At 38.4% G+C, this 277,850-nt stretch overlaps 3 protein-coding genes, 1 long non-coding RNA gene and 1 pseudogene across 5 annotated transcripts; 1 reads left to right on the top strand and 4 right to left on the bottom strand.

Annotated features, from left to right (window-relative positions):
• Nucleotides 1-39,100: 39,100 nt before the first annotated feature.
• On the bottom strand, nucleotides 39,101-171,150 carry LOC129432028 (plexin-B2). Of its 2 annotated transcripts, none has more exons than XM_073868621.1 (37): nucleotides 170,814-171,150; nucleotides 107,238-107,315; nucleotides 71,499-72,625; nucleotides 71,187-71,375; nucleotides 69,466-69,597; nucleotides 67,009-67,109; nucleotides 66,488-66,620; nucleotides 63,868-64,024; nucleotides 63,519-63,630; nucleotides 62,570-62,681; nucleotides 62,385-62,486; nucleotides 62,194-62,289; nucleotides 61,835-61,922; nucleotides 59,106-59,266; nucleotides 56,919-57,067; nucleotides 56,414-56,531; nucleotides 56,067-56,203; nucleotides 55,801-55,983; nucleotides 55,599-55,710; nucleotides 55,192-55,401; nucleotides 54,758-54,958; nucleotides 54,542-54,678; nucleotides 54,159-54,259; nucleotides 53,073-53,302; nucleotides 52,639-52,820; nucleotides 50,112-50,178; nucleotides 49,887-50,033; nucleotides 47,689-47,845; nucleotides 46,078-46,178; nucleotides 45,877-45,961; nucleotides 45,384-45,535; nucleotides 43,625-43,785; nucleotides 41,274-41,421; nucleotides 41,132-41,196; nucleotides 40,973-41,048; nucleotides 40,818-40,891; nucleotides 39,101-40,741 (listed from the first exon to the last, which is right to left on the bottom strand). In XM_073868621.1, exons 3-37 carry the CDS (start codon nucleotides 72,621-72,623, stop codon nucleotides 40,636-40,638), a joined length of 5,607 nt encoding a protein of 1,868 aa, XP_073724722.1. In that variant the 5' UTR covers nucleotides 72,624-72,625; nucleotides 107,238-107,315; nucleotides 170,814-171,150; the 3' UTR covers nucleotides 39,101-40,635. The 2 variants fall into 2 exon arrangements, with proteins under 2 accessions (XP_073724722.1, XP_073724721.1); XM_073868620.1 differs by lacking the exon at nucleotides 170,814-171,150 and adding an exon at nucleotides 170,127-170,145.
• A 14,962-nt stretch (nucleotides 171,151-186,112) lies between these two features.
• LOC129432030 (plexin-B2) lies at nucleotides 186,113-212,330 on the bottom strand. Its single transcript, XM_073868638.1, has 22 exons — nucleotides 212,106-212,330; nucleotides 206,066-207,192; nucleotides 205,766-205,954; nucleotides 204,168-204,296; nucleotides 203,108-203,208; nucleotides 202,587-202,719; nucleotides 202,053-202,209; nucleotides 201,517-201,628; nucleotides 200,554-200,665; nucleotides 200,358-200,459; nucleotides 200,176-200,271; nucleotides 199,815-199,902; nucleotides 196,312-196,472; nucleotides 194,470-194,618; nucleotides 193,889-194,024; nucleotides 193,513-193,649; nucleotides 193,247-193,429; nucleotides 193,045-193,156; nucleotides 192,638-192,847; nucleotides 192,188-192,388; nucleotides 191,968-192,104; nucleotides 186,113-188,541 (listed from the first exon to the last, which is right to left on the bottom strand). Exons 2-22 carry the CDS (start codon nucleotides 207,188-207,190, stop codon nucleotides 188,529-188,531), a joined length of 3,783 nt encoding a protein of 1,260 aa, XP_073724739.1. The 5' UTR covers nucleotides 207,191-207,192; nucleotides 212,106-212,330; the 3' UTR covers nucleotides 186,113-188,528.
• A 4,755-nt stretch (nucleotides 212,331-217,085) lies between these two features.
• LOC129432031 (plexin-B2-like) lies at nucleotides 217,086-273,286 on the bottom strand (annotated as a pseudogene).
• LOC141364315 (plexin-B2-like) lies at nucleotides 222,623-243,294 on the bottom strand. The gene is made up of 16 exons (XM_073868629.1): nucleotides 243,089-243,294; nucleotides 237,153-238,279; nucleotides 236,853-237,041; nucleotides 233,682-233,810; nucleotides 232,645-232,745; nucleotides 232,124-232,256; nucleotides 231,602-231,758; nucleotides 231,070-231,178; nucleotides 230,107-230,218; nucleotides 229,911-230,012; nucleotides 229,720-229,815; nucleotides 229,365-229,452; nucleotides 226,035-226,195; nucleotides 223,636-223,784; nucleotides 223,075-223,210; nucleotides 222,623-222,831 (listed from the first exon to the last, which is right to left on the bottom strand). Exons 2-16 carry the CDS (start codon nucleotides 238,275-238,277, stop codon nucleotides 222,655-222,657), a joined length of 2,964 nt encoding a protein of 987 aa, XP_073724730.1. The 5' UTR covers nucleotides 238,278-238,279; nucleotides 243,089-243,294; the 3' UTR covers nucleotides 222,623-222,654.
• Nucleotides 273,287-273,371: 85 nt separating the features above from the next.
• Nucleotides 273,372-276,656, top strand: LOC129419016 (uncharacterized). Its single transcript, XR_012370040.1, has 4 exons — nucleotides 273,372-273,744; nucleotides 274,515-274,554; nucleotides 274,656-274,801; nucleotides 276,303-276,656. It is a non-coding gene; the product is annotated as an uncharacterized lncRNA (long non-coding RNA).
• Nucleotides 276,657-277,850: the final 1,194 nt, after the last annotated feature.

The raw sequence follows: 277,850 nt of genomic DNA, 5'->3' as shown, positions 1-277,850 counted from the left end.
ATCATTTTTACATGAATATTCAGTAAATATTTTTTCTGTCATCTAAAGTAGTCTAGCAAAACATCCGCTTATTTTTTTCTTAATATTTTTGTGTTAATTTGATTAAATTACAACATAACGCATGTTCAAACACAGCCGGACACATTGCGGTAATGAGAATTTCAGCAGAAAATGAGATCAAATTTCCAATTATAAATTCTTATGTTGAAATCACACATTGTGCAAGGTAGAAAACAGTATTGTGTTAATTCTGATGCTTTTTAATGTTACTATATTACACATTTTAAAGCTAAAATCATTAGTGCCGTGGTGTTTCAATGGTTTAGTGAGAATCACCCATGCATTGCGACAAAATGCAATGCATTTCCTGGCCTACATGCTATATTCTCCTGTAAGCGCGTGCACGTCCTACGCGTACAATGTTTATTATGCACGCACTCTTGTGATGCCGAAAATTGTGTCGTGCGCACTGTACACGGACCCTCACCTACGCGTAAAAATGGACCATACTTTGGACAGGCAAGGAAGTGAACTGCACATTTAGTGTGAAAGGAAATGAAAACATATCCACACTTTGGGTGGATGGGCTTAATGGTGGGTGGTTTTAATCAGCTTAGGTAAAAAATGCTAAATCACTTGGGCCTTTACGCAAAGTCTCAAACTAATCAGAATCCGAAAGAAAACACTATCGAGATTTCCCCCGCGAGCTCTGATTTATGCACAAAGCTTTGTCTAAAACACTGACACAGTGAGTACTCTGAATAAGCAGCGTGTTAAAAAACAAAGAGGTATGCGACTTACATTTTCTTTCCTGCGGGCAAAGAAAGAGCGAGTGTGTGTGTAAAGCGATCTGTGACAAAGGCCACCCAGAGAAAGCGGAACTGCAGCAGCCTGAAGGGTCGTTGATATACCTCTGTTTGTTCAGGGTTTAGCACTTTTCTTTAGGCCGGAAAGATCAATGCCAATGAAACCAAATTTAGGCAGGACTCGAGACAACGTGCCCCGACAGTGATGGCGAGCTGGCTTATACTCTTTTGTCTGGTTACACTTTTTGCATTGGAGACATTTGAGTGAATGAGGCTGATTGACAGATACCTAACCACACCCAAATCTGAAGGTTACCATTATGAGGGTCTGTAAACAATAGGCCCGTGAGAAAAGAAAAAAATAAGAAGCGGTGTCCATTAGAGGTCTTCTCGGGTACACAGAAATGTACCAGAAATGACCCAAATCACTTTTTACCCGAACCTGATAAATAGTTTTTTTTTTTTTAAAGAAAGACCTGACCTGAGTCCAACCCAGTGGGCATTTTTTTACCCGAATGTAAACGGCACCGACATGTGTACAGTCTGAAGTCCGCACGCGCCAGTCAGATTTAACCAATTTAACCCGCTGCTCCATTTATTTTACTGTGTGATCTAATGACAACACAAAAGTAACCGCTAAAATGTGCATTCAAAATTGATTGACAGGTCTGCGATGGAATTAACTTACCACCAGCCACACGATGTTGCAAGCGCTTTTAGCAAACAGAGGAGGGGTTGGAAAAGGACTCGATGCACACACGTGAAATAGTTTGGGTCTTCTCGGGTCCGTTTTGCAAAAACACATTCATTTTAAATTACCCAAAGCCGTTAAAATTATACCTGACCTGTGGCACACGTAAAATTTTTAGACCCAAATCCGCTCGGGTCGGACCTTGGGTTTTTGAATCTAAGTGGACCTGTGAAGACCTCTACTGTCCATTTGATAAGTACCCAAAATATACACATTTTATTTTTGACCCTACCTGTGAAAACCTAGCTAGAGTCATTTTTAGTGATTTTTACTGTTTTCTAACTAAAATCTACATACAATTTTGACTTTTGCTAAGACTACATTATTACAACATATTGGATTTTACATTAAATTTACATTGATGCATTTGGCAGACACTTTATCCAAATACACTTGCACTCAGAAATAAAAGTACAAGAAGGTACAAAAGTCCTTTTCAAAAAAGGATACTTTTTTACCTAAAGGTTGCATATTGGTACCTCAAAGGTACATATCTGTAAAAATTACACATATTAGGAACTTTTTTAAAAAAACTAAAGCGGGGTTAGTTGTAACACGGACTGTTTACATTGTTGCACAAGGTTGAGCGTTTTGTTTTTCTGTTATTTTTTCATGCTGCCAAAAGACGATCTCCCGCAAATTATTGGAAATGTATAATGTTTTTCCAGAGAGTTATTAATGAACGAGTGTTTTGGTGGCATGTGACTAAATTTTTTCATCATATGTTTTTTTTTTGTTTCTAAGTGGGTGTGTAAGATACCAAATCCAATGTTATGTCATATTAACTCATTCACCACCAGCCTTTTTGAGAAAAGTTGCCCACCTGCATTTTTGTGATTTTAACAAAATTTTCACAAAATTCCTTGCAGGAAAAATTATTATCTATAAATATATAAACATACAAATTATATCAAATTAAAGAACACACCCTCTGCTTTCAAACAATAAACAAACAAACAAACAAACAAAATGGGGAAAAAACTTTTCATTATATATTTACTTTTTCTACTTAATTTAACCACTGAAATATGGATATTTCTCTTCAAAAATACAACATTTTGAGCAAAAAGCTTAAAAAATTGCGTTTTTGTAAATAAATTTATGTTAGAGATCAGACTCAGAATGACTATCAAACATAAAGGCTGTAAAAAATAATTCATTAAATCTTTTTAACTTCCGTTTTTGATAAATTCGTTTTGGCCATTTGGTGGATAAAAGCGGTATTACACTTTCACTTTGAAATTCGTCCAGAAAAGCATATTTATTAGTTAAATATGAACTCATAAATGACGAGATAACTCGTCAATGGCAGTGAATGAGTTAATCAGTGTCTTGTTGACTAAAACATAGCATCGTTTTGATATGTTTGCAGCTCTTAGCAACTTTTTTGGTGGGCTTGAAAATATTTTAACCGAGCGGGGTAATTGTAACGCTGTGTTACAACTAACCCCTCAGTACTTACAATATGAAAACCGCTAACGTTAGCGTAATTCTTGCCATTGTTTTAAATAGGCTACACATGAATTATCTGGTGCCAGGAAAATAAATGTGCCTGTCTTATCAAAAATCGTGTGTCACATGTATTTTTGTTCATATATTGATTGAATAAGGTCACTTGAAAGATTGAAATGATAATGAAATAAATGGCTAAAATCATACTTTGATGCTCATTATCTCAGAATTTGAATTGTAGTATGCGGTTATTACAGACTCGGTCACATATAAAAAAATGTTTTGTCATAATTGTGCTGCTTTTTCTCACATATTTAGAAATTTGTATCCTTTAATAATTGAAGTATTGTTAAAAAAGGGCTGGATGAATAAATACAGTGTGGATACCTGTCTATTATAGACAGATATATAAACAATATCCACTTCAAGTATATAGACAAAATATTATTGAAATATTTGCCTGCATCTTAATTTTTAGCAAGTGTTACAACTAACCCCCTAACACCACCTATGGGGTAAGTTGTAACGTTTGCACTTCTGTCATGTTTGGTGTAATTGTCCATGAATGGTAAGTAATAGAAACAAACTTCAAATGTTCATTTCTAGCAGAGATGTGTGTGCTGCTTGTTTAAAAATATAATTAATCAAACTCAAATATTTTTTGAATGAGTGAGCCAAATCCAAAAAGCGTTACGTTGTGCTCCGCTCTCCCCTACTGTACCGTGACAAACCCACAACCTTTTGCTCTACCAATTTATCTACAGGACCACACAAAATCACTTTACAAATTTCTGCTTCCTCACTCTTCAAATATTAATGTACTTAATTTACTGTGATGAATTATTTGGCATACAGTATAATGAAATTACTTTTGACACAAGGGCAAGACACGGTGATCCATAATCACTTACAATATACTGTAAAAATCTCCCATCTTGTTTCCTTTCATTTGCTCACTTGTGTGTCTCACTCACAATAAGAAAAATCTCCATCTAACCGTGACGGTACAAAACACCAGGCAGTGAGACCACACGAGGGACCGGACCTCCCAGAAAGCCAAAGCATCAAGCCTCCGGGCCTCCGGACCTCCACAGAGAAAAAAAAACTACTGGACTCAGCATCCTGACCACCATAGCGACTCAAACCCAACCCACCTTTCTGAAAGCTGGCTTTTCGACTGTAATCTATTACTTATTATCATTCTTCTGACCCATTTAAATGTGACATTGATAGAGGGTATGCCAGGCTTTGTGTGGTTGGGAATAATGTTAGGAATGTTTGCATGTGACTGGTTAATTTCATTTGTGCATGCGCTTTCTGCCCAAAGCATTCATTCTTTGACTCTTTATTGTATTACGGCTAATCGTGACAATAACTAAACTAAGGGGCCATTCACTAAGCTGCATTCTTTGTGTGTCTGCATTGTTTTAAAGTTGTTTTTATGTCCTGTAAACATGCGCTGCTATGCTGAAAAACAGCTGGTTTGCCAGCTTGGTCAGGATGGCATGGTTTGGTTTTGGACAGCTGTCTGCTTGGTCTGGTATACTAGTTTACTAAACGCACTTCTGTGCACCATAAACTTTCCAGACAGATCTTACAGGAATTCGTAACTATTTTACGAATTGACTTATTTGTACGAAGTGAAGAACCCAGTCTCACGGAGTTGCCTATAAATAGTACAAAATGTAAAAATTGTGCAATACATACATATACATATGCATATGATACGCCAGTCCTTCCCATTCACTTAAATGGCACATCTTTTTTAGTCGTTTTATTTATTGGTTACTAAATTTTTTGCTATTTTTTACCATTGTCGCTTGAGTTTAGGGTTAGAACAACTTTTTGTTACATTAAAATGACATCCTAACCCAAACCCCAATTCTAACCCCAACTCCAAGCGACCATGGCTTAAAAATAGACAAAAACACGGAGAAACTTGTATATTAAATAGCCTCCTTAAGCAAATCTCAAATCTAATCCTAAACCCAAGCAAAAATGGTTTAAAAAACATAAAAAATTGAGAAATCAATAAATAAAATGACAAGAAAAGATGTGCCGTTTAAGTGAATGGGAAGGACTGGCGTATCATACGCACGCCAAATTGGAATTTGGTGTATGTATTGCACGATTTTCACACTTCGTGCTATTTATACGCATCAAACCGAATCGTACAAATCCGTACGATTATTGTAAAAAAAGCAACAATCAATACCCACCTCTATGCCCACCATCACAGGGAGAAAGCAAATCATAATTTACGAATGTGGTTGTACGAATTAATACAAATACGTAAACTATGTACGAACTGCCATAAAATTGTCGCATCCATACATATCTACTCTACTCAAACGAATGCATAAATTCAATTAAAATTAATTTATATAATTTAATAATTAATTTAATAATGTAGAATTGTTTCAAAGTAGCTTTACATGATATAAAACACAGAAAATATAAAATTGTTAAATATATTAAATATAATACATGGTGTTCAGTCCCTCCAGAAAAAAGCAATTTGCGATCGCATGATTAAATGCATAATCAGCCAAAGTCCGCATATTTATGCGGGGGCCGGATTTTTTCCAAATACGCCGCACTTTCACAGCATAAATTGCAGATTTCCGTCCACAAAATATGCAGGGCTTGCATGATTTCATAATCCACGCATTTTCGTAGTAAAAAGTCACATATATCTTAGCAGAAACTTGAAAAAATGTGCATTTACTTCACACAAGCGCAGCCATGTCCCCTGTTGCTATGGGAACGTTATGAAGTGACGTAATTACGCGACGTGAACATTAGGGCTGTGACGATTAATTGTGCAAATGCGTGTTTTCTCAATTAATGAATTACGGTGAAATGCCGCCACATCCAAAAGCCAGAGGGCGCTCTCGTGCAGAAACGCTATTTGTGCCACAGAAGAAGTATCATTACAAACGCTATTCCAGAAAATGTCTAGAGGCATATTTATATCGCTGTTCTTCAGATTGTTTCAGCTATTTTCATGATAATAGAGAATATTTTGAATGATTGTGTTTGACAAGTGTTGCTTTTTTAAATGCACATTGTAAACGACTCAGACTCGTAATGATTTTAGATTAATAAGGACTTCCAACTGATCAAAGAGCCATAGTACACGCACAAGCTGTGCATAAAACACGGAGCCTTCGGAGAATCGGAGCCTTGTGATTCAGAATCGATTTCAGACAGGTATTTTTAATGGGGAACGTGATGCATCGTCAAAGCCCTAGTGAACATCATTGAAAAGCTGCAAACCCCAACCGCAGTTTTGCAAGTTTTCTCTGTTTTTGCAAGTTCCCGCTTTTTTTGCAAGTTCCCACTGTTTTGCAAGTTCCCGCAATTTTATGGCATAAAATTGCATAAATATCCCACATATTCCATCACATTTTAAAGAAAACGTGCCGCAAGGATGAGTGTTATAGCAAATTTGCCCTTACAAATGCCAAACATTTCAACCCTATACGCATCTAACAGGTCTGAATCTCCGAACACCATGGTATGTTTGCTTGTGACAGACGTAAGCCTTCGCTGGTTATGAATGAGGCTCGATCTGACAAACTCCTTATCGCGTGTTCGTGCTGGAGTGAGAAAGCAAGAGAGACGGAGCTCTCGGCTGACTAATGCCTATGTATGATTTGTTTAATCCGTGGAATGCCAAACATTTTACCACTCGGGGGCCACACACAACCTCACTCACGCACAACTGACACAAAATTAACCCACAAACGCCTTTCTTTCCCAGATCTTGCATTCACAACTTAAGATGAGTTCAACTGAGAGCATTGTGTTAGCAGTGCAAAAGGCTATGGGTTCGATTCCAGGGATCACAACGCACATACTGATAAAATGCACTGTTAGTAAAAGCATATGCCAAATGCATTAAAAGGATACTGTACAGTCATACAGGGCTAAAACTGGGCTCCCACTTCCTAAATCCACTTCCTAAAACGTAACAAATGAAAGATAAAGGAAATCAGATGTCAAGCATGACGGGAAGCAACCAATGCTTTTAATTCCCACAGAGGTTATAGGGAAATCCTGCAGATGATGTAGAGGTATAGTGAAAGATATGTAGCCTTTAGAGACCGATCTCAGGCCAAGGTATACGCTATAACCCCACCCTAAGCATGCACACGGACAGATTTACGTCAGTAGGATCATTCACACGCTCATCTCAGCTCAGTGCGAGTCTGTACTCCACCACTCCAAGGTCAAATGTAACCGTCAAAGAGAACAAGAGGCCAGTGTTCCACCCCGACGACATCACCGACATGTGACGCAAAACCCAGCGGAGGTTTGAAGTGCGGTCAACTATAGGAGGTCAACGGTCTACTCTGTGAAACATTTTGAAGTCTTGTCCTGAGAGGAACTCCAAAAAAATAGTTCCAACTAATAGCTGAACTTGGACTTAAACTTGCATAACTTCAGTTCTCGTCTGCCTGGTACTAAAATATCTTTAAAAGATGCATTTATTTATTTCTTTTTAAATAGTACTTGCAAGTTTACTTTGCCTCTTTATAAGGAAATTAAAAAAATATATATTTCTCAAATGTATTACAAACCATAGACTGTAAAAAGATACGTATGATGTGGACTTCTTATGATGAGGCCCAATGATATTACGCAGCAGTCAAAAATAGCCCCCTTGGTTACTTTCAGTTGCAGGGGACTATTTTCGGGCGGTGCATAATATCATTGCACCAGCTGCAGCCATATTACGGCAGCAAAGTCCTTGATTATTACGCCAGAATGAGATTATAGTTCCTAGACATATCGGCCTAGAAAATCGCAAGTTTTAATTTTACGTCGGTCTTAGTACATGATGTAACTACAAAAGAGTCAAGTTTTAAATAGGAAAAATATCAAAACTCTTTAGTTATTTTTTAGCGTGATGCTAATGTAAGGTGACCAGACGTCCCCGTTTTCCGGGGACAGTCCTGTTTTTTGGTGTTGTGTCCCCGACTGAAGCTGTCCCCGGAAATGTCCCCGTTTTACAGCATGTCCAAAACAACCAGCAAATACACTGAAAAACCCGCTCAACATAGCGTTTGTAGTACCAGACCGGAGCAATCGTGTAATGATTATTTTCACCAGCAGAGGGGGCCGCGAGCTACTTATTACTTGCGCACGCCACTGATTTAGCGATGAAGAATTTACAACGAGACACATGAGAAAGCATCATTATCATCAATCAAGTTATCATAAGATATGAAAACAGTTAAAGTTATGGGGACTTAAGGTACTAACTACTCATGTTAAATGACAAAATGACCTAAGAATATAAGTCTAATTTTTAGACCCAAATATCAAATTTGTGCTTAAAACAAGCACAAAAAAAACCTACCACTACTTAAATATTTTTTGCAGTGAACCCACAACAATAAAAAAAGAAAACTTAAAAAAAAAAAAACATTTTGTCCCCATTTTTTAGTTCATGGATAACAAAAAACGAGATTTTAATGATTTTTCACCATTTAACTAGGAAATGTCCTCGGTTTTCATTTTAAAAATCTGGTCACCTTATGCTAATGGTCTAATCAGATTCAATGGATTATGCTAAGCTATGCTAAAAGTGCTAGCGCCAGACCTGGAGATCAGCTGAATGGATTCCAAAACTGTAAAAATCAAATGTTCAAATCAAATGTTTTTATTTTTTTCAAAAAAAAGTGGAGTGTCCCTTTAAGACACGTACCGCCTCAGAAGAAATAGTCATATCGCAAAGTTTATCTTAACCTCCATCCTCATCAGCTTACTTCTTCCACCCTGAAGCTATTTTGGGGATTTTCGCCTGGATTTGGCCTACCCAATTTCAAAAGCTTCCCATACCCACATGCAGAGGTTTACATACAAATGTTTGGTATCATTTTACAGGAAACCCTTTGAAATTACATAAAACACTGTTGAAAGTGCTAAACATGGTTGTATGTGATGTCAGTCCTCTAATAAACACAAAAATATATAGGCGCTTTTTGATGTTTTTTTTCTAAAGTTTTTATTTAAAAGTGTATAACTCTGGCCCTGAGTGCCTCAGCTCCCTGCAGACAGTTTTGTTTGATTCCAGCAATTGCCCGCTTACAGAGGAAAAAAGATTTTTTTCTCTATCATAATCTATGCAAAAGTTATTTTACTCCAACTGATGGGAGGAATAATACGCTTATGGAGTTAAATTTCTGCCAAAAAACATTTGAAGTGCTCCCATAACCACATACAGTGGAATAAATGCAATTGCTTTATATCATTTTAAAGAAAACCCTTTGAAGTTACATAAAAAGCTGCTGTTTGTGACAAATAGTGTTAGTTATGTTGTTTTTCATACGATGAAACACCAAATTTTCTATTTTTATGTTGTAAATACTGCCTTTGATAGTGTATAACTCTGGTTCTGTGTGCTCTAGCAGACTGCAGACAGTTCTGGTTGTTACCAGCAGCAGACAGTAAACACCCAAAAAAAGAATGATCTCTTTAGCATGTCGCATTCAAAAGTTATTTTCATTTTACTGAAGTGTCCGAAAATACATTTTTCATATAAATATTAATTTTTTGTTTTGGACATATAATAAATAACAAGGGATTATTCATGCACACAACCTAAGAAAATGCTGTGAATGGACTCATTTTTTAGAGTAGGACCTAAGAGAAAAGATGGTGTATCATTTGTGGCTATATGTGCTATCTGAGGCAGTCCACACTCAATTTTCCCATATGTTTACAAAAGACGATTTTTTACCTTATTATTCATTCAACTATTGTTGGATATGTGTTGATAATAGAACAAAAATAACGCTGTAGCCTTATTCCTGAGAATGAGAGCTTTCAGTTGATATAAGACTTGCCCATGTTTGTCATACTTGAAAAATAAGAAATATGTGAATATTAAATCATATAAAAAATTATGGGGGGGTGATAGTGTAAATTAAGTGTAAATAACTTTCTTACAGTAAAAGATTTCTCAAAGTGATTCATATCTGGAGAAAGTAGAGAGTCTAAGCTTTCAAACAGTATCTCATATGTGTTACTGGGGTCCATGATGGACCATTAAAGATTAAAAGAATATTTTATTTGAGTCAAAATACGAAATTTTGTACCCGGGACTGGGTCCTCAGGGTTTAAGAGGTTAATAGCCTTTCTTTGTGTATGCATGTTATATTTTTGTTGGACATGCATGTTACGAAGGTTTGCTGACACATATGTGCAGGTGCATGTGTTCAGTGTTGTAAGCGTAGAGTATTACATAATATCTGCTGATTCAGGATGTCCCGCAAGCCAGCTGCGCACATGTGGCTTCATATAAAAGACATCAATCATTGCAGACTGGGCGGTGTATAGACCAGGTGTACTGCCATAGGGCCAAGTAACCAAAGAGTAAAAACATGACAAACACGACCAGGGGTGATGAATGATGCAATAAATCTTTAGTTTTAATTTATCAATGAACTTTTGTAACAGTGCATACCGTTCCGTCATTTCCAGGCAATACTAAATACATCACCAGAAAGATGGAGAGAGAGTTTCGAACAAGATTTTACAAAAATGCATTGCTTTGGCTATTAAACCCAATGGACGTGAGAATGTGAGGAATCAGATTTAATTTTGTGATGACATACAAAGGATTTGTATTAATTATTTATGACAGCCATAACAAATGCATTCCAATACGTAACATTACAGTAGCATATATTCAGATGTCATTGTGAGACTATATAGCGTTTGAACCCTTTTCTTTTCTCTTTTACTTTATTTCTTGGAAATCGGTAATGAAAACCAAGAAAGTGGAACAGGAGCTTGGTAATAGAGATTATTACCTGACCGATCAGACCTGCTATCATCTTTAATGGATGCTGTTTCAGTCTCTGGTTACATAAGTGACCTCTTTCTGGCCTTTTCTGTGAGGACACAATTGTGTCAGCTGGCAGTGGATTTCGGGTGCCCAACGGTGCCTGTAAGAGTCAAAGTCAATTAATACTAAACGGTCTTAAAAGCGTACAAGTAGGGAGAACTTAATTGAGATGCCAATCAGTTAACAAAACGTTATGTAAGAAATTGTAAGCGGATATGTATTAAAACCCTGAGAAATGTTAAAACAAGCGGTTGGAGATGGAGGCTTGGATCTGGCTACCATTATATAGCTGGGATCTGGTAGGAACGCTGTTTTTGATAGCATCTTAAAGAAAAACACCACCGTTTTTCAATATTTTATGTTCTTACCTCATCTTATGAATTAATACATACCTATCTTTTTTCAGTGCGTGCACTTTTAATCTTTTTATAGCGCTTCTTGAACGTGTTAGCATTTAGCTTAGCCCCATTCATTCTTATGGCTCCAAACAAAAGTTTTATTTTGTGCCACCATACTTACTCGTGTAACTACTCATGTAACAGTCTTTAAATAGAGAAAACCATGGAAGTGTTTGGTGGCTTCTAAATTCATCCCTGTTTGGATCCTAAGGAATGAATGGGGCTAGGCTAAATGCTAACACATTCACAACGCGCTGTACAAAGATTAAGTGCACGCATTGAATAAAGATAGGGATGTATTAATGAATCTAAGTTGAGGTAAGAACATAATAAAATAACTGTGGTGTTTTCCTTTAAATTATTGGAGGAAAATGATAAGTGATGACATGAAGTTGACAAGTTGTTCTTTTCTGATTTTCACTTTCATTACTTTTCAATTTCCAACAGATAGCACCCAGGTCAAATTCACCCTTACTCACAATGCACAATGCGGTGATGCAAGAGTTACAGAAAGCATTTTGATGAATTATGAGATTTATAGATATTACGTGGCACAGAAATAATTTGTTACTTTGACAGCCATAATCTTACGCAAAGCCTCAAACGTTTCCATTCAATGAATCAAAGAAACAAAAAATGGTTCATATAATCCTCTAGACTTTCTGAATGTGTTGTAATTTGGTTAAACCCAAGATTGGGTGAGAACAGTATTGCATTAGCAGATCGCACTATAAGTCTATTAGAGGAAGAAGTGGCGAACCTGAGTTAATATGGAAGGGGCGCTTAAACGATAATGTTTCCAACCAAAAACGGGAAACTTTTTATGTCTTTTGGCTAACACAGGTTTAATTGTAACACGCCTACTTTACATACTTATACAGGGCCGAGCAATCTGTGCTTTTGGTCTTTTTCTCTACACTCTAAAAAAACAAACGGTGCTATATAGCACCAAAACTGTTGATTTGAATCGTAACCACAGAAGAACCGTTTTTGGTGCCACACAGCACCGGTGAAGCACCTGTGTAGAACCATATAGGGGCCATATAGCACCACTATAGCACCACATTTGGTTCTACATAGCACTATATGGTTCTACACAGGTGCTTCACCGGTGCTTCACCGGTGCTATATGGCACTAAAAACGGTTCTTCTATGATTACGAGCAAAGAACCACTTTTGGTGCTATATAGCACCGTTTGTTTTTAGAGTGTAGATCTCCTGTCAATTTGTGAAAAGTTTTGAACAAAGAGTGTTTTGGAGGCATGAAAGTAAATTGCTTCATCATATATTTTTTATTTTTGAATTGCGTGATTTACATGTTAAGTCAATGCAAAGACGCGAATAGGCATCCTGCGGCACGGTAAGCGCGGATGGGTCGGAACGCACAAATTAACTGTGGGTTTACACCAGATGCGAGTTCAACGATTTGAGCGAATAGATTACATACAAAGTCAATGCGCGATCAGACGCGTCCTCGCGTGGGGCGATATGGGCGCCATGTTTGCCGTGAAAACACGTGCTATTCGCCTCAAATGCGTCTTCGCCCAAGTTGAAAATATTCAACTCGAGCGAAAAATTCGCATGACACGAAGTTAAATCCTGCGCGTAATCTAGAGCGAGCAATGCGATGCGATTGCACGTTTCGCGTTTGGTGTAAACCAACAGTAAGTGTTGCCACGTGATCCGCACGAGTTGAACAATCTGAACTTTGGCAGATTTTCGCACCGCGTTAACCAATCAGAAGCTTGCTCTAGCAGTGACTTAATTACAGGAACCGAGCGGAGGCAGAAAAACAAAACAACAATGCAGGATAATCGCCATCGCTACACGAAACATCTTCGTACTTTTACAGGAATTAAAAGGATCTTGTTTGGAAGACAGTGAGTGAGGAGTAAGTTTACTCAATTTCAGCTATAAGCCCCCTCAGACGCGAATTTATGCGTGAATGTCTCGAATAAATAGAATGAAGCGAGTAACCTCAAAATGTTCAAGCGTCCAACTACGCACAAATAGCGCATTTTGCTGCCTCTTCCACCTCTGGTGTGAATGCACAGTAAGTCACTATAAATAAATTTTAGTAACTAATTACTTACTAACTAGTTACACCTAACACTGCCTTCTACCCATATGGGATTGCTTTGGTACGACGGTGTGTGTAGGTGAATTTTTTTTGTAAAAGCATTGGGAAAACTTTTACAATTTTAATATAGTCGTGACGTATGAATGTGTTGTATGGGCAAAAAAAATAATTCGCATGCATGTCCCAGTCCAATGGAGATCTGCATCCCAGGGTAATAAACAGCACCAGGGTCCAGAATACTTACTGTAGGCCTACTACAGCCTTGTGTTTGCTTTTATTGGTACTATATATATAGAAGAAGCACAAAAGAAACAAAAAAAAAAAAACATCAGAAAAGAAAAAAAGACAACCTCCATGCCTTTTTCCTTGCTGAATGAACTTGCTGATGGGAAATCCACTCATCGCTGTAGACCCACGCCTCGCACACACATGCACTAGGAGGTCAGATCTTCTGCTGTGATCTCTGCTGACCTTTGACACCTGTGACATGCCTTTTAACACATGCATGCCTGGTGTTGAAGACTCTCACACCACGCACACTTATTTACCCATTAAAAGCCTGCATCCATCTCCTGTCATCACTTAAAACTGGTGTTTACACTTAAACCAAGTTTACCAAATTGTAGCACATACCAAAGTAGTCCCTTGACATGACAAATGATGTGATCATAAAGTCATGACAACAGCTTTTTACATTAACTCATTGAGCAATTTAAAAAATCGTATAAGTTACACACCACTAGTCAATAGTTTATAAAAGTTGAATGGCTTGAACTTGAGTATGCAATCTCATATGTGACCCTGGACCACAAAGCCAGCAATAAGGTTAAATTAAAAAAAAATCTGGAATCTAGGGATGAAAAAAAATCTAAATATTGAAAAAATTACCTTTAAAGTTGTCTTTAGCAACCCCCTGACAAAAAAAAAGTTTTGATATATTTACGGTAGGAAATTTACAAAATATCTTCATCAACATGATCTTTACTTCATATCTTAATTATTTTTGGCATAAAAACAAGAATTTTGACACATACACTGTATTGTTGGCTATTGCTATATACACCTGTGTGATTTATGATTTGGTTTTGTGGTTCAGGACATATGACTGAATATGAAAAATGTTCAAGATTTTAAACAAAATCTTAAAAGATCAGTGCTAAAATTAAACATTCATTGGCATGGCAATGAACATCAGGTTCAGAATAAAGACATTATGAGTACAGCTAATAATGATGATGGTTAAGGTACCCATTAATTTAACAGGGGTTAAACTTATCCTGAATCTCTTTGGCCTGATCCTGATTTTATCCACAGAAGCCCATGGGAGCTTTACAGCAGCCTCATTAGGAACAGGAAACAGGCCGGAGGTGTGGGTTTGTTAGGACCCAGACGGCACAACAGCACCATCTGCTAGAGAATCAGATATATCTGACCTGTTCTTGTTTTCTATGGTTTATGGTCCATAGCTCATTATAGAGATACAAGGGAGCAGACAGGAGTTTTGGTCTCGCACCAACACTGGTCCTTATGGTCTTGGTGTTCTGGTTTCAACAACCAGTAATAAAATCTATAATACATGATATAAATAGATACTTTATAAAATACCAGGCTAAAGTCTCAATCAAATTTAAACATTGATTTTAATCTTTGATATGACCTTACTCAGTCGATATTAAAGATATCAAGGTTATATTTCCATAGAATGTTCTTTACAGTATGAGCAATGAACCCATACAGCAAAAAAAAAAAAAATTCTCTGACCAAAAATGTATTTTAAATAAATGCTAAATACATTTTGCAAAAAAGTAATTATCAATTGAATATATTTTTGAATTTGGAAATATATTTAGTTTTAACCTTCATATATCAACATATATTTAAAAATGTATGGCAAGCAAATAGATTTTTTATTTTACATCCCATATGGCAAAAATGTATTCTTTGCCAAAATATATTTTAAATATACTAAATAAGTTAATTTTATAAACACTGAAAAAATTATTCATTCAATTTACTCATTTTTTAAGGTAAGTGCTTTCAATCAATTTACTTAAGCTAAATTTAAACAAAAGTTTTTTGTTTTGTATTTCTATTTTTTTTTATGTAGATTAAATAAATTGATTGCGACCACTTACCCTAAAAAATTGATTAAATTGAATCAATATTTTTTTAGTTTTTATATTTTTGAAGTTAAACAATTATTTAATTTTAACCTATTTAAAACTCTTTACATGTTTGTAACATAAATAAAGTTTTTCCTCCATATATTATCTTGGATTAAAATATATGGAGGGCTTAATGTATTTTTAAACATTTATTTATTTTTAAAATATATTTCAAAATATACTATATATATATATATATATATATATATATATATATATATATATATATATATATATATATATATATATCAATGAAAAATATATTTTTGTAAACATATTCCAAAATATTTCAGCAAATATATTTTTTGACATTTTTTGTTTATTTTACTAATTTTAACTAATTTAAAAATATGTATTTTGCCGTGTTTATACATGATATTTTGCAAATTATTTGTTAAACATGTTATAACAATTTAAGAGGTTTTATAATCAAGTTTAATTCAACCTGCATCATGTACTTATCCACTACTAGTCTACCCATGCAGAGTGAATGATGCTCATTCAAACTAATAGATGCATTTAGTTTATTTGTAAACTATTTTCAATTCTTATATAAATCTTATTCTGCACTTATATTTTTTATGAAGCAGCTCATAAACTGATAATATGTCATTGCATTATCCTTTTAAAAGGTCCTATTATGTACCATTAGGAAAATAGAGATATGTATACATTTGGTACCAGTATATACTTTTAATATGCACTCTTTAGATACTTTTTGAAAGAGTACTGTGACAGCTAGGGTACATATTTTCTGTACTGTAGGTCACATTGTATAACATATTTAAAGGCGGCTTAATTCTATTTGTTTTTTGAACCTATAGTCCCTAAGAAGAAAACAAGACTGTGTGAATGCTGTGTGATTTGAGGTTAATCAATCAGGAATGAACCGTGTGTGTGTTGGGGTTTAGCACAAGTTGCTGTTTTCAGCTCAAAACATCTTAATGACCCATAATGAACAGTTTCCTGACAATATCAACAATGCAACATGAACTCAGTAACCTGTTTGCCCAACAACACCCGACCGCTCGGGTTTGTATAGGGTCGATAGAGTTGCAGACAGCTGAGAAATTAAATGTAAATAACAGGAAACTGACAATATACAGCAATCAGCGTTAGGATCACAAAATAATAGCTTGTGCATCCAAATCGACAGTAGTTTGAAGCAAATGTATCTGTTACTTGACTATAGCTACATTAGATTGATGATGTCCACATGGACATGTTGCGTGACATTCCCTCATCCTTGAGAATCAGAAACAAAATACACAAGGTAAAATAAAACACGCAGACATCACTAAATATGGCTTCACTCAGTGAAAATAAACATAGCCTACTTTTTTTTTTTTTTTTTTTTTTTGTTACACCGTATCCTTTAAAGAAAGGTCCTGATGTGTACCATTTAGGTACTGATGTACATTAATATGCAATCAGTTTGTTTTTAAACATATGCATGCATACTGAATGTCTACTATATTTCAAACTAAGAAAACAAGGCCATGCTTTTACAGAGGAGTCTTGCTCGGCTTCGCCTCTATCCCATGCAACATACTTTAATCAGACCTAAAATAACAAATATAACTCTGCTTGTCTATTTTAAGGATGGCATCGCTCTCAGTGTCTCTTGGGCCGTCGGTCCGCTTCTATGTGGGTTAGTGGGAAAAAAACGAACCACTTAAGGGCAACTCGAGAAACCGTGGATAGCCAATTAAAGCCTAAACTTGACATGTAGTGCTTCCTTCCGGTCGCTCACTACAACATGTCCTTCAGCAACCTAGGATGTGATTATTGAGAAGGCAACTGTCAATCATAAAGTATTGTTTTTGAGAGCAACAGGTTTGTTGAAGTTTCCTAGAAGGCCTGTAATGAGCTAATGAAAGTAAAAATTATAATTCATTTAATATGGCATTATAGCACCACCACATGGTGGAATTACGTAATTGCAACATAATGCATTTGGCTTTATATCTGTTATCAGTCAATTAAAGAAACTAACGTTTACGCAAATCATGTAAAGTGGAGTTGCTGTAATTCTCCTTATCTTGTTTTGGCAGTGATGAAGATTTCTGTCAGTCTATCTATGACATTTTACTCACGTCTCCTTTTGACAAAGTTAATGTATGTGACTGAGTACTCGACCCTGCCAGACCCAGAGACCCCGCAGAGCAAAAATAGACCACCTACTCCTCATAACTAACTAGTTCCAACCGGTTCAGTGTTAATAGACAGATCTCAGCAGAGAGTCAAAAGAGGGAAACCGAGTTCAAATCTTTATTTAAAGAAAGCTTTAGACACACTCACACATTTAGTGTTTCCTTGCTTTATATTTCTTAACTTTTAAATCTTGTCATCGGCGTATAATAAAATGACGGAGATTGACTCCGTGAGGGTGGGGGTGCAGAATTCGCAGTGTTGCCAGATCTCATTATTTAAAATCCTCTTTAAAAGTGGTACAGGAATCAATTAAAAATTTGGGGATATTTAAGTGATGATTAGATGTAAACTAGTGTTAGCGATTTATCTGATTTATTTCTGAAAGAGAAGGTTTAAACTTACTTTGTTCATGGCCTATTATTTTTGCTTGTTTTTCGTACTAATATCTGGCAACATTGAGTGAGCATTGAAGGACATTCGGGGCTTAGTCCAGATCATATTAAATACAGGGATCACTCAAAGAGTGTATACAGTGTATAATAAGAATATTAACGTGATCTGTAGCATATAAAAGTGTACTCACCTAATCGCGGCGGGTCGCAGGAGTAAAATGTGATAAGAACTTTAATCTTTCCTCTCAAGTAGATTTTTGCACGTGAGTTTTACTCCGACATGACCTGAATGAGCTGATGATGTCACAGAACCGCTAAAATTAGATTATTAAACTGCTGCGCCGAAGGAATAACGATAAAGCGATAAATAAACCTACAAAACTGTATACCGTATTACCATCTTATGTATGTACCATACAGAAAACATAATATAAACAGAACATCTAAAACTAAATATAAACGTATTGCTGCTGGAGACTTGCCATTGGCTGTTGTAATTGAATAAATAATGAGGTCAGTGTAAGAAAATATTACAGGGGCTATTTTGGGGATGTTTTTATAAATATTATTTTGTTTCATGGTATTATGTTTTATATTATTACGTTTAATGTTATAATGCGTTAAATTATCTGATTTAAATATTAAATATACTTTTTCAAGTTACCGTTGTAGAGATCAGTGGTTCCATTCCGGTAGTTAAATAGTGCTCTCGTTAGCTCCTCCCCTGCTTGTTGCATATTCAACAGAGTGGCAGAACCGGAGTAGCCCATAGGCTACCGACAGCAAAGAAACGTATTTTATAGGCCAGATTTTTTTAAGACCTAGCCCTATGTCTATTTCTAACAGACTGTATGCAGTAAAGCCAAAGCACAATGAAATAAGACAACTTGATTTAAAAGGTTTACATAGGCTATTGTCCGGTTCCATATTTGTCAGTCAACTTTTCAAAATACATTCGGGGCTAAACTCAAAACATTTGGGGCTGAAGCCCCTGGAAAATCGCCTGGCGACGCCCCTTTCAACGCTGGCAGGTTATTGCTGACAAGATACTACGGTAAGCCAAAAGCAGTATCGGTATGATTTTGACCTGAAAGTATACAATACCAGTAATACGTAAATAGATTTTTTTAATGTATTGAAATAAATGGTGTCTCAAAATTGCACAGTTTTAGATGTTTTTAACTTATTAAGGACACATTTTGTATAATGGTATATAAGCTACAAAATTAATCCACAAAAATAGTAAATTTACGAACTGTACTTTAAAAAGTGTAATTTAGTGCACTTTTCACCTGGGGTAGCCTTTCTTAACTCTTTACATCCCACCCTGCACCTCACTATACTCTAAAATTTGTCTGGGTTATTTTTGACCCATAATGGGTAACATGGGTCAAACATTTTTGTCCCATAATGGGTAACATGGGTCAAACATTTTTGTCCCATAATGGGTAACATGGGTCAAACATTGGGTCATTTTTAACCCATCAGTGTGTTCTGTCCAATATTTACCCATTATGGGTCAAAAATTACCTATTTTTAAACACTGGCTATACGGCCAAGACTGCACAATTTCCTGTTATGGACAGGAAAAGGGAAATAAAGAAATACAGAAAGAAAGAAATACATGAAAGAAGAAAGAACGAAAGAAATACGAAAAGAAAGAAATGCAGAAAGAAAGAAAACAGAAAGGAAACCGTATCATTTTGCAAACAAAGTGAATAATACTGCACTGTAGAGTGAAAATTGGATTAACTTAAAAAATTACTTCAATTATGCCAATTTTTTTCAATTTACATTTTTTTCACTTTAATTAAAAAATGTGTGTTCATTAAATTTTTTTTACGTTTTACCAATTTAATTTTTTTTTTTTTAAGTAGATCCAACTTTTATTTAAAGTGTATTAGTAGGCTATGTATCTCTTTTTTCATTTCTTGGTCAATTCTTGTGATATAAACCCGATAGAAAGTCACTGGCAATGTTAATGACGTGCAGCCCAGAAACGGCTTGTAATCAACATATTTCTGACAGCTGCATGATTCAATCCATTATAAAAGTGAAAGAATGGCACAGGTGATGAAGACCAAGGTTTACTTTCATTCGCTTAGATTGAACAAAACTAACAGTTATGTGTGTGGGAGAAATTGAAAGAGTGAGTGGGAACATTAAAAAGTGAAGAATACATTTAATTAAGAACTTTCTGTTTAATTTTCATTTAATTACAGAGTTTTTAAAACATGAAATGTGTGAATTCACAGCAATGAGTCTTTTGTCAAGTCTATGTTTTTAAAACAAAGTTACCACAAACTGTACAAAATTAATGACAAAAATAGCTTCACTCACACAGTCTAAAGCATATTCACATGTGTACAAGATTAAATAATTGTGAAACATTATGTGATATGTGATTTCAGAATTGGTTTCTTAACCCTCTGGGGTCTAAGGGGTTTTTAGGGCCCTGGAGAAGTTTTGACATGCACTGACATTTGTGCTTTTTTCAGTTGCTTAAAAACATAATAATGGCAAAAGTTTTATAACACTGTGTTCAGCACAAACTGGGCTACTATATTATATGATCAACATGTATGTACATGTTTGTATTGTTGAGAGAAAAATGTTTATGCGTGGTTTTTGAAAAAGCTAAATTTTTAAGTGACTGATATAAGTCAAAAAAACTCATACTAAACATGTTTTCCCAAGACTTTTCAAAACAGGATCCAGTAGTCTAGAGTTTTTTCTTTAAAATGATGTGAAAATCATTCTGCTTACTCATTTACATAAGACAATAATATTGATTTACAATTTCAAAGTCACTTTTTGGTTAGGAAGGCAATATGCAAGGAGGCTGGAAGCTCTTGAATAGTCTGTGATTGACAGCTGAAGAACAAAACACTTGCATAATGAGCTGCATAGGCTAATGAGCCTTTAGGCAGTAAGACGACGCCTTGTTACGTGTTTGTTTGTGAAAGCAACACAAAAGAAATGCCTTCCCATGCGTGATCCTGCGTTGAATAAACTTACCGTGTAGAGATATACGCGAACAAACAGGGTTTTAGATGTGTTTAGATCCGTCTTAATACAAAAGTGCGTCAAATATGAGGCATTGTGTGTTTGTGTGTGCGTTTGGCCGTCAACCGCGTCTGACGGAAGCACAAAGAAAACATAAGCGCCTGGAGATGACTTGTATTTACAGGCGAGAGAGCATACTTTATAATTTTACCACAAAGCGCGTCAAATATGAGGCATCTTGTGTTATTGTGTGCGTTTGGACCTCGATCCCGTCACACTGACGAAGCACACACTCGCGTCTTTTTGGAGATAACTTTATGCGCGAGTAAACAAGTAGATGTGATGTTTGCAATGGCACCTTTTATAAGAATACCACAAAGCGCGTCAAATATGAGGCATCGTGTTTGTGTGTGCGTTTGGACATTCGCGTCACTGACGAAGCACACGCACTCGCGTCTGTTTGGAGATAACTTTAGGCGCGAGTAAACAAGTAGATGTGATGTTTACAATCGCATATCTTATAATGATACCACAAAGCGCGTCAAATATGAGGTATTTGTGTGTGCCTTTGGACGTCGATCGCGTCTGATGAAGCACACACACTCGCGTCTGGAGATAACTTAAGTTACAGTCTGAGTAAACAAGTAGATGTCATGTCACCAACACTTGGATTAAAACTCAACACAGCACTGCCACTGACTGAATGGCTACAGAGACGTAGTCTCCATTGACTGGGGTTGACTAATGAATATGGATGATCTCTGCTGTTCTCTTCAATGGAGCGGGGCGTGGCTCATTATAGATAATGCAGGAACACGAGAAAGACGGTACATCTTCCTCTTCTTATACAGTTAACAACGAATTACAATATTTGATTTCGATTTCACTTACATCTTCCAAAAGCAGACATTCCAAGCTTTATGTAGATATGTATCTTTTGTTTATATGAGAAGTATTCCTTAAGTTACAGTTATTTTTCTGACGTGTTTCTGAAAGGACTTCACTGAGTGAGAGAGAACAAAACACGCATCATGTTTATTTTCTTAATTTTGCGAAAAGCACAACATTCTGTTTTTATTGGGAGTGGACAGAAAAAAACTAGACACTTTAACGTTTTAAATGATGTATAAATCATATCTGTATGACCAAAATCAGCAGAGTTATCTAACTCTCTTTGCGGAGTGATTGAAAAATAAAGAGTTTGCGGCGCCCGCGCCACCGTCGACCCCAGAGTGTTAATTCCTGAGTACTTTATAATAGAGTTATAAAAACTCATTTGTGATCAATATATTCTTAGGCATTATTAAATGCTTGAGAAACATAAGTGCTATTTTATGAGGACATTTCAATCTGCCTTCAAAAGTCATTTTAAATATCACGGTGTGCGCCTATAAATGATGTAATTTTAAGAGCGTTTTTAAGTTTGATCTAAAATGTGAAGCATGCCATTTATTTTCTCCTTCTAATGTTTGTCATTCATTGAAATTGAAGAAAGTCACATGGTTGAGACAAATGTTTCAGGCTATCTGAATGGAGAAAGTGAATTGAATGTAGAAAATAGAAAAGACAGGCTTTACTTTTAAGCCTCAAATTTATATAATTGAAGAAGAATCACTGGAACAAACGCACTTGACGTTCGCATTTGAACATTCACACCGGGGAGCCGCTGGTGATAATCAAACAGAAAGAAATTGGATTTGAGTTTTCCAGGAAACTGCTGCTTTACATGTGAAGTTCCTGCTAGTGAGAGCTATACCTGAGAAACACACTCATTTTTTTAGGATATCCTGTCTGTGATGTGTGAAAGAGATTTCACACACTTCAAAGGTGTGTGAGGAGAGGTGCAGGTGCATATGTGTTGAATACAGCTTTACAAAGAACTAAAAAATTTGCTGTAATTATGCAGCTGGTTGCCAGTAACTTACTGTAGAAGATAAAGACTGAAAATGTTTCATGTTCATTTAACTTTGAACAAACTGTTGCCAGTAAATAATATAAATGTAAAATCTACAGTAAGTTACCGGCAGCTAATTGCCAGTAATACTGTAATTTCTACAGAAATATTTACAGTGCATCTTGCGCTAATAATAGTGATAAATCGTTAAAAATTACAATGTTACAGACTAAACTTTTGCTTCCTATTTTTTCCAAGACCTATTTTACATGAAATGAGAACACAGTAAGGCCCCGTGTCCACCAAAGCGTTGAAAACGGTAAGAACATGTCACGTTACTGTATACTTTGGTTTATCAGTTGTTTTGAACGATGTGCCGGTTGGTTGTTGTGGCATTTGTCCCGCCCCTCCTCACTGTGATTGGACAGCTGAGAGAAAAGTGACATTGACGAGCTCAGTCCCAAGCTAAACATTTTTAACTTGCCGCATGTAAAAACTGGAATGCATTTCTTTCTTCCACTTGTGATCCGATTGACCAAAACGCATTTTAAGATCTAAACAGGGCTACTTAGGCTAAGGCGGCAATCCCAGAATGCATTGTGGGGAGCTTGTAAGGAAAAATATTAGTAAAAAGCAGGAACAAATCCAATATAATAGACAAACCAAAAGAAATATATTTAAACACACACACAGAGCACCAGAACTAAACATTTCACACTGCTTCACTTCCATTGGAAACAATTGAAGGCATACGCTGGCCACAGTAATAAAACACTCTGGTGGACATGGGGCCTAAGACATGACCTTCAGGATTGGATGGGTTCATAAAATGTTGTTTCCCAACCATTCTTGTTTCCCAAAGTCCCACTGGTAGAGCTGAAGTACCCGTTTTATCAATTCCAAACCTGAAATGCATTTTTTTTAAACACCACCATTTTTTTAATATTTTACTATGTTCTTACCTCAACTTGTACAGCACGTCGTGACTGTGTTAGCATTTAGGCTAGCCCCATTCATTCCTTACGATCCAAACAGGGATGAATTTAGAAGCCACCAAACACTTCCATGTTTTTCCTATTTAGAGACTCAGGCGTAGTAATATTGACGGAAGTTTGAGCGAGAGGGGGAGGAGTCAGGAGTGATGATGTTACTGCGTGCCAAAGTTGCAGTGCTGCAAACTAAGTGCTCTTCCACCATACAAGATAGTTCTCAGTTTTTCACGTTTTATTTTGTGCCACCTACTTCTTCGTTTAACTACTCATGTAACAGTCTTTAAATAGGGAAAACATGGAAGTGCCTGGCGGCCCCCAAACCCACCCCTGCCTGGATCCCAAAGAACGAATGGGGCTAGGCCAAATGCCAACACATTCAAGACGCGCTGTACAAAGATTAAGTGAACGCATTGATTAAAGATAGGTATGTATTCATTTGTCTAAATTGGGGTAAGAACATAGTAAAACATTGAAAAATGGTGGTGTTTTCCTTTAATCTCATATTGTTCTGGATTTAGCATTATCACAATTCAGATAAATGCACAATATGTATGCATGCCTACACTGTAAACAACTATTTGTTGGTTTAACTTAAGTTACCTGGTTGCCTTAAAATGTTGAGTTCATTAAACTAAAAAAAATCAGTTGACTCAAAAAAATAATGATATTTTAACTCAGTGGCTCAGTGGTTCATGTAGGTTGTCTACAAATCGGAAGGTTGGTGGTTCAATCCCCGGCTCCACCTGACCAAGTGTTGAGGTGCCCTTGAGCAAGACATCTAACCCCAGCTTCTCCTGACGAGCTGGATGGTGCCTTGCATGGCTGACACCGTCGTCGGTGTATGAGTGAATGGGTCAATGTGAGGCAACTTGTAGAAGTGCTTTGGATGGCCAGTCTGTTAAAAGTGCTATAAATGCAGTCCATTTAATATTTTCAAGTTGAATGAACTCAAAATTTTTAAGCCAGCAGGTAACTCACTTTTTTTAAGTTGTTAAAGGGGCCATGGCACAAGACTTTTTTAAGATGTCAAATAAATCTTTGGTGTCCCCAGAGCACATATGTGAAGTTTTAGCTCAACATACCATATACATAATATATTATAACATGTTAAAATTGCCACTTTGTAGGTGTGAACAAAAATGTGCCGTTTTGTGTGTGTTCTTTAAAATGCAAATGAGCTGATGAAATTCAAACACTGATCATAATGATGGTGGTTTGTTGCAATTCAAACTCAATTGTGCTTTTCTCTGCACTAAATGGCAGTGCTGTGATTGGATAGTGCAGATTAAGGGGCGGTATTATTATAATAAGAGCTCCTTATGACATCATAAGGAGAGCCAGATTTCAACGACATATTTTTTCATGTGCTTGTAGAGAATGGTTTACCAAAACTAAGTTACTGGGTTGATCTTTTTTACATTTTCTAGTATGTTAGAAGCACTGGGGACCCAATCATAGCACTTAAACATGGAAAAAGTCTGGCCATGGCCCCTTTAAACCAACTTTTTTTACAATGTAGACATATTCATTAATATTCATAGGTTTTATAAGTTTATAAACAAACAAAGCTGGGAATGTTGGGAATATCAATCAACTTAAAGCTCACGTAACACACGCTGTTTCTGCATTTCTGATATTAATCTGGAGTACCTATAGAGTAGTATGACATCCTTTATATCTCTGAAGAGTCTTTAGTTTAATCAGATTTATAAAAGAAAGATTAGCTTTACCGAATCTTTCCGATAACGTACGAAAAAATGAAGAAGGAGGAGTTATAACACGGGAGGAGCGAGTACGAGTCATGCAACACTATACAACACTTTTTTAACTTATAATTCACTACATGTTCGTGTCATTTATATAATATACACGCGCCTATTTCCAACATAAGACAGAAGTCTTACTTACCACGTGTAACTCGTCATGACCCGGTTCTGAAAATCCACCGCATCAAACACACACGCAAAACTCCGCTGCTAATCCGGATAATAAACTATATCCATTGTTTCCATAAGGCTGGATGTCTTCTCCTTACATCCAAAAACACAATTCTTGTTGTGCCATTGTTGACTTTTGAAATTAAACAAAGCTGAGTGGCGTGATAAGCTGTTAGCAAGCTCTAGCGTCTCCCGCTGAATAACGGCTGGGCGGGGTTTTCCGGGGGAAGTTTTCCGGCGGAAGCCCATATAAAGAAGTGATACGTATCGAAAACCCCTGAAACGTCAGTTAGAACTGTAATCGAAAAAAACTAGCCGAAACTTGTACGAACCCTGGCGAAGTGCATTCGGCACAGAAATACTCTGAAACACGCCCAACTGCATTTTTGACACTTTGCCTACGTTTAGCATGAGGAAACAACTCTATAACTGTGTTAATAAGTCAGAATGCTTAAAATACCATTAAACCCCCCCTTTAAAATAATACACTGTACAAAAAATGCCATTTCAACCTACTATTTTAACTTTTGCCTCAAAAAAGTTAACATAACTTACAAATTCAAGTTGAAATTGTTTTACGTATTTTTTTTAGGTTAAAGTAAAATATAAATATGTGTTGATTTGACAAAAATGTTGTGAATTTACAGTGCAGACATACATTCAAATTCATTGATGTATTTGGCAAATGCTTGTATCTGAAGCAACTTACGGTGCATTAAATAAATAGATTTGATCAATATGTGTGTTCCCTGGAAATCAAACCCATAACCATTGTGCTGCTAATGCAATGCTTTACCAACTGAGCTAAAAGAACCCAAAATGTTCAGATGACTTATTCATAATAAAACCAAAAATGTGCATTAAGCAGAAAACGGGGTGTATTTTGATTCCATGTTGACTTTACAAAGAAAAAATTGCCATTAGGTTACAATGTCAAGTGACATCTCATGATTCTGCCATTCATTCACCGTGATGTGAAAACTCTCTCTCTCTCTCAACATACTTATCTCTCTATCTTCTTCTCAAGATTGCATGCTCTTACCTGATGCAGAAAAGGGCACGCAGTGACCTACTTACACAGTCCTTGAAGATCTTTAATGTTAAACAGTCAGATAAATGAACAAAAAATTACATGATAGGACAAAAAATTGCCTTGAAACTTTCTTTTAAACAGCTTGACACCAATGAGACCATAATTATGGAGCGTTTCACATTTAGGACCACCGAACATGCCTCAGTCTCTGGGTATATTTCTTCGTGGCTCCATGATTGTCGTAACACTTGTGCATCGCTGTCCTGAGAAAGCAGCTGCTGGTAGCAATTTCCTGTAAAGTGTGCTCTGACTTCTGACCTCGCTATAGCAAATCTAATTTCAGTTCAGTCTCCGGAGAGTTCAATTAAATGATTGGCTCTCGAAGGACTCCGTCATGTCCCGATGAGCCAATCAGCAATTAAGATTTTGTCCTGTTGAGAATATTGCACAGCACTTTTCAGCCCTGATTCCCTTCGGACAACCCTACAAGAAACAAAGAGTGCCATCTTTATACACAAAAACACATATACATGTACACATTGGTACTTTATAATTTTAGGAACTTTTTAAAAAGGTACAGTCCCAGTGACAACTTTTGTACCTTTTTTTTGAAAGTATAGGGAGGTGTACATGATACAATGAGTTAATTTTCCTTGTCATTTATGTACTCGACAACAGAGTTTTGGGGCCTGAAAAGGAACATTTCTAAATCTGTTTCATGAAGGTCTCTTTTGTAAACCAGCATGATATTCGATCAATAATCTTTTTCTTGAGTTTACTTTAATGTTGGTATAATAAAACAAGCTTACCTTGATCTGCTTGTTCAGCTCTGAACATCATTATTCTGTTGATGGAATAATGGATTAAATGATGTAGTTATGCAACGCTTGCATCCACACACATACATGTGCATCTACACAAACCTGTGGCTTTATTAGCGCTCTCTTTGGCTCTCAGCAGTTTCCGCTTTCCCTACGGAGAGATGTTTCTCCAATTAACACATCCCAAAGCCTCAAACCACAACCCACCCATCCCTAAAACACACACAGTGTCCTAATTCACACCACACTCCCAAATATAATTCACTGCTTTCATTACAAAAAAAAGCTTGTGTCCTAATATGAGAGCAGAGAGAATTGAGGAAATTGGTTTCCTTGGGCGACTAATGAATTTCAACCCAAACAGGAGATGACTCCGGGCCGAATCTGCACCCGGAGCTGGCGGCATCAGCACGGATCTCATGCAGATTTGGCCCAGAGTTGTCGGCCATTTAAGAAAGTAAACAATGATTCAGGGTCACTGATATCGTCCCAACCCTAGTAACAATGCTTATAATCAAATTAATAGGTAGTTCCTCTTTCTTTATCTCACCTTTGTGTGTAGAAGGTATCTGGCCGGGCGTCACGAGGTCTGCGGGTATGCCAACATAAACTCCACCGTAGTTCCTCCTCTTCTCATCATCTACAGACGAATCCTCTTGCCTGTGAACCCAGAACCAAAAAATGATGAGCTGATATAAGATGTACACGCTTCCTTATACCTGATCCCTTATGTTTATTGAAAACGGTAACTTACTGTAAGTAATGTTTAGCAGTTTCTCATAAACAAATGATTTGCAGTTATTGATTTGATGAACACATTTTGAGCATTAGCACCTGCCAATTCAGATCATTTCTTTACATAAATCTCTTTATTGAAGCATGATATTCGATCACGGATTCGATTTGGAAAGATCTTTTCCAATAACTGGCGTGAATTCAGGAGCTTTTACTGTATTTACAGTGTTGTTCGCATCACATTATCATTGTTTATGGTGTGTTATTATGGTGAATGATTTTTATGGCAGTGAGATATATCTGATATCTGGAGCGAGACTCCAGACTCCTACCGAGTGGACGCTTGGACAATGTTTATGTGTGGGAGAGTTACCCCAGGAACTGTTTGGAAAATATCAGGCAGTGTTCAAACCCCCTCTTGTTTTTCATCTGGAGTGAAAATGATTGACAGACAGCTTCAAAAACTAAGGAACATTGTGTGAACTACTAGTATCTTCCTTGTGTGTCTATTATAGTATATCATTTACTCTGTAAAGCCGTGAAGCTTTCGTAAGTAATAATAACCACAGTTTCCACTATAAAGTATTTACTTAAACCTGTGTAGTAAAACTTTAAAGTCGGCATGAAACGGAAGTACTGATAGTCTTATTTACCCCATCATGACGTATATTCGAGTGAAACGGCTTTTAGAGTAAAGACAGGGCAGGACTTCATTTGGTCCATCGAGAACTAACTGGATCATTAAATGTTGCTATTTGCTAATCGCTGCAGTCTTATTCCAAGCCTGTCCTCACGCCATTCCTCGTCACTAGAAGTAAAGAGAGATTGTTTCAAGGAGTTGGGGAGATTTTAGTTTTTGATTAAAGATTATGAGTAAAGATGCACCGATATATAAGCCAATAATCGGTATCTGTCGATAAAAGCACTTTTTAACACTATAGGCCGATAGTTTCAAAATAGCCGATAGTCATGGCCGATATATCCTGTCAATTAAAAGAGAACAGGAAAATGCAATGCATTTGAGCTTTGTGTATAGAAAATTTAAAGAAACATGACTAATTTAATGTTTAATATTAATGGTCATTAAATGAAATAAAAAAATTCAGAAAATTTAATCTTCAGACTTTAGTTAATCCAAGTAATATAAACACAAAACTATCTGCATCGGTATCAGCAGATATCAGTGTGAATAATCAGCTATCAGTAGATACCAGTCTGAATAATTGTATCGGCAGATATAAATCTGAATAATCGGTATCGGCAGATATCAGTCTGGATAATCAGTTATCGGTATCAGCAAATATCAGTGTGAATAATCAGCTATAGGTAGTTATCAGTGTGGATAATCGCCTAACGGTATTGGCAGTTATCAATGTGGATAATCGGCTATCGGTATCAGCAGTTATCAGTCTCCATAATCAGCTAACGGCAGGTATCAGTCTGCATAATCGGCTATCGATACCTGCAGATATCCGTCTGAATAATCATCGTTTGGTATCTGCAGAGATCGGTCTAAATAATCTGCCATCGTATCGGCACATATCTGTGTGGTTAATGGTCTATCGCTATCGGCAGATATCGGCCAGTATAACCGTCTATCGTATCGTCAGATATCAGCCTGGACAATCGCATATCGTCATCGACAGAAATCGCTATGGACAATCGCATATCGGTATCAACAGATATCATTCTGGATAATCAGCTATCGATGTCGGCAGATATCAGTGTGAATAGTCAGGTATCAGCAGATATCAGTGCGAATAATCAGCTATCGATATCGGCAGATATCAGTGTGAATAATCATGTATCGGCAGATATCAGTGTGAATAATCAGCTATTGGTATCGGCAGATATCAGTGTGAATAATCAGCTATCGGTATTGGCAGATATCAGTGTGAATAATCAGCTATCGGTATCGGCAGATATCAGTGTGAATAATCAGCTATCGGTATCGGCAGATATCAGTGTGAATAATCAGCTATCGATATCGGCAGATATCAGTGTGAATAATCAGCTATCAGTATCGGCAGATATCAGTGTGAATAATCAGCTATCGGTATCGGCAGATATCAGTGTGAATAATCAGCTATTGGTATCGGCAGATATCAGTGTGAATAATCAGCTATCGATATCGGCAGATATTAGTGTGAATAATCAGGTATCGGCAGATATCAGTGTAAATAATAAGCTATCGATATCGGCAGATATCAGTGTGAATAATTAGCTATCGGCAGATATCAGTGTGAATAATCAGCTATCGGTATCGGCAGATATCAGTGTGAATAATCAGCTATCGGCAGATATCAGTCTGAATAGTTGTATCAGCAGATATCAGTGTGAATAATCAGCTATCGGTATCGGCAGATATCAGTGTGAATAATCAGGTATCGATATCGGCAGATATCAGTGAGAATAATCAGGTATCGCCAGATATCAGTGTGAATAATCAGGTATCCGTATCGGCAGATATCAGTGTGAATAATCAGCTATTGGTATCGGCAGATATCAGTGTGAATAATCAGCTATCGGTATTGGCAGATATCAGTGTGAATAATCAGCTATCGATATCGGCAGATATCAGTATGAATAATCAGCTATCGGTATCGGCAGATATCAGTCTGAATAGTTGTATCAGCAGATATCAGTGTGAATAATCAGCTATCGGTATCGGCAGATATCAGTGTGAATAATCAGCTATCGGTATCGGCAGATATCAGAGTGAATAATCAGTTATCGGTATCAACAGATATCAGTGTGAATAATCAGCTATCGGTATCGGCAGATATCAGTCTGAATAGTTGTATCGGCAGATATCAGTGTGAATAATCAGTTATCGGCAGATATCGGTGTGAATAATCAGGTATCCGTTATCGGCAGATATCAGTGTGAATAATCAGCTATCGGCAGATATCAGTGTGAATAATCAGTTATCGGCAGATATCGGTGTGAATAATCAGGTATCCGTATCGGCAGATATCAGTGTGAATAATCAGGTATCGGCAGATATCAGTGTGAATAATCAGCTATCGGTATCGGCAGATATCAGTGTGAATAATCAGTTATCGGCAGATATCGGTGTGAATAATCAGGTATCCGTATCGGCAGATATCAGTGTGAATAATCAGCTATCGGCAGATATCAGTGTGAATAATCAGCTATCGGTATCGGCAGATATCAGTGTGAATAATCAGCTATCGGTCTCTGCAGATATCAGTCTGAATAATCGGATATCGGTGGAAAAAGTTTCATATCACATCTCTTAAAAAAGGTACATGATTGTTTTTTTAAATAATAGAAACTAAGAAATGTGTAAAAAATATCACAATGTTTTATTAAAAAAGTAAGTTTTAATTATAAAATAATAATATAAAAACTGTAAATCCTACAGTGCTATAGTGTCAGATGCTTAATAAATCTTTGTTATTTCAGGATTTTTTGTGACAGCCGTGGGCACAAAGTTCTTCACCCAGTGAAAATATGCAGTTTAATAAAAGAAACAGCAACTGTACTATGTATTTTAGAAGAAATAGCTATTACCATGGTACAAAGGATGTTTGACTAATACTCACACATCTTTGGCCGAATCAGCTGGACCTGCTGAATAACCAAACAAATCAATTAAAAGCATATATGCTAGAATACACAATATACACTGTCAGAAAAAAATGGCCAGTACCATTTAAAAAGATCCTAATATGTACAATTAAAATACATATATGTATACAGTTGGTGCCATCATGTACCTTTGAGGTACCAATATGTACCACTGATGTACTAATATGACTTTTTATGTGCAAGTGATCACCCCGATGACAGCTTGGGAACATTTTTGACCATTACAGAGTACATTTTGCAGTTTTGACTGAGAACAAAACAATATATATAATTCATCTGCACCAATTACAGTATAATTCAATAGCACTTTAAGGTAAGATTTGCTGTTCACCGGTGTGGTAAAAGGTCTCTGCCTCTCACGTCTATCACATCATGTCAATCACACAATGAGTCATCAATCGGCATATGCATGCAAGTACAGCTATTAAACTTGCATCTATTAATAGTTCATAAATGACAGGCTAAGAAATCTACCATATCAGATCTAACATTCAGTAATTCACCATTCTGTTGATATGAATGAACTCCATTTCATACAGGCTTTACCAACCTACAATCTGTCTAGCTAACTATTAAAAATCAAAACAGATGAGAGATTCAGTACAGTGATAAATTCCTTCATACACAAGCCTAATTTGAAATGCAAATAACCTTTTTATTTCCCATTAAATGACAAATTAAATGACAGTTTTATAATATTTTTCTAAAATAATGAATTCGGTGTCTGATAGCAGCTCATATTGATTCATACTGAGCCCTGGCTCAGTTGTTTGTTTGTGTGCCCATTTATGTAAGATGAGTCATACTGAAGCCCTGCTCGGATCGCCTTTTAACTCTTGATACTTTTCAAAAACAGAAAATGAGACACAGTGTTCACAACTTTGTCCAGCTGGGAACTGACTGACACAACAGCATCACAATGTCTTAAGAACAAGAGCGGTCCACACAGTGCCCCAGTGGTGTTAACAAACACCATTCACAAATATAATTTAGCCCTGACGGACATCAGTTAAAGAACCGGCTACATGCTCCGCATCAAAAGACCTCTTAACAACTCGATCTGTCAATACTTGACCCAAGGGGCTTGGACAAAAGACTCCAATGGATCAATGGACGATGTGTGAGGATGTGACAGCACAAGACAACCGTATCCAGCCGGCAGTTAAGACAACTTGAAGACATGAGGGTTTGTTTACAAAGTGCACGCACAGAGACACACACACACATACATTAAGAAATCACACTGACCTGGAGAAGTAGTGGTAGCTGTTGAATTTCCACAGCCCATATTTGTAACTTTGGAAAGTGATTAAAGGATGGGAAAAGATGAGAATGAAGGGGGATAGATGGGGTTAATGAAGGAGAAATATAGGGGTGGAGAGAGTGAAGATGTTGGAGGTGCAGAGACGGATGGATGGCAGAGCGTGAATGTGTCTGAGCTGCCAGACTTCCCTGCACTTCCCTAGAGTCTCAGAGAGAGAGAGAGAATGAGAGAGAAAGAGAGTAAGGTGTTCCTCCATCCTGACTGGGTTGCCCAGGTAACAGAGATTGTGTGTGTGTGTGTGTGTGTGTGTGTGTGTGTGTGTGTGTGTGTGTGTGTGTGTGTGTGTGTGTTGAGAACAGAGCTGATAGCAGCTTTGTTTTAGAAAGGTGATGCTAATGAAATGCATAAAAATGCAAAGCGTGCAAGTTCACCATCCCTTAAGCCGCGTTAAACTTTTGAGTTTTAAAGTTAATCTGTAATACAGTGATTATCCACTAGATGGCACACTTACCCTAATACATTAATTTATTTATATATTTTTAGAAGAGTTATCTCGTCAATTAAGAGAAAACATTTGCATGAAATAAAAACTCATCAGGAACACGTTTATTTCATGCAAACGTTTTCTCTTAATTGATGAGATAACTATTCTAAAAATATATAAATTAATTAATCAATTAATATAAATTATTTTTTGCTTCAGTTTTGTATAAATTGGGTAAGTGTGCCATCTTGTAGATAATCGCTGTATTACAGATTAACTTAAACGTGTTCCTGATGAGTTTTTAAGTTAATCTGTAATACAGCGATTATCCACAAGATGGCACACTTACCCAATTTATACAAAACTGAAGCAAAAAATAATTTACATTAATTCATCAATTATTTAATTAATTTATATATTTTTAGAATAGTTATCTCGTCAATTAAGAGAAAACATTTGCATGAAATAAACGTGTTCCTGATGAGTTTTTAAGTTAATATGTAATACCATGATTATCCACTAGATGGCACACTTACCCAATTTATAAAAAACTGAGGTAAAAATTATTTATATTAATTGATAAATTCATTTATATATTTTTAGAAGAGTTATCTCATAAATTAAGAGAAAACATTTGCATGAAATAAACGTGTTCCTGATGGGTTTTTAAGTATATATGTAATACAGCGATTATCCACTAGATGGCACACTTACCCAATTTATAAAAAACTGAAGCAAAAAAGAATTTATATTAATAAATTATTTAATTAATTTATATATTTTTAGAATAGTTATCTCATAAATTAAGAGAAAACATTTGCATGAAATAAACATGTTCCTGATGGGTTTTTAAGTATATATGTATTACAGGGATTATCCACTAGATGGCACACTTACCCAATTTATAAAAAAACTGAAGCAAAAAAGAATTTATATTAATAAATTATTTAATTAATTTATATATTTTTAGAAAAGTTATCTCATAAATTAAGAGAAAACATTTGCATGAAATAAACGTGTTCCTGATGAGCTTTTAAGCTAATCTGTAATACAGTAATTATCCACTAGATGGCACACTTACCCAATTTATACAAAACTGAAGCAAAAAATAATTTATATTAATTGATTAATTCATATATTTTTAGAAGAGTTATCTCATCAATTAAGAGAAAACATTTGCAGGAAATCAACGTGTTCCTGATGAGTTTTTAAGTTAATATGTAATACAGCAATTATCCACTAGATGGCACACTTACCCAATTTATAAAAAACTGAAGCAAAAAAGAATTTATATTAATACATTTATTTATTTATATATTTTTAGAATAGTTATCTTGTCAATTAAGAGAAAACATTTGCATGAAATAAACGTGTTCCTGATGAGCTTTTAAGCTAATCTGTAATACAGTAATTATCCACTAGATGGCACACTTACCCAATTTATAAAAAACTGAAGCAAAAAATTATTTATATTAATTAATCAATTATTTAATTAATTTATATATTTTTAGAAGAGTTATCTTGTCAATTAAGAGAAAACATTTGCATGAAATAAGCATGTTCCTGATGAGTTTTGAAGTTAATTTGTAATACAGCGATTATCCACTAGATGGCACACTTACCCAATTTATAAAAAACTGAAGCAAAAAATTATTTATATTAATCAATTATTTAATTCATTTATATATTTTATATAGTTTAAGAATAGTTATCTCGTCAATTAAGAGAAAACATTTGCAGGAAATAAACGTGTTCCTGATGAGTTTTTAAGTTAATATGTAATACAGCGATTATCCACTAGATGGCACACTTACCCAATTTCTAAAAAAAACTGAAGAAAAAATTATTTATATTAATCAATTAATTAATTTATATATTTTTAGAAGAGTTATCTCGTCAATTAAGAGAAAACATTTGCATGAAATAAGCATGTTCCTGATGAGCTTTTAAGTTAATTTGTAATACAGCGATTATCCACTAGATGGCACACTTACCCAATTTATAAAAAACTGAGGCAAAAAATTATTTATATTAATTGATAAATTCATTTATATATTTTTAGAAGAGTTATCTCATCAATTAAGAGAAAACATTTGCATGAAATAAACGTGTTCCTGATGGGTTTTTAAGTATATATGTAATACAGCGATTATCCACTAGATGGCACACTTACCCAATTTATAAAAAACTGAAGCAAAAAAGAATTTACATTAATAAATTATTTAATTAATTTATATATTTTTAGAAGAGTTATCTTGTCAATTAAGAGAAAACATTTGCATGAAATAAACGTGTTCCTGATGGGTTTTTAAGTATATATGTAATACAGCGATTATCCACTAGATGGCACACTTACCCAATTTATAAAAAACTGAAGCAAAAAAGAATTTACATTAATAAATTATTTAATTAATTTATATATTTTTAGAATAGTTATCTCATAAATTAAGAGAAAACATTTGCATGAAATAAACGTGTTCCTGATGGGCTTTTAAGTATATATGTAATACAGCGATTATCCACTAGATGGCGGACTTACCCAATTTATAAAAAAAACTAAAGCAAAAAATAATTTACTCGTTTTAAAAACTGTGTATGTTTTGATTATTGTACCGAACCTGATCTCTAACAAAATTCCTTTACAAAAATGCACTTATATACATTTTCACAAACAAAAAACCCCACTAAGTGTTTGGGAATGAGTTAATCTTGGTTAATGTTAGTTAAAAGCTTTGTTAAACATTTAAAAAATGTCCAAATGTCAACAAAGCCAAATTTGATTTAGAAAAACGTCTTGAAATTACAATAAAGGTAATTTCATAATGCAAGGTTAACTAATGTAGTTAAGGGATAGGTCACCCCTAAAAATGAAAAAAAAAATCTGTCATCATTTACTCACCCTCGTGTTGTTGTTGTTGTAAAGTTGTATGAGTTTCTTTATTGTGCTGAACACACAAGAAGATAGTTTGATAAGCACCTTAGGCGGAGTTTGGGGGTGCACTGCCCCCCAGACCAGAGCCAAGTATGGTTTTGTCTGAGCTATTAATGAAACGGAAATAAACAGAATTCGTATTTTATGTGTCTAATCTTAATATTTGAATAGTTATGAATAAGGCAAAACTAGTTTTTATTAATTTAAACCATTACAAACCACAAAGCCACACTCCCTTATTAATCTCAAAGTACCGCAGTACCCTTGTTTGCCAGTATTTTAAAGTTTAACCAACGATTTAAATAATTTACTTTCTTTTGAGACAAATAAAAAATGCTACATGCATACAACATATGACAAACACAATTTAAACATTTTGAGTTAAACAAAAAACATTTCTTTTCAACCCTTTGTTTATCTTTAATGAAACAAAACCAAGAGATGACATAACTACGACTATAAGTAGGCACATATAAGAACATTAAGCAGAACCTGAATATAACCTAAACTAAATACTCTCAAAAGCAACGTTCAGAAAAAAAATGCATTTTAATAATCCTTCTCTTTATTTCACCGGTAATGAGTCATACGTCCTTTTTGCTACTGTACTTACCTGCACCATATGCCTCCACTTAAAGACTTCCTGTGAACATCTAATGGTGTAGAGAGAATCATCAGGCCAGCCTGCTACATGTATTTTATTTAGACCTTAAACTCAGAGCTATTCTGAATCACTGGAAAGCAGATTTTTTTCTCGTTGCCATCAGCAGTGCACTTCCTAATACCACAGGAACACAATTAAGATTTTTCTCTCTGGAACACTTGTCCTTTTTTAACCTCAGCTAAAATGCTTGTAGTGAATCTTTTGAACAGCAGAGGGCAGTATGTGGATAACAGTTTATTGTGCACCTGCAACAAATACACTGATCAAATATAAAGCGAAAGGGACATGAAAGAGTTCAACTTAATGTCAGGGTCATGATGGAGTGTCACAGTACCCTTGGTATGGCAGAGAGGGGGCGGGGTCAGGACAATGTATTTTTTTGTTGACCACACATAGTAATAAAAACAGTGACAGAACCTCATCTGGATCGAAACACAAAAACAGCTGCAACAAGTGAACAAACCATGTAACCTAATGTCCTATAGCTTGTTGTTGCGTCTGAAAGTGTATATCAAATTCAACCAATGGTGAGGCTAAACGACAAAGTTTGACTGTATATCGCTATCTGAAATATTGCCAAAGACGGCGTTACAGGGACGCAGAAAGTATGGCAAGGGAGACGCAGCGTCTTGTTCCCTTCTCAGGGAACAACAGTTACATACGTAACCAGAGACGTTTTCATGTATCAAACACAACTATGCAAAAAAGCATTTTGGTATGAATCAACATTCGCATACAGAAGATATAAGCATTTAAAGCGTTTAGCACGTGTGCTTAAAAAGTCTAGAATTTTTATGATATGATCCTACACTACACAGGGAATAATATGGATTTTTTCCCAGAAAACTTCTTGTATAAAATAGATTCAAGCACTTTCAATGACCTGTATCTATGTATGTATATTTTCAAAAACTTTCCAGGGCCTTGAATTTTTTCCCCAGATTTACAAACGTTCAAGGATTTTAAGGACCCGCGGGAACCCTAAAAACGTTTAAAGGGGACATATCATGAAAATCTGACTTTTCCATGTTTAAGTGCTATAATTGTGTCTCCAGTGCTTCTATCAACCTACAAAATGCTAAAAAGATCAACCCAGTCTTAGTTTTGGTAAACCATTCCCTTCAAGCATGTGAAAATTGAAAAAATGTGGCTCCCCTTGTGATGTCAGAAGGGGATAATACCGCCCCTTAATCTGCACTACCCAACCACGACACTGCGATTTAGTGCAGAAATCATCTCATTTGCATTTAAAAGGACACACCCAAAAATGTCACACCTACAAAGGTAAATTTTAACATGCTATAATAAATTATCTATATGGTATTTTGAGCTTAAACTTCACATATGTACTCTGGAGACACCAAAGATTTAATTGACATCTTAAAAAAAGTCTTAAGGTATGTCCCCTTTAACGGTACACAATAGATCCTTAAGGTACAGTAATGTACCCCAAAAGTTACAACATTGTATTGTGTTACAAAATGGTACCTTACCATACCAGCAACAAAAAATGTACAGTTTTGTACTTTTTTTCTAACTAACAGAGCTAAAACATTTTCCTTTGATTTAGTTGTTTCACAATCCCAGTAAAACTTCATAAATCACAATTAAGATGAGAAAAATACAGTAACTTACCGTAATAGTACAAAAACAAGGCGGAAACGTTGTTAAAGTCCCTATTGCAATTTTTAATGCAGACACAATCACCACACAGTTCATCATTATTACTCAGATTCTTTTAAGGCACTACGTGGTATAAAGAAAGGCAAGGAAGCTTTACAGTAAACCATTGATAGGGTCATAGCTCGACAACACAGGAGAACCGACAGGAGCGAGAGAGCGATATAAAACATGAACTTGGCAGTCGGGCTATATTTACACTTTAAAGGCATTTCCTGCTGTGTCCATTATCCTCAAAATGGGGCGGTGCCAGTCTCTGATTGGCTGCGATGTGACTTTGTCACGCTACGCAGTGCACGTCTGCTACCAAAGGCAACAGGAGTCATTCACGCACATTATGAAGTTCACAAACAAACAAAAAACACTAAGTGTTTGGCACATTTGAGTCAGAACATACAGGTAGGAAAACAGTACCATTCACAGATTAAAAAAAAAAGATAACAGGCTTATCAGCTGCCGTTTATCCATTTTAATTACACTTTAAGCCTTTAAATTGATGTAAAGCCGAGAATAAAAAATAGATGATTGTGGACAGCTAAGCCGAAGCTTTGGTAGCTTTACTCAAAACAAACGTATTCATTATACTTAAGAGCTTTAAAATAGTACCAGGATAAATTGATATTCATAATTAACTGATAATATTATCTTAATGTATGTGGCGTACAAGTCTCAGTATACACAACTGATGTTAAGGCAATACAGTAAATTACCGCATTCATGAACGTCTCTATTACGTGCCTAAAAAACGAATAAGAAACACAAACATCCTCCTGATCAGTTTTAAATTGATAAAAAATCATAATTGCATCGTCAAATAAGGAAAGCAATGCGCTGAAGAACAGATGAAACATAAAAATGCGTCAAGACACCAAAGCAAATGGAGATAAAAGTATCCGTAGTCTTTGTTCTGAGCGTCGTCGTGGATCAAATGTGCTTGCACTCGGTTTCCGAAAAGTGGTCAGTCGGGAATCCTGTCCTCTGTTGTGTTTCGCCAAATAAAGTGGTTAAATTAAAAAGTTACTTTCGCTAAAAATACGAATGATGTCACGCCTATGTGAGCTCATAATGTACCACGACAGGAAGTGACATCACTGCGCAGGAATGAGTGGCACTTAAAATACACAGGAAATCGAAATAGTCCACAGGAATCGATCTGACCCTATTTTTTTGTAAAAATATATTTACATATAATACTTTATCTCATCTACACAGGAAGAATATACTGGACATCTGATTATTCATTTTTCAGAGCGGAAAAAAAAATAAATGCTGGGTTTTCGTTTGTGCACGTGCTGATGCGAGGAGTACCGTAATGACTTTTCCATCTTCTCAAAGTTTGGGAATGATAACATCTCGGCTAAGAGTTTATATTGGTCCCTTTGAACGAAGAAACGTCAGGGTTTCATAGCTTTTATCTCTTTCAGTCTATGCAACAGAGCCTCCGTCAAGTCCTCCAGGATGGGTTCTCGGAAATTTTTGTTTAGTACCCCCACTTGATTCGGTGGCACAGGTGGTGAGACTAAAGATCGGTGACTTTGTTCTCCAACGCGGCGGCGATCTGTTGGAGTCTGAGCGTCAGCTGTTTGCTCTGGGCGGCAGGGTCGTCCTCCAGCGATGAGATTATCTGCAAAAAAAAAGATTTTGCAATCACCGTCCTTGACAACCAAGACTCAGGTGCACGTGTAAATTTGTACACTTATCCCATCATAGTATTTGCTGGCATATTGGTAAAGCTGGTGCAATGCGACCTGGGTATTCAACTTATCTGTGTGAGACTGGAAAAGATAACAAATCTTAGTCAAACCCAATGCAAACCTCTATAATAAGATACCAAGGAGTTGGTGTGTGGTACGTACACGTGAAACTTCTGCGAGGTGCGCGTTTATATCCTGGTCACTGACTGAAACCATCTGACGGATGCCTTTGTAATAACTTTGAGAGGAGAGACAATGTTAGTTGTTAATTTTGCCTGCGCTCACACATGGACACATTGACTAAATAAATGAGAGACGTACTCATCAACCATCTTCTTATAAGTGGAGATTTCTTTTGCATAAAGCAGCTTGTTGCTTGGGGATTCCTGTGGGAAGAAGAAAAAGAAAATGAGATGGCAAGAAAAGTTAAAACCGGGATTTATAAATGGTGCTCGATGCTCACCCGGGTCAGTTTGTGCTCCGACTTGGTGCAGGCGTCCATGAAGGTCTGAGCGATGACGGACAGCGAGGCGTCCACCACCTCCGTCACGTGGACGTCGAAGATGAAGTGAGGGTTCTTCAGGATGTTCACCCAGAACCGTAGAGGCAGACTGCGGACATACACATAGTCAATCGCATGGGAGTGAGATTTTAATAAACAATGCCCCACTGGCCCTAATAGGGTCGACAGTCAATACAGAGTTAATACCCAAAATATGAGACTTGTTTATGACTCATCAAGCGCTTTTTGAAAACAATATTATGACATCAGGCAATTTAATTTGCTGTTGATGACAGCAGATGGGAGACGGGGACGTGCTTGACGTGTGCTGATGCAGACCTCAGCTGTCAATCTCTGTGCGAGACACGCTGTGAATAATTTATCCGGACTTAACAAAGCCTGAATAATTTAATCTGCTAGTTTAGCAGGGTTCAGAGCATTTCCCCTTTGACTTTTCAAATCTCTGCAGCACCTAATGGTTTATATTCTGTCTCGGGGTGATCTGAAGTGTTACGTTGTGATAACTAAACCATTTTGGTTTGGTGAACAAGCTTTAAGGAACAGTGAGCACAAAAATCAAGTTATAACTTGCACTTATGTGGTTCTAAACCACTTTAACTTTTCTTTGTGGATATTTGAAAACAATTTAATTATAACTTGTGCAATTACAGTGTTATGTATGTGACATTTTCAGTCAAAAAATGTAAATATAACAAACCAAAAAACAAACTCCAAGGCACTCTCTTAAAAAAAGTAACAAAGCCTTTATTGATATGGCTTGGTCATAATAAACCTAATAAAAACTACGGACATGGTAAATCCGACGCGTTTTGGCAATCAAGCCTTCGTCAGGGAGTAAACTTGATTGCCGAAACGCGTTGTATTTACCATGTATTAGGTTTATTTTGACCAAGCCATATCATTCAAGGCTTTTTTACTTTTTTTAAGAGAGTGCCTTGGAGTTTTTTTTGGTTTGTTATACTACTATTTTTCTATCCAAAGAGCACCTCGACTTTAGTCATTTTTGAATCCCAAAGTGGGCATAGCTGGTCGTCGCCATTTCGGCGTGTCACACCTTAATAATCAAAAATGGGCAAAGAGCTGAGGTTCCCCCTGGTTGCCTGGCTCAGGAGTTTTAAAACTGTTAAATATATTTAAAAAAAATTAGCATGAAGAAACATTTATCCAAACTTAAAAAAAAAAAAGTTTTATATATATATATATATATATATATATATATATATATATATATATATATATATATATATATATATATATATATATAAACAAATAAATATATAAATAACTATATAAATATAAACACATAAATAAACAAATAACTATATATATATAAATAAATATATAAACAAATAAATATATAAATAACTATATAAATATAAACACATAAATAAACAAATAACTATATATATAAATAAATATATAAACAAATAAATAAACAAATAAATAAACAAACAAATAAATAAATAAATAAATAAATAAATAAATATATACACTCCCTTTATTATGTTACAAAAAAAATTCCTCCCCCTCACAGTTTTCATGAAGGGCAAAATTAGCAATATATATATATACCAAAAACACTTTACTTGTACCAGGCTTTAAAAAAAAATCTGCTGTAAAGTTGTTAGCGCACTTTAAAGGTGCAGTGTGTAAATTTTAGCGGCATCTAGTGGTGAGGTTGCGAATTGCTCACCCCTCGCTTTTGAAACGCATAGAGAAGCTACGGTAGCCACCACCGGAAAAACATGTCATTGTCGGAGACAACTTAGTAAAAAAAGTTTGTCCGCTAATGGCTTCTGTAGAAACATGGCGCCACAAAATGGCGACTTCCACGTAAGGGGACCCTCTGTGCATGTAGATAAAAACGTCTCATTCTAAGGTAATAAACGCATAAAGGTTCATTATGAAAGGTCTTTATACACCCCTGATAATATAATTTTGTATATTATTTTGAATTTCTGTCAAGAGATCCTTCTAAAAATTACACACTGCACCTTTAACATGGGTAGGGTCTATGGGATTGACTCCCTTTCTAGTGGCTAGTCGATAAATTGTAGTTTAAAGGGATAGTGCACCCCAAAATTAAAATTCTGTCATCATTTACTGACTCTCATGTTGTAACAAACCCTTTATAAATTTGTTTGTTCTGATGAACACAAAGGAAGATATATTTTTTAGCAAGTAGAAAAACAGAAGCACTGTTGACTTCCATAGTAGGAAAGACAAATACTATGGAAGTCAATGGTGCCCTAAAAGTTGCATAAATATAGGTTATAGTGTGAGACTGTTACCTGTTGGTCTTCCATATGTGGATGGTCTCTTCATCGACGTTGTCATGTTTTTGCGCTTGTTCGTCCAGGAAGTCAAAGAAATACTTCACTGCAGGTGGCACCACATTCCCAGAACTCAACACGCTGCGGAAGAAATCATCTACAAACTGCTGCAGTGTTCCCTGTAACAAACACAAACACAACAATTTTACATCACTTTAAAACTCAACTTATTACACATTTACACTTTTATTTAAAGTGACATGCATTGCATTCGAAGTATATTAGGGTTCCCACTCCAAGTCAAAATTCCTTGATTTTCACTGACTAAAAACTGAACTTCCATGACCTGTCACTCCATCCCAGACACAGGTCATGGAAGTTCAGTTTTTAGTCAGTGAAAATCAAGGAATTTTGACTTGGAGTGGGAACCCTAATATACTTCGAATGCAATGCATGTCACTAAATAAAAGTGTAAATGTGTAATAAGTTGAGCATGAATAACGTAGTGTACATCGTGTGTTTATACAATGTAGTACCAATAAACAGCTGCTTAAATTTAAGTCTTGGACCCGGAAATGGTATACATGCGGATTACATTTTGATAAATGGAAACTAAAATTTAAAGCAACAAACAAAAATCCCTGAAGAAAAATATATAAAATTCCCTGACTTTCAATGTCTTAAAAATACCTTCAAAATTCCAGAAATTCCATGACCTTTGGGAACCCTGTATATATTTTATGCATTTCCTTGGAGATCAACATCTTATAGCAGCTCACGTGTACAGTATGGTATCAATATTGTGTGGACTACAGTCCTAACCCCCATCTTAAAGGCGGGGTGCATGATTTTTGAAAAACACTGGAAAAGTGGGGCCAATCAGCAGTAAGGGACGTGTCTACTAACGGATATCGTTGCCACGTGTAAGGCGGGTCTATCAAAAGAAGGTCCAGAGTCTATTGGGGTGTTTGTTTAGATGATTTCAAATGTCAACATTGGCTTTCAGAGATCATGCACCCCGCCTTTAACTAATACACTCTTCAGGGTTCCCCACCTTAGTTAACTTCAAATTCAAGAACTTTCCAGGTCCAATACTCTCAAATTCAAGGAGTAAATGTGGGGACACATTTCAAGTGAGAGCAAGATTACATCGTGTTATCTTTTAAGATATTTCCCTTTCGAGGGAACTTGCGCTGCGTCACTGCAGTGACACTTTGGGGACGCCTCCAGGGGTAAGTGCGTCTGAATGTGTATATCAAATTCAACCAATGGTGAGGCTTAACGACAAAGACAGGGTGACGCGGGAGCCAGGAAGTATATCGCTATCTGAAATATTGCCAAAGACGGCGTTACAGGGACGCAGGAAGTATGGCCAGGGAGATGCAGCGTCTCGTTTCCTTCTCAGGGAACAACAGTTACATGCGTAACCTGAGACGTATTCATGTATCAAACACAACTATCCAAAAAGCATTTTGGTATCAACATTCGCAGACAGAAGATATAAGCATTTAAAGCAAACCGTTTAGCATGTGTGCTTAAAAAGTCTAGATTTTTTATGATATTATCCTACATTACACAGGGAATAATATGGATTTTTTTTCCAGAAAACTTCTTGCATAAAATAGATTCAAGCACTTTCAATGATCTGTATCTATGCATGTATATTTCCAAAAACTTCCCAGGGCCTTAAATTTTTCCTCCCAGATTCACAAACTTTCAAGGATCTCAAGGACCCGTGGGAACTTTAGTAAATCAAAGCAAACCGATTATGAATTACCTTCATAGAGAGGAGTCTGGTCAGGTAGATCTCAGTGATGGCTTTAGTGGTCGACTTGTCTTTCATACTTCCTCGTTTTGATTTGACTTCATCCAGTTCATCCGTGGGTCTCACCAGGTGAAATACTTTATCATCCTCCAGCAATGCATTTCCTGTTCAACAAAAAGTCAAGTGCATTTGAAGGTTTGCGGTTTAAAAAGAGTATATTTTATGAAATTTTTGCTTTATTCGCCTTTAATTCGTGCTTTTTATTGTTATTGAAAGTCAATGGGGCAGTTTCCCAAACCGGGTTTAGATGAATCCAGGACTAAACCTTAAATCAGGACATTTACAGTAAGTAGTGATTAAGGCATCTCAACATGCATTTTAATCTGGGACTAGTATAAATCCTGTCCAGGAAACCAACCCATTATGTTTGGACTATTAAGGATAGAAATCGAATTAGATAATTTGTTAACATTTTAAGCCTTCAATACAACTAAAAATCACTAACTTTCTTCATGGTTGTCTTGGTGCTGGTCGAAAGACTGCTGAGTGTGCAAAACTTTGGACAAGACCAGCGTGGCGCCATCTCTGACCTAATACAAACACAATACACAATTAACACAAATACATATAGATGAATAAAAGTCATACTGAAAGAATGCATACAACATAAGGGTGAATAAATGATGCCATATACACAAACACTCACGTTGTAGTGTGCCAGCGTGTTGATCCGTTTCCACTTTCCCTCCTTTTGTGATGTCAAATCCAGGTCTGACAGGATCTGGCCCGTGGAGCCGGGGCGCCACTCTGTGACGAGACAAGGAAATACACTTAATGCAAAAAAACGCAAACGTCGCACATATTATGCTTGACAAGCTAAGATATAATGTCTGTTTTTTCTTTAATCAGATTTATCTGTCTGATGGATGACGTGAGACATCGGCTTTAACAATTCAGCACATTTGCAAGAACAACTCATTAAGAGGCGCAGAAGAGCGCGCCGACACGACCGAGATCCGCCATTAATCAAATCGCTATCTGCTCAGAGCCGAGACGAGGCACGTCATCCTCCGGTTTTCTTAAATGCGGAACGCTGTTTATGAAATAGCTATTCATTCGTGCTGCTTTGAGTAAAGTTGGAGACTTTATTCTGTTGGAAACTTTACAGATGGTAATAAATCATTAAGCCCAGCTGATTTTGAGGAACAAATCCGTATGATGAATTTAAATGCAATATTATGCATTATAATGACCTAAGAGTGCTAAAAGATAAATTATACGGGTGATTCTCACGAAACCATCGAAACACCACGGCACTAATGATTTTAGCTTTAAAACGTGTAATATAGTAACATTAAAAAGCATCAGAATTAACACAATACTGTGTTCTACCTTGCACAATGTGTGATTTCAACATAAGAATTTATAATTGTAAATTTTATCTCATTTTCTGCTGAAATTCTCATTACCGCAATGTGTCCGGCTGTGTTTGAACATGCGTTATCTTGTAATTTAAATAAGTTAACTAAATTAGTCAAATGAACACAAAAATATTAAGAAAAAATAAATAAATGGATGTTTTGCTAGACTACTCTAGATGACAGAAAAATATTTACTGAACATTCATGTATAATAATAATGAAGAAAAATTAGGAAAATTATGTGTCAATGCCTGATGTTCTCATCCTCCGCAACACTTTTTGAGAACAGTTTAAGCACACATACAGAATTTTAATAAAGTTTGATTTTGAGTGACCAAGCACATGGACCAGTTACTTCAAGGTGGCTACCAGGTAAGATCATTTTTTTTACAGTTAATTTGAAATATTGTCTTGTCAGAATGCTTACACGACATTTTGATTATCATTATCACAACCGATACTTATTAAATGTTAATTTAATTAACAGAAGCATAATACTTTGATTTTAAATGCATGTGCAGAATCTCCAAATTATGTTCTTTCAGGTTTGTCATGTCATTTTGAAAATATGTCAGTGTTGATGTTTTCTGACTGTTGCGGTAATGAGATTTTTTAGGACTAATTTTTTTAATTATGTTACAAAAAGTGTTAAATGATAAGTAAAAGTTTTTAAATTAATGTTCCCATTTACTCCAGACTTTGTTTTTCAATGTCTGGTGGGAAAAAAAGTCAATTTAAGCAATTTTTACATTTTCATGCTTGACATTTTTAAAACCAAGTTTTCGTGAGAATCACCCATACAAGAAAAAAACATCTTTTTCTGTTGAAGTCTGCTGAGGTTTCTGAGTATAATTTCTTAAAATAAAAAGCAGTAAATTGTGGAGATGATGTCTAACCCAAGGCGACGCTCTCCACCGTGGGTCTCTGCGAGTATGGCAGGTTCCTGTACACTTGCTCAATGATCTTCTCTTTTACTTGGGAGATGGTGTCGCAGTTCAGGACTTTGACAGGGGTCACGTCGGGACCTTCACCGTGAACCAGGACCTGTAGGGTCTAAAAAGTTTAAACAGTTTTTAATTGGTACCATAGTATGTACAATGTACTGTATGTATTGTATGAATGTGTGTTCTCGTGTTTTTAATGCATTGCAATATATATAGTTATGTGCATTTTTAAACTCCCAACAGGGTTCCCACACTTTAGTTAACTTCAAATTCAAGGACTTTCCAGGTCCAATATCCTCAAATTCAAGGACTTAATGTGGGGACACATTTTAAGTGAGGGCAAGATTACATTGTGTTACCTTTTAAGATACATCGTTACAGTTCCCTTTTGAGGGAACTCGCGCTGCGTCCCTGCGGTGACACTTTGGGGACGCCTCCAGGGGTAAGTGTGTCTGAATGTGTATATCAAATTTAACAAATGGTGAGGCTTAACTAAAAAGACAGGGTGACACGGGAGCAAGGAAGTATATCGCTATCTGAAATATTGCCACAGACAGCGTTACAGGGACGCAGGAAGTATGGCAAGGGAGACGCAGCGTCTCGTTCCCTTCAACAACAGTTACATGCGTAACCCGAGATGTTTTCATGTGTCAAACACAACTATGCAAAAAAGCATTTTGGTACGAATCAACATTCACATACAGAAGATATAAGCATTTAAAGCGAACAGTTTAACACGTGTGCTTAAAAGTCTAGAATTTTTATGATATTATCCTACACTACACAGGGAATAATAGGGATTTTTTTCCAGAAAATTTAAAAATAAAATAGATTAAAGCACTTTCAATGACCTGTATCTATGCATGTATATTTTCAAAAACTTCCCAGGGCCTTGAATCCCCCCCCCCAGATTCACAAACTTTCAAGGATTTCAAGGACCCGTGGGAGTCTAGCATGTAGTCTAGCATAAAATATTTTGTTAAAATCATATAAATGTGTGTGTAACGTGTATGATATTATATATATATATATATATATATATATATATATATATATATATATATATATATATATATATATATATATATATATATATATATATATATATATATATATATATATATATATATATATATATATATATATATATATATATATATATATATATATATATATATAAATACACACATGCATGTATAATTTTAAGAAAAATAAAAAAATAAAAAAATATATAATAATATTTTTCTATAATTTATATTATATATAAATAAATACTTAAAATAAATGTATATAAATTATTATTATTACACATATATATGTTTATATTAAGTATTTATATTTATATATAATATAAATTATAGAAAGATATATATACGCATTCTTAAATATACATGCATGTGTGTATATTTATTTATATAAACATAATTATTATACACAATACACACACACGCACGCACGCACACATGATGTAAACAAAAACTTTTATTCTGCAAACAATTAGTTGCAATTAATCGTATTCAAGTTCCTCAAACAATGTAAATATAAAGGGTTTCTTAATCTGTTTTAGCTGCTTTTCATCTACATGCATGCTGAATTATTTATTTGCAAACTGCACTAATTATAAGTCAGTTATTATGTACTCTTATGCGTTATTATTATTATGTGAAAGTGATTTTTAAACAAGACAATTTGCTCAAAACAAATACCTTTGTTTGTTGTCTGAGATGGCATTAATTGTTCCCCGTCGGGTAGTTTCCTCCAGTAGATAATGGCTCTTTGGTCTCAACGGGACGTTACGTTGCGCATTGAGATTATCAGCCAATGAAATTGCGTTAGCACGACAGAGACTGACAAAGTCTCTACACGTTACTGAATCTCTTTCATCAAGCTCCATTCAAACTAAATTAACGCGAATGCTGTTGAAGGGCTCCCTTACCGACCATTTCTGCCAGAGTATTGCCGCAAGTTCATCTTTGTAGACTTTAGTAAACGCGTACACCTGTCAGCCTGCTAAAATGTTCCCTTGTATCCGTGTGAGGAGGATCTCAAGTGGATAATTGCTTGATGGGAAATTGTGCTGACGTATTAGAAATGCGGAACATGGGTTTCGCAATGCCAACGAATGTATCTGGCAACGCGAAGACACTTACCAAGACGCTGTATTCGACATCATCCCCCAGGAGTCCCGTGTCGTTCAGAGTGTACTTGGCTTTTTTCATCTTGGCGTCCACAGGCCCTTTTTCCACCTGGTGTTTAATGGCCTTAAAAAGCTTATAGAGCGGCTCACCAGCTGAGTCCTGAGGGAGCATACATTAGTCAGCCGTTGTGAAAACTATTTCTGCGGATTTAATCATAGCCAAGCAGTCAGCGCTTACCTTCAGGAACTGGTAGAGACATATGGACATCCAGTTACACAACATCCTCTCCACAACCGTCTCGGACCTAAACATGAGCGATGGAGAAATAAGCAACAACAGTGTTGGCGGTCCTCCAAAAATAGTTTCATCTATCCATCTATGCAGAGCTTTGCAAAACAAAATAATCCATCTATGTAAAATAAAAAACAAACCCACACCCTTTAATGGATGAGCTTTATGTATTTTTAAGTCATGTCTACATGATAAGGGTTTTTAAGCACTTAATAGTGTTGATGGTGAAAAAAACGGTGAGAAGATTTATGATTATTAATGCAATTGGATGACACTTTTAACCAAAGCGACTTACAGTACATTAAAGATATACATTATTAGTGTATGTGTTATCTTGAGTATTGTACCCACAATTTTTTTCGCTGCTAACGCATAGCACTGCTCTACCAATTGAGCTTCAGGAACACTTTTTATTAGGGATGCACTGATATATCGACCTATAATCAAAACTATCGGTATCTTTCTGTAGATGTAGCTCAAGAATACTCGCGGGATTTAACTTTGTGCCATGCAGATTTTTTGCTTGAGGTGAATGATGCGTTTTCATGGCAATCGCATCCCACAATTCGCATTCGCAAGTTTGCGTCTATTCATGACTTTTCATTGACTTTGTATGGAATTTACTCACGCAAATAGTTACATTCGATTTTTTTTTAAATGTATCGGTGCAGCCCAACTATGTTTTGACTATTTGGTCTAGCTGTGTTTCGGTCACTTTTTAAGCCGGTCTAAACGTGTTTCGGTCACTTTTTAAGCTGGTCTAGCTGTGTTTTGGTCACTTTTTAAGCTGGTCTAGCTGTGTTTCGGTCACTTTTTAAGCCGGTCTAGCTGTGTTTTGGTGACTTTTTAAGCTGGTCTAGCTGTGTTTTGGTCACTTTTTAAGCCCGTCTAGCTGTGTTTTGGTCACTTTTTAAGCTGGTCTAACTGTGTTTTGGACACTTTTTAAGCTGGTCTAACTGTGTTTTGGTCACTTTTAAGCTGGTCTAACTGTGTTTTGGACACTTTTTAAACTGGTCTAACTGTGTGTTTTGGTCACTTTTTAAACTGGTCTAACTGTGTTTTGGTCACTTTTTAAGCCCGTCTAGCTGTGTTTTGGTGACTTTTTAAGCTGGTCTAGCTGTGTTTTGTTCACTTTTTAAGCTGGTCTAGCTGTGTTTTGGTCACTTTTTAAGCCGGTCTAGCTGTGTTTTGTTCACTTTTTAAGCCGGTCTAGCTGCGTTTCGGTCACTTTTTAAGCCCGTCTAGCTGCGTTTTGGTCACTTTTTAAGCCGGTCTAGCTGTGTTTTGTTCACTTTTTAAGCCAGTCTAGCTGTGTTTTGGTCACTTTTTAAGATGGTCTAGCTGTGTTTCGGTCACTTTTTAAGCTGGTCTAGCTGTGTTTCGGTCACTTTTGAAGCCGGTCTAGCTGCGTTTCGGTCACTTTTTAAGCCGGTCTAGCTGCGTTTCGGTCACTTTTTAAGCCCGTCTAGCTGCGTTTCGGTCACTTTTTAAGCCGGTCTAGCTGTGTTTTGTTCACTTTTTAAGCCGGTCTAGCTGTGTTTTGTTCACTTTTTAAGCTGGTCTAGCTGCGTTTTGGTCACTTTCTATGCTGGTCTAGCTGCGTTTTGGTCACTTTTTAAGCCGGTCTAGCTGTGTTTTGGTCACTTTCTAAGCCCGTCTAGCTGTGTTTTGGTCACTTTCTAAGCTGGTCTAGCTGTGTTTTGGTCACTTTTTAAGCTGGTCTAGCTGCGTTTTTGTCACTTTCTAAGCTGGTCTAGCTGCGTTTTGGTCACTTTTTAAGCCGGTCTAGCTGTGTTTTGGTGACTTTTTAAGCCGGTCTAGCTGTGTTTTGGTCACTTTCTAAGCCCGTCTAGCTGTGTTTTGGTCACTTTTTAAGCTGGTCTAACTGTGTTTTGGACACTTTTTAAGCTGGTCTAACTGTGTTTTGGTCACTTTTAAGCTGGTCTAACTGTGTTTTGGACACTTTTTAAACTGGTCTAACTGTGTTTTGGTCACTTTTTAAGCCCGTCTAGCTGTGTTTTGGTGACTTTTTAAGCTGGTCTAGCTGTGTTTTGTTCACTTTTTAAGCTGGTCTAGCTGTGTTTTGTTCACTTTATAAGCTGGTCTAGCTGTGTTTTGGTCACTTTTTAAGATGGTCTAGCTGGACTTTGCTGGTCAGACCAGCTATTGCCACCTTAAACAAGCTAAAACCAGCTACCAGCTCATGCTGGTATTTGCTGGATTTTTCAGTAGGGTTTATATGTTTATATATTTATTGAAGAAAAATTTCCTGGAAGGCATTTTGTGAAACTTTTGTGAAAATGCTGGCGGGCAATTTTAAAAAAAAAAAGGCTGGCGGGGAATGATTTAATTCCCACATTTTTTCATGTTTTAATGACTTTGGGGATCCTGGATTCAAGAAGAGACTCATGCATAAATGTATCATCTGCCAAATGCATAAGATGTAAAATGTAATGCATGTTCTGGTTCTGACCTGCGTAACATGAGTTTAGGGTTCTTGCTGTGAACGTATTCCTCCATGAGCTCCAGGAGTAGGGTTCTCATGATGTCCGTGTAGTACTCCAGCTTGCCGTGCAGAGCCACGGTCAGGAGCGATGCAAAGTAAACCTTATTTCTGGCATTAAACTCTTGCTTTCCCTCCAGGGTACGAATGAACTACAGCACACAGACATGGGTACACAAGTCACCTCATAAATCAAATCCTGTTGTACGAAGGCTCGTCAGTCGAGCAGAACGCATTTCAAAACATTACTTTAAAGTCTTGTTTCTGCAGGGCAGACACTTGAGATTACGCTTACGACGAACAACAAACAAACAGACGGCCATACAATGATCCAGAAATTTCTCTCAGATGCTTGTTTACAACTAGTAAATACAAGCTGGTGTGGTACAATATAAGATTCTTACATTGATGAGGAACGTTTTGCTGTTGAGGAGATTGGAGAACTGGTTGAGGGCCTGGTCTACGATGACCCTGCGGGATTCTGGGATATCCAGCTTGCCGGTGATCATGACGTCATTGACTCCATCTTTGGAGGGCAGGAAGAAAACACGGTCCGTGTAGGTCTTGTAGTCCAAGAATGGCATCCGAGCTTCACTCAGGTCGCTAGTTTGGTCCTCCATCTCTATCATAAGATCTGAGAAACACAGAGAATCAGTCAACAAATTTCTGTCACTCTAAAAATTCAAAGTCCTCATGAACAGGAAATCCTTATATTGGAGCTTTTATGCTGAATTCAGACCCACCGCGGTTGAGGCGGCAAAAACGCGCTATTTGAGCGTAGTTGGACGCTTGAACATTTTGAGTTTACTCGCTTCATTCGCGCGTGTGAAATTCTAGTCATTCGAGACATTCACGCGGAAATTAACGTCATGGGAGGGGCTTCTGCGACTACGCTCGCTTCCTGTAATCACATCACTACTAAAACAAGCTCCCGATTGGTTAACGCGGCGTGGTTTTCCAGCAAAGTTCAGATTTATCAACCCGTGGCAGGCTCAATTCGCGCAAACTAGACGCGCAAAGGAGGCGGATACACGCCGCGCTAAACACCTCATTTGCGCCGCAAGACCACCAGACCCGGGGAAACGCTTCTTTACATTGACTTAACATTGAAATCACCCGCGCTTGACGCCTCTACTGCGGCTGGGGTGAACGCAGGATTATGCTACGTACACACCAAACGCAGGTCATTGCGTTACTTGCTCTAGATTACTCGTGTGATTTAACTTTGTGTCATGCTAATTTTTTATATTTTCAACTTGGGTGAAGACGCTTTTGAGGCGGATAGCGCATGTTTTCGCAGCAAACGCGCCGCCATATCGTGTCATTCGCATCGCCCCGTGCAAGGACGCGTCTTTGCATGTAATCTACTCGCACAAATCATTGAACTCGCGTCAGGTGTGAACCCACAGTTAGGGCAACCAAACTAATTTTTGTGTCACCCGTTTTTCAAATAGTTGATCTTTAAAGCAAACATTTCAAGGATTGATCACCTGTAAATTCTTTTTTACAGCGATCACGAACGCTCTCCTCCAGATTTGCCAGTTGATTTTTTATCTTCTCATACTCTCTTTCTGCCTGTTGACTTTTCCTCCTGCACACACATACAAATACAAGCACAAAAAAAATCAGTGGTCTATCCAAAACAAATGTTATGTTTACCAAAAGCAAAAGCTTGAAATGCTTGGGAAAAAACCCGGTGCTTGTAGTTTGCATAAAAAGCTATAAATATATCTGCTCGATATCTCTACAAAAGCAATACATGGATACCGCACAACGTATCCATGCATGTGCACTACCCACCAGTCCGTGCCATGCCCGACGGGTATCATGAAGGCATTCATTTTGCATTCGGAAAGCCAGAGAGTTTAATTACCTGTAGCAATATATTGACATGGCAATGAAGAGCACCATGGGAATGAGGACAGCTGGAATGATGATGTACAGAGGAACCTCGTATTTCCTCTCAAAGCGCACAGAGCCCACTTTCCACTCTCCGTGTCCAAACTTTATCTGCAAAAGACATGAAGCGTTAATATTTGTAAAATTGAAGTCTGTGCAAAATGTTGCAGATGATAAAAGGCTTTCTAACCAAGAGATCCATGGCCTCCGAGCTGGTGTCTCTGCGATGGCGACTGGAGGTGGATTTAGGAAGCCTGGAGGTGGATTTAGGAGGCCTGGAGGGGGCAACGAGGAACAGCTTATCATATTCCAAGGATGTTACATTGCAAAGCACGTCGCCCACGAACGCCTGGGCCTCTTGGACAGACATGGCTCTGTTGAAACCATTACCCTGAAAGAAAGCAGACAGAACGTTTTTTTGCATAAAGCAGTTACTCAAACCAAAAAGTACACAAAGACAACTTTGTAACATGTACTAAATAAAACCAGGCATGCATAAGATCAACTTAAAAACATACATTGTCACATATCACACATTTAAGTTTACCACAAATGACAAAAAAATTTATAGATTACACTACAATTGTGTATGTGACCAAAGTCCTTATAGTAGAAATATTTACCAGTAACATAGATGATGGAGCCTCCTGTGATGATTTTATCCCCCATGTCAGTGAAAGTGGGATCAGGGTGGTAAACGAAGTTCGTTAGGACCTCCTCCAGGTTGTCCAGCTTGATGCTTATTTTTAAGGGCTGGTCTTCGTAATCCTTTGGCACTTCTGGAGACAGGAACTCCAGAATCGTCTCATCCTTTCTGCTAAACTCCTGAACAAACTGTGGGATTTAAAAGCACATTTTAGGAGTCTAAGCACACAGCGATAAAAACAAAGATGATGAAGAAAAGTGAAACTGAAGAACACAATCAAAAGAAGAATAAGGAAGCGCTGACATTTCTCAACATTTGATGACAGAATAAAAGTGATTTATTGAGATATAAGGATAACTTTAAAGATAAGGTGCTCTTCTCCGACCGTAACATTGGTCGTCTCGCCGGTCGAATCGTCAGAAGAGGGCAGCACCAGCATGGTGGCTCTCTGCACTTGACCAAATCCTGATCCCTCCACCGTGATCTTACGGCCTCCACTGAGAACACACAAACCGACATAGACGTGTGACGCATACGGGTGTTGTATACGATCACCTATTCGTTCAATAGCTCGAAATGGGACTCACCAAAGAAAGCTAGACTGTGGACCATACTTTGTAATTTTGGGATTGGGCGAGTATTCAAATCCGTTTTTAACTTCTTTAACGGTCACCTTGCCGTACTTCACGCTGACGGTCAACTTTTCCAATGGAATCTTTTGGCCTTTATATGGGCCCGTCTTGCAGGTAATCTCCTGGCCGAATGTCACACTGCAACACAAAAATTGATCAGGAATACACAAATATCATCCGCTTCAGTTCTCTCAAAAATCTACTGAAAGCCGGTTCCTCACACTTCACAAGGCTCTCCTCCGACAAAGATGCTGATGTCATCTTTGCTAGCCGTGTCCAGATTTTCTCCTGTAATGGTGATGAGGGTTCCTCCAGCTTCAGGCCCGTTAGAAGGGGTCACCTCTTGGGGATCAGGATCCTGGAGGACACAACAAAAGTCTCTGTGAATGTTTACTCTCATCGTTGTTTGTACATTTATTGATAATGCAAAAAATGCATATTTGTCGAATGCATAAAATGAACAGGTACAATTATATTATGCACTAATAAAATAGATTTTATAAAAGAAAAACAATCCCTCGATTTGTAGAAAACACTGTAAATAGGCATACTCAGAGAAAGAGGTTACCCTGTAAGTGAACTTTACAGTAGACAGTCCCCGTCGTCCTCCATCAACCTCCACTTCCACTGGCCCGTCCAGGCTGTGAGGGAGTGATGGGGGGAAAGGCCCGATCTCACAGACAACACTGTGAGAAAAAACAAGTGAGGATAAACATAATTCCCAAATAGATATTCTGGTACAAGATGCATTTCAAATATACGCTACAGTGGTCTCCAACATGGTTCCCACGGGCACCAGGTTGCCCGTGAGTTGCCCACCAAAGCACATTCTATTAATAGCCTCAATTTTTATATTTATCCATTACATATTTTTATTTTAGCTTGGCTTTTTTATGTATGCTAACATTTTAAACAATGATAAAACATATCAACAAGTAAAGTAAAATAAGAGAGAGACCGATAAGACCCATGCACTGCATAATGCTTTTCATTAATATACTGTGATAATGCGACCCAACTGTTGGGTTTGTCCATATTTGTCCCAACTATGGGTTGAAACAAGAGTGCATTACCTAGTAGACACAGAGTATCTCTCAGGTTGATGGGTACATGGCACGTTTGCCACAGTAATACTTTTAATATCTTCCTGCTTGATGCCCAAGTTGGAGCCCTTTATTGTGACAGAGATCTGGCCATCCATTGGTCCGTACCGTGGGATAATCTTAAAAAAAAGCATAGAGAAAGTTTAGGGAGACACCCTGCAACATTTATACTTTTTGAAGCATCGGTGTTAAAGCTATTTTTATACGCATTTGGCAAACAGTGAGATTTCTTTAGGTTGAGCTGATATAGGTTGAATGACAATTTTACAATATTTCAAAAACGACAATGACAATATTGTGAGCCAACGCCGCTAGTGTGTGTGGATTCTGGAGTAGTGCTAATATTAGTTAGTTATAGGATGAATATGTATTATTCAAGTGTTTTTGTTATTTCTAAAATGGCCATTATAACAATGAATGATTATTACAATGATTCACTTGGAAACTAAAAATTAAAAATTGATTCTTTGAGACTCATCTAGTCTCTTCTAATCTCTCAATTTAATGACACATCTAAGCTTGTTTGTCTTTGAGAAACTGTGAAAATTTTAATCAGGGAGAAACAAGACGGGTAAAGAAAGTAAATCTACCTCTGTCCGGTGTCTTCCAATTTGTGTACTTATAAGAAGCTACAAATTAACAAACAGGTTTTGTTTTCTTCAAGTTATTTCAAAATTATTTGCAATTAATTTATATTTTATTTAATATTAGCTTACCATCTTAATTATATTATTAGAATAGATAATTGATTAATAAATAAGCAAAAATGTAATACTTTAGATGCAAAACCCTCTAAGTGCGTCTGACATGTTTTCTTGTAAATGAGCTTTTTTTCTCAGGCTCTTCTGTTTAGGCTCAATAATTTCACTTTAATGGCACTGACAATGTTATTAGTCAGTCATTGAAATGCCTTATTTTCACAAATGTCACTTAAAGGGATAGTTTTCTCATCCTCATATTGTTCGAAACCTGTATAAATTTCTTTTTTGTGGTGAACACAAATGGTTACTGGTGGTAAGCATTGACTTCCATAGTAGAAAAAACAAATATTGCAATAAATGATGATGAAGATATTTTGATAAATGATGGTAAGCACCCAGTTGACGGTACCTATTGAAATCCATCGTATTTGTTTTTCCTACTATGGAAGTCAATGGTTACCATCAGCTGTATGCTTACAATCATATATCAAAATATGAAGAGTTTCGTTGCAAAACGAGATAAATCCATTTTTTTACATTTTTCTCAAAACATGTTTATTATTATGTTATCATGTTATTATTTTGTTTTGTGGTGCTTCTTAGATGTATTTTTTAAGTTATGAAGGTTTAAATCAAAACAAACCAACTGCAGTTGCATTGAAACTAATTGGAATGCACAACCAAAAAACGAGACCTCTGAACAATTAAAAAACGGTGGTCATCTCGTTCTGCAACGAAACTCTTCATATCTTCTTTTGTGTTAATCAGAAAAAATAAATTCATGCAGATTTAAAACAACATGAGGATGAGAAAATGATGACAGAATTTTCATTTTTGGGTGAACTATCCCTTTAAGTTCCCATTGGAGTTTAACAAATTTGACTGTCTTTCGCTGCAAAACCCTCTAACTGCATTCAAGCAACAAATTGAAAGTTAACTCATCCGCTCAGTCACTTAACTAGTCAATCAGTTAACTGACATCACACATGATCAATGCCGTTGCTTTGGAAAAAAATAATTTGCAAGATGACAAATAACAGAATACTATCAGGCCCAGGCAGCGTGTTCATTAGTCTCAGATGGATTTAACAAAATACGAGCGCAAAGAAAGATCGTTTCAAATATCTAGTTTGCGACTACCATCACAGAGCACGCAGGCATCTATGCATCATTTAGCCATGAAAAATATGGGGGGATAAAACACACAGTTTTTTTTGGTAAAGATGAAGAGAGGGGAAAATTATGAACTGCATTTGAACCGAGAGTGGAGAATTATGCATGGCAACATTTGTCATGGGAGATGAGATATTCTTGAATGCGTTTCATCTTTGGCTTGAAGGTTGTATAAGTTTCATAATGATCCAACACTGATTTTTATGAATCGTACAAGATGTTTATGTTAGGATTTAAAAGAAGTGAATGTCAGGGAAGGAGTAAAGTTTGTGATAGTCCTCACATCTGTAATTGTCGGGGCAGGGCATTGACTAAGTTCTTGGTTGCACAGGTCTTTATAGATGCAGGATTTTGTGTTGTCACACCACACGCAGTTATAGTTCTTCTCTGCGTTCTTACACAGACTGCAGTCCTCACGACGAACTGAACAGTTGTACAGCACCACTGTGTACAAAAAGAGAAGAAAATCATTAGCATTTCAAAAACACACAACAAAGCTCAGAAATGATGATTCTGCGATTCATTTCAGTCCGTTTATTTGTTTATGCGTATAAAGAGGAAACATGATTTAATATATGCTGTACTAGTTGGTAGCAAGTAGCAAAATGTGGCGTACACACCAAACGCAAGCATTGCGTTCCTCACTCTAATGCTGCGTTTACACCAGTTGCGGTAGAGATGGCAAGCACGGGTGATTTACATGTTAAGTCAATGCAAAGACGTGATTAGGCATCCTGCGGCGCGTTCCACGCGTACTGAGCGTTGCCGCAGAAAACGCGCGAGTTGAGAAATCTGAACTTCAGCGAATTTCCGCACCGCGTTAACCCAATCAGGACCTTGCTGTACTAGTGACGTGATTACAGGAAGCGAGCATAGTCTCAGCAGAGTCGCAGAAGCCCCTCCCATGATGTGAATTTTAGTGTGAATGTCTCGAATGACTAGAATTTCATGCGCGAATGAAGCAAGTAAACTCAAATGTTCAAGCGTCCAACTACGTGCGAACAGCGCGTTTTTGCCGCCTCTACCGCGGCTGGTGTAAACGCAGCATAATATTACTCGTGGGATTTAACTTTGTGTCATGGGAGTTGAATATTTTCAGTACGTTTAAGTAAAAAAACGTGTTTTTACGGCAACCACGTCACCCAATTCGTGTTATTTGCATCACCCTGCGCGCCTTTGCCTTGACTTTGTATGTAATTTACTTGCGCAAATCGTTGAATTCGCGTTTGGTGTGTACGCCCCATTACACTGTAAAAAAGATTTGTTGGTTTAACTTAATAAAGTAAGTTACCTGGTTTCCTTAAAGGAATAGTCTACTCATTTTCAATATTAAAATATGTTATTACCTTAACTAAGAATTGTTGATACATCCCTCTATCATCTGTACTTCGACTCGCCTGAAAAGTCTGCTCCCCTTCTCCCTCACATAATGGGAGAGGGAGGGTGTTACTGAGCCGAGTCGAAGTACTCCCAAAAGTGCTATTACGCCATAAAATATAGTTCCTCTTTTAAATCCGCTTAGAAAAGCGCTACGTTTTATTTTGTACCACCAAACCTGCTCGTACAACTACTCGTCCCAAATAGGAAAAACGTTGATGTGTTTGGTCACTTCTAAATTTATCTCTAAATGGTACCATTGAATGAATGGGGCTAAGCTAAATATTATCAAAGCGTCGCAGCGCGCTCCAGCGCTTACGTGCACGCACACAGATGATAGAGGGATGTATCAACAATTCTTAGTTAAGGTAATAACATATTTTAATATTGAAAATGAGTAGACTATTCCTTTAACTTTTTGAGTTACTCAACTTAAACATTTTAGTTGTGTAAAATATGATGTGTCAACAAATTTTTTTAACAGTGTATGTGATGGGGCTGAGAGACGGGAGAGTCTGGAAAAGTATTTGGATGCAAAATTTACATTACATTTACTTCCATTCATTTAGCAGATGCTTTTAACCAAAGTGACTTACAAATGAAGAACAAAACAACTAATTGTCAGTCAAACAGTATGTGCAGAACACAGTCTGTACCATAGTTTAGTGTCTAAGCAAGTACAGCCAAAAATAAGTTATGAAACTATATAAATAAATAATAGATATAACAAAAATATGATTAATAAATCACTCAAAATTAATATTTGAATTAAATAAAGGATAATATATAGGAAGCAGGTTGTTATCGCAGAAATATGCCTCGACAGTGCGATCAAGACTCAACCTGAAGTGTAGGGTCGTTTCACACTGAAGGGGCTTATTTCGGGATAACAATCTGGCTCTAGCTTGTACATGCTTAGACACATTATCCCGCTTATTACACGGCTATTTACCTCATAAGTTAGGTAAAAAACATTAAATATTGATTTGAAATATTTCATTAGCTCATTTTTAACGAATTCAGACATTCTGCAAGGAAAACCTGATTACTTTTGGTTTTACAATAAGACAAGACGTTCAAATGTCACAAACACACTTTTTCGTTTAATCATTTGTAAATATAATGTCATATATGTTATTAAAAGACTTTTCAAAATGATTTGCAGTATCCGGGTTACTGCGTGTTATTTGTCTTGAGTGGTTGTTATCTCGGAAAAACATACCTTGGAATGTCGCAACTGGCCAATCAGAATCAAGTATTTTAGAGTGCCGTGTAATAAATTATATTAATTATGTGCGTGTGTTTACAGTAGACCAAGTCAGGATCTTAAATATTTTTGGGTTGTTTCCCTTGAAGCAAAACATGGTTTTAAATGCATATATATCCTAAAATTGACAACTTTTACCAGTAGCCTCTGTTATAAACCACACAAAAATAGCATCCATTATAAACATGGACTAAAAGCCACAAAAATCTCATTTTGATACCATGGGACCTTTAAATGCATTCTTTGTTTGTGTGCCAAATAAATATTTCTCAGATTTTGCAAATGCTTGGCAAGCTACGGTTTCAAAGCCATTTCACCAGTGCTGGATTTTGTGCACCTCTTATGTACAATAATGAACAGAAGTATACCTCTAAGGGTGCTGTCAATCATCCTCTCTGTTTCTTTATCCTTTACGTAAAACTTCACATTCACCTCTGGCTCTTTGTCGTAGTCAAACTGTCACAAAAACAGCAGAAAGTCTCATTATATGAGCACATCACGGCATCTGCAACAACTGTTTGCCTGTGCTCTAATTCTCCCCTGCCAACATGATGTCTTTTCGAAACCAGATCGCCGTTTGTTTACTACACCCACACACACCCTACACATGTGCACTTCAAAAGCCGTCAATGTCATATTGGCTGGAGCTCAAAGTGCCAAAAACAAATCAATGTTTGAATGAAGAAAGAGGCTTAAAACAAAGGGTAAATGATTGGAGAGTACTCACTGCATAACCTTCAAAACTGTACTTTGAACCGTCAGCCTCCACGATCACCTCGCCCACCTGTTTCATGAGCTCAGTGCCGATCTGTAAGGTTTTGCCCTGAGATCAAGAGAGAGTAATAAAGAATATTTACTCCAGGACATTTTGGAAATGCAACGTCTACACATGTGAGGTGCGAAATATAAGCACTTTACCGAATAAAAATCCAGGTTTTTGCCCTGAAATTTGATGGGGGTTTTATAGCCAACGGGAATGAGAAGAGGATCTGGGAGCTCAAACTGCGGACACATACCGACCTGCAAGAACCAAAAAACATCTAATAAAGTGTTCAGATGCAAAAACGATCAATGTCAATGTTGTATGTCAAGATCGCTCTTACCTCCAGATGTTTGATGATATGGGATCCCTCAGCAGCATCATTTTTATCACTACATGAGTGTTCCTGAATGTTCCATTGGCAGCCCCACTGACTGGTTACACAAGCTATGCAACTGCAGAACAAACAGTCAATCAATCAGAAGGAAAGATTAAAGGCTCATGGACTAGTTAGTTAATAAGTCAGTTATAAGGAACAGCACTGTAGTTCTTAATAAAACATCCATAGTGGAGTGCATATCAGAACGCATTTGTGTTTAAAAGAGCACCACCTGTTGGTTGGGAGGACCTGATACCAAAGATACTGGATAACAAGATTTGGCACTGCTATTACTACGAATAGGCGATAATGCAACACTTAATATGGCCAATTTACAGAATTGCGTGATGCACTTGCCAATCTTGCGCAGTACCTGAAACAACCTCAAAATAAGGTGTTTTAATCAGGTTTGATCTTAAAGCCCGGATTACAATTAGTTTTTTACGTGTACAAGGCATGGTCGAATGTGCAGCCATGCATAGTTTATTTGATTTGTACGTGTACACAGAAGTTCGACACATGTGCACGGTCACGAAATGCTATGCATCTCATTGGCTACATACTACATTCTCCTGTACATGCATGTGCAACCTACGCATACAAAGTATGCGGTTTCAAAAATACAGCGGTGCGGATACAGTGCGCAAGTACTATTTTAAAGAGGGAACTGTACGCGGACCACCACGTATTCATAAAAACGGGACTACGCTTATTAGCTTAAGCAGCAAAAACTGTTGTAAAATGTAATTGTTGGTCAGATATGTTTGTTTAATTGTGATTCAAGCAAAATCTTTCTTTCCCATTCAAGTTGATAGGACTTTATTGTTGCATGACTAAAATAACTGTCCAGAGGCATTGCAAATATTTCCGCCGAGTTGCGTGACTCCCCAGGCGGGACTTTGCTGATACTCACGGTGTATTCTTTGCACTCTTAACCACAGCTGCACAGTCGTAGAAGTTAAACGCACTGGAGGCCACTTCGATGTGGCTATTCACCTTAATTTTCACCGGCACTGCCACAAAATCTACACATGGGAAAGGAAATGCGTATAAAGGTGTTACAGCTGATCAGACTCCAAATTAAAAATCACAAATTTAACAAATTACAAAACACAAAGAAGCACTAAATTATTCATGCGAGACATCAGCTGTGAGACAACACCATCTGTTTGTTCAGGGACCCCAGAAACAGCGAGAGGGCAGTTTGACAGGATGTGATTATGAAAGCTAAAAGACAAACAGAGGAAGAGATTTGCTCTTACCTTGCATGTCAGGTGTGGGTGATATTGAATCAGAGGTCGGGAGAGCGCAGCTGACATTACTTCCCTCCATAGTAGCTTCGCTTATGAAATCACCAAACACACAATGCAGTGTATCTGGATCATAGATGCTTGGGAGGGAGGGAACGTATATCTTAACCTGTTTTAGAAAAAAGTAAAAAAAATTAGTTCCCACACTTTGATTTGGAGGTCTTCGTGAGTCCAAAGAAATGTACCTGACCCTAAATGATGCAAATCACTTTTTACCCAAACCCGAGGTGCATAAATATTTAAAAAAAAGACCCGACCCGAGACAAACCCGAGATAATTAGATCCGAGATGGCCTGAACTATCTCGCATGTAGGGCTGAGCGATATATATCGAGGGATTGTCATAAGCATCTCATCAGTAAAGCTGGTTCCTTGATTAGTAGTAAATCGCCATCAGCTGCTTTTAGATGGAGCGGCATTTACTACAAAGAGCCGTAGTTCGCTGACAATCGGGAAAAACAATCGGGTTTCTTTCTGACTGAGTGGGTGCGTGGCTGCAGAGTGCACAGATGTCGGTGCCGTTTATATTTGGGTCCAGTGGGGTTTAAAAAAATTGCTATGAATTTGTATAATTTTATTGGGTTTGTCTCGGTCTTTCTAAAAAAAGTAAGATTTATGCACGTCGGGTATGCATTTTACATTCAGGTAAAAAAATTGCCGAGCCGGCCTAGTCCGGACCCTGGTCCAATTTTCTGGGGTTTGTCTCGGGTCTGGTCTTTCTTAAAAAAAAAAAGACCTGTTAGTCTGCCTTTAAAATGTCCACCTTCACTCCATTTATTACCCTAAATTGTTTGAGGCTGTTAGCTGCATAAAGACACCTGTCCACCCCATACAATCAGTAAGAATCCAACTACTAACATGGCCAAGACTAAAAAGCTGTCCAAAGACACTAGAGACAAAATTGGACACCTCCACAAGGCTGGAAAGGGCCAGGGGGAAATTGCCAAGCAGCTTGGTGAAAAAAGGTCCACTGTTGGAGCAATCATTAGAAAACGGAAGAAGCTAAACATGACTGTCAATCTCCCTCGGACTGGGGGTCCATGCAAGATCTCACCTCGTGGGGTCTCAATGATCCTAAGAAAGGTGAGAAATCAGCCCAGAACTACACGGGAGGAGCTGATCAATGACCTGAAAAGAGCTAGGACCACCGTTTTCAAGGTTCCTGTTGGTAATACAATAAAACGTCATGGTTTGAAATCATGCATGGCACGGAAGGTTCCCCTGCTTATACCAGCACATGTCCAGGCCCATCTTAAGTGTGCAAAATGATCCAGGGGAGTCATGGGAGAAAGTCATGTGGTCAGATGAGACCAAAATAGAACTTTTTGGTCATAATTCAACTAAACGTGTTTGGAGGAAGAAAAATGATGAGTACCATCCCAAGAACACCATCCCTACTCTGAAGCATGGGGGTGGTAGCATCATGCTTTGGGGGTGTTTTTCTGCACATGGGACAGGGCGACTGCACTGTTTTAAGGAGAGGATGACCGGGGGCCATGTATTGCGTGATTTTGGGGAACAACCTCCTTCACTCAGTTAGAGCATTAAGGATGGGTCGAGGCTGGGTCTTCCAACATGACAATGACCCGAGCACACAGCAAGGATAACCAAGGAGTGGCTCTGTAAAAAGCATATCAAGGTTCTGGCGTGGCCTAACCAGTCTCCAGACCAAAACCCAAACCCAATAAATAATCTTTGGAGGGAACTCCGTGTTTCTCAGCGACAGGCCAGAAACCTGACTGATCTAGAGAAGGAGGAGTGGGCCAAAATCCCTCCTGCAGTGTGTGCAAACCTGGTGAAAAACTACAGGAAACGTATGACCTCTGTAATTGCAAACAAAGGCTACTGTACCAAATATTAACATTGACTTTCTCAGGTGTTCAAATACTTATTTGCAGCTGTATCATACAAATAAATAGTTAAAAAAATCATACATTGTGATTTCTGGATTTTTTAAAATTATGTCTCTCACAGTGGACATGCACCTACGATGACAATTTCATACCCCTCCATGATTTCTAAGTGGGAAAACTTGCAAAATAGCAGGGTGTTCAAATACTTATTTTCCTCACTGCTTATATATGCACATCGGTAATAAGTGATTAAAGCATGATGAAATTACTGTGACAGGTAAAACTTTTACAAATGAGTTTTAATTGATACCATTCTTGACCACTGTTGGACTTTAAAGATTTTAAAATCCCCTGGTATTTCCATGAATGCAGGCACAGTTAAAATCAATATTCCTTTAGAGTATGTTGCATTTATTTATTACATCTGATCCGGAAAGTTAATTAAAGCATCCTTAATAAACCACTTAAGTCGCTTTTAAGACACATAAGCTATGCATAAGCAGTACTCTATTCATGTGGTTTGATATTACAGTTTAAGATGCCTTGTTTAGAAACGTAATCATTTCAGCTTATGAATAAAGGATTAGATTCCAGTCTGGATCTGTTACAGCCAGCAAAATATCAATCCTGAGTTAAGGTAATCCTTAAGAGGTTAGAACTTGAAATAACTGCAGAAAGCATCACGTAGTGTACAGTATGTGTGTGTTTGTGTTCTGGTACCTCTGTGTCATCTGTTTTCTTGCGGCTGATGTTGGGGGGATCAAAGGCCTCAACGGTCACACACTTTTGCTTCGGACTCCACAGCCATGCGTTCCTTTCCGTTCCTCTGCTACAGTCTTTCTTCCTGGTGCATCTGTGGGAAATGATAAAGGAACAAATAAGCCTCACTGCATACATTCTCTTAAGCCTGCTTTAACTGGACTGCACACCGATATCTATGAAATAATGAATACTATTGTACCATGTAAAGTGCATGCATCAAACATACTGATCCGAGCACAAGGTCAACAGAATATATTTAGCTACAATACAGACCTAAATGCTGTATATTACACCATCAAACTTGAATTAATAATGGAGTTCCCATGTCAAATGAAAGTCACATGGTCGCTTGCCACTGCCAGTGGACACAAGCTATCAAATACCACCATGAGTGATTTTTGAAGCTCAGTTTGTTTGACTACCAGATGACGTGGCCAAATGGTGTTGAACTTTAGTCAAATGAGTTTCAACAGACTCACCGGCCCTCCAACACACACCAGCCGCAGTACGGATCACGCTGGGACACGCATGATTGACAGTCTTTCTTATGTTCACAAGCCTGCACCGGCACTTTCGTGATCTACAAAACAGAATATAACACATTTAGTTTAAGATTCAAAACAGTAGATGCCCCTGACTGAAGGTGCATACAGAATTGGAAAGACTGTTGACAACCAAAGGTCAATAAACTAGGGAAGTAAATTCAGAAATGTACAAAAAACTTATCAACAGTACACTCTTAAAAAAGCTAGATAATTTTCAACCCAGCGTTCCAACCTGTTGGGTTGTAAGTTAACCTATGCTGGGTGGTTTTAACTCATTATTGGGTCAAAACATTTTCTGGGTTACTTTAACCCAACAGCTGGGTTCACCCTTATTGACCCAACGTTGGGTTAAAAATAATCCTGTATTTTTAGGAGTGTGGGCTTAAAGAGATACACCAGCCAAATATTAAAATTACTCCATGATTTACTCATCCCCAAAGCAATACAAGATACACATGTCCATCATTTTCAGATGATGGACATAACCTTCTCTTCCAAGCTTTATAGTGGTAAAAAACAAGAATCAGGGAATATCTTTTAACTTTATAACCCATTGGACCGTGTGGATTACCTCTGTGAGGGATGAATGCACTTTTTGGAGGTTTAAAGGTCTTTGGTGGCTAATCTATGTGATTTTTAAGTAAAACATCCATATTTTAAATTTAATAAACTGTAATAACTAGCATCTGGTAACAACGCCATCTTGAATTCATGCGATTCACGAGAGAGTTTTAGTGTAGCGAGTGCTCGTTGCCATGGGTAAGTTGCGCAGTGAGTGACTCTCGTGAATCGCGTCCAAGATGGCGTTGTTAACGGAAGCTAGTTATTATAGGGCCAGATTTACTAAACGGGGCAAATTAGCACCAGAGCGCAATTTCAAAAAAGGGTTATTTACTAAAGGAGCAAATTAAATAACACAGAGACAATCGCGTTGCATGATACATCCCATAAATTTTGCGTGTGAAAGGGAAAATCCTAGAAATGCACATGCATTAAGGTTGGTCGCAAAAAATAACTAGACCACACTTTTCAGTCTTTAGTAAATCCCGACGGTCGTAATCTAACAACAAAATATTGGTTTGCGCTGGCGAAAGCTGGTAATAAATCTGTCCCATTGTTTATAAAGTTTAAAATATGGATATTTTTCTTACAATATCACATTGATTACCCGCAGAAGACCTTTATAACCCCTTGGAGCCATGTGGATTACTTCTGTGAGGAATAAATGCACTTTTTGGGCTTCAAATCAGAAGTTGTTCCCTGATCCCTGTTTTCTACCATTATAAAGCTTAGAAAAGCATGAACATTTACTAAAACAACTCTAAATGTGTTTGTCTGAAAGAAGATGGTCATATGTATTTTAGATTGCATGAGGGTGAGTAAATCACCCTGTAACTTTGATATTTGGCTGGGGTTTTGCTTTAAAGGATTAGTCCATTTTCTTAAAAGAAAAATCCAGATAATTTACTCACCACCATGTCATCCAAAATGTTGATGTCTTTCTTTGTTCAGTCAAGAAGATATTATGTTTTTTTGAGGAAAACATTGCAGGATTTTTCTAATTTTAATGGACTTTAATAGAACCCAACATTTAATACTTAACACTTTTTTCAACATAGTTTCAAAGGACTATAAACAATCCCAAACGAGGCATAAGGGTCTTATCTAGCAAAACGATTGTCATTTTTGACAAGAAAAATAAAAAATATGTACTTTTAAACCACAACTTTTCGCCTTGGTCCGGTCCAGTGCGACCTAACGTAAATGCGTAGTGACGTAGGGAGGTCACGTGTTAAATATATAAAACACACATTTGCGGACCATTGTAAACAATAAACTGACACAAAGACATTAATTAGTATCATTTGACATACAACAACGTCGGAACGGTCCTCTTTCTCAACACACTTGTAAACACTGGGGCGGAGTTTCGCGTTCGTCCTCTGTGACCTCTTGACGTGATGACGTATTGCGTCGGGTCACGCTAACACATCACGACCAGATCTAGACGAGAAGTTGTGCTTTAAACGTGTATATTTGTCATTTTTATTGTCAAAAATGACAATCTTTTTGCTAGATAAGACCCTTATGCCTCGTTTGGGATTGTTTATAGTCCTTTGAAACTCCATTGAAAAAAACTGTTAAGTGTTGAGTTAAGTATTAAATGTTGGGTTCTATTAAAGTCCATTAAAATGAGAAAAATCCTGCAGTGTTTTCCTCAAAAAACATAATTTCTTCTCGACTGAACAAAGAAAGACATCAACATTTTGGATGACATGGTGGTGAGTAAATTATCTGGATTTTTATTTTAAGAAAATGGACTCATCCTTTAACGACCGTTAGACCGGTGAAAAGACGTGTTGAGTATATGCTTATAAAACATGTACGAACCTTTTTGCCGGCGGTCATGTACAGATGATCAAAACTTGAATCAAAAAACAGGTTTTTGTTCACCCCACTATCTGCGTGTTCTCCCGAAATCCTGTTATAGAAGGGAGGGCTGGAGGGGTACTGCAGATGCACCTGCAGAATGAAAGAGTAGAGCATAGAGCCCTCATTTACAGTACATTCATTCAACTTGACAGATGCTTTTGTCCAAAGCGACTTATAAGTGAACATTATACTATTAGTACATCACTGCAGAAAATTCAAGGGTTAAGATGTTAAAAAGGCCTTGGGGTTTGAACTAGCAGCCCTGTGACCGGTTGCACCAGCTGAGCATAAACTCGGTTATAAGACATAAAATACGCTTTAAATATGTAGAATTTAAACCTTTTGCACCATCTAGATGTAAAATATAAAGCCTTCACTTCACTTGTGTGGGTCTAATGCACAGGCGATGCAAGGCGTAAAAAAGCGATCAGAGATCACACCAATAAATTATCATACATACTTAGATATTTACAAAGACAGAAAACTTATTAAAAGCATTTGTTTACTCTGATTTTAATTCAAACTCAGTATTCAATTAGTGTGCGTGCAGACGACCAGCGACTTTGTCACTGTGTTGCTAGTCTCATTCAATGGGGTCGTCAGGAGGCGCTCCTAATTCTGATAGTCCTTGTAACAACTATAAAAACACGAGTAACCGTCCTTTCAGTAAATGACGATAGATGGATGACGTGAACTCCACTGCTTCACTCTCATTGGTTGTCGCTCCCAAAAGTGAGGGAGAGGATGAACTGCTCTCATTTGTCATCTATTAGCTGGAGGCAGTAAATGTAATATTATAATTATAGTAGCACGTAGGGATGTGCATGTATGTCATTTTTTCATTTCCATTAATCAATTACCAGATTATTAATGAATTTCTTTTAACAGAAACCTCCAACAGGAATAGCTAGGTGATGAAGTGAAACTAAAGGGTTAATAAACACAAACTGAACCGATTTCTATATGACACACTCTAAGATATATTATCGCCGACGCGGCGCAAGTGCGCACAGGAAGCTTTTAAATCATGCATGGTACTGATGTCATAGCCCAGTCTGCGCAGCTTACATTGACATCAAACACGCACCCAATCTTTACTACCACAGGCGCTTGTAACGCTAACCAGATATCCAAATGCCGCAATTACCAAAAAAATTGAATGAAAAAATAAATAAACCCACATTGTTATCGTTTTCGTAATTGATAGTCTATGCCACGTTCAAGTGCTTGATCAATCAATTACTCGTGCCCATCCCTATTAGCATGCATGACGTCTCAACTATCACAGCGGTTAAACGCATAATGTGGCGACACGCATCATCTATGTTGAGAGTAGCTGCACCCTGTCCTAGTTTCAGATGGTGCAACAGGTGTTAATATTTTTCACAAAGCTGGACGTACCCAAGCCAGACGCCCAATGTCCAGCTGGTGCAACCTGCAATTGATGTTTAAATAATTAAGCCACACCAGAGCAAGGGAAAAACTCAAGGGCTGTGGTATCAACACCAGTAGATTGTAATATATTAAAAGCCTTTGTTACCTGCAAGTTATTTAATTGCATGATTGCCATATAAAAATGACATCCAATTTGGATTTTGCTTCTGACTGGGTGTCAAAACTAAAATAAGCTCATGTGTCTAAATGCATATTATTCATAATACTAAATTATTAGTTCTCACCTTTAATACATCTCCCCCACTGGTTCCCAAAAAGGCCACTGTGTGATCGTTCTCTACCGCCACAGCCACAGCCGTCAGCATCTCTTTTCTGGTGTAGATGGGTTTGACAGTCAAGGCGTATTCTGGTTTACTGGCTAGTGGTGAGGGAAGGAACTCTGCTCCGCATTTATAACTCTGCACCATGTCTTGCTGCATAGCCAAAACACAAACCATGCAACAGAGTTGGAACATTCATCTTTCGAAGCAGCAGATAACAAGTGAAGCCAGAATTATAGGACCGCATAAAAACAAGAGATGAAAAATCCAACTCACCGGTCTTTTGATATTACAGATGGCCTCTGGTTTAGAGACGTATGGTGAATAAACCGTCTTTGGTTTCCCATCCTCCCCAGCTTCTCCTATGTAGCAGGACTCGATCACTTCCTTGAGCCTTGCGTTGATGGCGCTGAGCGGGTACATGCACAATGCCGAACGGCTGCTGTCCTCATCAGCGCTTAACACCACAAACAAAACCTTATCGTTTGATTCTGAAAGATTAATATCCTTAGCCAAAACTGCTCCAGGGGTGGCCAGATATGCCGCTTGGACCTTGTTGTATGTGTTTTCCTGTCCACCATTATTGCTGGAGCAGTTGAGTTGAAGCTCTGTGTAGGAATAATACTGATGGTCATTCTCGCACAGGCGTGCCACAAACGTGATATTCCTGCTGTCGCTGGTGCCCGGGGTCCGTGAGAACAGGAAGTAGATGTAGCCATTATCCTTAAAAGCGTGGCGGAAGTCATGGACGTAACGCTGAGCGAAAGGGCTGGCCTGCACGGTGGACGCCTCAACCATGTTCTCGAAAACATCCATGTCGCCATGCTCCTGCAACAAGCGAGTGCTGACAAGCTTCGAGCTGTCTGAGCCACCATAGCCCTTCCCCACCAGAAACACGCTTAGATTAGTGTTAGTGTTAGTGTCTATGAAATAAGAAATAACCCCAACCACAGCGACAGTCTCTTCTGTGCTGGCCACATACGTCTTCTCTCCTTTGGTGTCACTGTAGTACACCGACTTCTCCACGCTGTTAAGGTCCACCAGGGAGCAGATGCCTCTAAACACGCTACCGCACACAACCAAGGTGCTATTTGGAGAGTTGACCAACAAGAGCTTGTTAATGTTGTCTGTTAACTTAGCATCTGTGCACTGCGCGGTTATTGGAGGAGTGCACTGCGGGTTGTCGTTCTTAGGGCCAGTCACGGCCTTGCTCTCGAGTTCCAAGTCAGAGTTCAGCTGGTAGATGGCATTTACGGCGCCCAGGTAAATTCGGCCAGTGTTACGGTCCTGAACGACGTTGTTGATGGTGTCATGAGAGGAGTACTGTTTCCAAGTATCATCGCAGCAAGTTGAGCCAATACACAGCAGCATGGTCAATGCTGCTAAGGCTCTCCACGCCATCTCTAAAAAAGACAGAACAAATTGTTTAAGCACTTGAATGCTTCGATATGTAGCACACCTTTCTCAAAACCCATTATGCTGAGGAAGAGTAATAATATGCATCAATATAAATGTTCAAATGCAAATTATAGTGCTGAAGTGTGCATGTTAAAATGCAAATGAAGAAATGTGTTATGATGACTCCATCATCATCACATGGCCTGCTTAGTCAGAGCTCAATTGCACAATCGGCACCAACATCAAGTCTGACATTATTTTTCATGTTCATCATCAGTGTATGTGTGTGTGTGGGGGGGGTAACTTGGTTCAGTTAATCATAACAAAACTTTCCAAGACTTCTCTTTCCTGTCACACATTTCTTAGGGCTGTGCCAGACGCTTGCCTATGCATTCTGAATCAGCATTCTGACTAACACTACACATACACGCAAAGCCACATTTAACACACACCCGCCACAGTAACCTCTAATCTCATTGAAAGCCAGTGAATTGACAGACACTAAGTGTAGAGAGAAAGCCAGCTCCGCCTCATATATCATGTCTCTGGAGTCCCGTCATTAAAGCCAATAAGGACGGTAATATCCGCTAAACTCCTTGCATGAATTCTTTATGAGCTCTGGGCGTGGGGCAGGGTGTCTTATAGACTAACTCCGTTTCAACCACAGAGAAAATTTTTAGGCAACAATATGCAATATACAACATTCCCGACTACATCTGAACCTCAACTTTTCAAATACATACAGCGCAAAAAATACGCTTCACTGATTTTGGACAGAAAGCTCATACAAGGAGTAGATGCGATTAAATCTTCCAACACAATATCTTTGCATACCGTGTCAGACGTGAACACAGGGTTGTTCAGGGGAAGAACAGGACAGGATGGTGTTGTTTTTGTTCAACCCACCTGCTGAAGTTGTACCGACCTTTTGTCACGTTGGCATCAGAAGTTCCTCTGATTGTTTTGATGAGCACTTGACTTCCGTCCCAGTGTTTAGGAACCGTTGAAGTGGTGAAGGCGAAGATAAAAGGAAGATGAATGAACGGAGAACAGGGGTGGAGATTGTGGCTCTTCGGAAATACTTTGCTTTTATCACCCTTGTCAATTTGTGCAGCCAACTGCAACGCTTTTGGAAAGAAAAGTTCAGGGGCCAAATAGAATTTTTACGTAACTTTCTCTCTACTTTAGCGAGGATAGTGTTGCATAAATGATAACAGTTGTCCAGTTTTCAAATGGACGTTACTCTACATGATTTTTGTGTGTTTGCGAATTCATAATTCATTCAACTTTCTTGACCAGTAAGGATTTGCTATAAATTATAAAAAATAAAGTTATTTTAACTTTATTTTTTTAATTACTAGCAATTCCTTACCAGTCAAAGTAGTCAAATTTAATTGCAATTTAAAGTTGATTGAACTTAAAAATTTAAGTGCAACAAGGAATTTTTACAGTCTACTAACTTATTATTCCATTTTTTATTTTGACACTACGTCGATATTTTTTAGTCTATGGGTCTGTAATGTCACCCATAGGTTTGTGAAGAGCTTTTTTGAAGGCAATAGTTGGCGGAGCCTGGAGTCCCCATCCTGGCAGCGCCTCACTGCGCATCACCAAAAATATGTAAATAGGCGTACTTGGGTGAATCTAACTGTGAGTTCACACCAGACGCGTTTGAGGCGTCAAATTCGCGTCTACCGCGCATAGTTGGACGCTTGAACATTTTGAGTGTACTCACTTCATTCTCGCGTTAAATTCGCGTCATGGGAGGGGCTTCTGCGAATCCACTCACTTCCTGTAATCACGTCACTACTATGTTTTTCTGCCAAAGTTCAATTTTTTTCAACTGTAATTAATTGCAATTTAATTAACTTTTATGTTGGCTTTATTAGAGAGATCAGAAGATTGCCCCTTGCTTGGACCCAAGGTTGGGCAACATTGACTTTTGGGTCAAGTTGTAAGATATACAATAAATGTTGGTAATTTTCTACAAAGTGGAATAAATGTTTAGAGACAAGACAAATTCTCGTGATTTTGACATCTCACATCTTTATTAAAACAACATATGATGCAAAGAAACAGGGGTTTCCTCCATATTTGAAAATATACAGCTGCACAACATGCAGGCTAGTTGGAAAGCTGAGGTCTGTACATTTCTGTCATAACTTCTGTGGCAAAGAAGGAGGGTCAGACCATACCGATAACGACGATATTGTCTCATCCCATATCCCGCTGGTAGAAAATACCGACATATTACCAAAACTTGATATACGACCCAGCACTTGGACCAGTAAGCAACCACCATGAAAACATACCACAAAGATGCTTTTGCCACTGCATTTAACCACATACATTTCCTTCATAAAGCATAAAAACTAACTTAATTTACTCTCATAAATCTCCTTCCATACACATTTCCACAAGCTTGCAACACATGGCCCCATTGAGGCCTAGTCACGTGAACACCACACATCCTTAAACACTAACAGTCTCAAGAATGCTGCAGGAAATGTGTGTGTGTGTGTGTGTGTGTGTATCTGTCTCACTATGTTCCTCTAAACTACAACAAAGGGCAAGACTCAGACAGTATTTCTTTTATTTCTCAGTTCTTTCTGATCTGGAGCCAAACCAAGCACATTTCCTCTAAATTACTTTAGGGCTATGTAAACCTGAGCTGCCCGTAAATGAACTCACAATGCGGCATGCTTCTGAAAAGGAGGGGGGCTGCTTTTGAAGCTCACTTTGTAGAAGTTTGTGAATGCAGTTCGCATGAACACAGGTGTTTTTATCTTTCTGCATTAAGAAACAACATGAATGGTAGCCCTGTACACAAACAGGCAAGGGCCAAACCTCTTACCTTGGGGCATTACACTGAAGACTGAGTCAGAATTTTTCTCAAGAGCTACATGAAAGAGTGAAACCACCGCACCTTCCCTCACCTTTACTCTTTCCATCTTATCTTCTCAAAAATTAACGTTGTTTGACGATTCGTACTAACTTGAACGTAGATTGTTGAGAGCATCTGAGAGACTCTCAGAAGTTTGCTTTTGCATTGTCTCTCCTTTAAACTCACTGATATCTATAAGAAATACAAAAAACATCTCATCTGTGATTTTTCATTTATATGTTGGTTTGAAAACAGTCAACTCAGTTTAATGGTTATAGTGAAGTGTGAAGTTGACTGTCTTCAGCTTTAAAACTCGCTGCTTGGTTATGCGAAATGGGACGACACGTTCTGCCCTCATGTCACGGCTGTCTCTGCTTTTGTTTTTCAATGACTGTCTCCTCCGAGAGCCCAGGATGATAGACAGGCGATACTGCCAGACTAATTAAAGCTGGGATCACAGGGACCGTGAACGGCCGGACACGCACAGGTGAAAGTGGTCGACTACTGAAAGAGCTCCATGAATGTGTAAAAGAGAGATTTAAACTATCCCACAATACTGGAAAACTGTGGAGCGAATCACTTAAAGTGAACATGCATTCTTGTAGCCTTTATTTGCATGAATTTGTGAAATCCTGCATGGCTTTAGGGCAGGATATACAAATTAAGGGGCCACCATGGGTCAGTGGAAAAAACAACTGGTAATGATACTTCATTTGGTTTTAAAATGTAAATAGCATCACATTTTTGTTACCTTGTTTACCAAAACAGCCACAAGTTCTGGTTTGCCATAAATAGACTGTTTATATGTTCATAAAAGTGTGTTTAAAGGGACACTCCACTTTTTTTGAAAATACGCTTATTTCCCATCTCCCCTAGAGTTAAGCATTTCATTTTTACAGTTTTGGAATCCATTCAGCTGATCTACGGATCTGGCGGTACCACTTTTAGCATAGCTTAGCATAATCCATTGAATCTGATTAGACCATTAGCATCGCACAAAAAATAACCAAAGAGTTTCAATATTTTTCCTATTTTAAAACTTGACTAGTAACACTGTGTACCAAGACCGACTGAAAATTAAAAGTTGCGATTTTCTAGGTAGATATGGCTAGGAACTATACTCTTATTCTGGCGTAATAATCAAGGACTTTGCGGTCGTAACATGGCTGCAGCAGGCGCACTGATATTATACAGTACCCGAAAATATTTCCCTTCTATTGAAAGTAACGAAGTTACCAAAAGTGAAGTGTCCCTTTAAATCAAACATATTTTTCGTAAATTTACACACCAATGCATTTGGACTGCAGGCTGGACTTCGCCAGCATCTTTTTCATTGAGGTATCCAATTTGTCATCATATGCTTCGAAAGCATATTTGATGGGCTCACTTTACAAACGAATTCTCAATAGTCTATAAGACCAATCACACCAGGTGTTCCATGATAAAATATATTCATGTCATAGTTAATTTGTTTAATAAATCTAGTCATGTCTCAAGTCTCATAACCCATTTACCCTTGTGATCGAGTGGCTCATAGTTTTGCACTCTCTTGCATCACCAAACCGTGGACGCCATTTGGAATGGGAGATAAGAATGTGCTGGCCTTTAACCCCTGCTGAATTTTGGATATGTACACATGCACGGATCACGGAGTAGACAGCAGAAGTCCATTCGGCTGTTTAATTGGAAAAGGCAGGAGAACCAGGACATAAATGCAGAGCAAACAATTAAACTGTTTACGACTGAGCAAAGCTGCACCGGGGCACTAACAGATTGAGGTTAATAGCGCAAATGCCCTTGTCTAACATGTGTGTAAAAGGGAGTTTGAGGGAAGTGTGTGTACTAACCAGCTGGATCCAATCAAGTGAGAGATGAGTGCAAGGGTTAGGGTAATTACTCTAGCTGCATGTGAACTAGTTCAGGGCGCTGTCGCATGGCCGACGGCTGCCTGGAGGACGATGATGATAAACAAACAGATGAAGACCATCTCTCACTCTCTGCTAATATACGTTTCAAAATCAAGTGAGCTGCCTCGCTGCCTGTTGGCGACATGGGCATTGTGCAATCGTATGCAACCTTATTAGTGACCAATTTGAAGTGTTTTATACAGACGGCATCATACAAATGTAAATATGTACGGAGTTGCAGAGTCGTTCAGAGTTGCACAAAAACAGCCGATGCCAAAAAAATCAGTCCATCCTGTTCGCATTATGTCACAGTGTAAACAAACTAAGACCACCTCGTATGGATAGTCTTGGGTTCAGCACCCCTGGTGCGCTCCCAGCTCCACATGACAATTCACTTTACCACTTTTTCATGCAAAGCATGCCCTGTTTTGAAACAAAACGACAATGTGTAACCCCACCTTGCTTTAGAATCGACATTTGTCTTCCGTCTTCCAATATTTTGGATTTTGTGGGATTGCCTTATTTGCAAAAATGTGACATGAGATGCTGCATAAGACTTATTTGACTTTTGTAGAGCCGATGGTGTAGGGTGCAGTGCTCCGAAATACGGTGCAGATGCACTTTCGGCGACACGAGTTTGAATCCCGGCTCAAGGTTCTTTGTCAATCCCGTACCCCTCTCCTTACTGTATCAAATAAAGGCAAAAAAATTAAGTAATTTGATTTCTGAATTACTGATATCAATATCTAGACAAATGGGTGATGGATGGCCAATAGCAAGACATGACATACAGTACAAGATAAATGAAAAGTTTGGTTCAAAAAAGCAATAATCAGCATTAAAAAAAATTACGCCAAAATCAGTATTGTATCTGGTCAATATTTAAAAGTAAATTCTTAATTTCACACAAAATCCGATATCCACCGTGTAATTCTGTCATCAGCTGATCGCTGTCAAAAAAGTCCAGTGACGACATCTCAAGGATGACAGTGTTCTTAATATGACAAAGTGTTTTGATTAATGCCATTAATGTTTAATTTTTAATCAGTGTATACCACTAGTCAACTAAATGAATATAACTTGGCAAATATGAATGCACATTTATATATTGATTCAATAGATTTATTGCATTTTGTGGAAAGAATAATATTTTTTATAATAAATCTTTGAAAATCAAATTATGGATTAGATTTTTTTAAATGTTATTATAACCTAAAGATGCTATGTAAAAGTTTGTAAAAGAAAAAAATTACTTTCATTTTGTAATTTTCTTGGTATAGAAAACACGTTTTTACCGAAATTAGTCAAAATGGATTTATTGCGTTTTGGAACCAAACTATTCATATGGAAACAGGTGTTCAACATCTTTTCAAAAAAACGTAGGTGGATTTTGCATGTGCCAATTATTCGGCTAAGCAGGTGTAGTTTTTGTCAGTACCAAAAATCTCAGAATGGCCAAATAGCATCTAACTACACACATTACTTTCGGAGTGGAACTATGATGCCATAAAGTGCATCTTAATAGAGCTTTGGAACAGAGCATTAGTGTATTTGTGTACAGTGAACCTTTGCGAAACTGCAGAATTCAACAACCCCTCATTAGAGTTCCTGAAACATCTTCATCACAATCTCTGCTTTCCATCACCGTGCCCCCCCCCCCCACTCTCTTGCATTCAATCACTGGTGCTGTCGATAATCACTCCATTTTACAGCTGTCAGCCACACACACAGAGAGAGAGAGAGAGAGAGAGAGAGAGAGCAAGAGAGAGAGAGAGAGAGCGAGAGCGAGAATGGTTGGAGGTGACAGCAGTGTGGTGAAACGCCTAGCTCAGACTTTCATAAGCCAGGTTCAAGCGCTGAATGCACAAACTTGGTTTAGTTTCATGAAGCTGTTCGAAAACAATTTTGATGCAATTTGTCAGCAACCCATCATCTGCTGCTACACGGGCAAGGATCAAAGCAGAGCGTGAAGTGTTCATCTTGCGCGTATATTGAGAGATTGTGACTCACTTGCGGAGATGTAGGGAGAAATCAAGTCTGTTTTATGATTATGTAATCGTATTACACGGCACGTTGGAATGCTCGATTCTGATTGGCCAGTCGCTCAAAACTAATAACACACTGTAACCCGGATGCCGCAAATAATTTTGACAGGTACAGTTTAATATTACACAACTTTGGAAGAGAGAGTCGGGCCGATTACCAAAACCCACTTGTAGTCAATCAGCAGTAAGGGGCGTGTCTACTTCCCAACAACGTTGCCTGGGTTGCGTATGTGTAGGGCAGGTCTATCAAAAGAAGGTCCAAATTTTATTGGGAGGGGCGTGTTTGTTTAGGTTATTTCAAATGTCAACACTGGCTTTCAGATATCATATACCTGTCTTTAAACTAAATAGTGTGTTTGTGGCATTGTCACTTATCTTAAAACCGAAAGTACATTTTTTTTCCTTGACGAAGGTCTGCATTCGCTAAAAATGAGCTAATAAAATATTTTAAATCAATATTTAAATGTTTCCTACCTTACTTATGAGGTAAAAGCAGTGCAATAAGCGGGATAATGTACAGGCAGTCGGTTGTTATTGTGAAATAAGCCCCTTTAAAAGTTGGGTCTTGATCACACTTTATTTCTGCGATAACAACTAGTCGCCTATACATTATCCCTTATGCTGCGTTCACACCAGCCACGGTAGAGGCGGCAAGCGCGAGTGATTTCATGAGTGCGGATGCGCGTCTGGAGGTCTCCCGGCGCGAGTGAGGCGTTTAGCGAGACGCAGTAGACGCGATTCCGCCTAGCCGCACGAATGGTGCGAATTGAGAGTTGCTGCGGAAAATGCGCGAGTTGAAAAATTTTAACTTTGGCGGAAAAAACGTGCCACATTAACCAATCAGGAGCTTACTCTAGTAGTGACGTGGTTACAGGAAGCGAGCGGAGTTGCAGAAGCCCTCCCATGACGCGAATTTCCGCATGAATGTCTCAATAACTTATAGTCGCGACTTTCACGTGCAAATGAAGTGAGTACACTCAAAATGTTCAGGCGTCCAACTATGCGCAGTAGACGCAAATTTGATGCCTCAAACTCTTCTGGTATGAACCAGCAAACATATAATTCCTTTGAATATCATATCGATGCTAGGGTGTTATGTTTTTTTATCCTGACATCATTTTTTTTCTAAATTAATGTTGATATCAAGAATTAAAAGAAAAATACAAATTATGCATAAAGAAAAAGGAGGTTCTTACAACCTCAACAAATGACTATGAAATCTCATGGTACAGAATCTTGCTCTTTTACATAAAACGTACCGTATCAAGAAAGACAGAATAGTCCTATAAATAGGCTATGCAAAACACAATTGCTTTTTTATTAGATTTTCGAGTGAATTAAAACTCGAAAACTAAATCTTTGTTCTGGGGCGATCTGACCTTTCCATACACTATAGATAGATGAGTATGCCCATTGCACTGTGGTGTGGGTAAAAGTCAACAACTTTACAAGATCTGACAGATCCAGCCGTCTTCAGAGAGATGTGGAATGAGATAGCGCAAGTGATTATAACCGCTAAAGAGGCAGAAAGGTTTTTTGGAAGCCAAGAATACAATAAAAATAACCAACTTTCTGAAATACGCATCACAGATAGTTCATTTTAATTTGAGTTCAGTCTTCTCATCCAAATTCCGTTCTCAAAGAAATCCCATATTACCTCATACATACATGAATAACTAAAACATTAACAAATGTCTGCAAATTCTCATCATTTGCATCCATGCACACACACACACACACATACAGGCAGCGATGTGGAGCCGTGTCATCTCAATCACTGGGTTGTGGAGAACAGCAGGCAGGTTGATTAAATTTGACTGCTCATTGTGCTGAATCTATAATTCTCTCCACTTCAGTGACTTTAACAAGCTAAGAATACAGAGAGGTTTCCCCTAAGCCATTACCTCAAATATGCGCGCACACACACACACTCACGTATGCATGGATTTGTCTTAACACCCCGGTTTGAAAAGTTAAAACTTTAGTGTATGTGAACATGGATGGATACAATGTCCACCATTACATTATAGGGTAGGGATATACCAAACCAACTAGGGCTGGGTATCGATTCAGATGTTCCAGATCGATTCAATGCTATCAAATAGATTCGATTTCGATTCTCGATTCAATTTTCGATTCTGGATCTCGGGTTGGTTTTTATACTCAATTCTCAATTCAACTCAATGAATATATATTTAATACAAATACTATATTAATAAAAAAGAACAATGAACATTGGTTTACAAGTGGGTAATTAATAAAAAGAAATTAAAAGCCACAACACTATCGTCGTCATCTTGCTAGCGAAATCTAAAATGCCTCCATACCTCTTACTTTTTATGTGAAGGTGGCATCAACGTCGATGAAGCACCCAAAAACGCCATTTAAAGGACTAAATGAAAGAATGACAGGCTCACCTATCGCTCCTTCGTAACATCGCGCAAGAAAAAGAGAGGGTGACATCTAGTGAAGAAGACTAGTAATTTGATTAATGTTAATCTTACGTTAAAGTTTGCAGAAAAAAATCGATTCTGCTCTTTGAGAATCGATTCTGAATCGACCACGTTTAAAAAAAACACGATTAATCGAAAAATCTATTTTTTTTGCCCAGCCCTAAAACCAACAACAAAAAAGTAGCGCAGACTGTGAGGTCGGGTCAAAATGGGATACCGGAAGCAGCGTTAGGTTACCGGTTCCAAATTCCGTTCACCACAAACGGATTCGTGATATATCCGTAATGTCTTATGATGAGCCATATCTTTTTAAAATCTTCACATGTTGAAATGAGTGAACAAGTAGAGTTGTCGTTTGTATGCATCGTCACTTCAGTTTTTCTTCTTGTGCACTGGTTGGCTTTGCCTAACAGCTAATGGAAATGGAGATTCGGTCACAAAAATAAAAAATGTAAAAGGCAACGGTGACTTATGGGGGTTTCACACTGTATGCGGCAGTCGCTATTGTCTAGTTAATTTTCAATAGGAGACGTGCTGAAATTGGCAAAACATGGGTGGTTACAGATAGGGTTGGGCGATGTCCCCTAAATTGGCAGTTGACGATGGTTAGGGTAAACCATCGCGATGGACGATGACATCGCCGGGGGAGGGGTTTATTTAAATTTTTCGTTATTATTTGTTATTTTACTTTATTTCACATAGGAAGAGTTGTGCACTTTTAAGCACTTTTTTAAAATATGTCTTTTTTCTTCTATTTTAAAGCTATAATTTCGTTATTTTACTAACCCAACTAATGACTCGTCCTAGCTTTCCAATAGGTTGCACGTGAACTGTGCATGTACCACCAGTACTCCGTCAGAGCGGGTCTTCAGCACAGGTGCTTCAGCCTCTCACCGGTTAAATCACTTGCCCACCGCGGCACTGTCTTCCATCGTTGTTTAGATTTTTTCTTGTAATTAAATCATTTAGTTTCGTTAGAGAGAGCAGAAACTAAAAACTGAATGTGTGAATTCAACAGAGCTACACTTGCGTTAAATCACGAGCAGCAGGTCAGATTTTATTTATTACTGTCAGAACCTATGTGCACTGGACACTGACCTAAGCACTTAATTAAACCAGCTGTTTCACTCGCATTGCAAGAGGATTCATACGCGATTTAACGCACAGTGTACGCAAGCGCTGCATTTAAACGGATGCCTCTAATTCAAAAGTGAAAGTAAAATGCGCAAGTCTGCATGCACATTTATAAGCCCATCTACGTGCTGATATTAGAAAATTCTGTCACTGCAAACATCCCTAATTATGGCCAAGAAAAATTGTCTTTAAAGGTATTCATTAAGCAGACAAAAGTTATTTGAAGTTCGCTGAATTCTGGGTTTAGGCTATTTCTTAAACTGCCGCTTCAGTGCCACAGCTTTAACAATGAGCACGATCTCCCAAAACACTACAATATGCTTCTAATAATTTAGTAATATGGGCTGTTTTCTTGTATAAAATTAAATATTTTAAATTAAATGTACAGTGTTAAACATGTAAAAAAATACAAGATTCTAACAATGTCAAGATCAAATGCCTGATGGGGTATTTTCACAGATTAACACACATCACGTCTCTGTCATAGACTACAGCATTTAAAATAGTTTATGCATTAGTTATATTCTCAATTTAAATTACAGTTTAATTCCTGCAAAGATTTTAGGTATAATCTTCAGAAGAGAGTGTGTGTGTTTGTCAACTCGCAGTGGGGCGGGGGCGTGGCATCACGATGGTGTCTCTACATCGTGATGTCGGTCAGCCATCACGATGGACGATGATATCGTCCATCGGCACAACCCTAGTTACAGAGTTACAAATGCCTTGCTCGTGCACCCAAAATCCTGCAACTTCTGCAGACATGGCTCTTCACAACAAGATAAATGTATTTGCACTGAATGCTGCAAAAAAAAAAAAACGCTTCCACTATACAAGAAAAGCTGTAGCCGAGAGAAACAAGGCTTTACTTTAGCAGACTGTGTGGAAACGCACAAAAATAATAATAAATAAGTCAGATGATGATGAAAACCTGCCCAACAGCATACAGCCAAAAAGCAATAAATACCCAAACACTACTGCACAACAATACTTTAATATTTAATTTAAAATCCACTGCCATAAAAACAGACATGGCCCTCCCTTTGCTGCTACAGTATCTTTCCCTTATCTGTGAGGACGTTTCACTAGATGCCGAAACACGGCTGTGGGAATTTGATCCCATTAAGATGAAGTGAGGTCTGTTACTAAATAGTGGGTTCACAATCGTCGCTCCAATTCATCCTAAGGGTCTTCAGTGATTGTCTCAGTGAACCATTTTACTTGTGACAGTGCGTCCATTGAAATTGTATACGAAGACTACTTGGTTGTTTGATTTTACACACTTGCAAGTAACAGTTGTAGATGAAACGGCCATGTCCACATATGCTCATGTTGTTGGAGTGTGTATACTGCATGGCATTTGTGTATTTTTGTCTGTCAGTTTCATGTAAAATTGAAGGCAAAAGAGCTGTTCACTGCAGAGTGCCCTTTAAGTAATGCTAGGGTAGAAAGTATCCACTTAACGCTAGCTGTGAGCGATGTGCTAGCATGTTAACAAAGGACAGAAAGATAGAGAAAAAGAGAGAGAGAGAGACTTTTGGAAAGGAATACAAATGGACAATCAAAGAAACAAGTACAGCTCGGCACAGAAACAACAAGCCCGTCTTTGTACGCGCGCCTATTCAAACTACATTCAAGCTTATTCTTTTAAAACAGGCCAGCTAACTTAGCCTGAACTTATCCGGCTATAACAGCAAAAACAAGCGTTCCGAGGGGAAAAGAGAAGCTAATGAATGCATGGATGGGTGCGTTAAACAAATGAAGCCTCTGTGTACGGACATAATGGCATGGGTGACAAATAACAAGAGTGGAAGAAGAGTTTGTTGACTACTTTAGTGGCAGCTAAGCATGCAAAAGTCATTTTATACCCCCTTCCTGCGATATCTACTCTTCTTTTCCTTCTTTCTCCTTCATCCTTCTTGTTCCCTCTCTCTCTCTCTCCATTTTCCCTCGAGCTATGGAGTTTACTGGGGAGATAACGCATCTTTTCCACATGATAGCTTTCCTAATTGCTCTCACTTAAGCACACAACCGGCAGCTCCATCCAGAACACATTGTATTAATAAATTACACTGGGGTTTAATTAGCCAGCACTCCAAAGCCTCAGGCCAAGACACACACACACACACACACACACACACACACACACACACACACACACACACACACCTTATTAGGTTTATTTTCACACGCTATTCGCTGATATTGTGGGCAAAAAGTCAATACCTTTACCGAGCTGATATATATTAAGCAGTCATAAGAGAAGTGCTGAATGAAAGTGTGATTGTTAGTTAAAGAGGTTTAAAGGACAAGTTCGGTATTTTACACTTAAAGCCCTGTTTTCAGATTGTTTATGATGAAATAGAACAGTTTTGACTGAAATTTCGACATTTGCGGCTGCCCCGAGAATTTTGGGGTGTTTGTGTTTCAGCTCCTACCTTTAGAATGGGTTTAATGGTGCACTGGAACAATCCTTTCTAAAATGCATTAAACTTTCGTTTACAAAGACGTGAAACTTATCGAGTGGTCGGGGGTGTTCAGTGGTGTGCTCACACAAAAATCGCGTTAAAAGATGCTTTCCAACAGCTGTTTTATCATTCGTTGTTAACTTGTGGACCTATTTTTACAAAGCCTCACACCCCTATATTCTTCCGCTTAGAGCTTGAATAATAGACACTCCAGCCCAGTTGGTGGCGCTAATCCGCCATTGGCAATTGCAAGAATAGAAACAAAGGTCCCGGCGCGGAGTAATACCGTACCTCACAGCACAACTAATACAAGTCAAGGGAGTTGGCAAAAACTACGATAGAACCTGTTGGAATGCGTATTTTGCAGCGATTTTTGTGTGAGCAAGCATACCAGTAAACACCCCTGACCACCCGGTGAGTTTCACGTCTTTGTAAACGAAAGTTTAATGCATTTTAGGAAGGATTGTTCCAGTGCACCATTAAACCCATTCTAAAGGTAGGAGCTGAAACACAAACACCCAAAAATTCTCTGGGCAGCCGCATATGTCGAAATTTCAGTCAAAACCGTTCTATTTCATCATAAACAATCTGAAAACAGGGCTTTAAGTGTAAAATACCGAAATTGTCCTTTAAGGTTTTTAGGTAGATGCAAAGAATACAATAAAAATGGTAAATTAAACTGTCATAAGCGTCATACAAGTTAATTTAGGTAAATTTTATATATTCAATTAGCCTGGAAAAACCCAGAAAAATTCCGGCAAATTTAGATTTGCTCTGTAAGTAGTCTGGCAAAGCAGCCATTCAAGCCCATTTCTAATGCCGAGAAATCGCGGAACCAATCAGAAACGTTGGGGCGGGCTTTACATGATGACGACAGCACAGAGACGGTGAAGCAGATTTTGTACATTACAAAGATGAATGCAGAATCAGCTATTGCATCTGTTTTAAGCCATTTAAACTTTTCCTTTTCATTAAAAAAAGAAATTGGTGATTGGTTTTAGGTCTATCCAATTGGACACAGAGGCATTTGAAAGACGTCCGTTGGTGACGCCCCTTTGGAAATGATTTGTCTATGAAGCTTTGCCAGACAATAATTCAGTTACTATTGAGAATGGTCTGGTTTTAACCAGGCTAATATTCAATATTACATTTATGTAAAAAAAAAAATTATTATTGATAGGACAATACAGTGGAATCCAAAAGTCTGAGTTTCCTTTTTACTACAAATAATTTATCGCAATAAAAGGGTGAAAAGTTGAGTTTAACGAAGAAAATTTGAATTAACTTTGAAATTTTGTAGTATTTGGTACGTCCCTGATTTAACTTAATGTCAGCAAGCTATAGATTGCCTCAGGGATGACATATTTTTAGGAGTGTAAAGCAGTCAGTTCATTGTGGTACGATAATATTTGCAATACATCCAAAAACATTTTTGTGTTCTTGCTTCTACAACTGCTTTGTTACTGTATTGCATTCACTAGCACAAAGAAATAAATGAAAATGCACGCTTTGACGGAAATGCGTAGATGGACGTTACGTCAAGGAATGAGGATGCAGAGATTGTCAACATAAAGGTACCTCATATCAATATTTTATGCGTTGCATCGATGCATCGAATCGTTGGAAATTTAATCAATGTATTGTTACACCTGAGAGGTGTAACGGTTTAAATTACTCACGTTCGTTGCGTATCACGGTAAGTTTCGGTACACTTTCGTCACAACAGGCTTCTTTACAAAAATACAAATATAAGTTGTTTAACCTCTGCCAAAATCAACATTTTCACTTAAGCGTACTTGTATTATTATACTATATGTACCAACTTTACTGTGCACTTCAAAATGAATATAAAATGGCTAAGAACAATGGGTTAATTTTTTTATTTTATGCCATTATCTTAGTTTTTTCGCAAGAAGATCAGTTTGTTAACATTTAAACACAGAAGGCAATATGTGCTTTTCTGTCTCACCTGCGATCGCGTACTATCAACAACACCCTGGTCATGACGGTGACTCGTCATATTAGATGTATTGCCTTGAGCATACGGCACTCGCAAATTTTACAGTTTTGTCCAAACCGTACGCAACACGAACCGTGTGAGGATAACAGGACGATTAGATTATTTACCGAGAACCGTTACACCCCTATTACAACCCTAGTATTTTGGTAGGCCAACCCAGAAGTTAGCGGTACACTTTAAACACACTTACACGCTAGATAATCTTCACAGATGAACAATACGTTTATGAATTTTGAAGTCTATGGGGCGGTTTTCCAGACAGGGATTGGCTGAAGTTCTATTAATGTAAAGCTGCTTTGAAACAATTACCAATTGTGAAAAGTGCTATATAAATAAAACTGAATTAAAAAAATTAATTAAGTCAGGACTAGGCCTTAGTTAAATTAGGATATATAAGTCTTTTTAAAAGCATAATTTAGAAATAAACGTTACTGCTGAGCATCTTGAGACAAAACACTTGCACTGATATATGTTAAGATATGCCAGAGCAAGTTGTTTTTGATCAAGAAACACTAACATTTAAATTAGTCTGGGACTAGGTTCTGACAAGCTTCTGACAACTTTCAAAGTTTATTAAAAACATTTTTCCTGGAAAGGAAATACTCTGTGGATTAATCATTTTGGGAATTGTGCCCATGTCGCAATATTTTTGAGATCTTAATGCATGATGACGTTTAAAGTTCCCGACAACGTCTGTAGTCCCATGACATGTAACAACTTGTTAGCTACCACCCTCTTTAAAACACGTAAAAGTTTTTTAAAAGTCAGAAATAAGGGTATTACTGGTGTGTTTTATGCCATAGAATAAAACACAAATTTCCAATTTTATTTAAAACATTTAACCAAAACCCCATTGACTTTGGGACTATTAAAGTCAAAAATGCTAACTCGCGTCCGGGTTCTGCCTACAAAAATGTGTCTTCCGTGCGGCACTCTATATAAACTCCATAAATGCGTCCTGTGTTACAGTTAATAAGGCATAATAGCCTAAAATCAAGGGTCGGATTTTTTCCTATACACATATAGGCATACACACTACGGTTATTGGTACATGCCACTGTAAAATAAATCACCTTAAACTGCAGCCCTATAACTGATGAGAAGGGCCCTGTGGATTATAAGGGAATCATATAACATTTCCACGAGACGAAATATTCAGTACATCCTATTATTTCTTAAATTGTGTGTATTTGGTTAGTATAACATCCAGTCAAAATCATCCCACTAATTATAGTGAGCTCAAAAAGCCACAATTTCCATAATGAATAAATTCAGATAACCGCAGATGCAAACATTAATACTTCACAAATCCTTTATGGCTAACCCACTCCCATGAGCGACGTAATGAGAAAACGTCTTTTATACAGGAAATCCTACTAATAAACATTACCATGGTCAATTCTCACTTTTTGGAACATGTCGGCATTCCTGACTAAACCTTGTTTCTATCCCTAAATGGGCACTCGTAACTTTTTTTAGTAAATGGACAGGAGGGTTGCTTTCCAATAAGTGCTATATAATATTGTACAGTACATTACTGTAATGGTGGCCAGTGTTTACCGGTAGTTGAGTGATGACTTTAAGCATGATCATGCTGTTATGTACACTGGTCATTACCGCAAAGCAGGGTAAGGATTTGGTTTTGGGTTGCTCTATCATCCTGAAGGGGTTTATTTTATATGATAATGAACGTTTGCCTGTACTTTACCCATAACTACTTTTTTAATAAATAAATAAATAAACGGACATGAAGTATTTATTCGAGTTAAAATGATCTGATTACATAAGACGACAATAAACGGTGCTGTGAGAAAAATTAAACAACACCGAAAATTGGTTGTCGGGGTTCGACGATACAGATTAGCACTCATTACGCAGAAATGTTTGACAGCATGTCACGACTGACCAATCAGAATCAAGCATTGCAGAGCTATGTAATTACAATAAAGAATTCACCAAAACACAACATTAACACAAACCACTTAACCAGGCATATAGACAAAACGTGTGTTTACAGAAGTGCAAAAACACACATGCACATCTTCATCAGTCAACATATTCACAGCTCTGATTTTCAAAGTGGCTCATAATTACACCAGCAAAACCGCCCACAAGCACATTCGCCATGCTATTATAGAACCTCTCTCAAGCCTTTTATCAATAAGTGACTAACATTCACCAAGCGTGTTTACGCGTGTATACAACAAACACCGGATGATTGATGTTGAGAGGTATTAATAAGATGTTTGATGATTTATGGCCCGCTAAAAGGTGAATGTACTACATTATGAATCAGACAGCAAAGACGGCATTTAGATGCTCATGGCCTTGTTATAAAAGATAGAATTTGTATGGGTCAAATGTCCCCAAAAGGATGAGAGACAAACTTGCAAAATAGATAATAATATGAACCCCCCTTAAGGGACAGAGGGAATTTAATTTCTGAAATAGTTATCTCACAAGTTTTGCATTCCCTCGCAATAGCTTGTTTTTCTATAAATTCAAAAGAGAGAGAATGCAAACTTCTGCGAAAGAAAAAAACTATGGGAGAGATGGCAAACGTTTGGTGTGTGTGTGTGTGTGTGTGTGTGTGTGTGTGTGTGTGTGTGTGTGTGTGTGTGTACTGTGTATAATAACTTTGTATAGACAAATGCACACACATGCATGTATACATTTAAGAAATGTTTACATGTGTAATACATTTGTATATTTATGTATAATTTATATTATATATAAATACTTAATATATATCTATATTTTTTTACTTCTTAAAATTATACATGCATGTGTGCATATTTATATGTACATAATTATTATACAGAATCACACACATATATAATGTAAACAAAAACTTTTATTCTGCTATAGATTAATCGCGATTAATCGTTTTGCATCCTTACAACACAGTTTCAAATTCAAATTTTAACATTAATGCAAAAACACACAACAAAATATGCACCCTAGCAGTTAATTGGGCCAGTACCATTTACCGCAACCGATTAATCGGGGGGCAATTATTTTTCGATTAATCGGCTAATCGGAAAAAAACATAAATATTTACTCAATTCGATTTTGCACTAAATTTGGGTATTTACTTATACAAATGTACTTTTAAAAGTGCAAGTGTGACACACTACTTTAAAGATGGTTTGCTTTTAAATAGCAAAACATCTTTAAATGTCAAAGTATAAATAAACAAAACAAATTGACTCTCCAGAGATGTGCTGAGGAAATTTTGCCACAGATTAATACACTAATTTTAATCTTCAAATTGAGAATTAACATTATTTCTAATTAACAAAATAAATAAGCCATTATGGTATAAAAAGTGATACGTGCTTTGATACAGTAATAAAAACCTGGCTTTCCCCCTTACTTTTAAACAGATGCTTGGTTTGTGGTTCATGCTATTTTAATGAAAACCCAACAACAATTAAGCAAATACAAACTCACTTATATTAAAAGAAATTAAACCTTTATTAACCAGCGTTCGTTTGCACTTTTGCTTCCGCCATGGTTGCCAGATCCGCATAACAAAACTAGCCCATTGACCATTTGAAATTAGTCCAAAAGCATCCCAATGACTATACACAGCCCAAATACCAACAACTCATGAACCAAATTCGTCCACCTCTAAACTGCAGAAAAACATCAACCTGCAGAAACAGTTTAAAAGCAGCACAATTCATAACTCCGCCGAAAAGCAGAGGACCTGGCAATGCTGCCTTGCTTTTAACCAAGCTGGTCGAGAGTCAGAAGCAGCGCCTGATAAAGTGCAGCTCACACTGTATAAAAAAACAGTGCCTGATTTTAATTATAAGCGAACAGCTCGAGCTGCACGAGGCGGACGCGTGTCCGCACTGTCCGACGGTTGTGCAGGAGCATGTGACGTCACATACAAACACTTATCAGATGATAAAATTCGCTGACCATGAATATCATTATCAATTTTTATCAATTAGTTGTTACAGCCCTAAAAAAGGTCACATTAGGTGTACATATTTGTATACATTTGGTACCAATATGTACCTCTTAAGTATTAATATGAACTCTTTAAGTCCAAAGCTGTACTTTTTGAATAGATACCGCTCCATAGACAGCTGGGATACATATTTAAAAAAAATTCTGACAGTGCATATTAGATGCCGTATTAGTAAGGACTGTTCATAGACATACAACAACTTTAAACATAACCCAAAAAATACATGTTGAGATTTGAAGTAAAACATGCAGTGAAGATCACCAAAAAAGTAAATCTTTGACATATTCCACTGCATTTATGAGGGCCCCGTTTAAAACTATGGTTAAACCAAACATTTACACACACACACACACACACACACACACATCTGAAGATCCATGAAACTGACTCAACACACACTCAGGATGACACACACGTTTCATCATCCAAAGAGCACACGGCTCTTTTCAATCTCCCAACGGGTGTTTCTCCCGTCTCTTTCTATTGTCCGTCTCTGCCAGACTGAGGGACTGTTTTTGTGTCATTTCAGTCTTACATCCTACAACGCATTTATGAACCAGAGGGCAAACAACACAGAACCGTAATATAGGCCCTAAAACTAAAATTACTGCATCAAAGGGCATTTCATAAGTTCAGACTCCCATACAATCACCGGTAGAAAATTGTTTCTGGGTTGGCAAGTCGGCACAAGTGCATGTCTGTAAGGGATTTATTCTGATTATCCTTGAAAAAATAAAGTGTTTGAGAACAAGGTGGGTGTTTTTGTGAACGCTCGGAATAGCACAGTGGCTAATTTAGATTGAGGGATTTTAACGTTATCAGCTAGAAATAAATTTAGTGTTACTTTAAAGTGGCATAAATTGTTTTCTTTTAGTAACTCTCCACTTCTGTACATACTTAATCATTTTAAACCAGATTTCGAGAAGCAGGCAGTTATATAAAATGCATTTTTTAATTTACAACATGTGAACGTTAATTTACGACCTGTGTCTGCCGCAGAACCGGTTCACCTGGGTTGCACAATGCATTATGAATTACACAGTTACAGGAAATGGCATGTTTGTAACAGGAATGCCGAATTGTATTTTGTGTGTGTGTATTTGTATGTTCAAGTGTGTATAAAGGTCATATGTTATGCTAGTAATCAGAGATTTTGAAGTGCATGAGTCATGATCACATTAAATAATTAAACCATTCAGTTTATTCCTTCAGATTTTGGTTCCCAGAATCCTTTGCATAAGGTGTTATTTTAGTTTTATTCTGTAAAGATAAAGACTTGTTAATGTTTAATGTTGTGTTTTTTTACAGAAAATTTTACCAGTGTATGATACGATAAAAGAAGAGGTGGTTAAAGGAAAACACCCCCGTTTTTCAATATTTTACTACGTCTTACCTCAACTTAGACAAATTAATACATACCTATCTTTTTTTTCAATGCGTGCACTTTTAATCTTTGTACAGCGCCTTGTGAATGTTAGCATTTAGCCTAGCCCCATTCATTCCTTAGGATCCAAACAGGGATGAATTTAGAAGCTACCCACTTCCATGTTTTCCCTATTTTAAGACTGTTACATGAGTAGTTACACGAGTAAGTATGGTGGCACAAAATAACACATTTGTTTGGATCCTAAGGAATGAATGGGGCTAGGCTAAATCCTAACACATTCACCAGGCGCTGTACAAAGATTAAAAGTGCTCGCATTGAAAAACAATATGGAAGGAATTAATTCGTCTAAGTTGAGGTAAGAACATAGTAAAATATTGAAAAACTGTGGTGTTTTCCTTTAAATGTTTCAGTTTGTGACTGAATCAACATGACTTTCTTTATGGCCTGAGGATGGGATTAAACTGAGGTATTTGATGCCAAAAGCATAAGGTTAATATCATCATCTCATTTTTGACTGAGGTGGCGTTTTGCATTTTTGCATGAGCTCCTCATATGTAATTTTTAAAATGGATGTACATATTTCAGTTCAAGCCATTGTGCTGCTTAAGCTGGTGTGAGTAGGCTAATCGCTAATGCTAGTTCATGTGATGGCACAGGGGAAATCGCTAATCTGTATTACAATTTTTTTAGTATTTTCCCAAGCTTACCAGAAAAATACTACAAACGTTCTGTGTAAAGTCGGATGTGTGATATCTCCGGCATTCGACCAGATCGATTTACATGTTACAAATACAGTAAAGCCAATAAAATGCATCATTACATAAACACAATAAAGCCACAAAGAAACAAACATGGATAATGAATCCAAATAAACATAATTATGCAATTATTTAGGCTTTGCAATTAATTAAATTCATTTGTTGTGTGGGATATTCTTTTAATAATAAATTATCCTTTTTGTTAAGCCAAATCTAATTCCAATTCAAATTTATGAATTAAATAGGAATCAAATTAATGAAGTTTCAAATGTTGCCCTTTTCGGTTCTGACATTATCAAGCTCTCATACTTTGGTTTTAACTACCACCAGATCAGATTTGACATTTTGGGCCTTTTTGACCAAGGTAGGCTAAGTATGAGAAAATGACAAAGCAAAAGTTAGGCATAGCAAGAGACTACTTCAGATCTCATTCAGACCGAACACTTTGCTGCTGATCCGTACTGCAGTCATAAGAAAGCAGGGCATTTGCAAGCTTAGCTGCTTAGGAGCTCAGTACCGCCTGCCTGGGATTCTGTACTGGTCGTAATGCTCTGATAACTTCTTAATAGGCTGTGGAGAAACCAATTCAACTTACAGGGAATAATGCCGGAATAACCTGACAGAAAGAATGGGGGAATGAACGAGTGAAAACAAAGAGAAAGACCCCATGAATCATAACACCAGAGATTAAAAGGGTAATGAGGGTAGTCAAGTTCAGACTTGTGGTGGGGGAGATAACCATTAGGGTACAATAATTATAATCCAGTCAGGGGCATTTTGCCTGAGTGCCTCCTGAAAAAAAATATTTTTGCGATCAACAAAAAAAATGATCAACTGCATAAAATAAAAAATATGAGATTGTGTGTAAAGCGCGCTTTGTTTCTAAAGCAGCTTTACTTTAGTCCTTTCAGAAAAATGCAGTTTTATGGTGATTGTTGCGGGCAAAAATTCTTGATCTTGCAGCACGTTTAAAATGCGAAGAAATATTTGGGATATTTATGCAATTTTATGCAGGGCTTAAAAACGAAAAAAATTTGCAATCGTTTCACTCCGAGCAGAATCGATATTTTAACGTTTCCGTTTTTGCGTTCCTCATTGAACATTTACGTTCCGAAAACGGTTTACTTAAAAAAAATACCGGTTAATAATGTTATTTTAATTCAGGCTATACTTTAACAAATGCATGCATACAGACTAATTTTCACACAAAAATAATAACATAACACATGATATAACTAAACTTCAACATTTCATTAATTGTTAAAACCACAAAAGAAATACCTGCATTAATTTTACAGCTGAAAAAAAACGACCCGTTTTATGCCGGTCTTTTACTGGTTGAAACCGCAGCATACTCTGCTGGATGTTTACGTTAAATGTGCCTCTGTAAGTTACTTCAGTGATTCCTGGCTACTGTACTTCTCCCCCACATCCTTTAATATTGCAGACAGACTTGTTAAGACAGCTTGTCGTAAGAAAAATAATATCGAAAAGGAATTTCTTGGTGGCGACCCATCTAAAAAGTATTTGACAGTGGTATAAGTCCCCTGGCTTTTTTGAGTTACAGTTTGCATCTTCATATTTCCAAGCAAGTTTTAACTTAAACATACCTCTGAACATTTGATGGGTAGCTTTGTGGTTATTTAAGACAAATGCTATCGGGCCTGAGACTTGATGACTGCGGCGCGGGCATTTCACTCACGCTATGTGTCAAAAGTCACTCACGCTTGATGCGTCAAAGTCACATGTTGTACTGTTCAATTCATGATTGGTCACTGATAAAGTACAATATTAAAGAAAACGATAAAATAACGTTATTAACCGGTTAATGGTCATTTTAAATAAACGTTTCTGTTCAGAACAATTAAAATTGATTTTGTTTTCGTTTTCGTTTTTGTTCCTGTTAAAATTTCGTTCGTTTCCGGTTTTCGTTTTCGTTCCTTGAACCGGTTCAGAGCCCTGATTTTATGCAATGAATTTGCGGGAACTTGCAAAAGCTGCGGTGGCGTAGTTATGTTACTTCATAATGTTTCCATGGCAACAGGGGACATGGCTGCGCTTGTGTAAAGTAAATGCAAACATTTTTTTTTTCTGCTAAGATATACGTGACTTTTGCTATGAAAATGCGTGGATTATGAAATCACGCAAGCCTGCATATTTTGCGTGTGGAAATCTGCAATTTTTGCAGCGTATTTGAAAAAATTTGGCCCCCGAAATTAATATGCAGACTTTGGCCGATTACGCATTAAATCATGCAATCGTATAATCGCTTTTTTCTGTAGGGACTGAATTTACTTGAGCTCATCGTGTTCATACTGAGGTGCCAGACATTGATGTGATTGTCTGATTAATCTTTCAATAAGATATACAGACCTGTCTGAAAAGGGAATAGGTTAAACTGTTGATAATAGATGGACTAATTATTAAAAAAAGAAATGAATCCACTCGGAAAACAATTTCCTGTCTGTGATCATCATTAAAATTGAGGAGTTTATCCTGCATTTAATACGTAATGGACCGAAAGAAATGTGACGGTAAATAATCATTCTTAATTAATACAACAGTTAGTAGTAACAAGTAGAAGCAATGTAAAAAAATTGAGGCTATAAAAATGTCTGGGTTATCTTTTAACACATGCTGGGTAAATATTGGACAGAACACATGCTGGGTTAAAAATTACCCAATGTTGGGTTGATGTTATGCAAGCAGCTGGGTTAAAACAATCCATCATTGGGTCAATATTAATAACTTTATATTTTAATAACTTTAAATATTAATAAGAGTGAATTTAACTTGATTTAAAAAGTAAGGTAACTTAAATGTACAGAAATATTGCAGTAATAATTGCTTGTGTAAATAAAAGATCGATATATGGTGCCATGAAAACCACAAAAATAATTGGAAACTCCTAAATCTCAAAGTCGGATAAGGAGCTTTGGTATGTGGTGGACTTCCGAAATAAGGCGGCAATGCCAGGATCGAAGCAGATCAGTCTACCTCCAACACACACAGGGTCTAATCCTCATGGTTCCTACAGTCAATTACTGAGAAATCTGGGCTGTGATATCAAATCCCATCAGCAATGAGAGTATATATATTATATATTGACCTGTGAGTAGACTTTACTGTCTATGCCTTAGATATTCCACATTACAGAATGGAAATAAAATTGAGTATGGATTCAATTTATTAAAAGGCAAAAAAAAAAAAAAAATGAATAGTAGACACGTGACCACACACACAGAACGCGAATAAAATCCGGGTGCCGGGAGATGCTTTGGTTCAAGCAAAACTGAGGAGGCAAGCGGTTTAACGCACCCAGAGAGCAGTATAATTTTTTAATAAACAGTCAGCCAGTGGAAGTGATAGGGGTTATATTAGCTTACCCTTTTTTCTTTTTCATCCTTTATCTATTCCTATGAGAGATTTTACAATTTGTGGGTTTTAAATTTCCTATTTCAGAGCAGCGATATCTGTTAATGGGGATTTGAAGGTTTCATAAGGGCGGAAAGGCGGAGAAGAATGCAAAATAAGGCAAAAGGATAAAACCACTGAGCTTCTCTTATTTGCCATAAATATGTTTACCATTTTCCAATATATATCTACATAACACTTTTAATTTAACATTTTCAGTACGATCATAAACACACACTGTCAAAGCCCCAGAAATGATGACTACAGTGAAAAAACGACTTCTGTTGAGTAAGCACAAACATTCGTCTGCCTTCAGTTCATCTTTTATAACCCTTTTTTATATGTATATATATTTCTGACAAAGTACCCAATTTATCTATATGTGTGTGTATATATGAATACTAGACACGTGATCTGAAAGTGTTCCTGAAAGAAAGTGAGAATGGGATGTCCTGCACATTTAACTTGGCGAGTCTGAGGGCAAATTGTGTGTCTAAGATAGCTAGAGGAAGACGATGGACGGCGAAGGTGAATCAATAGTCTTGTCAGAGCCAAACTCCTTGGCGAGCCGCTAGGGACACGGCTGTTCTCGCAGCATCTGACAGCTAATTGTTCCAGAAACTTCCAGAAAGACACTGTGACAGTGAGGCAACACAAGCGTATGATTATCAAAATACCAAGTGGCACAGCGAAAGGTCAACAGAATTGTTAGATGTCATACCTGTCTGTGTTTTCTTCTCTCTAGACAGACATCACAGAAGATGTGTGAGAGGAGCGAGGGTGCTTTAGAGAAGCGCATGTCATAACTCCAAGTGTTAATAAAAAATACCTTCGACAAGCAATGAAAAATTGGTCAATTAAATATCATCTAGAGCCTTAGGTGCATGTTGAAAGAGGGCTGCATGTTTCCTTTCAGAAGCCTTTTCTCACGACTTCTGACCTCAGCGCTCTCCATTCATCAACCCAGATCTAGATGGACCAGTCATGTGACCTGTCATACTTTGTAAAAATATAGTCTTACATTTTCCTGTATTATCTGAACAAAGCTTAACCCAGTCTGTGGGCTAAAGTCTCATCAAAGTTTAATTTCAAACATTGATGACTACTCAGTCAATATTAAAGATACCAAAGTTGTATTTTTACAGAATATTCTTTACATCATGTAGAATGAATTTGTGTAGAAAACCATAAAATAAAAAATAATGACTGCCCAGGTCATGTGAGTGCTTGCCCGCTGCTTGCAAGTCCCAGGCGGCGTCCGAAACTGCCTACTTCCATACTATATAGTAGGCGAGGCGAGTATTATGACCAAATTCATAGTATTCCAAAAACAGTTGATAGACCCTTTACTGCCCAGTGAGTACCCTGGAGAGGAGTTATCCAGTGAAGGAGAGGCGTGGTTTTATCCAAAAATGTCCAGAAGCGGTAACGCAGCTCTATTCAAATGCAAACACGTATATTAAACAGCTGTCCCTTGTGGTTAAATTCCGCTAGTATAACGCATTCCAGTTAACGACTAACTTTTTTTATGACAACGTATGTCATGTGATGTATCAACATGGCGGATGTAGTATGTCTGAATTCATTCAAAATATCCATATTTATACTATATAATACCTACTGTTTTAGGATAAGTTTGCATGGAAACGATCTGTAGAGAAAACGCAAAAGTGGCGTTGCATTATCACTTTTTATTCCGTGTATATACAAGCGTTTTGGGGGGGATATGCGTGCATATGGTTACGCAAAAGTGTGTGATATTTGATGTAGTATGCACTCCAGGCGAAGTGAATATTTTGTAGAACTGCTGGAAAAACTTTTTTTATATTTATCAGAGGTGCTATGGCAACTTGAAGGTTTGTTGTCATTTTCCTGAACTGGCGCATTCCTGTGACGTAAATGCGTACGCGAGAGAGCCACCGTGAGCAGACTTTTGCATTTTTACCCTTTAGACAGGAACGCGATGGTAGAGCGTTTTTAAGATTTCCACTCTGGAGGGTGGTTTCACTCACTTTATTGCGTTGTTAAGCCCCAAAAACGTTGTCGCCGTGTAAACAAAAGGCACATCTGATAAAAATTTTCTACATTTTCACTCTTGAGCTTTCTCGTGTAAGCAGGGCCTTAGAGGAACACGCCCAGATTTTGGGAATTTGGCTTATTCACAGTATCCCCCAGAGCCAGACAAGTCCACACATACCTCTCTCATCTCCGTGCGCGCTGCAACTCTGTCCGACGCAGCCCCCGCTCTTAGCACAAAGTCTGGAAGTGAATGGCTCCAGTTAGCAAACTGCTCCCAATAAGTGACAAAATAACGCAAACATTTTCCTATTTATATGTTTTGATTTGTATAGCCAAACCGTGTACAAATAACAAATCGCTCCTTACCATGTTGATATGAGACACAGCGATCTTTTAACAGTATACATACTGGGAACTGTATTCTCGGAAGGCGAGGCACTGCTACTGGGCGAAGTGATTTGCAAAACTCTCTCTGCTCCTCACCAGGGGCTTCTCGGGTGCTGCAAGCAGATCGCTCCGCCCAAGTGGCGGTGCTTCGCCTTCTGAGAGTGTGGTTCCCGGTATGTATACTGTTAAGGGATAGCTGTGTCTCATATCACCTTATTATTTGTACATGGTTTAACTATACAAATCACAACACATAAATAGGAAAATGTTGGCGTTATTTTGTCACTTATTGGGAGCGGTTTGCTAGCTGGAGCCATTCACTTCCGGACTTTGTGCTAAGCTAAGCTAGCGGGGGCTGCGTCAGACAGAGTTACAGCATGCACGGAGATGAGAAAGGTATGTATGGACTTATCTAACTCTGGGGGATACATTGAATAAGCTAAATTCCCAAAGTCTGGGTGTGTTCCTTTAAAGTGACCTATTTCATTGCTTAAAAAACAACTTTATTTTGAGTATTTGGTATAATATTCTGTGTTTGCATGGTTTATGATAAAAACACTATTTTTCACATAGTGTACATTTTTGTCCAGATTTCACTCTCTTCCTGAAATGCAGGGATTTGAAAAACTCTTGTCCCTGATTGGCCAGCTAATCTGTACGTTGTGACTTGCCTGAATACCTCTGACGTCAGGCAGAAATGTGACGCTCCTTACCATGTTTGAAAGATTCGCTCACAATGCAATGCTGACAGAAGTTAACTTACAGGCTGTGAGACAAAGCGGGATGAATTACGACAATGTCGGTCTTGTCTACATCACCAATTCCAGGAAGTAAACTGTTGCCTACAATCTGTGTGTTTGTTGTAGTCCAAGAAAAGAGATTTACATTGGAGACGATAACGTTTACTTTGGGGTTTGTACCTTTTGCATATCGTTAACAAGAACTAATATACACTTACACACCAAAGAAATTTTTTAAACGTGAATCGACAATTGGTGCTCTTTAACAGTTGATGACTTCATCTAATTCAGTACCTACTGTCACAGAATGAATTTCGGACACAGCCACCGTCACGATACTAAAGTGTTGCTATGCGTGTTGCTAAGGTGATCTAAGTGGTTAGTAACCTGCAGATATCCAGTTGGCAGGACATTTTGATTGCTTGCTCACTTGCCCAATTTAAAAGAGCCCATCCACATTTTTTCTCTTATTTTGGTCCCTAGACATGGTTGAGTGTAAGTCTAATGCAATTTTATAACCTCGATTGGAAGCAGTATTCATGTCCATATCACAAACGGCATGATAACAGAAATACTTGAAATGTATTTTACTCCAAGCATGACCAATACTTTAGAATGAACAACATTAACAACAAATGTGTCATGTTTTGTCTTAATAGAGAGGATGAAAATTGGTAAATTTGTGGTGATAAATTTATGAGGACTGAGGCAGATGGTCTGCCTGTTGGTCGAGCCCGGCAAAGATTTTTTATTGAGTAAACGCTCAGACAGATACCAGCACTAATCCATTTACTTGTTCCTCCCACATTCACTTCTTCTACACACCACTATCTCTCCTTCTCGCTTCCTCTGGGTCAGTTTACACCTGCCAGGCATGAGGAGATTTTAACTCTGTCCTGTTTAAAATCCAACTATGATACAGGATCATCTCAAGAGCCAAATACATATCTAAACCACACTTAGCACCTGGATGAAGCTTAAGCTCAGATCAGCAGATAAAGAGTATTACTGTCTCTCAGACGTCAGGGCAAAAAATATCTCATCCCCTCACGCATGATTCCCCTCACGACATTACTTCTCTACTGGCATACTATGTCACGGCCTCAACACTAGATCAAGGATCGTGGAATAGATTACAGCAGTAGGGAATTCTGGGATAGATCAGAGCCATTACTGCTGGGAGAGCATGTATATCCATCACACAAAGTCTTGAGAAAGACAAAAAAACTAAAAGACAGAGCTCCTTGTCTTCTTAGCAAGCCCAGCAATTCATCACAACATTTGCCCGTCGAAGATAACACAATCCAGGTCTGCCAGAAACCTCCAAGTACCGTTTGACAACATGCTGAACTTTGCAGACACTATAGCAAAGACGTACAACATCAGGTGCTCGGCAACATTTGCCAAAAATGTCTCTCCAACCCATGCAGTCACTTTGATGATTTTGTTTTGTTGTTTCATTCCAACAACTTATTCAAGGTCATTAGCAAAACGTAAAGATGCAGTCTGGCATTATAGCAATGAAGTTTCATAAAATGATACAGCTTCTATATCCCAAATATTGTTAATAATCGAGTATAGAGAAAAAAAGAAGTCGCTTTGGTTGCAGTATTCCAGTCTTTCGGAAAGAATAAATGCAAAAGTACAAAAGAATAGTCAAATGTGAAGAACATGCATCTTCCCCCAATACCGTCTTCGTCTGGATCTATGGCTCCTTTAAACCCGGCTCGTATTTTCTGTTCCCAACCGTCTGGCTTCCCACTCCCACTGATTATAAACTGGGGGGAGGACAAGCGAGACTGCCCATAATTCTTCCCAAGCAGAGGTTCGATAATTTCAGGAAGGGCCTATATATCCAACTCCATTGCTTATTATTACACGAGGGCCATAATTCTCCAAGCTCTTGATGTATAAGGCTGCAGAGTTTTACTCCATCAGAGTCGCTTGACAAAGCTAGGGCTTCCCACAACGTTACTGAGCCATTGAAAACAAAGACGAAATGTTGGCAGAACTCCTGCGGTCCGAAATTAACTTCTTTTCCATATCTGCCAATGGAGGGTGAACAGAGAATATTTACCAGCCATAAATATTTTTTTGACTGGCAATGAAATCATGCCATTATTTAAAAAAATATATTTTGTCCCCATGACAAGCAATCAATTTATGTTTTTCTTGCACATTTATGGCACACAGTGCATAACACAGTCTCTCGAAAATTCATAGAAGAGAGAAGCCAGTTTCCTGTCACAAAAATGACAAGTTACGTCAATTTTTTTAGCAGGACAGGTTAAGCTATCTATATCCATATATCTATATACAGTGCTCAACATAAATGAGTTCCCCCCTCTTTGAAAATTAAGATTTTTTTTCCATTTGTTGGAAAACCTTGACCATTTTTATGCAAAGAAATTATAATTATTTTGACATTTCTTTACAATGTGGTGCCATTTTTTTTACCATTAAAGGCGGAGTCCATGATGTTTGAAAACCAATGTTGATATTTGAAATCACCTAAACAAACATGCCCCTACCCCAATAGAATCTGGACCTTCTGTTGATAGACCCACCCCACACATACGCAACCCGCCATTTGATTTGATTTGATTGGCTATAAGTGTGTTTTGGTAGTCGGCCCGTCTCCTTTTCCAAAGCGTTTTTCAAACATCGTGGACTCCGCCTTTAACTGGGAGTATATCTTTTAACTTAACCCATTAAATGCTGTAGTATGTAGTAATCAATAATCAATTTTAAATTTACATAAAATCATTAAAAAAGTAAATACTTAAGTCTTTTTAGCACATGCAAACTACAGGGGTATCTGACACTGCCCAAGCTAAATATGTCAATTTTAGTGACTCTCACAATATACTCTGTGCGTGTATGTTTGTGTGTTTGTTTAATTTTAGGGTCTAAAGGCAAAAGTATGGTATATTTTTACGTGTACGCAGTGCATGTGATGCAATTTACATGCGCGTACAAGAGAATGTAGTATGTAACCCATAAGATGTGTTGCATTTGTGCGCAACATGCATGCTTCGAACGTCTGCATACACGTAAACTATGCTTTGCAAGGCTGTGCGTTCGACCATGCGCGTGCATTCGCATACACATTTATGGGTGGCATCCACCCAAGTACTTAATTCTTGGTTAATATCATGTAAATTTATTGTTACTCCAGAATCTCACCATAAACCAGATTTCTGCTCCAGTACGGTTCAGTGGCATTTAAACTCCGACGAGGGCCCCTAAAGACCTGTCGTTCAACACACTGTTTGAATAAACCATTCAAACTAATAATGACAAGACCTACAGCAAATATCCCAAGGTTTGACGTGAGCCTATAGCAGTCAGAAATCTCAGAAAAAGACATACGGCCTTCTAGCTAAGCAAAAGCAATAGAGAGGGAGTACATTAGGGTTGTGCCAATAGACGATAATATTGTGTATCGACGATCGCCAGACATATCGCTAATAGCGGGCTTTCATGACGATAGTTGGCGATGGTGGTTATTATTATTATCATCATAGTTTCACATTAACATGCGCATTGCGTGCTTCACTTTGTACGAGGGAGATTTCTCGCACACATGTAGAATCAATGTGCGCGTCTTGGACTCTTACTTGTTAGAAATAGGTAAAAAATGAACAAGTAAATAAATGTGTAAACTACTGCTCCGCCCCCGATACTATTGTTTATCGGCGATCTCACAGGCTGACGATAGGACGATCTCAAAATGGGGCAAATCGCCATACACTAGTGTACATACACTATACAAGTGCACACAGGACCACAGGTACACACACATATTTGTTAACCCTGGAGAACCCAAAAACCCGTCTCTTAGCAGCAATTACCATTGGCCAAATTTGACCCATGGGTTCTCTAGGGTTAAAATCCAGAGACTTTAGAGGCACTCCACTAATATTATGTGTGGTGGATTTGATAAAGCAATTTTTATCTCATGATGCTTGTGCCAAGAATACAAATTTCATTTTGTGCACACAGGACCACAGGTACACACACATATTTGTTAACCCTGGAGAACCCAAAAACCCGTCTCTTAGCAGCAATTACCATTGGCCAAATTTGACCCATGGGTTCTCTAGGGTTAAAATCCAGAGACTTCAGAAGCACTCCACTAATATTATGTGTGGTGGATTTGTTAAAGCAATTTTTATCTCATGATGCTTGTGCCAAGAATACAAATTTCATTTTTTGCATGAAAACATTTGGGGAATAGATTTATCGCCATTCAGAGCAAGTCTTTGACAAAGCGAAAGGTACTAAGAAAGTAGAAAAAAATCGAAATTGAGCTGAAAATCAAAGAATAATAATCAAAGATAAGACAAATAGCGTAAACATTTGTCAGCACTATGTAATGGACCACTATGAATTGTTTGAGGGGGAAAAAAATCACTTTAGTTTTAATGAAGAGGAATTTGCTCATAATTCACTTCTAATACAACTACTTGTGATGAATTTCCTGTCACATCAACAGCATTAGTGGTTTGCAACCAGAATTCCAAACAAACCAGATTTCACAGCACATGAAATAGCCTGAGGCAAAAACTTTGTCTCGCAGTAGAGGTGAGGTTTAGCTGGTGAACACGCACAGCTATTAACATATTAACACGCGATATTGAGCACTTCCTGTCTGTAATCACCTTGTGAAAAACAAGCGTGCATACACACCTATTATCACAGTAACATGACTGACAGAACCTATTAATCCATGTCACAGACCGAGGCAAAATACGTACTGGGGGCTTATGAATAATGGTCCGAGAGACCAAAACAACATTTACAAAGGTCTCACTCTTGCTTTAGATGCTGAAATCTAATGTTTTATATCTGTAATAGGAGCTTGATGTTTAATGCTAATGCTACTGCTTTAAGGAATATTCCACTTTTATTAAAAATGGATAATTTACTTGCCACCACGTCATCCAAGATCTGTATGAATTTTTTTTTAGGAAAACATTCCAGGATTTTTCTCCATATAGTGGACTTTAGTGGACCTCAACAGTTGCAGTTTCCAAGAGCTCTAAATGATCCCAACTGAGACATAAGGGTCTTTTTTAGCAAAACGATTGTCATTTTCAGGAAAAAAATTTAAAAATAAGTACTTTTAAAACACAACTTCTTGTATTGCACTAGCCTTGTGATGCGCCAGTGTGACCTTACACATTACGTAATCACGTTGAAAGTTTACACATAACATATGCAAAACTACCGCTCCAGCGTTTACAGGTGTGGAGAACGTTGTTGTATGTGGAATGATATTAATAAATGTCTTTTAAGTCAGTTAATTGTTTAAAATGGTCCACAAGTGTGCGTTTCACAAATGTTATGCGTGACCTTCTGACGTTATTACGTAATATGTAAGGTTGCGCTAGTGCATCACATGGCTAGTGCAAGACAAGAAGTTGTTGTTTAAAAGTACTTATTTATTTTTGGGGGGTGAAAATGACGATTGTTTCACTAAATGAGACCCTTATGCCTTGGTTGGGATCGTTTAGAGCCTTTGAAAGCTGCAATGAAACTGCAATTTTAAACTGCATTGAAACTGTAAACTGTAAAAGGTCCTCTAAAGTCACTATATGGAGAAAAATCTGGGAATGGTTTCCTCAAAAAAAAAAAAAATTTTTTCTCGACTGAGCAAAGAAAGACATAAACATCTTGGATGTCATGGTGGTGAGTAAATTATCTGGATTTTTTTTATGAAAGTGAAGTATTCCTTTAAAGGGACATTCCACTTTTTTTGAAAATATTTTTCATTTTCCAGCTCCCCTAGAGTTAAACATTTGATTCTTACCCTTTTGAAATCCATTCAGCTGATCTCCGAGTCTGGCGCTAGCACTTTTAGCATAGCTTAGCACAATCCGTTGAATCTGATTAGACCATTAGCTTCACGCTAAAAAATAACCAAAGACTTTTGATATTTTTCCTATTTAAAACTTGACTCGTCTGTAGTTACATTGTGTACTAAGACTGACAGAAAATTTAAAGTTGCGATTTTCTAGGCAGATATGGCTAGGACTTATACTCTCATTCTAACGTAATAATCAAGGACTTTGCTGCTGTAATATGGCTGCAGCAGGCGTAGTGATATTACACACTCCCGAAAATATTCCCGTTGGTTACTTTCAATAGCAGGGGACTATTTTCGGAAAAATATCGAAACTCTTTGGTTATTTTTTAGCGCAATGCTAATGGTCTAATCAGATTCAATGGATTGTGCTAAGCTATGCTAAAAGTGCTAGCGCCAGACCCGGAGATCAGCTGAATAGATTCCAAAACGGTAAGAATCAAATATTTAACTTTAGGGAAGCTGGAAAATGAGCATATTTTCAAAAAAAGTGGAGTGTCCCTTTAAAGAGACAATTCACAAAGAATTAACTCTGGGATTTGGGGATCTAAAATGACCGAAGGCTATGGTGGTCTTTCTTTAGGGTTCCTGTTAATTTGGAAAAAGCATTGTGGAGATGACGATAACGTAATTTTTGGGGGGTAAGCTACCCCTTTAATAAAAGGTGAAAGCAAAAATAGATGTTGTAATGAGAAAAGTCAGAGCTGCTCGTAATCTACCTCACAATCGGCAATTCCTCAGTGCCTTATGAAACAAATCAGACTGCCTGAGGCTCCAATATAAATGCACTCAATAAGTTAAAGGTGAAAAGACAGATTGTGTTTAGAGTATTGAGAGTGTCTGTGTTTTTTCTCCTGGTCGGTAGGTCAGGTTTCAATGACCTTCTTTGTATAAAAAGCATGGAGCCGATCCTATACCGAAGGACAACAGGCAGCCAATAGCAGACGTGAGTCAACATCAGAAGACCAGGGAGTGCCCGCAAAGCTGTTTAAGAGAATCCCGAGAGTAATTACCACACTCCTTTTCTTTCCCTCTCTCGCTTGCTCGCTGCTGAAGAACTGTTTATCCAATTATATTACCACTCTTCTCTTGGCTCCGCCCTCTTTCCCTACTACAGAATGCAATGTCATCTGCTCATTCAACACGCACTTACTTTCACTTTTCCGCCTCGCTCTGCCCTCCGCCGCCTCTTCGGTTTCCTCTGATCCTTTTGAGGTCTGCTGCAGACACACTGTAAGAACATGAGAGAGCGGGAAGAAAACGGAAGAAGGGCATTATTACAATGAAAAGGACAGAGAAATCCTCACAAAGACCTCAATATGAGCACATTCCAATTCGGAAAGACGCTTTCACAAAGCCAGAGTCAATTATACCTCAGCATAGCCAATTCTGCAACACAATTCAGTTCTTAAAAAGCTTAATTTGCAATGAAACCAATGAATTAATTAAAATCCTAAATTTGGTCTAAAATTTACCCTGGTTTATTCCTTTAAAGACCCTTTAAAATGCCATGTCTAATAGCTTGAGGCCATCTATATGCTCGTTGACTTTTAAAAGCTGAGCAAATTCATTTCAGCTGACATGCACATAAAAAAATGTAGTCGTTCTCTTCTGGGAAAATGAAACGAATAAACTGATAACTCATCTTGGACTACGCAGAGTTTGTCAGATTAAATGCTCTCTAGCATCTTATGGCCTAAATCTCGCAATATGTTGGGTTTAGGTCTTGCAGTCTTTACATACGCGAGTGTCCGCGTACAGTGCGCATAACGCAATTTTAGTCCTTAGGGACGTGCGCACGTATCCCATGAAATGTTGGGTTTGGAGGTAGGATTAAGATAAAATCAACACTCATCCGGCGAGATTTTAAAATATTTTGGCCGTTGCTGTATCCCTTCTAGCCACAACCAATGCCCAACCCCTGATATTATAGCAACAGACAAACAACCAGGCGAATAGCCCTTACATAACAAAAGCTTATTAGCCATTTTTTTAAATAGCCCTTTGATGTGTCCCACACAAACCTCAGTAAGCTATTAGCATATAAAAGGTTACCACCGGACAGAAAACTGCACTAGTCAAGTGACATTATGGGGTCTTTAAAACGAAAACCTGCCAATATAATTAAGTCAAGTGCTGGGTGTGTTGCCAATGAGTAAGAAATAAAACACAAAGTAATATCTTAGGAATGATGGGTGTTTGCAGCCGTGTCAATCTCTGCACTGTTTGGGTGTGTGAAATTGTGTATGTGTGGGATGAATAACAGACACAAAAATTTGACTGCTCATGGACTATTTTTTACAGCTGTGGGTATAAACACAGAAAAGATCAATAGAGGCCTTTAGATGCAGGCCGGATAAAGACCTAATAAGGCTATGAGTGTTAATGATGATGCCCAAAACGGCTGAATCTTTGTTAAAAAGTCAATAAGTCCGCACACATATTTAGTAGTGCCTGCTAAACTTTGTACTCGAGATCAAGCTGGCCCCTACGCAACAAAATCAACAGTGAATTACTGTAATGAAATTTGATACAATATTAATTTATTGCGAAGATAAACAGAATCAGGGCACTTTGATTTACACTGAGTTGACCAGTCAATGAACCGTAAAGTCTCTTCAATTCCCTGTCAAACCACGTGGGAAAGTTTAAGCAACAGTCACAGACATTTTTACTCCCGCTATTGCTTGTAATCTGCTTTGTTGTTGCTCATTTTATACATAAAGCCCAGAGTATAGTCTGCTTTTTGATGTGTACGAGAACTAGTGTTGGGCGATATTAGGGCTGTCACAATGATTAAATATTCGTGTCATTGCGATTGTTTGACCTCATCGTGATGATTTCAGATCACCGCAATGATTGCACATCTCTCTAAAAACACAAGGGGGAGCTGCTGCACCTGTATAAACGAGACTGTATCAGATTACTTTTAAATATGCGTTGTGTGTATTAATATTTACAGCCAGGTAAACCTTGCAAAAAATGTAATTTAAATAATCACAACAATGTGTGTAAAATTGATTCATAAAGAAAAAAAATTATGAAATTTAAATGTCAAAGCAATCAAATAGACAAATAATCATCATAATCGTCAAAGCCCTAAAACAGGCAATTAATCGCCATAATCGGCTCAATTTATTAGGCATTCAACCGTCAGTCAAATGTCATAATTGTGACAGCCCTAGGTGATATGCCCCATTTTGAGATCGTCCTATCGCCAGCCTGTGAGATCGCCAATGCATGATAGTATCAGGGTGGCGGGGCAGTAGTTTACTCATTTTTATTTGTTAATTTTTTACTAATTTATGTCAAGTCACTTGATTGGCGGACAAAATATAAGCAAGGGCAAAACTGTCATGAACGCAACCTTCTTAAAACTGATGCCATTAATCTGAGCGCGCAGTTAAATCCCAAGTACTCTAAAATTTCCTGCGTGCCAGGGAGCACGAACAACACACTTGTTGGTTTTAAACCCCTACGCTCTCTAGTGCAAGTAAATGTCATGCGTATTACAAGCTTATGTGCAAGGAAAAATCCGAATCACATGCATTACAAGTTAAGGTGCTAAAAGGAGTCCATGCCGCACGCATTCAGGTCTGAGTACGAGCCCAAGACGCGCACATTAATCCAGGTGCTGGAATACAATTATGAAGGCCCTTAGAAGAGATATCGCGCAAAGTAAAGCCCACAAACCCTCTCATGCGAGGAAAAGCACGCAATGCGCATGTTAATGTGAAACTATGATGACAATAATAATAACCGTCGCCAACTATCATCATGAAAGCAAGCTATTGGCGATAAGTTTGACGATCGTCGATGCACGATACTATCGTCTATCAGCACAACCGTAACTCGAACATATGCACATGGTCGAACGCACAGCCTTGCAAAGCAAAGTTTATTTGACTTGCATCTGTACACAGACGTTCAACACATATGCATTTCGACAAAATGCAATGCATCTCCTGTGCTACATACTACATTCCCTTGTATGCGCATGTGCATCCGCAAACTACGTGCACAAAAATCCAGTACTATTCAGAAGCTGAAATTTGCATAAAGCACTGTAGATGTACCATAAAACGGGACTATACTTATAGCTTAAGGGTTTACTCTTAATAAACTTTAGGAAATACTTTGAGCCAACATGGATTGTTATAACTAAACTACTTCATTTCACTGGTATTGGTACCAACTATCAATATGCTATTGTGACGATATCAAAGAATTTTAATTATTCACAAAATTACTCTGCTTGGCGAAAGAGAGAGAGAAAGATATTACAGGCGAAAACTAAGACTGTAAACGGCAGACATGTTTCATTAGTGCTAATGTCACAGAAAAAGAGCCCCTAAAGAGCTTTAAACACACTGACACACACACAGGCGCAGACATGCTCTCTTCTTGCATCAGTGGATGGGCATTTATCCATGTCTACAGACTCCACACTTTGTCTCTCTCCTCTCACGGTGATCATTTTGTAAATATGATGAGCTAACACACAGCTTCATAGTGCAATACTAGCTTATGAACACTATGTAGTACATGCTGTAAGTTGCAAACTATTCCTTAAGCATACAGCAAATAATACATTGTGTGAAATATGTTTGCTACACTGTTGCTTTTACATCACGTTCTTGCAATTTTTTTAAAACTTCGTATTCTGTCTAGGGCTATCAATCGATTAAAAATGTTTAATCTAGATTAATCACATTGTCATGAGTTATCTTGTGATTAATCGTATCTTAATCGCACATTTTTATTACTCTAATCAACATGGGTGTGACAAATATGGATGCTTTATGCAAATTTTAGATGTTTAATCACTATTTAGAGCATTCGGATCACTAGACGAGGGCTTACGTACTTATTTTTATTAAAAACGTCAATTTCGACCAAAATCGCGTTATTAATGCGTAAATTTTGACAGCCCCAGTTCTTTCAATTTTGTCTTAAAAGAATGTAAGGATTCATTTATCACATCCTGCTCCTGTATAGCTTAGTGGTACAACATTGCGATAGCAGCCCAAAAGGTCATGGGTTCAAAGCCAAGAAACACCAGCAAGTTGCTTTGGTGTGTGTGTGCATTCTAATATCTGTCACATATGGAAATGTGATTTCAGATGATTTCTGACTCTCGATGTCAAGGGTCAAAGAGATTTGGGTGCGGGCAGAGAGGTGGGCTTATGTCGTAGTCATATTTCATTTTATTGCCGTCTCAACATGTACTTCTCCCTTGTTCTCATTTTGTGAAGCATCTAGTTAACCAGTCTGGAGGACTTGGCTCCATTTTGGATGGGAAGCAGATGTTTGCAGTCGTGTTACTAAATTCTTATTTTTCTCTCTCAATCATACCATGTAGAGGCTTAAAAAGGATTATGGCTAAAAGAAAATCATTTTTGTCTGCTACCTAATGAGAATAATCTGATCCGTGCATGCAGAAGAGAACACAAGTGAATTGCATGAATCATACGCACAGAACTTGCAAATAAATGGTTAACTTTTTGATTAAAGATGCAGTTTTTCATAAAGTCATTGTGGAGGTATTTAAGGGCCAGCGAACCAGAAAAATTGCCTCTGTTATGAACAAAAGCAGACTGTAATCAGCTTTGAGGAGCAAGTTGTCCAAAACCTTATGAATTCTGTCGGGTGAAGTGCCAGAACTCAAATGTCCCTAAATATATTTTCCAGAAGGAAGCAGAGCGCCGTTTCAGTAATCTTTCCAGCAGCTCGACTCGGTCTGCTTTTGGCAAACAACAAAACACTGTTCCAACACAGTGAAAACCCACCAAAAACTGGCAAAAACTTCAAAACTGTAGTTACCGCTCAATTAGACGCACACAAACGAAAACCTCAACCGCACGGCTCTGATCGGCAGATGAAAGAAACGTCAGGGTCAGAAGTTAAAAATGTGTTTCGTTTCGCTGGCTTTCCATCGGTTCTCCCGCATGCTGTCCTCCGAACATCAATCCATCCAGAACCAGAGGATATATGACGATAAGGAATTGCGTCGAACAAGCGTAAGGATGACGTGATGCTGGGAAAGATCTTTAGCCAAAGCCAAAATGGCCTCAGACCTGGCTAAGAACCTGAAGTTTCAGGCTGGCAGTAATAAAAGAAAAACACTTCCATCTAGAGACACATGAAAAGCAGCAACAAGCTTGCTCAAACTCTGGAAACAACCACGAGCTGACCTTTATGATCAAGAACACACACGCAGGCTTCGTCTGCAAACAATTGTGGACCACCACAACGCTGGTAATAAACACACATGTATACAAAATGCAGATTTGGGTTCAGCCTTAAAGTACAGATAAAGCCACAGCCATCTGGGATGAAGAAGTTGCGTGTATGACATTGGGATAAAAAGCAATGACATAGAGCAGAATAGTACAGCGGGAGGAAATGGGTTGGGTCCTGTTACATCTGACACCATCAACACAATTAGCGCAATAACACCAGAGGCCACGACTGACACTCCAGCGTGCTCGAGCTTCAGACACTCAAATTTAGAGATTCCAGAGATTTTTCCTATCAGGAATTCGACCTCTTTGACCTTTCAGGGTATACAATTTCCCCTTTTCCAGCCGGAGCGGTCTGGATACCAACGTCAGTGCTTGCAACCAGCCAACATTTCAACTAATTTGAGAGCCCAAATGAGACATTCAACCTTAAGCCACCCATAATCAAATCATCTTTGTACTCACAATGTATTTGAATATATATTACATTGCATTTGTATATTTAAATGTGTAGCCACTACGGAAGATTGGCTTTGATGGAAACGCAAAACAGGCCATATTGGGAAAAACAGAAAGTAGTAGAAAATTTTAAGTCTATGCAAGCGAACAGTTCCTGCATACCCCCATAGAGCCCCATGTTTCCTGCCTTGATTAGCTCTGGTATACAGCTCGCAGGCATTGAAACCCTAAGCCCAACACACAGTGATAAATGTGATTTTAATCGGTTTACAGATCGCATGAAGCTACCGCATGTTTTTACAGGTGTGCGTGTGTGTGAATGAGATAACACTGAGCAAGCATGCACACAGATCTTGTTGACCGATGACGTTTTTGCAATGTGCACCAGTAAAGACATTCATTCCAAAAACAGATTCACAATGAAACAACATCCTGCAGACAGGGTATGCTACTTCTCATCAGACATTGTTTTTCATGGCTGCAATCCATAGAGTATGACATGTGCATTTAAATTTGCGAGTCAGGGCTCCCGTGGTAAATCACAGCTCCCATGGTAAAAAAGAAATCAGCCCATAATGCCCTAGTTCCCATATGCCACCAGTTAACTTTACCATATCAAGTCATGCCATCAGAGAGAAAGAGAGAGGGAAAGAGAGAGAGAGAGATACTGGGCCAGACTCCAGTGACACCCGCTTTCTCACACACCCACTGTAAAGCTCCAGGCAGGGAAGAGCTGGCAGCATCGCTCTGGAACCTGCTCCCATGGCAACAAGAACTCGAATCCCAGTGCCTGAGCGAGAGGCGACACGGTTTAACACGAGAGGACAACGAGCCCGAGACCCGGACCAGAGCTGAAATGTGGTTAACGTCTGCAGAGTTGGCACCTAAACCCTTTTCAATATCACTTGTGTGAAGACCAGAATGGGGAATAGTGGCGTGTGTAGATGTGTGCGTGTACACGTGTGTTTGGGAGGCATTCAGAGACCAATTCCAAAAATAAAACCATGATGGTTCTTGTGAAATGCGTGACAGAAAAGAAAGCAATTTAATTTTATATGAAAGCAACCCCCCCCAAAAAAGAGTGTGGTGTGTATCGGTGTGTGTGCGAATTTGACAGTCGAAAGAATTATAGGGCTGAATAAAACCATTTCACTATCCATTTCTCATGAAATGCAGGCTGACAGCGTTTCACACGGGCAGACCCGGCCGAGTCGAGCCTGCTTTTGTTTAAAAGGTGACATCCGGCCACGGCTCGCAGCACGCGCTAACCAACATCCCTGCCTTGCTGTCATGCAGCGGCACACCGCATACTATCTTGTTTAACACATGTTCTTCTCACCTCGCCAGAAAAAATAAAATATCGTCTTAACTATCATCTTTTCCTTCGCAAAAATTGGCTTAATAAAAAAAGGAGATGATTTTTGTGATTAAAGTTTTTTTTTTTTTGTCTGAAGATTGGTTTTGGTCTGTCAAGCTTTTAAAAAGACAAAAATAAGCCCACGTATGCTTTCTCATGACTGGCTTTCTGGATAAAATGTCTTTTCAAACAGAACGTTTATTTTTGGGGGCAGCATTCCTTGATTCTTTGGAAAGAATTTAAAAATCCTGATCAGGATCCAACACACATTCAAGCCTTGCTTGTCAGGTATGCAGTTCAGGACTCGGGTCCTCAATCCATCTCTGAAACGAGCTGAAACATGGGACTGATTTGTGAAAGTTGAGAGCAAGCGTGTTTAGACTACTAGCTAAAATAAACCAGCATTCGGAAGCAGTCTTTAACCATGTTTATTTGCACACTAATAGAACGTTTGACAGGATGTTTTCAGGGCTTGTCAATCGGTTAACTGGAAAAACTCAAACGTTTGCGGTTAAGTGGTTTGGTATGTTTCCCATGCACATATATGGGTCACTCAATAGCATTTAATGGTGTCTAAGGACAATAATGACTATCTAAAAGATCTGATCCCAAATCCTGTCTGGATTAAGTCACGACCTACGGCGTTTCCTAATTAGGCATTTCCTAATTTTCCATGCTAAATCTTTCTGCAAAGATTTTTGGTTACTTGGTTTTTGATTTTGTGCTGGCGGACTGTGTAACCACGCCCACTGTGAAATCGCATCCATCCAATAGCATATTTCCAAAAAAAATCATACTTTGACATCACAATCCTGCTGCATGAATTTCCTCAAGGCATTTAAGACTCTCTTGAAATGTGGTTTACGGAGCAGCTTTCTGCAATTCCATCAAGATCTGAACTCCACTGGTATCTATAACATGTCTAGTATAGTTTGCTATTTAAACTTCGATCTTGGACAGCCTTACAGATCAGCGGTTCCACTCAAAATTACAAAAAAAATCCCAAGCCCGGACATACAGTACAAGGGCACCGTAATCTTGCCTGCAAAATCTGATCTACGTCTGAGCAGATATGTAAACAAATTGGGGTGGCCATGAGAACAGAAGACCGTTTTATTTTAAATCTAAAAAGTGAGCCAGTATCAACAAGTCATGAAGAAAATACAAACAGATCAATCTACAAAAGTGTGACATTAAGTTATACAAACTCTTAAACATTTGAAACAGCCATCCCCGCACTGAACTCCTACAGAAAGAGTTATAATGAAAATTCTTTCTTCCATGAAATACAAAAAGAGATGTTAGACATAATATTAAGGAGTGAATGCCTCAGCCACCATTCACCTTTGTAAAAAAGGGCAGAAAATGTAAAGGAAGTCGAACGGGTGTGAACAAAATCTTCATTTTTGAGTGAACTAATCCTTTAATCTCCTACAAAACTTTGTCGCTTCACCAGATCTCTGCATGACTTTCCACAAATGTCTACTGCATACAGCCATATGCTGTAGAAACACACACACGTACACACACTCGCAGATGGCCAATACACAACAGAGGGCCTCGGCATGCTTTTCGACAAACCATGTTCTTTTCCATCTGCCTCAAAAACTAGGTTTACAGGTGGCACCATTATCTCGCTGCTACTATTTTAGATCACGATAGGTAAATGATCATGTCCAGTTTGCCGTCCTTCGAGACAACCTGCACTACTATAAGCCATCTTCTGTAGCACACAGAAGTATAATTATAATTTACACTGAACAGCTGGCAAATCTCTCGTTCTGTTTGTTCTGAGGTGCTATAAACCTCTGATATTTACAGGGAACCTTCTTACCCGAAGCCTTTTAGTTGACAAACAGAACAAAGCAAACAGAAAAGAATCCACCTTATTAAAATTGGTTACCAAAACCTTTAATCGATCTTATCTGCCAATCTGTTTGTCCAATAAATTTTCCAAATACAAAATATTACTAAACCTACAATTTGCGTCCAATAACAGTCACAATGTCTTCTGCTTCTTTTGCTGTGTTTTCACTGCTACAACTGCTTTGTTGCTGCATTGCATTCACTTGCTGAAACTGGTACACGAAAAATCCAGAAAATGCGCGTTTTGGGAGAAATGCGTAGATGAACGTTACGTCAAAGAATGAGGACAAAATAAAGGTACTCATAGCAACATTTTATGTGTGGCATTGATGCATCGTATTGTTAGAATTTTAATCGATGCATCGACCAATATAGATGTATTTTTATAACCTTAGTACACACCCAAAGCAAATTTAATTATAAGCCAGTCCTTCCAGAAACACGAAGAGTTTTTTTTTTGTGATTGTTCCGGGCAAAAGTCCTCGATCTTGCGTCACATTTTCTTAATAAATGCGATGAAATATGCGGGATATTTATGCAATGAAATTGCGGGAACTTGCCAACATTGCAAAAACTGTTTGCAGCTTTTATTGATGTTCACTTTGCGTAATTACGTCACTTCCTAACATCCCCATGACAACAGGGGACATGGCTGCACATGTGTGAAGTAAATCCAACATTTTTCAACTTACTGCTAAGATATATATGACTTTTTGCTACGAAAATGCAGGGATTATGAAAAAATGTAAGCCCTGCATAAATATGATTATGCATTGAATCATGCGATCGAATCATGCATTGAATCATGCGATCGCGTAATCGCGTTTTTCTGGTGGGATTGATTAGCATACGAAGCCAACGCAAATATAAGAACAGACGTGCAACATTAGCTTCGAGTGCGTTTTCTGTGCAAGTTAAATAATTTCAACTGGAGCAAAGAATTCAGAGAGCTTATCGACAGGTCCAGTTTGACACGTCTAGCTGTATGAAAAAAATGGAGAACAATTTTTCATCCGCGCGACTGACACGAGTCATCCCGCAAGTTATCTAGAGGGAGTAACATTTTACACAGTACGTTAGCTCAGTGTAATTGATACCGAGGGGCAACCCTCTGATCTCTCTGATGAAACCAACAAGGAAGTGACTTAAACTGCAATTTATCGACTGTCCGCTAGAGGCTGCCTCTAAAAGGGGGTCAATCCCTATAGACCCAATGCTCAAATTTACAGCAAAAAATATTGCTCATTTTGCCCTTCATGACAACTTTTTTTGTAACTCCTCAGTTTAAACTATATTAAGCCTTAAAGATCTGCATAATTAAGGGCGTGGCCACTTGCGTGATGGGTGTACTGACACTGCCGTCACTACCGTCATGGCGTGGTTTCAGCAACCAGCCACCTCAGCTTCACCCATGTCCCGCCTCTTTAACCATTTTCGGTTATACGTGAGTAATGTGCGTTGACGTGATGCCAAGATGCCAGCTATTGGCTTCAAAAAAGCTTTGGGTAACGTCACGGACACCACGCCCATATTTTTTACAGTCTATGCTTGATAGGTAATTTACTTTTTATTTATTAAGCTTGCTATCAGAAATTATTTTTTATAAGGGCACTATACTATGCTGTTATTGATTCTTTGTGGCCCAAACTTAGCTTCCGGTAGACTTCCGCAAAGCTGTTTGCCGTTAAAATGTCTATTCTCTCTCACAGTTTAACTTTACCATATACTGAAAGGTAACGTTCTGATTCAGATCCACATACCGAAGTTCTTCAAAGTCCATGTACTGAATTTTTGAATTGGTCTAGCTGGAGCAAATGCCCTAAGCAGCTTAATAAAGACTTCTAGGAAGCCTGGCCCTGTGAAACCCATGTTAACTGACCTGGTTTTTGTAAGCTTGGATGGCAAAAACGAAATCTGGGTGCTCCTTAGAGATATTCTCGGGATTTATTGGCCCAGACTGAAAGCGAATAAGATTGGCCTAACTTTATTTTGAGGCCAGACACCGGCCAATTGGAAGGTACTGCCTTAAAATGAAAACATACCTGCTCATATTTCCATTCCCAAGGGACCAAATGCACACAACAGTTTTCAATTGAGTGAGAAACAGCTAAAAGATGTGGCACCTGACAAAAAGCAATCCAAAAGCCCGATGCTTCAAATGGGTTCAGCAGACACTCTCTGAAATAAAATGTGGTCTAACAAAAAAAAGTGTGTTCCCTGTGCGCGATTCACAAAGAGGAAATAATGCCCGTCTCCGTTTCCCGCCTGGAGTGCTGCACTCAAGAATTTGATCTGGAATAAATTTGGAGGCTATTCTGGAAAGTGGAGACATCTTGTGACATTTCAGACACTTCATCCAACATGCGTGTGACAGGAAAGAACACAGTTAAGTTCACATTTAAAGCGTTTCCTAGATATTTCCAATTTAATAAAAGGTGTGACAAGTTGTTTCCTGGAGTTATGCTCTAGGACAAAAACAGATATCCAGCTTTGACTATGAAGTCGACATTTTTGAATTAAACTTTATCTTGCACGACAGGTAAAAACAAACTCTCTCTACACAGGAAACTGCATTCTGTGGGAGCATTCCGAAGAAAACTGAACAAAGTGAAATGCTGCCAGTAGCCAAATGTGTGCCAGAAAAACAGCAGTCTTCATATTCAACTCAGCACAAAGCTAATGACACAAATATAAATAAAAAAATTGTCAAGTCATTGCCAGACGGAATCTGCTGACTTTTTTGCTTTTTCCACAGGAATGTTTCGGAAAAATTTGCAGAATACTATAAAGACTGTCAACGCAAACAGTACAGGCTACAATTGCCCACAAACACGTTCACCGCATACCTGTGCTTGTCAAAGACAGGCACTAAAACTGGCAGAATTCCGCAGTTTTCCGCGGAAATCTGCGAGTGCAGATTCTGTGCGAGCCTGGTCATGGCCTTTCATGTGTACGTAATTACTTTATATACCCTAACACATATTTCAAAAACAGCTAACAGTGGTAACCAAACAGTCCCAGATGCCATTATACTCTGCTTGGAATTAAAACACATTCTTATGCCCAAGTCCCCAAACACACGCATGCAAAAATATTCACACATTTCTTGACACAGAGATAATATAATACGATAAGAGCGAGTGAATGTGAAAGGTCTGCTTGTGAGAAAGAATGGTAAATTCATATGAATGGGAAAAATCTTGATAAGTGGCCAATGTCACAAATACTGAGGCCTTTTTGGCAGGTCTACTGAGAAAGGAAAAGCGTGGAAAGAAGAAAATCTCTCTTTGATGTCTAGATGGGGACACACAAATCTTGTTTCTGTGTGGTGGGTGAAATATTTTGCCTTGGGTTAGGCACCAACAATAAATTGCACAGCAATTTCACATACATGAATCTATATGCAGATACTTAAATGTATATTAATGCTTTATTTAATTATTTAACTTTGTGTTTAGCTTCTTGTTCTTATTCTTTTATTTTATTTCTATAACTTACTATTTTATGTTGCACTATAACCAAGCTGCAAATGCTTGGGCAATGCAAATGTACAATATTTGTCATGCCACAAATGCACGTACAGAAGATTTTGACCCTGATGTATGCATATTTGAAACCACATTAAAAATCGTGGTGAAAATACTCTAAAAATCCAAATCTTTTACATTTTGCAACATTAAAAAGAATGTCATGATGTAAAATGGATGACAAAAAAGTAGGCCAGTCACCAAATAAGCACATTTTCTTGTTTACATTTGAGCACACAAGATGCTTTTTGGAAGACTTTCAAATCATGCTGGGATAACATGGATCATTTCTGCACAAAAGCGCTTAAGTCAATTCCAGCTCGAGTTCATGCTGTCTTTAAAATTGGACACCAAATGCTAAAAACCTTTCATTCAAATTAGGCTATCAATATTATTTGCAAACTAATAGCATTTCTAGCTGTTTTGTATAGCCAACCACATGTGCATGCACATACACACCAAACCAGAGATCAAATAACTAAAAATGACAACTCATAATATTTAAAAGATGAAAAGGAGACACGCGAGTTTACATCTTAACTATAATAGAGTGCTGGTACCCAAATTACCACGATTTAACATTGTGAATTTTAGTATAGTGTAAAAGTGCAGTGAAGCCATTAAACTATTAAATGGAGAAAAGTAAAGAAATGAGACATTTGCATGTTTTCAAGAGACCTGACGATTGCCTCTGTAAGTTGACAGTCAGTCAGGACTGTCACGCAAGAGCGACCAAAGTGGTCGAACCATAACCCAATTAATTCAGGCTTTACTTTCATGTTTTAAACAGATGAACTTGAGTGAGAGAGAGAAAGAATATTAAACATTAAAGTGGTCCATGAGCCGACTGAAAAGTAGGACCACTACGTTCCTCTTTTTCCTCCTCTGCACCTCTATCTAAAAACGAGTGGTACTCAGACTGTTATATTAGTCAGGATGTGCAAGACAGGTGAATGTCTTATATGACTACTGGCATGCTGACATCAAATCAACACCTGTGTAAATTTGAGTCAGTCCCCTCGTACCCACAATTCTCAGCAGAGCTCACAGCAAGTTTGTGTGAGGCCCTCTCGGAGTCAAAATCAATAGGTCAAGGTTTTGGTGAAGTGAAACATATTCATGAACAGTCCATGGAAACAACCTGTCATACCTGCAAGGACAAGAAGCAGAGAAATGATCTGCAGAGTGTTACCTTGTGATCCACGGAGCAATGATGGGAGAAAGAGAGAACGAGAGACAGAAATAAAGAGAGAGCAAGAACAGGAAATAAAGAGAAGGGGGTGGACTGAGTTCCAGATGGATCTGAAAGCACTATACAAGGTTAGACAACATGTTGTCTACTCAAGTACACGACATATGTCAAGCAAGCAGTAGTTTTTCATTAAAAATTGTTTATTTAAAATTAAGTCTGAGGACACAAGCTTTTGATTCCTTCGGTTACACTGTCCAGCTGTTTTCGGAGGAAAGTATGCACAATGCGTGTATCTTCTAAATCCTTTCTAAACAGGACTACAAATCACTGTGAACAGTTTTGACGCAAATTTCTGTCTGTTGAACAGCTCTGTACTTCCAAAAATGGCGTCTCAGGCAATCGCTAGTTTTTTTAGATTTTGATGTATGGCACAAACTACTATACCAAAAAAATGTGTTATTCGCAGCTCAGTTTGACACATTTAAGTTAAATCCATTCCGCGACATAAGCCATTTGAACACACAAATCAGTTCTTAACTTTTCCCCCGCAAAAGTTCCCCGCCAACGCCAGCATTTTTTATGGTTTTCACAAAATGTTCTTCTTTCAATATATAAACATACAATATATCAAATAAGGGGATACGTCCGGGTTTTAAAAGTTGGGTAAGAGCGCCACCTGGTGGATAATAGCAGAAATACGGATTGCAGAGAAAACTCGTCATTGGCAGGGAAGCGTTTTCTCTTATGCTGAGTTTACACCAAACGCGTTTTGGGCATCAAAATCGCGTCTACCACGCCTAGTTTGCCGCTTGAACACTTTGAATGCATTCGCGCGTCTGAAGCAAAATCCGCTTCTTGTGGGAGGGGCAACTGCTGTGCGAGTGTCTGTTTGCAAGATGACTGATGTTACTTGTGCATTTATCAAGAGAGTTACCAGTTTGTATTGGGTAACCTTACTATAGGGGGAAAATAAATGGCGCGGGTCAATAAAAGTCACGTGACTCAAAAGTGAAGTGTGTATTACAACTTACCAGGTTGCCCAAAGTCCTTACTGACACTCTTCCAAGCGAGGTCCTTTTTATTCCTGTCTCCTCTATAGAACTAACAACTTGTCATATAGCTTTGAGTGACTGCTTGAGTGAGTGACTCCTGGCGGGGCTGCCACCACAGCAGCAAGCAGGCTCCTGATTGGTTAACGTGGCGCGAAATTTCGGCAAAGTTCAAAATGTTCAACTTGGGCGTCAGCCGCAAATTCGTGTGAAACGCAAAATGCACAAAAGCACCATTCGCGCGTACCGCGCACAACGCTCAATTTGCCGAACGCCTCTTCGCGCTGCGGGACCTCCTGACACACGGCAACGTGTCTGCACATTAACTTAACATTAAAAATCACTTGCGCTTCACGCCTCTACCGCGGTTGGTGTAAACGCACCATAAAATGAAGAGTTCATTTCTCAATGGCGGGGAAAGAGTTAAGATGCAGACTTTGGTCTTCAGATTTACTTACTCATCAAAGATCAGTACAATGAGTCCAGTCCAGAAAGAGACATCTGGGGTTCATGCTGAACAAAGCAAAGATTGAAAAGTGAGTGTTCTGCATAGTCTAAAGTTTACTGATCAGAGGTCAGATCAAATATATTCTGATCTCAATGCATTCCTATGCCTTAAAGCACAGCTGACCCGCAAACATCTCCCTTACATTATGGACTGTTTTCAGAAGAGGCCCAATATGGGAAGGTCAGGCCACAAGTAAGAGGAATAGATTGAGTAAAGAAAACGGAGATGTAAGAGAGAGAGAGGGACATGGAGAGAAAGAAAAGAGGGAAAACGAGAGGGTAAGGGGCTGAGGTTAAACATCTGGTTGTGCTTCAGGATGTCTGAGATTCCTCTGTGGTCTGTTTGGGGTCTCAATGTAAAACTGAGGAGGGCGGAGAAGATAAGTCTATTTAAACTGAGCACTTTACACATCTCCAATGCAAACCTGGTTATTAGAAACAATCAATAATCCTAGTTCTTCTACTGTTGATATGTTCATGGTATCTTGAACAATGTTGTTGGGAAAGTTGGAAATTAGGTATTAGGGTCGCAAGGCATACCGCATTAAGCTAGAATATTGTAGATGTGCATATCTTAGTTTTGGTGAACCATTTTCTGAAGGGATGTATACATTTTTTTAGTGATGTCGAAAGGGGATCTTATTATAATAATACCGCCCCTTAATTTGCACTTTCCAACCAGGGCACTGCCAGTAAGTGCAGAGAAATAGAGAAAGAAAAAAAAATGATTGACAGCATAATCGAGTTTCAATTTCAACAAACCACCATCATGGCAATAAGTGTTTGCATTTCATTCAGCTCATTTGCATTTAATGGGACACACCCAGAAACGGCAATTTTGCTTACGCCTACAAAGTTTTAACATGTTATAATAAATTATCTGTGGGATATTTTGAGCTTAAACTTTACATACGCACTCTGGGGACACCAAATATTAATGTTACATCTTTAAAAAAGTCTCATAATTTGTCCCCTTTATGTTGGACTGTGTATAGACGTGGTTAGTGTCTTCATGAAGTATTATGATAATACACAAAAAGTTGTGTTGCAAACGTTTTTTTCCCTTGCCATTCTGGTGCATTTTGTTGCCCCATGGTCATCCACGTTTGCATATTTTTTGCTATATAATAGTTTTAAATCTGTATGTGTAAATAAAATCACATTAACTAGGATCTGGAACATCTGCAAAAAATGTAAGAACATTTAAAGCATGGATAGGAACATGGACTTGTTCCTGAAAGACAGTGACCCAAAAACAGTCTTCCCCCGCTGTGTAGAGATCTAAGACACTACCCAATTTAAAACATCAAATGGGTGCCTTTCTTTGCCAAAACGTGTTAGAAGGGTTCAACTGGGAGTGAAATCATACAAACGCCAAAAACGTCCTTCCTCAAAGAGCAAGAATCTAATCACAAAGAAAAACAACCGGTTCTTACTTCCGAAGGCAAAGCGCCCAGTTCCGACATGTCGTTTGGTTTTTATTTCACACACAATACGAGGTTGTTCAAACAAGTCCATCTATTCATGTAGTTATTTCATTGGCTCCAGGGCAAACTGTGCAAAACGACTAGTTTAGTACACCAAGGTGCAGACATTTGACTATTCAACTCTGTTATATTAGAAAGCGCCTGCAATGAAAACGAAAAAAAGCTGTCACGGCATCCCACAACTCTATCTATGGACAATTTATTATGAGGCAAAATTGAAATGAGGAGATATTCATCTTTATTACAATGTGCCAGATCGGGAATGATTCAAGACATGGGGTAATGTAATGAACCTGTCTGTGGTGCTGTCATTTCCAGGCCGGGCGGAGGGTAGTCATTACCCCGAGCTGTCAAACGCTGCCTGTCTCATTCACCTCACTCATAATGGAGCTTTCCTCATTGCCTAAATGAATAGAAACGTCTTCCTTTGAACGCCTCAAAGATGCACCTGACAGCCAGGTGTACATGGGCGGAGAGCAATTTGCTCCCCAAAGTGCTAAAATGTGCCTGTTAGCTTGCGTGCATCAAATGAGTGCCGTTTACATTCGCGGGACAGGCTGTGGGTGTGTGAAATTGTATGTAGGTGTGTGTAGATTAAATGGTCCCAAATGACATGTTCTCAACAGACAGCTGCATGTGGAAGTGGAACCATTGTGTGTCTGGTTTTAATATCATCCCTCATTCTTTCTTTTGACCGCATGTGATATCTCGGTGGAATACTGCAGCTGGACGGCTAACTAGTGGGCTTGTTAAACCAGCTCCACTTGAGCTAGGGAGATTTGGACAACGTGTGACTGAATTGTTCACATTAAGTCTTACAACATGGCTGTCTCCGCCCTTTCGTGCCTGCTGGCCACCAAAAAGACGATCAGTGTCAACCAATCAGATAGAGGCAGGGGTGATCAATACAGGGTTCCCACACCTTAGTTAACTTCAAATTCGAAGACCTTTCAAGGACCTTCCAGTGAGAGCAAGGTTACCTTTTAAGATACATTGTTACAGTTCCCTTTCGAGGGAACTCGTGCTGCGTCACTGCGGTGACAATTTGGGGGCGCTTCCAGGGGTAAGTGCGTCTGAATGGGTATATCAAATTCAACCAAAGGTGAGGCTTAACAGCAAAGACATGGGGGACGCGGGAGCAAGGAAGTATATCGCTATCTGAAATATTGCCAAAGACAGCGTTACAGGGATGCAGGAAGTATGCCAAGGGAGATGCAGCGTCTTGTTCCCTTCTCAGGGAACAACTGTTACATACGTGACCCGAGACGTTTTCATGTGTCAAACACAACTATGCAAAAAAGCATTTTGGTATGAATCAACATACGCATACAGAAGATATAAGCATGTAAAGCGAACAGTTTAGCACGTTTAGACTTTTATGATATTATTCTACACTACACAGGGAATAATATGGATTTTTTTTTCAGAAAACTTCTTGCATAAAATAGATTCAAGCACTTTCAATGACGTGTATCTATGTATGTATATTTTCAAAAACCTCCCAGGGCCTTGAATTATTTTCCCCAGATTCACAAACTTTCAAGGACCCGTGGGAATCCTGAATATAGTTTTTGTACGTGAAATAAGATATAAACATCTTATTAATTTGGGAACTTATTTTGGGAGATTATTAAACATTTTATGTTGCAAAAATACAACGGATGTTATAAATCTGCACATGATAATTACACAACATCACCCTGGATAATGTCACCTAAAACAACAGATGAGAAGGACAGTGCGAAATCACTGGAAGTAATTTTCCACAGTCTCCGAGCATGAAAGCAGCTCGTCCGGGCTCCAAGATGCCCCACAATGCATCTGCCTAAATTTTAGATGACGCATTGAGCTGATCAACAACCGGCTTGCCGGCCAAAATCTAGCATAGCCCTCATCAATCATGTCTACAGGATAAAGGCCATCGTCGCCTTGAAATGTAAACACATAACTGGAAAACGGCGTTCCAGAATGTGCTCCAGACATAGCTTGACATTTTAAGGAATATGCTTAAGATGACACACTCTCATGAAATGAAGATTCCAGTCGTATCAGTGGCCTACAAAAAGCTACACTAGAAAAGTAATTACATCTATATTTATCTATAAAACAATGGGGTTTTTGAGTCACATATGCTAGAACAACAATTCTATCCCAATTGTCCAAACAAAGTTGAGCAATTCTGCCAATTGTCAAGCATGAACAAATGATGCAGTTAGTCTTATAGGCATATTGTTTTGTTGTTAGCTGGCAATGATGTTTGCTAATTGTCACCAATATTGAGATGTGTCTGTCAAGTGGTAAAGTCTGTGTGAATCACAGCACAAAATATCTTTACAATATACCATCTTTCCCAAAGTTTCCCTTCACATTAGACATAATTAAATTTAAATTGCCATAAGATTGATATAGCATTGGTTGAACTTGGCATTTTGAATTGCTTTTAAATTGACTGAACAAAATACGCAGGACAATATCAGACTTGATATGCCAAACATTTACAGGGTAATAAACCGACAAACAAGCTTATTTATAGTTATCTTCTGCTAAACAGAAAGTATTCCAACACTAAAAAATGAACACCTTTAAAGGAGCTGTCAATCAGAAGCTTATTTACATTATTAATAAATTCAGCTCCCTATAAACAAACAATAAAATGAAGCGCAGTTTGACGACAGCTGAGCTCACATCAAACACACCTACAAAACATGCTTGCGTTTTTATTAGTGTTATAACCATTACATATGTAAAATATAATGTTATAATCTTACAATTCTCCATTATAAAATGTGATAGATAACGTATACACTGCAAAAAATTATTTTCAAGAAAAAATGTTCTTAGTATTTTTGTCTTGTTTTCAGTAAAAAATATCAAAAATTTCTTAATTTAAGATGCTTTTTCTTCATGAGCAAAATGATCCAAGAAATGTGTGTAGTTTTTAGACAAAAAAGTTTGAATTTAAGGGATTTTGCGCATAAACAAGCAAACAAGTCTGCTGATGGGGTAAGCAAAAAATCTTGAACATTTTTCTTAAACACTAAATTCAAGAAAAATTCAAGAAACATTTGGTTACCCCATCGGCCGATTTTTTTTTTTTTTTATTTATTTTGCTTGTTTTATGCACAAAATCACTTAAATTTTATATTTTTGGTCTAAATACTAGACTTATTTTCTTGGGTCATTTTGCTCATCAACAAAAAGCATCTTAATTTAAGAATTTTTTAGATAGTATTTTTGTCTTGTTTTCAGTAAAAATAAGAAATCCTTTTTTGCAGTGTAGAATTCCATGTAATAAAAAGTGAAGAGCTCAGATTCGCTAAATGCCACATAGCAGTCACAGGCATCACATCACCCCCTAATGTGTGCGTCAGTTTCTTAACTTTTACCCTTTAAATTCTCACAGGCTTAATTTGCAATGTTTGCAGTGTTTGTAGTTGCATTCTTAGTCATTTTACAACTGTTTACTATGTCTTTGCCAAAAAAGCTTTCATGCACTTAGAGGGTTTTGCAGCGAAAGACAGTCAAATTTGTTAGATGCCAATGAAGTGACTAACTTGCCATTTGTGAAAAAAAGACATTTTACTTACAGACAAATAACATTTTCATTGCTTTAAAGTGAAATTATTGAACCTAAACGTAAGAGTCTGATAAATAAAAATGCAAATAAATTAACAAAAAACACACTAAAGTGTTTACATGTAAACTCTTCAAATGTTTTTTGTGTGTGTACATCTTTTCGCCACTGAATTTAAAAGCTCCATACAGTCACCCCAATATGCAAAGGTCATCTACAAGACTGACCTCACGTCCTCTTACAGCTCAATAACCTCCTGTGCTTGACTTTAAAGCTGTCATAACAACTCCACATTATTCCCTAAGATCCCAGTCACAAATGCTACACCGACCTGCCTAAAAACTCATTCATCCGACCCATACTGAGACACACTTCAAGCGCAGCTTTGCGAAACCTTATTTACAGCAAAACATCTCCGTTCAAGGACACTTGATTATAAGGACTAGGGGGACTGATCCAAAAATCCTTGGGATTTCTCTGAGGTCTTAGACACTCCAGAAGGATACAGCTATTTTTGGGTCTGATGACTCAAGGAAACTAATAAGTCAGTTCATGCATATTTAAGTCAAATTATAAGCATTACAGCACAGTAATGGTGTCTCAAAAACACAGACTTGAATCTCTGAAACTTGTAGCCATTCCCCAGATTTGTACCCATTATTTCCACCCCCTAATGAACTGCACATGCTGATTAGAGTCATCATGTAGTAAGTGATCCATGAAAGAGATCCGACAGTAGTTCTAATCAGTGACATTTATGAACCATAGAAATTGGCTCGCTGAGTGGGAACAGTATAACCACAGGTGTATAATACAGTTTATACAGAAAAATCAGTGTGACACCCGCCAAGTAACACAATACTCCATATTGATTGGCAGCCACCGTGAAGAACCTCTCACGAGCCTCGCTGGAAATGATGTTTGAATAAATTTTCACATGGTAACAGAACAAAGCGGGAAATCTGATGCTAGATTCCCATCACATTAAGATCGTTTATCTCTGCGTTGCCTGCACGAAAGAACGCAAATGGTTCTATAATGCGTTTCCTGTCAGGTGCTGTGTTTACACAAGCTCTCTATGTTCCCGTATACACATAAATCTGAATATTATATATTGCATAATGAGTTCACAGGGCTTTATATTGTGTTCGCTGTTGCAGGCAATGAGACAGAAATATGTTGAAAAGCTAGTGTGCACTCAAAAGGTGTAATTAACTAATGCCATCTCACTAGATGATCTCTGACCACTTATGTTCTTGTCTCCATGGTGATAAACACAAAAAAATAATAATTATGTTGGTCATTTTACCAGCGTATAAACATCATAAACAAACTCGTCCGAGTGAACAAAACCAAAAATGAATAAATACGAAAACATACAGCACAAGAAGTTTCCTTTATAACTTAAAATCAAGACATCCTAAATACTATGCAGCGTATGAAAGAGACACAGCAGCGATCCTGGGTATCTGCTGAATGCACAAGCACGGAGAGCAAGAGACTAATGCAGCGTTTACACCAGACGCGGTAGAGGCAGCAAGCACGAGTGATTTACATGTTAAGTCAATGCAAAGACGCGTTTAGGCATCCTGCGGCGCAAATAGTGCGGATGGCGCAATCCGCTTGGATTGAGTGTTGGCGTGGGAAACGCGCAATTTGAAAAATCTGAACTTCGACATATTTCTGCGCCGCGTTAACCAATCAGGACCTTGCTGTAATACTGACAGGATTACAGGAAGCAAGCGGAGTCTAAGCGGAGTCGCAGAAGCCGCTCCCATGATGCAAATTTCTGCGTGAATGACTAGAATTTCACACGCGGCTTTTACGCGCAAGTAAACTCAAGGGTCCAACTACACGCAAATAGCGCGCGTTTTTGCCGCCCCTACCATGGCTGGTGTGAATGCTCCATTGTTGTGCCTCTTCTCATTTATGACATGAGATAAAGAGCTTAAAGAGCGTCAGCAGTATGTAATAAAAACTTCCTAGAACCAATGTCCTACAATGAAAACACGCTTATATTAAACAAGAAATACATTTTTAAAATTGAAAAATGATAAAACATAATCAACAAGAAATCTGCCTATGCCCATGTGACGTTGGTGTTAGGGGCAGGATTTTGATATTGTTTTTAATCATAACTGTACGTTTTTGCACAATTAACTTCTCACAAATTCATACAAAATGGCAAACTCGTAAAATGTGTACGAATTTTCGTGAGATCAGGCTGATCACGCAATCTAAAACAGATGCACCTGCAACACAATTACCTCTTGACTTGAGTCACATCTACCTGCTGTCATTCTTCCGTGATTAATCAAGTGAGGGGGTAAGAGGAAAAGTGGGGGGTACGTGAAAGCAAAGGGAAAAACGAACAGAAATGATGAAATCTAATGAAAAGCATTGTAATCACACTGAATAGCCCATCTGTGCACAGCAGGGCAATCAAACTCCCATGTCTTGAATTAGACTGCAGCAATACACCTTACACAGATATCGCACACTCACACACACACACACACACATGTGGACTATACTGTAAAACTTAAGAGCCAAATGGTTCAGCCGTAAAATTCAATGTCATTTTTGCCATTACAGGCACATTGGTTCGGCTTAGTAAAAGAGATTTGAAGAGAGCGTATGATACATCTTACATTCCAGAGCTGTTTATAAATTCTCTGGTAAACAGACCTCAGGGCACCACATGTAACCGGTTGGGTTTGTTTACCTTTGCTGTTTCTGAAATGTAAAATAAGCTTGTTTGAGTCCCGATTCTTGATTATAACTTTCAAGAGGTCATGTAAAAAACTCCTTGGTTAAAATATTAACTCCACATGACCTACATAGAGTCTGAATCCTTCATGGCTGCACATTTCTGGAATTCAGCACACATTTCAAAACACAGTACAAAGTACTGCATTAAACTAGATGCATAACACAACTGTCATAAATTATTTCACCTCTACAGACAAAACGTAACCAGAAAACATCAGCGTGAAATGGCACACACAACCTATTTTACTCCAGCTGGATTTTTATATAAATATTGCGAAGTGAGAAGTCAGATGGATGGACAATGGTTGGAAAAAAGCTTGATGGCACTTTTTGTTACACAGCAAGATCTAAAACATGTATTAAAACAGGATCGACTTTATCAAAGATTTGCTTCAGTTTTATCCTGAAAACATTGCAGCGAGAGGAATGCTGGGATAGCATCAGCCATAAGACATGGTGTCAGGACGGCTGACACTGATCTGACAACAGTATCCTTGCTTCTCTTTGGAGAATTAAGATCAGGATTTAGATTCTGAAAACTTAGACATGCTTGAAAAAGCAACTACACAGTTTGTGCACCAGGAAATTATGCCATGGTAACCGTCATGGTTTTTCTTCCAATAAAAATACTTTTGTCGAACTCCTAACCAACCACACGTGTGGAAACAATGCTGCAAACAAGCTGTCATCTTGCAAATTCGGAGCAGTGGATGTTGACAGAGCAAATCGCTGATCGTGTTTCCCCTCAGGCCAAAACAACCCACCAGACAGCCTGATGTAGCAAGGCACTGGCTGTAAAGCTGATCTCAGACCAGGTTTGGCATTTCTAGTTATTATGGCTGAGCAAGAAAGACCTCAGAGGACAACTTCAACTTGAACAAAGACCCTCATTTGAAACAAACACACTCCGCAGACCTCAGTAAGAGTAACCGCCATACTTAATTAACAAAGAAGTGAATCAAAATAAGGCTGTGAAGGACAGAAGTACAGTCTCTGTTTTAGTCGGCAGTCTCTGCTTGATGAAAATTGTGCACGAAACTGGAACCTATTGGTATTCATTACTATTGTAGCTTTTGTGTGAACAGTGTTTCTCTTAAGAGCTGAAATGATTTTTTAAATACTTCCTGATTATATTTAGCAGTAATAATAGACGCATTTCCATTACCCTTCAAGTTGCGTAAATCGAATTATTAAATTGAAAATGTGCCCAATGGAAAAGCATACATTTCGCAAAAACTCTCCTATATATCGCAAAAGGTTTTTACGCTCTGGTAATTCAAAAAATAATAATGATGTCGCAAAACTGCAATAGCATTTTTTCCGCATTTACTGGTCATCTGATGTGCGTAAAAGTTACATGACCATTCATTAAATATGGCGCTGTAGGATTGGTTGGAGGACAAGACAGAAGACGTGTGTTTGATTTTGTGCGTCATCATATGAACGTCAAAATACCGTGAGATCAATTTCAAGAGTCCACTGGCCTGTATTGTTTCGAATCGCGGTATTTTGATGTCATCTGCATGTCGGTCTACGCAGTGCCGCATTAAGTCAATCACACCCGGCGGCATGTTTTTGGGAATGACGTATCGCGATACAACAAAATCACGTTTTAGTCATAGAACATCGGTCAAAGGAAATGCCGTCATTTCGCAATATATTTTTATATACATTTAGAAAATAATGCTTAAGTTTTGCGCAAATGTGAAAAGGAAACCAGGCTAATGTGAACAAGCCCCTAACTGTGGTGTGCGTTTATTGATCGTTCAGCCAATTCCACTTCAAACGGACAAATTAACAGACAATTATACGCATAGACAAATTGCAATCCAATTTAAATGGGAAGCAAATGTTCACCTGGGATGGGAGGTCTGATTACGGAGATCATGACTGTAAATTTCTAGGTTTCCACCCACTTCCTTCTCGGTCAGAGTAACCCATGTTTATGTACAGTCAGCACAAGCTGACCAAAACAAAACAACGGACTCCAGAGAAAAAGATGTGGGTTGTATCCCAAACCAATGGCAGCTACCTTGCTGTCGAGTCGGGGGATGACTTAAGACATCAATTTGAAAGGTACATCTTAAGGGGATTGATTTCTAAGGCAGCTTTAATTGATCCAAGAACAAATATAACCCAAGCAGACATTTAGCAACTACAATGCCTCTCTTCGTAAAATTGAAAATATAAATCAACATTTACTTCCTTCGGCCTCTCCTCCATCGCATGCCAATTTATTATTTCATCCTCTCGTAAACTGCGCACATAGATCTGTGGGACATTAGGAGGAGACACACATGCATCCTTCAAAAACTGACCGGTTAAAAGCATCTTAGACTGAAAGATCCATAAGGCCATAGTGTACTTTACAGGTTTAAAAGACAGCCTGGGATGCAAAAGGGAGTGCAACATTAAATGATGCATGGGTGTAAAGTCAAAAAAGCATTAAGTTATCAGGAATCCACCGGCTACCATATCACCTACTCGCACGTCCTGGAAGAAAATGGGGAGCTCTGCATTCACACAGAGCGGTAACATTTTCCTCTAATTAATCATTGATTGCAGGCCGTAATGAAGGAGGTGGTTATTACTGCTATTAGGGAGATGATGAACCCAAAACCCAAGTAAACTTCAGATACAATGAACAGAGGAAAGAGCACTTTAAATACCAATTTCCCCAGTCACTCAATGTGTGTGTGTGTGAGCATTGTTTGCAACCTATAAATCAGCCTCAAGCTAAACCGGACCAATTAACCATGCAGAGAATTACGTTTCGGCTTCATTTAAAAAGAAAATATGGAGAGAACGTGGGCGAGAGAGAGAGATTAGCCCCACTGCATGAGGACTGGGGCGACAGGGCAGTATAAACTAAATAGAGAGCCTACCGCACACACATCCTGTTAACACACAGAAACACATGCTTGTAAAGTTCTCAAATAAGGAATTATTAAAGTTTAAAGTCACCTTTTTATGAAATATTGTAGTGATTTTTTATTCATAATGCCCTTTTAATTAGGGATGCACAGATAAGGAAATTTTGGCCGATACTAGGGTTGTGCCGATAGACGATAGTATCGTGTATCGACGATCTTCAGACATATCGCCAATGGCAGGCTTTCATGGGGATAGTCATGACGATAGTTGGCGAATGGTTATTATTATTATTATCATCATCATAGTTTTATATTAACACCCACAATGCATGCTTTTCCTCACATGAGGGTTTGTGGGCTTCACTTTACGTGGAGAGCTTGTAAAGAGAGAATTCCTTCTTGCACGTACCTGCACTTAATGCGCGCGTCTTGGTCTCCTTCTACCACTAAAATCCAGCGCGCCGCGTCATGAGCAGCTGCGCTTCTCTCTGTCTCACGTGCACGCGCTCTCACGTCTTTCCGAAGTCTAAACATAAACTAAAGTAGTAATCCTTATGTATTTGTTCAGTTTAATGCGTTTCATGCGAGCTGAGGCAAACTTTACTTTTTGTTTAAAATATGACCCGCTGCATATTAGCGCCTCTCTCTCACTCTCGCGTACGTGCAGAAAGCTGCGCCTATGTCCGAAGTTAGATCACTAGGTATTAATCCTGTTTATGATATGCATTTCAATGAGTTGCAGCAACACGTCCCTCGTGTTTAATATATGATTGTGTTTAAAATATGATCGCGTTCCGCTGGACCGATGCGTTTAAGGCACCTCATGAGAGCACCACTGCTTGACACGTGTAGTCTTCTGGAACAGCACTAAACCAATGCATTGAATTTTTGTATGTGCGCGCACGTGTGTGTGCATGCGCAGATGCATGTTTTTACAGTTATTAAGTAATCATGATAGGGTTTTAATGACGCGCTCGCATTAATGGCATCAGGTTTAAGAAGGTTGCGGTCATGACGGTGTTGCTCTTGTTTTTTTTTGTCCACCCATCAAGTGACTTGTTATAATGAGTAAAATATTAACAAATAAAAAAAGGAGTAAACTACTGCCCCGCCCCCCGATAATATCGATCTCACAGGCTGATGATAGGACGATCTGAAAATAGGGCATATCGCCCAACACTAGCCGATACCGATAACTCTTTATATTTGGGGGCCGATAACCGATATATATATATAGGCCGATAAACATTCATATTATTTTCACAATGAAAAACTCCCAGACCGCGGACATCTTGTCTTTGCGTTAGACTGGCATACTCTTCTTAAGCCCGCAACACATGTCATCTTCGTGCTATGTCACAGAAAGCACCAATCAAAACTACACATGGCAAGCAATGAGCAAGTGAAGTGGTTCAACAAACCAAAATAATCCATCATTTATCGGCTTTCATTTATCGGCCTAATTTTGCTATCAGACCGATAACCGATAATATTAAAAATAAGCAGTTATCGGACAATAACGATATGTCGGTCGATATATAGTGCATCCCTACTTTTAATCTATAAAATCAAAAACATTATCTTCCTCGCCGCCTCAAAATGACATCTCGTGACATGGAACGGCAAAAGGGCGGACCTTACTACCTAGGAAAAGTTGCGGTGATTACTAATTAGCACCGTTGCCCAACTTCCAACGATCCAATCGATGGATTAAATCAGTGGTTCTCAAACTGGGGGCTGGGGCCCCCAGGGGGGCCGAGAGATGGTGCCAGGGGGCCACAGTTTTATGACATTTTATAAAATACATTAATTTATCATGAATTCTCTGTAATTAAACCTAAAAAAACAAGGCTACTAACCAACAGCACTACTTTGTATAACTTAATATGTTTTGTTTAATTAAAATGTAAAATTTTAGAACAGTATTTTGTCATAAATTTTCTTTGGGGGGCCGCGATGGAACGTACTGTACACAAGGGGGGCCGCACGCGGAAAAAGTTTGAGAACCACTGGATTAAATCATGTCCTACCCTAAATTTTTCAGAGTTTCACTCAAATATACATGACAATGCGGAAAAAAACATTGCTACCTCAGTTTCATGGTGACTTTAAAGGTGCACTGTGTAGATTTTAACGGCATCTAGCAAAAAGGTTGCGAGTTGCAACCAACGGCTCAGTAGACAGCTCTCCCTTCGAACCACAAAAAGAAGCTACAGTAGCCGCATCAGGACAAACATGTCGTCGTCTGAGACAACAGTGATAAAACACGCTATGTAAAGCAGTTTGTACATGTAGGGCTACTGTAGAAACATGGTGGCGCAAAATGGCGACTTCCATGTAAGGGGACCTGCAATGTATGTAGATAAACATGGCTGATTTGAAGGTAATAAAAACATAACAGTTTTTTATGCAAAGTCTTTATACACCACTGATAATATAGTTATGTATGTTATATTATAAAATTTACACATTGTACCTTTAAGATGGGAAGGACTTTGCCTCTTTTCGATAGATTATTAGAAAATTATTAGCCTTGCATCATGAGATGGGTAATTATAAATGTTTTTTAAACTTTGAATATGAAGACAAATATAGAATATAAACGCTGACATAATACATCACAACACATTAATATTTAGAGCAAATGCATAGCATTGCTCCCATCCTTCCATATTTATCTGTCTTTCTGACAAAGCTACAGACTAAGACAAGTGTTGGGCTTCTGAGACAAATAAAGCCTTACAGCTGCAATAACAAACTTGAGAAGAGTGGATCTGCTCCAAAGTTCTGTATTATTAATTATGCATTTGAGTTGAGATAACAGATAAAGCAATGATGCTAAAGAGTCATGCACAATGCGGTTTTACATGTAAATACAGCAGTACGAGTGTATATACAGTGCTACTACTTTTAATTAGTTACTTCACAACAATAGTACTGAAGTCATTGCGTGTGTGCGTGTGTGTGCGTGTGTGTGTGTGTGTGTGCATGCATGCGTGTGTGTGTGTGTGTGTGCATGCATGCGCGTGTGTGTGTTTCCTCATTATATCGAAAACTGCAGTTTTCCATCTTGGCTGTCATAAAGTGTGTGTGCGCTCCAGTATTAAAGTGAGGCATTCGATCAAACCGAAGCATACACACATTCATCACTGTTTAGCCACGGCTTCCCAATGAAGTGTGTGCTGCTCAGATGACAACACACACACAAACAAACACACAGTACAGTGTTCAGTTAATAAACATCACACACACAGAGAGTTTGCCACACTGCTATTTTTTTTTACAGGCGAAAGAAATAATATTTTTACTGAATTGGCTTCTGAATTGAACGTGATGGGGTGAAGAACTGTTAATGCCATAACGCAAAGACAAGTAGCATGGGTATATTTGTAGCAATAGCCAACAATACACTGTATGGGTCAAAATTATTGATTTTTCTTTTATGGAGATTGGAGATGTTAACAATTAATCAATCTTCGATTAATTGTCAATAAGAATTAAATCGATAAAACTTAACGATTGTCGAAAAAGCAAGCATGTGTGTCCGGTGCCTGCGCAAAGCACATACACAGCTGGTGAAAAAACTAACCAAGCGCGAAGAAGTTAAACTAGCCATGATCCAGGGCTGGGCGATTAATCGAAAAATAACCGAAACCGAAATTCAGAACCTCTAACCGACATTATTTTATCATGTCGGTTATTTCGGTTTTTAATCCTGTTAATACTTTCCCTTTAAAAACAAACTGCTGCGTGTGATGTTGCGTAACTCCGCCCCGTCCTGTCAGTGGCACAGCGAAACATGGAGGAGAACTCAAACACTGTTTAACTGAGCAGCAGGATCATCTAGTGCCCAAAAGAGGCACAGTACTTTTTTTAAGAAGTACTCGCGAATGTGCAGGCACCTGTGACAAAAATACGGAATGCGCGATCGGGTTTTTACCGCACACGCGCTCAGTTTAATCTACCGATGGGTCTCTAAGCAGCCCGGGTAATGTCATCACATCTCACTCACTCAAAACCGCGAAAAGACGCGCCCGCGTGAGTTTAATTAGACACTTCAGAGATGACGGAGAGAGAGAACGGGAGATTTTCTAGTCTACATTAACACCAAAAGCATTACAGATGAGAATAAATGTCTTAGACATCAGTGCCCAGTTAAGAAAAAATTGATTGAATACAAGAAACGTGTAAAGCAGGGGTCGGCAAGTAACTTGTCGGCAAGTAATTTTTTTTAGCCAGTAGATTGCGGGCCAACTGCTGTTGGCACACTTGCGTCTTATTTTTAATTAGCCTAGTATAGGCTTATCTGATCTTTTGTCAAGAAACATTGTCTTTATTTCCTATTTAAAAGACGGCATTAAAAAATTTTAAAAGCATAGCTATGAGTCTGTGAATCCTTTGTTCAATCGTTTTTTTCAAATTAAAAACAAAAATGAAAAAATTAACCACCACGGTTTTCTGATTGTGTGCTCAGATCAAAAATTAATTACTGGATTAGACAATCTTTTCATTTAACACCCCTACAGGCATAATATATCAATGAAATCATTTTAAATAGTACTATAGTGGTAACATATTACAGGCATTTATGCTCTCATGAAAGACTTACAGTCCAACTTTTGAACTGTATTCCTTTTTTTATTAATATTTATCCGGGACACACACATACACACCTAAGGTTTAAGGAGGTCTCCGCTGGACAGTTTTTTTTTGTCCAGCTCCGACAAGGTTCTATTCAGTAAACCGCTTAAAATACACTCTGTGTTCACGTTTATTTCCCGACCTGACGGGTCCGCAAAACTTAACGTTAGATCTCGTTTCCAGAATCTCACATTCAAATGTCTCTAACGAAAACAGAGAGATGAAGCAGCCTATAACAATTATAAATGCAATACAAAAATTGTGTTCGTGCCAATATAAATATTATTTTAACATTGTATTGTCAGCAGAGAAAAAATGTCAGAAAAAAAAAATGAAATATAAATAATAAATTAAATAGGACAAAGCCTCTCACTCAAATGTCTAACCAACATAAACCGAAACCATAGTTGGTTGCGGAGTTGCTGTTCAAACAAATTGCTGAAAATTCTCCTTTGCCAAATTTGTAACGTTTTAAACGGAGGCAAAGATCAAAGAACTTAGGAAAAATGAATAATGGCTTTATTTTAATAGACATGTAAAACCATATTTTGGCGGATTACTTTCATTTTTTAACGAATTTATCTGCCCATAGTCTTAATAATTAATGGAAAACGAACTTGACTTGCTGTTCTCGAGCCCCAAGTTCAAGTAACAGAACAGAACAGTATTCCTTTGACATTTACGTTAAAATTGTATTAGTTAAAATATTACTGCAGTAAAAGAGTTTATTTCTAAAAGCCTGCAATTAATTTTCAGTAATTTGCGATGTCACGGAGTTTAACGTCTTCACGCATGACATGATTTACGAGGTAAATTTGCAAATGATTCATGAAGTTATACCTCTGCAATTATTTGATCGATTGTGTTTTAGAAGTAGGCTATGCTCAAACTCTAATGACAGCTATGATCGGGGATGCGCTGGTAGAGAAAGAGAACGAGAAAGAGCGGCCCGTATATTTTTTTCAGGACATTCTTGCAAGCCGGTGGCAACTTGTCCACGACCCGGTGGTTGGGGACCTCTGGGATAGAGGAAGAGTTTTGTGCAGCATTTAGTGCAAATATTTTTTATCAGGTAATACATATTATTTATTAGTGTGTTATACGCGAATGAATAATAATGAAAAAAGTTCAAAAGTCGGACTGTAAGGGAATGAGACATACAGGAAAGCATGGTTGCTATTCAAACCCTTATTAAAACCCTTATTAAAATGTAATCTGTTAGTAGGCTACCTGATCTGTTTAAATTTATTTCATTGGTATATGTCTGCTAAGGTGTTAAATAAAAATTTGTCCGAACCCGTTTTCATTCTTTTTCTGATCTGAGCACACATTCAGAAAACGAATCGTTTGATTTTAGTTCAGGAAATAAATAATAGAAAACAAGTCGTTTTTCTTTATTTTCTTTTTGGTCTTGATTTGAAAAAACGAATGAAGGAATGATACACGGGGCCATTTTTGTAAACTGGTATTGTAAAATAAAAAAGTCTGATTAAAAAAAAAAATTAAAAAACGGACTTCAAATTAATCCAGCGGGCCAGATAATATTCCTGGCGGGCCACTTTTGGCCCGCGGGCCGCCTGTTGCCGACCCCTGGTGTAAAGGATACAGTCCAAGTATGTATTTTGCCCTACTCATCTCATTACAATATGCTATCTGGATACAACTTATTATGTATGTATCTGATGTCTATAATTAGTCATGGGGGTTGTATGATTCTTTGGTTCATAACTTCCCATTCTGAAAGTTTCATCAATTGTACATAATGACATGCAACATCTGCATAGAGTTAAGTCTATTTAATATTTTTCAGTAATGCAGTTATTTTGGGAAAAATGTGAATAATTGCATTGCAGGCTGATTTAAGGTGTGCCCTAAACTTTCCAACCTTGTCAGTGAACTATGAGGCAAAAAAATAATCGTTTATTAATCGTAACCGATGTCAAATGTTAGATTAACCGAGGTTTTGATTTTAGGTCAAATCGCCCAGCCCTGCCATGATCACAACGATGCTCGATGCCAAACACACACTTGGGCTTTTTAACCTCATTCGAGACGAGGCTGGCGGCTAACGCAACGAAGTGGCATTCGCAGTGGATTTGAGAGGGTCTGATGCCGAAAATCTAAACACAGTTAGGATACTGAAAGCAAAGACCCTCTTCAGGAAGCCTGCAAGATTAGCATAGCAACGCTGTTTTACGCTGCTTTACACAGGGAAGGAGACCAGAAGCCGTTTTTATTAAACAGATTAAAATGTAAAACTTAAATTCTGGCAAGAAACAATGTAAACTGTAACTGACTGTCATTACACTCTGAACGGCCACAACATATCATTGATCATCATTATTGACTGGCTGAGGCGCTACACGCTAAACACTGTTGCGGGTTTTCTAATGGAAGGTTGAAGTCTTCATAATATAAGCGTCTTTGCTGAACAACTTTTTAACAACATGCCTTTCTTTTTTACATAATTTTTATGATGTAAATTGAGTGAGCAAAAGCAGTATCGGCTCCAAATATCGGCTCAAGAAAATTGGCAGCCTGTATCGGTCATCGGCTAAGGCTAATGAAACAAATATTGGTATCGCCATCGGCACAAAAAAATCCATATCGGTCTATCCCTAGACCAAATATTTTCCTACCTTAACAAACCATACATCAATGAAAAGTTTTATAAGCATTCAAGTTAAACCCTTAAGACTTTATTTGCTGAAAAAACTGAGAAAATACTGTACAAACGCGAATCAATCCCCACACAACACAAAAAAACACAAACAAAGCTTCAAAGAGTATGATGATTAAGGATGTCTTGGAGGAACACTTCATTGTTTGATCCATTTACTCGTCTATTCTCTCCTTAATTCAAACTGGGATCGATAGGGGAAAGCTGCTAATTGTAGTTATGTTCTCTACATTGATTAAAAGACAAAACAGCCATCGAGAGCTAATGAGACTGAGAGACAGAGACTGAGTGAGTGAGAGTACGTGTGTGTGTGTGTGTGCGCACGTGACTGCATTCATTTCACTGCACTATAAAAGAGTTGGCTAAGGAAAAAAAAGGCATGTGAAACGGATAGACGAGGACATAAATTGGACTTAAAAGAAAAGTTTGTCTGGGATGGCTGGTGCTATTGATTTCCAATTGGCCCTTAGAAATTTAATGAGCTTAATGCTAGATCATTGGGCTCGGAGCGTGAACCGAATGTGTATAAAAGAGATTTTCTCTTTCACACTTTTCATTGTGTGTCTGTTGTTTGTTTAGTCAGTGAATCACTGTCTTGTGATACAGGACAATACGTCAATGAATAAAGATCATCTACAATGGAGAAAAACAATCTACAAGTAGAGCACCAACTTGAAAACTTTCCTTTGAAGACAAGGACATACTTGGAAAAGTTGGCACATTAGAGTCAGAATTCATAAGAACTGCCCAAAAAACTTCCTGAGCCTATTAATATCCAATCAGATCACATGATTCACTGTGATGTCACAAGGGAAGTGTATTCCAGTCACTGTGTGGAGGATAGCTAAAGATGTGGAAATTCTTCCAGAGCTGTCAATCAAAATTCCCAAGAGCAGACGGCAAAAGTTCACAGAAATAAAGACGTGACTGGGATTCACTGGGGAATCTTTTTTCTTTTTTTGGCCTCCCAGTCCACTTCTCTCATTTCCTCCCTCTTTCTGCACTGCCCACAATCTCAGTTTCTCTTTTTATTGCTCTTTTCACTTCTTCTCCAAGTTCCCATCTTCCACAATCCCTTCTTTGACCTTTGTATGGCCTCCACACATACTCTCATCTTTCTCTCTCTCTCCCCCTTTCATTCAGTATCCCTACTTCTTTCTGGGGCCTCAAATAGACCTCAGAACAGCACAGGTGGTGCAATGAGTCACTGAGTGTATAAAGTGTTGCACTTGAGATGGAAACCCCTCCTGTCAATTCCAAGTCCTGTCAATCAAACTCCAGACCCTTGTCCTCTAGCTGATTAGCAACTGGTCTTTGTATCCAGTATGTGATTTGTACGCCACGATTGGTGTGAAACATGCTATTCACCTCAAACGCGTCTTTGCGCAAGTTGAAAATATTTAAATCAAGTGAAAATTTGCATAACACAAAGTTAAATCCCACGAGTAAGCCAGCATGAGGAAAGCGACGCTTCGCATTTGGTGTATACACAGCATAAGAATTAATCAACACTCGAATATAAATTTGATATGGGCATGCTGCTGAACTTACAACGGGATGCAAAAAAATACTGAGTACAGTAATTTAATGTAATATTCAGGACAAACTGCCATTTGATACCTTTCTATACCGAACGAAACAGTTGGACAAAGTTATTGACTTTATTTTTCCATGAGCTCATGCTTTAGTCTGGTTAAAACAAGGTTTCACCCATTACGTTGCCTTAAGAGGTTGCCTCTTTCCTGCTCAATAGGTTTTTAGACCACGGGCACATACGCTTGCCTGCTTTCATCCGTGCATGGATTATATCCTCTGGTCTGGGAGCAACGGGTACTTCCCAACAGTGTACATGACCATGCAGAAAAATTCCAGACTTAACTACCAGTCCTCTGGGGATTTTCAAAACTTCATAGGAGATTTTCAATCAAATTGTCCACCATACCAGTTATTACTGCGGTGCGCTGTTGATTAAACAGACGTCGGGCATTAGACACGGTTGAAGAGTTGGATTCGCTCTTGCTGTGGTCCTGTGATCCTACAGCTTTGCTGACTTGTCAGTCTGCGTTTTATCATTTACCTGACCTTCAACAGGAATCAGGTGTGCGGAGCCAAAAATGTGTACAGGTTTGTGTTTAGTTAGTTACCTTATCTATATCTTAAAGGGATAGTTCAAACAAAAATGAAAATTCTGTCAACATTTACTCAAAACGGAAATTAACGGTTTGGTTACAAACATAGGTCAAAACAAAATATCTTCCTTTGTGTTCAGCTGAACAAAGAAATCTATACAGGTTTGTAACAAAATAAGGGTGAGTAAATAATGACAATATTTTCATTTTTGGGTGAACTATCCCTTTAAGGGGGAATGTACACCAAGGCGTTTACTTCGGAATATGTTTTCAATCGTTTCCATGCTTTTTAAAACTTTGGGTTAACTACTCAGCTCGTCAATGTCATTTCTCACTTGGACGTCCAATTACATTGAAGGAGGGGTGGGACAAACATCACAACAACTAAGTGGCGCATTGTTCAACAACAAAACAAAACATCAAAGCAACCAAAGTTGGTGTCTGCCTGCCGTTTTCAGCCGCGTTTAAACGCTTTGGAGTACACGCTCTCCCTAATAGTAGACCCTAGGGGAAAATGAAACCAGTGCACAACATATCTAAAGTATGCACTTCACTGATGGTCGGAAAGTCCATTAGTAAACCAGCGTGCCTGAATTTGGACATACCAACACCACATCATAAGAATTGTGTCATGTGGGAGGAGCCACTTTGTAGGCGCACCATTTTAATCCCACCCCAATAAACATGTGACATATACCCGCATATAAACCGATGTCCACACTTTTGCCGCCATCACATCCATCTATCCAGCCAGCCATCCATCCAGTCAATCTATATATGTCCATGTGTGACAAACAGACTAAATAGCATCTAGTGCAGTAAATTACAGTGGAAGGTTACACTGGGGAAACCCAATTTATTGGATTTAAAAATACAATGTGATGCTTTACCCTGCTCAAGTTGGCCTCACTCATTCTCTCTCTCTCGCTCTCTCTCTCTCTTGCTCTCTCTCCCCGAGTTTATTTACATAATGAAGTTCATGAAGCCAGTTTAATAATTTGGCTCCCTGGCCTGACGCATGCCACAAGCGACATTGCATTGTTGGGTCCTTATTAAATATCTCACATACCAGGCTGTGAGCCGACAACTAACTAATTAGGGCCAGGGCATCCGAAAAAAGGACACACACATACCCACACGTATTCAAATATAAAAACCATACAGAGTTAACAGAATAACAGTGGTTGCCTATCTACAGTTTAATTTTCAGGTTGCCTAGTGTGTCGTTTGTTTTTACACTTTTACACAAAGCAGTTTTCAACCATGACATTAGTAATTTGTTAACACACATCCAATCAAACCATTTCAAATGACTCCCAAAATAGCCAACAGGCTAAAATTGCTCCACAGCCATGGATGGACCATGATTTGCTACTTGCTAATTGGTTGCAGGTGTTATTAGATGGAGAGACATGCAAGCAGTGCAAGATGAGTCATACATTTTTTTGTTTCGTTTCCTTAAAAACAAATGCTGTATTTTGGCAACGTTCACGAGTACACTAGCATGCAGACGGTCTCAATGCACACACACATAGACTAACAGCCACAAATCTTCAATTCTGAGAATTTTGAGCGCTTACGAGTTAAATATGTCTGGCAGAAATTTTGCCTCTTTGAAATAACAATACAGATTGTTCTGGCCTCTGGCTGTCAGAAACATATGGTGATAATGGACAAAGAGAGCATTAAGCTGAGCTGGAGTGTGTGACTCGGTTGTGCTGTTGTGAAACTAATGGAAATGGAGAGCATCAAACGCTCACCAAGGCATGCTGGGACACGAATGCAAAAAATCGTTGCACAGAGCAAGAAAACGTGCCCGGTGTCTGGAATGTGTGAATGCGTGTATATGGGAGAGAGAAACAGGTGAATTTGTGTCAAAAGGACATGTGCATACAACACATTGCTTTGAGCCATGTGTAGGTTTTTGCAAATGCTGTGAAGTAACAAATGGGACAGAAATTATACACTTTATATTATTATATACCATAACTTGAAATTGTAAAGCATTTATATATAACAAACTCCAAAATGTAGTAGTGTATAGGGTTTACAGTGTATTCAAGTAATAAGAATCTAATAAAAATCACTTGACAAATGGGCAAATAACACTTTTTGGCTTTGGCTCTAATGGTGCGTTCACACCAGACGCGGAAGAGACAGCAAGCGCGAGTGATTTACATGTTAAGTTAATGCAAAGACACGAATAGGCATCCTGCAGCGCGGTAAGCGCAAATGGCACGGCGCGTGATTGCACGTTGCCGCGTAATACGCACAAGTTGAAAAATCTGAAATTTAGCAGATTTTCGCAGCGCATTTACCAATCAGGAGCTTGATGCTATAGCAGTGACATGATTACAAGAAGCGTGCGGAGGCAGAAAAACAAAACAACAACGGAGGACAATCATCATCACTACACGAGACATCTCCGTACTTTTACAGGAATAAAAGGGTCTTGTTTGAAAGAGCGAGGAGGTCGAACAATCTGGTAAGTTTACTCAATTTGCGCTATATAAGCCCCTCCCATGTCGCAAATTTACGTGTGAATGTCTCGAATGACTAGAATTTTACGTGCTAATTTTTTCGCGATTGTGTTTCAATATTTCAATCTCTACTATCGATATTTTTTAAACCCATCAAATCCCTCTGTGTGCGTCAAACAACCTCCTCCTCCGCTGCTGTAGTTGTCGCTGTCTAATTGGCGTGCATATACGGCCATTCGGCCAACGTCTCAGAAGTTAGCGGGATTGAGAAAATGGCAGAAAATGTAAAAACACCTGCAGCTTTTCAAAGTTTTTTTTTAAAATTCAGCTCTATGTTTTACATTTTTGATAAAAAAGAGAAAAAGTATTGCAATGTATCGCAAAATGCAACGTATTGTGATACATTGTACCATGACCCATGTATCGTGAATGTGATATTTATCGTATCGTGACGCCCTTGCCAATACCCAGCCCTACGAATGAAGCGAGTAAACTCAAAATGTTTAAGCGTCCAACTACGCGAGAATAGTGAGTTTTTGACGCCTTTTCTGCATCTGGTGTAAACGCGCAGTAACATTCAAAAAATATTTAAGTTAGATTAATAATTTTTACATAATCAACAGGCACATCTCTGCTACAAATGAACACAAAGTTTATTTGTGGGGCCTACCGTTATCGTACAAATACACCAAAAGTGACAGGAGTGGCAACGTTACAACTTAGCCCATAGGTGGGGTTCATTTTAACAAACAAATGAACCCCACAAAAGGGTTTTTTTTTGTAACACCTAGAAACCTAGAAAATTTAAACACAAATAATTAAAATCAAATTCTGTCTATATCCTCCTGAGAACCACAAAAATAAAGTTCTAGAATTTTTTTTTCTTCTTTTAAGAATTAAGTGTTGGGTTTTTTTCTTTTAAAAATAAAGTGTTGGGCTCCTCCCTTATTCTCTTTACTCTGATATTGGGGGAGACGTGTACAGACACACTGAACCCAATTTATTTATTTTAATGAGAAAACAAATAGGTTTCTATAAATATTACAAGAACAACAATATATGAACCATTTAGTAGATGCTTCCTAGTGACACGACCCATGAAAAAACACTCACGCACGCAGGCATACGCTGTCATGTTTCTCAACGGTCCATTAAAGCACTAAAATATAGTCACACCTGCAATTGGTTGCCACCCACAACCCTGTGTAAACAGAGACACATAGACATTCATGCATTGCACACACCGTGCAATCAGGTAAACCCCATGGGGAACATGATTCACAAAGTCATTAACAGAAGTGACATGAATCAACCTCAATCAAATGTACAGTGAGGTAGCACACCTACCCATGTTCATCGGTTATAATACCGGTGAGAGAGATGGCTGGGCTGAGAAGGTCTGCCAGTGTGTAGCTGTGCGTGTATGTGCGAATTTCTTGTTATTGTGATACACGATTAGCTTCGCTGATGATGCACAGCAGGTGAACGGTTAAGACCTCACGCTCCTCATACAAACACAGACAGGTAGCTTCGTCTGTGCTCGCTCAACCATATTGTCCTTGATCATCTGTGCCAGGTTCCACTTTAAGATCGTAAAATGAAACTGCGCTCGGAATGAAGCCTCTATTTCAGCCTTGCTTTTTTTCTGGCTATCGCATTTTTCATTTAAATGAAAGATAAACAAGAAAGAAATCAAATCGCTGTTTGTGTTGAGGGAGGGGAGACATTATGCAAGTTTTTTGGTTCGTCCAGACGAGAACAGAATGTAATCGATATCAAGTCCCTCAACAGTTTGGCATTTGTAAATGTTACATCTGTTTCAATAATCTCAATGTAAGAACAAAAAGCATGTTGTGTGAAGAGAAATAAAGCAGAGAGGAAATCTGTATCGTCTGGTGGATTTGGCAGGTTGTTGAGCAGACAAAAGCAAGGCATTTGTTTTGGTTACTGGGAAGCTGCAGTAGTCATTTTTAGACGCAAAAATGTGACTACTGCATAAACTCAACACAGACGATATGAAAATTTGTGGGTCAACATTGCAAGAATCATTTAAGTTCAAGTAACAAAATGAATTGTAAAAACTACACTAAAAATGTTTCCAGCATTGCTGGGATGCATTTTAATGCATGCTTGGGTGTTACACGGTTAATTAAAAGTGAAGCATGTAATTTTTGAAGCCACCATGGTGAAAATCAAATTTGTATTGTTATATTATATTATATGTCTGTGTTGTATTTAATATGCTTTTTAACTTGTTTGACTCTGTGGACCCTGTACCGGGTCCAGAATTATCTTATTTTGACTTAATATAAAATATTCCTTTAATTTGTAATGGTCTGTCATGGACCCAGTAACACATCTGCGATACTGTTTAAAAGCTTAGACTCTCTACTTTCTGCAGATATGCATCAGTTTGAGATATGTTTCACTGTCAGAAAGTTAGTTACACTTAATTTACACTATCACCCCCCCCCCCATAATTTTTAATATCATTTAATATTCACATATTTCATATTTTTCAAGTATGACAAACATGGGCAAGTCTTATATCAAATGAAAGCTCTCACTCTCAGGAATAAGGCTGCAGAGTTATTTGTGACCTATATTTATCAGAGATCCCACTATCGACGAATGAATCATGATGTAAAAAATCGTCTTTAGTAAACATATGGGATAATGGAGTGTGGAGTGCCTAAGATAGCACATATCGCCACAAATGTTACTCCATCTTTTCTCTTAGGTCCTACTCTAAAAAATGAGTCCATTCACAGCATTTTCTTTGGTTGTGTGCATGAATAATCCCTTGCTTTTTATTATATGTGCAAAACAAAAAATTTATATTTATATGAAAAATGTATTTTCGCACACTTCAGTAAAATGAGAATAACTTTTGAATGCGACATGCTAAAAGGTTCATTCTTTTTTGGGTGTTTACTGTCTGCTGCTGGTAACAACCAGAACTGTCTGCAGTCTGCTAGAGCACCCAGAACCAGAGTTATACACTATCAGAGGCAGTATTTACAACATAAAAAAAGAAAATTTGGTGTTTTATCATATGAAAAACCACTTAAATAACAATATTTGTCACAAACAGCAGCTTTTTATGTAACTTCAAAGGGTTTTCTGCAAAATGATATAAAGCAATTGTATTTATTCCACTGTATGTGGTTATGGGAGCACTTCAAATGTTTTTTGGCAGAAATTGTACTACATAAGCGTATTATTCCTCCCATCAGTTGGAGTAAAATAACTTTTGCAATTATTATGATAGAGAAAAAATTCCTTTTTCCTCTGTAAGCTGGCAATTGCTGGAATCAAATAAAACTGTCTGCAGGTTTCGTTCCCACTCAGGGCCAGAGTTATACACTTTTAAATACAGACTTTAGAAAAAAAACATCAAAAAGCGCCTATTTATTTTTGTGTTTATTAGAGGACTGACAATACATACAACCATGTTGAGCACTTTTAACAGTGTTTTATGTAATTTCAGAGGGTTTCCTGTAAAATGATACCAAACTTTTGTATGTGCACCTCTGCTTGTGGGTATGAGAAGCTTTTGAAATTGGGTAGGCCAAATCCAGGCGAAAATCCCCAAAATAGCCTCAGAACAAACTAGGGATGCACCGAAATTTCCACTGAAAATTTTTGGCCGAACAAAGCGGTTATCACAGTGCTACATAGCAAAGCTCACTCGTGACAGCTGTGTGCAAATATTGTAAAGTTCTGCGTGCTGCACCACTGCACGTGATTGCGTTGTAATGCATCTCTAGCATCGGAGATCAAGAGCAAAGCTACGTATCTGGAACTACCATTTGGGCCATCTATGTGCATAGATATCTATGGTGTGAGCTGGTGCGTTTAAGTGGAGGCGGGGACTCATTTGCATATAGTTCTGGCTGCTGCTCCACTGCCCATGATTGCGTTGTAATGCATCTCTAGCATCGGAGATCAAGAGCAAAGTATTTGGAACTACCGTTTGGGGCATCTATGTGCATACATATCTATGGTGTGAGCTAATGCGATTAAGTGGAGGCGGGGACTAATTGCATATAGTTCTGAGTGAAGCTCCACTGCCCGTGATCGTGCTTAAATGTGCCTAGCTTCAGAAATCACACGCAAAGCTATGTGTCTGGAACTAACGAATATAGCATCTATTTACATATACATCTATGGTCAGAGCTGGTGCGAATGAGTGGAGAGGGGGAATCATTTATATTTTTCGATTTATATGCTGCGTTTTTTCATATCTTGGCTGGTGCTGCGTCTTATAGTCAGGTGCGCCTTGTAAGTCAGTATAAATTAATTTTGACATTTATGAGGCAAGAGACAACATTACCGTCTAAAGCCGCGAGAGTCCGCTATATGCTGCTCCTGTATTTATGTAATTCAATGGATTCAGTAATGTGAAATGACGATTATGCAAACTTCACGCTAGTTGGCTTGTTCGGTTAATTTAGACCAGTGGTTCTCAACTCTAGCCCCCCTTCCAGTACATTTTAGTTGTATCCATACATAAAACGCCTGATTCAGTTCATCAGCTTGTTAGTGTGTCAATTAAGGAAACGTTTCAAACATTCTGGAAGGAGTCTGATGAGTGGAATCAGGTAGGGTTGGGCGATGTCCCCATAAATTGGCAGTTGACGATGGTTACGTAAACCATCGCGATGGACGATGATATCGTTAGGTGGGAGGGGGGTATTTTAATTTTTCGTTATTATTCGTTATTATATAATTATTATTCGTTATTTTACTTTAATACTTCCACTTAAGAAGACTTGTGCACTTTTTATTTTAATATATATTTTACATAAATACTATTCTGTACTTAAAATCTATTATTTTGTTATTTTACTATCCCAACTACTATAGGTTGCACATAAGGGGAAAAAGTAGCTTTAATCCACTGAAGAAGAGTTGTGCACTTTTAAGCACTTTTTAATCTCTTTACATAAATATTTTTTTCTATTTAAAAGCTATAATTTCGTTATTTTACTAACCCAACGACTCCTCCGCGCTTTCCAAATTTTGCACGTAAATATCTGTGCATATGTGCCACCAGTACTCCGTCAGAGAGCGGGTCTTCAGCACCGCGGGGAGCAGCCAGCACTTCAATCCGCAGCTTATTAAAACTAGACAAAGTGAACAGGGCCAGACACATCGAAATTTAAACATGGTCTGTGTATGTAAATCCCGCGTTTCGGTCGGAGTGTTGTTCCCGTTTTCTTGTTCTTGACGTTCGCTGAATTCTGGGTTTATATCCTAATCTGCCGCTTCAGTGCAGTATAGCCTCAATGTAACAATGAGCACGATCTCCCGAGACACTACAATAGGCTACTAATAAATGATTAATATGGGCTGTTTTCTTGTACAAAATTAATTATTTTAAGATAAATGTACAACATGTAAAAAGACAAGATTCTAGCAATGTCAAGATTAGGGATGGGCATTTTCCAGTAACTTACTATTACCAGTAATTTACTATTACTTTTAATATTTAATTTTTCGAATATTTAAGCTCTTAAAGAACGAATATTCGTTTATTTAAATTATGTTAATTAAGACATGCGTGTTTTGTATTTTTCATTTTGTCATAATTTCACAGAAGGCTTAATTAGGAAATATCCACAACAAGCTAAACTTATATTCTGTATGTATATATATATATATATATATATATATATATATATATATATATATATGTATGTATTTTTAAGTTGAAAACATTGTAAAAAAATATATTTTATTTATATATATTTTAAATTCTTCTTAAAAAATATCCTACAGAAAAAAATGCGTTAAAACTTAATGCGGAGCGAAGTCTAGTCATATCCTTAGTTTCAAGTCGGTCATTAGAATTAATTCATTACTGTTTGATCTTACATACATTATATTATACCAAATATTATACACTAACCCCAAATCTAAGCGAAGTTTGAGGACTTGCGAAGTTTAAAGTTTGAGGACTTGACAAAGTAGGCTATCATCATTTAAACAGACTCAAAACACCAAGAGCCCGGAGCAAATGAAAAAACACATCTACATAACCGACTGCTCAGTCGCCATTTAAATATCTTCTCAGTTTAGTTTGACATGTATTTGTGAATAAAGAAAACCGTATTTATCCTACCTGCTTCGGTGAAAGCCCGTTCTTCTGACTAGATACAATAATGCTTTGCTTTAAACTGCCATGTGCAGTTATCCGGTTCATTTTCAAAAGAGCACCGCATATAATAAATGTTCTCCGTTTCATTTCGTTCTCCGTGTCTGTCTCCTTATTAACAAAATAAAGTAGACTTTATAACAGAAAGCTTACAAATCTCTCATGATGTGTTGATTCGGGCAGCGGAGAAGCACGTTTAATAACACGTGAGCCCTCACTGAGCCAGTGGCCAAATACGGCGCGGCGCGGACAAACCCGGAGATAAAAGGAAAAACTTAAATTCGTCTGCAATCTGCATTGACAAACAATCAGAAATACATACAAATTAATGTTCATGTATATTTTACATTTAAGTCTGTAAAAGACAGTATAGATGAAGTGAAAAAGCATCAAATAAGTTGTTACCCTTTGGTGGCACATTAAAAACAAACAAACATTCGAATAGCATTTTTAAAATTCGAATTATTATTGCCATTCGAATATTCGAATATCCGTGCCCATCCCTAGTCAAGATCAAATGCCTGACAGGATATTTTCACAGACTAACACACGTCACGTCTCAGGCATAGACTACAGCAGGGCTATTCAATTGGCGGCCCGCGGGCCAAACCCGGCCCCCAAGGTAATTTGATCCGGCCCTTTATGTAGTCTGTAAAAAAGACATCTTTAAAATAAATTTAGTAAGTTAGACAACGGGCCGTACAGTTACGAGTTGATGCGCGTGCGTCTGTTTCATGCAGCATGAGCTGCAGAGCGCGAGTCACGTGACGGGTGCGAGCAGCTGTGTCACGTGATTATATTCGCGCTTTGGTCCACAAGTTCAAAGCGATCGCCTCCCCCGCTCGCCCCCGCGTCTCAAGACGCGATAGCTGACAGTGGTGAGTTAAGAGACCGGACTCTATGGTTGTTTTAACTTTATTTGTTGTATTTTCAGCTTAAAACACCTTTTCCGATAATTGTTGTCTGATATGTTTATGCTTATCCACAATGATATTAACGTTAGATAAAGGAAACTCGTTGAAACGATTTTGTGAACTAGACAAAAAGATCCTGCAGTTTCTCCAAAATTCAAAGCAGACAAACGCTCAAATATTATACAAATCATCGTTCTCACACAATAATGCAATTAAAACGAGTAACAGTTAATCGCCCATCGCTCACAGCCAGCACCTGCACCACTGTATGCGTATCATGCTGACAAACATACACCTGATTTTACTGCTCTTGCGAAATCTAAAAACATATTTTGTTTATTAGAAGGTAGCCTACTGTTTGCCAATTATTAAGATGGCTGTTGTAGTTTAAATAGGGCTACTGTAATAATTAGCTTTTGACAAAAAAACAGCATAAAACAATTATGTTCCATATTATAAACTTTTTTGTTATGTGCACAGTGCACTGAAGTGAGTAAATGAGTTAAATTCCCAATAAGTGTGATATGGATCTTATTTACCTATTTAAATGTAGAATAAAGCTTACTTGGGCATCTTACAATGCACTTATGTTGTTATGCAGTTTTAAAATACAACATGTGAACATATCTGGATGTAGAAAAAGCCTACTTTGACATCTAACAATGCACTAATGTTGTTGAATGCAGTTTCGAAATACATGTTTGTAGAAAAAGCCTATTGTACAATGCACTGATTTTGTTGTTGTGCAGTTTCAAAATACAACATGAATATGTTTAAAGGTAGAAAAATGTCGTCATCATCACTGTTATATCTCCGGCCCCTCATTTAAGATACTTTTTATGAACTGGCCCCCACGACAAACTAATTGAATAGCCCTGGACTACAGTATTTAAAATAGCATATATGCATTAGTTATATTTTCTATTTAATTTATAGAGCAATTCACGCAAAGATATTAGGTTAACTATAGTCTATATAGAAGAGAGTAAGTGTATGTCGACTCGCAGCGGAGTGGGGAGGGGGCGTGGCATCACGATGGTGACTCTCCATCGTGATGTCAGTCAACCATCACGATGGACGATGATATCGTCTATCGGCACAACCCTAGAATCAGGTGTTTCATATCAGGTGATATCTAAAACATTCTGGGAGGGGGGGCCCGAGGACTGGAGTTGAGAACCACTGATTTAGACCATTCAACCTTCCAGGTAAGTTCTGTATGCTATGGTTTATCATTTAAATAACTGATAATATTACTTTAACGTACAGACATCTATTCAGGGTGCTGTTCTGTCTGCTATTGTTTAGTTGAATAACTTGCCCTTCCAGATTAAATGTCTGTTCTTCGGCTTGGATTTTATGAAATAATTTTCTAAATAAACGCGACATATAGTTCACTGTGACTTATATATGTTATTTCGTCTTAATGACGCATTTTTGAATGATGCGGCTTATACTCCGGTGCGGCTCATAGTCCGGAAAACACGGTATTTCGATGATTAAAGATGAGTCTAAGTGATCAAATTATCAAAAAGAGGGGCACTTTAAAATATAACGCTAATTACCATAGTAAAATTAGTTTGAGTTTGATTTAAAATGACAACCAACAAAGTATTCATGTACTCAGATGGACAACTTTTATGTTGTTTTTTACTTGACATCCTTGGTTCTTTTTCACATGCAAGCGTTGTCAACACATCCTTCAAGACTTAAATTGTGTGTTTCACATAACAAAAAAAAAAACATGACATAAGGTTAACCAAATAACGATACAAATTTTTCCGTTGGCTACTCTTTTAACAGTTTTCCAGTCTTCATTTTCACATTCTTTAGGTGTTAAAATTCCAAACATTTTTACAGCACAAAGGAAAACAAGTTGAGAACTGAACTTGAATAGACAAATGTGCATTCGTGTGAATGTACAAAAGGCAACGGACTTACTTAAAAAGACAGGAGACTAAGGTGAGGGTGTGTGTTCGACTATATAAAGCTGAGATTATTTTGATGACGTAGAGCAGAGAGTTTAAAGCACTGAATCGCAGCTCTCGCTAAAGATACATAATTGCAGGAAATGACCCACGCAGCTGTGGAATGCGACCATTGAGCAGCGTCCCTACACACTTTTCAAAAGACCGTGCCAACCTTCAGGTTTTCACGAAACAAGGCTGGCAATTACAAAAGAACACACCGGAATTGTGACTATCAAAGCAAGGGAAAGAGACGGAGAGGTCAAGGGTCAAACCAGTTGGACTGGGGGCGGAGCCAGAACCCTGCTGAGAGTTCTGGAATAGCAGTTGTCATGGATACACAAGCTTGATGGTTCCATAGCTCCTGGTCTAATGGAGAAGCTTAAAAGCTGACAGCCATGACAGTCGTCGAGTCTAATCTCACTGCCCGCTGGTTCCAGGTTTGTGAAAATTTATTGAATTTTGTCAAGTGCAGGAGACATTTAAATGCGTCTGGCGAAAATAAACGGTCTAGTGATTTTCTTAAAAATAAATCCCTGAATAGTAACAAAAAAATTCTTATTAAAAAAAAACACACCGTCGGCTACTTTCAAGTAATCTCTCCATAAAGTCTAACATTAATGCACTTGTGGTGGTCTGAGGATGATGAAGATGATGAAGGCTTTGAAAGCAAGAGAAGAACTCGAGCGAAGAAAACGCAACTGCATGGCAAGACGAGACAGACACCATCATCACAAATCCAGTTAAGGCTCCTGTTGGTGTGAGGAGAATTGATTTGTGCGTATGTGTGTGTGTATGAGTGCGATTGTGTGTAAGAGCCACTGAGGTCAGCGTGTATAATGGAACAGACAGGGTACATCAGCCTCTAATCACTTCAGCGCACACACACACCTTTTACCTGCAGCTGCTCTTATCTCAGCAATTGTAGAGATGGAGAGAGAGACAGTCTGAGCTAATAAAGTTGAGTTGAACTGCATATTACTTGTCAGAGTCTGCTAACATGAGAAACCGAGCATGCAGCGCAATCTTCGTGCGGCTGCAATGCATTGCGCATCGGTTTAATGCGATTCGACCAAGTCGGACGTGTTCCTGAATCAACGTTCTTGTTGGTGTTGGAACAGCATTCCCATCAACCAATCATTACCCTTTGATTTTACGAGCAGATATATTTAACAGAAATATGTGACCCTGTCTGTAAAAACCAGGCTAAAGATAATCTAATTATGAGAGATTATGAGTTTGATTTCAATCATTGATTTCACATTGATTTCAATCTTTGGCATGGCCTTACTCAATCAATATGCAAGATATCATTGTTATATTTTCACTGAACATTCCTTACATTACGCAAGATGAATTTACGTTAAAGCAACACCAAAGAGTTTTTTTACCCTAAAATAACGTTTCCAAAAAAAGTTTCAGTCGTTCATCCACTCAAAACAGGGTGAACGGCACTTTCACATTCGCTTTGCAGCCCCCTATCGGCCAAAACCGCACTAAAGAAGTTTTCAATCGTCGGGTTGCGGTCCTGTAGTTCGAGTGAAAACTACAAAAACTTGCTTTACGGCAGACCTACAATCCAATCAGAGCCAGCTTTGCTGCAGTATTTACGACAGTGGTAATGGACAATTACGCTTCTAACCTGTAGGGGGAGCAAGAGCAAAAACTCTTTAGTTTTGCTTTAAAAATAGTAAATAAAAGACTTTAGCTGGGTTTTTACAGAATGGCGCGGCATTCAAAACCACTTACTTTCACACTATATAGTAGAAGAAAAGCAGTAGGCAAAAAGTACCCGAATTACCTACTACTTCGGATCCCAAAGTGTTCATTCGATGGACATTTTCTATCATGCGAGCCCACGGCAGAGGAATTGTCCAACAAATAAGAAGGAGAGGTGTCATTTTATTCAAATTGTTTCCTTTTGCGACAGTGAGAACAAAGTGCAACATAATTCGCTGTTTATTTACTTCCATCAATGCTCGTCTTCTCAAAACATACACAACAAGTTGCTGTTTCTTCTTCGTTTGTGCGTTAAACTGGCTACATTGCTTCTTCATGGACGAATGCGCTGCTACTGTGGTTACACGCGTGGATACTGCCTACCAGCGGTCTGCGTGTGTTTGCACGTCAACGTGGACGACGACGCAGAAGTATATATGAAAACCAACTACGCCATAGGACGTAGGCACAACTATAATGAGCCCTTAACTTGTTGTTATGATGACATGCATCACATAATTATGGCGGATGTAGTACGTCCGAATTAATTTATACTATCCATATTCAAACTAGGTTGTACCTACTGGTTTAACAGTCAATGGCACTTCATCGAATTCAGTACCTACTGTCACAGTATGCGATTTCAGACACAGGCGGAGTCACATATTCTTTGAAAATTACTATTTACTTCGTGATCATAAATTCATTGATGCCTGTTATTCATAACGAAAGGAATTTATAATCAAAATGTAACAAATACTAAGTGAATATTCTGTTCAACTCAAAAACGCATCACATAACGGAAGTAAAATTGGGCTGCAAACACCTTTTCATGTTGACTTTAATAGTAATGGTTAGGGTTGGGGCCATAATTGTTTGGCAGGAATGTTGTTCCAGGACCAACAAAGGATGTTGATCCAGGAACAATGTCCTATTTGGGTAACTGGCATCGCACCTGTACACCACCCAAGATCTAATAACATCAGACTCAGCTGAGCCGAATGCAATAATGAAAAATGCATGAAAATGCTAAGCCTATATTTGCTTGTTTGTGTTTTGGGTTATCGACCCTTACAAAGTTAAGAGATTTTCCTCATATCACACACGCCTGTGCCAATTACCACATACAACTTCAGCATAAATGAGACTCGGCCCTCCTCCCTTTCTGCCGTGTCAAGTCCATTTTATTTGTCCCACACATACACGCACACACATCATGGCTCAAGGACACCGCAGCAGAACCTTGTTAAGCTGGGGCGGAGCAGGTAAGATTGGATTCAGACTCCAAACACACAGAATTACATTATTGATCAAAAGACAGAAAGGTTATGAAAAAACCACGAGAGCTACGCCGGTATCCAATCTCTGAAGAAAATGCGTATAGGTCACAAGAGACCATAGGGTGTTCTGTCGGGCAATCACAACGACCACACAGACACACTGTAGTCCTGTAATTGATTAAAACTGGCTCAAAGGCCAACCGGTGTGCTGACCCTCACCAATAATTCCAGTTGTGTGTCTGGACTGGATTGCTTTGCCCCATAATAATCTCCTGTCAACCCATGAAGACACAAAGTGTCTGAACAGTCTGAACAACAGTGACCCATGCATTCATTACACAGGTATGCAGATCAGGCCAGGCAACGAACGAGAAGCGATCGCAGCTACACACACTTCATGTTGACAGCAGCCGCCTGGAGCTCTTATCTCAGAAGAATGCGTACTGGCGGCCGCCTGATAAGGCTCCATGTTCTAGAGGTCGTTCACGTGCTCGGGCAATGGCCGGGTGGAAAGGGGGGGATGGTGCCGCTAGGTAAACCGACTCCGTATCTCAGGTTGTTTACGCATTTGTGCATGCACGAGTGATAGCTGAAGCATTGCTGTCTGTTAAGTTCTAGCCCAGAGTAGCTGTCGTTGGTTTGTTTGACATCTGAGGGATGGTTATCCCAAAGGCGGCTCTGCGGATGAGAGATGCTTCAGATCTTCTGGCCCTGATCCCAAGTCATGGTAACTACATCATCAAACACCTACGATGTCAGAAAATCAAATCAAAACCTGACAATGAAAAACAGTCAGGCCTGCATTGCCTAAATATGGCCATGTTCTTTAGCTAGGTACTTTCTGATACCCGGGTTAAGCAAATGACTTTGACTAATTGCATGCATTAAACTGAGGAATTTACAATCTGCTGGGCTGTGCATGGCCTACTCAGCAAAATGGCATGCTGAGACGAAAGAGAAGAGAGGAGGAGAAAAACAGTAGAGGGGAAATATGGGACATTCAACTAATGAACAGCTTCAGGCCAGAAACAAACTCTGACAAAGCATTCATTGCAAACACAGACAAGAAGCCCTGGCCGATATGGTACAAGCGTGAGAACCTATTCTACATAAAGAAAATGAAGTCTCGGGTTGCAGATCTCAGGAATTTTGGAAATATTCCAAGTTGGAAACTTAAGGAATTTAAAGGAAATTATTCTTAAAAAATTTCGGTCATTTTTACAAACTGCATCATATATAAACGTTAGCTTTCTCGATATCTGACACATCTTTACCCATATGCCAAAATTCCCATACATTCCTGTGTAATTTCCTTGGGCAGTTTCCAAAATTCCCAGAATTGTGCAACCCTATTATTTACTTACAATCTTTTAGTTGAAAATGTATAACTTGCGTTACTATTCTAGTGGAACAGAAAAATATTTTCAAGGACCTTCTAAAGCTTAGAAAAGGGCAAGAAAATGACAGAATATGCTTTTTTGGAAAAGTTCAAAAGTTTGGCTGGATATTTTTGAGAGCCGAGTTTCAGCCAGGAAAAAATTTAATGTGTCTGTCTGAGCTTCACTAAAGAATAGAGAGAGAGGGGGAGAGAGAGAGAGAGAGAGAGAGCGAGAGAGAGAGAGAGAGAGAGAGAGACGGATAAGCGCTTTGCTAATCTCAAACCGTGTCGGAAATGACTGGACTTCTGTGTGAAGGAAAAGAAAGAATGGGTTACACCAGCATTTTTTCATTATGTGAAATGGAGCAAGTATGAACCTATGGAGGTCAGTGCCAAGTCTGACAAACACAAGCTTTGCAGATATAAAAAGAAACTTCACAGCTCAACCCTTAGCTCTGCTTTTGCTCAATGAGTCAGTCAATCAGAAACTCATATTCTGGGGTGCATGTGTTGGTCTGACCTACATTAAAAATTTAAAATATGTACTTTTAAACCACAACTCATCGCCTTACACTAGCCATGTGAGGCGGCAGCGCGACCTTACATATTACGTACTAACGTGGAAAGGTCACGTATAAACTATGCGAAACTACCGCTCCAGTGTTTGCAAGTGTGTAGAAAGAAGACCGTTCCAACATTGTTGTATGTGGAATGACATTAATGAATGTCCGGAATTGGATCGGTCCTGTTGGTCCAATATCCGATCCAGACAAAAAAGCCCAGATCAGCCCCAATACTAATCCAAGATATCGGATCTGTGCATCCCTAGTCTTTGTGTCAGTTTATCGTTTAAAATGATCCGAAAGTCAGATATGGAACACGTGTCACATATGTAACACGTCACGCTGGCTAAGGCTGGGACGATTAATCGTGCAAGTGCGCATTTTCTGAATAAATACATTTAATGAATTAGGGTAAAATGTAGAGCCCGACCGATTTATCGTTTTGCCGATTTTATCGGCCGATATGAGCATGTCGCAGATATATCTGTATCGGCGTATTAGCCGCTGATATGAAGCCGATATGAACGTTCCTTACAGAACACATTAAATGCTTTTGAAAGATGTAAGTACTTGTTTGTCCAGCAGAGTGCGCCCTATTGGTTGCTAATGGCGACTCAGGTCACTCACTGTAGTGACATCAGCCAATCCCCCACCCCCTTCACTTCAGTCAGTCTCTCAGTTCAGGTGGCGGTCGCGGCAGTCACGCGGTTTCTTCAAAACATTTTACACCTGGTATTAAGACGCGCTTTGGTCGATTGGATTATAAGTGGACGAGAGAGACACATTCCTGTTTACATTTGGTGGTTTTAATAAGTCTTTTTTGTCCACTTGCGAGTTGTTTCAAACGCAAGCGGAAGAAATGACGCGAGGCGGAGAAAGGACGCGCTTAAACTGACGCGCAGTCTGTGGGAGTACAGCTGCTTGTGCTGTTACATGCTCATTTCAAAGGAATTGATTAAATAAGCTCGTGCAACTTTACACCCTTTCTTAAATAAAAGAGGCGGAGAGCAGACGCTTTAGTTTTATAAAAGTTTAAAGTCCCGGCAGAACACTGTGGGTTCGTGTTATAAAAACGTTGTGCAGTACATTAAACATAAGCCTACATCAGTATGTTGTCAGTAAGTCAAGCATTGTCGTCTGAACGGTAAGTTTTTAATTATTTTGTGAAGTACATAACTTACTGTAAAGCTAATAAACAATGACTTTATAAGTTTCCATTTTTTAAAATAAGCCTAATATAACATTATTCTCATCAAAACTGACAATGGTTTAAGTTATATGTATTTTGTTTTGTTTGTGTTTTAAAGTTATTTATAATAAGTCAAATTTACTGTTTTGTGCACTTATATCAGAATCATTTTGGATAATAAAGTTTATTGTTAACTTGTAAAACACACCTGCCTATATTACATGTCTTTGTCACGTCATTTTAAGTGTTTGATCACCACATTTTTGGTGTGATCATAGAGTGATCATTGCAAAAAGTATTTATATATAGTATATTTTGTTAATGTATATAGTGTATTCTATGTACAGTACTGTAGTAGTATAATATACTGTACTATAATATGCACATAATGAATATCGGCCGATATATCGTTATCGGTCTTTTTTTTTACTATCTAATATCTGTATCGGCATCGGCCCCAAAAAATGCATATCGGTCGGGCTCTAGTAAAATGCCGACACATCTAAAAGCCAGAGGGCGCTCTCATGCAGAAACTCTATTTGTGCCACAGAAGAAGTACCATTACAAACGCTATTCCAGGAAATGTCTATAAGCATATTTACATTACTGTTTTTCAAATAGTTTCAGGTATTTTCATGATAATAAAGAATATTTTGAATGACTGTGTTTGACGCTGGCACATCAAATGACTAGTGCAAGATTAAAAGTTGTAGGTTAAATGTAGTTTTTTGCCAAAAATGGCGATTGCAGATGTGATTTGCCTCGCTTGGGATTGTTTATAGTCCTTTGAAGGTGCACTGAAACTCCAATTTTAAATTGCATTGAAACTATAAACTAAAGTAAACACTATATAAAGAAAAATTCTGAAATGTTTTCCTAAATTTTTTTATTCTTTTCAAACAAAGTAAGACAAACCATCTTGGATGACATGGGGGCGAGTAAATTATCAGAAATTTTCATAAAAGTGGAATATTCCTTTAAAGAACAAGTTCGGTATTTTACACTTAAAGCCCTGTTTTCAGATTGTTTATGATGAAATAGAACGGTTTTGACTGAAATTTGGACATATGATGCTGGCCAGAGAATTTTCAGGTGTTTCTTGTATCAGCCCCCACCTCTACAATGGGTTCATAGGTGCACAGGAACAATCCTTCCTAAAATGCATTAAACTTTCATTTACAAAGACGTGAAACTCACCAAGTGGTCAGGGGTGTTCACTGATATGCTCACACAAAAATCGCTGCAAAAGATGCTTGGAAAGTGTGTGTGTGTGTGTGTGTGTGTGTGTGTGTGTGTGTGTGTGTGTGTGTGTGTGTGTGTGTGCGTAGAAAAAAATGAGATCTAGAGTAATACTGTGACATTTGGTTCTGTTTAATAGCTGCAGACCAATGCAGTGGGCCACTTTGATGAACACTGGGACACTAGCAGGGAATTCTGGGAAAGGGAATGATAGAGCGAGCGAGAGGGAAAAAGAAAGGCACCCAGCCAGCATCAGACGGGCAGCGAGCCAGCACACAGGAAATTAAGCTTGTGAGCTGAAACACAGACTTCGTAACACAAACACACACACACACAGAACACATTCCTTCAACATTCATGCTGCTTGAATACGTGCAACTACACGTGAAATTGGTTAAATCTCCATTTTCAAATTTCTCTCACACGGACACACACCAAATCTATCCACTGTATCTTGGAATCTAATAGGAAAACAGTTTGTGTGTAAGATTGAAAATTTCCCACCCATCTCAGCGTCAAGTGATCCATCAACTTGGGAAATGCCAAAGCAGATTCCGAGCTCAAGATGGCAAAGATTGCAACAACATTCAAGTATGTTTGCTAAGAAAAGCATCACTTTTCCTATTGCACATTAGGATTTGATCAAACCCCTAGGTTTAAAACTTTATCCTGCAACTCATTTTGTGCTACATACATGAATAATATCTTAAATCATTATGTGATATTCCTTCACCTGGCACATGAATGATAAATGATTAAAAAAAGAAATGCATAAAAGGATTCAAACTGTACCTAAACACAAGAACATTTAAGGGCACAAGACTATGTTTACTCAAGCAAGTAAGCAACTATCCCAAACCACTTAGCAATGTGATAAAAACCATGCTTGTAACAAACCGCCCACCCAAAAAGCAGCAGCGACTTGAACACAAGCAAGAAAAAAGCACGCGTCTGAAAGCAGTCATCAAAACCCCCTTAAAATGTCACACTGTCACATTTGACCTGAGTGCAACCGTGTGCCGAAGTGAACACTCACTTATCACACACTCTCAGTAGTCCATAACTGATCCAGAGGAAGCCCGTAGTGATTTAGTGGCTATTAAATACTACTGGAGGCAAGCAGAGGTCAATCCGTTAACAGGTCGTTCACCTCACAGGTTAGCAACCCTCTCCATCCCCCAAGTTTAAACAAGGACACGGGCACGGCTTAAAGACAATCAGCGAATCTGAAGATTCAAAAACATTCCGAAATGTTGGAAAATCATGGAATGAGGTCAATGAATCATGCAAAGCAGTCACTAATGCGTAAAGTACTTGGAGTGGGAATTTCCGTATCTGTCAGATAGTGATAAGATAATCAGTCACATGACAACCCGGACGGCCTGGTGTGACTCCGCCCCTTAATTCCTGATGATCTGACAGTAAGATTTGCCTTCATCTCCAGCTGTTATCCATGCCTCCTCCTTCCCCCACATTCACCAAGATAAACGCATTCAAGCACTAATTCAATCAAACCAGGCCCCCACTCCCAGTTATTATTTGATCATGCAATTAGATAAACATGCAAACTTACAGACAGAGACCTTTGCTACGTACGCACAACAACATGTTCGAAGCTCTTTATAATGAATATTGCCTATCCTCGGTGGTTGGGGGGGGGTGGAAATATCCTACAGTTCTGGGCTATTTGCAGGGCTCAGCAGGACGAAATATTAGCAGTATTTTAAAGACGATAATTAAAATTAAAGCTCAGTGTGAGGAAATTGGACTGTTTGAGGATTAACAGCACTGCCACTGATGCCCGCGGAGGAATTAAATCCCGCTGTGTCAATGTTATCGAGGACCGATTCACCGGTACATTTCACAAACACAAAAAAGGCTAACGGCATGTGCTGTAAGCAGATTCGCTATATACAAAATCAGACAAAAACAAAATGCAAGGCAAATCCTAGGGTTGTAAATGAACATGTAAAATAGTCTCCGAAAAATGTTTGCACTTTAAAAAGCCTTTATGAAGATATCAGAGAACAATTTTACAAATTATGCAGTATTATATTTGATCACTTTTAAATAAATTTTGAATATTGTTAGAGATAAATGAATGATCAGTAATACAATGCAAATGAACACCAGGGTTTCCCGCAGCACTTTGCAGTTCGGGTGGCCCGCCTAAGCTGGGAAACCCTACCGCCTTAACTAGGTCGTCAAAAAAAAAAAAAAATGTGCTGCACAAAAGGCAGTCAAGTGCATCTTGGAGAATAGCACGGACGCGCTTCACAACACCTTAACCACCTTAACTAACAAATTTTCTGCGGGAAAACCCTGAACACTTAATATCCTTCTAAAAAAGGTGCTTAATAAATACTTTTTATAAGCAAATGTTGAATAGAATGAGCCCCTAAATCTACCATGTGCCAGTTCAAAAGGGCCAAAGAACAGAGACGATTTCAAATATTTTTGTGTTTTCAGATTTAGACCAAATGGTGACTCAATGGGATGTTTATATAAACTGTGCACGGCAGAGGCTCCCGTTGAGTTACCGTGTGGCTTATCTAGTCACAGTGTTATGAATTTGCATTCATCATTCAAATCAGATGGAGCAAAATGCAGAAAAGTGTCTCCTTTGAAGTTCAGTAAATGAGAAGCACTTGACTGACATTAGGGTAGAGCTGAATAGACTTCCACATCTCTTTCTCTCTCTCTTTCCCCTGGCAAGCATCAAGTAGAACATGTTCTTGTTTTATTTGGGTCCCTGAATAAAAAGCAAGCTGGACGGGAGAGCTCGGCTGGAGGTTCTTAAAGGCAGCAATAGTTTCATTGCGGGGCCCCTCAAAAACAATCAGACCATAGACTGAACCCCCTTCCTCGCACACCCAACGCCGAGTGTGACACCAAATGTGAGTCTTTAAGGACAAGCACCTTGTTCAATAACCGCTCAGTAAATGGACTTTTGTTTGAATTGTGTAACGCCGTAAAACCCGGGTCAAAGTCCTCGTGTTTCAAGCTGAAAGAGATTTGGCGTTCACAGAGCGTAACCTGACCCCGAAAAGCTTGCGGACAATGCCGAATTCAGAGCAAAGACGCCGGTCATTCTGGTTTGAACAAACAATGAGGCTTAATAGCGATCACGATTGCATTAAAAAAAGTACAGATTCGCATCACAAAGTGATTTAAATGCGTTCTAGGGCAATCAAAGTGGTGAATAGATGAATAAATGAAGCAATCAGTCATCTTAATTTCCACTTCAGTACATTATGAGCTTTTGTCTGTCATGAAGCATGAAGGCAGGGCAGGGCATAAGGGTTGTGGGTCTTGTGGGGGTACCAAATGTGTGGTGAGACACTGGAGGGTGCATGTCCCTAGGTGACGTACAGCTGTCATTCACATGTGCAATCTCACACACACTAACACCGCCCACATGTTGCACACAAACATTGAAAAATGTACACACCTGCCACAATGCCACACAAGGACACTTCATAGACCTGGTGACAGGTTCCTAAACAAACATTTCACATGATAACCCTGAAACACACTCTGGCACCAAGACATCACTGCGATAATTTGGTTTATCACTCTGATTGATGCCGACACCAAGTTACTAATAAAAAAATCAACTAAATTTAGACCAAGAGCATAACAGTCAACCTCACACTTTAAAACCACACCCACCGATGTGCCATGCACAGCCAGACACACAGCTCCTCTGCACACATGCCTGTTTATTGACTCACTTGACACAGAATAAAGTGCTGTCATAGATCCAGTTTGTCAGAAAGGATATGCAAAGCAAACAGAGGTGGGGCAGACAATCTTGACTACGCATCCATATATCGCCCTATAATCGCATTTTCCCTCTATCTGACATTGACTGATTGTTGAAAATCAGGGCATATTATATCCAGGCAATCAAAATGGGAGGATAAACCTCGGTAAAAGTTTGTACGCTCTGCACTTCTACGATTTCATCATCATTTTAAACAAGGACTAAAAAGCAAAACTATTGGTATCGGTAGATGTCATCAAAAATAATTGAATATTATATCGGCACATAAATGTTGTCTCATGCATCGCTAATCTTGAATGAAGCTCAGTCACATTGAAAAGCACTTCTGAAGCCTTTATCTTTAAATTTTATTTATTAATGTTCATGTTCTGGTCTAAGACAATAAAAGAAGACATTCTAGGATGTTAAAGTTAAATGAGCTAATAAACTCACTTTTATGCTCATCTCCATTTCAGCCAAGCTAAGTCTTGTAACATATTATTAGCTATAGCGATCTGCAATGATCTCTTTAATTTTATTTAGGCCAAGCAATTAACCAAAATTTGGCCATTTTTAACATGACAACTACTTCTGCTTGGACGATGCGCAGATTTAGTAATACATCACTCATGGCATTTTCCAGAAACTTGGAGCATATCATGTGACTAAATGTAAACAATAGTTCACTAGTTTGCCTCCGCATTTAGTCTAATAAATAACGGCAAAAAACTTGACTTGCTTTCCTCGGAAGGAGCTCGAACCCCCTCCACGGAGAGAGGAAAGAAAAAATGAAGAAGTAAATTGGGGAAGAGAAGGGATGCCAGATCAATCATCACTGGGAAGGTGTGAAGACAGACTTGCTTATATAAGCTTTCAAAGTGATTGACGGGACTGAATGTTTATGCTCCTCCCGAACCTAAGTTTAGAACTTCAAATCAAATTTCCATGATCCTAAAATCATATAATTGCTCATAAATGGTAACACTTCAGGCAACCTAAAATAAACTAAACTTTTGTCCCCTGATAAAGCACAGGAAGGGCAACAAGCGTATGAATTAGCTTGCTCCAACCCCAGAAGACACGAGCTGTAGGACACCACACAAGTCTTGACATGTCTCCATCTCACTCGCTCCACCTCATTCCTCAAATAAATATGATGAATAAAAGCCACATTATGAATGAAATAAAGCTGATTGGAGGAGAAAAAACGAGGTTGTAACAGGCATTGTGGTGAAGTGGCGTCCCATCAATAGACGTTGGCCTTTGTACGGCTTTTTCATTATTCTCAACACAATCTACCAGTGCAGATCCATTAGCTTGACACAGGCGTAAATTAGAGCCCACAGAAATCCATTAGCGTCATCATATACGAAGTGCCGTTCTCAGGCTGTCAAGATGTTTTCTTCAATTCCAATAGCTGACAGTGAAGGGCAACCGGATATCAAACACACAGGCCGAAACCAAAGATTACCAGACCTTCAGCGAGAGGTCCGGTCCTGAGATCGGTTACATGTTAACATATTTAAGTAGATTTCACTAAGAATGACAAAACTAAGTATTGTCTAGGGCTGCAACTTGAAATTATTTTTAAAAATTGATTAAATCTTTCAGATTAATCGACCCTTATATTTAAGAACAAAATTAATCCTTTATTAACTAGATTTTTTTGCACTTTTGCTCCCTTTATTGTCCTATCAGGGTTGCCAGATTCACGTAACAAACCAGTCCAATGGCTATTTAAAACTAACCCAAAAGCATCCCAATGACTATTCACATCGCAAATACCAACAACTAATTAAACCAAATCCTTTCATCTCTAACCCATAGAAAAACATCAACCAGCTGAAACAGTTTAAAAGTACCCCAATTCAGAACTCAGTGCCGAAAGACTTGGCATCGCTGTGGACTTGGCAACGCTGCTTTGTTTTTAAACAAACTGGTTCATTATTGATTTGATCGATTAGTTATGCAGCCTTAGTATCAACAAAATATCAAAAGGCTGTCCAAACAACTAGTCAAGAAATTTGAATAAAAGTATAAGGTTCAACTAACCTCAGTTATTAACATTGTTAGCGTGGCCACTGATACATTCTCAAGACGCGTTTTTAAAAAGTGAATGTTTTATATGCCCTGCGCAAACACAAAACCAGTCATGCGAATCTCAAACGGCAGCACGAGGTGCGACTTGTGACCCATGTCTGCATTTTATTCATTTGCTGACAAAGTGTTAGCGGCACATAGCCCCAATCCTAGTGTCTTGGGGGCTGCTTAACAGCCCAAACCATAAACGTTCACTTCAGACATCTCTAGATATTGCTAAGGTCCCAAGTCTATGACTTTTTTTTCCTTTTTTGTCCACCAACACAAAAAAACAACACACCTCTTCTAAACAAACAAAATTATTCATGTCTGTAGCATAAACAGCGGGCAAAGCCATTGAGCTTAGCTCATAAATGAGTGGGATGCTCAGGAAGTACGGATAACTTAGAGAACATCCAGACCACAGATGGGCTTTATGAGGAGAGCAGAGATTACAGATTGAACAAGGACACTGAGACCATAATCGCAAATATGTGCACGCTTTCAGCAAAAAATCTTTACTCGTCAACATAACAAAACTAGATAACGCAGATAAGGATTGATAAGTCAGTGTCTTAAACCAAGATGAGCACACAAATACATACATGATATGCAGAAAGTCCTTAGGAACAGTATGAATGAGACCACTGTATGCTATCTGCATGTTTCTCAAAAAGAAAAACAAACAAGCACAGTCACTGCTCATAAGTAATGAAGAATAGAAGAATGGGGAGGGCTTTCTCGCTCTGCTTTCTGTTTTTGACCAATGAACTTTGACCTTGAGGGGGTCGGAGCACTTCCTGCTCTGAATCACTCAAGAAACTGGACCATTCACATTCCAAACAAATCTAAACAAACTTTTGCCCAAAGGCTAGCTCATAATTTTAAAGCACATTTTTATACAAATGCAACAACCTGAACATACTCGGGATTTAGGCAACAAATGTTAAAGGGATAGTTCACCAAAAAATGAAAATTCTTCATCACTTTCGCATCCTCATTTTGTTCTAAATCTGCATGAATTTCTTTTTTTCTGGTGACCACAAAAGAAGATATTTTGATAAATAATGGTAACCACACAGCTGATGGTAACCATTGACTTCCATAGTAAGAAAAACAAATACAATGGAATTCAATGGGTACCGTCAACTTTGTGCCTACAATCATTTATCAAAATATCATCTTCATCATTATTTATCACAATACTTCCATATTTGTTTTCTACTATGGAAGTCAATGTTTACAATTAGAACATGAGGATAAGAAATTTTCATTTTTGGGGGAACTATCCCTTTAATTGGTCCCTTACAAACCTAATATGCACTAGGGCTGCACTCTATTGACAGAAATGCGATACTTTGCTAAATGGTGCGATAAACAATATGCAATATGATAATGCTTTAAGTTGATCAAATATTTAAATATATTAAAGTATGTTTAAATACTAAAAACCACATAACAAACATGTTTCACATTCTTTCTGATCATTGATCATCTTCAAGACGTCAGACCACACACAATCACTCATTCATGTGCCATGGTGTTTTGCTAAAACTGTTTCAGCAGTAACAACATAAATAAGCGGCTGTCGTGGTCCGCAGGTAACTTCCGGTAAACTCCGCTAAGAATAAATAACAACAAAGTTCTTTAAACGTAGTTTATATAACAAGCAAAAAACAACACGTAGATTACCTAGGGAACCAAAACATTTGTTATTTTCGACAAGGCATTTGTTCAAGAGATCAGTTTAGCAACTATTCAGACCATTAAAAAAATGAAACCGGAAGTTAAGTTCGGATCCAGACGTATATCGCGTCAGCACACATGCGTTCGATGAAACCGTCTATACATAATCTGTGGTGGCCGGTGACTTCCTTTGCGAGGGTGCACGATGCAAAGCTCGTCAAGACATGTAGCTCGTCATGTATGTGGCTCGTCAAGTCAAAATATGTGTTTGGCACGTCATGCATTTTGTCAAAATAAGTGCATGCTGCACACGCGTCCAAAGGAATTTTGATAAAAGTTACGCTTACATTTGCCAGATACTTGCGAGTATTTTGTGAACGTGATCATAAACCCTTTCGACGTGTGTGCAGCAGGCACTTATTTTGACAAGACGCATGATGCGCATGACGCAATGAACACATATTTTGAAATGACGAGAAAACACACGTGATACTCTGAACACATATTTGGAATTTGCGCCACTTGAAAGATAAGTCACCAGCCACCACTATACATAACCTTGGGAAAATGAATATATATTCATTAATTGCAACCACTTTCAATATGCATGTCCGATATTTTGGTAATTTCGCTTTATTATGCTAATAATATGCATTTGTGCCAGTCAATTGACATGAATTGCACCAAAATGTTTTTCTTTTTAATACTACTAGGCTGTTGTGGGCATTTCGGTCAGGGTTTTAGGTTTGGTGTGGGGATTAAATTTAAAGCTTCGAGGTTTATGGGTTGGGATTAAGCATACAGCATGTGGAGGATATTTCCCAGAAACAGTGTGTTATATATTTTCTTATAAAACATCAGCCAAATCTAAATAAAGTCCATTTATGTGAGTTATACAAGTTCAAACTCATTGTTATGACCACCAATTTTACTTAAAAAATATAAGACATTAAGACTTTGGACTGCAACAAATTAAAAACATCAGTTTCTTTTTCAGCTCTAATCTGTAAAGCATAAAGCAGATGGGCAGGTCTCTACATTGCATGTCTTTAACTTGTCTTCAGACAATAAAACTGATCACAAACATTTGTGTAATGTTACCAGCAGTGAACTTCCATCTACACAAACAGCAATACAGACATCTAATTACAAGGCAGGGAGAAATTTGATTACCCCATTACAGTTGATTTTATCACAACAGCTTGCGCAATGAATTGGGAAAACAAACAACCGAGGAGAAAATGAAACGAAGGTAAGAGAAACTTACTGAAAATGAGTTCGGATGATAATGACAGGAAGAGAGATGGATGTGTAGTTTAGGACAAAAATCTATGCTGCAACAAATGGTCCACAACAACCAAACGCAACATACTGAATGTAAAATCGTGTTTTACCTCAGTAAAACGTGGTAACACACCAGCTGAACTACTTGGAGAGCTTTAAAACCATCTGCATCACCAAGCGATTTACACAAGCGATAAAACAGCAAACACTAAAAGCAGTTTGAGGTCGTTGGCAACAGCACGCGAACTTGTTTTTTCTGAGGTAAAACTCGAAAAGCTTGTTTCTTACGCCCTTGAATGACTAAAGGTAAACATGTGACGCTAAAAAGCGACCTGATACAGAATTGATCAGTTTGATAGAAATATCGACATCGCGTGAGTCCACATCCTCCTCACGATCCCCGCGCGTGACTTTTCTTGATTTTAAATACGTTTACGGTTTTTACATTGTTAACCGACAACGGAAAAAGAAACAACAACGAATATACAACTTGCGCGATGTTTTCTGTTGTCATCAAAAGTGTTACAAAGCTTCAGAAGCAAATGCTATACGGGATATTTTCTATATAATCTGCCGAGAATGTTATCAAAAGAGACAAATATTGTATACGCTCGACTGAGAAACGTAAACCTCGTAGTTAAAACAAACTGAAAGTTAAACAGTCGCTCACCTTTCTCAGGAAAAACTCGCGATGCCAGATCAAGATTTCTTTGGGTAAACTGCCAGATCAAAATCCCACGAGACCGATCGCGATAAAAGCTTTACATTATTCGTCTTTGAAACCGATCACTGGAGCTGGTAGAAATAAAACAGTATTCCTTGGGAAACGCCGGGAAGGCGATGCAGTTTGAGGAAATCTGAAGAATGGGCGATGTTGGGAATTCAGCGTCAAAAACAATTCGCTGGTTCTCCACGCCCTGTGGGCGGAGCTTCAGATGGGCCCAGGTGTTACAGAAGTGTGAAGTGCTCGCGTGTACCTGTGTGATTTTACCGATCCCACGAATGATGTATGTGACGGGGCTCGTGTGGATCTCTCTCTTTCTATCTCTCTTTCTTCCCCCTCCCTCCCTCTCTCCCTCTCTCTCCCTCCCTCCACTCGAGGTGTGCAATAGATCCCTACCTTCTGAAATAAACGATCACAGAAATTAAAATGGATTTAATGGTTATAATGGGAATTATATTAATTTTAATGGAAACTATAATGGTCTATTGGTGGAATGTTATCTGGCAGATGGCAATCAAACACTATTAAATCCTACTGGAATGATGCCCAAAACACACTACATAAAGGAATTTTGTGATGCTTCGATGGTAAACACGTGATGGATCATAATGACATTGGTAATGGAAACTATCATCATTTGTATTCCTTCTCTGCAAGGTCTCCAAAGTCAAAAGGAACCAGAAACAGTGCTTCAACCTTGAATCAAACACCGGTGAAGCCTCCCTTAGGACCCCTGCCGCTATACCTGAGCTGGAATAAAATAATGATCTTTTCCAGTCCCAACTATAGTAAATCTGAGATTTATGGTAATCTGGCTCATGCTGAGACTGAGATTAAGGTCGTACAACTGTAAATCATAATGAAAAGATTGGTCTGGATTGAAGCGCATGTGTGACCGCATCTTCCGTTAGAACACATTTTTAGTTATAGTCTATTTATAACTTAAAGGAATTTTCCATTTTCTTAAAAGAAAAATCCAGACAATTTTTTCTCACCACCATGTCATCTAAAATGTTGATTTCTTTCTTTGTTCAGTCGAGAAGAAATTATGTTTTTTGAGGAAAACATTGCAGGATTTTTCTCATTTTAATGGACTTTAATAGACACCAACAATTAACACTTAACTCAACACGTAACATTTTTTTTCAACCGAGTTTCAAAGGACTATAAACAATCCCAAACAAGGCATAAGGGTCTTATATAGCGAAACGATTGTCATTTTTGACAAGAAAAAAAGTTATGCTCTTTTAAACCACAACTTTTCGTCTAGGTCCAGCGCGACCTAACGTAAATGCGTAGTGACGTAGGGAGGTCACGTGTTACATATATAAAACGCACATTTGCGGACCATTGTAAACAATAAACTGACACAAAGACATTGATTAGCATCAGTTGACATACAACAACGTAGGAACGGTCCTCTTTCAACACACTTGTAAACACTGGGGCGGAGTTTCGCGCTCGTCTTCTGTGATCTCTTGACGTCATGACGTATTACGTGGGGTCACCTGGCGCATCACGACCAGATCTAGACAAGAAGTTGTGGTTTAAAAGTGTATATTTGTTATTTTTCTTGTCAAAAATGACAATCGTTTTGCTAGATAAGACACTTATGCCTCATTTGGGATTGTTTATAGTCCTTTGAAACTCCATTGAAAAAAACTGTTACGTGTTGAGTTAAGTGTTAATTGTTGGTGTCTATTAAAGTCTATTAAAATGAGAAAAATCCTGCAATGTTTTCCTCAAAAAACATAATTTCTTCTCAACTGAACAAAGAAAGACATCAACATTTTGGATGACATGGTGGTGAGTAAATTATCTGGATTTTTCTTTTTAAAAAATGGACTATTCCTTTAATAATGTATTTACATATTTAGGCATTAAGCAGACACATATATGTATATATGATAGACATTCTGTTCAAAGTTACTTAAAGCAATGGTTGTCAAACTGGGGGCTATGGCCCTCAATGGGGTCCCAGTTTTATGACATTTTATTAAGTACATTAATTTATCATAAATTTTGTGTAATTAAACCTCAGAAAAATTAGGCTACTTACCACCAGCAATATGTTGTATAATTTAATGTTTTGTTTAATTCAAATGTTAAGGTTTTTTAATGTCATACATTTTCTTTGGGCGACCGCAAAGGTATGCACCATACACCAGGGGGGCGCACGCCGAAAAAGTTTGAGAACAACTGATTTACAGTGCACAGAGCCGGCCCTAGACCTTCAGGGGCCCTAAGCATATTTTGGTCGGGGGCCCATTTGACCGAAGTAAGGCCTAAAGAAAAGAAATGACTACCTTAGCTATACTGTACATATTATATCTACTATGTTATTTTTTTTATTTTGTCTTTTAAATTATGTTTTTTAATTATTCTATACTGTATGTTAATTATCTTTTTTACGCTGCTGGTCCTGAGTACGTTGTTATGTGGCAACATGTAGCCTACAAAAAAGACCTTGGGGTGGTCCCCGACAGGGATTATCTTAAGCCAGGACTCTGCCTTAGTTTAATTAGAAAACATAACCAATTTTTACAAACATGCCTTACTAAAAAACATTATTTGTGTGCATTTTGAGGCAAAACAAATGGCACTGGTGTATTTTAAGATATGTCAGTGCAAGCTTTTTTCAATTTGGACAGCTCTTAGCCTACTTTTATTTTAGTCCATGACTAGTTTAATTTCTGTGAGATCTTGATTTGAGTTCCATGTTTGATGTCTAACAGGAAAAATATAATACCACTGACTGAACTGAATACCAGTGCAGTGCAACGATAACACCCTGGTGAACTTGCTGAATAAAAAGACTGATAAAGTTATTTTCACTGACCATCAAAGAAACATATTTAATTGACACCATAGTTTAAGAGGCACAAACAACAGCCTACATATAATTTGAATGAAATAGAGTAAATAGAATAACATTTAAATAAAATATTATATAAAGTAATAAATAGAACACTTAAATGTTTACATTTTTCAAATAAACAACATTAACCATAATATCTAAACACCACAAACAAGATTAAAAGTTGCTAACATTCGATATAACAATCGCCTAACTATATATTATCTCTTACGTAAATAGCATAACAAAAGTTAATAGGCTTGTTTGATATGAGCTAAATCTGCGCATAACCGATCACCGGTGATCAGCGCGAGATGCGTTTTTCAACTTGTTCTTGACTTATGACATTCATTTTTTTTTATTAATTCCTTTAAACTATTGTATTGGTGTTGGATTAGTTGTACTGTGAGCTGTTTATATTTTACACAAAAACGAATTTAGACTTAGATTACATCCCAACATTTACTAAGTAGCCTTCCAGTAATGAACAGTAATACTCGCCATAATAAAGAACTAAATAAAAACAACTGTGCTTATTATGATGCCCGATTAAGAGCGCTGTAGATCCATTTCTTTTTATTTATTTTATGTTACTTTTGATGTATAATTTTTTTTCAACCACTAGCTGGCAGTGACCTAGAATTCTCTATGGGGCCCTCTGCTGGCCACGGGGCCCTTTGCGATCGCAAGGGTTGTTTAGTGGCTGGGCCGGCTCTGACAGTGCATTATAAGGTATATATGGGGATCAAACCCATGACCTTTTGTTGTCCTTTATGCAGGTTCATATAGCTCACTGTATCATGCCAGCAACTCCAAGGTTCAAATTGTACATTTGTATTCAAATACACAGAAGGAAACCACTTTTCTACCATCAGGCAGGTCTTTTTTAAGCAAGGTGTCATTGAAGCTGTGCGATCGTGAGTGACATCATCAATGCAGCGTGTTTTTCAAAAAGTTTTTTGTGTGTTATTGCTGCGAAAGTGTACTTATTGTAATTGGGCCGAGTGTCAAAGCTGAATGATTTGAATAATTCATGAGTATGGAAATGAGTCTGTCTGAAGGAAAAGAGTGCAGCCCTTGCCCTAAGGCCTGCAGGGACAGAGATGCTTTGCTTTTTGCCCGTTTATTCTTCTCTTTCTTTCTTTTTATCTCATTCCCTCTCTCTAAACGTTTCTTTCAAAAGCGTAAAATGTGGCAATGAGCAAAACACAAGAAATATAACAGGACCATTGATGGAGAGACATCGAGAGAAAGGGGAAGATCAAAAAGAGAGAGGGAGAATAATGATAGCTGTCAGGCAGCGTGAGATGGCTTTGTGCCCGAGCTTGGAACATTCAGAGCCTGCTGTCATCTACAACCATTGTTCCATTTTCTCTCAAATAGCCCCATGCTTCTGCTCTCTCTGTGAAACTGTCACACACTGTCTCTTTCACTAAATGATAAGAAATTAAAGACTGAATCATCTGAAGAATCATAAACAATACCGAAAGGCTTAGTTTCTACTTCAGCGGTCGTGTTTTTGTGCAGAATTGATATGAAGGATAAGATATCGATTGGGGCTGCCGTGGCAGCGACAGGTACATAACAGTGGATGTCATTGCAAGCCTCAGGTACAGATTGTTTTTTAATAACTTGAGACTGATAAGTTGGACACCAAGGGAAAAAAAAATCTCATTTTTATTTTATAATATGCACATTCTCGTTGTCGTGACGCCCTCTACTGTTTGAAGCCATTATAGCACTATAGTCAATAAGGGAATAATTGAGATGTTGCCACACTCCTCCCTCTAAATTGTTTATCATCATATCCAATAATGATCCTTGGATGATGATGTAACCACTTTATGTCACTATATAAGAGGCAATCTTGAGTCCTGCATGCTTACAGAACAGCAAAGGACACAAAAAAGTGACTTTTGCCAGACTTTACCAGAGACAGCTGACCAGGCATTCCAGCCAAATTTTGCTGGTCCACCAACATTGCCCAGCAAGCAACATTACATTTAAAAGACACCTAATGGCTGTCAAAATGTTTATAGCCCAAAAATAAATTAAAAATATAGCTGCAAGCAGCAATTGCCGGGTTTCGAGCATTAAAGCACGTCAAAAACGTCAGACGTCGATTACCAGGCTGAGGAGTTGCACCCGAATACAGACACAATGAATGATAGACCACCTCGCTCCAGAAAAACGAAAGAGATGGTCAAAAACGGATCATACAGACTATTTATGCTTACACACATGTGCACCTATAAGACAAACATTTAATGTCCTTAATGTGAAGTTATAAGGATAATTTATTAACGAGAATTAGTTATTCAGATTTATACGGAAACATACAATTCAGAAATGGCTGTGTTTAGTTTAACTAAAAGGCCATTGAGTCATGGTATGGTCATCAATGGTTCAAACAGACTGCAGACGTGCATATACGACACAAACAGCAGTGCAGCAGACCGCAAAGACCTACAGTGGACAGCACATCAAAGATGTCAGACGTCGTCGACCAGGCTGATCCAGCATCCACAAAAACGAAAGAGATGGTCAGAAACAGTTCATTCAGACTATGTATGCTTAAACACACGTGCACCTATAGGACAAACATGTCACTTGCTTAATGTGAAGTCATTCGCTTGGGTTCAAGCGATTTGGGACCTTAAGAGCTTTAAGGGCATGCCTGTGTAGATTTGCTGCATTGTACAAAATAAATGATGAAAAGTAAGCTACCAGACACACGTGTTCATAGTTGTCAGCAAAAAAAGGTGCTATCATTCAGTGAAATGTCTCCCTCTCTTCTCACGGAACATTGACAAACAGAACACTGAAGGATATGTTTGTGGTGCTTGCAGTGGCAAAATTCGGGTCACAAAATGTAAAAATAGTGTTAATGAGTCAAAATAGCCGAACCCATGTCTCTAAGATGTTCTGATACAGAGATACAGCTCTTGCTAAATGGTTGCTAGGGTATTCTCATTGGTTGTTAGGAAGTGAAATGCAATCCACCAATGATTATACTCAAAGCCATGAAAGGCACAATCTATGATGACCCATGATTTTAGATGTAAGGTTGCAGTATTTTTAAGTGAAAATAACAAATAACCACTAGGTGGGGCTATGACAAACTCGTGCATGCAACCTCGGGTCATGACTGTGTTACATGTACCTAGAATCACGGCTATTCACTTTAGTTTAGTGAAGAAACAATTGTATGACCATTGGGCTCACTCAATGTCAAAGGTTTTGTTCAATTATGAGGCCAACTAGTGGTGTAGGCAAACAATTTTTTTTGTATTGCCTCAGACTCTGCTCAGACATCAGCATAACAAATCTGGTAAAAAAATGTAATTTCATAGCGGAGTTATAACCATTTATGTGTAGAAAACACAAAAAATGAATGTAATTTTTCGTTTTTTGCAATTTTCGGCCATTTCAGAAGGAAATTTTAACATAACGCCAATAGAGTTTTTTGTTCAGAAGGTAAAGTAAATTTCTTCCTATGGTGTTTTCGAGTCGATCGGAATAACCCTCGCGGTGTTATTCACGCATGTTTTGTAAGCACAGTTTTTGCAATGCAGAACTAACCGTAAGGCAAAACCTGGTATGTTTGGTATCGTAGGACTTGGAAACAATTCAGGATGATAAAAAAAACAACTCCCATGAAAATCTCTTGACCACAGATAAAATTATAGGCGTGAAAGTTGTAACCATTGCATAAGCACAGTATTTAGTGCCATTTTCCCCGTTATAGCGCCATCTAGTGTCCGATCGGCAAGCTTTTTATATCACGGCCTAAGACCGATGGCATACAAATATGATTCAAGCCCCGTGATGATATCTCAAACGACTCTCGAGTTATGGCCGTTTAAATGTTTTAAGCTCCGCCCAGTTCGGTTTTTGGCCACTCCTTGCGTGATTGAATGTAAATTTCAATTTTTTTTGATAATTATTTATAGTCACACTCCACAGAATCAATCAACCTTGGTTAGGTTCAGATCGGGCGAAAAACCAGGGACTAGTTCGCAAAAGTAGGTTTGAACGTTATCGCCAATAACTCAAAAACCATTTGATTGACAGCAACGCTTCCAGAGGCAAAGTTTTTCGTCATGAGCCGATCTATCATATGATGTCATGTTTGTTTGTGTACGTCAAACGTCACGTGATACAGGCACCGAAATACGGTATTACGCCCCCTAGTGGCCAAATGACACCAAAATTCTTACAGGCCTTCAGGAGCAGTACACGAAGAAGCACAGTGCGTTTCGTTTCCGATCGACCTTTGTTAACCCTGTCAAATCAGTCCTCAACCTTCAGTAGCCGACGACGGCCATGTTTTTGAAGATACACCAATGTCCTTCTAGACCCTCATGGTACATTGCACAAAGACATACCATACAAAATATTAGGTGTATCGGGCTAACGGTTGTGTAGTAATAGCCATTCCCGATCTCAAGCCTGTTACAGCGCCACCTAGTGGCCAAAATCCGCATCTTTTTAACTGTGATCCCGGAGTGAGCTGGTACATATGTGTACCAAACCTCGTTAAGATATCTCAAACCGTTCACGAGTTATAGCCATTTTAGTGACGATAGGCTACTTCCTGTATTAAGTTTTGGCGCCCCCTAGTGACCCTGAAGCGGAATTTCAAATTCTGTTCGATAATTATTTACCTACTCACTCCACAGATTTCTCCTGCATTGGAACGATTCCGATCGGGCGAAAAACCTAGGACTAGTTCATTTTGGCTTGAAATGCATATTATGCAAATTAGCGAAAAAATTTGCATACCGGAAATGAAATCGGAGATATACATTTTTTAAGTTTTGAGCCAGGGATTACAATGATACCAAACACTTGAGTGTCTGATGTCCGGTTTAGGAGTTATGATGCCCAACGCGTCGGGCATTGCTATAGCGCCACCTATGGGCCGATTTGGCTGATTCACTGTATCTGAGTAGCCTGCTAATATACAACCAGTTGACCAAGTGGCAAGTTTCTACGACTTACGGTTTGGGCTGGGCAATGCGTTTTAAGGCGGAAAAATAATAATAATAAAACAGACAAATACAATAGGTTTTCAGCACTTCGTGCTCGAAACCCTAATAAATAAAACCAAACTCGCACTGTTGACTTTGCTTAAATTCTGGAATATTCATCCCAAGTTATTTTAGCAACATAAAAAAGACACGCAACCAAATTCAAAAAAGGTTTGATTGGCTAGAAGTGGGATACTTATAGCTGGACTATATCAGGTTTACAGACTTACAAAAGTTACCATGTTTTTTGTGGTAAAAGTGTATAACCATCAGGGGCGTCATGCACCATTTTTTTTTGGGGGGGGGGGGCACAGTGTGCACAGTTCACAGAAATTCAGAAATTTGTGCATACACACAGACATCAAACGAAATATTATAGAGCTTTCAGTCTTTTCCATGGCACTTACATTTCTAACAATCTGAGTGCTCCTGCCTTCATGCAAAAACCTCCAAAAGAAAGTGTTGACTTTTTTATCAAATACTATTCAATCTTAATAATGACATATTGGCATCATATTTACATCTGAAACGGCATGTTTTGTTTATTTACGTTTTGTTTAATGACTTGTTTAATTGTGTCATTAATGCATTTTACATAACAACTGTATTATCCTATGAAATTGATGTAATTTTAAATCCATAAAGTATATAAACAACAAAAATGACATAGCCACGTGATTGATTTTAATGTTCAATAATGATTTTAAAAAATATGTTTAGATAAAATTATTAGAGGAACGGATTTTGGCATAAAATTTTACCTCATATGTGTGAACTCTGGCGAACTTTGGCGTTGAACCATGAAGATGAATCTAGAAATCTCTATATTAATATAACGTCGAGACGGTCACATTTTAAACCATACATTTTCTACACAGAGGAGGTTAACTGCACATTACCGTACTGGGGTTTGGAAATGTTGTGTGAGCGTTTCTTACACGTTTTAATTCCTCAGAATTAAATTCCTTGGCCATAGCCAAACGCAGCAGCAGAAACTGAGCGCGCTCAGACGCTGATGACGTCAGCGGCTGCCTGACTGCAGCGCCTGCCGTCAGAATAAAGTAATGTAACACGATCAAAACACAATCAAAACGGCAAAAATCTCTGAAAAGTGACAAGGATGCAGCACAGAATTGATAATATTGTTCATATTAAACAGATTAAAAGACAAGTAACAGATTAATGGACGCTTCTTTGATTTTTGCTTGCAAAATCCATGTCTTAAAAAACAGAGGGCCCTGCTGAAGAAAGCAACATACCAGCAAGACCAGCATATGTTGTGTTTTGGTGCTGGTTTGCTAGTGAACACCAGCTAAACCAGCATCAGCACCAGCTTTAGCACCAGCTAAACCAGCATCAAACCAGCTTTAACACCAGCTAAACCAGCACCAAACCAGCATTAGCACCAGCATCCCATGCTGGTCATACCAGCAAGACCAGCATATGTTGTGTTTTGGTGCTGGTATGCTGGTGACCACCAGCTAAACCAGCATCAAACCAGCATGGACCAGCATAATTCCCATGCTGGTCCATGCTGGTGTGATGCTGTTTTTTTCAGCAGGAGGGGGCACGTGGCCCCTCAGTTTGAATGGGCATGACGCCTCTGGTAACCATGGTTTGTTGGTGTATTGATTACTATTAGCCAAACCATGGTTTTACTACACTAATCATGGTTTAACAATGGTTTTTGAATACCATATTTTTCAAAACCATGGTTATTTTGTGGTAACCATGTTTTTTCTACAATAATAACCATTTTTTTTTAACTGTTGTAAAACCATTGTTAGATTTCGTTGCTTGCTGGAACAGCTCCATATAGTCTGGAAATTGTCACCTTTCCGTCTTTCCACAAATGATGTGTTTGGAAGGTCTCCAGGGGTTCATTGTGCCGCTTTCTCACTACATAGCCTACGGAACCCTGCTAAAAACCAACACATCCACATTAAACAACCAATAACAGGTTTATGACTTAAAGTCATAATAATCTCCGTGTTTGTACAGAAAACAGCTGTTACTTCCACTTCACCGCCAGCTCTATGGAAACAAAAGCAAATCAGCTGAATCTCAATTCATTTTGGTTTCGCTTTTATGCATGACTTAGAAAATAGACTGCAGGACTTGCTTGATGTTAAAAGAGTCCTTAAGAGAGATAAAGTTCGGTACCTGATTATTGTTAAAGAGTTATTAAGAGCGACAAGACTCAAAAGCGATCCCCTCACGCTGACTGACTGATATCTGAAGCGCGTGCACACAGACACGCGAGTGCGCGACCCGGATATATAGACATCTACACAAAATTACAGTTTTACAAATATCTGTTTTGATAAGAATTCACGCAGGTAGGATCTATAATCTGTTATGTTTTAAGTAAATGTTTGGTTAACTGTTGGGTAAAAATATCTGATGTGTAACATTATATTAGATCACTTAGATTTTAAGCAGTCTGTCTCAATGTCAATCAAACAAAAGGAAAAAAAGTTGAACATACATTGATGATGTTTTTGCTTTGTGTGTGCTAAATCTATTAGTTTTACCAGTGATTTTAAGGTATTGATGTGGTAATATAATGTATGGATGTGGAAATGTTTGTGGTAATTTGACTCTTTCAACTTCAAACACGTGTAGTTCTGTCATATTTTGTTATATTTCAACAAATCATGCATTGTTCTATGTTTTAATAGAGAATGTCAAAATATGAACAACAATTTTTTTTTTAAATTTGCTAATTCCGACTCAATTTGCCAGCACATGTCACAAATGATGCAGCAGCAAACAAAAATGGAGAAAGAAAAATCTTCTGAAAGGAAAATTCATATACAAAACAATGGCTGGTGATTCTGTTAAAATGTAAACAGGCTGTTGTTAACATACATTTGCATAAAGCATCTATATATGTATATATGATTAGAATATTAAAAACCTGAAAAGTGTTAAATTAGGGTAAATTTAGAATGGATAAAAATGTGCGATTAATTTGCGATTAATCGCAGTTAACTCATGAAATCATGCGATTAATCTAGATTAATTTTTTTAATCTATTGACAGCCCTAATATATATATATATATATATATATATATATATATATATATATATATATATATATGTATATATATATATATATATATATATATATATATATATATATATATATATATATATATATGTATATATATATATATATATATATATATATATATATATATATATATATATATATATATGTATATATATATATATGTATATGTATATATGTATATATATATATATACATATACATACATATATACATATACACATATATATATATATATACATACATATATATATATATATATATATATATATATATATATATATATATATATATATATATATATATGTATATATATATATATGTATATATATATATGTATATATATATATGTATATATATATATGTATATATATATGTATATATATATGTATATATATATGTATATGTATATATATATGTATATGTATATATATATGTATATATATATATATATGTATATATATATATGTATATATATATATATATGTGTGTATATATATATATATATGTGTGTATATATATATATATATATATATATATATATATATATATGTATATATATATATATATATATATATGTGTATATGTATATATGTATGTATATGTATATAGGGGAGAGTGGGGTAAAGTGAGACATAGGGTAAAGCGAGACATCCCCTGTATCTAGGCAACGGAACACATTTGTGGTCCTATGACTATTATGTTTTTAAGCCCCTCAAATTTCCCCTTGGCCATGAAGGACAGGACCTCATGCTGCTGTGGTTAGCATGTTTTTTTCACAAAAATATATTTTTGCTTGTAAACGTAAATTTTCTTGCTGTCAACTTAATCAACTGTTGTGCCAAAACAAATTGATTCAGGAAGAAAAACTTATATCACACATGTTTATGAACTACCAACATATAAAACCTTGTGTTGATGCTAGCTGAAGATTAGCCTGAATTTCCAAGAGAGAGAGTTTTTTTTCCAAAATGTGGCGGTGGGGTAAAGTGAGACAAATGCTGTGGGGTAAAGTGAGACATGAGGCACAAGCTCAGTTTAGTCTAAAACATACTTTAATGTAATATTACATTACATTACATATGTTTTATTTTAATGTTATAAACATTGCAGAAAAACCATTATGCCTAGTCAATACACCAGGAAGAAAGCCTGGCGAAAAACACCCCTTGAGGAGATGGAGAGTGCAGCTGCTTAGGTCAAGGAGAGAAAGAAGTCTCTAATGCTACGTACACACCAAACGTGAGGCATCATGGTACTGTGGCTTCACACCAGACACAAGTTCAACAATTTGCGCAAATAGATTACATACAAAGTCAATGCAAAGACGCGATCAGACACATCCTCGCGTGTGGCGATGCGAATGGCGTGATATGGGTGCCGCGTTTGCCACGAAAACACGCGCTATTCGCCGCAAACACGTCTTCGCCCAATTTGAAAATATTCAACTTAAGCGAAAAATTCGCATTACACAATGTTAAATCCTGCGAGTAATCTAGATCAAGTAACGCGATGCCCCGCATTTGGTGTGTACGTAGCATTACTCACTCTAGATTACTCACGGGATTTAACATTGTGTCATGCTAATTTTTCGCTCGAGATAAATATTTTCAACTTGGGCGAAGACATGTTTGAGGTGAATAGTGCGTGTTTTCGCGGCAAATGCTCCGCTCATATGGCGTCATTCGCATCGCCCCAGGCGAGGATGCATCTGATCGTGTCTTTGCATCAACTTTGAATGTAATCTACTTGCACAAATCATTGAACTCACGTCTGGTGTGAACCCACAGTAAGAGCAGCTGCAAGGGATAGAAATATTGATAGATGGTTCTGATTGTATTTTGCGCTGACCCGCAGACACTAGCTGGCTCTAAGGGTCCTTTGTTCTGACCCCCAGACTGCGTTCTAATCTAACTGGTTCTATATGTCATTTGAATGTCAATTTAAAAAAATTGAATTGTCGGAGCCAATGGTGTATAGTGGGCAGCGCTCCGACATGTGCTTTCACACTTTCAGGGACCCGAGTTCGATTCCCGGCTCGTGGTCATTTGCCGATCCAATACCCTTCTCTCCTCCATGTCCTTCCCTGTCCTCTACAAAACTCACTGTTAAATAAAGGCAAAAACTGGCCAAAAAATATAACTTTTGAATTATATTATGTTGTATTTGATTTTGATTCAGAGTTACTGTACTTTCAGGTGTTTAGAAAAATAATGTTCTTAATTGACCAATCCCCTTGATTCTTTTACTAGTCCAACATTAGTTCTGCAATGTGTGGTTGTCAAGCTAGCCATCAGGATTTTATCTGTTACAATGTGTGCTGTAACGGCGCATTCACACGGGGCGTCAGCATTAACGCTTTCCATTCACTTTTAATGGGTGACGTCATGCGTTGCCGAACTGAATTGTGGATCCGTCGGCGCTGCGTCCGTGCCGTTGCTCGCGGCAGAAGTTGAACATTTCTCAACTTTTCAAGCGGCAACGCGTGCGTCAGCCAATCAGATCGCCTTATGCAAATTACCTAGACAGAGCCAGCCAGTTACGTTTATGGAAGAACGGAGCATGTGTAGCGGCCACTGTGATTGGCTGTTTACCCCGAGCTGGTTCACTTTACCCCGTTGATTTTTCTGGTCTGTCTCAGTTTATCCCTAAGCTGGGGTAAAGTGAGACACAAGACCACTTTTTTTAAAACAATCATATTTTCACTGCTCTTCATCCTGAATACATTCTGGTAATTTCCATAGCTAGGAAACATCCTGAATTACTGGGAAATGTGTAAATTTTACTGATATATCATTTTAGCTCGCTTAGAGGGGAGCAAATGTAAAAAATGTCTCACTTTACCCCACTCTCCCCTATGTTTGTATATGTATATATATGTATATGTATGTATACATGTATATGTATGTATGTATATGTATATATGTATATATGTATATGTATATATGTATATGTATGTATATATGTATATGTATATGTATATATGTATATGTATATATGTATATGTATGTATATATATACATACATATACATATACATATATACATACATATACATATATACATATACATATATACATACATATACATATACATATATACATATACATATATACATATATACATATATACATATATACATATACATACATACATATACATGTATACATATACATATATATACATATACATACATTGGGGAGAGTGGGGTAAAGTGAGACATTTTTTACATTTGCTCCCCTCTTAGCGAGCTAAAATGATATAGTCAAATTTACACATTTCCCATTAAATCAGGATGTTTCCTAGCTATGGAAATTACCAGAATGTATTCAGGACGAAGAGCAGTGAAAATATGATATGTAAATGTTTCTTAAATAAATACATGAATGTGTGTGTATTTATACATAATAATTACACACAGCACAAACTCATATGTTATGCAAAAAAATCTCTTTTAAATCCGCTTATAAAAGCGCTACGTTTTATTTTGTACCACCAAACTTGCTCGTATAACTACTCGTCTTAAATAGGAAAAACGTTGATGTGTTTGGTCACTTCTAACTTTATCTCTAAATGGTACCATTGAATGAATGGGGCTAAGCTAAATGCTATCGAAGCGTCGCAGCGCGCTCCAGCGCTTACGTGCACGCACACAGATGATAGAGGGATGTATCAACAATTCTTAGTTAAGGTAATAACATATTTTAATATTGAAAATGAGTAGACTATTCCTTTAATGAATACGATTTATAAGCATTGTACCTTATTGTTATAATATGTCTTTTTGACTAATTACATGTTTGTTTTATTTGTCTATATCCTAGAATCGCAGCAGGACACACCCTTCTACACTGTGGGCAGCAGTAGACGTGATGTATAATGCCAAACATGCAATATCAGTGGGCACACAGTACGAGGAGTCAGACTGGCATATGAGGAGCAAAGGTATGTAACATATGAGGTATTTAGATGCCACTACCATTCTAAAATGTATAACTGATGATTACAAAGTTTTCTTTCTCTGCATAATCATAGGAACCCAGGCAGTAGCATCGTTTCACAATGTTTCCATCAACATCATCTGTGGATGCCTTCCGTAGCACGATTCTCAGATTTGCAGCAAAAATTTGATTTTTCCATTTATTAGAATGCGGTGCATGTTTTTAAGTATTTTAGTAACTGTGTTATATAAAGTAGTATTTGTGAGGATTTTCGGAGACGAACCCAAGCGCAGACGTAGATGAACAATAAACACTTTATTAAAAATATAAAACAAGAAAACAAAACCCACAATGGGGCAAACAATAAACTGAACAAAAGACTTTACGAAAAGGATTAACACAGGACTAAACTAACTAGACTTAACTACAAAGACAATAACAAGCAACTGGACTATGACTAAAAAAAACAAACTTCAGGGTACTCACAATAGCCTCTTTCACACAGTAATTCTGGTAAATTACCATGAATTTACCAGAATGAATTTACCAGTAAATACAAAAATGTGCTGTTCACACATGCAGTGACGTTCCGTCTTTTTACCAGTAAGACATCATTCACACATCAGTCTCACTATACCGGTTAACTCGGAGAGAAAGCGGAAGTTACCTGTGGCGCGCGGCCGGCGAGCTCCATCCGTGTCGTATTTGTAAACGGCGGGTTATGACTTAATATCCACGGTCCGTATTTTGTTGTTTTCACATCTGTGGCAAACGGTCGCGAAGTTGCTCGTGACCAAACAACATTGCGTTAGGCGGCGTCAAACGGAACCTGCGCGTTTGCACATTAGGCTTCACAGATGGTGTGCTAAGGACGTCGGCAATTTGGCAATTAGATGGTAAGCTGTTTTAAACAACTTTGGTGAAGAAAAAATGTGGATGTTAACTTCAGGTGTGCTCGACTTTTAAGCAACATGTGTGTGGAAACGTCCGTAAACAGTCTGGGGGAAACCGCGTCACCTGTATAAAAAACTTTCTGATTTGCCCGCCCGATCTGTCAGCGCGGTCTGACGTCATCTAAATGCCGGTAATGCTATATTTTTCGTTCACACACAGCGCTTACCGGTAAATTACCGTTAGTCTTACAACCTGTCTTACTGGTAAATTGGGAGCACTGATTTACCGGAAAGGTTCTGTTCACACATGACATGTTAACTGCAATTTACCAGTAAATTACCAGTAAAGACTGTATGTGTGAAAGGGACTAATAACAGGACAAAACGGACCAGTACAAGACACCAAACACAAGGACTTTAAATAGGGAGAAAATAATGAGGCACAGCTGAAACGAATGACAAGTAAGGGAGTGGGTAAAAAGTGACGAGACCCGGGAAATGCGCGGTCAGAATAAACCAATATAAAAGCCACGCATCTCCCCCATGAAACAGTGGCTATGTTTACTAAACAAAATTTTGTCAATCCAAATGAATTTAATACAATTGAAGGTTACGACGATACAGTTTACATGCACCCTTAAGATTGCAATCTGATTAAAATGTTCGTTTACATAGAATCCGAACCGAACGTCTGCGCAAGCGCACAGCGTATCAGAATCATCCCAAATGGACATTCAAAACTTGGCCAAACGCATCCCAATGACTATTCACAGCCCAAATACCAAAAACTAATGAACAAAATACTTAATCTTTAACCCGCAGAAAAACAACAACTGGTGGAAAAGTTAAAACAGTAGCTCAAATCTAAACTCGAAAAAAGCAGAGGACTTGGCAACGGTTCGCTGCAGACAGCATCTGTCGTCGAGTTCACGCTTTATCTCTGGATTAAAGTCAAAGCGAAGTTGGAGAAAGTTATTTAAGTTTTCAGATATAGGTGATGAAAACACACTTTTCAAAAGGCACAACGCTATTTAATTGCTTTAAGTAGCCTAATGTTTTAAAAGTACACATAAATGCGGCAAAATGTACATCGCGTGACCCCAGTAACTTTACCTTTATAATGCGTGATGCCACTGCCTTACTATTGTGTGTTTCTGTAACAAGAATCATGTGATATAAGAGTTTAATATAAGACGTGAACTTAAGCACAAATGTTCTGCACATGTGCACAATGTATTTTTGGATCCAACTGAGAAAATATTGTGATTCACGCGTTTACATGCGTACTTTTCTCCTGCGTATCGGATCACAGATCGGAGTACACCACCCCCTTCGATACAATCCCAATTTTCATCCGATCGTCCTCAATCGTATTGATTAAGGTGTTTACATAAAGGCTTTTCAATACGATTGAACCATCAATACGATTACAAACGGATTATTTGGTTGCATGTAAACGTACCTACTGTACTGTCAGAACCCTGCCATGCTGAACTAGATCTAAATACAAAACAGGAATCTGGCAGGATCCTGACAAGTATTTACATTTACAATAAATGTATTGCTTGTTTATATTTTTACAGGTTGTACCTTGCGGCCATCCATTACAATTACCATTACAAGTCTAAAAGGGGAAATACATTGCAAGGCCAGTAAAAACACGAGTGACATACTGTAAGCATTAATACTTTTATTTCCAATATATTCACAAAAAATACTTAAAAACAGTTTTTACAGTTATGTGGATGACCTGATCAGGCTTGTGTTTGAGGATAAGCTGAAGGGAATCCCGATTGCAATGGACCTACCACACAGTTTGAGAGACCTTCAAAGGATGACGTGATTGCATGCCATCTCACACGCTTCAGTGTTTCCTGCTGAAAAAAAAAAAAACAATAAAACCATTACAGAAAATTCGAATGGTTTCCATTAAAATACCAATAGGAACCATTCGCTTTTACCATTAAAATCACTACACTGTAGTGTGTTTTGGGCCATATTCCATTAGAACCTATACATAGAACCAATAGAACCAATACATACCATTATAGAGACCAACAAAGACCAATACACGAAGTGTGTTTTGGGCCATATTCCATTAGAACCCAGTAGTACATTTAATACTAGATTACCATACAAACATCTTGAGTCATTTATGGCTACTACAATAGAAGAGCTCTCTAAATTAGTAACATCATCCAAATTATCGTCCTGTATATTAGTTCCCACAAAATTACTGAAAGAGGTATTCCCTGTAATGTCAGACCCAGTGTTAAATATCGTCAACTCTTTACTAAAACTAGGTTACGTTCCATCAGCCTTCAAACTAGCAGTTATCAGACCGCTCATTAAAAAAAACACACCTTGACCGATCTTAAAAACTTTAGACCAATCTCAAATCTCCCTTTTCTTTTTAAAATATTAGAAAAGGTAGTGGCAAGTCAGCTTTGTGCATTCTTAGTGAATAATAGTACGTATGAAAAGTTCCAATCAGGATTCAGGCACCATAGCACAGAGACAGCACTGCTTAGAGTTACAAATGACCTCCTTTTAATATCCGATCTTGGTGAAATCTCAATTCTTATATTACTAGACCTTAGTGCAGCCTTTGACACAAGGTGAAACATGTCTGTAAACCGGAAGCTTGAAGCGTAACTCCCACTGGTGCTCGTCATCAGCATGACACAAGCTGACTAACCAATGTGTTTGACCTGTTGACTAAATTACATTTGACACTGATTTGACACCTGCCACGCCAACCAAGAGACTCCAACCTTGTCACATCCACACCACTCACCAGTACCTCGATGGATTAAACAGGTGCTGGACCACAACATTTGCTCCACCCAGCAACAGCTCCAAGTGAGTCCTAAAGGACCACAGGCAGAGTACAGCCAGCATATCCACGAGAGGAACATGATGTGAGAGACAAGCTTTGGTATTATACTTATGCCCAGTTATTTTTGACAATGTCTTGCCTGCCACCTAAAAACTTGGGCCACATCTGACTGAGATTGCGGAAAGGGGGGCTCTTCCGTGACACCGATCTACAGGCACCTGCTCAAGTACCCTTCAAGCTCTTTGCACCTGCTGGCCCATCCAGGAACTGCTGACACTGTGCTGTGCATCCATACACAGATAGGACACACCTTAGGTGAAGTGGTGCAAAAAAAAAGGTTCTCCTGTGGCTCTCAAGCAGAATGGAAAAAAGCAAGTTACCCAAGCTGATATAATGAGCCTTGCGGCACTGACAACATCCTCTGTCCGTATGCATCAATGCTGAGGACAGTAACGAACCATCTGAAGTCCTACCATCATGATTCAACTGACAATTGCCACCGATTTTCACACCCAAATTCCGATGACGACAGGGGGGACTGTAATGTCTGGCTGGCGTGTCATGACTTTTGGATCTGATTCAAGGTTGCATTATGATATCATAACTAAATTTCCCTCTTAATCTCCTAGGGTCTCTTGATATCAACCCTTTATTCCTAGTAGGGTCAAACTCCCCCGAAAGCATCCCAGCAATCTCGTTTACGACCCCTTTTTAAGCTCAACAGAGAGCTGATAAGGTGTGAATGGTCCTGCAGAGACGCAAGGAATGTCTTTGAGACCATACAAAAAACTCTTTAGTCTGTAAATACATTTATAATACATTTATTTATGTGTGATATATGTTGGTCCCCTCTTTTTGAAACCTTTTTAAATAACCTGTATTATCATGTACAATTGAGTTTCTATAACTAGTCTGGATTACCTACGGCAAGTAGAGATGTTTAGTTTGTTATTCATACATCTGAATGATGTAACCATTCATATTTGGTATCAAACTGTTCACCTTCCAATTTCTACGTCATTGATAGATATGGTATGAAGGTAGGACATTTCATTTTCTTTATTTAATGATCATGCCTGAAGTTTTGCAAAGGAGCCTAGAGGCAATAAAAGACGCAAAACTTACAGTTCTCACAACTTACAACTCTCCACTGCTCAGCTCTGATTGGTCGATTCAAAGTTGGATGGGCATGCCCTTCTCCAAGGTTAAATACCGAAGACCTTGCCCTCTCCTCGCTCTCTTTCTCTTCTTCGGTTCTCATTGCATCATCTCTTCTGAGTGCTCCTACAAGTGAGCTCTTCCAGCAACCCCCTCCCCCTGGGAGGGAAAGGCAATTAGGCCTAGAAGCATGGCCTTTCCTTTGTTCTGGGGTATAGGCCAAACTCACCTGAGTTTGTGACCAAGAGTTCATGTTCAACAATCAGAAAACTACCAATCTACTTCTGAACCTTTTGGAACAACTCTTCAAATGGACTTGGACTCTTGGTTCGCACCCAGACAATGTCTGTTCTTCCAGCATGCAAATGTTGCAAACTGGATTCTGTTTTCCATCAAAACCCCAAGACTTTCACCCGCATTCGGATTTGCTTTGCACCAGACCATGCAAGTATCCAAAAAGGTTCTATATCATAGAATATAGCTGCATTTAAGACAAGCCCTTTTTAATGAGGTGAAATGTTGGTTTTATGCAGAGTCTCTCTCTATCTCACTAACTCACTCACTCTCACCCTTAAATGTTAAATATTTGTTTGGCTATAGTCAGATATGTCTCATATAATCCAAGTAGAGTAGTCAATAAAGATATATGCATATTCATCCATGGATGCCTCCTGAGTTCTGATTAAATTCAAAGTCACTTTAACTTTCGATCAATGCTACCTCATGCTCAACGTTTCTTAGAATTAACTTACAATTATGGATATATTCACTGGACAAATTGATCAATTAATTATTATTAATTATCAATTAATTATCGCTATACCAATAACAGTTGAGTAGGCCATTTGACCAATCCGAGTACACTCGACATTTTGGGAGGCGGAGACAGGAATTAAATCCGATCGTTTTACACACAGGGCAAAAGTTTAAATAACATATATGTACTATTGGAGACCAATATGTAAGGAATAATTGACGACGGGCCATTGAATTATAGGAAAATAATGCACACCCAAGGTGCAATGCAGCACAACACAAAGCGGAGGGCCGTTACACCGCGGGAGTGCATTATTTTCAAATAATTCAAAGGACCGGAGTCAATTATTCCTCTTATACCACGGTTACCACAAACATTGCTCTGGTGCCTATTTTTAAGACATTTGAAAAGTTAAGTGTGCGGTTATCAGAAATTAATGCATACCCACGGAACATTTCTCAGCCAATCAGAATACAGCATTCAACAGTCCCGTGGTATAAATTAAAACAACGTGCTAATTATTACCATAATAGGTGCTCTTTTAATTACCTGTAGCAATATATTGACATGGCAATGAAGAGCACCATGGGAATGAGGACAGCTGGAATTATGATGTACAGAGGAACCTCGTACTTCCTCTTAATGCGCACAGAGCCCACTTTCCACTCTCTGTGTCCAAACTTTATCTGCAAAAGACATGAAGCATTAAATTAAAGAAAAAAAATGAAGTCTGAAGCAAAATCTTGGAGATAATAAAATGCTTTCTAACCAAGAGATCCATGGCCTCCAAGCTGGTGTCTCTGCGATGGCGACTGGAGGTGGATTTAGGAGGCCTGGAGGGGGATTTAGGAGGCCTGGAGGGGGCAACGAGGAACAGCTTATCATATTCCAAGATTGTTACAACGCAAGGCTCGTCGCCCACAAACGCCTGGGCCTCTTGGGCAGTCATGGCTCTGTTGAAACCATGACCCTGAAAGAAAGCAGACAGAAAGTATTTTGCAAAAAGCAGTTACTCAAACTAAAAAGTCTGCTTTGGTACACAAAGACAACTTTGTAACATGTACTAAATAAAACCAGGCATGCATACGATCAACTTAAAAACTTACATTGTCACATATCACACATTTTAGTTTACCTCAAATGACAAAGATTGTATAGATTACACTACAATTGTGTATGTGACCAATAAAACTTTTGTACTTATAGTAGAAAAATTTACAGTAACATAGATGATGGAGCCTTCTGTGATGATTTTATCCCCCATGTCAGTGAAAGTGGGATCAGGGTGGTAAACGAAGTTCGTTAGGACCTCCTCCAGGTTGTCCAGCTTGATGATTATTTTTAAGGGCTGGTCTTCGTAATCCTTTGGCACTGTTGGAGACAGGAACTCCAGAATCGTCTCGTTCTTTCTGCTAAACTCCTGAACAAACTGTGGGATTTAAAAGCACATTTTAGTAGTCTAAGCACACAGCGATAAAAACGAAGATGATGAAGAAAAGTGAAACTGAAGAACTCGATCAAAAGAAGAATGAGGAAGCGCTGACATTTCTCAATATTTGATGACAGAATAAAAGTGATTTATTGAGATATAAGGATAACTTTAAAGATAAGGTGCTCTTCTCCTACCGTAACATTGGGCGGCTCGCCGGTCAAATCGTCAGTAGAGGGCAGCACCAGCATGGTGGCTCTCTGCACTTGACCAAATCCTGATCCCTCCACCGTGATCTTACGGCCTCCACTGAGAACACACAAACCGACATAGACGTGTGACGCATACGGGTGTTGTATACGATCACCTATTCATTCAATAGCTTGAAATGGGACTCACCAAAGAAAGCTAGACAGTGGAAAATACTCTTTAATTTTTGGATTGGCCGAGTATTCAAATCTGCTTTTAACTTCTTTTACGGTCACCTTGCCGTACTTCATGCTGACGGTCAACTTTTCTGATGGAATCTTTTGGCCTTTATATGGGCCCGTCTTGCAGGTAATCTCCTGGCCGAATGTCACCCTGCAACAGAAAAAGTGATCAGGAATACACAAATATTATCGGCTTCAGTTCTCCCAAAAATCTACTGAAAGCCGGTTCCTCACACTTCACAAGGCTCTCTTCCGACAAAGATGCTGATGTTGTCTTTGCTAGCCGTGTCCAGATTTTCTCCTGTAATGGTGATGAGGGTTCCTCCAGCTTCAGGCCCGTTAGAAGGGGTCACCTCTTGGGGATCAGGATCCTGGAGGACACAACAAAAGTCTCTGTGAATGTTTACTCTCATCATTGTTTGTACGTTTATCGACAAAGCCAATATTTTGCTGAAGGCATTTGCCAAATGCATGAAATGAGCAGGTAAGATTACATCACGCTAACTAGACCAGCACTATACAGATTGGAAATGGGTTTTAAAAAAGAAAATCCCTCGTTTTGTAGAAACCATGTCAATAGACATACCATACTCATAGAGAAAGCAGTTACCCTGTAAGTGAACTTTACAGTAGACAGTCCCCGTCGTCCTCCATCAACCTCCACTTCCACTAGCCCGTCCGGGCTGTAAGCATTGGGCAGGTCCTGAGGGGGTGATGCGGGAAAAGACCCGATCTCACAGACAACACTGAGAAAAAACAAGTGAGGATGAACATAATTCCCAACACCAGTGTTGTCCAACATGGTGCCCTCTTGCCACACGAGTCTGAGTTGCCCACCAAAGCACATTTTATTAATAGCCTCAATTTTAATATTTATTAATTATATATGTTTTATATTAGCTTGGCTTACAATGATAAAACATATCAACAAATATAATAGTAAAAGAAAAAGGTTTGAGTACACTATCAACAAAGTAGCCCTCCAGATTGTTTTATCTAATTGTGGTAGCCCTTGATCACAAAAAGGTTGGAGACCCCTGTAATACACTATATACACAATTCTACTAATCAATATACTGTGTATGATGTGATAATGTGAACCAAGTTGGGTAACAACAACTCAGCACAGGGTTATTTATCAGCCAACTGTTGGGTTTGTCCCAACTATGGGTTGAAACAAGAGTGCATTACCTAGTAGACACTGAGTATCTCTCAGGTTGATGGTTACATGGCACGTTTGCCACAGTAATACTTCTAATATCTTCCTGCTTGATGCCCAAGTTGGAGCCCTTTATTGTGACAGAGATCTGGCCATCCATTGGTCCGTACCGTGGGATAATCTTAAACAAAAGCATAGAGAGAAAGTTTAGGGAGACACCCTGCAAAATGTATACTTTTCGAAGCGTGTGTGTTAAAGCTTTTTTATACACATTTTGCCAACGGTGAGATGTCTTTAGGTTGAGCTGATATAGGTTAAATGGCAATTTTACAATGTTTAAAAAATGACAATATTGTGAGCCAACGCCGCTAGTGTATGTTGATTCTAGAGTAGTGCTACTATTAGTTACTTATATGATGAATGTATTATTCAAGTGTTTCTGTTCTAAAATGGCCATTATAACAATGAATGATTATTACAATGATTCACTTGGAAACTAAAAATTGATTCTTTGAGCCTCATCTAGTCTCTTCTTATCTCTCTCTTTAATGACACATCTAAGCTTGTTTGTCTTTGAGAAACTGTAAAAAAAAATGAATCAGGGAGAAACAAGACGAGTAAAGAAAGTAAATCTACCTCTGTCTGGTGTCTTCCAATTTGTGCACTTTAAGAAGCTACAAATTAACAAACAGGTTTTTGTTTTCTTCAAATTATTTGCAATGAATTGTTAATTTTAATTTAATATTAATATTACGTCCTGAAGTTTACATCCACATTTATTCAATAAAGTTGTTTAAAACAGCTTACCATCGTCCTTAGCAAACAGTACTGTTTTTTAAGATGCATTTTCAGTTTGACGTTGCCTAATTCAATGATGTTTACCACAGCGTTTACCACAGACGTGAAAACAACAAAATACCGACAACGTGGATTGTTTACAAATACAACACTGAGCGCCGTGCGCCACAGGTAACTTCCACTTTCTCAACGAATTTGCCGGTATTTTGATACTGATGTGTGAATGATGTCTTACTGGTAAAAAGACGGAATGTCACTGCGTGTGTGAACAGGACATTTTGTATTTACTGGTAAATTAATTATAGGAAATTCATGGTAATTTACCAGAATTACTGTGTGAAAGAGGCTAATGATGGACCATTTCGGCCTTGTGGCGCGCGTGCATGCTCGCGGTTTAAAGCATGTCCGCATTATTTCCGAGATGTTTTCTCACTGGCTATTAGTTATCTTTAAGACAGTTATGGACCACGTCTTTCTCTCATTTGGCCGTGTGGCGTGTGTGCCCACTCGCGGTGTGAAGCCCGGCTGCACTATTCTCTGAGATGCACTTAATGGCCTTTTGTGCAGCAAATTTTTCATTTATTACTTTTTTTGGACGACTTAGTTAAGACGGTAGGGTTTCCCAGCTTAGGCGGGCCGCCGATGCCTTGCCCATTTTCTCATCCTCATATTGTTGGAAACCTCTATGAATTTCTTTTTTCTGATGAACACAAAAGAAGATATTTTGATAAATGATGGTAAGCACAGAGCTGATGGTAACCATTGACTTCCATAGTAAGAAAAACAAATATTATGGAAGTATTGTAATAAATAATGATGAAGATATTTTAAAAATGATGGTAAGCACACAGTTGACGGTACATATTGAAATCCATTGTATTTGTTTTTCCTACTACGGAAGTCAATGGTCACTATCTGTTGTGTGCTTACAATCATATATCAAAATATCTTCTTTTGTGTTCATTAGAAAAACATTAATTTATACAAATTTAAAACAACATGAGGATGAGAAAACGATGACAGATTATAAGAGGAGTGAGTGTCAGGGAAGGAGTAAAGTTTGTGATGGTCCTCACATCTGTAATTGTCGGGGCAGGACATTGACTAAGTTCTTGCTTGCACAGGTCCTTGTAGGTGCAGGATTTTGTGTTGTCACACCACACGCAGTTATAGTTCTTCTCTGCGTTCTTACACAGACTGCAGTCCTCACGATGAACTGAGCAGTTGTACAGCACCACTGGTTACAAAAAGAGAAGCAAATCACAAAAACACACAACAAAACTCAGAAATTATTCATTCGAGTCTGTTTGTGTGTATTAAGATGAAACATGATTTACTATATGCCATACTAGTTGGTTGCAAGTAGCATAATGCTGTGTACACACCAAACGCAAGCATCACGTTACCTACTCTGGAATATTAGCAGGATTTAATGAGTTTGAGGTGAATAGCGTGGGTTTTCACGGCAATCGGGCCGCCCAATTCGCGTCATCCGCAACGCCCCGCGCTATGTAATCTATTTGCCCAAATCGTTGAATTCTCATTTGGTGTGTACGCCCCATTACACTGTAAAATATTTGTTGGTTTAACTTAAAGTAAGTGACCTGGTTGCCTTAAAATTTTTTGTTAATTCAACTTAAAAATATTAGTTAACTCAAAAAGATGAGATTACTTTTTTAAGATGAATTACAAATTGGAGCAAGAGGCAAAAATAATATCATTTTTGTTAGAGATCAGATTCAGAACGATGATCAAAACATACATGGAGTTTAAAATTAGTTTTTTATAAATTGGGTAACAGTGGATAATCTAGTGGATAATAGCGGAATTACAAATTACCGTAAAAACTCGTCAGGATAGCGTTATAACAGGGAAATGTTTTCTCTTAATTTACGAGATAACTTGTCAATGACGGGGAAAAGTTACATTGAACCAACTTTTTTTCTTAACAGTGTATGTAATGGGTCATTCTACAGAGGATTTGGATACGCCCCTGTGTGCAAGATTTACATTACATTTACTTCCATTCATTTACAACCCCAAATCAGAAAAAGTTGGGACACTGTAGAAATTGTGAGTAAAAAAGAGTGGAATCATTTACAAATCTCATAAACTTATATTTTATTCACAATAGAATATAGATAGCATATCAAGTGTAGAAAGTGAGACATTTTTAAATGTCATGCCAAATATTGGCTCATTTTGGATTTCATGAGAGCTACACATTGCAAAAAAAGTTGGGACGGGTAGCAATAAGAGGCCAGAAGAGTTGGATGTACATATAAGGAACAGCTGGAGGAGGACCAATGTTTAGGAATAAGAATGTTGTCGCATTCTTGTCTAAAACAGGCTTCTAGTTGCTCAACTGTTTTAGGTCTTCTTTGTCACATCTTCCTCTTTATGATGCCCCAAATGTTTTCTATGGGTGAAAGATCTGGACTGCAGGCTGGTCATTTCAGTACTAGATCCTTCTTCTACGCAGTCTTGACGTTGTAATTGATGCAGTATGTGGTCTGGCATTGTCATGTTGGAAAATGCAAGGTCTTCCCTGAAAGAGACGACGTCTGAATGGGATCATATGTTGCTCTAAAACTTGGATAAACCTTTCAGCATTGATGGTGCCTTTCCAGATGTGTAAGCTGCCCATGCCACACGCACTCATGCAACCCCATACCATCAGAGATGCCGGCTTCTGAACTGAGCGTTAATAACAACTTGGGATGTCCTTGTCCTCTTTAGTCCGGATGAAATGGCGTCCCAGTTTTCCAAAACGAACTTCAAATTTTAATTCGTCTGACCACAGAGTAGTTTTCCATTTTAATGAGCCTCGGCCAAGAGAAAACGCCTGCGCTTCCGGGTCATGTTTAGATATGGCTTCTTGTATGACCTATAGAGTTTTAGTTGGCAACGGCGAATGACACGGTGAATTGTGTTCACCGACAATGTTTTCTGGAAGTATTCCAGAGCCCATGTTATGATTTCCATTACAGTAGGATTCCTGTATGTGATGCAGTGCCGTCTAAGGGCCCGAAGATTACAGGCTTTAAGTATGATTTTCCAGCCTTGACCCTTACGCACAGAGATTGTTCCAGATTCTCTAAATCTTTGGATGATATTATGCACTGTAGATGATGATAACTTCAAACTCTTTGCAATTTTTCTATGAGAAACTCAGAAAACTATTTTTCGCCGCTGCATTGGGGGAATTGGTGATTCTCTGCCCATCTTGACCTCTGACAGACACTGCCACTCTGACAGGCTTTTTTATACCCAATCATGTTGCAAATTGACCTAATAAGTTGCAAATTGGTCCTTAAGCTGTTCCTTATATGTACATTTAAAGGAACAGTATGTAAGAAATTTATATCAATTAATCATAAAATGGCCCTGATATGTCACTAGGCATTAAGAAATCATTTTCATTTCAAATACTTATATCATTGACAACAGTGGTCTGGCCAGGATATTGTCATTTAAAAAGTTGGCCCTCAACTGATGTTTATGTTGTCATGTTGTGTATTGGCCACCAGTTGTGAGATTGCAGTACCAGTTTTAGCCACAAGTTTTGTGATTGCAATTCCAGTTTTGGCCACAATCCTTCATACTGTTCCTTTAAATTTTCTGGCCTCCTATTGCTACCCGTCCCAACCTCCCTCGGAATGTGCAGCTCTCATGAAACCCAAAATGAGCCAATAATTGGCATGACACCTCAAAATATCTCACTTTCAACATTTGATATGTTATCTATATTATATTGTGAATAGGTTTATTAGATTTGTAAATTATTCCATTTCTTTTTTACTCACAATTTCTACAGTGTCCCAAGTTTTTCTGATTTGGGGTTGTAGCAGATTCTTTTAACCAAAGCAACTTACAAATAATGGACAAAACAACCAATTGTCAGTCAAACAGTATGTGCATGAATTAAGTAAGGGATAATCTATAGCATCAGGTTGTTATCATAGAAATAAGCTCAGACAGTGTGATCATGGGCTTATTTCGCAATAACAACCGGTTGCCTGTACATTATCCTGTTTATTACACAGCTATTAACATCATAAGTAAGGTATGGAACATTAAATATTAAATATTTTTAACGAATGCAGACCTTATGCAAGGAAAACCTGTTTTCTTTAGTTTTTTTGTGCAATATTAAACTGTACCTGTCAAAATTATTATAGCATCCGGATTACCTTGTTATTAGTTTCGAGCGGTTGTTATCTCGGAATGTCATACCTTGTAATGTCAAGACTGGCCAATCAGAATAAAGTATCTTAGAGTGCCGTGTAATAAATTATATTAATTATATGTGTGTGTTTACAGTAGAACAAGTCAGGATCTTCTAAAAAAAAAAAGCTTTACCAGTAGCCTCTGTAAAAATAGCATCCACTATAAACATGGGCTGAAAGCCACAAAAATCTCGTTTTGATACCATGGGACCTTTAAATGCATTCTTTGTTTGTGTGCCAAATACATTTTCTCAGATTTTGCAAAAGCTTGGCAAGCTACGGTTTCAAAGCCATTTTCCCAGTGCTGGATTTCGTGCACCTCTTATGTACAATAATGAACAGAAGTATACCTGTAAGGGTGCTGTCAATCATCCTGTCTGTGTCTTTATCCTTTACGTAGAACGTCACGTTCACCTCTGGCTCTTTGTTGTAGGCAAACTGTCACAAAAACAGCAGAAAGTCTCATTATACAAGCACATGGATTCAGACTAGCACATCAGTTTGCCGGGGCTCTAATTCTCCCCTGCCAACATGATGTCTTTTCAAAACCAGATCGCCGTTTTGTTTACTACACCCACACACACCCTACACATGTGCACTTCAAAAGCCGTCAATGTCATATTGGCTGGAGCTCAAAGTGGCAAAAACAAATCAATGTTTGAATGAAGAAAGAGGCATAAAACAAAGGGTAAATGATTGGAGAGTACTCACCTGATAGCCTTCAAAACTGTACTTTGAACCGTCAGCCTCCACGATCACCTTGCCCACCTGTTTCATGAGCTCAGTGCCGATCTGTAAGGTTTTGCCCTGAGATCAAGAGAGAGTAATATATTTCTATATATTTTGGAAATGCAACTTCTACACATGTGAGGTGCGAAATATAAGCATTTTACCGAATAAAAATCCAGGTTTTTGCCCTGAAATTTGATGGGGGTTTTATAGTCAACGGGAATGAGAAGAGGATCTGGGAGCTCAAACTGCGGACACATACCAACCTGCAAGAACCAAAAAAATCATCTAATGAAGGGTTCCAATCTAATGAAGGGTTCAGATGCAAAAATGATCAATGTATGTCAAGATCGTTCTTACCTCCAGATGTTTGATGATATGGGATCCCTCAGCAGCATCATTTTTATCACTACATGAGTGTTCCTGAATGTTCCATTGGCAGCCCCACTGACTGGTTACACAAGCTATGCAACTGCAGAACAAACAGTCAATCAATCAGAAGAAAAGATTAAAGGCACATGGACTAGTTAGTTAATAAGTCAGTTATAAGTAAAAGCACTGTAGTTCTTAATACAACATCTATGGTGGAGTGCATATCAGAATGCATTTGTGTTTAAAAGAGCACCACCTGTTGGTTGGGAGGACCTGATACCAAAGATACTGGATAACAAGATTTGACACTGCTATTACTATGAATAGGGGAGAATGCAACGCTCAGTAAGGCCACTTTGGCGACGGAGGTCTCGCCTTCTAGACGATTCTCTGGGTGAGGAGCTCTGTACAGAATTGCGTGATGCACTTGCCAATCTGCTTGCGCAGTAGCTGAAACAACCTCAAAATAAGGTGTTTTAATGCAGTTTGAGCTCAAAGCCTGGAGTATAGTAGGCACGGTCGAATGCGCAGCCTTGCAAAGTTTATTTGATTTGTACGTGTACACAGAAGTTCGACACGTGCACTGCGACAAAATGCTATGCTTCTCCTTGGCTACATACTCCTGTACATGCATGCGCAACCTACGCGTACAAAGTATGCGCAGTTACAAAAATCCAGTGGTGCGGAAATGAGGGAACTGTACGCGGACCCTCGCATATGGGTATAAATGGGACTACATTTATAGCTAAAGAAACAAAATTTTGGTACAGTTGTAAAGTTTAATTGCTGGTCAGAAATGTGTTGTTTTAATTGTGATTTTAGCAATATCTTTCTTTTCCATTCAAGTTGATAGGATTTTAGTCTTGCATGACTGAAATAACGTCCCAGAAGCGTTGCAAACATTTCCGCCGAGTTGCGTGACTCCCCAGGCGGGACTTTGCTGATACTCACGGTGTATTCTTTGCACTCTTAACCACAGCTGCACAGTCGTAGAAGTGAAACGCACTGGAGGCCACTTCGATGCTGCTATTCACCTTAATTTTCACCGGCACTGCCACAAAATCTACACACGGGAAAGGAAATCACAGTTTACTGACTGAATTGAGCACAGTATTTAGTAATTCAGACAATGAGAACTCATATTGTAGGCCATGGTACATGTAACACCAAGGTCATGAGTTCAATACCAGCAATATATACTGTAACATGGAAAAATTAAAATGTCTCTTAAGAGTTTTAAGATTTAAATTTAAGAAAAAATATAAGAATAATTCTAGATATAAAGGTATTACAGCTGACTCTAGAATTAATAATCAAAAATGTAACAAATTACAAACACAAAGAAGCACTAAATTATTCATGCGAGACATCAGCTGTGAGACAACACCATCTGTTTGTTAAGGGACCCCAGAAACAGCGAGAGGGCAGTTTGACAGGATGTGATTATGAAAGCTAAAAGACAAACAGAGGAAGAGATTCGCTCTTACCTTGCATGTCAGGTGTGGGTGATATGGAATCAGAGGTCGGGAGATGGCAGCTGACATTACTTCCCTCCATTGTAGCTTCGCTTATGAAATCACCAAACACACACTGCAGTGTATCTGGATCATAGATGCTTGGGAGGGAGGGAACGTATATCTTAACCTGTTTAATAAAAGTTAAAAAAAAGTGATTTAGGAAACCGTAAAATGTACAAATGTGTTAGAATATCAGGGTTCCCTTCACACACTTTGATTTAGAGGTCCTCGCGGGTCCATAGAAATATACCTGACCTTAAATGACTCGAATCACTTTTTACCCGAACCCAAGGTGCATAAAGTTTTTTTAAAAGAAGGACTCGACCCAAGACAAATCTTAGAAAATTTGATCCGAGTCCAACCCAACCCAGTGGCAATTTTTTTTACCCGACTGGACTCGCATGTAAACGGCACCAATGTGTGTGCAACCCGCACTAACCAGTCAGAAAGCATCACATAGTGTACACTGTACAGTATATGTGTGTTTGTGTATTGGTTTGGTACCTCTGTGCAATCTGTTTTCTTGCGGCTGATGTTGGGGGGATCAAAGGCCTGAATGGTCACACACGTTTGCTTTGGACTCCACAGCCATGCGTTCCTTTCCGTTCCTCTGCTACAGTCTTTCTTCCTGGTGCATCTGTGGGAAATGATAAAGGAACAAATAAGCCACACTGCATGCATACTCTTAAACCTGCTTTAATTGGACTGCACACCGATATCTATGAAATAATGAATACTATAGCGTCCCATGTAATGTGCATGCATCAAACATACTGATCCGAGCCCAAGGTCAGCAGAATATATTTAGCTATAATACAGACCTATTGCTGTATATTACAATATAACACCATCAAACTTGAATTTATAATGGGTTTCCCATGTCAAATGAAAGTCACATGGTCGCTTGCCACTGCCAGTGGACACAAGCTATCAGAACCACCATTTTTATGCTTAGTTTGTTCGACTACCAGTTGACGTGGCGAAATGGCGTTGAACTTTAGTCAAAAGAGTTTTGACAGACTCACCGACCCTCCAACACACACCAGCCGCAGTACGGGTCACGCTGGGACACGCATGATTGACAATCTTTTTTCTGTTCACAATTCTGCACCGGCACTTTCCTGATCTACAAAAAGTTAAAACAAAACACAATATAACACTCACATGTCACAGGTCAATAAACTAGGGGAGAAAATTCAAACCTTTATGTGTTATATGAATTTATATGTGTTGTTGAGTCGTATTTAGTTACTATTTTATATTCATTCATTCATCTTTGTTCGCGAGGAGTAACTTTAGTACGTTTTTTTTTGTTAAATACATACCATACTGTGACACTTAAAACATCTGTTCTATAAAAAACTTTACACATCTGTGAATGATTTTATTTTAAGTTTAACAATGCCGTTGTTTCTTTTCCTACACTGCTGTAGTTTTGTTTATGTACATTTCAGTATTTCATTTATATACTGTAAAATTACAAATTCTGTCTTAAATTCAAACAATTGATTCAACCTGTTACATTGTTACTTCAATGTGCATAATTTATGATATTTAATAATAATTTTTATACTTGATGTCAGTAAGCAGTCCTTTAAATGATTTTGTAACTGCGAACTTTATATGGGGTTCACAATGATCTTGATTTTCAATAAAGCACATGATAAAACATAACCCAGCAAAAATAAACCAAACCCAGAATACTAATCCAATTACTGATTAAAATGACTACATTTTTGTTTTTTTCAAAAACCCAACCTGCTGTTACCCAGCATGTGTTCTGTCCAATATTTACCCAGCACTGGGTTGTCAATTGGGTTGTTTTTTTAGAGTGTACCAATTTATGACACCTACGACATCTCCAAACTGGAATGGCAACGACTGCTTTTGTAGCCCCGCCCACAGTTTTGGGTGTAGGAAAGTAACACATGTGGGGGCCAGGGGCGAAGAAAAACGTATGCAACATCCCAACAATCAGCAAACATGCCTTTTAAAGCTTGCCAAAGTTTGTACAGTGCCCGGTTGTAGAAGAACACCGTCGATGTTTAACCTTAATGAGTATATGCTTATAAACCGGGTACAAACCTTTTTGCCAGTGGTCACGTACAGATGATCAAAACTTGAATCAAAAAACAGGTTTTTGTTCACCCCACTATCTGTGTGGTCTCCCGAAATCCTGTGATAGAAGCTAGGGTGATGTGGGTCGAGATGCACCTGCAGAGTGAAGGATTAGAGCATAGAGCGTCATTTACAGTACATTCATTCAACTAGGAGATACTTTTGTCCAAAGCGACTTATAAGTGAACATTATACACAATTAAGAGAAAAGACTTCCCTGCCAATGACGTGTATTTCCGCTATTATCCACCAGGTGGTGCTCTTCCGCAACTTATAAAACCCGGAAGTATTGCCCTATGGCAAACAGCTGTATGTCCATGTAAGTTTTGAGGATCACTCTGAATCTGATCTCTATCAAAAGTCCTTTACAAAAATTGAATTATCTCAGCTTTTTGCTAAAATTTTTTTTTGAAGAAACCTACCCATGGTTGAGAGGTAATAAAAAAGAGAACTAATAAAGGTAGGATGAAACAGGACTTTTTGTTTGAAAGCAGAGGGTCTATTCCTTCATTTGATATCTTGTACTGTTTATATATTTTAAAAAGAACATTTTCTGGAAGGCATTAAACTTGAAAAAAATCTTGAAAAATGTTGGCGCTGGCTGGCAACTTAAAAAAAAAATGCTGGCAGGGAAAGAGTTAAAAGTGTTTGTTCAATTTTGTTTTAATTCAAAATTCGTTTCAACACAGTCTCAAGGCCAGTCGTGTTATAGTAACAACATTTTTTATTCATTTACTTGTGTTTGATGACTCGAATTTCCGCTGTTTTTCGTAACGAATGTCTTTTTTGTCCGTCCCAGCCCGAATATCTATCAATGGCTGTTCGTGTCTGTGGCACGACTTTCTTTATCGTGTAATTTTATATTTTGTTTTCTCATCGTTCTTTCCCATTTTTAAATCATTGTCGCTTGGGGTTATCTCCAGAGACACGAAAAACAGGGGAAATTCGTGTCATCAAACACGAATCAAACACGAATCAAAATTTTCGTTCGTTTAGTTAATGTGCAGGTTGTGTTTGATGCTATGGGTCTGCACGTGACACATGCATCTTAAGGAAGGGGATGAACAGCTCTCATTTTTCATCTATTAGCTGGAGCCGGTGAATTTTTAACTATAGTAGCGCGCATGACGTCTCAACTATCACTGCAGTTAAACGCATATGTGGCAACACGCATCGTCTAAGTTGAGAGTAGCAGCACACTGTAGTAGTTTCAGATGGTGCAACAGGGGTAAATTTTTTTCACAAAGTACCCAAGCCTGACTCCTAACTTTTTTACGTCCAGCTGGTGCAACTGGCCCCTGAAGTCTAAACCACTAAGCCACACCACAGCAAGGGCTGTGGAATCAACAACAGTAGCTTGTAACTTGTTTAAAGTCTTTGTTAACTTCTGCAATGATGCAATTAAAAGTTATTTAATTGCATCATTGCCATTGGATTTTGTTTCGAAATAGATTTGTCAAAAGGACTTTCGTAGTGAATCTTTCCTTCTGACTTGCTGTCAAAACTAAAATAAGTTCATGTGTCTAAATGAATATTAATGATAATGCTAAATGATAAGTTCTCACCTTTAATACATATCCCCCACTGGTTCCCAAAAAGGCCACTGTGTGATTGTTCTCTACCGCCACAGCCACAGCTGTCAGCATCTCTTTTCCGGTGTAGATTGGTTTGACAGTCAAGGCGTATTTTGGTTTACTGGCTAGTGGTGAGGGAAGGAACTCTGCTCCACATTTAAAATTCTGCATCATGTCTTGCTGCATAGCCAAAACACAACAAAGTATAAAAATTCATCTTTCGAAGCAGGTAACAAGTGAAGCCTGAATTATAGGACCACACAACAACAAGAGATAAAAAATACAACTCACCGTTATTTTGATATAACAGCTGGCCTCTTGTTTGGAGACGTATGGTAAATAAACCTTCTTTGGTTTCCATTCCTCCCCAGCTTCTCCTATGTAGCAGGACTCGATCACTTCCTTGAGCCTTGCGTTGATGGTGCTGAGCGGGTACATGCACAACGCCGAACGGCTGCTGTCCTCATCAGCGCTTAACACCACAAACAAAACCTTCTCGTTTGATTCTGAAAGATTAATATCCTTAGCCAAAACTGCTCCAGGGGTGGCCAGGTATGCTGCTTGGACCTTGTTGTACGTGTTTTCCTGTCCATCGATGTTGCTGGAGCAATTGAGTTGAAGCTCGGTGTAGGAATAATACTGATGGTCGTCCTCGCACAGACGTGCCACAAACGTGATTTTCCTGCTATCGCTGGTGCCCGGGGTCCGCGAGAACAGGAAGTAGATGTAGCCATTATCCTTGAAAGCGTGGCGGAAGTCATGGAGGTAACGTTGAGCGAAAGGGCTAGCCTGCACAATGGACCCCTCCTCTATGTTCTCGAAGACGTCCATGTTGCCATACTTCTGCAACAAGTGAGTGCTGACAAGCTTCGAGCTGTCTGAGCCACCATAGCCCTTCCCCACCAGAAACACGCTTAGATTAGTGTTAGTGTTAGTGTCTATGAAATAAGAAATAACTCCAACCACAGCAACAGTCTCTTCTGTGCTGGCCACATACGTCTTCTCTGCTTTGGTGTCGCCGTAGTACACCAACTTCTCCACGCTGTTTAGGTCCACCAGGGAGCAGATGCCTCTAAACAAGCTACCGCACACGACCAAGGTGCCATTTGGAGAGTTGACCAACAAGAGCTTGTTGATGTTGTTTGTTGCCTTAGCATTTGAGCACTGAGTGGTTATTGGAGGAGTGCAATGCCGGTTGTCGTTCTTAGGGCCCGTCACGGCCTTGCTCTCAATATCCAAGTCAGAGTTCAGCTGGTAGATGGCATTTACAGCGCCCAGGTAGATTCGGCCGGTGTTAGGGTCCTGAACGATGTTGTTGATGGTGTCATCAGAGGAGTACTGTTTTAAAGTATCCTTGCAGCAAGATGAGCCAATACACAACAGCATGGTCAAGGCTGCTAAGGCTCTCCACGCCATCTCTAAAAGAGACAGAACAAATTGTTGAATGCTTAATAATGTAGCACACCTTTCTCAAAACCCATCAGGCAGAGAAATAGTAATAATATGCATCAATATAAATGTTCAAATGAAAATTATATTGCTGAAGCGTGCATGATGCAAATGAAGAAATGTGTTAAGATGACTCCATCAGCTGTATTGCACAATCGGCATTGATATTATCAAGTCTGACATTATTGTTCATGTTCATCATCAGTGTATGTGTATGCGGGGATAACTTGGTTCAGTTAATCATAACATTTCCTAAGGCTGACCCGTGCAGAACTGAGAAATGTCAAAAATGTACTTACCGGAACCGACACGGACCCGTCTATCGTTATATGTCAAGCAATGCTTAGGTTACTTAGCAAGGGCAGACACTCTGGAGGGCCCAAACGCTTTAAAGGGGAGAAAAGTGTCGCGGTCACGTGTACTCGAGTGGTTTTAGATGTGAAATGTGAAGTAAATGTGAGCATATGTGCTTGGCCACTTCGGCATCTATGTGACCTATGTGTGTGTTTATTGTAGCACTTCCATCCATGAAACAACAAGTGAGGAACCTTTTTGGCGTTATAATTTTTCCAACAGGCTGTAAAAAAAAGATGGACGACCCGACATCGCTTCCTTCTATATTAATGAATTGAAGCAAAAAATGTCTGACCATGGGTGCTGCCATGTTACGTAAAAACATCAGTTTGGAGCCAGGGCATGCACAGAAGGTATCAAACTTCCGCCCAAACACTCGCGCGCCCAATTCAACCATCATAACGACACGCCCCGTTTCTATAGCATGAAATTACTAGCAAAAATTGAACTTATCACAAAAATAAACAATTGAACATATATCAGCGTGATAACAACTATCATAAAGGACCATCTTTTGGAAAATTTTATTGGAAGTGTAATAATTTTTTATTTAGAGCTGAGTTGACATGGAGAGGGCGGGGTTTATGACCAGTACTGCAGCCAGCCACCAGTGGGTGATCCATAGGGTGGCCATTCGTGCCAGTTCCACCGAACATGTTTTCGGGTTTGTTCTCCGGAAGTCGCGTTGGTCGACCGCATACATACGTCATCAAGGTTTAATATTTCGGATTTAATTTCAGAAAAGCAACCGTTACATTTCAAGGTAAGAATGAAATTACAATGATTGTATGTCTTAAAAGAAATAAATCGTAATTTTCTAATGTGTTTTAACTGAAATGTGAGAACCTCGATGATGTATGCAGTCGAGCAACGGGACTTCCGGAGAACGAACCCGAAAACGTGTCTGGCGGAACTGGCACGAATGGCAATCCTAGTGATCAAAGAGCCAGCGGCTTCACTTTTTAAAGGGATAGTTCGGCCAAAAATGATATTAAATCCATGATTTACTCATCCCGAAGTCGTCCGAGATGCATATGTCCAGCATTTTTCAGACAAACACATTTAAAGTTATTTTAGAAAATGTCTTATATCTTCCAGTTGCTAAACAGTAAAGTTATGGGGTCCAGCTCCTTCAAGTCCAAAAAAATGTGCATATATCCTTCCCCCCCAAAATTTGAATGGCTCCAGGATGATAAACAAATGTCTTCTGATGGTAATCCACGCAGTGTTGTTGTAGAAATATCCTTATTTAAAACTTTATAAATAAAAATAACTAGTTTTTAGTACACTGTAAAAAATACTTTGCTGCCTTAAATTTTTTTGTTGAATCAACTCAGATTTACAAGTCATTTCAACTTACTATTATTTATCTTGACTAGAGATGAGTTGTTATAACTACAAGTGAGTTATTATAACTTATAAAATTAAGTTGACTTTTCTGACTTGTGACAACTCATCTCTGTTGACATGACATCTGAGTTGATTTAACAAAAAATTTTAAGGCAGCAAAGTATTTTTTACAGTGTTGCGCCGCCACCTTTTTTCCCCCAAATTGGACCGCCGTTTTTCATTGATTTGTTGACATTATTCTGCATTTATGAACTCTACCCTTTAATGTGGTGCTTGTGATACGAAACAGAACCATCTCATGCCTTAAAACACTCTATGAAAAGCTGTTTTAGTGAATATAAATGACGGGCACTTAAATCACGCGTTTTCCTCACTGTGTGCCACAAAAGCTGATTTAAGTCAGTATTTTTCAAGTTCGGTAAAAACACACAATGGGTTTAAAACCATTGTTTAAGAAGCTGTTTTATAGCCTAATGAGAATCTCTTCCAGCATGCCTACACCTGAAATTGTTAACCCTGGGTTATTCTAAACCCCAGGTTAACGGAATCCTGGGTTATCTGTTTTACACTGTTCATTATTAACCAGGGGTTTAGAGACAACCATGGGTATTCAAAATCTGACATTTCACACTGTGTTTTCTTAACCCTGGGGTAACATTTTCATTTGCATATTTGTGGTATCAACACTCATGAATCATGTTTGGATAAAAAGCGAGGTCAATTGACTGAATAAAAATAGCGCACTATTGCTTTAAATAACCGCTTGTCTCGTGCTTCCGCGTTAAAAACAGGTCACATAAATCTATTTTGGCTGTTGTCATTTTTACTTTACTTCAGGGGTTTTTAGTACACAGACGGTGATACGATGTACATGTACTTCAGTTTCTAATTGGCTGTCCGTTGCTATGTATCGAGTCACAAAATTCTAACCCTGCATGCTTTGTTTCACACTGCATGCGTTTGTCACCGCAATGCAGGTATAACCCCGCAAAAGCGGTGCTTAACCCTGGGTTAATTTCAGGGATAAAACCGCTTCTAAATTCCAAGTGTGAAACGTTACTTATCCCAAGGTTAAAAGCAGGGTTTAGAATGAAGATAACCCAGGGTTAAGCGCAGTGCGAAAAGCCCTAGTGTGTGCCGCACAACAGCCGCTTTGAATCTGACAGTGTACATCACTGTACATTCAGATATCCCACATATAATCCCACACAAACATCTTTATTTATGGTCTTTATACTTGATAGTTTTCTTTCAGCAATGGGAGATATAAACGCTGGTTTCAAATTGAATTTTGAACAAAAGTTTTATTTGATCAAATAGTTAAACAAAACATGGGAGTGAATTATGACTACATTTTATGTGAATTTCAAATTATTGTAGCAAGTTATATGTTATAGATCATTGTGATTTACGCACCTATAATACTTTAAAAAAGATTTTAAGGTTGGATGATTGACATGTTTGTTTGCATAATGACATTTTATGTTCCACCCCAGAGTAATGTGCCTGGCCACCCCTATGATAAATCCCTGGATCCGCCACTGAAGGCAGGAAGAAATTTGATTACCCCATTACAGTTGATTTTATCACAACAATGAATTGGGAAAACAACAGAGAAGAAAATTAAACGAAGGTAACACAAACTTACTGAAAATAAAACTACCAACCCAGCAAAGAATTTCTGGTTCCCATAACGTTCTGGGAATGTTTGTTTTTAGTTTTTTAGGTCCCTTTAGGTTTGGGGAATTCCCAGAAAGTTCTCGGTAGGTTCCCAGAACGTTCCCGGGACCTAAAGGGAATGTTTTATTTACATTAAACTTTCCAGGCTAACCAACAGGGAACGTTCCCAGAAGACATTCTGATGCCTGTGCATAAATAATCATCAATAAACCATTTTGTCTACATTGTTTATTGTTCTTAAAACATAAAAATTTGATAAACGATGAATTAAATTATATTAAAAACAAATATAAATCACATAAAACACTTAATGATATCTGAAATAAAACATTAACATGTTTTTAAAAACATCTAATAACATTTACATTAATACATTAATACAGAAGTGGGGTGTTTAGTCCAAATTCACAGCATTAAAACTAATATTAGACACATTATTATTACACGTTCCCCATGAAAATACAGTATCACCCATTTCTTCGTGACTTCAAGAGACTGTCCACTCCATACAGGAATATTTTAAAACAAAGTCAGTGTGCTGTGCCCTAAATGTTAAAAACAACATTTAAACATGTTTAAGACGTACACTTTTCCCATGAAATATTCAAATGACAAAGGGCCACATTTGTCTCCAGTCAGTGAGAAATGGTAAAGATCGAAAACTGCACTGGACGCGTTCGTACTTACCTGTGAGAAAACTCAAAGATATGAACTAATTTTTGGTCAACTGTTTAATGAAGAACTTCCAAAGCATCCACAGCCAAACTCATTAGTTGTCCTTTGCCCACTGCCCCTGCTATTCAGACAAGTTTTAAAAATTCATGTTTTGCAAACTCCACCACATTCTTGTTCTACATCTCCCGGAGTACCACTTTGATGATTTTCAGGTTGTTTAACTGTTTTATTATTGAATAATTGGATGATAAACCCATGAACAATGCTATATGTTAACTCTGCTATTCAGCTATGGTTTAAAAATTCATAAAAACCTAAAATCAAACCGTTTTCAGCAAAATCCACCACATTCTTGTTTATCACCTCCCAGAATACCACTAGCTGTGATGTTTTTTAGGTTGTTTAACTGATTAATTAGTTAATAACTGCATGCCAAAACCATGACCAATAATATATTAACTCTGCTATTCAGACAAGTTAATTTTTTTTATAAAAGCCTGAAATCAAACTGTTTTCAGAATGCAATTATTAAATTATAAAACAGTTAAACAAACTAAAAATCATCACAGTGGTGCTCTGGGGGGTGATTAACAAGAATGTGGTGGAGTTTGCAGAAAACAGTTTGATTCAAGGTTTTTATTAATTTAGGCGCGATGTTTTCTGTTGTCATCAAAAGTGTTACAAAGCTTCAGAGGTAAAAATGCGTTACGGGATATTTGCTGGGAATGTTATCAAAAGAGATACATTGACCAAATATTGGACTCACGACTGAGAAACGTAAACCTCGTAGTTAAAACAAACTGAAAGTTAAACAGTCGCTCACCTTTCTCAGGAAAAACTCGCGATGCCAGATCAAGATTGCTTTGGTAAACTGCCGGATTAAAATCATCCCACGAGACCGATCGCGATGAAAAGCTATTCGTCTTCGAAACCTTCAGATGCCTGGGCAGGTGTTACAGAAGTGTGAAGTGTTCGCGTGCCGTGTACCTGTGAGTTTTAACAACCCCACGAATGATGATGTGACAAAGTATGTATGTGACGAATGAAGTGTGTGGAGATCTCTCTCCCCCTCCCTCTCACATTAAATCTTATGATGCTCAAAACTTTGAATTTGTCAGTCTTGAATGGTAAACACGTGATGGATCATAATAACATCGGCAGTGAAAACCATCATAGTTTGTATTCTTTCTCTGCAACGTCTCCAAAGTTAAAAGGAGCCAGAAACAGTGCTTTGCTTCAACCCTAAATCAAACACCTGGCTGTGAAGCCTCCCTTAGGACCCCTGCCGCTACACCTGAATAAAATAATGATAAAGAATGATCTTTTCCATTACCACCTACAGTTAATATGAGATTTATGGTAATATATATATATATATATATATATATATATATATATATATATATATATATATATATATATATATATATATATATATATATATATATATATATCATACAAAATAAAAGTATTTTTTTGCATAATATATGAGTTTGTGATGTGTGTAAATATTATGTATATTTAAATACACACACACACACACACACACACATATATATATATATATATATATATATATATATATATATATATATATATATATATATATACATTTAAGAAATATTTTATTTAAATAAAGTTTTTTATTTTTATATAATTTCGAATATATAGAATAAAAATAAATATATAAAAACATGTAAATGTTTCTTAAATACATACATGAATGTGTGTGTATTTATATATACATAATAATTACACACAGCACAAAGTCATATGTTATGCAAAAAATTACTTTTATTTTGTATGAGATTAATCTAGATTAATCTATGCCCAGCTCATATATATATATATATATATATATATATATATATATATATATATATATATATATATATATATATATATATATATATATATATATATATATATATATATATATATATATATGACAGACATTTTGTCAAAAGACACTTAGAGCAGTGGTTCTCAAACTGCCCCAGTTTTATGACATTTTATAAAATACATTAATTTGTCATAAATTATGTGTAATTAAAGCTCAGAAAAATAAGGCTACTAACCAACAACAATACGTAATTTCATATTTATAAAAAAAATTAAGAGGTTTTTTAATGTCATACATTTTTTTGTGGGGGGTCAAGGTAGCCTTTGGAGGGGCCGCACACCGAAAAAAATTTTTTTGCACCACAGTATACATTTTATGTACGCTGGGATCAAACCCAGTTTTGTTGTCCTTTATGCAGGTTCCTATAGCTCACCAGCAACTCCAAAGTTCAATGTAAATAATACATTAATGCATCTTATCCAAAACAAGCAATTTACAAGTTATTGCAAATACTTTCTTCGGCCGTAGCTCCTTCCAGTTTGCAGCTGCGTACGACTGGAATAAGTTACTAAAGACTCTGAAACTTGAGAACACCATCTCTCTCCCCTTTTTTAAAGCACGAGTCACGACTATCAGAGCCATTTGTTGCACATGCTGACTGACCTATTACTAAATTATAAAACTTACCTCTGCTTGCAATGTCTCGTACATTATCTTATGGGTTGTATGCTACTTGCACAATTATGCCTAGTATTATATGCTACTTATGTAGTTGCCTGTTATTTTTAAAATAATAACTAGATACTTTTATTATAGATTATGATGCATTAGTTGTTATCTATTGATATTGTTTATTCTATTGCCCAGAAATAGACAAAAAAGACAAAAACGGTGCGTATTTTTTATAGTAGAGCCTATGCATTTTATCAGTATGTGCCCACAAAGCAATTTTTCATTTAAAAGCATAAGCGGCGTTTGGGGGGCAGGGGGACAATTGTGAGCTATTAATGAAATAGAAGTATGAAAATTCATATTTTATTTGTCTAATGTTATTATTTTAATAGGTAGACTGAGTACATTTATTTAAAGCATATTTAACAATTGTGAAGTCTCTCGCTATATCAAAGTATTGCAGTTTGTTTTATTTGTCTATATCCTAGAATCGCAGCTGGACACATCCTTCTACAAGGTAGGCAGCAGTAAACGTGATGTATAATGCCAAACATGCAACATCAGTGGGCACACAGTACGAGGAGTCAGACTGGCAAAAGTATGTAACATATGAGGTAGGTATTTAGCTAGTGATACCACTACCAGTCTTAAATGTATAACTGATGATGACAAAGTCTTCTTTCTCTACATAATCATAGGAACCCAGGCAGTAGCGTCGTTTTACAATGTTTCCATCACCATCATCAGTGGATGCCTTCTGTAGCCTGATTCTCAGATTTGCAGCAAAAATTTGATTTCCCCATTTATTGGAATGCTGTGCATGTATTTAAGTATTTTAGTAACTGTGTTATATAAAGTAGTATTTGTTAGGATTTTCAGAGATGAACCCAAGCGCAGACGTAGATGAACAATAAACACTTTATTAAATATAAAACAAGAAAGCAAAACCCACGATGGGCAAACAACAACAATAAACTGAACAAAAGACAGGATTAACACAGGACTAAACTAACTAGACTAAACTACAAAGACTAAAAACAAGCAACTGGACTATGACTAAAATACACAAAACAAACTTCAGGGTACTTACAATAACAGGACAAAATGGACCAGTACAAGACACCAAACACAAGGACTTTAAATAGGGAGAAAATAATGAGGCACAGCTGAAATGAATGACAAGTAAGGGAGTGGGTAAAAGTGATGAGATCCAGGAAATGCATGGTCAGAATAAACCAATACAAAAGCCACGCATCTCCCACATGAAACAGTGGCTATGTTTACATGCACAAAATTTTGTCAATCCGATTGAATTTAATACAATTGAAGGTTACGACGATACAGTTTACATGCACCGTAAACACTGCAATCTGATTTACATGTTCGTTTACATGTACATTCTATAAAATCCGAACCGAACATCTCCGCAAGCACACAGCCACGGTTGCCAGATTCGCGTATCAGAACCATCCCAAATGGACATTCAAAACTAACCTAAAAGCATCCCAAATATCAATAACTAATGAACGAAATACTTTCATCTTTAACCCGCAGAACAGTTTAGCTCAAATCAAAACTCGAAACAAAGCAGAGGACTTGGCAACGCCTCGCTCTCGTCGAGTTCACGCTTCATCTCGGGATTAAAGTCAAAGCGGAGTTGGAGAAAGTTGTTCTTAAGAAGTTTTCAGATATAGGTTATGAAAACAGACTTTTCAAAAGGCACAAAGCTATTTTATTGCTTTAAGTAGTCTAAGGGGGTTTTCACACCTGCCTTGTTTAGTTCGATTGAATCGTACCAGAGTTCGATTGCTCAGTTGGTGCAGTTCGTTTGGGCAGGTGAGAATGCAGCAATCGAACTCTGGTGCGCACCAGAAGCGGACCAAACAAGCGGACCGAGACCAGCTTGCAGAGGTGGTCTCAGTACGCTTTCAAACGAACTCTAGAGCGGTTCGTTTGTGGTGAGAACACGATCCGAGATCGAACCGACCTAACTGCAAAAGTACTGCGCATTTTGGACTAAACCAGCTGCCGTAGTCAACTGTGCAGTGCATTATCGGATGAGGAAGTGTTTTTTGATCGTCTCTATTAGCAATTATTAGCACAATGACAAATCGCGGACATACCTGGAGTTGCGAGGAGGTGCGGGCGGAGCCTCGGAAATTTTTTGTCTTCTCCGTTTGTAGTGCATTAAACCGTTGTTTTCAAGCCGCATCCGCGATTCATTCTGAACAGTTTGTCTAGAGTGCTGTATACAAACTATGTATAACAACCACGGAGGCATATTTACAGCGCACTGCCGTCTGTCCATGGTGTCTGCTGTATTATCCTTCTTTTGTTTACTTCCAGGGGTTCCCCGCACGTTGATTCTGACCAATCGTGAAGCCGTTTAGGAAATACGTTCAAATACATGTGACCAATGAGTGATGTTGATCTTATCACATGACATAATTTTGGTTCGTTTCAATTGGTACGGATCAGAGCAATCAGTGTGGTGTGAAATGGAACCAAATCTGCTAAAACAGTTACAATGTATCATTTTTTCCGGACCAAATGAACCGAATTACAGATGTGAAAACGCCCTAATGTTTTAAAAGTAAACATAAACGCGGCAGAATGTACATCGCGTGACCCCAGTAACCTTACCTTAATAATGCGTGATGCCACTGCCTTGCTATTGCGTGTCTGTGATGAGAATTATGTGATAAAGGAGTTTAATATAAGACAGCAACTTATTTGGTTGCATGAAAACGTACCTACTGTACTGTCAGAACCCTGCCATGCTGAACTAGATCTAAATACAAAACAGGAATCTGGCAGGATCCTGACAAGTATTTACATTTACAATAAATGTATTGCTTGTTTATATTTTTACAGGTTGTACCTTGCGGCCATCCATTACAATGAAATGCAGGTGACCAAGCAGTAACAAAAGCAGGAGAGGGAAAGTACAAGGTTATGTTCCCAAAGTCTAAAAGGGGGGAAATACATTACAAGGCCAGTAAAAACACAAGTGACATACTGTAAGCATTAATACTTTTATTTCCAATATATTCACAAAAAATACTTAAAAACAGTTTTTACAGTTATGTGGATGACCTGATCAGGCTTGTGTTTGAGGATAAGCTGAAGGAAATCCCGATTGCAATGGACCTACAACACAGTTTGAGAGACCTTCAAAGGATGACGTGATTGGATGCCATCTCACACGCTTCAGTGTTTCCTGCTGAAAAAAAAACCAATAAAACCATTACAGAATATTCTAATGGTTTCCATTAAAATACCAATAGGAACCATTAGCTTTTTCCATTAAAATCACTACACTGTAGTGTGTTTGGGCCATATTCCATTAGAACCAATACATAGAACCAATATAACCAATACATTCCATTAGAGACCAACAAAGACCTGTGAGGATTAGCAGGACAGATGAACCCAAATGCAGACGGTGTCGGGGAAAAACAGAAAACACTTTATTTATAACACTAACAAAACAAAGACCCACGAGGGGGTACACCACATGAAACACTAAACACTAAACAGATACACTAAACTTGACAAGATCCTTGGTATGAATTACCACACGAAACACAGGAACAGAACAAAATGAACCTGCACAGAACAAAAGATACACTGACATTAAATAGAAGGAACCAAACAAGATAACGAGTGGGAACAGGTGATGGGAATAAGTAATAATTAACAATAAGCAGGAGGACGAGGGAGCGGGGACAAATGACAAGACACCGGAGGTACATGCCAAACACAAAAACAAGGCATGAACCTCCACACAAGGCCAGGGACTGCCAGAACTCTGCCACCATGACAAAATACAAATATAACAAGACTTCAAGGCAGAGTCCTGACAGTAGCCCTCCCTCAAAGGACGCCACCTGGCGTCCAAAAAGGGAACACACAAGACAAGAGAACATAATTAACATGACAAGACAAGAACACATCAGACTAAAACACATCAGACTAAAACTAAACAAGAGGTGCCAAAAACAAGATAAAATAAAACTAAATCAAACACACATAAGTCCACAGGATACTAAAACAGGAAAGTCCACGGAGGTTTGGGGCGAGGACGCAGCTGGGACTGCGCGGGCTGAATCGACCGCGCGGGATGCGCAGGACGGGTCGGCGGCACGGGCTCTGTCGCCGGCACCGGCAGTGGCTGCGCGGACTGCGCGGGCTCCGGCTCTGGCTGCGCGGACTGCGCGGGCTCCGGCTCTGGCTGCGCGGGCTCCGGCTCTGGCTGCGCGGACTGCGCGGGCTCCGGCTCTGGCTGCGCGGACTGCGCGGGCTCCGGCTCTGGCTGCGCGGACTGCGCGGGCTCCGGCTCTGGCTGCGCGGACTGCGCGGGCTCCGGCTCTGGCTGCGCGGACTGCGCGGGCTCCGGCTCTGGCTGCGCGGACTGCGCGGGCTCCGGCTCTGGCTGCGCGGACTGCGCGGGCTCCGGCTCTGGCTGCGCGGACTGCGCGGGCTCCGGCTCTGGCTGCGCGGACTGCGCGGGCTCCGGCTCTGGCTGCGCGGACTGCGCGGGCTCCGGCTCTGGCTGCGCGGACTGCGCGGGCTCCGGCTCTGGCTGCGCGGACTGCGCGGGCTCCGGCTCTGGCTGCGCGGACTGCGCGGGCTCCGGCTCTGGCTGCGCGGACTGCGCGGGCTCCGGCTCTGGCTGCGCGGACTGCGCGGGCTCCGGCTCTGGCTGCGCGGACTGCGCGGGCTCCGGCTCTGGCTGCGCGGACTGCGCGGGCTCCGGCTCTGGCTGCGCGGACTGCGCGGGCTCCGGCTCTGGCTGCGCGGACTGCGCGGGCTCCGGCTCTGGCTGCGCGGACTGCGCGGGCTCCGGCTCTGGCTGCGCGGACTGCGCGGGCTCCGGCTCTGGCTGCGCGGACTGCGCGGGCTCCGGCTCTGGCTGCGCGGACTGCGCGGGCTCCGGCTCTGGCTGCGCGGACTGCGCGGGCTCCGGCTCTGGCTGCGCGGGCTGCGCGGCCGAGAGCAGTGGAGTAGCAGGTGAGGTGTTGGACTCGGTACCGACCATCCCGTGAACTAGCGTAAACCTGGCGGCAGCCAATCCAAGAAACGGACCAAGCACAGCAGCAACCTCACTGAAAGCTGGCTCAGGCATAGCAACGGCTCTCCAGAGCTCAGCAAAGAGTGCTGAGCGTCCTCGATCAGACAGCCAGCCGGGAACAGGGTGCACTGCAATGGGCAGCAAAACAGAAACAGGCGGGACTGCAGCAGACTCCGACATCGTTGCTGGGTTTAGTAATGGCTCGTTCATTCTGTCAGGAACAAGGGGACAGATAAACCCAAAAGCAAGTTGTCGGGGGTGAACAGAAAAACACTTTAATAAATGACAAAACAAAGGCCCTCGAGGGGGCAAACAACAGTAAACAGATATAAAACACTGGACAGACTTAACATACAACTAGACTTGAAGCTGGATCAAAACACTTGACTACAACAGCAATTTTACAAAATGAACGAGCACATGACAAGAAACACAAGGGCTTTAAATAAGGGAGTAAATCAAGAGGGGAACAGGTGCAAGGGATAAAACAATCAAACCAATGAGAATGACAAGGGAGCGGGGTAAAAGAGACGAGACAAGGAAACCACGTGGCCTGATAAACACACCATGGCCACGTGTTCCCACACAGAACATGGTACTGTCAGAATCCTGTCAAATTGAACTAGACATTAAAACAAGACATGATTCTGACAGAATCCTGACAAGACCAATACACTCTAATGTGTTTTGGGCCATATTACATTAGAATCAATAAAATTCCCAATAAAACCAATAACATTTCTGTGATGGTGTCTATTGTTTTTTTTAGCAGGGGGTCGTCGGAAGTCAACATACTGACCAGTCTGATCAGAAAACTCCAAGCGTATCTGGAGAACAACACATGACGGGATGATAACCGTATAGTATCGTCTTAGATAGCACCAGCTGACAAGCTGCAGCTACGCAAGCAGCCACCACTCTACCCAGTAGTACATTTAATACTAGATTACCATACAAACATCTTGAGCCATTAATGGCTACTACAATAGAAGAGCTCTCTAAATTAGTAACATCATCCAAATCATCGTCCTGTATATTAGACCCCGTTCTCACAAAATTACTGAAAGAGGTATTCCCTGTAATGTCAGACCCAGTATTAAATATCGTCAACTCTTTACTAAAACTAGGTTACGTTCCAACAGCCTTCAAACTAGCAGTTTTCAGACCGCTCATTAAAAAAACCACACCTTAAAAACTTTAGACCAATCTCAAATCTACCTTTTTTTTTTTAAATATTAGAAAAGGTAGTGGCAAGTCAGCTATGTGCATTCTTAGTGAATAATAGTACGTATGAAAAGTTCCAATCAGGATTCAGGCACCATAGCACAGAGACAGCACTGCTTAGAGTTACAAATGACCTCCTTTTAATATCCGATCGTGGTGAAATCTCAATTCTTATATTAGTAGACCTTAGTGCAGCCTTTGACACAAGGTGAAAGAAGGTGAAACATGTCTGTAAACCGGAAGCTTGAAGCGTAACTCCCACTGGTGCTTGTCATCAGCATGACACAAGCTGACTAACCATTGTGTTTGACCTGTTGACTAAATTACATTTAATGTTAAATATTTGTTTGGCTATAGTCAGATATGTCTCATATAATCCAAGTAGAGTAGTCAATAAAGATATATGCATATTCATCCATGGATGCCTCCTGAGTTCTGATTAAATTCAAAGTCACTTTAACTTTCGATCAATGCTACCTCATGCTCAACGTTTCTTAGAATTAACTTGCAATTATGGATATATTCACTGGACGAATTGATCAATTAATTATCATTAATTATCAATTAATTATCGCTATACCAATAACAGTTGAGTAGGCCATTTGACCAATCCGAGTACACTCGACATTTTGGGAGGCGGAGACAGGAATTAAATCCGATCGTTTTACACACAGGGCAAAAGTTTTAATAACATATATGTACTATGGGAGACCAATATGTAAGGAATAATTGACGACAGGCCATTGAATTATAGGAAAATAATGCACACCCAAGGTGCAATGCGGCACAACACAAAGCGGAGGGCCGTTACACCACAGGTGTGCATTATTTTCAAATAATTCAAAGGACCGGAGTCAATTATTCCTCTTATACCACGGTTACCACAAACATTGCTCTGGTGCCTATTTTTAAGACATTTGACAAGTTAGGTGTGCGGTTATCAGAAATTAATGCATATCCACGGAACATTTCTCAGCCAATCAGAATACAGCATTCAACAGTCCCGTGGTATAAATTAAAATAACGTGCTAATTATTACCATAATAGGTGCTCTTTTAATTACCTGTAGCAATATATTGACATGGCAATGAAGAGCATCATGGGAATGAGGACAGCTGGAATTATGATGTACAGAGGAACCTCGTACTTCCTCTTAATGCGCACGGAGCCCACTTTCCACTCTCTGTGTCCAAACTTTATCTGCAAAAGACATGAAGCATTAAATTAAAGAAAAAAATTGAAGTCTGAAGCAAAATCTTGGAGATAATAAAATGCTTTCTAACCAAGAGATCCATGGCCTCCAAGCTGGTGTCTCTGCGATGGCGACTGGAGGTGGATTTAGGAGGCCTGGGGGGGGGATTTAGGAGGCCTGGAGGGGGCAACGAGGGACAGCTTATCATATTCCAAGATTGTTACAACGCAAGGCTCGTCGCCCACAAACGCCTGGGCCTCTTGGGCAGTCATGGCTCTGTTAAAACCATGTCCCTGAAAGAAAACAGAGAGAAAGTATTTTGCAAAAAGCAGTTACTCAAACCAAAAAGTACACAAAGACAACTTTGTAACATGTACTAAATAAAACCAGGCATGCATACGATCAACTTAAAAACTTACATTGTCACATATCACACATTTTAGTTTACCTCAAATGACAAAGATTGTATAGATTACACTACAATTGTGTAAGTGACCAATAAAACTTTTGTACTTATAGTAGAAAAATTTACAGTAACATTGATGCTGGTGCCTTCTGTGATGATTTTATCCCCCATGTCAGTGAAAGTGGGATCAGGGTGGTAAACGAAGTTCGTTAGGACCTCCTCCAGGTTGTCCAGCTTGATGATTATTTTTAAGGGCTGGTCTTCGTAATCCTTTGGCACTGTTGGAGACAGGAACTCCAGAATCGTCTCGTTCTTTCTGCTAAACTCCTGAACAAACTGTGGGATTTAAAAGTACATTTTAGTAGTCTAAGCACACAGCGATAAAAACAAAGATGATGAAGAAAAGTGAAACTGAAGAACACAATCAAAAGAAGAATAAGCAAGCGCTGACATTTCTCAACATTTGATGACAGAATAAAAGTGATTTATTCAGATATAAGGATAATTTTGAAGATAAGGAGCTCTCTCCTACCTTAACATTGGTCGGCTCGCCGGTCGAATCGTCAGAAGAGGGCAGCACCAGCATGGTGGCTCTCTGCACTTGACCAAATCCTGATCCCTCCACCGTGATCTTACGGCCTCCACTGAGAACCCACAAACCGACATAGACGTGTGACGCATACGGGTGTTGTATACGATCACCTATTCGTTCAATAGCTTAAAATGGGACTCACCAAAGAAAGCTAGACTGTGGATATAACTTTGTAATTTTGGGATTGGCCGAGTATTCGAATCCGTTTTTAACTTCTTTAACGGTCACCTTGCCGTACTTCACGCTGATGGTCAACTTTTCCGATGGAATCTTTTGGCCTTTATATGGGCCCGTCTTGCAGGTAATCTCCTGGCCAAATGTCACCCTGCAACACAAAAAGTGATCAGGAATACACAAATATCATCTGCTTCAGTTCTCCCAAAAATCTACTGAAACCCGGTTCCTCACAACTTCACAAGGCTCTCTTCCGACAAAGATGCTGATGTCATCTTTGCTAGCCGTGTCCAGATTTTCTCCTGTAATGGTGATGAGGGTTCCTCCAGCTTCAGGCCCGTTAGACGGGGTCACCTCTTGGGGATCAGGATCCTGGAGGACACAACAAAAGTCTCTGTGAATGTTTACTCTCATCATTGTTTGTACGTTTATCGACAAAGCCAATATTTTGCTGAAGGCATTTGCCAAATGCATGAAATGAACAGGTAAGATTACATCATGCTGACTAGACCAGCACTATACAGATTGGAAATGGGTTTTAAAAAAGAAAAACAATCCCTCGTTTTGTAGAAACCATGTCAATAGACATACCATATTCATAGAGAAAGCAGTTACCCTGTAAGTGAACTTTACAGTAGACAGTCCCCGTCGTCCTCCATCAACCTCCACTTCCACTAGCCCATCCGGGCTGTAAGCATTGGGCAGGTCCTGAGGGGGTGATGCGGGAAATGACCCGATCTCACAGACAACACTGAGAAAAAACAAGTGAGGATGAACATAATTCCCAACACCAGTGTTGTCCAACATGGTGCCCTCTTGCCACACGAGTCTGAGTTGCCCACCAAAGCACATTTTATTAATAGCCTCAATTTTAATATTTATTAATTATATATGTTTTATATTAGCTTGGCTTACAATGATAAAACATATCAACAAATATAATAGTAAAAGAAAAAGGTTTGAGTAGACTATATCAACAAAGTAGCCTCCAGATCACATGATCACAAAAAGGTTGGAGACCCCTGTGCTACACTATATACACAATTCTACTAATCAATATACTGTGTATGATGTGATAATGTGAACCAAGTTGGGTAACAACAACTTAGCACAGGGTTATTTATCAGCCAACTGTTGGGTTTGTCCCAACTATCGGTTGAAACAAGAGTGCATTACCTAGTAGACACAGAGTATCTCTCAGGTTGATGGTTACATGGCACGTTTGCCACAGTAATACTTTTAATATCTTCCTGCTTGATGCCCAAGTTGGAGCCCTTTATTGTGACAGAGATCTGGCCATCCAATGGTCCGTACCGTGGGATAATCTTAAACAAAAGCATAGAGAAAGTTTAGGGAGACACCCTGCAAAATGTATACTTTTCGAAGCGTGTGTGTTAAAGCTTTTTTATACACGTTTAGCCAACGGTGAGATGTCTTTAGGTTGAGCTGATATAGGTTAAATGGCAATTTTACAATGTTTCAAAAATGACAATGACATTCGCTGCGTCCGAAAACTCAAGGCAGTGACTCGTTGCCTCGCTGCCTCATGAGGAAATGACTTCGGAGGCATGAAGGCAGCTCAGAGAAAGACTTTCGGACACACTTCAAAGGCAGCGTGTTTGAAATATAAACAGAGAGCGCCTTTGTGATAACTAATCACATATTTGAAAACTACAATACTAATTTCTCGCTAGAAATGCAATTAAAAGGTGTAAAAAGTGAAAATCTACCTTTATTTACACTAAATTGGTGGTCCAGTCGCGTCCTTGGCCGCCATTTTATTTTTTCGGGCTCGACCAATCACATTCTTAATGTACGCCCACGCATAGGTATCTCAGGAGACAGGAAGTAAACCAAACATTGAATTCGGACATGCCTTGATGCCTTCCTGCCTTGGAAAGCTGCCTCAGAAGGCAGCAATTTAGAGTTTTCGGACGCAGCCAATATTGTGAGCAAACGCCGCTAGTGTATGTGGATTCTGGAGTAGTGCTACTATTAGTTACTTATATGATGAATGTATTATTCAAGTGTTTCTGTTCTAAAATGGCCATTATAACAATGAATGATTATTACAATGATTCACTTGGAAACTAAAAATTAAAAATTGATTCTTTGAGACTCATCTAGTCTCTTCTAATCTCTCTCTTTAATGACACATCTAAGCTTGTTTGTCTTTGAGAAACTGTAAAAAAAAATTTAATCAGGGAGAAACAAGACGAGTAAAGAAAGTAAATCTACCTCTGTCTGGTGTCTTCCAATTTGTGCACTTATAAGAAGCTACAAATTAACAAACAGGTTTTTGTTTTCTTCAAATTATTTGCAATTTGAATTGTTCATTTTTATTTAATATTAATATTACGTCCTGAAGTTTACGTCCACATTTATTCAATAAAGTTGTTTAAAACAGCTTACCATCGTCCTTAGCAAACAGTACTGTTGTTTAAGACGCATTTTCAGTTTGACGTTGCCTAATGCAATGATGTTTACCACAGCGTTTACCACAAAAGTGAAAACAACAAAATACGGACCGTGGATATGAACAATGTGGATTGTTTACAAATACAACACTGAGCGCCGTGCGCCACAGGTAACTTCCACTTTCTCAACGGATTTGCCGGTATTTTGATACTGATGTGTGAATGATGTCTTACTGGTAAAAAGACGGAATGTCACTGCGTGTGTGAACAGCACATTTTGTATTTACTGGTAAATTCATTCTAGGAAATTCATGGTAATTTACCAGAATTACTGTGTGAAAGAGGCTAATGACGGACCATTTTGACCATTTGGTTTCCCAGCTTAGGCAGGCCGCCGATGCCCTGCCCATTTTCTCATCCTCATATTGTTGGAAACCGCTATGAATTTCTTTTTTCTGATGAACACAAAAGAAGATATTTTGATAAATGATGGTAAGCACAGAGCTGATGGTAACCATTGACTTCCATAGTAAGAAAAACAAATATTATGGAAGTATTGTAATAAATAATGATGAAGATATTTTCATAAATGATGGTAAGCACACAGTTGACGGTACATATTGAAATCCATTGTATTTGTTTTTCCTACCATGGAAGTCAATGGTCATTATCTGTTGTGTGCTTACAATCATATATCAAAATATCTTCTTTTGTGTTCATTAGAAAAAAATTAATTTATACACATTTAAAACAACATGAGGATGAGAAAACGATGACAGAATTTATATTTTTGGGTGAACTAGTCCTTTAAGTTCCCATTGGAGTTGAACGAATTTGACTGTCTTTCACTGCAAAACCCTCTAAGTGCATTCAAGCTTTTTGGAAATAAAACATACTGTTATTTTTGGTGAAGATGAAGAGAGGGGAAAATTATGAACTGCATTTGAACCAAGAGCGGAGAATTATGCATGGCAACATTTGTCATGGCAGACGTCGCACAGATGAGATATTCTTGAATGCGTTTCATCTTTGGCTTGAATGTTGTATTAAGTTTCATAATGATCCAACACTGATTTTTATGACTCGTACAAGATGTTTATGTCAGGTTTTAACAGGAGTGAGTGTCAGGGAAGGAGTAAAGTTTGTGATGGTCCTCACATCTGTAATTGTTGGGGAAGGGCATTGACTAAGTTCTTGCTTGCACAGGTCCTTGTAGGTGCAGGATTTTGTGTTGTCACACCACACGCAGTTATAGTTCTTCTCTGCGTTCTTACACAGACTGCAGTCCTCACGATGAACTGAGCAGTTGTACAGCACCACTGTGTACAAAAAGAGAAGCAAATCACAAAAACACACAACAAAGTTCAGAAATGATTCATTCGAGTCTGTTTGTGTGTATAAAGATGAAACATGATTTACTATATGCCATACTAGTTGGTAGCAAGTAGCATAATGCTGTGTACACACCAAACGCAAGCACCGCGTTCCCTACTCTGGAATATTAGCAGGATTTAATGAGTTTGAGGTGAATAGCGTGGGTTTTCACGACAATTGGGCCGCCCAATTCGCGCCATCCGCAACGCCCTGCGCTATGTAATCTATTTGCGCAAATCGTTGAATTCTCGTTTGGTGTGTACGCCCCATTACACTGTAAAATATTTGTTGGTTTAACTTAAAGTAAGTGACCTGGTTGCCTTAAAATTTTTAGTTAATTCAACTTAAAAATATTAGTTAACTCAAAAAGATGAGATAACTTTTTTAAGATGAATTAAAATTTGGAGCAAAAAGCTAAAATAACATAATTTTTGTTAGAGATCAGATTCAGAACGATGATCAAAACATACATGGAGTTTAAAATTCGTTTTTTATAAATTGGGTAACAGTGGATAATCTAGTGGATAATAGCGGAATTACAAATTACCGTAAAAACTCATCAGGATAGCGTTATAACAGGGAAATGTTTTCTCTTAATTTACGAGATAACTTGTCAATGACGGGGAAAAGTTACATTGAACCAACTTTTTTTCTTAACAGTGTATGTAATGGGTCATTCTACAGAGGATTTGGATACGCCCCTGTGTGCAAGATTTACATTACATTTACTTCCATTCATTTACAACCCCAAATCAGAAAAAGTTGGCACACTGTAGAAATTGTGAGTAAAAAAAAAATGGAATCATTTACAAATCTCATAAACTTATATTTTATTCACAATAGAATATAGATAGCATATCAAGTGTAGAAAGTAAGACATTTTTAAATGTCATGCCAAATATTGGCTCATTTTGGATTTCATGAGAGCTACACATTGCAAAAAAAGTTGGGACGGGTAGCAATAAGAGGCCAGAAAAGTTAAATGTAGATATAAGGAACAGCTGGAGGAGGACCAATGTTAGGAATAGGAATGTTGTAGCATTCTTGTCTAAAACAGGCTTCTAGTTGCTCAACGGTCTTAGGTCTTCTTTGTCGCATCTTCCTCTTTATGATGCGCCGAATGTTTTCTGTGGGCGACAGATCTGGACTGCAGGCTGGCCATTTCAGTACTCAGATCCTTCTTCTACGCAGCCATGATGTTGTAATTGATGCAGTATGTGGTCTGGCATTGTCATGTTGGAAAATGCAAGGTCTTCCCTGAAAGAGACGACATCTGAATGGGATCATATGTATCTAGAATTTGGATAAACCTTTCAGCATTGATGGTGCCTTTCCAGATGTGTAAGCTGCCCATGCCACACGCACTCATGCAACCCCATACCATCAGAGATGCCGGCTTCTGAACTGAGCGTTAATAACAACTTGGGTTGTCATTGTCCTCTTTAGTCCGGATGAAATGGCGTCCCAGTTTTCCAAAAAGAACTTCAAATTTTGATTCGTCTGACCACAGAACAGTCCATTTTAAATGAGCCTTGGCCCGGAGAAAACGCCTGTGCTTCTGGATCATGTATAGATATGGCTTCTTTTTTGACCTATAGAGTTTTAGCTGGCAACGGTGAAAGGTAAGGTGAATTGTGTTCACCGACAATGTTTTCTGGAAGTATTCCAGAGCCCATGTTATGATTTCCATTACAGTAGCATTCCTGTATGTGATGCAGTGCCGTCTAAGGGCCGGAAGATCACGGGCATCCAGTATGGTTTTCCGGTCTTGACCCTTACGCACAGAGATTGTTTCAGATTCTCTGAATCTTTGGATGATGTTATGCACTGTAGATGATGATAACTTCAAACTCTTTGCAATTTTTCTCAGAACTCAGAAAACTATTTTTCGCCGCAGCATTGGGAGAATTGGTGATTCTCTGCCCATCTTGACTGTTGAGAGACACTGCCACTCTGACAGGCTTTTTTTACCCAATCATGTTGCCAATTGACCTAATCAGTTGCAAATTAGTCCTTAAGCTGTTCCTTATATGTACATTTAAATTTTCTGGCCTCTTATTGCTACCCGCCCCAACCCCCTTTGGAATGTGCAGCTCTCATGAAATCCAAAATGAGGCAATATTTGGCATGACATTTCAAAATGTATCACTTTCAACATTTGATATGTTATCTATATTATATTGTGAATAGGTTTATTAGATTTGTAAATTATTCCATTTCTTTTTTACTCACAATTTCTTCAGTGTCCCAACTTTTTCTGATTTGGGGTTGTAGCAGATGCTTTTAACCAAAGCAACTTACAAATACTGGACAAAACAACCAATTGTCAGTCAAACAGTATGTGCAGAAAAAGTCCCATAGTTTAGTGTCTAAGCAAGTACAAGCTACAGCCAGAATGAAATTATGAAATGATATAAGTAGATTCATTATAAAAAATTCACAGAAAATTAATATATTAATTAAATAAGGAATAATCTATAGCATCAGGTTGTTAGAAATAAACCCAGACAGTGTGATCAGGGTCTTATTTCGCAATAACAACCGTCTGCCTGTACATTATCCTGTTTATTACACAGCTATTAACATCTTAAGTAAGGTAAGGAACATTAAATATTAAATATTTTTAACGAATGTAGACCTTATGCAAGGAAAACCTGTTTTCTTTAGTTTTTTTGTGCAATATTAAACTGTACCTGTCAAAATTATTTGTAGCATCCGGATTACCTTGTCAATAGTTTCGAGCGGTTGTTATCTCGGAATGTCATACCTTGTAATGTCAAGACTGGCCAATCAGAATAAAGTATCTTAGAGTGCCGTGTAATAAATTATATTAATTATATGTGTGTGTTTACAGTAGAACAAGTCAGGATCTTCTAAAAAAAAAAAAAAAAACTTTACCAGTAGCCTCTGTAAAAATAGCATCTACTATAAACATGGGCTGAAAGCCACAAAAATCTCATTTTGATACCATGGGACCTTTAAATGCATTCTTTGTTTGTGTGCCAAATACATTTTCTCAGATTTTGCAAAAGCTTGGCAAGCTACGGTTTCAAAGACATTTTCCCAGTGCTGGATTTCGTGCACCTCTTATGTACAATAATGACAGAAGTATACCTGTAAGGGTGCTGTCAATCATCCTCTCTGTGTCTTTATCCTTTACATAAAACGTCACGTTCACCTCTGGCTCTTTGTTGTAGGCAAACTGTCACAAAAACAGCAGAAAGTGTCATTATACAAGCACATGGATTCAGACGGGCACATCAGTTTGCCGGGGCTCTAATTCTCCCAACATGATGTCTTTTCGAAACCAGATCGCCGTTTGTTTACTACACCCACACACCCCCTACAAATGTGCACTTCAAAAGCCATCAATGTCATATTGGCTGGAGCTCAAAGTGCCAAAAACAAATCAATGTTTGAATGAAGAAAGAGGCATAAAACAAAGCGTAAATGATTGGAGCGTACTCACCTGATAGCCTTCAAAACTGTACTTTGAATCGTCAGCCTCCACGATCACCTCGCCCACCTGTTTCATGAGCTCAGTGCCGATCTGTAAGGTTTTGCCCTGAGATCAAGAGAGAGTAATAAAGAATATTTACTCCAGGACATTTTGGAAATCCAACTTCTACACATGTGAGGTGCGATATATAAGCATTTTACCGAATAAAAATCCATGTTTTTGCCCTGAAATTTGATGGGGGTTTTATAGTCAACGGGAATGAGAAGAGGATCTGGGAGCTCAAACTGCGGACACATACCGACCTGCAAGAACCAAAAAAATCATCTAATGAAGTGTTCCAATCTAATGAAGGGTTCAGATGCAAAAATGATCAATGTATGTCAAGATCGTTCTTACCTCCAGATGTTTGATGATATGGGATCCCTCAGCAGCATCATTTTTATCACTACATGAGTGTTCCTGAATGTTCCATTGGCAGCCCCACTGACTGGTTACACAAGCTATGCAACTGCAGAACAAACAGTCGATCAATCAGAAGGAAAGATTAAAGGCTCATGGACTAGTTAGTTAATAAGTCAGTTAAAAGGAACAGCACTGTAGTTCTTAATAAAACATCCATAGTGGAGTGCATATCAGAACGCATTTGTGTTTAAAAGAGCACCACCTGTTGGTTGGGAGGACCTGATACCAAAGATACTGGATAACAAGATTTGACACTGCTATTACTATGAACAGGGGAGAATGCAATGCTCAATAAGGCCACTTTGGCGACGGAGGTCCCGCCTTCTAGATGATTCTTTGGGGGAGGAGCTCTGAACAGAATTGCGTGATGCACTTGTCAATCTGCTTGCGCAGTAGGTGAAACAACCTCAAAATAAGGTGTTTTAATGCAGTTTGAGCTCAAAGCCTGGAGTATAGTAGGCACGGTCGAATGCGCAGCCTTGCAAAGTTTATTTGATTTGTACGTGTACACAGACGTTCGACACGTGCACTGCGACAAAATGCTATGCTTCTCCTTGGCTACATACTCCTGTACATGCATGCGCAACCTACGCGTACAAAGTATGCGCAGTTACAAAAATCCAGTGGTGCGGAAATGAGGGAACTGTACGCGGACCCTCGCATATGGGTATAAACGGGACTACATTTATAGCTAAAGAAACAAAATTTTGGTACAGTTGTACAGTTTAATTGCTGGTCAGAAATGTGTTGTTTTAATTGTGATTTTAGCAATATCTTTCTTTTCCATTCAAGTTGATAGGATTTTAGTCTTGCATGACTGAAATAACTTCCCAGAAGCGTTGCAAACATTTCCGCCGACTTGCGTGACTCCCCAGGCGGGACTTTGCTGATACTCACGGTGTATTCTTTGCACTTTTCACAGCTGCACAGTCGTAGAAGTTAAACGCACTGGAGGCCACTTCGATGCTGCTATTCACCTTAATTTTCACCGGCACTGCCACAAAATCTACACATGGGAAAGGAAATCACAGTTTACTGACTGAATTGAGCACAGTATTTAGTAATTCAGCCAATGAGAACTCCAATTGTAGGCCATGGTACATGTAACACCAAGGTCATGCGTTCAATACCAGTAATATATACTGTAACATGGAAAAATTAAAATGTCTCTTAAGAGTTTTAAGATTTAAATTTAAGGAAAAATATAAGAATAATTCTAGATATAAAGGTTTTACAGCTGACTCTAGAATTAATAATCAATATGTAACAAATTACAAACACAAAGAAGCACTAAATTATTCATGCGAGACATCAGCTGTGAGACAACACCATCTGTTTGTTCAGGGACCCCAGAAACAGCGAGAGGGCAGTTTGACAGGATGTGATTATGAAAGCTAAAAGACAAACAGAGGAAGAGATTCGCTCTTACCTTGCTTGTCAGGTGTGGGTGATATTGAATCAGAGGTCGGGAGATGGCAGCTGACATTACTTCCCTCCATAGTAGCTTCGCTTATGAAATCACCAAACACACACTGCAGTGTATCTGGATCATAGATGCTTGGGAGGGAGGGAACGTATATCTTAACCTGTTTAATAAAAGTTTAAAAAAAGTGATTTAGGAAACCGTAAAAGGTACAAATGTGTTAGAATATCAGGGTTCCCTTCACACACTTTGATTTAGAGGTCCTCGCGGGTCCATAGAAATGTATCTGACCTTAAATGACTCGAATCACTTTTTACCCAAACCCGAGTTGCACAAAGTTTTTTTAAAAGAAGAACTCGACCCAAGACAAATCTGAGAAAATTAGATTCGATTCCAACCCGACCCAATGGCAATTTTTTTTACCCGACTTGACTCGCATGTAAACGGCACCAATGTGTGTGCAACCCGCACTTACCAGTCAGAAAGCATCACATAGTGTACGGTATATGTGTGTTTGTGTTCTGGTACCTCTGTGCCATCTGTTTTCTTGCGGCTGATGTTGGGGGGATCAAAGGCCTCAACGGTCACACACTTTTGCTTCGGACTCCACAGCCATGCGTTCCTTTCCGTTCCTCTGCTACAGTCTTTCTTCCTGGTGCATCTGTGGGAAATGATAAAGGAACAAATAAGCCACACTGCATGCATACTCTTAAACCTGCTTTAATTGGACTGCACACCGATATCTATGAAATAATGAATACTATAGCGTCCCATGTAATGTGCATGCATCAAACATACTGATCCGAGCCCAAGGTCAACAGAATATATTTAGCTATAATACAGACCTATTGCTGTATATTACAATATAACACCATCAAACTTGAATTTATAATGGGGTTCCCATGTCAAATGAAAGTCACATGGTCGCTTGCCACTGCCAGTGGACACAAGCTATCAGAACCACCATTTTTATGCTTAGTTTGTTCGACTACCAGTTGACGTGGCGAAATGGCGTTGAACTTTAGTCAAAAGAGTTTTGACAGACTCACCGACCCTCCAACACACACCAGCCGCAGTACGGGTCACGCTGGGACACGCATGATTGACAATCTTTTTTCTGTTCACAAGTCTGCACCGGCACTTTCCTGATCTACAAAAAGTTAAAACAAAACACAATATAACACTCACATGTCACAGGTCAATAAACTAGGGGAAAAAATTCAAACCTTTATGTGTTATATGAATTTATATGTGTTGTTGAGTCGTATTTAGTTACTATTTTATATCATTCATTCATCTTTGTTCGCGAGGAGTAACTTTAATACGTTTTTTTTTTGTTAAATACATACCATACTGTGAAACTTAAAACATCTGTTCTATAAAAAACTTTACACATCTGTGAATGATTTTATTTTAAGTTTAACAATGGCATTGTTTCTTTTCCTACACTGCTGTAGTTTTGTTTATGTACATTTCAGTATTTCATTTATATACTGTAAAATTACAAATTCTGTCTTAAATTCAAACAATTGATTCAACCTGTTACATTGTTACTTCAATGTGCATAATTTATACTTGATGTCAGTAAGCAGTCCTTTAAATGATTTTGTAACTGCGAACTTTATATGGGGTTCACAATGATCTTGATTTTCAATAAAGCACATGATAAAACATAACCCAGCAAAAATAAACCAAACCCAGAATATTAATCCCATTACTGATTAAAATGACTACATTTTGGTTTTTTCAAAAACCCAACCTGCTGTTACCCAGCATGTGTTCTGTCCAATATTTACCCAGCACTGGGTTGTCAATTGGGTTGTTTTTTTAGAGTGTACCAATTTATGACACCTACGACATCTCCAAACTGGAAGGGCAACGACTGCTTTTGTAGCCCCGCCCACAGTTTTGGGTGTAGGAAAGTAACACATGTGGGGGCCAGGGGCGAAGAAAAACGTATGCAACATCCCAACAATCAGCAAACATGCCTTTTAAAGCTTGCCAAAGTTTGTACAGTGCCCGGTTGTAGAAGAACACCGTTGATGTTTAACCTTAATGAGTATATGCTTATAAACCGGGTACAAACCTTTTTGCCAGTGGTCACGTACAGATGATCAAAACTTGAATCAAAAAACAGGTTTTTGTTCACCCCACTATCTGTGTGTTCTCCCGAAATCCTGTGATAGAAGCTAGGGTGATGTGGGTCGAGATGCACCTGCAGAGTGGAGGAGTAGAGCATAGAGCATCATTTACAGTATATTCATTCAACTAGGAGATACTTTTGTCCAAAGCGACTTATAAGTGAACATTATACACAATTAAGAGAAAAGACTTCCCTGCCAATGACGTGTATTTCCGCTATTATCCACCAGGTGGTGCTCTTCCGCAACTTATAAAAACCCGGAAGTATTGCCCTAGGGCAAACAGCTGTATGTCCAGGGCTGCGTTCAGTCCCTACAAAACGTTGCACAACGTTGCACAATGTTTATTAAACAGAAACGGCGATGTGTTGAACGCCCTGTTGTGATGACGCAAGAGTTGCAACTACGGTAGCTGAGAGGCCATTCTTTGTGTTTTTTTTTAAATGTTTCTGAAGCCTGACGAAATCGTTATAAATGTGTGTTTAATACAGTAAAAGACCCTCAATGTTACAGTCACTGACCTTGCCGTCCAGAATAAAAGACAACATTCCAACTTGAACCCATTGAGCGAGCTGTCTCTTTACTACCGCATGGTTTTATACATCTTGCCTCTGATTGGGCCGGCATTTCTGACACACCCACCAAACAAGAGAAAACGCTTCTAAAACCTGTTGCATTCCGTTGCACACCGTTTCCAGGAAACATGTCGTTCAACCCGGAAACCGTAGCAAAACGTTGTGCACCGGTGTGAGATTGAACGTGCCCCAGGTAAGTTTTGAGGATCACTCTGAATCTGATCTCTATCAAAAGTCCTTTACAAAAATTTAATTATCTCAGCTTTTTGCTCAAACCTACCCATGTTTGAGAGGTAATAAAAAAGAGAACTAATAAAGGTAGGATGAAACAGGACTTTTTGTTTGAAAGCAGAGGGTCTGTTCCTTCATTTGATATCTTGTACTGTTTATATATTTTAAAAAGAACATTTTCTGGAAGGCATTAAACTTGAAAAAAATCTTGAAAAATGTTGGCGCTGGCTGGCAACTTTAAAAAAAAAATGCTGGCAGGGAAAGAGTTAAAAGTGTTTGTTAAATTTTGTTTTAATTCAAAATTCGTTTCAACACAGTCTCAAGGCCAGTCGTGTTATAGTAACAACATTTTTTATTCATTTACTTGTGTTTGATGACACGAATTTCCGCTGTTTTTCGTAACAAATGTCTTTTTCGTCCGTCCCAGCACGAATTTCTATCAATGGCTGTTCGTGTCTGGGGCACGACTTTCTTTATCGTGTCATTTCATATTTTGTTTTCTCATCGTTCTTTCCCATTTTTAAATCATTGTCGCTTGGGGTTATCTCCAGAGACACGAAAAACACGGGAAATTTATGTCATCAAACACGAATCAAACACGAATAAATTAATAAAAATTTTCGTTTGTTTAGTTAATGTGCAGGTTGTGTTTGATGCTATGGGTCTGCACTAGGGATGTCAAAATATGCAATTTCCCATATTCGATGATCATTTAAATTAACGATCAATCAATCGAATAATCGCTAACAGTAATAGTGCAATAAGCCATTACAGCAGTGACATATAGCCAATGACATAAAAGTGTGCGTAAAAATGCCAGCTTCCTCACGTGAATTAAACGTTTTTATTTTGTCTAAATAACATGCTAGTGGGATTGTAAAATGAGTCAATGTAGTTGGTGTTTTGATAAAAATCATCAATTGAATCTCGTAATGAAATATAATGACTAATAGACACAGTAAACTCCGCCTCATAACGGGCACTCCGCACAGTCGGATGAAAGTCCGTGCGTCCATGACAAAATAAGTTTTCATTATCATCAAGTGTTATTTTTCTAGTTGTTCACCTTGCTTTCTGAGTCGTTGATACATCACTTGTTGTAATTATATCCAAGAAGCACACAAAGGGCACTTTTCCCGTCGTCACCTCAGCTTTAGACCTGCGGCGTACTTTCAGCAAAGATGCTTATATTATGAAGACTTCAGCCTTCCATTAGAAAATCCGTTTAGCGTGTAGCGCCTCAGCCAGTAATGATGATGATCAATGATATATGTTGTGGGCGTTCAGAGTGTAACGACAGTCAGTTACAGTTTACATTTAACAGTTTCTTGCCAGAATGTAAGTTTTACATTTTAATTTGTTTATTAAAAACGGCTTCTGGTCTCCTTCCCTGTGTAAAGCAGCGTTAGCAGCGCTGCTATGCTAATCTTGCAGGCTTCCCTGAAGAGGGTCTTTGCTTTCAGTATCCTAACTGTGTTTAGATTTTCGGCATCGGAACCTCTCAGATCCACTGCGGATGCCATTTCGTTGCGTTAGCAGCCAGCCTCTTCTCGAATGAGGTTATAAAGCCCAAGTGTGTGTTTGGCCTCAAGCATCGTTGTGATCATGGCTAGTTTAACTTCTTTGCGCTTGTTTAATTTTTTCACCAGCTGTGTATGTGCTTTGCGCAGGCGCCGGACACACGTGCTTGCTTTGTCGACAATCGTTAATTTTTATCGATTTAATTCTTATCGACAATTAATCGAAGATCGATTAATTGTTAACATCCCTAGTCTGCACGTGACACATGCATCTTAAGGAAGGGGATGAACAGCTCTCATTTTTCATCTATTAGCTGGAGCTGGTGAATTTGTAACTATATTAGCGCGCATGACGTCTCAACTATCACTGCAGTTAAACGCATATGTGGCAACACGCATCGTCTAAGTTGAGAGTAGCAGCACACTGTAGTAGTTTCAGATGGTGCAACAGGGGTAAATTTTTTTCACAAAGTACCCAAGCCTGACTCCTAACTTTTTTACGTCCAGCTGGTGCAACTGGCCCCTGAAGTCTAAACCACTAAGCCACACCACAGCAAGGGCTGTGGAATCAACAACAGTAGCTTGTAACTTGTTTAAAGTCTTTGTTAACTTCTGCAATGATGCAATTAAAAGTTATTTAATTGCATCATTGCCATTGGATTTTGTTTCGAAATAGATTTGTCAAAAGGACTTTCGTAGTGAATCTTTCCTTCTGACTTGCTGTCAAAACTAAAATAAGTTCATGTGTCTAAATGAATATTAATGATAATGCTAAATGATAAGTTCTCACCTTTAATACATCTCCCCCACTGGTTCCCAAAAAGGCCACTGTGTGATTGTTCTCTACCGCCACAGCCACAGCCGTCAGCGTCTCTTTTCCGGTGTAGATTGGTTTGACAGTCAAGGCGTATTTTGGTTTACTGGCTAGTGGTGAGGGAAGGAACTCTGCTCCACATTTAAAATTCTGCATCATGTCTTGCTGCATAGCCAAAACACAACAAAGTATAAAAATTCATCTTTCGAAGCAGGTAACAAGTGAAGCCTGAATTATAGGACCACACAACAACAAGAGATAAAAAATACAACTCACCGTTATTTTGATATAACAGCTGGCCTCTTGTTTGGAGACGTATGGTAAATAAACCTTCTTTGGTTTCCATTCCTCCCCAGCTTCTCTTATGTAGCAGGACTCGATCACTTCCTTGAGCCTTGCGTTGATGGTGCTGAGCGGGTACATGCACAACGCCGAACGGCTGCTTTCCTCATCAGCGCTTAACACCACAAACAAAACCTTATCGTTTGATTCTGAAAGCTTAATATCCTGAGCCAAAACCGCTCCTGGGGTGGCCAGGTATGCCGCTTGGACCTTGCTGTATGTGTTTTCCTGTCCATCGATGTTGCTGGAGCAATTGAGTTGAAGCTCGGTGTAGGAAGTATACTGATGGTCGTCCTCGCACAGACGTGCCACAAACGTGATTTTCCTGCTATCGCTGGGGCCCGGGGTCCGGGAGAACAGGAAATAAATGTAGCCGTTATCCTTGAAAGCGTGGCGGAAGTCATGGAGGTAACGTTGAGCGAAAGGGCTAGTCTGCTCAATAAACCACTCCTCTATGTTCTCGAAGACGTCCATGTTGCCATAATTCTGCAACAAGTGAGTGCTGACAAGCTTCGGGCTGCCCGAGCCACCATAGCCCTTCCCCACCAGAAACACGTTTAGGTTAGTGTTAGTGTTAAAGTCTATGAAATAAGAAATAACCCCAACCACAGCGACAGTCTCTTCTGTGCTGGCCACATATGTCTTCCCTGCTTTGGTGTCGCCGTAGTACACCAACTTCTCCACGCTGTTAAGGTCCACCAGGGAGCAGATGCCTCCAAACAAGCTACCGCACACGACCAAGGTGCCATTTGGAGAGTTGACCAACAAGAGCTTGTTAATGTTGTTTGTTGCCTTAGCATTTGAGCACTGAGTGGTTATTGGAGGAGTGCAATGCCGGTTGTCGTTCTTAGGGCCCGTCACGGCCTTGCTCTCAATATCCAAGTCAGAGTTCAGCTGGTAGATGGCATTTACGGCGCCCAGGTAGATTCGGCCAGTGTTAGGGTCCTGAACGACGTTGTTGATGGTGTCATCAGAGGAGTACTGTTTCAAAGTATCATCGCAACAAGATGTACCAATACACAACAGCATGGTGAAGGCTGCTAAGGCTCTCCACGCCATCTCTAAAAGAGACAGAACAAATTGTTGAATGCTTAATAATGTAGCACACCTTTCTCAAAACCCATAGTAATAATATGCATCAATATAAATGTTCAAATGCAAATTATAGTGCTTGTAGATGAAGAAACGTGTTATGATGACTCCATCAGCTGTATTGCACATCGGCATTGATATCAAGTCTGACATTATTGTTCATGTTCATCATCAGTGTATGTGTATGCGGGGATAACTTGGTTCAGTTAATCATAACAAAAGCTGTCACACATTTCCTAAGGCTGACCCGTGCAGAACTGAGAAATGTCAAAAATGTACTACCCGGAACCAACACGGACCCGTCTATCGTTATATGTCAAGCAGACACTCTGGAGGGCCCAAACGCTTTAAAGGGGAGAAAAGTGTCGCGGCCACGTGTACTCCGGTGGTTTTAGATGTGAAATGTGAAGTACATGTGAGCATATGTGCTTGGCCACTTTGGCATCTATGTGACCTATGTGTGTGTTTATTGTAGCACTTCCATCCATGAAACAACAAGTGAGGAACCTTTTTGGCGTTATAATTTTTCCAACAGGCTGTAAAAAAAAGATGGACGACCCGACGTCGCTTCCTTCTATTGTAATGAATTGAAGCCAAAAATGTCCGACTGTGGGTGCTGCCATGTTACGTAAAAACATCAGTTTGGAGCCAGGGCATGCATAGAAGCTATCAAACTTCCACCCAAACACATGTGCGCCCAATTCAACCCCAATTCAACCATCATAACAACACGCCCCATTTCTATAGCATGAAATTACTAGCAAAAATTGAACTTATCACAAAAATAAACAATTGAACATATATCAGCGTGATAACAACTATCATAAAGGACCATCTTTTGGAAAATTTTATTGGAAGTGTAATAATTTTTTATTTAGAGCTGAGTTGACATGGAGAGGGCGGGGTTTATGACCTGTACTGCAGCCAGCCACCAGTGGGTGATCCATAGGGTGGCCATTCGTGCCAGTTCCACCGGACACGTACCGAACATGTTTTCGGGTTTGTTCTCCGGAAGTCGCGTTGGTCGACCGCATACATACGTCATCAAGGTTTAATATTTCGGGTTTAATTTCAGAAAAGCAACCGTTACATTTCAAGGTAAGAATGAAATTACAATGATTGTATGTCTTAAAAGAAATAAATCGTAATTTTCTAATGTGTTTTAACTGAAATGTGAGAACCTCGATGATGTATGCGGTCGAGCAACGGGACTTCCGGAGAACGAACCCGAAAACGTGTCTGGCGGAACTGGCACGAATGGCAATCCTAGTGATCAAAGAGCCAGCGGCTTCACTTTTTAAAGGGATAGTTCGGCCAAAAATGATATTAAATCCATGATTTACTCATCCCGAAGTCGTCCGAGATGCATATGTCCAGCATTTTTCAGACAAACACATTTAAAGTTATTTTAGAAAATGTCTTATATCTTCCAGTTGCTAAACAGTAAAGTTATGGGGTCCAGCTCCTTCAAGTCCAAAAAAATGTGCATATATCCTTCCCCCCCAAAATTTGAATGGCTCCAGGATGATAAACAAATGTCTTCTGATGGTAATCCACGCAGTGTTGTTGTAGAAATATCCTTATTTAAAACTTTATAAATAAAAATAACTAGTTTTTAGTACACTGTAAAAAATTCTTTGCTGAATTTTTTTGTTGAATCAACTCAGATTTACAAGTCATTTCAACTTACTATTATTTATCTTGACTAGAGATGAGTTGTTATAACTACAAGTGAGTTATTATAACTTATAAAATTAAGTTGACTTTTCTGACTTGTGACAACTCATCTCTGTTGACATGACTTATAAATCTGAGTTGATTTAACAAAAAATTTTAAGGCAGCAAAGTATTTTTTACAGTGTTGCGCCGCCACCTTTTTTCCCCCAAATTGGACCGCCGTTTTTCATTGATTTGTTGACATTATTCTGCATTTATGAACTCTACCCTTTAATGTGGTGCTTGTGATACGAAACAGAACCATCTCATGCCTTAAAACACTCTATGAAAAGCTGTTTTAGTGAATATAAATGACAGGCACCTAAATCACGTGTTTTCCTCACTGTGTGCCAAAAAAGCTGATTTAAGTCTGTATTTTTCAAGTTCGGTAAAAACACACACAATGGGCTTAAAACCATTGTTTAAGAAGCTGTTTGATAGCCTAATGAGAATCTCTTCCAGCGTGCTTACACCTGAAATTGTTAACCCTGGGTTATTCTAAACCCCAGGTTAACGGAATCCTGGGTTATCTGTTTTACACTGTTCATTATTAACCAGGGGTTTAGAGACAACCATGGGTATTCAAAATCTGACATTTCACACTGTGTTTTCTTAACCCTGGGGTAACATTTTCATTTGCATATTTGTGGTATCAACACTCATGAATCATGTTTGGATAAAAAGCGAGGTCAATTGACTGAATAAAAATAGCGCACTATTGCTTTAAATAACCGCTTGTCTCGTGCTTCCGCGTTAAAAACAGGTCACATAAATCTATTTTGGCTGTTGTCATTTTTACTTTACTTCAGGGGTTTTTAGTACACAGACGGTGATACGATGTACATGTACTTCAGTTTCTAATTGGCTGTCCGTTGCTATGTATCGAGTCACAAAATTCTAACCCTGCATGCTTTGTTTCACACTGCATGCGTTTGTCACCGCAATGCAGGTATAACCCCGCAAAAGCGGTGCTTAACCCTGGGTTAATTTCAGGGATAAAACCGCTTCTAAATTCCAAGTGTGAAACGTTACTTATCCCAAGGTTAAAAGCAGGGTTTAGAATGAAGATAACCCAGGGTTAAGCGCAGTGCGAAAAGCCCTAGTGTGTACCGCGCAACAGCCGCTTTGAATCTGACAGTGTACATCACTGTACATTCAGATATCCCACATATAATCCCACACAAACATCTTTATTTATGGTCTTTATACTTGATAGTTTTCTTTCAGCAATGAGAGATATAAACTCTGGTTTCAAATTGAATTTTGAACAAAAGTTTGATCAAATAGTTAAACAAAACATGGGAGTGAATTATGACTACATTTTATGTGAATTTCAAATTATTGTAGCAAGTTATATGTTATAGATCATTGTGATTTACGCACCTATAATACTTTAAAAAAGATTTTAAGGTTGGATGATTGACATGTTTATTTGCATAATGACATTTTTATGTTCCACCCCAGAGTAATGTGCCTGACTGGCTCCGCCATTGAAGGCAGGGAGAAATTTGATTACCCCATTACAGTTGATTTTATCACAACAATGAATTGAGAAGAAAATTAAACGAAGGTAACACAAACTTACTGAAAATAAAACTACCAACCCAGCAAAGAATTTCTGGTTCCCAGAACATTCTGGGAATGTTTGTTTTTAGTTTTTTAGGTCCCTTTAGGTTCGGGGAATTCTCCGAAAGTTCTCGGTAGGTTCCCAGAACCTAAAGGGAATGTTCTATTTACATTAAACTTTCCAGGCTAACCAGCAGGGAACGTTCCCAGAAGACATTCGGATGCCTGTGCATAAATAATCATCAATAAACCATTTTGTCTACATTGTTTATTGTTCTTAAAACATAAACATTTTATAAACTATGAATTTAATTATATTAAAAACAAATATAAATCACATAAAACACTTAATGATATTAACATGTTTTTAAAAACATCTAATAACATTTACATTAATACATTAATACAGAAGTGGGGTGTTTAATCCAAATTCACAGCATTAAAACTAATATAAGACACATTATTATTACACGTTCCCCATGAAAATACAGTATCACCCATTTCTTCGTGACTTCAAGAGACTGTCCACTCCATACAGGAATATTTTAAAACAAAGTCAGCTGTGCCTTAATCCAAACAACATTTAAGCATGTTTAAGACATAGCCTACACTTTTCCCATGAAATCTCCAAATTACAAAGGGCCACATTTGTCTCCAGTCAGTGAGAAATGGTAAAGATTGAAAACTGCACTGGACGCGTTCGTACTTACCTGTGAGAAAACTCAAAGATATGAACTAATTTTTGGTCAACTGTTTAATGAAGAACTTCCAAAGCATCCACAGCCAAACTCATTAGTTGTCCTTTGCCCACTGCCCTGCTATTCAGACAAGTTTTAAAAATTCATGTTTTGCAAACTCCACCACATTCTTGTTCTACATCTCCCGGAGTACCACTTTGATGATTTTACTGTTTGTTTAACTGTTTTATTATTGAATAATTGGATGATAAACCCATGAACAATGCTATATGTTAACTATTCATGTTTAAAAATTCATAAAAACCTAAAATCAAACTGTTTTCGGCAAAATCCACCACATTCTTGTTTATCACCTCCCAGAATACCACTAGCTGTGATGGTTTTTAGGTTGTTTAACTGATTAATTAGTTAATAACTGCATGCCAAAACCATGACCAATAATATATTAACTCTGCTATTCAGACAAGTTAATTTTTTTTTATAAAAGCCTGAAATCAAACTGTTTTCAGAACGCAATAATTAAATAATAAAACAGTTAAACAACCACAGTGGTACTCTGGGAGGTGATAAACAAGAATGTGGAGTTTGCAGAAAAACTGTTTGATTTTAGGTTTTTATGAATTTATGCGCGATGTTTTCTGTTGTCATCAAAAGTGTTACAAAGCTTCAGAGGTAAAAATGCGTTACGGGATATTTTCTATATAATCTGCTGGGAATGTTATCAAAAGAGATACATGGACCAAATATTGGACTCACAAACTGTAGTTAAAACAAACTGAAAGTTAAACAGTCGCTCACCTTTCTCAGGAAAAACTCGCGATGCCAGATCAAGATTGCTTTGGTAAACTGCCGGATCAAAATCATCCCACGAGACCGATCGCGATGAAAAGCTATATTCGTCTTCGAAACCTTCAGATGCCTGGGCAGGTGTTACAGAAGTGTGAAGTGTTCGCGTGCCGTGTACCTGTGAGTTTTAACAACCCCACGAATGATGAATGTGACAAAGTGTGGAGATCTCTCTCCCCCTCCCTCTCACATTAAATCTTATGATGCTCAAAACTTTGAATTTGTCAGTCTTGAATGTTAAACACGTGGATCATAATAACATCGGCAATGAAAACCATCATAATTTGTATTCTTTCTCTCCAAGGTCTCCAAAAATAAAAGGAGCCAGAAACAGTGCTTTGCTTCAACCCTAAATCAAACCCCTGGCTGTGAAGCCTCCCTTAGGACCCCTGCCGCTACACCTGAATAAAATAATGATAAAGTATGATCTTATCCATTACCACCTACAGTTAATATGAGATTTATGGTAATAAATAAATAAATAAATAAATAAATAAATATATATATATATATATATATATATATATATATATATATATATATATATATATATATATATATATATATATAATCTCATACAAAATAAAAGTATTTTTTTTGCATAATATATGAGTTTGTGATGTGTGTAAATATGTATATTTAAATACACACACATACATTTATATATACATTTAAGAAATATTTTATTTAAATAACGTTTTTTATTTTTATATAATTTAGAATATATAGAATATAAATAAATATATAAAAACATGTAAATGTTTCTTAAATACATATATATATATATATATATATATATATATATATATATATATATATGACAGACATTTTGTCAAAAGACACTTAGAGCAGTGGTTCTCAAACTGCCCCAGTTTTATGACATTTTATAAAATACATTAATTTGTCATAAATTATGTGTAATTAAAGCTCAGAAAAATAAGGCTTCTAACCAACAACAATACGTAATTTCATGTTTATAAAAAAAAATTAAGAGGTTTTTTAATGTCATACATTTTTTTGTGGGGGGTCAAGGTAGCCTTTGGAGGGGCCGCACACCGAAAAAATTTTTTTTGCACTGACAGTATACATTTTATGTACGCTGGGATCAAACCCAGTTTTGTTGTCCTTTATGCAGGTTCCTATAGCTCAGTGGTTCTCAAACTGGGGGCCGCGAGATGGTGCCAGAGGGGCCCCAGTTTTATGACATTTTATAAAATAAATTAATTTATTATGAATTCTGTGCAATTAAACCTAAAAAAATAAGACTACTAACCAACAGCACTACTTCATATCATTTCATATGTTTTGTTTAATCAAAAGTTGAGTTTTAAAACAGTTTCTTGTCATAAATTTTCTTTGGGGGGGCCGCGAAGGAATGCGCCGTACACAAGGGGGGCCGCACGCTTAAAAAGTTTGAGAACCACTGCTATAGCTCACCACCAGCAACTCCAAGGTTCAATGTAAATAATACATTTATGCATCTTATCCAAAACAAGCAATTTACAAGTTATTGCAAATACTTTCTTCGGCCGTAGCTCCTTCCAGTTTGCAGCTGCGTACGACTGGAATGAGTTACTAAAGACTCTGAAACTTGAGAACACCATCTCTCTCCCCTTTTTTAAAGCACGAGTCACGACTATCAGAGCCATTTGTTGCACATGCTGACCTATTACTAAATCATAAAACTTACCTCTGCTTGCAATGTCTCGCACATTATCTTATGGGTTGTATGCTACTTGCACAATTATGCCTAGTATTATATGCTACTTATGTAGTTGCCTGTTATTTTTAAAATAATAACTAGATACTTTTATTATAGATTATGATGCATTAGTTGTTATCTATTGATATTGTTTATTCTATTGCCCAGAAATAGACAAAAAAGACAAAAACGGTGCGTATTTTTTATAGTAGAGCCTATGCATTTTATCAGTATGTGCCCACAAAGCAATTTTTCATTTAAAAGCATAAGCGGCGTTTGGGGGGCAGGGGGACAATTGTGAGCTATTAATGAAATAGAAGTATGAAAATTCATATTTTATTTGTCTAATGTTATTATTTTAATAGGTAGACTGAGTAAATTTATTTAAAGCATATTTAAAAATTGTGAAGTCTCTCGCTATCTCAAAGTATTGCAGTTTGTTTTATTTGTCTATATCCTAGAATCGCAGCTGGACACATCCTTCCACAAGGTAGGCAGCAGTAAACGTGATGTATAATGCCAAACATGCAACATCAGTGGACACACAGTACGAGGAGTCAGACTGGCAAAAGTATGTAACATATATGAGGTAGGTATTTAGCTAGTGATACCACTACCAGTCTTAAATGTATAACTGATGATGACAAAGTTTTCTTTCTCTACATAATCAAAGGAACCCAGGCAGTAGCGTCGTTTTACAATGTTTCCATCACCATCATCAGTGGATGCCTTCTGTAGCCTGATTCTCAGATTTGCAGCAAAAATTTGATTTCCCCATTTATTGGAATGCTGTGCATGTATTTAAGTATTTTAGTAACTGTGTTATATAAAGTAGTATTTGTTAGGATTTTCAGAGACGAACCCAAGCGCAGACGTAGATGAACAACAAACATTTTATTAAATATAAAACAAGAAAACAAAACCCACGATGGGCAAACAACAACAATAAACTGAACAAAAGACAGGATTAACACAGGACTTAACTAACTAGACTTAACTACAAAGACAATAACAAGCAACTGGACTATGACTAAAATACACAAAACAAACTTCAGGGTACTCACAATAACAGGACAAAATGGACCAGTACAAGACACCAAACACAAGGACTTTAAACAGGGAGAAAATAATGAGGCTGAAATGAATGACAAGTAAGGGAGTGGGTAAAAAGTGACGAGACCCGGGAAATGCGCGGTCAGAATAAACCAATATAAAAGCCACGCATCTCCCACATGAAACAGTGGCTATGTTTACATGCACAAAATTGTGTCAATCCGATTGAATTTAATACAATTGAAGGTTACGACGATACAGTTTACATGCACCGTAAACACTGAAATCTGATTTACATGTTCGTTTACATTTACATTCTATAGAATCCGAACCAAACGTCTGCGCAAGCGCACAGCCATGGTTGCCAGATTCGCGTATCAGAACCATCCCAAATGGACATTCAAAACTAACCCAAAAGCATCCCAATGACTATTCACAGCCCAAATATCAATAACTAATGAACGAAATACTTTCATCTTTAACCCGCACAAAAAAAAAAACTACTGGTGGAACAGTTTAGCTCAAATCTAAACTCGAAACAAAGCAGAGGACTTGGCAACGCCTCGCTCTCGTTGAGTTCACGCTTCATCTCGGGATTAAAGTCAAAGCGGAGTTTGAGAAAGTTGTTCTTAAGAAGTTTTCAGATATAGGTTATGAAAACAGACTTTTCAAAAGGCACAACGCTATTTTATTGCTTTAAGTAGTCTAATGTTTTAAAAGTAAACATAAACGCGGCAGAATGTACATCGCGTGACCCCAGTAACCTTACCTTAATAATGCGTGATGCCACTGCCTTGCTATTGCGTGTCTGTGATGAGAATTATGTGATAAAAGAGTTTAATATAAGACAGCAACTTATTTGGTTGCATGTACACGTACCTACTGTACTGTCAGAACCCTGCCATGCTGAACTAGATCTAAATACAAAACAGGAATCTGGCAGGATCCTGACAAGTATTTACATTTACAATAAATGTATTGCTTGTTTATATTTTTACAGGTTGTACCTTGCAGCCATCCATTACAATGAAATGCAGGTGACCAAGCAGTAACAAAAGCAGGAGAGGGAAAGTACAAGGTTATGTTCCCAAAGTCTAAAAGGGGGAAATACAGTGCAAGGCCAGTAAAAACACAAGTGACATACTGTAAGCATTAATACTTTTATTTCCAATATATTCACAAAAAATACTTAAAAACAGTTTTTACAGTTATGTGGATGACCTGATCAGGCTTGTGTTTGAGGATAAGCTGAAGGAAATCCCGATTGCAATGGACCTACAACACAGTTTGAGAGACCTTCAAAGGATGACGTGATTGGATGCCATCTCATGCGCTTCAGTGTTTTTTTCTGAAGAAAAAAAAAACAATAAAACCATTACAGAAAATTCTAATGGTTTTCATTAAAATACGAACCATTAGCTTTTTCCATTAAAACCACTACACTGTAGTGTGTTTTGGGCCATATTCCATTAGAACCAATACATAGAACCAATATAACCAATAAATACCATTAGAGACCAACAAAGACCAATACACTGTAGTGTGTTTTGGGCCATATTCCATTAGAACCAATACATAGAACCAGTAGAATCAATACATACCATTAGAGACCAACAAAGACAAATACACCGTAGTGTGTTTTGGGCCATATTCCATTAGAACCAATAAAATTCCCAATAAAACCAATACAAATTTCTGTGATGTGTCTATTGATTTTTTTAGCAGGGGGTCGTCGGAAGTCAACATACTGACCAGTCTTATCAGAAAACTCCAAGCGTATCTGGAGAACAACACACGACGGGATGATAACCGTATAGTATTGTCTTAGATATCACCACTGACAAGCTGCAGCTACGCAAGCAGCCACCACTCTACCCAGTAGTACATTTGCCTTGCGGCCCTGACAACATCCTCTGTCCATATGCATCAATGCTGAGGACAGTAACGAACCATCTGCAGTCCTACCATCATGATCCAACTGACAATTGCACCGAATTTTTACACCCGAATTCCTACGACGACAGCGGGGACTGTAACGTCTGGCTGCTTGCCATGACTTTTGGATCTGATTCAAGGTTGCATTATGATATCATAACTAAATTTCCTTCTTAATCTACTAGGGTCTCTTGATATCAACCTCTGTTCCTAATAGGGTCAAACTCCCCTGAAAGCATCCCAGCCATCTTGTTTATGGCCCTTTTTGAACCTCAACAGATAGCTGATAAGGTGTGAATGGTCCTGCAGAGACGCAAGGAATGTCTTTGAGACCATACGAAAAACTCTTTTAGGTCTTGTCTGCACATTTATTCATGTGTGATGTATGTTGGTCCCCTCTTTTTGAAACCTTTTTAATAACCTGTATTCTCATTTACAATTGAGTTTCTATAACTAGTCTGGATTACCTACGACAAGTAGAGATGTTTAGTTTGTTATTCATACATCTGAATAATGTAACCATTCATATTTGGTATCAAACTGTTCACCTTCCAATTTCTACGTCATTAATAGATATGGTATGAAGATAGGACATTTCATTTTCTTTATTTCATGATCATGACTGAAGTTTTGCAAAGGAGCCTAGAGGCAATAAAAGATGCAAAACGTACAGTTAAGGGGACAAACAACTGTCCCCTGCTCAGCTCTGATTGGTCGATTCAAAGTTGGATGGGCATGCCCTTCTCAAAGGTTAAAAGTTTAAATAACATATTATGTACGATGGGAAACGTATATATTAAAATAACGTGCTAAATATTACTATAATATGTGTTCTTTTAATTACCTGTAGCAATATATTGACATGGCAATAAAGAGCACCATGGGAATGAGGACAGCTGGAATTATGATGTGCAGAGGAACCTCGCACTTACTCTCAAAGCGCACAGAGCCCACTTTCCACTCTCCGTGTCCAAACTTTATCTGCAAAAGACATGAAGCGTTAATTAAAAAAAAAAAAAAGGAAGTCTGAAGCAAAATCTTGGAGATGATAAAAGGCTTTCTAACCAAGAGATCCATGGCCTCCGAGCTGGTGTCTCTGCGATGGCGACTGGAGGTGGATTTAGGAGGCCTGGAGGGGGCAACGAGGAACAGCTTATCATATTCCAACACCATTACATTGCAAAGCGCGTCGCCCACGAACGCCTGGGCCTCTTGGGCAGTCATGGCTCTGTTGAAACCATGACCCTGAAAGAAAGCAGACAGAACGTTACTCAAACCAAAAAATCTGCTTTGGTACACATAGACAACTTTGTAACATGTACTAAATAAAACCAGGCATGCATACAATCAACTTAAAAACGTACATTGTCACGTATCACACATTTTAGTTTACCACAAATGACAAAAATGTATAGATTACACTACGAGTGTGTATGTGACCAAAGTACTTATAGTAGAAATATTTACAGTAACATAGATGATGGAGCCTTCTGTGATGATTTTATCCCCCATGTCAGTGAAAGTGGGATCAGGGTGGTAAACGAAGTTCGTTAGGACCTCCTCCAGGTTGTCCAGCTTGATGCTTATTTTTAAGGGCTGGTCTTCGTAATCCTTTGGCACTTTTGGAGACAGGAACTCCAGAATCGTCTCGTTCTTGCTACTAAACTCCTGAACAAACTGTGGGATTTAAAAGCACATTTTAGTAGTCTAAGCACACAGCGATAAAAACAAAGATGATGAAGAAAAGTGAAACTGAAGAACACAATCAAAAGAAGAATAAGCAAGCGCTGACATTTCTCAACATTTGATGACAGAATAAAAGTGAATTATTGAGATATAAGGATAACTTTAAAGATAAGGTGCTCTTCTCCTACCGTAACATTGGGCGGCTCGCCGGTCGAATCGTCAGAAGAGGGCAGCACCAGCATGGTGGCTCTCTGCACTTGACCAAATCCTGATCCCTCCACCGTGATCTTACGGCCTCCACAAAGAACACACAAACCGACATAGACGTGTGGCACATACGGGTGTTGTATACGATCACCTATTCGTTCAATAGCTCGAAATGGGACTCACCAAAGAAAGCTAGACTGTGGACCATACTTTGTAATTTTGGGATTGGGCGAGTATTCAAATCCGTTTTTAACTTCTTTAACGGTCACCTTGCCATACTTCACGCTGACGGTCAACTTTTCCAATGGAATCTTTTGGCCTTTATATGGGCCCGTCTTGCAGGTAATCTCCTGGCCGAATGTCACCCTGCAACAGAAAAAGTGATCAGGAATACACAAATATCATCTGCTTCAGTTCTCTCAAAAATCTACTGAAAGCCGGTTCCTCACACTTCACAAGGCTCTCCTCCGACAAGGATGCTGATGTCATCTTTGCTAGCCGTGTCCAGATTTTCTCCTGTAATGGTGATGAGGGTTCCCCCAGCTTGAGGCCCATTAGAAGGGGTCACGTTTTGGGGATCAGGATCCTGGAGTACACAACAAAAGTCTCTGTGAATGTTTACTCTCATCGTTGTTTGTATATTTATTGATAATGCAAAAAATGCATATTTGTCGAATGCATAAAAGAAAAACAATCCCTCGATTTGTAGAAAACACTGTAAATAGGCATACTCAGAGAAAGAGGTTACCCTGTAAGTGAACTTTACAGTAGACAGTCCCCGTCGTCCTCCATCAACCTCCACTTCCACTGGCCCGTCCAGGCTGTGAGGGAATGATGGGGGGAAAGGCCCGATCTCACAGACAACACTGTGAGAAAAAACAAGTGAGGATAAACATAATTCCCAAATAGATATTCTGGTACAAGATGCATTTCAAATATACGCTACAGTGGTCTCCAACATGGTTCCCACGGGCACTAGGTTGCCCGCAGGGAGTCTGTGAGTTGCCCACCAAAGCACATTCTATTAATAACCTCAATTTTAATATTTATTCATTACATATTTTTATTTTAGCTTGGCTTTTTTATGTATGCTAACATTTTTAACAATGATAAAACGTATCAACAAGTAAAATAAAATAAAATCAACAAGAGAGAGACCCATGCGCTACATAATGCTACTGATCAATATACTGTGATAATGCAACCCAAGTAGGGTATAGGGTTATTTATGACCCAAATGTTGGGTTTGTCCATATTTGTCCCAACTATGGGTTGAAACAAGAGTATATTACCTAGTAGACACAGAGTATCTCTCAGGTTGATGGGTACATGGCACATTTGCCACAGTAATACTTTTAATATCTTCCTGCTTGATGCCCAAGTTGGAGCCCTTTATTGTAACAGAGATCTGGCCATCCATTGGTCCGTACCGTGGGATAATCTTAAACAAAAGCATAGAGAAAGTTTAGGGAGACACTCTGCAACATTTATACTTTTTGAAGCGTCTGTGTTCAAGCTATTTTTACACGCTTTTGGCAAACAGTGAGATGTTTTAGGTTGAGCTGATATAGGTTGAATGGCAATGTACGGGTCATGATGAAAATGTAAATATTTTTATTTAAAACATTTAAAAAAAAATTAACACATACTAGATTATTAATGAACAAACAAATACTGTACCTCTAATGAAAATAGCTGCATGATGAAGTGAAACTAAAGGGTTAATAAACGTAAACTGAAAGCAGATTTGTAGAATGTCTGGCGAACGATGATAGACAGTGCGAAGATTGTAAAAACTGATTATTTCCCACTATTAATTACATTATCTTAAAGAAGAGTAACTACTGTAACATGTAAATGCACATAAATGACTTGAGCAAGAACGCTCAACAATTATATCAAATCAACAGGCACGTGAAACCTAGCTAGCAGGTTGCTCAAACAACAAAAATCACCAGTTAACTTACGCAGTTAAGTATGCTATATGCCATACTAGTTGGTAGCAAGTAGCATAATGCTGTGTACACACCAAACGCAAGCACTTTCGTTTTTCGTCACCCCGTGACACTTCCATAGAAGGAAAAACAAATGTTACGGAAGTATTGTGATAAATGATGATGAAGATATTTTGATAAATGATGGTAAGCACACAGTTGACAGTACCCATTGAAATCCATCGTATTTGTTTTTCCTACTATGGAAGTCAATGGTCACTATCTGCTGTGTGCTTATAATCAAATATCAAAATATCTTCTTTTGCGTTCATCAGAAAAAAAGAAATTCATACAAATTTAAAACAACATGAGGATGAGAAAACGATGACAGAATTTATATTTTTGGGTGAACTATCCCTTTATGTTCCAATTGGAGTTTAACAAATTTGATCCAACACTGATTTTTATGAATCGTACAAGTTGTTCATGTTAGGTTTTAACAGAAGTGAGTGTCAGGGAAGGAGTAATGTTTGTGATAGTCCTCACATCTGTAATTGTCGGGGCAGGGCATTGACTAAGTTCTTGGTTGCACAGGTCTTTATAGATGCAGGATTTTTTGTTGTCACACCACACGCAGTTATACTTCTTCTCTGCGTTCTTACACAGACTGCAGTCCTCACGACGAACTGAACAGTTGTACAGCACCACTGTGTACAAAAGAAGAAGAAAATCAGCATTACAAAAACACACAACAAAGCTCAGAAATTATTAATTTGAGTCTGTTTGTGTGTATAAAAATGAAACATGATTTACTATATGCCATACTAGTTGGTAGCAAGAAGAATAATGCTGTGTACACACCAAACGAAAGCACAGCATTCCTTACTCGCAGAATTTAACGAGTTTGAGGTGAATAGCGTGGGTTTTCACGTCAATCGGGCCGCCCAATTCGCGTCATGCGCAACGCCCCGCGCTATGTCTATAAATGTAATCTACTTGCGCAAATCGTTGAATTCTCATTTGGTGTGTACGCCCCATTACATTGTAAAAAGATTTGTTGGTTTAACTTAAAAAAGAAAGTTACCTTAAAATTTTTAGTTAATTCAACTTAAAAATATTACTTAAAGGGACACCATGAAACTTTTGGCCACTAGGGGGTGCTAGACACGTATTTTTCACTTCTAGCGCCCCTAGAGCCCACAAGCGCCGCAGCACTGTCGCAAAGGAAAGGAACTGGCCAACCTTAAAACTAAACTAAAAACTAAACATTTAAAATGCTAAACGATCAACATTTTGAGACAACAGGGAGAAACGCAGTCATGTTACAACTTTCTGATGAGGAACTCGTCGTGGCAGAAGCCATTTCTCAATCTGAAGGTTGCAGCCTCCGGATGTCGTATTTCTAATACGTCATCAAGACTGTCTTATTTCACAATATTAACAATTACAAAGTTGACTATTATACTTAGTTAATCGTAAATTGTTGCAGTATGCTTATGACTTGCGAATGTAATGCTCAGTTTACCTTAATAACCCAGGCTTGATGACGTGTGCAGCCTGCATATTTGACCTCCGGAGGCTGCAGCCTTCCAATTCAGAAACGACCAGACGTATTTCCTTGCCTTTTCCCAAACAAATATTGTTGCATCCTCTCTCTCTCCCTCGCCACCAGGATTTTCCGCAATGGCGCTCGTTATTCCTCTTTTTTGTGTGAAAATCGCTCCAAATCCAAGTAAACCGATGCGTTTAGGTCTGCCGCTTTGTAATACGTCACGCAGCAAATGAGGAAGAGAGAAGAGAGAAACGCTCGGATCTGATTGGTGAATGAATAGGGTTTGGTTTTACACTGTGAGCAAGTTTGAGTGCTATAGCATCCTGGATTGTAATGTAAATATCATAGACACAGTAAAAAGAAAGGTAAATACGTGAACACAGCATCTGAATACAGGGAACTATATGCAATATAATCGCCGTAATTTATAAAGAACATCGCATTTATGTATGAATCAACAGTTTATATAAAAAATTGCCTTAAAGGGGAATCGAACCCGGGTCGCCCGTGTCATAGGTCCGTGACACTAAAGACTGTGCCACAGAGTCACATAATAGAAACTGCTCTCTACACTCCTTAAGTAGCCTCCAGCAAAATTCACGTTAAAAACAAATTGTGTGGAGGAAGTGACGTATGCCGTAAAGCAGTCGAATTTTGTAGTTTTTTTTGTGCTCTGGTTACTACCACAAACCCTAAGTTTTAAAATACGAGTAAAAGTGATACAGACCCCGTCAGGCTATGGTAGACATGTCATTCAACCTATTTAAAGTCGATGTACTATCACAAGGGTCTTGAAAATGTATTATGAAGGTTGAAAAATTACATGGTGTCACTTTAAGGAGTGTAGAGAGCAGTTTCTATTATGTGACTCTGTGGCACAGTCTTTAGTGTCACACACCTATGACACGGGCGACCCGGGTTCGATTCCCCTTTAAGGCAATTTTTTATATAAACTGTTGATTCATACATAAATGCGATGTTCTTTATAAATTACGGCGATTATATTGCATATAGTTCCCTGTATTCAGATGCTGTGTTCACGTATTTACCTTTCTTTTTACTGTGTCTATGATATTTACATTACAATCCAGGATGCTATAGCACTCAAACTTGCTCACAGTGTAAAACCAAACCCTATTCATTCACCAATCAGATCCGAGCGTTTCTCTCTTCTCTCTTCCTCATTTGCTGCGTTCCGCTGTCACTCGCGTGACGTATTACAAAGCGGCAGACCTAAACGCATCGGTTTACTTGGATTTGGAGCGATTTTCACACAAAAAAGAGGAATAACGAGCGCCATTGCGAAAAATCCTGGTGGCGAGGGAGAGAGAGAGGATGCAACAATATTTGTTTGGAAAAAGGCAAGGAAATACGTCTGGTCGTTTCTGAATTGGAAGGCTGCAGCCTCCGGAGGTCAAATATGCAGGCTGCACACGTCATCAAGCCTGGGTTATTAAGGTAAACTGAGCATTACATTCGCAAGTCATAAGCATACTGCAACAATTTACGATTAACTAAGTATAATAGTCAACTTTGTAATTGTTAATATTGTGAAATAAGACAGTCTTGATGACGTATTAGAAATACGACATCCGGAGGCTGCGACCTTCAGATTGAGAAATGGCTTCTGCCACGACGAGTTCCTCATCAGAAAGTTGTAACATGACTGCGTTTCTCCCTGTTGTCTCAAAATGTTGATCGTTTAGCATTTTAAATGTTTAGTTTTTAGTTTAGTTTTAAGGTTGGCCAGTTCCTTTCCTTTGCGACAGTGCTGCGGCGCTTGTGGGCTCTAGGGGCGCTAGAAGTGAAAAATACGTGTCTAGCACCCCCTAGTGGCCAAAAGTTTCATGGTGTCCCTTTAAGTAGCCTCCAGCAAAATTCACGTTAAAAACAAATTGTGTGGAGGAAGTGACGTATGCCGTAAAGCAGTCGAATTTTGTAGTTTTTTTTGTGCTCTGGTTACTACCACAAACCCTAAGTTTTAAAATACGAGTAAAAGTGATACAGACCCCGTCAGGCTATGGTAGACATGTCATTCAACCTATTTAAAGTCGATGTACTATCACAAGGGTCTTGAAAATGTATTATGAAGGTTGAAAAATTACATGGTGTCACTTTAACTCAAAAAAGATGAGATAACTTTTTAAGATTAATTAATATTTGGACTAAAAAGCTAAAATAATAGCATTTCTGTTAGAGATCAGATTCAGAACGATGATCAAAACATACACGGAGTTCAAAATTAGTTTTGCTTTCGTTTTTTATAAATTGGGTAATCTAGTGGATAATAGCGGAATTACAAATTACCGTCAAAACTCGGAAAACGTTATTAGCAGGTAAATGTTTTCTCTTAATTGATGAGATAACTTGAACCAACTTTTTTAAGTTGAACCAAGTTTTTTTCTTAACAGTGTATGTAATGTGTCATTCTACAGAGGATTTGGATACGCACCTGTGTGCAAGATTTACATTACATTTACTTCCATTCATTTAGCAGATGCTTTTAACCAAAGCGACTTACAAATAAGAGACAAAACAACCAATTGTCAGTCAAACAGTCAACAAAAAATGACTTTCATACTTAGTATTTTTGTCTTGTTTTCAGTAGAAATATCTAAAAATTCTTAAATTAAGATGCTTTTTCTTGATGAGCAAAATGACCCAAGTAAATAAGTCTAGTTTTAAGGCAAATGATATATAATTTAGGTGAAATTGTCCTTAAAACAAGCAAAATTATCTGCCAATGGGGTGAGAAAAAAAATTGTGAAATAAGATTTCTTTTTCTCTTAAACACTTAATTCAAGTAAAAATTTCTCACCCAATTGGCAGATATTTTTACTTGTTATAGCACAAATTCACTTAAATTGTATATTTTTGTCTAAAAACTAGTATTATTTTCTTAGGTCATTTTGCCCATCCGGAAAATACATCTTGATTTAAGAATTTTTAGATATTTACTGAAAACAAGACAAAAATACTAAGTAAGAAAGTCATTTTTTGCAGTGCAGAACAAGTCCCATAGTTTAGTGTCTAAGCAAGTACAAGCTACAGCCAGATTATGAAATGATATAAGTAGATTCATTTAAAAAAATTCACAGAAAATTAATATATGAATTAAGTAAGGAATAATCTATAGCATCAGGTTGTTATCATAAAAATAAGCTCAGACAGTGTGATCATGGGCTTATTTCGCAATAACAACCGGTTGCCTGTACATTATCCCACTTATTACACAGCTATTTACATCATAAGTAAGGAACATTAAATATTAAATATTTTTAACGAATACAGACCTTATGCAAGGAAAACCTGTTTTCTTTAGTTTTTTTGTATAATATTAAATAGGATTATTTGCAGAATCCGGATTACCTTGTTATTAGTTTTGAGCGGTTGTTATCTTGGAATGTTATACCTTGTAATGTCAAGACTGGCCAATCAGAATAAAGTATCTTAGAGTGCCGTGTAATAAATTATATTAATTATATGTGTGTGTTTACAGTAGAACAAGTCAGGATCTTCTAAAAAAAAACCTTGACCAGTAGCCTCTGTTATAAACAACATAAAAATAGCATCCATTATAAACATGGGCTGAAAGCCACAAAAATCTCATTTTGATAACATGGGACCTTTAAATGCATTCTTTGTTTGAGTGCCAAATAAATTTTCTCAGATTTTGCAAAAGCTTGGCAAGCTACGGTTTCAAAGCCATTTCACCAGTGCTGGATTTTGTGCACCTCTTATGTACAATAATGAACAGAAGTATACCTCTAAGGGTGCTGTCAATCATCCTCTCTGTGTCTTTATCCTTTACGTAAAACGTCACATTCACCTCTGGCTCTTTGTCGTAGTCAAACTGTCACAAAAACAGCAGAAAGTCTCATTATACGAGCACATCACAGCATCTGCAACAACTGTTTGCCTGTGCTCTAATTCTCCCCTGCCAACATGATGTCTTTTCGAAACCAGATCGCCGTTTTGTTTACTACACCCACACACACCCTACACATGTGCACTTCAAAAGCCGTCAATGTCATATTGGCTGGAGCTCAAAGTGCCAAAAACAAATCAATGTTTGAATGAAGAAAGAGGCATAAAACAAAGGGTAAATGATTGGAGAGTACTCACGGCATGCCCTTCAAAACTGTACTTTGAACCGTCAGCCTCCATTATCACCTCTCCCACCTGTTTCATGAGCTCAGTGCCGATCTGTAAGGTTTTGCCCTGAGATCAAGAGAAATTAATAAAGAATATTAACTACAGAACATTTAGGAAATGCAACGTCTACACATGTGAGGTGCGAAATATAAGCACTTTACCGAATAAAAATCCAGGTTTTTGCCCTGAAATTTGATGGGGGTTTTATAGCCAACGGGAATGAGAAGAGGATCTGGGAGCTCAAACTGCGGACACATACTGACCTGCAAGAACAAAAAAACATCGAATAAAGCGTTCAGATGCAAAAACGATCAATGTCAATGTTGTATGTCAAGATCGTTCTTACCTCCAGATGTTTGATGATATGGGATCCCTCAGCAGCATCATTTTTATCACTACATGAGTGTTCCTGAATGTTCCATTGGCAGCCCCACTGACTGGTTACACAAGCTATGCAACTGCAAAACAAACAGTCGACCAATCAGAAGGAAAGATCAGTGTTGGGGAAAGTTACTTTTAAAAGTAATTCATTACAATATTAAAGGTATAGCGGAAGATTTCCCCAAATTATTTAAAAGAACCGCCCCTCCACATTTTTTTAAAAATTCACACGCGCCGCCACACTCTACCTTCTCCCGAGAGGGAACACCTGTTAAACGCGTGCACGAGACAGAGAGAGAGCATGCAGGAGAGTAGTTCTTCTCTTCGCTCTGTTTACAAGTTGCTGTCGGCATGTTTACCGTGTCTGTGCGGTTCATGACTTGTGCCAGGGATAGCATCGCTAATCATAGCTTACATCAACTTTTACTAGCAGTGATTTTAAATGTTTTTTCCAAATAGCATGACAAAATGTACCTTTCCAGTAGAAACTTCGCGTGGGAAGCCCAACCTGTCCTATTAGCTCACGCCAGCGGCCAGCGTGTGAAATAGTCTCCCATAAACACCCTGGTCTTGTTTCTTTCTTTATAGTCCTTTCTCTTCTTGTCATACAATTTGTAGACACTTTTTCTCTTGCGACCCTCAGACATTTAAAAAAAAAAACACAGCGAGAACGCGAGCTTCAATGAATGGTTGAAACCGTAGCACAACACACATTCACGTGAAAGTGCGCATGTGCAGAAAGCGAACCTAGGGACAAGCACGTACGACGGTTATACGTCAACATATCATCAGAATGATTGACATCTGGGATGACCAATAATATCGGTGATCCACCCGGAAAACGAAAATCTTTCGCTATACCTTTAAGTTACTCCAAAAAAGTAACTAATTGTGTTACTTAGTTACTTTTCATGGAAAGTAATGCTTACATAATATTTTAGTTACTTCTGTGTTACTTTTTCTTGTCTGAGGCTAGATCTCTTTGAGGCCTTGTAGGTGTTTTTTATGACTAAAAAGTTCTGCATTCAGAAATTGCATATTTCATCAGAAAAATGTCGAGCTCTGGCCTGCCATCTCAGTTTCTGACTCAAACTGTTCCCACACAGGCGTGTACGCATAGAGTGCATAATGTGCCTACGTTTAGTTTAATTAAGTACATAATTTTATTTCAATCGAATTAATTAAACTAAAAAAGTAACTTGCATTACTTTTTTGAAAAAGTCAAATATTTGTGTGTACATTTAAAAAGTAATGCGTTACTTTACTAGTTTCTTCAGAAAAGTAATATTATTACGTAATGCACGTTACTTGTAATGCGTTACCCCCAACAGTGGGAAAGATTAAAAGGACATGGATTAGTTAGTAAGTCAGTTATAAGGAACAGCACTGTAGTTCTTAAAGGACAAGTTCGGTATTTTACACTTAAAGCCCTGTTTTCAGATTGTTTATGGTAAAATAGGACGGTTTTGACTGAATTTTCGACATATGCGGCTGCCCCGAGAATTTTCGCTTGTTTGCGTTTCAGCTCCCACCCCCACAATGGGTCCAATGGTGCACTGGAACAATCCCCTCCAAAATGCACCAAACCTTCGTCCACAAAGACGTGACACCCACCGAGTGGTCAGGGGTATTCAATGACATGCTCACACAAAAATCGCGTCAAAAGATGCCCTCCAACAGCTGTTTTAGCATTCGTTGTTAACTTGTGGACCTATTTTTCCAAACGCCTCACACCCGTACATTCTTCCGCTTAGAGCTTGAATAATATACACTCCAGCCCATGTGGTGGCGCTAATCCGCCATTGCCAATTGCAAGAATAGAAACAAAGTTCCCGGCGCGGAGTAATGCCGTACCTCACAGCACATCTAATACAAGTCAATGGAGTTGGCAAAAACTATGATAAAACCTGTTGGAATGCGTATTTTGCAGCGATTTTTGTGTTCCAGTGCACCATTAAACCCATTGTAAATGTGGGAGGTGAAACACAAACACGCGAAAATTCTCGGGGCAGCCGCATATGTTGAAATTTCAGTCAAAACTGTTCTATTTCATCATAAACAATCTGACAACAGGGCTTTAAGTGTAAAATACCGAACTTGTCCTTTAATACAACATCCATGGTGGAGTGCATATCAGAACGCATTTGTGTTTAAAAGAGCACCACCTGTTGGTTGGGAGGACCTGATACCAAAGATACTGGATAACAAGATTAGGCACTGCTATTACTACGAATAGGGGAGAATGAGACTTTGCTGATACTCACGGTGTATTCTTTGCACTCTTAACCACAGCTGCACAGTCGTAGAAGTTAAACGCACTGGAGGCCACTTCGATTTGGCTATTCATCTTAATTTTCACCGGCACTGCCACAAAATCTACGCACGGGAAAGGAAATCACAGTTTACAGATTGAATTAAGCACAGTATTTAGTAATTCAGCCAATGAGAACTCCAATTATAGGGCATGGTACCTGTAACAATAAGGTCATGAGTTTAAATACCAGTAATATACAACATGGAAAAATAAAAGCATATAAAAGTGTTACAGCTGATCGGACTCCAAATAAAAAATCACAAATGTAACAAATTACAAACAAAAAGCAGCACCAAATTATTTATGGGAGACATCAGCTGTGAGACAACACCATCTGTTTGTTCAGGGACCCCAGAAACAGCGAGAGGGCAGTTTGACAGGATGTGATTATGAAAGCTAAAAGACAAACAGAGGAAGACATTCGCTCTTACCTTGCATGTCAGGTGTGGGTGATATTGAATCAGAGGTCGGGAGAGCGCAGCTGACATTACTTCCCTCCATAGTTGCTGGGCTTATGAAATCACCAAACACACACTGCAGTGTATCTGGACCAGAGATGCTTGGGAGGGAGGGAACGTATATATATACCTGTTTAATAAAAGTTTAAAAAAATTAGATTTAGGAAACCGTAAAAGGTACAAATGTGTTAGAATATTAGGGTTCCCTTCCCACACTTTGATTTAGAGGTCTTTGCGGGTCCAAACAAATGTACCTGACCTTAAATGACCCGAATCATTTTTTAAAAGAAGGACTCGACCCAAGACAAATCGGAGAAAATTAGATCCGAGTCCAACCCGATCCAGCAATTTTTTTTACCCAACTGGACTCGCAAGAAAACGACACCAATGTGTGTGCAACACGCACTAACCAGTCAGACAGTAAGAAACCTCGGTGGCCTCATAACCAATTTGGCCCGCTGCTCCATTTATTTTCATTAGTTGTCTGATGACGACACTAAGGTAACCACTAAAATGTGCATTCAAAATTGATTGACAGGTCTGTCTAAATGAAAATGTACCTACTGCCAGCCACATGATGTCGCTAGCACCATGAGCAAACAGAGAAGGGGTAGGAAAAGGAGTCGATGCACACACGCAAGAGGTTAGGACTTGAAATAACTGCAGAAAGCATCACATAGTGTACAGTATGTGTGTGTTTGTGTTCTGGTACCTCTGTGCCATCTGTTTTCTTGCGGCTGATGTTGGGGGGATCAAAGGCCTCAACGGTCACACACTTTTGCTTCGGACTCCACAGCCATGCGTTCCTTTCCGTTCCTCTGCTACAGTCTTTCTTCCTGGTGCATCTGTGGGAAATGAAAGAAAAACAAATAAGCCTCACTGCATACATTCTCTTAAACCTGCTTTAACTGGACTGCACACCGATATCTATATAATAATAAATACTATAGTGTACCATGTAAAGTGCATGCATCAAACATACCGATCCGAGCCCAAGGTCAACAGAATATATTTAGCTATAATACAGACCTAAATAATGCTGTATATTACAATATAACACCATCAAACTTGAATTTATAATGAAGTTCCCATGTCAAATGAAAGTCACATGGTTACTTGCCGCTACCAGTGGAAATAAGCTATCAGAACCCCCATGAGTGATTTTTGATGCTTAGTTTGTTTGACTTGGCCAAATGGTGTTGAACTTTAGTCAAAAGAGTTTCGACAGACTCACCGACCCTCCAACACACACCAGCCGCAGTACGGGTCACGCTGGGACACGCATGATTGACAATCTTTCTTCTGTTCACAAGCCTGCACCGGCACTTTCGTGATCTACAAAACACAATATAACACATTTAGTTTAAGATTCAAAACAGTAGATGCCCCTGACTGAAGGTGCATACAGAATAGGAAAGACTGTTGACAACCAAAGGTCAATAAACTAGGGAAGTACATTTAGAAATTTACAAAAAGCTTACCAACAGTACACTCTTTTCAACCGTTGGGTCAAAAAGAGAAGAACCCAACCTGTTGGGTTGTAATTTAAAGGCGGAGTCCATGATGTTTGAAAGCCACTGTTGATATTTGAAATCACCTAAACAAACACGCCCCTACCCCAATAGAATCTGGACCTTATGTTGATAGACCCGCCCCACACATACGCAAGCCGGCCTTAGATTTGATTTGATTGGCTATAAGTGTGTTTTGGTAGTCGGCCCGTCTCCTTCTCCAAACCGTTTTTCAAACATCGTGGACTCCGCCTTTAACCTGGACTCCGCCTTTAACCTATGCTGGGTTGTTTCATCCCAAAATGCTGGGTGGTTTTAATTATTTCATTATTGGGTGAAAAAATTTTCTGGGATACTTTAACCCAACAGTTGGGTTCACCCTTATTGACGCAAAGTTGGGTTGAAAATAACCCAGTATTTTTAAGAGCTTCAGCTTACTCCAGCCAAATATCAAATCTACCCTATTATTTACTTACCCTCAACAATCCGAGATACGTCCATTATCTTTCAGTTAATTACAGAGTTATTTTAGTAAATGTTCTTGCTTTTCTAAGCTTTATAATGGTAGAAAACAGGGATTATCTTTTAACTTTATAACCCATTGGATCGGGTGAATTACCTCTATGAGGGATGAACGCACTTTTTTGGGGTTTAAAGGTCTTTTGTGGCTGATCGATGTGATTTTTATAAGCAAAATATCCATATTTCAAATGTTATAAACTGTAATTACTAGCATCTTGTAACAACGCCATCTTGAATTCATGCAGTTACTCAAAAATAACTAGAAATCCCGACGGTTGTTATCTAATGACAAAATTTGCACTGGTGCAAGCTGTTAGTAAATCTGGCCCATAGTTTATAAAGTTTTAAAAAGTGGTCTCCAACACGGTGCTCTAGGGCTCCAGGTTGCCCACACGGAGAGTGTGAGTTGCCTGCCAAAACACATTCAATTGATAGTCTCAATTTTAATATTTATTTATTACATATATTTTGCTTGGCTTCTTTTATGTATGCTAACATTTTAAGCAATGATAAAACATATCAACAAGTAAAATAAAATAAAAGCAATAAGTAAAATAAAATAAAATCAACAAGTAAAATAAAAAAGTTCTGATTAGACTATTTTTAAAAAGTAGCCCTCCAGTTGTTTTACCAATTGTGGTAGCCCTCGCTCACAAGACGTTTGGAGACCACTGGTTTAAAATAGGGATAATTTTCTTACAATATCGCATCAGTTACCCCCAGAAGACCTTTATTAACCCCTTGGAGCCATGTGGATTACCTCTGTGAAGGATGAATGCACTTTATTGGGCTTTAAAATGAGAAGTTGTTCTCTGAACCCTGTTTTCTACCATTATAAAGCTTAGAAAAGCAAGAACAAAATAACTCTAAATGTGTTTGAAAGAGGATGGTCATATGTATCTCACATTGCTTGAGGGTGAGTTAATCATGGAGTAACTTTGATATTTGGCTGGAGTTTTGCTTTAAGGACGGTTAGACCAGTGAAAAGACGTGTTGAGTATAAAACGTGTACGAACCTTTTTGCCAGTGGTCATGTACAGATGATCAAAACTTGAATCAAAAAACAGGTTTTTGTTCACCCCACTATCTGCGTGTTCTCCCGAAATCCTGTTATAGAAGGGAGGGCTGGAAGGGTACTGCAGATGCACCTGCAGAATGAAAGTAGAGCATAGGCGTCATTTACAGTACATTCATTCAATTTGGCAAATTCAAGGGTTAAGATGTTCAAAAGGCATTTTGGGGGTTTGACTAGCAGCCCTGGGACCAGTTGCACCACCTGGACATAAACTCGGTTATAAGACACAAAATACCCTTTAAATACAGAATTTAAACCTTTTGCACCATTTAGGTGTAGCGTACGCCTGAGACTAAATCTAACATGTTGTCAACGGTAGACATAAAATATAAAGCCTTCACTTCACTTGTGTGGGTCTAATGCACAGGTGATGCAAGGCGTAAAAGAGCGATCAGAGATCACACCAAGAAATTATCATACGTACTTAGATATTTACAAAGACAGAGTACTTATTAAAAGCGTTTGTTTGATTTGATTTTAATTAAAACTCGGTATTCAGTTAGTGTGTGTGCACACCACCAGTGAGTGACATTGTCACCGCGGAGCGGCGGTTTTCAGCATGGAAAAAAAACGCTAGCTACTGGCTTTTTTGAAAAACACTGAGCTTCCATTGAAAACAATTGAAAACATGCGCCAGCCGCGGGCGTAAAAGCGTTGGTGTACTGATTAAAATTTTGCCTTGTGTACAGTAGAATTCTGATGCATCGCAATGCATCGTAGAATCGAATTGAATTGAATCGTTACCTGGTGAATCATAATTGAATCGAATTGTGAAGGCAGTGCCAATGCACACCCCTATTTGATGATATGGGTCTACACTAATGCATGCATCTTGAGGGAGAGGATGAACAGCTCTCATTTCTCATCTATTAGCTGGAGGCAGTAAATTTAAGTTTAAGTTTGTAAGTATAGTAGCGCGTAGGAATGTGCATGTGTAATTTTTTCATTTCGATTAGTCCAAGGTCTGAAAAAGGAGTACTCAATTAACTGGGGGCGAAGCATTCAAATGGGTGTCAGTATACACGTCATTGTAAATATATTTTTTTTTAAATAAAAAAAAACTCAATTAAAACTTAATTTTGAAAAAACTATGACAGGAAAATGAACACATACTAAATTGTAAAAAAATTGAAAAGAAACTTCTAGCAGGAATAGCTGTGTGATAAAGTGAAACTAAAGGGTTAATAAACACAAACTGAACCAACTTCTATATGACGCACTCTAAGTAATATTACCGCCGTTGTGGCACGAGTGCGCATAGGACGCTTTTAAATCATGCATGGTACTGATGTCATACCCCAGTCTGCGCAGCTTACGTTGACATCAAACACGCACCTAGTCTTTACTACCACAGGCGCTTGTAACGCTAACCAGATATCCAAATGCTGCCATAACCAAAAAATGTATAAAAAATAAATAAACTCACAGGTTTATCGTTTTCGTGATTGATCAGTCGATGACTTGATCAATTAATTACTTGTGCCCACCCCTATTAGCATGCATGACGTCTCAACTATCACAGCGGTTAAACGCATATGTGGCGACACGCATCATCTATGTTGAGAGTAGCTGCACCCTGTCCCAGTTTCAGATGGTGCGACAGGTGTTAATATTTTTCACAAAGCCGGACGTACCCAAGCCAGACACCCAATGTCCAGCTGGTGCAACCTGCCCCTGATGTTTAAATAATTAAGCCACACCACAGCAAGGGTCAAAACTCAAGGGCTGTGGTATCAACACCAGTAGATTGTAATTTATTAAAAGCCTTTGTTACCTGCAAGTTATTTAATTGCATGATTGCCATATAAAAATGACATCCAATTTGGATTTTGCTTCTGACTGGCTGTCAAAACTAAAATAAGCTCATGTGTCTAAATGCATATTAATCATAATACTAAATGATAAGTTCTCACCTTTAATACATCTCCCCCACTGGTTCCCAAAAAGGCCACTGTGTGATCGTTCTCTACCGCCACAGCCACAGCCGTCAGCATCTCTTTTCTGGTGTAGATGGGTTTGACAGTCAAGGCGTATTCTGGTTTACTGGCTAGTGGTGTAGGAAGGAACTCTGCTCCGCATTTATAATTCTGCACCATGTCTTGCTGCATAGCCAAAACACAAACCATGCAACAGAGTATGAAAATTCATTTTTCGAAGCAGCAGATAACAAGTGAAGCCAGAATTATAGGACCGCATAAAAACAAGAGATGAAAAATCCAACTCACCGTTCTTTTGATATTACAGATGGCCTCTGGTTTAGAGACGTATGGTGAATAAACCGTCTTTGGTTTCCCATCCTCCCCAGCTTCTCCTATGTAGCAGGACTCGATCACTTCCTTGAGCCTTGCGTTGATGGCGCTGAGCGGGTACATGCACAATGCCGAACGGCTGCTGTCCTCATCAGCGCTTAACACAACAAACAAAACCTTATCGTTTGATTCTGAAAGTTTAATATCCTTAGCCAAAACCGCTCCAGGGGTGGCCAGATATGCCGCTTGGACTTTGTTGAATGTGTTTTCCTGTCCACCATTATTGATGGAGCAGTTGAGTTGAAGCTCTGTGTAGGAATAATACTGATGGTCGTCCTCACACAGGCGTGCCACAAACGTGATATTCCTGCTGTCGCTGGTGCCCGGGGTCCGTGAGAACAGGAAGTAGATGTAGCCGTTATCCTTGAAAGCGTGGCGGAAGTCATGGACGTAACGCTGAGCGAAAGGGCTGGCCTGCACAGTGGATGCCTCCACCATGTTCTCAAATATGTCCATGTCGCCATGCTCCTGCAACAAGCGAGTGCTGACAAGCTTCGAGCTGTCCGAGTCACCGTAGCCCTTCCCCACCAGAAACACGCTCAGATTAGTGTTAGTGTTAGTGTCTATGAAATAAGAAATAACCCCAACCACAGCGACAGTCTCTTCTGTGCTGGCCACATACGTTTTCTTTCCTTTGGTGTCGCTGTAGTACACCGACTTCTCCACGCTGTTCAGGTCCACCAGAGAGCAGATGCCTCTAAACACGCTACCGCACACAACCAAGGTGCCATTTGGAGAGTTGACCAACAAGAGCTTGTTAATGTTGTTTGTTGGCTTAGCATCTGTGCACTGCGCGGTTATTGGAGGAGAGCAATGCGGGTTGTCGTTCTTAGGGCCAGTCACAGCCTTGCTCTCGAGATCCAAGTCAGAGTTCAGCTGGTAGATGGCATTTACGGCACCCAGGTAGATTCGGCCGGTGTTAGGGTCCTGAACGACATTGTTGATGATGTAATCAGAGGAGTACTGTTTCCAAGTATCATCGCAGCAAGATGAGCCAATACACAACAGCATGATCAATGCGGCTAAGGCTCTCCACGCCATCTATAAAAGAGACAGAACAAATTGTTGAATGCTTAGCAATGTAGCACACCTTTCTCAAAACCCATCATGCAGAGAAATAGTAATAATATGCATCAATATAAATGTTCAAATGCAAATTATAGTGCTGAAGCGTGCATGTTAACATGCAAATGAAGAAATGCGTTATGATGACTCCATCAGCTGTATTGCACAATCGGCATCGATATCAACTCTGACATTATTGTTCATGTTCATCCACAGTGTATGTGTGTGGGGAATAACTTGGTTCAGTTAATTATAACAAAAGCTGTCACACATTTCTTAAGGCTGACCTTTGCAAAACTGAGAAATCGAGAAAAAAACTGAGAACCGAAACGGACCCATCTATCGTTATATGACCATTATGTCAAGCAATGCTTAAGTTACTTAGCAACATCAGACACTCTGGAGCAGAGATGGGACCAAGTCACACATGTGCAAGTCTCAAGTAAGTCTCAAGTCTAAACTTTCAAGTCTCAAGTAAGTCCCAAGTATTTTTTTCTTGGGCAAGTCAAGTCAAGTCAAGTCGAGTCACTGGCTATGTCAAGTCAAGTCAAGTCCTTTAGTAGGTCAAGTCAAGTCCATGTCAAGTCACCTTATTATTGTAATTTTACCTGCAGAATCTGATCTTAATAAAGATATATAGAATATAAAGATATAAAGAAATACTAATTTTCAGTAAAATACATCATGGAATCAAACAAAATTGTAATCTCTTCCGTTCGCGCGCTTATATTTGAAATAACGAACTTGAGGGCGCAAAAGACGCAATATGTGAACCGCTCTTAACATTGTAGAATCCAGTGATTTTTCTCTGTGTGTGTGTGTGTGTTCAGGTGGCAAACATAGAAAAAGTAGCCAAGTCTCGTCCTGCTCAGATTAAGGGAAATGGCTACTTTAGCTTTTATTACATTAGCTAACTACCAACTAACCAGATATTAACAAATTGACAAGCACTTACTGGGCAGAATGGCTCTTCAAATGACGGACGCGATTGGAGGTTGTGGCTGCCCGTGATTTTAACGTTGCATGTCTTGCAACGCACTGTTCGTCTTTTGCCATCTTGCTGAAGCCGACAGCGATGACCCTCGCTACCCCTTTCGGCTGACATGTTGATATCTGTTCTAAGTGGGCGTGGTGTTCGTAAGGTACGAGAGGGCATGACTGATGATAGTGTGCCTGCGCTCCAGCTGGGTCAACTTTATTTTTTTTAAATAGTTTAGATATTTTAACTGAAAACATGATGTGATTAACACTCAAGTCATTCAAGTCATCGTGTCTCAAGTCAAGTCAAGTCCCAAATCTTTAACTTTCAAGTCCGAGTCAAGTCTCAAGTATTTTATTTTTTGTCAAGTCAAGTCACAAAAATAGCGACTCAAGTCGACTCGAGTCCAAGTCACCAAGCCACAAGTCCCATGTCTGCTCTGGAGGGCCCAAACGCTTTAAAGAGCAGGAAAGCAGCGCGGCCACGTGTACCCGGGTGGTTTTAGATGTGAAATGTGAAGTAAGTTGAGCATATTTGCTTGGCCACTTCGGGATCAGCGCCTATGTACGTGTTTATTGTAGCACTTCCATCCATGAAACAACAAGTGAAGAACCTTTTTGGGGTTGTAATGTTTCGATCAGTGCTAAAAACACATTCTAATGGTGTAGTGGTAGCGCATATTGATACTTTTTCACAACCTTGAATCTAATTACAAGGCAGGCAGGGGCGGAGCCAATGGGTGGCCAGGGTTGGCCACTGGCACCATGGACATAATCACGGCCACTCCACTGTCCCCCCCCCCCCCGTCATAATGTCATAATAATTTTTAATACACGAAAATAACTTTTCAAACACTAAAGAAACTCGATCATGTCTACGATCATGTTTGGACTGTTAAACTTTTGTGACACTCACCTGCACTGATGCATTGCAAGAGTTTCAAAAACAGCACAGGTTTTCACCTTTCGTAAAAAGTGGGAGATGAAGGGGTTACATTGCAGCCTCGGTCCCTCGATCAACTTCGAGTGTTTGAGCCATAGGCTGCAAAAAAAGATAGATGACGCGATGTCGCTTCCTTCTATTGTAATGAATTGAACCCAAAAATTGTCCGACCATGGGCGCTGCCATGTTACGTAAAAACATCAGTTTGGAGCCAGGGCATGCACAAGGAGTCGTTCGTGAAGCCAGAGGCGGAGCCACGGTATCAAACTCCACCCAAACGCTTGCATGCCCAACTCAACCACGCCACTCATAACGAGACGCCTTTTCTATAGCATGAAATTACTAGCTCACAAAAATGAACAATTGAACATACTGTATCACCGTGATAACAACTACCATAAAGGACAATCTCTTGGAAAATTTTATTGGAAGTTTAATACAATTTTTTATTTAGAGCTGAGTCTCGTTCGTTGGGATGGAGACGGCGAGGTTTATGACTTGTACTGCAGCCAGCCACCAGGGGGTGATCGAAGAGCCAGCGGCTTCACTTTTTAAAAGGATAGTTCGGCCAAAAATGATATTAAATCCATGATTTACTCACCCCGAAGCCATCCGAGATGCATATGTCCATCCTTTTTCAGACAAACACATTTTCAGTTAATTTAGAAAATCTCTTATATTTTATAGACAGTAGGGCTGTGACGATATATTGCGTTCCCCATTAAAAAGATCTGCCTAAAATCAATTCTGAATCGCAAGGCTCAGATTCTGTGTTTCATGCACAGCTTGTGCATGTATATGGCTCTGTGGTCATTAGGAAGTCCTTATCAATCTAAAATCACTGTGAGTTTGAGTCGTTTATAATGTGAATTTAAAAAAGCAACACTCGTCAAACACAATCATTCAAAATACTTTATTATCATGAAAATACCTGAAACAATCTGAATATAAATATAAATATCCCTTTAGACATTTTAAAATGGATTTTAAGGTTGGATGATTGACATGTTTGTTTGCATAATGACATTTTATGTTCCGCCCCAGAGTAATGTGCCTGGCCACCTCTATGAAAATCCCTGGCTCCGCCACTGGGAGAAATTTGATTGCCCCATTACAGTTGATTTTATCACAACAATGAATTGGGAAAACAACCGAGGAGAAAATGAAATGAATGTAGCAGAAACTTACTGAAAATAAAACCACCAACCCAGCTAACAATTTCTGGTTCCCAGAACGTTCCCTGTTGGTTATTCAGGAAAGTTTTCTTAACGTAAATAGAAATGTTCTCCCTAGGTTCCCGGGAACCCCCAAAAGTTTCCCAGAAAGTTCTTGGTAGGTTCCCAGAACCTAAAGGGAACGCTCTACCCACATTAAGAAAACCCTCCCGGCCAACCAGCAGGCAACGCTCCCAGAAGGTTCTCCTAACCTCTACATTCTGATGCCTGTGCATAAATTATCAACAAATAATTTTCTCTACATTGTTTATTGCTCTTAATACATAAAAATTTGATAAACCATGAATTTAATTATATTAAAAAAACAAATATAAATATAAATAACATTTTTTAAAAACCTCTAATAAAATTACATGAATACAATTTATACACCTTAAACAATAATTTATTTTACAAATGGTTTAAAGGAACATGCCCAGATTTTGGGAATTTAGCTTATTCACCGTATCCCCCATAGTTAGATAAGTCCATACATACCTTTCTCTTCTCCGTGCAGCGTGTAACTCTGTCTGACGCAGCCCCCGCTAGCTTAACTTAGCACAAATACTGCAAGTGAATGGCTCCAGCTAGCAAACTGCTCCCAATAATTGACAAAATAATGCAAACATTTTCCTTTTTATGTGTTGTGGTTTGTATAGTCACACCGTGTACAAATAACAAGGTCATATGAGACACAGCCATCTTTTAACAGTACACATACTGGGAACTATATTCTCAGAAGGCGAAGCACTGCTACTGGGCGGAGTGATTTGCTCGCAGCACCCGTGAAGCCCCCTGGTGAGGAGCAGAGAGTTCGGTCAGGGAAGTTTATATGGACATGCCCTACTGAAAAATCCAGCTAAAACCAGCATAAGCTGGTAGCTGGTTTTAGCTGGTTTTAGCTGGTTTAAGGTGGTTTACGCTGGTCCTCCCAGCCTGACAAAGCTGGTCATGCTGGTGGGCCAGCTGGTGTTCCAGCATGACCAGCTAAGTTCAGCTAGACCAGCTTTAAATGCGACCAAAACACACCTAGACCAGCTTGCTACACCAGCAAAACCAGCTTCCTACACCAGCAAAACCAGCTAAAACCAAGCTGGGGACCAGCTAAAACCAGCTCACCAGCTTATGCTGGTCTTAGCTGGATTTTTCAGTAGGGCAGACCCTAGCTCCCTTGATTTTGACCGAGGGAGCGAGTTTACTTCATATGTACACTTCAGGCAGCTCCATATACCACAATGCAGCACAATTGTGACGTCACTTCAGCACCTTGCGCTCAGTACAAATGATTTAGGGGGCGGTCTCCACTTTCCATGTGATCAAGGGCTTAGAGCGATCCATTTGAACCCACTTCAAGTGTTCTAGCAGTAGTGGGCACTCGTACAACGTAAGCAATGACGTACCTCCGAGTGAACGAGACTGAGGGAAGTTAGGGAGGGAAGGTCATAAAAAAACGAAATGGAAAGCAGGGCAAGGCTGTTTCTCAATGTCAAGGAAAGATCCTTGGAAGCCAGAATAGAGGGTATGCATGTAACGTCACCTTTGGGGAAAATTACTGTGGTTACGCCCACTGAGTGGCAGAAGACAGAGGGGCAGCATTTGAGTACAGTGTGAAATCAGTGAAAACACTGGGAAAATGCGTCTAAATGGGAAAAACCTGTTGTGTGATAGACTGTACTAACAGATTAACAAGAATTCGAAGCTATCGTTTGACAGACTGCCAAGAAACACCGAAAGGAGAAGTAAATTGATCGTTCATTCCAATGTCCACAGACCAGGTGGGTTGCTATGGTCACTATCAAGCAGACGTTTTACTTTCTACTTAAACATATTTTTATCTTATCAGTGTTTTTCTTTTACTCTATTACATTTCATAAATAATACGTTTTTGTTTTACATTTAATATTTAAGTACATTAACGTACTTAAGTAAAAGTAAAAATACACAATTTTAATGTAATTAAGTATTAAATTGATTTTAATATGCAATATTAAAGAATACACAGTATGATTCTATGCTTAGACTGTAGTGAAGTAAAATTTTCCCCAATAACAACACCCTAATAAAGCACAGATGCTTGGAAAATATAATTAATGTAACTAAGTATTGTCCACATCTGCTATCAAGTCCAACAAAATTCAATTTAAACTGATAATGGTCAGTTTGAACCACTAGCCAGTGTAGCCACTATGAAAACCAGCCATTTTGTTGAATCATTTGCCACTCAACAGGGCGAGTTCCGGCGTGTTCACGTGGAAAAGTGACGTCAATGCATACTCTACGGCACGCCCCATTCCTCATGGCACGCACCATTCCTTTCCGAACTTATGGCATGCCCATTGCTTCATCCTGCAGCTATCTCTACTTGTCTTGACTCGGACTCGACTGTATTTGAAAACTAACGGACTCGGCATAGGCGGTCTCGTCCGTTCCATGTTTGCTGGGAATGTTTGCTGCAGTTGCAGTGATTTACACAAGCGATAAAACAGCAAAGATGAGTTCGTTGCCAACAGCACGCGAACTTGTTTTTTCTGAAGTAAAACTGAAAGTAAAAAAAAGCTTTCTTACGCCCTCGAATTACTAAATCAAATAAGTGACGCAAAAAGCGACCTGATACAGAATTAGTTTGATAGAAATATCGACATTGCGTGCGTCCACATCCTCGAGACTTTTCTTGAGTTTTAACTACGTTTACGGTTTTTACATTTTTTTTACCTTTATTTAACCTGAAAAAGACTCATTGAGATTAAAAATCTCTTTTTCAAGAGTGTCCTGGCCAAGGGAGCCAGCAGTACAACCACACACACAGTACATGCAAATACAATATACACAAAAACACTAAAAAAATATAAGACAACTGAAACCACAAATCCCTCAGAGTCAACCAGAATCCTAACGGTCATTAAATGAACGGACAATAAAAAAAAAAAAACTAATATAAAACTTGTGCGATTGGTATATTACATAATTAGCTGAGAAACGTAAATCTCGTAGATAAAACTAAAAGTTAAACAGTCGCTCACCTTGCGATGGCAGATCAAGATGCTTTGGGTAAAACCGTTCTCTCTCTCTCTCTCTCTCTCTCTCTCTCTCTCGCTCTTTTCCCCTCTCCCTCCATCCCTCCCTCTCTCTCGAAGTGTGCAATGTAGACCCCTACCTGCTGAAATAAACAATCACAGAAATTAAAATGGATTTAATGGTTATAATGGGAATTGAATTAATTTGAATGGAAACTATGATGGTCTATTCACTGAAAAAAATGGACTTGGTGGGTCTTTGAATTTAAATAAAATAAACATGTATATGCAAAACAAAATATTTATATTCCTTGTGTAAACATAATTTAATTGATTAGGATGAAAATGTTTTGTTTGAATGTAAAATGAACACATTATTCTCACATTGATTAAAATTGATTGAATTGAATAGTTAAAGCAATAAAATTGAGTAAGCAAACAAAACGGCACATCCTGAGCAGAAGGGGGCAGTAACGCTCAATGAAAAGGATGTCAACTGCCATAAAAGAAGAATAAACATCGTTTGTTTTGGGCGCCAAAATGAAGACTCAGCAGCAGTCAGTCAGTAGAACTCTCTCAGACGGACACCACGTTATTAAAGTAAGTTCTATTATTTATTTATGTTCACTTTATACGTGATACATCTTCACTAGATAGACAGTTTTTTTACAATATGTAGCCATTGCAATGACTCGTAGTAAAAATTAGTTTGGAGGAGGTTGGTGGAGTAAGTTAACGTTACAGTCAGTCAGTCAGTCAGTCAGTCAGTCAGTAAGTGTAAGGCTCATAAAGAAAAACAGCGTTTTAAAAATGTCAGCTGTATAACGTTATTTCTTGTTTGGTAGTTTTATCCGAGTTGAAAACTGTCAGCTTTGAGTTGACTTTTGAGGCACTTTTTACTCAGCTGTTCTATGGAAACGGTTCAGGACAAATAAAACGCTAACCAAACGTTTTTATTCTGTCCAGAGTAACGTTATCCATGTAAGTAATTTACCAGATGATATCAATTGACTACATTAATAACATTGCGTATTAAAAAAACTGTCTGCTTAATCAGATTATCAGACCCGCGTCAGTTATTCATGACTTCGCTACGCCACGAGGCACGAGCAACACTTGATTCAATTAGAAAAAGCTTTTTTAAATGTCTCGCGTGACGTCTGGTATATTAACTGAAAAAATTGCTTTATAGTGCCACACCTTAAAGCTGACATTTTCAGAAGAGAACCTTGTTGTTTTAAGATCTAATTTTGTCCAAAATTGCGTCCTATGACAGATATAATACTTATTTCATTATTGCTATGTGTATGTGTGACCTTCATCATTTGAGGTTATGTGTTGATTTCACCTCTGAATATTTCCTCTTATAGGTCCATCATCCTTTCATACGCTACACACTCAAAAGCATTGGTAAGTCATCAAAAAAAATCTTATTTTTGTAACTAATATACATGTATTATTTTTTGACTCGCAGTACTCAAATATACAATGGTTGGTTAATCTGTTTTCAGATAAATGCTGAATTTAAAAGAATCACTACTGTCTTGTGTTCCTGTGTCACCTGGACCTCCAATCCAAAAACCTGACGAAACTCTTCTATCAGAAAGGATGACAGCTAGCAAAAAGACTTCAAACAATTAATGATCAAATGACAGAAGTAAGTAATATAGATTCATAGACATAAAGGGGCGGTTTCCCGGACAGGGATTAGCTTAATCCAGGACTAGGCCTTAGTTTACTTAGAAAATATAACTAGTTTTAACAAACATGCCTTACTAAAAACATTACCTGTGTGCATTTTGAGGCAAAGCAAAGGGCACTGGTGTATTTTAAGATATGTCAGTTCAAGTTGTTTTCAGTTTGGACAGCTCTTAAAAGTGTTTTAGTCTAGGACTAGTCTAATCCATGTCCGGGAAACCGCCCCAAAAATGTGTAAACATTGTTGGAAGTACAGAACGTTTAGTATGTTTTAGTTACAACATCTTTTGGCACACGGGTCATTAAAACACCTGGGAAGATTTAAAGGGGTAGTTCACCCAAAAATAAAAATTCTCATCACTTACTCCCTATCATGTTGTTACAAACCTGTATAAATGTCTTTGTTCTGATGAACACTAAGGGGTCAGTCACACCAAAAGCGCTTTAAACGCTTGCAAACGCAAGGCGCGACGCACTGCCTTTTTTAAAAAAGAGCAGTGCGGCGCAGCTTTTCATATTGCTAAGCAACCACCGAGTCAGCTGTCTTTTCAATCAAATATTGAAGCGTGAGTGCTCTTTTGCTGTTAACTGTCATATTAGCAGAAACTTTAAAAAGAGGACGCTTGCTCTGACCTTGTTTGAGGGTGAGAGGTGCACAAACACACAGGAGAGAGTGAGCGAGTGGAGTCCGGTTCTTCAAAGCAACTGTAAACTTCACTCACCACAACATAAGGCCCGCCTCTCCCCTCATTCGATTGGACAATGGAAGACGCAAATGACGTCAGGCGCTTCTCCACTCTCAGCGCTCCTTCAAAAACGCGTGCGCGGCAGGCGGCAGAAAACTGCAAGGCGCTCAGCGCGCATAAACAGCGCGCAAACGTGCCCTGCCCATAGAATATCATTCAAAAAAGGCGCCTGCAACTGCCTGCAAACGCTTTTGGTGTGACTGAGCCCTTAGGAAGATTTTTTTTAAGGAATGTTTGTACCCAAACCAATCATAAGCCCCATTCACTTCCATAGTGGGGAAATATAATACTATGGAAGTGAATGGGGCTCATGAACAGTTTGGTTGCAAACATTCCTCAAAATAAATGTCTTCCTTCGTGTTCATCAGAACAAAGACATTTATACAGGTCTGTAACAGCATGAGAGTGAGAAAATGAGATAATTTTGCTGTGATTGTCAGGTATGGTAGCACACACTTGAAATGTGGCCTCTTTATTTAACTCATTCCAGTGTAGTGAACGCGCACACACACACACACCTGGAGCAGTGGACAGTGCAGCTGCCTTGCTTTGTAACCCATGTATTTGTAACCAATTGTAACATGCTGTGGCAATGCACATGGGTCTGTATACTTACATTTATATTTGTTTGCATTGTACTAATTTCCAATGACACTTTTATTGTAACAGTAACTTTTTTCTGTTTCTTTAACTAAATTGGTCTGTTTTGTACAGGGCATGGATGAAGTCAGCATCAGTGAGGTCATTTGAAGACACCAATGTTGGGATTTGTGCTCTCAAACAACATGCTTCTTGAAGAAGAGGATCCTTGTATAGTCCTGGAAGGCATGAAGGTGCTGCAACATTGTGCCATGTTGTTTGAGCTGATGTATGCCTTAAACCTGAGCTATCCTGATCTCCGCTTTATTTTTGAGGAAATCCAAAAGATTTTAATGGAACTGCATTGAGCGTAACTTTAACGAACAGTTTCTTTCAGTGAAAGGATCAGAAAGACTGTGCTGCTCATTTATGTTCTTTTTATTTATCTGTTTTAAGTGTTTTCTCTTATTAAAACATTAACAGTTAGCTGCTCAGGAAATGGTTGTTGTATTTTGTTTTTGTTGAATCTTTGATTATCAGTTTATACAAATGCTGTAGCTCTGACTTTCTGAAGGAGTGATATTTTCCAGTTTGTAAATCCATTTAAAAAATAATAGTACTTACTCTTTTGCATGTCTCTTTGGAATGCAGTGTTTGTGTTTTAGCACTTCTAAATCTACTGTGATAGTAACTATTTTAAACATTTGGGTCAGTTTTACAGATGGGTCTTTTCCTAGTCCCAGACTTTTGCAATGCCTTAATTTGAAAACATATTGCACTGACATATCTTGACATATATCAGTGCCATTGTTTTGTCTAAAGATGTATTCCAGTGTTGTTTTTGTAAGGTAGGTTTGTTTGTAAACTTTATTTTATTAAAAATATCCTAATAACTAGGGCCTAGTCATGGCTTAATCTACAACCTGTTTGGGAAATTGCCCCTTTATGTATGTACTGCATGTGCTGATTGTTGTAATAGTTATTGACTGTTAATGAATTAATGTGTAATGATTTAAATGAATTGATGATCTGAAAGCATTGGTTTGCCTAAATATCACTAAACATTTGTTCAAAACTCTTTGCTTTTTATGCCAATGCAAATGTATTTTGTATTTAAAAAAAGAAATAAATAACATTTGGATAATTATGAGTGATTATTCTGGTGCCAGAGACATAATGAAATTGCTTTAGAGTTACATAATCCCATAATATAAGCATTAAAAAAGCATGTTGGAATTACAGATGAAAATCTAGTCCTCTTACATAATAAAATTACTTAAACATTACAAAATAAATGTGTTATAGTAAAGAGAAATAGCACTTTGAGTCAATATATTTATATTAGACTACTTAAAACAATTAAAATGTTTTGGTCTGACACATAAAAATTATATGAGGAAAATTATTTTGGTTTTAAACAATCGGATTATGTGGGACCGATGTACACATTAAAATTACGTAAATTGAAAGGATTTTTTTTTTCAGTGTTGGTGGAATGTTATCTGGAAGATGGGAACCAACCAAACACTATTAAATCCAACTGGAATGTTGCCCAAAACACACTACATCACTGTAAAAAAAAATGCAGCATGAAGTAAAAACAGCTTGGTTTTGCTAGTCAATTCAACCTACTATTTTAAGTTTTGGATTGTGAGAAAAGTTGACATAACTTAAAAAAATATT

The sequence above is a fragment of the Misgurnus anguillicaudatus genome, chromosome 1 (genome assembly GCF_027580225.2).
Source record: "Misgurnus anguillicaudatus chromosome 1, ASM2758022v2, whole genome shotgun sequence".
NCBI lineage: Eukaryota > Metazoa > Chordata > Actinopteri > Cypriniformes > Cobitidae > Misgurnus > Misgurnus anguillicaudatus.
The sequence above is the reverse complement of the archived record's forward strand: the minus strand, read 5'-3'. Positions and strand labels throughout refer to the sequence as shown.

Bases quoted from the DNA above. Each gene is read 5' to 3' on its own strand.
- LOC141364315 (XM_073868629.1), bottom strand. From the start codon at position 238,277: ATGGCGTGGAGAGCCTTAGCAGCCTTCACCATGCTGTTGTGTATTGGT. The intron at 237,042-237,152 runs GTGAGTTGTATT...TTGGCTATGCAG, and splicing joins GCTGTTATATCAAAATAACG to CAAGACATGATGCAGAATTT. The intron at 222,832-223,074 runs GTAACTGCTTTC...TGTGTCCTCCAG, and splicing joins CTGTAAAGTTCACTTACAGG to GATCCTGATCCCCAAGAGGT.
- LOC129432030 (XM_073868638.1), bottom strand. From the start codon at position 207,190: ATGGCGTGGAGAGCCTTAGCAGCCTTGACCATGCTGTTGTGTATTGGC. The intron at 200,272-200,357 runs GTAAAATGCTTA...TCTTGATCTCAG, and splicing joins AAAACCTGGATTTTTATTCG to GGCAAAACCTTACAGATCGG. The intron at 192,848-193,044 runs GTAGGAGAAGAG...TAAATCCCACAG, and splicing joins GCGAGCCGCCCAATGTTACG to TTTGTTCAGGAGTTTAGCAG.
- LOC129432028 (XM_073868620.1), bottom strand. The intron at 64,025-66,487 runs GTACCAGAACAC...TTTCTAAAACAG, and splicing joins AGAAAACAGATGACACAGAG to GTTAAGATATACGTTCCCTC. The intron at 54,679-54,757 runs GTTAGAAAGCCT...TGTCTTTTGCAG, and splicing joins CGGAGGCCATGGATCTCTTG to ATAAAGTTTGGACACGGAGA.